Here is a 288,358-nt window from a genome sequence, read left to right on the forward strand (position 1 = left end):
GGCTTCTTAGAGGCCAGGGCCCTAGAGCTCCTGGACAGGGAGTTTGCAGGAACAGTGTCGCAGTACACAACACAGCACAACTCCACACAACACAATCTGCCACAGCAGAGCAGCGTGCGGTGCACTGGGCTGCAACAGAGCATGGCCCAGGGTCCAGGGAGTCATGTAGGCTCCAGGGAATCATGCAGCAAACTGACCTGAGCCGCATCCCTCAGCCAAGGCACAGGCCCCCAGCCTTGAGCCACCCACTTCCTTGTGACAGCCGGATGCCCTATTGTCCCTGGGGCTGAGGACGGGGCTGGGGCTGCTGTCCAAGGTGAGGTCTGACTCTGATCCCCTGCCTCTAATCCCCAGTCGTTTGGGGAACTTGAGCATCTTCCAGGGGACCCAGTAGTGCTGATGGGATTTCTGGGCACCTCAGCCAGGCCTCCTGGCCACACTGGTTCCCACTGCAATCTGGCCTTGGCGCCTGTGTGGCCTCTGCTTACTGAGCCCTGTGGTTCCCTGTCAGGCACCGTTGGCCCTGCGACCAGGCTGGCACCTGGAGAATAGCCTGTCCCCAAATCCTGCACTCCTCCCAGCTCACCCGCTTTGCTTTTCTCCCACACTGGGAGGTGGGAGCCAGGTTGACACTAGGGGAGGAGCTCCCTCAACTGTGGCTTCACCTTAGGGTTCTGGGCAGGGTTTTGGGCAGTGAGACTTTCTGGATAGGGGCTGGAGGTCAAGAGCCTTCTGAGTGGGGAGTGGTCTCATAGCAGAGAGACCCACGGTAGAGGGGTGGGGTGGGTAGGGAGGACGACCTGGCTGTGGAGGAGCCAGGGCAGGCAGGTTACACGGATGCAGCTCTCACTCTCTCCTTCTCCCCATCCTCTCCCACGCCCCCCGCGTCCTCTCCTGTCTCTTCCTCCCTGCCCTGTTCTGTCCCTCTTTCCCCTCTGCGTCTCCATCTTCCTGTCCCTTTTTCCTTATTCATTTCTCCTCCCCTTCACTTTCCATTTCTCCCTTTCCCTCCTCCCCTCGCCTCTCATCTTTCTGTTATGACACATGACAAAAATACAGACTAGGACACACCATATAAAGTGTGTCTTCAGTGGTGACTGTGATGCAAACCTCACAATACCCCTGCAGTTCAAGAAAGGTCATGGTGAGCCCCTCCCGGCTCCAGCCTCACCACCTAGAGTTGACCCCTATCGTGAGTTTGTGGTTTCTTGTTGTTTTAGTGGACAGTTTTACTACCTAAACATCTTCACATATAGTAAGTGTTAATTTTACTCTTTTACAGTTTTTATAACCGTGGTCACCATGTGTGTGTTCTCCCATATCTTACTTTTTTGTTCAAGATTTTTGTTGGTATCAATCCACATTGCTCTCTTTATGGTTTAAAAGCGTCGATCATTGTGTACTGATTCTATTATCGTGAACAACACTACAGGGAGCTTTGGTGTGCGGATGTCCTGGCACACATTTACATTCATATTTGTATGGGTTTGTGCCCATGTGTGGAATTTTAGATGATAAGGCATTCATGTTCTTGACTGTCTTAGGTAACAGGAAACCTTGAAAGCAGTTGTACAATGCACATCCCCAGCCACACTGTAGTATTTCCTGCCGCTCTAGATCGCCACAAGCTGGTATTGTCAGTGTCATGTGAACCATCTGGTAGGCAGGTGTCAGTGGCATCTCATTGGGTTCCTATTTGCATTTTCTGGTGTAATGAGGTTGAGGCCTCTTTATGTGTTTATTGGTCATTTAGTGAAGTGTGAGTAGAAGTCTTTTTTCCCGTTTATATATTGCATGTTCATTTCTTTTTTCCATCTCTGGTCATTTGTAGGAGTTTTTTGTATATTCTTTTTTTTTTTTTTTTTTTTTTTGGAGACAGGGTTTCTCTCTGCTGCCCAGGCTGCAGAGCACTGGCATGATCTCAGTTCACTGCAGCCTCAACCTTCTGAGCTCAAGTGATCTTCCTGCCTCAGCCTCCTGAGTATCTGGTACTACAGGCGCATGCCAACACACATGGCTTATTTTTGCATTTTTAGTAGAAACAGGGTTTTGCCATGTTGTCCAGGCTGGTCTCAAACTCCTGAGCTCAGGTGATTCACCCACCTCGACCTCCCAAGGTGAGGAGTTCTTGCTATCTTCTTTTTTTGTTTTTGAGATGGAGTTTCACTCTTGTTGCCCAGGCTGGAGTGGAATGGCGTGATCTCGGCTCACTGCAACTTCTGCCTCCTGGGTTCAAGCTATTCTCCTGCCTCAGCTTCCCGAGTCGCTGGGATTACAGGCACCCACCACCAGGCCCAGCTAATTTTTGTATTTTTAGTAGAGGTGGGGTTTCACCATGTTGGCCAGGGCGGTCTTGAACTCCTAACCTCAGGTGATCCACGCGCCTCAGCCTTCCAAAGTGCTGGGATTACAGGCGCGAGCCACCACTCCCGGCCAGTGTTTTCTTGATAAGAGCCCTTGTTTGGTTATTTATTTAAAATGCCTTCTGCAATACTGGGGATTATTAGCTTTGTATTCTCTTGATGGTTTTTCTTTTTTCCTTTATTATTATTATTATTATACTTTAGACTCTATGGTACCTGTGCACAACGTGCAGGTAAGTTACATATGTATACATGTGCCATGCTGGTGCGCTGCACCCACCAACTCGTCATCTAGCATTAGGTATATCTCCCAATGCTATCCCTCCCCCCTCCCCCCACCCCGCAACAGTCCCCGAAGTGTGATGTTCCCCTTCCTGTGTCCATGTGTTCTCATTGTTCAATTCCCACCTATGAGTGAGAATATGCGGTGTTTGGTTTTTTGTTCTTGCGATAGTTTACTGAGAATGATGATTTCCAATTTTCTTGATGGTTTTTATTGAACAGAAGTTTAAGGCTTACTGTAATGAAATTTATCAGTTCTTCCTTTATGCTTGATGTTGTGTGTATATGTTTTGCTTAATAAATAGTCTTATCTTTTTATTTTTATTTCTTAATGTGGTTTTATTCCTTTGGAAAAAAGATTCTCATCCCATGGTCATTAAGATATTCTTCTACATAAATACGTGTGAAGTCTTTATTCTTTTGCCTTGTCCATTGAGGTCTCTAAGGTACATGGAATTGACTTTTGTGTGAAATATGGGTAACAGTCCTCTTACTTTTAAATTATATAGATTCCCTGCTGTCCCAGTACTGTGTAGGACAGGGGTGTGTAATGTTTTGGCTTCCCTGGGCCACACTGGAAGAAGAAGGATTGTTTTGGGTCACACATAAAATACACTAACACTAGCAATAGCTAATGAGCTAAAAAAACTTCAAATCACAAAAATCTCATAATGTTTTAAGAAAGTTTACAAATTTGTGTTGGGCCGCATTCAAAGCCACCCTGGGCCGCAAGGGTCCTGCGGGCTGCAGGTTGGACAAATTTGGTTTTGGAGAAGATGGCCCTTATTCCATTATTCTCAATGTCCTTTTGTCAAAAAGCAAGTGCCCCACAGAGGGACATAGTTTGCTTCTGAGTTCTCTATTTCATGTCGCTGGTCTGTTTGTCTGTCTGTATGCCAATGTGGCACTATGTTGAGTACACGCTAAAGGTTTAGTTCTTGACTCTGGCAGAGGGAGTCCTTCCGCTTTAGCCTTGTTCCTGGAGTGTCTTTGCTGTTTTTGGCCCTCTACGGTGCCAGACGTTTTGAAACAGCTATTTGAATTCAGTGTGGGAGAGAAATGAAGTTTTGATGACATCGAGTATTTCTCTCCATAATGCTGGGACATGTTGCCATTTATTTTGATTTTCCCTATTTTCTCTCAATAATTTTTTACATATATATTTCTATGGTGCTCTTATACATGTATTAATTGATTGATTCCAAGGCATCTGTTCTTTTTAATGCCATTGTAAATGTTACAGTCTTTTAAAGTGTAGGTTTATAAATGTTTGTGTTGCTATATAGAAAATTTTAATTATTCTATATTATTTTGTATTTAGGATTCAAAAACTCTTTAGTATTTTCTCTGTAGATTCTTTAAGATTATTTATATAAATATATCTAATGTGTATTTGTTTCTTTCTCTTCAATATTCATATATTTTACTTGTCTTGCTTTATTGCATTTGTAGAATCTCTAGTACAATGTTGGATAGCAATGGTGAAAATAGGCTTTTTGTTTACTATCTAAACTCAAGAGGAACTTTTTTGTTTGTTTTGCTCTTGACAGCATTGTATTTTACATAAAATGTTAAATTTCACATAATTTTAGGCTTTTAAAAAGTTACACAACATTATATGTAAGTACTTCTGGATACCCTTCATCCAGATTCAAGAGGATAGCTTTTGATATTTTATCATTAAATAGGAAGTTTAACGTAAGATATTTTTGGTAGATGTTCTTCGCTAGATTAAAGATACATTATTCTATTTCTATTTTCTAAGGGGATTTTTAAATCTTTTTTGAGACAGGGTCTTGCTTTGTCACCTGGGTTGGAGTGCAGTGGTGCGGTCTTGGCTCACTGCAGCCTCAACCTCCTGGGCTTCAGTGATCCTCCCACCTCAGCCTCCCAAGCAGCTGACTATAGGTGGGTGCCACTACACCTGGCTAATTTTTGTAATTTTTTTAGAGACAGAGTTTTGCCCTGTTGCCCAACGTGGTCTCAAACTACTGGCTCAAGTGATCTGCCCACCTTGGCCTCCCAACATGCTGCAATGACAGGTATGAGCCACTGCATCCTGCATCAGATAATTTTTTAAATCAAGAAAAGATGAATGTTATAGCACATCTCACTTGCATTTAATGAACTGTGTGTACAGTTTTTTTCCCCTTAGTTCTGTGAAAGTGTTACATTACATCAAATAATTTTCTAATTTGAAACCTACCTTGCATTTCTGGTGTAAATCCTCCTTTATCAGCATATACTATTCTTCAGTGTAATTTAATCCACTTTGCCAATACCTTGCATGGTACATTTTGTCTATGTCCTTGAGTGGTTAAATTTTGGTGTCAGGATGATACCAGCTCATTATGAATTGGGAATGTAGTGGTGATTTCTATTTATTCCAACAGATCTAGTCTTCTTCTTTCCCCAGTCTGCTTTATGCCCCAGAACATGACCTTTTCTGGATCGCATCATTGGGCTACATTGCCCTTTGGTTTTTGTGGGTTGACACATTGGAGATATAGCAGGGCACTGAAGGAAGGAGGAGAGTGAGATGAGGGGACTCACTCCCAGTTGCCCTCCTTCAGGACTACAGGTTGGCCATGGCTGTGTTCCTATCCTGGTGGCTGAAGGTCCTGGGAGCTCACCCTCTCCTACAGTTACAGATCTCACGGTAGCAAAGCTTCTTTTCCTTGCTTCCCATTAGATATTTTGCTCTTGCTTGCCTTGGGCATTTTGTTATTTGTTTCCCTTTACTTTGCTTACAGCAGAGCCATAAGCCTGTGAACCCAAGGGTGTCTGAGAGAGGTCTCAATCAATTTGAAAGTTTATTTTGCCAAGGCTAGGGATGTGCCCATGACACAGCTTCAGGAGGTCCTGAGGACGTGTGCCCAAGGTGGTCAGGATACAGCTTGCTTTTATACATTTTAGGGAGACATAATACATCAATCAGTGCATATAAGATTTACATTGCTTCAATCTGGAAGAGCAGAACAACTTGAAGTGGGGATTGGGGGGCTTCCAGGTAGTAGGTAGATTTAAAAATTTTCTGATTGGCAGTTGGTTCAAAGAGTGAACCAATAGAAAGGAATGTCTGGGTTGTGATAAGGGAATTGTAGAGACCAAGGTTTTTATCGTGCAGATGAAGCCTCCAGGTAGCAGGCTTCAGAGAGAATAGATTGTAAATATTTCTTATCAGACTTAAGGTCTGTGTTGATGTTAAATCCTGGTTGGCTTTTCCTGAATTCCAAAAGAGAGATAGGTATAATGAGGCATATCTGACCCCTCCTTCCATTATGACCTGAACTAGTTTTTTAGGTTAACTTTGAATGCCCTTGGTTATGAGAAGGGTTCCATTTAGATGGTTGCGGGCCTTAGAATTTTATTTTTTGTTTATAGCCATTCATTAAACTCTCGTCACGTATCCTGTGTGAGTGTGCCATTTCCTTCCTGCAGGGACACTGACTGGTACAGGGAATGCACCCTCATTATTTATGCTTTGGAAGAATTTGTATAAGATTGGAGTGGTGTAAGCGCCCGACGGGTTCTTCCTGCCTGCTCCACAAACAAAATCAATTCACAGAGACCATAACATTGCAGTAAAGAAAGAGTTTAATTGATGGGAGGCTGGCCATGCCATGTAGGAGACAGAGTTATCATCAAAATGATCTCATTGAAGGCTCAGAAGCTATGGGATTTTCAAAGATGCTTGGTGGGCAGGGGACTTGGGTATATGGAGTGGTGAGGGCTTGGGTTGAAGACGACATAATAGGGAGTCAAAGCTGTCTTTTTGCATGGAGTCATTTCTGGATGGGGCCACAGGAGTGGCTAATGGATCCAGTGGGAGCCATCAGTGTTAGACATACAAAGAAAACCTGAAAAGACATCTCCAAAAGCCAATCTCAGGTTCTACCATAGTGATGGTATCTGCAGAAGTAACTGGGGAAGTTGCATGTCTGTGAATTCCAGAATACTTGGTGGCAATTATTTCATATGTTTATTAAAGTTATTTTGTTTTAATAGCTTTATTGAAGTATAGTTGACATATAACAATTACTTATATCTAAAATGTATAATTTATAACTTTTTTTATGTGTATACCTTGGCCAGATTAACAGAGACCATCAGGCACTATCCTCCTAGCTTGACGGTCTCTCATTAGCTTTACAAACACAGTTGAGTTTTGGGGAAGGGCTATTATCATTTGAATTATAAAGTAAATGTCTCTTTTTAATGTTCTTCTCTTCATTAATCTATTAAGTTGATTCTAATTGTACTTTAAAATCTTGTATATTTATTAAATTAAATTATTTTGTTTTAATATCTTTTAATAAAGTATAATTGACATATAACAAATATGTATATCTAAAGTACATAATTTGTGACTTTTGACAGTTGCAAAAATCAGAACCACCACCATAATGATCAAAATAATGAACACATCCCTCACTTCCAAATGCCTCCTTGTGCCTCTGTGTAACACCCTCTCCTGCATCTCCTTAACCCCTTCCTCCTCTCTAGGCAACCGCTGATCAGCTTTATGTCAGTATAGATTAGTTTGCTTCATGTAAATTCAATCATACAGTATGGAATGTTATTATTTCTTCAGAGGGCGTTGTCCTTCTGGTTCATCTGTGTCATGTGTATGAATAGTTTATACCTTTTTTGAATGTTAAAAAAATTACATATGGTGATACTATTTTTGATGTACATTTATTTCCATGAGTTTTGACAGCTGTGCCTTCTGTAGGTTTAGTATTGGTGTCTGGAATCTCAAGCACTACCACCACAATAGAGATGCCATTTTCTTACTTTCAAATATTCCTTGTGCTGTGCTTTTGTAGTGAAATATTCTCCTTGCCCTCAATTCTGAGTGGCCCCTGGTTCATTCTTTATTCTGATACCATTGCGTTTTCTAGAACTGCTTATCATGAAATCATGCAATATGTAGCTTTGTTGTTGTTGTTGTTGTTGTTTTTTGAGATGGAGTTTCACTTGTTGCCCAGGCTGGAGTGCAATGACGTGATCTCGGCTCACCGCAACCTCTGCCTCCCAGGTTCAAGCGATTCTCCTGTCTCAGCCTCCCGAGTAGCTGGGATTACAGGCATGTGCTACCACGTCTGGCTAATTTTTTATATTTTTAGTAGAGACGGGTTCTCCATGTTGGTCAGGCTGGTCTCGAACTCGTGACCTCAGGTGATCCACCTGCCTCGGCCTCCCAAAGTGTTGGGATTACAGGTGTGAGCCACCACACCCGGCAATATTTAGTTTTTTTGAGTCTCACATCCTTTAATAATTTTATCATTTACAAATTCTAATTATGATCTTACATTTTTAAAGGTATCAAGTGTCATTACACTTTCTTGATTTCTTTCTTTTCTAATTTATTATTGATGTTCAGGAATGGTACTGATTTTAGTATGCTGATTTTATATCCTGCACCTTTAATGAATTTATTGATCAGTTCTGAGAGTTTTTTGGTGGTGCTTTTGGGGTTTTCTGTACATAAGATCATGTCCTCTGCAAGCAGAGACAATTTGACATCCTCCTTCCAGTCTGGATGCCCTTTATTTCTTTCTCTTGCCTAATTGCTCTGGCTAGGACTTTCATTACTACATTGCATAAAAGTGGCAAAAATGGACATTCTTGCCTTGTTCCAGATCTTAGAGGAACAGCTTTGTACTTTTCCCTATTCACTATGATGTGAATAGGCTGTGGGCTTGCCATACGTTGATTTATTGTGTTGGGCTACATTCCTTCTATACTCAGTTTGTTAAGAGTTTTTACCATGAAGCACTGTTGAATTTTATCATGCTTTTTCTGCACCTATCGAGATGTTCATATGGTTCTTGTACTCATTCTGTTGATGTGATGTGTCTTATTTGTGGATTTGTGTGTCAGGAACCATCCTCGCATCCCTGGGTTGAATTCCACTTGGCACAGGAATGATCACTTTGATGTGCTGCTTCATTTGGTTGGCCAGTATTTTGTGGAGGATGTTTGCATCCATGTTTATCAGTGATATTGGCCTATAGTTTTCTTTGTTGTTGTGTCCTTCCCTGAGTTTGATATCTGGATAATGGTGGCCTTGTAAACTGAATTTGGAAGAATTCTATACTCTTCAGTTTTCTGGAAGAGTTTGAGAAGAATTGCTATTAATTCCTTCTAAATATTTGGTGGAATTCTGCAGTGAAGCCATCGGAGTCTGGAATTTTCTTTGATAGGAGACATTTTATTAGAGATTCAATTTGTCGCTTGTAATTGGTCTGTCCAAAAGTTTGATTTCTTTTCAGTTCAATCTTGGTAGGTTGTATTTTTCCAGGAATTTATACATTTCTGCTAGGTTTTCAAATTGGTGGTTGTATTGTTGTTCATGACAGCCTCTAATGAGAGAAAATCTAATCATGAAAATTCACCCCTAGCTGAGGCCCACTTCCTCAGTGATATGGCCGTCACCCACGCCGCAGGTCCCCATATCAGTGTGAGTCAGGCTGGGCCAAGTGGGCGGGAGGCTTGGCTGAGTGGCACCAGGAAATGCTTCTTATTGCTATTGACTCGGCTGGAAGATCCCTAACCCGCATAGTTTTTTGGAATTAGAACAGAAAGGTAAATGTCAGGCCTGGTGAGTTTCCAGACCTCTGGCATGCTCAGCCCCAGGGCTTGCCACCCCACAGGGGTCGGATGCTCCATCTCCTGCTCCAGTCCCTCTCTCACTAGACTTTCTGCTGATGTCCTGTGCACTCAACCAACATGACCCAGTGTCTAGTGAAGTCATGCAGAGGCCATGCAGGAGACACACAGGGCATTGGTGATGTGGTCACACCCCTCAGGGCACATATGAGGTGACCAATGGATGGAGGAGAAGGGAATGGGGGTGCTAAGAGTCCACTCTTGACTTGGAGAAGGAGAAGTTGGAGAAGGATACTTGGAGAAGGTCAGGTGTTGGAACCACCCTGGCAGAGGTCAGAGACAAAAAGAAACCTGAGAGATGGAGCCCAGCAAAATGGAAAGCTGGGGTGTACAGAGGGAGGGTGGAGGATCAGGTCTCAAGGTTAGCAGGCTGGGTCCTGCCTATTGTGTGTTCTGGCAGTGGGTATGGACTCTGTGCTGAGAGATATGGGCAGGTGTCTGGGTTGTGTGGTGACGTGATGAGACCTGGACTCTAAGAGGTCTTCTCTGCATTCTGGGCAATGACTTAGGGGTTGGACGGAGGCTATGGGAAGGTCAACACTTAGACGTACTGCCCACCTAAGACTGGAGTGACCCTGTGAGGTGGCTCTGAAGGGTGTGGGAGGCTGACCTCAGGCAGGAGAGGTAAATAGGACTGAGTTAAAGGAAAGTGTGGGGAGCGCTGGTCAGGGCAGAGAGGATGGCTCAGCGGCCTGTCTTCTACCAGGGAGTGGCTCGGAGCCAGGGCAGGAGGCCAGCTCTGAGTTGGTGGGAGCCCGGCAGAGGTTTTGCTCAGGAGTCCTGGGAGGCCCCTGGACCTGAGTGACAGGTCTAAGGGGTCTCAGTTGCACTTAAGGCATTAAAATATCCCTGTGTCTTTTGTATCCTATTAGTAGGTCAAGGAATCCAGCAGCAAGGTGGACTCAGGCTGTGACCTCCAGGGGCTCTGGCTGTCATGGGCGAGGGGAGATGAGCAGAGTTGGAGGCTGTTGGGAGGAGGGGAGGGGGAGCTGGCAGGATGGGCCAGGGTTCCCCACACAGGCTCTGTGGAGAACGGCTTGTCATCATGGTGACCCGTTGTGCTGCAGCCTAGGGGGTGAGACCTACAGTCATGGACCAGATCCCAGGGCAGTGTGGATGATGGAGGAGGAGGGTGAGTTCAAGGCAGGTGTAGGGACAGAAGATGTGGGCCTCCAATGACCTGCACAGGGTGTGCATTTTGTCCTGAGGAAGGAGGATCAGGAGCCCCCGAGGGCTTTTCCTGGAGCTGTGGGTGCTGCCATGGAGTGCAGGGAAGGTCACTCTGGCAGCTGTGGGGAGGGCCTGGAGCCCAGGGAGTTGGTCCTGGAGGAAGGAGGCAGCTGCGGTAATCCAGGTCAGAGTCAACGAGACATAAAACCACCTGCTCATTGTTTACTCATTTCTTCATTACAAGTTCTCTGAGTATGTCCTTGGATTTAAGCCTTGGGAAACCAGGAATGTGGGTACCACCCCATTTCAACCCTGAGAGTGGCTTTGAAGCCTATAGTCCCTAGACCACACCTGAGGATGTTACCTGGCCCACTTCTCTCACATTACACAGGAGGAGCCTGAAGTCAGAAGGGATAGGGTTTCCACCTCCAAGTTCCTGCACAGCCCAAGGTCACAGGTCCTGGAGGAGGTTCCAGGTGTCCCCATGTCCTGACCTGACCACCCTCAAATGGAACATGGATCTCAGCTATGATTCTATTTTCCATCCATCCATGCACTCATCATCTATCCATCCGTCCGTCCATCCATCCATCCATCCATCCATCCATCCATCCATCCATCCATCCATCCATCTCTCCATTCATCCATCCATCCATCCATCCATCCATCCATCCATCCATTCATCCATTCATCCATCCATCCATCCATCCATCATCTATCCATAGATGCATCTATCCACCTATCCATCCAACAATCCATCTGTCCAGCTATCCATCTATCCTTCCATTCTTTCAGCTGTTTCAGAGACAGCACTTCCTACAGTTGGGCAGCAAGACTCTTGTTAAAGAGGATGTGGATGAGGCATTTCTGTGGGTGCCAGAGGAGCTCCATATAGTGCTAGGTTAATATTACTAAGTTATGGCTGAAATTCAATATTCTATAAAACATACAAGTAGGGAATATAACTCCTTATACCAACAACTACAGAGATCATCACATATCATTAAGAATAACAGAGTTGTAAGCATTTTAGTTAAAGTAAACTCTCACAGGACATTGTCATTTTAAGAAATTACTCAATTTCAGGACAACTGACAGATCATGGGTAGACTCATCTTCAGTGACAATTATTTTCTAATCTTTTCCTTATTGTTTCAAACACATGTGAAATGCTTTTGCATCTCAAAGTATTTATATCAATAACATGTTTGTCCGAAATTTCTCAGGACATTTCTAATTCTTTTCATTTACTTCTAGTTGAAACTCTCCATCTTTGATTGCTAAAAGCTGTTTTAATTGAGACTGAATAAGTAGCATGATCTTTATTATTTTCTTTAGCTCTACAGATTTAAATTCCATTGAAATGCTGAAATTTACATGTTTTTGTCTCCAGGCCCAACTCTTCCACGAGCTCCAAACTAGAGTGTCTCACACCCCCTGTGTCCCGTCCTCCTGGATAGCTAATGGATGTCTTGGATGTGGGAAACTTATCCAGGCCAGCATGGGACTCCGGATCTTTGCCCTAAACCTTCTTCTCCCCAGGCTTCACCTTCTCAGCAGTGGCATTGCATCCAGCCAGCTGCTCCGGCCCAAATGTGATGAGATCATTTTGATTCCCCTTCTCTCCACATCCTCTCCCCATATTCAATTCAACAGCAGGCTCTGTCAGTGCTGCCCCAGCCTCTGTCTCCGTCATGTCTCTCCAGGGCTGCACTGTGACAAGGCCACGGTGTCTACCTGGACGGCCATAGGGACTCCCAGTTGGTCTCCTGCCTCTACTGCCACCCCCTGTACTACTAGAGGGAAAGCGTGACCTCGTAAGTCCTGCTCATCCCCTCCAGGATTTTTCACTGCACATGGAAAGGATCCACCTTTCTGCAAGGTCCTGCGTGACCTGGCACTTGCCTCATTTTCTGACGTGACCTCCTTCCCCGCTGCCCCTTGTTCCAGGTGCACTGGCCATTTCTCCAACACACCAAATCCTTTCTCATCAGGCCGCATTCCCTGCCCCAGACCTTCACCTGGTGGCTGCCTCAGGTTCTTCAGGACTCAGGGGAGATGTTTTCTCCTCAGGTGCCTTCTGGGACCACCTGACCAATGTGGCACCCCAAGCCAGTCCCGCCTGATCACATTGCCCTGTTGGGTGGTCCTTGTGGTTCTCATCACTATGACAATTTTCTTGAGCTTTGCAACCCCCTCTTCACCTTGGATGTGAACTTCAGGGAAGCAGGGCCCTCACCTGCCTTGTGTTCCACTGGGTGCCCGGCTCTGGGAAAGGGCCTGATGTGTGGCAGGGGACACTTCTTCCCTGGCTGAGTGGATGGGTGATGACTGGGATGGAAAGTGCATTAAATGAGGCCAATTCTGGGGACAGAGGGGAGATGATGTGTCCTGAGATGGGGGACTGAGACGTGTGACCTGGGAGGAGATGACGACTGAGCAATGACAAGAAGAATGGGTGGAAGGGAGAAAGGGCATTTTGGGCAGTGGGAGTGAGGGAGGAGAAGAATGTTGAAAGGAAATCTGGGAGTGCAAAGATGGGGTGGTCAGCAGTAGAGCCTTGTCCTGGCCAGCCATGTGTGCCCTGCTGAGGGGTGGATCTGCACTTGTAGGGAAATGAGCCCTCAAAGATCCAGGGAGAAAGAAGATCCAGGCTGGTTTTCCCATGGAAGGAGAGTGAGGCTGGAGGCAGGGAGACTCAGAGGGATGGAGGTCTTGGTGACCTGAGCAGGAGGGAGGGACAGGGTTTGGAGGGTGTCATCTGAGAGACACTTGGGTGGGAGGGAGAGGGAGGAGTCTAGGGCGGTGTGAGCTGATAGGGGTAGGCGACCACCGCCTGGGAGGTCCAAGGAGCCTGCGGAAAGAGCCTGAGGTTTGGGGCGGGACCTCCCCCAGAAGGAGTTGATGGAGCCTCATCAGTGTATTGAAGGCCACTGAGACCTCCATCGAGGATGAAATCAACTGAGGGGGGAGGTGGGAGAGAGGGGCCGTGTCTGAGGGTGGCACTTGTTCCCTGTGACCTCGATGTCAATGTCCCCTGTCATGGTGACATGGCCACACAGACCCATGGCCTCATGCAGATTGCCTGGTCCCACCAGCCCCAGGAGCAGAGCTGAGCTGCAGGTATTTATGGGGACTCTGAGGCCTGTGACTTAGCCAGGAGGGCGGGATTTCCCAGCCTCCAGCATCCCGAGGCCTGGGGAGCCCTGGAAGGTCTGCATCGGGGGTTTGTGGGGTAGAAGTAGGGGGAGAAAAAAGGACGGCTTGGGTAGGTGGAGATGGAGAAGTGTATTAAGGTTGATTTCCTGGGCTCAGAAAACAGGCATATCGGCTGGGCACGGTGGCTCATGCCTGTAATCCTAGCACTTTGGAGGTTGAGGTAGGTGGATCACTCGAGGTCAGGAGTTTGAGACCAGCCTGGCCAACATGGCAAAACCCTGTCTCTACTAAAAATACAAAAATTAGCCAGGTGTGGTGGTGTGTGGCTGTATTCTGCTACTCAGGAGGCAGAGGCAGGAGAATCGCTTGAACCCAGAAGGTGGAGGCTGCAGTGAGCCAAGATCGCGCCAATGCACTCCAGCCACCCTCCTCCCCACCAAAAAGAAAGCAGGCATGTGTATGCTACACCTGTAGAGTTTTTCCTCAGTTGCGTATTTTCACACTTGGACGCTGGTCACACTCTGCACATGCGGTCACAGCCAACCCCACACAGATGCCAGAACACAGAGCTGAGCTGCAGGTGTTTATTGGGGTCTCTGTAGTGATGAACAGAGCCAGGCCAGGAACGTGGGGAGGCCCAAGGAAGGCAAGAGGGCCAATATCGGATCTGCAGGGGTCCTCAGATCAGAAGGCTGCTTCTATGCAATCGTTGCTCTGAAGGATCTTCTTCTGTTGCAAAAAGAAGAAAGAGAGGAGCTGGTGGCCTCTGTGAAAGGCTCCCCAGACTCATCGTTATTGCCCAGTCCCTGAGCTCACAGGAGCTCCTTGAGTGTGTCCGCTTCTTGGGGATCTCAGGCTCTGGACAAAGATGGTGGATGTGGGTTGTGCCTACTGCTTGAGTGTGACTCTGCATGTGTTGGTGTAACACGTGTATGCATGTGTGTGGGCAGGCATGGGGTGTGTGTGTTGCTGTTAACAGCGTCCTATGAGAGTGTGTGTTGCTGTGTACTCATCATCAGTGCATTGAGGACTCTGCATGTGTTGGTGTAAGACGTGTATGCATGTGTGTGGGCAGGCATGGGGTGTGTGTGTTGCTGTTAACAGCGTCCTATGAGAGTGTGTGTTGCTGTGTACTCATCATCAGTGCATTGAGGACTCTGCATGTGTTGGTGTAACACGTGTATGCATGTGTGTGGGCAGGCATGGGGTGTGTGTGTTGCTGTTAACAGCGTCCTATGAGAGTGTGTGTTGCTGTGTACTCATCATCAGTGCATTGGTGCAGTGATTGAGGTTCTCTGCATGCCCGGGCCTCTCCCAGGCACCAGGGGCAGAGGTTCTCCCCTTGAAGAGTTGCAGCGTCTGGGTCGAGGACTTGGAGAGGTGAGGCAGGAGGGCCCTGTTGGGGCAGGTGGGGGACTTCATCTGATTTTGGGCATCCTGGGATGTGGCTTCATGCTTAAAATGTGGAAAGCAGGATGGAAGGCAAGTGCAGGGAAGTGCAAGCCTGGGACGTGTGGCTGTGTAGTGTGTGCGGGTCCCCCCGGGCACACTCACAATAACAACTGAATGAGCAAATCTTTCTGTCACAGAGACATTGGCAAAGCATTGCTGGACCTTGAGGAAGGACTCCTCTGTCAGGGGGCTGGGGTTGTAACGAGCAAGCTCCTCCTTCAGGAGGTCTCGGGACACATCAAACACAACATTCGCAAGCAGTTTATCGATATCCAGGCAGGCATCCCCTGTGGAGGATGAGGTGAGATAAGAAAGCAGAGGAGGTCAGAATTCAGCAAAACCTCCCGTGGCCAATGAGACTTTGGGATGGTGATGAGAGTGAAGGAGCAGGGCCACCGCTTCCTCCCAGCCCTGCTCGCCTCTTTCTTACCCAGCTGGACGCTGCAGATCAGAGCCAGCACAAGAGCACAGGCGGTGGATGTCACCCTCATGACAGCGGAGTCTGGTCCCAGCAGGCACAGGCAGGGAATCTGGCGATGGGTGAGCTTTATGTATATCCGAACAAGGGACACGCCTCTTTGTGTGTGTGTGTGTGTGTGTGTGTGTGTGTGTGTGTGTGTGTGAATGTGGTCAGGGCAGGTCTGCAGAGAGACCCTCGGCCCTGGGCCATGCTGTTGGGGTGGCAGCGTATCAGGAACTGGGCTCAGCATGCGGTGGGAGGGGTTGGGTGTTGTGACATTCTCTGTCCTCCCTGGAGCTCCCTGGGATTGGGAGCAGGCTGAACACTGGTGTGAGCCTGCAGATCCGAGTGTGCATGCACATGTGACCCTGTGTCTTGGCAAACGTGTGTCTGCACTTGGCACGCCCTAGCACAGAATCTGCCACTGAATGCTGGCTCAACAAACATTTGCTAAGTGAGTGTGTTTGTCTGAATGGATAGCACATTAGGTGCAGCTTTTGAGAAATTAGTAAACTGTAATTTAGATTCAAGGAACATTATCTGGAGTAAAACACAGAACCTAAAGGACATGAGAGGTAGCAAGTGTGTTAGGGACGCATGTGACACAGTGAAGGGACCCTACATGTTGGGGACCAGCCTCAACACCACCCGTAGGGTACCCGAAGTCTGGTGGCGACAAAGGATTGAGAAGAGACAAGAGTGAAAGGTGGGGAACCAGGGGGCCAGTGCAAAATGTAGAGGCTGCAAAAGGCACCGAGCTCTGGTCTCCACAGTATTTATTGAGTACAGTCACTTAGATCTAAGAAGCAGATGTTCAGGGTGAAACAGTGAAAGGGTGGCAGTGTGTCACAGGCATAATCTACAGCAATAGCGGTTTAAATGAATCTCGTTTGTGCTCAAACAGCATATCTTTAACTTATCAGAGAGTAGCTAGTGGGAGCGGGCTTAACTAGGAGCCTGCATGTCTGTTCACATTCCAGTGTTTCAAAGAAGTGTCTTTCTCCTTGAACACAGTGTTTACAGAGAAGAGAGCAGGTCTTGCTCTGAGCATGGGAACATGATGGCAATTAGGAGGCTTTCCCCCTCAGAGGCCTTTTGTGGCTTTCCACAACTTATTCTCATATTTTTATGGCCAGTTTATATAGGCACCCCACAAGCCCTTTTCCCACAAGCCCTTTTCTCAGCACCTACATATGAGGGAGCTGATGTCACTCACGCGACTGCTGTCTCCGGACAGGACCCTGAATTGTAAGGGTGACCCCAGGGGCAGAATCAGCAGGTGGGGACAGCTGGGGGTGGGGAAGGCAGCAGGGATGCTGGCGCTTGTACACTCGGGTGCCAGTGCCGCTCCAATAGCGGTTTGTGCCCTACTGTGTCAAGGGTGGGTCTGGCTAGGAGCACCTGAGGGACATGGCCAGTGCAGGGGACACTCACTGAGTTGCTGAGAGCCATGTAGAAACGCGGAGCAGTTCCTAGATTAGGCTGTGCCACCCAGACTGAATGGGCTCACCTCGGCCAGGCATGAGCCATCATTCTGTGCATGTAGAGAACCTCATAGCAGCTCCCAGGACTTGGGCCTCTTAAAGGACCTACCCAGCATTGGGTAGGACTTAGAGTGGCCGTCACCAGTGGCAGGGCCCTGAACGCCCCCACATTCCAGTTGTAAAGTTGAGTGGATGAGTTGACAGTTGGATTGGCAGACACTGAAGCAGGGGCTGTGGCTGAGCAGGGAGGTTGGAGGCCACTGCCACTCCCTGGCGGGCTACCTGCTGTGTCGTCCCTGCCACCTGTGGTGCCTGCAGCCTGGGCTGCAACCTGCCCAGTACAGGCGTCCATGCGTGCCGAGACTCTCAGCCGGCTCTGTGGTCTGTCATGTTGTGTGTGCGGGACGAGGCTTGGGTGCACGTGTGTGAGAATGGGATTTTGTGTGTGTGAGTGGAATGTGCTGGCAGGAGCGTGTGGGGTGTGTGTGTGGCACCTGAGGTTGGGGTGTTGACTGTGTGGGGTGGAGGGTCTGTGACTATATGAATATGAGGTTGTGATTGTGGCTGGGACGGGCTGTGTGGCCGCCTCTGCCTCTGCATCTGCGTCTGTGTCCGAGAAAGAAAGGGAGAGATGGGGGAGGCCTGGTGTGGGGACCCAGCAGGGCAGGGACAGGGGATGTTTCCTCACTTTACACCATTTGGGGACCCTCCCCAGGCGGAAAAGCCAGCTACAGTGGAGAAGCACTGTCCGAGTGGGCTTCATCCTGGGGACAGAGGCTGAGAGACTGAAGCTGAAAGGTGTGGGCTCCAAGAGGGCCGCAGTGAGGCTGAACAGCAGAGTCAGGGAATAGATGGAGGGAGCCCTCCCTCCATCTTCCTTCCTTCTCTGGACCCCAGAGCACTGTGTCCCCTCCCAACCCCCACAGCTGCAGGTGGAGCCAGCTGGAGGGGTCTCTAGAGGGAGGGGTGTCCTCTGATTGCAGAGAGGGCCAGGAGGCTCCCTGAGGACCTGAGGCCCCTCTGGGCCTCCCAGGGCTGGGCCTGTGGCTCTGATCTGATTTGCCCTGGGAGAGACATGCTCAGTGGTGGGGTTTGTGTAGCTGTCACTCAGTCACCTGCCTGTGCCCAGCCACTCACCTGTGACCCCCATCAGCCCCACCCAATACACATGTGGGTCCTCAAGTGCCATGAGGGGAAGTTCCTGCCTGTGTCACACGTACCCATCCCACCCACCACACTGCAGGTTACAGGACTGCCCCACAAGGGCCACCATGCCTGCCTGAGGTTACCTGGCACACAGGTATCCTCACCTCCATGATGTGACCAGATCATGCACTTTCTATGCCAGGACCAGGGCCAGGGCAAGCTTGCACCTTCAGCCCTGGGGACACTGGGGGTGGTGGTGGCTGGAGGTCAGGGAAGTCACCAGGCTGGAGACATCATCTACCTCCCTAGAGGGTTTGATATCAGACATCTCCGGTGCACCACTTTGAGCCATCTCAGCCTCACCTGGCATTCTGGCTGGCACTGGGACCAGCAGTTCCATGAAGGTTTAGACCATCTCTAGGCTTAGGAAGGGCCTCGCTTGTCATCACTGTGGTCCGGGCTATGCGCCTTGTGACCAAGGGCTCTGGGCAGCAGATGCAGCCAGCCAGTGGGTGTGGGTGAGGGGCCTGGGCACAGGAGGGACGCGAGGCCTTCCCTGCACCCTCATGGCCACCATTTCAGAGGGAGGACAGCAATTGTTTGGTTTTGTCCTATGAGCAGCAGCAGAGAGCAGGGCCTTGGGCAGGTCCAGGGCCAGACAGGCATCCCATGCTGCAGCCTCGGGGCCTCCAGGGCACATGATGGGGCCAGTGTGGGGGCGTCTCTTGTGCCAAACACCTGGGCAGGAGGTGCCCTGGGGCTGGTGGGTGGGTCAGGGCGTTTTCAAGAGCCGTGTTAGGATAGAGAATCCTGGAGCGAGGGGTCGGGGAGACAGCTCCCGCTGCTTCCTGGCTTCTAAGTGGGGGTGATGGGTGGTAGGTGAGAGGCAGAGGGGTCAGCGGGAGCTGCAAGGCTCAGCCAGGGAAGTGGAGGCAGCAAGAATGCAGGCCTTGCCTGAGGCTGACTCGGGGCTAGGAATTCTCAGAGGCCAGGGCCCTAGAGCTCCCGGACAGGGAGTTTGCAGGAACAGTGATGCAGCACACGCCACGGCCCAACTCAACACAACACAACATGGCACAGCACAGCAGCGTGTGGCACACTGGGCTGCAGCAGAGCGTGGAGTAGGGTCTGTAGGGTCTAGGGAATTATGGAGCAAACTGACCTGAGCCGTGTCCCTCAGCCAAGGCACAGGCACCGGCCTTGAGCCACCCACTTCCTTGTGACAGCCTCATGCCCTGGTGTCCTTGGGGCTGAGGACAGGGCTGGGGCTGCTGTCCAAGGTGAGGTCTGACTCTAATCCCCAGTTGTTTGAGGAACTTGGGCATCCTCCAGAAGACCGAGTGGTGCTGGTGAGGATTTTTGGACACCTCAGCCAGGCTTTTGGGGTGGTGTGGTCTGGACCCAGGGGGAAAACCAGGGGGATGGCTTTGCTGGGATGCAGAGGGTAGGGGCAAGAGTGCAGCTGGGTGTGGCCCTGTAGGCACAGCATGTGGCATCTGCCAGTTCCCATTCCCTGCCTTGCTTCCAGCCTGTGCTGTGATGCAGTAATCACTTCCTTGTGACAGGTCCATGCCCTGGTCTCTCTGTGGCTGAGACAGGGCTGGGGCTGGTGTCTAAGATGAAGTGTGACTCTAATCCCCTGCTTCTGATCCCCAGTTGTTTGGGGAACTTGAGCATCTTCCAGGGACCCAGTGGTGTAGATGGGATTCCTGGGCTCTTTAGTCAGGCCTCTTGCCCACGTGGCCACATTGGCTTCCACTCAAATCTGGCCTTGGGGCCTGCTTGGCCTCTGCTTACCAAGTCCTGTGGTTCTCTGCCAGGCACCATTGGCCCTGAGGCCAGGCTGGCACCTGGAGAATGGCCTGCCCCCAAATCCTGCACTCCTCCCAGCTCACCTGCTTTTCTCCTGCGCTGGGAATTGGGAGCCAGGTTGATACTGGGAGAGGAGCTCCCTCAACTGTAGGTTCACCTTAGAGTTCTGGGACAGGGTTTTGCGAGATGAGGCTTTCTAGAAGGGCCTGGAGCTGGTGAGCCTGCTGAACAGGGAGTGGTCCCACAGCAGAAGGATCTATGGTGGAGGAGTAGGGTGGTTGGGGAGGACGACCCGGCTGTGGAGGAGTTGGGGCAGGCAGGTCACACGGGTGCATCTCACCCTTTCTCCTTCTCCCCATCTGTATTAGTCTCTTTTCATGCTGCCAATAAAGACATACTCGAGACTGTGCAATTTACAAAAGAAAGAGGTTTATTGGACTTAAAGTTCCAAGTGGCTAGGGAGGCCTTACAATCACGGTGGAAGGTGAAAGGCATATCTCACATGGCAGCAGCAAGAGACAGAATGAGAGCCAAGCAAGACAGGTTTCCCCTTATCAAACCATCAGATCTCGTGAGACTTATTCACTACCATGAGAAAAGTGTGGGGAAAATCCCTCATGAATCAATGATCTCTCACTAGGTGCCTCCCACAACACGTGGGAATTATAGGCATACAATTCAAGATGAGATTTTGGTGGGGACACTGAGCCAAACCATATCACCATCCTCTCTTTCCTCCCTTTCCTCTCCTGTCTTTTGCTCCCTGCCCTGTTCTCTCCCTCTTCCCCCTGTTCCTCAGTCTTCCTGCCTCTCCTCTTCCTTCTCCATTTCTCCCCTTCTTCACTTTCCATTTCTCCCTTTCCCTCCTCCCCTGACCTCTAATCATCTTTCTATTGACATAGAACACAAGTACGGAGACGTACACACCCTGTAAAGTGTATGTTAAGTGATTACTGTAATTCAAACCCCACAATACCCCCTCCAGTTCAAGAAAGATCACTGTGAGCCCCTCAAGGCACCAGCCTCACTTCCTAGAGTAGACCACTGTCCTGATTTTGTGGTTTCTTGTTTTAGTGGATGGTTTTTCTACCTAAACATCTTCACATACAATAAACGTTAATTTTGCTCTTTTACAATTTATATGGCTGGGATCATAATGTGTCTGTTCTCCCGTATCTTACTTTTTTGTTCCCCATTGTTGTTGATATTCATCCATGTTGCTATCTCCATGGTTTAAGTCTACCCTGGTACACTGATTCTGCTATCATGAACAACACTGTAGGGAGCTTTTATGTGTCGATGTGTTGTACATATTTACATTCACATTTGCTGGGGTTTGTGCCCATGTGTGGAATTTTAGGTGATAAGGCATTCATATTCTTGACTGTCCTAGGAAACAGGAAACCTTGAAAGCAGTTGTACAATGCACATCCCCAGCCACACTGTAGTATTTCCTGCTGCTCTAGATGCCACAAGCTGGCATCATCAGTGTTGTGTGAACCATCTGGTAGGTAGGTGTCAGGGGCATCTCATTGTGGTTTCCATTTGCATTTTCTGGTGTAATGAGGCTGAGACCTTTTCATGTGTTTTTTCTTTTTTTTTTTTTTTCCCCTCATGTGTTTTTTCATCATTTAGTGAAATGTGAATGGAGTCTTTCTTCCCATTTATATATTGCAGTTCTTTTCTATTTTTTCTACCTCTGATTGATTTGTAGGAGTTCTTTCTATATTCTTGATAAGAGCCCTTGTTTGGTTAGTTGTTGAAAATGTCTTCCCCAACACTACTGTGGATTAGCTTTGTATTCTTTTAATGGTTTTAATAAAACGAAGTTTACGATAATTAAATTTATCAATGCTATCTTTCTGCTCGGGGTGTGTGTGTGTGTGTGTGTGTGTGTGTGTGTGTGTGTGTGTGCCCGCGTTTTGTTTATGTAAAAAACATTCTTATTTCATGGTCATAAAGATATTCTTTTACATAAAGTGTTGTAAAGTCTTTATTATTTTGCCTTGTCCATTGAGGTCTATAATCCACATGGAATGGACTTTTGTGTAAGGTGTAGGTAAGAGTCCAATAACTTTTTAATTATTTAGATATCCTGTTGTCACAGTACCATTTAGGAGAAGATAATCATTATTCTACTGCTCTGGGTCCTCCTTGTCAGAAATCAAGTGCACCATAGAGGGCCGTAGTTTGCTTCTGGGTTCTCTATTTTGTCTCACTGGTCTGTTTGTCTATCTCTGTGCCAATGTGGCAGTGTGTTGAGTACACACTAAAGCTTTAGTTCCTGACTCTGGCAGAGGGAGTCCTTCCACTTTGGCCTTGTTCCTAGAGTGTCTTTGCTGGTTTTGGCCCTCTGCATTCCCATATAAGTTTAGAAACAGCTTGTTGAATTCAATTGGGAAAGAACTGAAATTTTGATAATATTGAGTATTCCACTCCATAAAGCTGGTACATGTTGTCATTTATTTTGGTCTTCCCTATTTTCTCTCAATAATTTTTACCTATATATCTCTGTACCACTCATATGAATGTATTAATTTATTTATTCCAGGGCACCTGCTATTTTAATGCCATTGTAGATGTTATCGTCTCTTAAAGTGTACATTTATACATGTATGTGCTGTTGTGTAGGAAATTTAAATTATTCTATATTGTTTTGTATTCAGCATTAAAAAAACTTTTAATATTTTATCTGTAGATGCTCTAAGACTATTTATATATAACTCTATCTAATGCCTATTTGTTTATTCCTCTTCAATCCTCAGATTTTTACTTGTCTTGCTTTATTGCATTGTGGAATCTCTAATACAGTGTTGGGTAACAATGGTGAAAGTAGGCTTTTTTGTTTAGTATCTGAACCCAAGGGGAAGGATTTCTTGTTTGTTTGTTCTTGACAGCTTTTTATTTTATAATAATTTTTAAATTTTGGCATAGTTTCAGGCTTATGAAAAGCTACAAAAATTTTAAAAAGTATTTCTGGATACCCTTCATCCAGATTCAAAAGGATAGCTTTTGATATTTCACCATTACATAGGAAGTTTAATGTAGGATACTTTTGGTAAACACTCTTTGTTAGATTAAGGATATATTATTCTATTTCTGTTTTCTAAGAGCATTTTTTTTTTTAAAAGGAAAGATGATGAATTTTAGAACACATCTTATTTACATTTAATAAAATGTGCATATAGTTTTTTCTTAGTTCTGTTAATGTGTTAAAGTATATCAGATGATTTTTCAATGTGAAACCTGGCTTGCATTTCTTGGATAAATCTGCCTTAATTGGTATTATTATTCTTTTTATATATAATCTCATTGACTTTGCTAATATATTGTGTGGAACATTTTGTCTATGTCCTTGAGTGATTGGATTTTAGTGTCAGGATTATACCAGCCTCATTAAATGAATCGGGGGATGCAGTGGCGGTTTCCATTTATTCTAAGAGATCTAGTCTACCCTTTCCCCAACCTGCTCCATACCCCGGAACATGGCCTTTTCTGGATTGCATCATTGGGCTATGTTGCCCTTTATTTTTTTGTGGGTTGACACATTGGAGCTAAGGCAGGACGTGAAAAGGAAGAGGAGGGTGAGATGAAATAATTCACTCCCAGCTGACTTCCCTTAGGGCTACAGGTTGGCAGTAGCTGCACCCCTCCACTGATGGTCAAAGGTCCCATGTGCTTGACCTTTCCTGCAATTACTGGTCTCAGTTCATTGTAGTAATAGCTCCTTTTCCTTATCTCCCTTTAGATATTTTGCTTTTGCTAGCCTTAGGTGTTTTCTTATTGGCTTCTTTTAACTTTGCTCACCCCACAGCCAAGAGCCATTCATTAAACTCTCCTCAGGTGTCCCATGTGAGTTTGCCATTTCTTTCCTGCAGGACACTGATGGATACAGAGAATGAACCATCATTTTTTATTGTTTGGAAGAATTTGTGTAAGGTTAGAGTGGTTTCCTCATGAAGTATTTGCCAGAACTTTCCAGAAAAGCTATCTGCATGGGATTTTCTTTGCAAAATCTTTAAAAATTTTAATTTAATTTTATAGATAATTAGAGGACTGCATGGCGACCAGCAACAGTTGCAGATTCTTCTGGGCAATAAAACTCACAGGCACAATAGATGTTCACCTGACTCTAAATTAACTTAGATTCATGAAAGGACAAAGACAAAGCGTGTTCAGCATTTTCAGTGTTATTGGTGGGGCGAGAGATGTCCAGCAGCAGCAGTCTAACATTTCACACCACCATTCAGGAGGGTAGTTATTTGGGAATTGAAGTTAATGTGCACGAGGCTCACCTTGGCATGCATGTATCACTGTCTGATCCAGAATGTCTTACAACACTGGAGGACAGCTCCATGTCCATGTTAGTTCAGGAAAGTCATTGCCTTGCTTTCCTGATAGTCTTTTACATGGTCCTAATCATGTCTTCATTCAATGTCCATACACCACTCACTACCCTCCCAATTCAGGTGCAATCCCCCAAGCAAAGCTTTCACAATAAACAATGCCTGAAATGCAGCATTTCTCATTGATCTAAGTCCATTCTAAGGAGATAGTGCTGGAGGAAAATGAGAGCAATGTCATTGTTCCAGGATTAATTATAGGGAGAGAGCCTAGACCTGCTGTTCACAGTTTGCCCATAGGACTATGCAGGGTTTCTCTTCCTTCTCATGTCAGTATTTGAATATTTTTCTTGGAATTTAAACATTTCACCTAATTTAAAATACAAAGTTTCCATAATATTTTATTTTTTAATGTTTTACCTTTTTTTTTTTTAACAGATAATATCTCACTATATTGCCCAGGCTGGAGTGCAGGGGCTATTCACAGGTGAGATGATAGCTCACTGTAGCCTCAAACTCCTGGGCTCAAGCAATGCTCCCACCTCAACCTACTGAATATACTCTTATTTTTATGGCTGAAGGGTCTTAGGGAGATCTCCTTTTAAATAATTTATTCATTATTTGTGTCTTTCCCATTTTTCTTTTTAATGTCACCCTTTTGGTAAGTTTGTCATTTGTTAGCAGATTAATTTAATGTTCAAGAATGTTTACTTTGTGCTGCTATATTGCCAGTCTTTTACATGATCCTAATCATGTTGTCATTCAGTGTCCATATACCACTCACTGCCCTCCCAATTCAGGTGCAGCTCCCCATGTCTCCTCACTCCATTGATGTCAGGCTCAGCCATGTCCCTAGATTTGGACAATGGGATGTTAGCAGACCATAGGCAGTAAATTGCTTCAATAGGACCATGCAGTTAGTCTTTCCTTCCCACATCCCTGTGGTCACTATGAGACTACCTTTTCCTTAGTAAGTGCTGGTTCTTTAGGGTGAGCCCCTGAATGAATAGATGTTGATCAGATTTGAGCCCAACCTACAGGAGTGGCCAAGTCCTACCAGGCCCACAGCTTGAGTGTTCACCAACTAGCCAAGCCCAGCTTATATCAGCTGAAACACCAGCCAACCTACAGCACATGAGTGATCATCAATGATTGTCATTTTAATCTATTGAATTTTCAGGTTGTTTGTGACACAATAAAAGTGGGCCAATTGAATCCTTACTTTCTATAGATATGAAGAGTTTGTAATCATTTTTTGTTATTGATTTCTATGAAAATTGCATTGAGATCAAATTATATCCTCTAGAGATTTTAAAATCTTTTGAAATTTGTTGAGATCTACTTTATGCTCTAATACATGGTCAATTTTTATAATGATCCCCATGCAGTTAAAAAGTGCATATTACTCCATTATTACATGCCTTATTCTATTAAGTTGTTCCTAATTGTATTTTTATATCTTGTATATTTTTATTATTATAACAGCTTTAATGAAGTATAAATGACATATAAGAAGCATGTATATCTAAAATGTACAACTTGTAAATTTTGACAGTTGTGAAAACCAGAAAATTACCACCACAATCAAAATATGAACAGATTGATCTCTTATGAAAGTTTCCTTGTACCTCTTTAAGTGCCTGTCTCCTGCCTCTTTGTCCCCTTCCTTCTTTCTAGGCAACCACTGATGTGCTTTCTGTCAGTATAGATTAGTTTGCATTTTCTAGCACTTCATGTAAATGGAATCATACAACATGCACTGTTTTTGGTCTGAGTTCCTTCACAGATCTTATAATCTTTAGGCTTCATTGGTCTTATGTGTATCAACACTTCATAGCTTTTTGAGTCTTAAATGTTAAAAAATTTACATGCAGCAAACTCACTCTTTTTGATGTGCATTTCCGTGAGTTCTGAGAACTCTTATGTAGGTTTTGTATGGATGCCTGGAGTCGTAGGCACTTCCACTACAGTAGAGATGTTGCTTCCTAACTTCAGATACTCCTTGTGCTGTGCTTTTGTATTCAGATGGTCTCCTTGCCCTTAATCCTGAGTGGCCACCAGCTTGTTCTTCATTTAGGTTGCTTTGCCTTTTCCAGAACTGCTTATCAATGAAATCATGTAAGATGTAACTTTTTGAGTCTGGCTTCTTTCAATAATTTTCTCATTGACAAATTCTACCTATAATCTTAAAATTTTATTTATTTATTTATTTATTTTTTGAGATGGAGTTTTGCTCTTGTTGCCCAGGCTGCCAGGCTGGAGTGCAATGGTGCGATCTTGGCTCACCGCAACCTCCGCCTCCCAGGTTCAAGCAATTCTCCTGCCTCAGCCTCCCAAGTAGCTGGGAATACAGGCATGCGCCACCATGCCTGGCTAATTTTTTTTTGTATTTTCTTAGTAGACACGGGGTTCCTCCATGTTGGTCAGGCTGGTCTCGAACTCCTGTCCTCAGGTGATCCACCCACCTCAGCCTCCTAAAGTGCTGGGATTACAGGCGTGAGCCACTGCACCCGGCTAATCTTAAAATTTTAAAGGTGTCAATGTATCTTTATTAATATTCATTTTTTCAGATGTTTTAATTACTGGAAATAAGATTACCGAATTTGTTTTCTTAGAAATCTGGTTCTTCTGTGTCAATATATTTAACATATTTTTATGTAGTTACTAGATAATACGATTTCTTTTTTTCCCTCCAGCTTTATTGGCATAATTGACAAATAGGAATTGTGTATATTTAAAATGTACAGCTTTAATGTATATATTTACAGTGTGAAGTGACCACCATACTCAAGGTAATTGACATATCCATCATAGATTTAAGATCATATTTAGAATTTTAAAATAAAAAGGTATTGAAGTCAGCCAGACTCAAAGGCTACATATTGCATGATTTCATTTATTAGCAATTCTGGAAAAGGCAAAGCTATAGGGATGAAGAGCACACCAGTGCCTACTAATGATTAAGGGTGGGGAGATTATTTGAGTAAAAAGGGAGAGCAGAAGAAACTTTTTGAGGGGTAGGAAACAGGTTTTTTTTTTTTTTTTTTTTTTTTTTTGCTGGTGAGGACACTTAAGATATAAATTTTTAGCAAATTTCAAGTACAACAGCTTCTCCCTTTTTCAGTTTTGCTTTCTGCAGTTTCAGTTACTCGTGGTCAACTAGGGTCCAAAAATTGGTGAGGCAGTACAATAAGAATTTTCAGAGATAGACAATGACCAGATTTATATAAGTTTTATTACAGTATATTGGTATAATTGTCCTATTTTATAATTAGTACCTGTTAATCTCTTACTCAGTTAATTTATAAATTAAACTTTATGATAGGTATGGATGCATTGTAAAAAAAAAAAAAAAAAGCATAGTATATTGTATACAAGGTTCAGTACTATGCATGGGTCCAGGCTTTCACGGGGGATTGTGGAATGTATCCCCTGCAGATAAAGGCGGACTCCTCTCTACAATAGAGTATTATTAATCATGGTCACCATGCTGTCCATTAGATCTTCAGCGCTCACTTACCTTGCATAGCTGAAACTCTGTACCCCTTGACCAACAACTTCTCACTCATTCATCCCCCTGGCTACACTTTGCCCCAGGCAACCACCATTCTACTCTCTAATTCTGTGAGTTCAGTCATTTTAGATTCCACATAGAAGTGAGGTCGTGCAGGATTTGTGTTTCTGTGTCTAGCCTATTTCACTAGGCATAATGTCCTCCAGGTTCATCCGTATTGTTGAAAGGAGCAGGATTTCTCTCTTTTTTAAAAGGCTGAATAGTATTCCATTGTATATTTTATAAAACATAGAAAGATAGATGGATGGATAGACAGATAGCTAGCTTTTGTGTGTGTGTATATATATCACATTTTCTTTATCCATTCATCCCATTGACAAGCATTTAGGTTGTTTCCCTATCTTGGTGACCATGAATAATGCTTCAATGAACCTAGGGATGCCTATCTATTGATCTTATTTCCTTTAGATATATACCCAGAAGTGGGATTTCTGGATCATACGGTAGTTCTATTTTTAATTTTTTGAGAAACCTCCATTTTGTTTCTCCTAAAGGCTGTACCATTTTATATTTTTACCAATAGTGCACAAGGGTTCCAATTTCTTCACATCTTTGCAAACACAATTTCTTGTCTTTTGGATAGAAACCATGCTAATGTGTGTAAGATGGTATCTTGTGGTTTTGATTGCCATTTCCCTGATGATTCATAATGGTGAACATCTTTTCATGAATCTGTTGGTCATTTGTATATCTTTTTAGGAAAAATGCCTATGCAGGGCCTTTGCCCATTTTTAATTGGATTGTTTTTTGCAATGAGTTGTATTAATTAATTACATATTTTGGATATTAACCTCTTATCAAATATAAGGTTTACAAATATTTTCTCTCATTTTTTAGGTTAATACCTCCAGCTTCATCTTCTCACTCAGAATTCTTTTGGCTTTTTGAGCTTTTTTGTGATTCCATAAATATTTTGGGATTTTTTTTTTCCTTTTTCTATAAAAAATGCCATTGGGATTCATGGAATCCAATAGGGATTGGCTTGAATCTGTAGATCACTTTGGGTATTATGAATATTTCAATATTCATTCTTTAAATCCGTGAAAGTATGAAGTCATTTTATTCAGTTGTGTCTTCTTTAATTTTCCTCATTGTGTTTTATAGTTTTCAGTGTGCAAGTATTACACCTCTTTGGCTAAGTTTATTTTCAAGCATTTTATTCTTTTTGTTGTTACTGGAAATGTAATTGCCTTCTTATTTTCTTTTTTGGATAGTTCATTATCAATGTATATAAATGTCTCTGACTTTTGTATGTATATTTTGTATCCTGCAACATTACTAGACTTATCAGTAATTTAACAATAAATTGTTAATTATGCTCACCCTACAGTGCTATAGAAAACTAGAACTTATTCCTCCTATCTAGTTGCACTTTGTGCCATTAATCAACCTTTGGCTATAAACCGCTCTCCCAAACTTTTCCTTGCCTCTAGTGACCATTATTGTACATTCTCCTTCTATGAGATGAACTTTTTTAGCTTCAGCAGATGAGTGAGAACATGCAGCATTTATCTTCCTGTGCCTGGCTTATTTCAATAACACAGTGGCTCCAAATTAATCCATGTTGATGCAAATGACAGAATTTTCTAATTTTTTATGGCTAAATAGTGTCTCATTGCATATATATATATATATATATACTGTATTTTCTTCATCTTTTCATTTGTTGATGGACACTGAGGTTGATTCAAATCTTGGCTGTGAATAGTGCTGCAATAAATGAGAGTGCAGATATGTCTTCAATATACTAATTTTCTTTTTTTCTTGGATGTATACCCAGTAATGATATTGCTCGATCATATGGTAATTCTATTTTTGTTTTTTTGAGAAACCTCCATATCATAATGCCTATCCTAATTTACATTCCTATCAACAGTATGCAAGAGTTCCCATTTCCTTGCTTCCTCACTAGCATTTGTTATCTTTTGTAATTTTGATAATACCCATCCCTACTGAGGTGAGATGATAGCTCATTGTGGTTTTGATTTGCATTTCCCTGATGATTGGCAATGTTGACCATTTGGAAAATACCTGTTGACCATTTGTATGTCATCTTTTGAGAGATTTTTATTCAGCTAATTTGCCCATTTATACATCAGATTATTTGTGTGTTTTTTTCCATGCTGAGTTGTTTGAGTTCCTTGTATATTCTGGATATGAATCCTTTGTCAGATGAATAGTTTGCAAATATTTTTTCCCATTCTGCAAGTCATCTCTTCTCTCTGTTGATGATTTCCTTTGCTGTGCCAAAGGTTTTTAGTTTGTTATAATCCCATTTGTTTATTTTTTCTTTTTTTGTGCTTTTGAGGTTTTTTTTTGGTTGTGCTTTTCAGGACATTGTCCTGAAAATTTTTCTTCATATTTTCTTCTAGTAGTTTCATAATTTCTGCTCTTACATGTAAGTCTTTAAGCTATTTTAAGTTGATTTAAGGAAAAATATGATTAGAGATGGATGTCTGGTTTCATATTTTTGGCATATTAATATCCAATTTTCCCAGCACCATTTATTGGAGAGACTGTCCAATCTCCAGTAAATGTTCTTGGCACTTTGTTGAAATTATGTTGATGGTAAATATGTGGGTTTATTTCTGTATTGTCTATTTAGTTCCATTGGTCTATGTGTGTTTTTATGCCAGTACAATACTACTTTTTTAAAAAACTATAGCTTTATAGTCTATTTTGACTTCAAGAAGTGTTATGCCTCCAACTTTTTTCATTTTTCTCAGGGTTGCTTTGGTTATTTGGAGTCTTTTGTGATTTCATACCAATTTTAGGATTGCTTTATCTACCTCTGTGAAGATGTCATTGGTATTTTTATAGCGATTGCATTGACTCTGCAGATTGATTTTGGTAATATGCTCATTTTTACAACATTAATTCTTCCAATCATGAACATGAGACATCTTTTCACTTTTGATGTCTTCTTCACTTTCTGTCATCAATGTTTTATAGCTTTTTTGGTAGAGATCTTTCACCTCTTTGGTTAAATTTATTCTTTTTTTTGGTAGCTATTTTACATGAGATTGACTTCTCAATTTCTTCCTTTACTAATTTGTTGCTGATGTGTAGGAATGCTACTGATTTTTATATGTCGATTTTGTATTATGTGCCTTTACTGAATTCCTTTATCAGTTCTAAGAGTTTTTTCTTAGTCCTTTTAGGGTTTTCTATATACAAGATCATGTCATCTGCAAGCAGAGACCATTTGGCATCCTCCTATCCAGGCTGTATGCTCTTTATTTCATTCTCTTGCCTAATTGCTCTGGCTAGGACTTCCACTACTATTTTGAATAAAAGTGATGAAAGTGGCCATTCTTGTCTTGCTCCAGATTTTAGAGGATGACATTTCAACTTTTCTTTATTCAGTATGATGTTGGCGATGGGTTTGCCATATATTTCTTTTACTATGTTGGGGTACATTCTTTCTATACCTGGTTTGTTAAGAGTTTCTATAATGAAGCATTGTTGACTTTTATCAAATGCTTTTTCTGTGTCTATTTATATGATCTTACGGTTCTTGTTCTTCCTTCTGTTGATGTGATGTGTCACAAGTATTGATTTGTATATTTTCATTCACAATCCTTGAATTCCTGGGAGAAATCCCACTTGATCATGGTGAATTAGCATTTTGCTATGCTGTTGAGGTTGGTTTGGTAGTATTTTGTTGAGGATGCTTGTATCTATGTTTATTATGGATATTGGCCTATAGTTTGTTTTTTTTTCTGTATGCGTGTGTCCTTGTCTGGTTTTTCTATCAGGATATACTGGTTTTGTAGAGTGAGTTTGAAAGAATTCCATTCTTTTCAATTTCTTGGAAGACTTTGAGAAGAACTGATATCAGTTCTACTTAAATATTTTGTAGAATTCTGGAAGGAAGTTAGTGGAGGCTGGGTTTTTTCTTTGTTGGGAGATATTTTATTAGAGATTCAATCTCATAACTTGCAATTGCTCAATTCAGGAGTTCTGTTTCTTTTGGGTTCAATCTTGGTAAATTTTATGTGTCCAATAATTTACATATTTTCTGGTTGGTTTTCTAATTTGTTAGCTTATAGTTATTTGTAGCAGTCTTTAATGATATTTTGTGTTTGTGTGATATCAGTTGTGATGTCTACCATTTCATTTTTGGTTTTATTTACTTGTGTCTTTTTTCTTGTTTCATAGTTAGTCTGGTTAATGGTCGGTTATTTTTATCTTTTAAACATAACCAGCTTTTCATTTTTTGATCTCCTGTACTGTGTTTTAGTCTCAATTTTATTTATTTCTGCTGTGATCCTTATTATAGTTTTCCTCCTACTAATTTTGGGTTTGATTTGTATTTGTTCTTCTAGTTCCTTGAAATTCATTGTTAAATTTTACTTGAAATGTTTCTGTTTTTTTGATGTGAGTACTTACTATTAAACTTTCCAGTTACTGACTTTGCTGGGTCCTATAGATCTTGATATGTTGTGTTGGTTTTATCTGAACTCTACTTTTTAAATGTAGGTATTTATCACCAAAATTTCTTATTTATATAGCTTCTGCTGCATCCCCCAGGCTTTTGTATGTTGCATTTCTATTTTAATTTGTTTCGATAAATTTTAAAATTTACTATTTTTTTTTTTGAGATGAAGTCTCGCAGCGTTGCCCAGGCTGGAGTGCAGTGGCACGATCTTGGCTCACTGCAACCTCCGCCTCCTGGGTTCAAAGGATTCTCCTGCCTCAGCTTCCCAAGTAGCTGGGATTACAGGTGCCTGCCACCACACCTGGCTAATTTTTTTTTGTATTTTTAGTAGAGACAGGGTTTCACTATATTGGCTAGGCTGGTCTTGAACTCCTGACCTCGTGATCCACCCGCCTTGGCCTCCCAAAGTGCTGGGATTACAGGCATGAGCCAATGTGCCTGGCCCAAAATTTACTTCTTAATTTCTTTATTAACTCATTGTTGAATTTTCATATTTTGTGTTTTATAAAATTCATTTTTTTTTTTGGATAGAGTCTCACTCTTGCCAGGCTGGAGTGCAGTAGCATGATTTTAGCTCACTGCAATCTCTGCCTCCCGGATTCAAGTGATTTCCCCTGCCTCAGCCTCCCAAGTAGCTGGGCCTACAGGCATGCACCACTACACCTGGCTAATTTTTTGTATTTTAGTAAAGACCGGGTTTCACCATGTTGGCCAGGATGGTCTTGATCTCCTGACCTTGTAATCTGCCCACCTCGGCCTCTCAAAGTGCTGGGATTACAGGCATGAGCCACTGTGCCTGGATGAAAATTTATCTTGTTATTGATTTGTAATGTTATTTTATTGTACACAGAATAGATACTTGATATGATATTGGATGCATGCATTCAATATGTAATAATCACATTAGGGTAAATGGAATATCTATCACCTGAAGCATTTATCCTTTGTGTTACAAATAACCCAATCATATTCTTTTCATCATTTTAAAATGTACAATTAAATTATTATTCACTACTGTCACTCTGTTGCACTATCAAATACTAAACCTTATTCATTCTTTTTAAATGGTCTTATGAAAGGAATTTATATTTTACAGTTGTTGGATGAAATAGTCTGTAAAAGTCTGTTAGACTTGTTTGATCTAATGTGCAGCATAAATCCAATGTTTATCAATTTTCTGTGTAGATGATCTGTTCACTGCTGAGAGCGGGGTGTTGAAGCTCCCCAACTGTAATTGTATTGGAGTCCATCTCTCTCCGTAAATCTAATAATATTTGTTTTATATTTCTTTGTGTTCCAGTGTTGGGTGCATATGTATTTAGAATTGTCATACCCTCTTGGTGTATTGATTGAGCTTTTACCATTTGATCCCGTATCACTTGAGCCCTTATTAATTATCCTTTGTCATGGAGTCATTTATCCTTTTATCATTATGAATGACTTTCTTTGTCTCTTCTTATAGTTTTACGTTAAAATCTGCATTATTGGATATAAGCTTAGTGACTCCTGATTGCTTTTGATTTTCATTTGTGTGGAATATTTTTTCCATCTTTTCATTTTCTTTCTTTTTTTTTTTGAGATGGAGTTTCACTTTGTTGCCCAGGGTGGAGTGCAGTGGTGCAATCTTGGCTCACTGCAACCTCCACCTCCTGGGTTCAAGTGATTCTCCTGCCTTAGCCTCCTGAGCAGCCAGGACAACAGGCACATGCCACCATGCCCGGCTAATTTTTGTATATTCAGTAGAGATGGGTTTCACCATGTTGGCCCAGCTGGTCTCAAAACTCCTGACCTCAAGTGATCTGTCCCCCTTGGCCTCCCAAAGTGCTGGGATTACAGGTGTGAGCCATTGGGCCTGGCCATCATCTCTTCATTTTCTTTCTTTTTGTTTTTTTTTTAAGATCTATGCATTTTTTTTATTATACTTTTAAGTTTTAGGGTACATGTGCACAATGTGCAGGTTAGTTACATATGTATACATGTGCCATGCTGGTGTGCCGCACCCATTAACTCGTCATTTAGCATTAGGTATATCTCCTAATGCTATCCCTCCCCCCTCCCCCCACCCCACAACTGTCCCCAGACTGTGATGTTCCCCTTCCTGTGTCCATGTGTTCTCATTGTTCAATTCCCATCTATGAGTGAGAACATGCAGTGTTTGTTTTTTTGTCCTTGTGATAGTTTACTGAGAATGATGATTTCCAATTTCATCCATGTCCCTACAAAGGACATGAACTCCTCATTTTTTATGGCTGCATAGTATTCCATGGTGTATATGTGCCACATTTTCTTAATCCAGTCTATCATTGTTGGACATTTGGGTTGGTTCCAAGTCTTTGCTATTGTGAATAATGCCGCAATAAACATATGTGTGCATGTGTCTTTATAGCAGCATGATTTATAGTCCTTTGGGTATATACCCAGTAATGGGATGGCTGGGTCAAATGGTATTTCTAGTTCTAGATCCCTGAGGAATTGCCACACTGACTTCCACAATGGTTGAACTAGTTTACAGTCCCACCAACAGTGTAAAAGTGTTCCTATTTCTCCACATCCTCTCCAGCACCTGTTGTTTCCTGACTTTTTAATGATTGCCATTCTAACTGGTGTGAGATGGTATCTCATTGTGGTTTTGATTTGCATTTCTCTGATGGCCAGTGATGGTGAGCATTTATTCATGTGTCTGTTGGCTGCATAAGTGTCTTCTTTTGAGAAGTGTCTGTTCATGTCCTTCACCCACTTTTTGATGGGGTTGTTTTTTTCTTGTAAATTTGTTTGAGTTCATTGTAGATTCTGGATATTAGCCCTTTGTCAGATGAGTAGGTTGCAAACATTTTCTCCCATTCTGTAGGTTGCCTGTTCACTCTGACGGTAGTTTCTTTTGCTGTGCAGAAGCTCTTGAGTTTAATTAGATCCCATTTGTCAATTTTGGCTTTTGTTGCCATTGCTTTTGGTGTTTTAGACATGAAGTCCTTGCCCATGCCTATGTCCTGAATGGTAATGCGTAGGTTTTCTTCTAGGGTTTTTATGTTTTTAGGTATAATGTTTAAGTCTTTAATCCATCTTGAATTAATTTTTGTATAAGGTGTAAGAAAGGGATCCAGTTTCAGCTTTCTACATATGGCTAGCCAGTTTTCCCAGCACCATTTATTAAATAGGGAATCCTTTCCCCATTGCTTGTTTTTCTCAGGTTTGTCAAAGATCAGATGGTTGTAGATATGTGGCATTATTTCTGAGGGCTCTGTTCTGTTCCATTGATCTATATCTCTGTTTTGGTACCAGTACCATGCTGTTTTGGTTACTGTAGCCTTGTAGTATAGTTTGAAGTCAGGTAGCATGATGCCTCCAGCTTTGTTCTTTTGGCTGAGTATTGACTTGGCGATGCGGGCTCTTTTTTGGTTCCATATGAACTTTAAAGTAGTTTTTTCCAATTCTGTGAAGAAAGTCATTGGTAGCTTGATGGGGATGGCATTGAATCCATAAATTACCTTGGGCAGTATGACCATTTTCATGATATTGATTCTTCCTACCCATGAGCATGGAATGTTCTTCCATTTGTTTGTATCCTCTTTTATTTCATTGAGCAGTGGTTTGTAGTTCTCCTTGAAGAGGTCCTTCATGTCCCTTGTAAGTTGGATTCCTAGGTATTTTATTCTCTTTGAAGCAATTGTGAATGGGAGTTCACTCATGATTTGGCTCTCTGTTTGTCTGTTATTGGTGTATAAGAATGCTTGTGATTTTTGTACATTGATTTTGTATCCTGAGACTTTGCTGAAGTTGCTTATCAGTTTAAGGAGGTTTTGGGCTGGGGCAATGGGGTTTTCTAGATATACAATCATGTTATCTGCAACAGGGACAATTTGACTTCCTCTTTTCCTAATTGAATACCCTTTATTTCCTTCTCCTGCCTAATTGCCCTGGCCAGAACATCCAACACTATGTTGAATAGGAGTGGTGAGAGAGGGCATCCCTGCCTTGTGCCAGTTTTCAAAGGGAATGCTTCCAGTTTTTGCCCATTCAGTATGATATTGGCTGTGGGTTTGTCATAGATAGCTCTTATTATTTTGGGATATGTTCCATTGATACATAATTTATTGAGAGTTTTTAGCATGAATGGTTGTTGAATTTTGTCAAAGGCCTTTTCTGCACCTATTGAGATAATCGTGTGGTTTTTGTCTTTGGTTCTGTTTATATGCTAGATTACATTTATTGATTTGCATATATTGAACCAGCCTTGCATCCCAGGGATGAAGCCCACTTGATCATGGTGGATAAGCTTTTTGATGTGCTGCTGGATTCTGTTTGCCAGTATTTTATTGAGGATTTGTGCATCAATGTTCATCAAGGATATTGGTCTAAAATTCTCTTTTTTGGTTGTGTCTCTGCCCAGCTTTGGTATCAGGATGATGCTGGTCCCACAAAATGAGTTAGGGAGGATTCCCTCTTTTTCTATTGATTGGAATAGTTTCAGAAGGAATGGTACCAGTTCCTCCTTGTACCTCTGGTAGAATTTGGCTGTGAGTCCATCTGGTCGTGGAGTCTTTTTGGTTGGTAAGCTATTGATTATTGCCACAATTTCAGAGCCTGTTATTAGTCTATTCAGAGATTCAACTTCTTCCTGGTTTAGTCTTGGGAGGTGTATGTGTCGAGGAATTTATCCATTTCTTCTAGATTTTCTAGTTTATTTGCATAGAGGTGTTTGTAGTATTCTCTGATGGTAGTTTGCATTTCTGTGGGATCAGTGGTGATATCCCCTTTATCATTTTTTATTGCATCTATTTGATCCTTCTCTCTTTTCTTCTTTATTAGTCTTGCTAGCAGTCTATCAATTTTGTTGATCTTGTCAAAAAACCAGCTCCTGGATTCATTAATTTTTTGAAGGGTTTTTTTTTTGGTCTCTATTTCCTTCAGTTCTGCTCTGATTTTCGTTATTTCTTGCCTTCTGCTAGCTTTTGAATGTGTTTGCTCTTGCTCTTCTAGTTCTTTCAATTGTGATGTTAGGGTGTCAATTTGGGATCTTTCCTGCTTTCTCCTGTGGACATTTAGTGCTATAAATTTCCCTCTGCACACTGCTTTGTATGTGTCCCAGAGATTCTGGTATGTTGTGTCTTTGTTCTCGTTGGTTTCAAAGAATATCTTTATTTCTGCCTTCATTTCATTATGTACCCAGTAGTCATTCAGGAGCAGGTTGTTCAGTTTCCATGTAGTTGAGTGGTTTTGAGTGAGTTTCTTAATCCTGAGTTCTAGTTTGATTGCACCGTGGTCTGAGAGACAGTTTGTTATCATTTCTGTTCTTTTACATTTGCTGAGGAGAGCTTTACTTCCAAGTATGTGGTCAATTTTGGAATAGGTGTGGTGTGGTGCTGAAAAAAAATGTATATTCTGTTGATTTGGAGTGGAGTTCTGTAGATGTCTATTAGGTCCGCTTGGTGCAGAGCTGAGTTCAATTCCTGGGTATCCTTGTTAACTTTCTGTCTCATTGATCTGTCTAATGTTGGCAGTGGGGTGTTAAAATCTCCCATTATTATTGTGTGGGAGTCTAAGTCTCTTTGTAGGTCACTAGGGCTTGCTTTATGAATCTGGGTGCTCCTGTATTAGGGGCATATATATTTAGGATAGTTAGCTCTTCTTGTTGAATTGATCCCTTTACCATTATGTAATGGCCTTCTTTGTCTCTTTTGATCTTTGTTGGTTTAAGGTCGGTTTTATCTGAGACTAGGATTGCAACCTCTGCCTTTTTTTGTTTTCCATTTGCTTGGTAGATCTTCCTCCATCCTTTTATTTTAAGCCTATGTGTGTCTCTGCATGTGAGATGGGTTTCCTGAACACAGCACACTGGAGGGTCTTGAGTCTTTATCCAATTTGCCAGTCTGTGTCTTTTAATTGGAGCACTTAGTCCATTTACATTTAAGGTTAATATTATTATGTGTGAATTTGATCCTGTCATTGTGATGTTAGCTGGGTATTTTGATCATTAGTTGATGCAGTTTCTTCTTATCATTGATGGTCTTTACAATTTGGCATGCTTTTGCAGTGGCTGGTACCAGTTGTTCCTTTCCATGTTTAGTGCTTCCTTCAGGAGCTCTTGTAGGGCAGGCCTGCTGGTGACAAAATCCCTCAGCATTTGCTTGTCTGTAAAGGATTTTATTTCTCCTTCACTTATGAAGCTTAGTTTGGCTGCATATGAAATTCTGGGTTGAAAATTCTTTTCTTTAGGAATGTTGAATATTGGCCCCCACTCTCTTCTGGCTTGTAGAGTTTCTGCCAAGAGATCCACTGTTAGTCTGATGGGCTTCCCTTTGTGGGTAACCTGACATTTTTCTCTGGCTGCCCTTAACATTTTTTCCTTCATTTCAACTTTGGTGAATCTGATAATTATGTGTCTTGGAGTTGCTCTTCTTGAGGAGTATCTTTGTGGCATTCTCTATATTTCCTGAATCTGAATGTTGGCCTGCCTTGCTAGATTGGGGAAGTTCTCCTGGATAATATCCTGCAGAGTGTTTTCCAACTTGGTTCCATTCTCCCCGTCACTTTCAGGTACACCAATCAGACGTAGATTTGGTCTTTTCACATAGTCCCATATTTCTTGAAGGCTTTGTTCATTTCTTTTCATTCTTTTTTCTCTAAACTTTCCTTCTTGCTTCATTTGATTCATTTCATTGTCCATCACTGATACTCTTTCTTCCAGTTGATCACATCACCTCCTGAGGCTTCTGCATTCTTCACGTAGTTCTTGAGCCTTGGCTTTCAGCTCCATCAGCTCCTTTAAGCACTTCTCTGTGTTGGTTATTCTAGTTATACATTCGTCTAAATTTTTTTCAAAGTTTTTAACTTCTTTGTCTTTGGTTTGAATTTCCTCCTGTAGCTCGGAGTAGTTTGATCATCTGAAGCCTTCTTCTCTCAACTTGTCAAAGTCATTCACTGTCCAGCTTTGTTCCATTGGTGGTGAGGAACTGCGATCCTTTGGAGGAGGAGAGGTGCTCTGCTTTTTAAGAGTTTCCAGTTTTTCTGCTCTGTTTTATCTCCATCTTTGTGGTTTTATCCACTTTTGGTCTTTGATGATGGTGATGTACAGATGGGTTTTTGGTGTGGGTGTCCTTTCTGTTTGTTAGTTTTCCTTCTAACAGACAGGACCCTCAGTGGCAGGTCTGTTGGAGCTTGCTAGAGGTCCACTCCAGACCCTGTTTGCCTGGGTATCAGCAGCGGTGTCTGCAGAACTGCAGATTTTCGTGAACCGTGAATGCTGCTGTCTGATCGTTCCTATGGAATTTTTGTCTCAGAGGAGTACCCAGCCTTGTGAGGTGTCAGTCTGCCCCTACTGGGGGGTGACTCCCAGTTAGGCTGCTCGGGGGTCAGGGGTCAGGGACCAACTTGTGGAGACAGTCTGCCCATTCTCAGATCTCCAGCTGCATGCTGGGAGAACCACTGCTCTCTTCAAAGCTGTCAGACAGGGACATTTAAGTCTGCAGAGGTTACTGTTGTCTTTTTGTTTGTCTGTGCCCTGCCCCCAGAGGTGGAGCCTAGAGAGGCAGGCAGGCCTCTTTGAGCTGTGGTGGGCTCCACACAGTTTGAGCTTCCCAGCTGCTTTGTTTACCTAAGCTAGCCTGGGCAATGGCGGGCACCCCTCCCCCAGCCTCACTGCCGCCTTGCAGTTTGATCTCAGACTGCTGTGCTAGCAATCAGTGAGACTTCATGGGCGTAGGACCGTCTGAGCCAGGTGTGGGATATAACCTCTTGGTGCGCCGTTTTTTAAGCCCATTGGAAAAGTGCAATATTAGGGTGGGAGTGACCCAATTTTCCAGGTGCCGTCTGTCACCCCTTTCTTTGACTAGGAAAGGGAACTCCCTGACCCCTTGTGCTTCCCGAGTGAGGCAATGCCTTGCCCTGCTTCAGCTTGTGCACAGTGCACTGCACCCACTGTCCTGTGCCCACTGTCTGGCACTCCTTAGTGAGATGAACCCGGTACCTCAGATGGAAATGCAGAAATCACCCATCTTCTGCATCCCTCACGCTGGGAGCTGTAGACCGGAGCTGTTCCTATTCGGCTATCTTGGCTGCCAATTTTTAATTTTTTTAATTTTTAGTAGAGACAAGATCTTGCTATGTTGCCCAGGCTGGTCTTCAACTCCTGAACTCAAGCAGTCCTCCTGTCTCAGCTTCCCAAAGTGCTGGGATTACAGGCATGAACAACCATGCTAGGCCAATAACCCTAATTTCTATTGAAAAACTAGGATTACTTAATTTAACATAATGACTTTAACATTTTAAATTACTGAAAATAATTTTGAAACTAGTTTTATTTACCAAAGATTACTAAAGTTACATGAACTAAAAGGCATTTGAGCTAGCTTCTTTTTTTTTTTTTCTGATGGAGTGATGCTCTGTCACCTAGGCTGGAGTGCAGTGGTGTGATCTTGGCTCACTGCAAACTCCACCTCCCAGGTTCACGCCATTCTCCTGCCTCAGCCTCCTGAGTAGCTGGGACTACAGGCGCCCACCACCATGCCTGGCTAATTTTTTGTATTTTTAGTAGAGATGGGGTTTCACCATGGTCTCGATCTCCTGACTTCATGATCTGCCTGCCTCAGCCTCCCAAACTGCTGGGATTACAGGCATGAGCCACCGCACCCAGCTGCTTCTGGTTTTTTTTTTTTTGATAAAATATTTAAGTGCTTACTTTTATTTAAGCCAATCAATTAGAGCTTTTTCTTATAATTTTAGTAGTGAAATAGACTTGTTTTTCTTTCGACCTAAAGGTTTTTCTGTACATTGTGAACTATTACAAGTGGAGGTGTAAACTGACCATAGCCCACACCTGTGCCAATCACTTTTTGGCCAGTCAAATGTAGCCAACTGTTCAAATTGTGTCCAAATAAGGCAAATGTTAAGCTGTAACCAAGCCAGTTGTTTCTGTACCTCACTTCCCTTTTTTTGTCAATAAATCTTTTTTCATCACACAGAGACTTCAGTAAGTCTCAGTGAATCTGCTGTGATTTTGGAGGACTGCCCTGTTTGTGAATCATTCATTACTTAATTAAACTCCTTTAAATGTAATTCAGCTGAAGTTTTTCTTTTATCAGGTGGTGTCAGAAGTGGGATCCAAAGTAGAGCTTTAATGACCTCCAGGAGCACTGACTAAACAAGCAGGGTAGAGACTTGCAGTTCCAAGATTGCCGAATAGGAACAGCTCCAGTCTACAGCTCCCAGTGAGAGGTGACAATGTGTTAACAGCCCTCGCTCATTCTCGGTGCCTCCTCAACCTTGGTGCCCACTCTGGCCATGCTTGAGGAGCCCTTCACCCTGCCACTGCACTGTGGGAGCCCCTTTCTGGGCTGGCCAGGGCTGGAGCCAGCTCCCTCAGCTTGCAGGGAGGTGTGGAGGGAGAGGCATGGGCAGGAACTGGGGCTGCGTGTGGTGCTTGCAGGCCAGTGCAAGTTCCAGGTGGGCATGGGCTCGGCAGGCCCCACACTCAGAGTGGCCGGCCGGCCCCGCTGGCCCTGGGCAGTGAGGGGCTTAGCACCTGGGCCAGCAGCTGCTGTGCTTGACTTCTCACGGGGCCTTAGCTGCCTCCCCATGGGGCAGGGCTCGGGACCTGCAGCCTGCCATGCCTGAGCCTCTCCCCCACCCCGTGGGCTCCTGTGCAGCCCGAGTCTCCCTGATAAGCACTGCCCCCTGCTCCATGGCGCCCAGTCCCATCAACCACCCAAGGGCTGAGGAGTGCGGGCGCACGGTGCAGGACTGGCAGGCAGCTCCACCTGTGGCCCCGGTGCAGAATCCACTGGGTGAAGCCAGCTGGGCTCCTGAGTCTGGTGGGGACTTGGAGAATTTTGATGTCTAGCTAAGGGATTGTAAAGACACCAATTGGTGCTCTGTATCTAGCTCAAGGTTTGTAAACACACCAATCAGCACCCTGTGTCTAGCTCAGGGTTTATGAATGCACCAATCGACACTCTGTATCTAGCTACTCTGGTGGTGACTTGGAGAACCTTTGTGTCGACACTGTATCTAGCTAATCTAGTGGGGACATGGAGAACCTTTGTGTCTAGCTCTGGGATTGTAAATGCACCAATCAGCACCCTGTCAGATCACTCAGCTCTCTGTAAAATGGGCCAATCAGCAGGATGTGGGTGGGGCCAGATAAGAGAACAAAAGCAGGCTGCCCAAGCCAGCAGGGGCAACCCTCTTGGGTCCCCTTCCACACTGTGGAAGCTTTGTCTTTTTGCTCTTTGCAATAAATCTTGCTGCTGCTCACTCTTTGGGTCCACACTGCCTTTATGAGCTGTAACACCCACTGCAAAGGTCTGCAGCTTCACTCCTGAAGCCAACGAGACCATGAACCCACTGGGAGGAATGAACAACTACAGATGCACCACCTTAAGAGCTGTAACACTCACCGTGAAGGTCTGCAGCTTCACTCCTGAGCCAGTGAGACCACGAACCCACCAGAAGGAAGAAACTCTGAACACATCCAAACATCGGAAGGAACAAACTCCAGACACACTGCCTTTAAGAACTGTAACACTCACTGCAAGGGTCCACGGCTTCATTCTTGAAGTCAGTGAGACCAAGAACCCACCAATTCTGCACACATCAGCATGAGCAACACAGAAGACAGAATGGTGATTTCTGCATTTCTAACTGAGGTACCGGGTTCATCTCACTGGGGCTTGTCAGACAGTGGCTGCAGTCCATGGAGTGTAAGATGAAGCAGGGTGGGGCAACACCTCACCTGGGAAGCAGAAGGGGTCGGGGAATTCCCTTTCCTAGCCAATGGAAGCCGTGACAGATAGTACCTGGAAAATCGGGAAACTTCCACCCTAATATGGCACTTTTCCAATGGTCTTAGCAAATGGCAGACCAGGAGATTATATCCCATGCCTGGCTTCGAGGGTCCCATGCCCACAAAGCCTCACTTGCTGCTAGCACAGCAGTCTGAGATCAAACTGCAAGGTGGCAGTGAGGCTGGGGGAGGGGCATCCACCATTGCTGAGGCTTGAGTAGGTAAACAAAGTGGTGGGGAAGCTTGAACTGGGTGGAGCCCACCACAGCTAAAGGAGGCCTGCTTGCCTATGTAGACTCCACCTCTATGGGCAGGGCATAGCTGAACAAAAGGCAGCAGAAACTTCTGCAGACTTAAATGTCCCTGCTGACAGCTTTGAAGAAAGTAGTGGCTCTCCCAGCACGGAGTATGAGATCTGAGAATGGACAGACTGCCTCCTCAAGTGGGTCCCTGACCCCTGAGTAGCCTACCTGGGAGACACCTCCCAGTAGGGGCCAACTGACACCTCATACAGCTGGGTGCCCCTCTGAGATGAAGTTTCCAGAGGAAGGATCAGGCAGCAACATTTGCCGTTTTGCAATAGTTGCTGTTCTGCAACCTCTGCTGGTGATACCCAGGCAAACAGGGTCTGGAGTGGACCTCTAGCAAACTCCAACAGACATGCAGCTGAGGGTCCTGTTAGAAGGAAAACTAACAAACAGAAAGGACATCCACACCAAAACCCCATCTGAATGTCACCATCATCAAAGACCAAAGATAGATACAACCACAAAGATGGGGAGAAACCATAGCAGAAAAGCTGAAAATTCTAAAAATCAGAGCGCCTCTTCTCCTTCAAAGGAACACAGCTCCTCACCAGCAATGGAACGAAGCTGGAAAGAGAATGACTTTGACAAGTTGAGAGAAGAAGCTTTCAGAAAATTGGTAATAACAAACTTCTCTGAGCTAAAGGAGGATGTTCGAACCCATTGCAAAGAAGCTAAAAACCTTGAAAAAAGATTAGACAAATGGCTAACTAGAATAAACAGCATAGAGAAGACCTCAAATGACCTGATGGAGCTTAAAACCATGGCACGAGAACTACATGATGCATGCACAAGCTTCAGTAGCCAATTCAATCAAGTGGAAGAAAGGGTATCAGTGATTGAAGATCAAATGAATGCAATAAAGTGAGAAGATAAGTTTAGAGAAAAAAGATTAAAAAGAAATGAACAAATCCTCCAAGAAATATGGGACTATGTGAAAAGACCAAATCTATGTCTGATTGGTGTACCTGAAAGTGACGGGGAGAATGGAACCAAGTTGGAAAACATGCTTCAGGATATTATCCAGGAGAACTTCCCCAATCTAGCAAGGCAGGCCAACATTCAAATTCAGGAAATACAGAGAATGCCACAAAGATACACCTTGAGAAGAGCAACTCCAAGACACATAATTGTCAGATTCACCAAAGTTGAAATGAAGGAAAAAATGTTAAGGGTAGCCAGAGAGAAAGGTCGGGTTATCCACAAAGGGAAGCCCATCAGACTAACAGTGGATCTCTTGGCAAAAACTCTACAAGCCAGAAGAGAGTAGGGGCCAATATTCAACATCCTTAAAGTATTTTCAACCCAGAATTTCATATGCAGCCAAACTAAGCTTCATAAGTGAAGGAGAAATAAAATCCTTTACAGACAAGCAAATGTTGAGAGATTTTGTCACCACCAGGCCTGCCTTACAAGAGCTCCTGAAGGAAGCACTAAACATGGAAAGGAACAACTGGTACCAGTCACTGCAAAAACATGCCAAATTGTAAGGACATCAATGCTAGGAAGAAACTGCATCAACTAATGAGCAAAATAACCAGCTAACATCATAATGACAGGATCACATTCACACATAACAATATTAACCTTAAATGTAAATAGGCTAAATGCTCCAATTAAAAGACACAGACTGGAAAATTGGATAAAGAGTCAAGACCCATCAGTGTGTTGTATTCAGGAGATCCATCTCATGTGCAGAGACACATATAGGCTCAAAATAAAAGGATGGAGGAAGATCTACCAAGCAAATGGAAAACAAAACAAAACAAAAAAGCAGGGGTTGCAATCCTAGTCTCAGATAAAACAGACTTTAAACCAACAAAGATCAAAAGAGATGAAGAAGGTCATTACATAATGGTAAAGGGATCACTTCAACAAGAAGAGCTAACTATTCTAAATATATATGCACTTAATACAGGAGCACCCAGATTCATAAAGCAAGTCCTTAGAGACCTACAAAGAGACTTGGACTCCCATACAATAATAATGGGAGACTTTAACATCCCACTATCAACATTAGACAGATCAATGAGACAGAAAGTTAACAAAGATATCCAGGAATTCAACTCAGCTCTGCACCAAGAGGACCTAATAGACATCTACAGAACTCTCCACCTGAAATCAACAGAATATACATTCTTCTCAGCACATCACACTTATTCCAAAATTGACCACACAGTTGGAGGTAAAGCACTCCTCTGCAAATGTAAAAGAACAGAAATTATAACAAACTGTCTCTCAGACCACAGTGCAATCAAACTAGAACTCAGGATTAAGATACTCACTCAAAACCGCTCGACTACATGCAAACTGAACAATCTGCTCCTGAATGACTACTGGGTACATAACGAAATGAAGGCAGAAATAAAGATGTTCTTTGATACCAGTGAGAACAAAGACACAACATACCAGAATCTCTGGGACACATTTAAAGCAGTGGGGAAATGGTAGCAGAGGGAAATTTATAGCACTAAATGCCCACAAGAGAAGGCAGAAAAGATCTAGAATTGACACCCTAACATCACAATTAAAAGAACTAGAGAAACAAGAGCAAACACATTCAAAAGCTAGCAGAAGGCAAGAAATAACTAAGATCAGAGCAGAACTGAAGGAGATAGAGACACAAAAAAACCCTTCAAAAAATCAATGAATCCAGGAGTTGGTTTTTTGAAAAGATCAACAAAATTGATAGACCACTAGCAAGACTAATAAAGAAGAAAAGAGAGAAGAATCAAATAGATGCAATAAAAAATGATAAAGGAGATATCACCACCAATCCCACAGAAATACAAACTACCATCAGAGAATACTACAAACACCTCTACGATAATAAACTAGAAAATCTAGAAGAAATGGATAAATTCCTCAACACATAGACCCTCCCAAGACTAAACCAGGAAGAAGTTGAATCCCTGAATAGACCCATAACAGGCTCTGAAATTGAGGCAATCACTAATAGCCTACCAACCAAAAAAAGTCCAGGACCAGACAGATTCACAGCTTATTTCTACCAGAGGTACAAAGAGGAGCTGGTACCATTCCTTCTGAAACTATTCCAATCAATAGAAAAAGATGGAATCCTCTCTAACTCATTTTATGAGGCCAGCATCATCCTGATAGCAAAGCCTGGCAAAGACACAACAAAAAAAGGAGAATTTTAGATGAATATCATTGATGAACATTGATGCAAAAGTTCTCAATAAAATACTGGCAAACAGAATCCAGCAGCACATCAAAAAGCTTATCCACCACGATCAAGTTGGCTTCATCCCTGGGATGAAAGGCTGGTTCAACATATGCAAATCAATAAACGTAGTCCATCATATAAACAGAACCAAAGACAAAAACCACATGATTATCTCAATAGATGCAGAAAAGGCCTTTGACAAAATTCAACAGCTCTTCATGCTAAAAACTCTCAATAAACTAGATATTGATGGGACGTATCTCAAAATAATAAGAGCTATTTATGACAAACCCACAGGCAATATCATACTGAATGGGCAAAAACTGGAAGCATTCCCTTTGAAAACTGGCACAAGGCAGGGATGCCCTCTCTCACCACTCCTATTCAACATAGTGTTGGAAGTTCTGGGCAGGGCAATCAGCCAGGTGAAGGAAGTAAATCGTATTCAATTAGGAAAAGAGGAAGTCAAATTGTCCCTGTTTGCAGATGACATGATTGTATATTTAGAAAACCCCATCATCTCAGCCCAAAATCTCCTTAAGCTGATAAGCAACTTCAGCAATGTCTCAGGATAGAAAATCAATGTGCAAAAATCACAAGCATTCCTATAAACCAATAACAGACAAACAGAGAGCCGAATGATGAATGAACTCCCATTCACAATTGCTTCAAAGAGAATAAAATACCTAAGAATCCAACTTACAAGGGATGAAACACTGCATGTTCTCACTCATAGGTGGGAATTGAACAATGAGAACACTTGGACACAGGGTGGGGAACACCACACACTGGAGCCTGTCATGGGTTGAGGGGAGGGGGGAGGGATAGCATTAGGAGATATACCTAATGTAAATGACGTGTTAATGGGTGCAGCACACCAACATGGCACATGTATACATATATAACAAAACTGCACATTGTGCACATGTACCCTAGAACTTAAAGTATAATTTAAAAAAGCAATTAATTAACTTTAAATGAAAAAAAAGACACATGCACACATATGTTTATTGAGGCACTATTCACAATAGCAAAGACTTGGAACCAACCCAAATGTCCGTGAATGACTGATAGACTAGATTAAGAAAATGTGGCACATATACACTATGGAATATTATGCAGCCATAAAAAAGGATGGGTTCATGTCCTTTGTAGGGACATGGATGAAGCTGGAAACCATCATTCTAAGCAAACTATTGCAAGGACAGAAAACCAAACACTGCATGTTCTAACTCATAGGTGGGAATTGAACAATGAGAACACTTGGACACAGGGTGGGGTACATCACACACCAGGGCCTCTCATGGGGTGGGGGGGGGGTTGGGGGAGGGATAGCATTAGGAGATATACCTAATGTAAATGACAAGTTAATGGGTGCAGCACACCAACATGGCACATGTATACATATGTAACAAACCTACACATTGTGCACATGTACCCTAGAACTTAAAGTATATATAAAAAAAAGTCAGATGAATTTTCTGCCTAGGAAAAAGCATTTAAATTATAATTCGTAGTTCCAATGAATTGGCAATGAAATTGGGGCCATGAGATGTTCCAGCAGGGATGGAGATGGGGCAAATCTTATAGTATTAACATCAAACCATTTGGCAATAATGTCAAAAGTTACAAAAATACTTGAAATCAGTAATTATGTTTATGAGAATGTATACTGGGAAAACTTTCAAAATAAATTCAAGCTATATGCAAAAAAAGAGAATGTTCCTATTCCTTATTTATAATCCTTAAATAGTGTTCCTATTCCTGAAAGATTAAAGTCACATGAAGTAAAAGGCATTACAGCTTTTCTTTTTCCTTCAAAAAATATTTTATCTAAGTGCTTATTTTTAAAGCCAGTTAATTATAACTTTTTTATGTAACCATTACACACGTAACATATATATGACTACACAGACAGAAGAAAACCCAGCAGTTGTAAGGTTTTTTGTTTGTCAATTTTCTAATTGGATTATTGGCCTCAGGGTGAGCTCTTTAAGAACAGGGCTAGGAAAGCATACAGTTTCTAGGGCCTAATAAATAGGCATACCTGAAAGGCAAAAAGATATTTTGAGTGGGTTATATTCACCTCTAATTCTTGGGGTTTCATGAGGAAAAGAGAGATTTCTCCCAAAATGGAATCCTTGGCATTTTTTTTTGTTGTTGTGTTTTGTTTTGTTTTCCCAAGGAGTCCCAGGCCATCAGAAGCTATCTAGGGCCTTTCATACATGCATTGACTGGCAAGACAAAGTGGAGAAAAGTAATTTAGTTGACTGAGAAAAAAAAAGCTTTTCAGAAAAACAAGATCCACGGAGAGAAAAACATAAAAATCTTTTAAATATACCTATAACTTGGATATCCACTTTTAATTAAGCTGAGCATTCTTTAAGAATATCCTTTTTTGTTAATTAAAAAACTTTACAGGAAATATAAACAATGATTCTTATCATTCCTTTCACTGGTTTGCACAGGGACAGAGAGGCCAAAAGTCTGACTGTAAAAAAACTTTTACCCTTTTACCAGCATGTCTGGCTTCTGGGCTTTCTAGGGGAGTTTCTTTGAGGTCCTCCTTGGCTGCATAGGTTTGCATGACTATTCAAAGCCATATTCAGGTTCTTCAGTTTCCTCTGGGAGGAAAGTGTCTGGGTTCAGGCAAGGACAGGTTTTTTAACTGGACTGTAGATTCCTCTAACAGCAGAGCCTGATGTTTGAGGAGGTGATTATCTGTTGGTCAGGGACTTCTCTTAGAGGACAGCAGTTCTGCCACATTATGTGGGTTATATACAGTTAAGTCATTCCTCATGGTTAACTTGGTGGCCACTGACACCAGTAAAGCCACTGCTGTAACTGCTCAGAGGCAGGCTGGCCGTAATTTAGCCATCAACTCAAGCTCCTTGCTTAGGTAACCTACTGGCTGTTGAGCTGGACCTTGAGCCTGAGTTAAAACTCCCAGGGCCATTCTCTTCCTTTTTGATACATAGAGACTGAATGTCTTTCCTATGGGAAGATTAAGGGCTGGTGCTTTAAGCAAGGCTTGTTTTAACTGGTTAAAGCCTTTTTGAGCCCCAGGTTCCCAAGTCAGGGACTGAGTTTTAGCTGCTTGCATTTCTTTTATGAGGTGGTATAAATGGCGAGTTATCTCACTGTACCTGGGTATTCCTGGTTTGCAAAATTCAGTAATGCCTAAGAATCCCTTCAGATGTTTAAGGATTTGGGGAAGGGCAAAGAGGAAATGGGCTTAATTATTTCCTTTCCTAGTGCTCTTGTTCCTTCTGACAGGACTAGACATAGGTACGTTACTGAAGTTTGACAGAGCTGAGCCTTAAATTTTGAAACCCTATATCCCCTTTCAGCTAAAAAATTGAGGAGAGCCTCAGTGTCTTCCTGAGACTTTCTCAGTTGGGGCACAGAGGAGAATGTCATCTACATACTGCAAAGCTTCAACTTGAGGGTGAGAAAAATCAGAGAGATCTTTGGACAGGGCCTCTTTTTGCAACTTCCTTCAGATATTAGGGGCTGCCTGAGTAATAAACTTGTCCTTTAAGATTAGCTGTCCTTCAAATGAAATGAGAGATAGAAAGGTGTGTTTCACTAAAGCTTCTCTCAGCCTTTCCAAAAAGGCTGAGGGGTTTTCATCTAGTTTTGTTTTTTTTAAATCTATTATGGAAAGCTTGTAGTAGTTAATAGGTTTGGCTATAGTCCTTTGTGGCTTCTCCAATATATGCATTTGAAAGAGTTTTCTTCTCCACTCACCAATGCTATTATTATGGTCACATTTATGGTCCTTTAAGGGCACTATTACTCTCCCAATTGGATAAGGCTCTTCCCCTTCCCTGGCACTGTATGAGACACAAAGTTCATCTCCAAATTTCTTTGTTGCCTGCAGGGCCACCTGTTTCTCAGCAGCAGTTAGGGTTTGATTTAAGAGTAACCTAACATCCTTCCAGCAGAGTTTAAATACTCTATATGTGAGTGAAATTGGGACTTTCCTAAAGCAAACTTCAGGGTCTGAGGATTAAAAGAGATCCAGGCTGCACTTGAGGAAAGTGCAGGCTTGAAGATGGGTTGTTAAGCATCTGGAAATAGAGGGGAGAAAAGGCATACCTTAGTCCACTTCCTCCTTTTGGAGTGACCCAGGGTACAGAGAAAGGTAGAAAGGGCGTCCTCCTTCTCCTCTTTCCTCCCATCTCCTCTGGGTCCTGGTGGCCATCAATTGTGCTGCCCATGGATGCAAGCATTACCACCCATGGATCCAGAGGAGCTAGTCAGCAGGAGTAGTCATGTTTACCTGTGAGATTCCCTAGCTCTCTATCTCTGGGTATCCTAGGCCTACTCGACCTAAAAGGCTCCCATGGTACCCCAGGGGCCCAGAAGGGATTGTGCAGTAATTGAATTTGAGTAAGACCATTTAATGGAAGGAGTGTCCTGACTCTGTCCCTGGCTTCTCTTACTGTGGCCCTAGCAAAGCCCTGATTTCCCAGAGAATGGGACCAATTGACTTCTAAGCATAAAATCCTCTTTTGATTAAATGCCAATGTAGTTGTGTGTAGGACAGGTGCCTCAAAAAATATAAGGATTAAATGGCTGTCCTACCTTTGATGAGGACAGTACTGAGCCTAGAATTTGTCTCTCAAGGGCAGCTTCCTCCTGACTATTGAAAGTGAAGTTTTCCTGCCTACAAATAGGGCATGGGGTCTGATCACTTATAGAGGGATGCAGGAGGAAAAAGAGTTGGGGAACTAGAGGTTTTGGGAAAAGGGTCAATAGGGCCCCCCAACACAGAAAAATCCTATTTCGCTAGGTGGTTTGGCAATAACTGAAATGTTAGGTAAAAACTGTGACTCCAAATTCTTTCCAGGCAGAGAGGTGTGGGGCTTGGTGGGCTGTCCCCACAATATGCCTCCCAGCAAAAATACAATTTGTCTCATGGAGGAACTGTTTAAATTCACTGGGCAGTGCTGAGCTTTTATGTGGAGGAATAAAACGACCCAAATGGAGAGGAGGGTATTCACTCAGGGTGAAATATCCTCCTATAGAGTGCCATGAATGACTATCATTGGGGAACAAAAAAGCCCTTACTAGGTGAAAGTTTAGTTCAGTTTAATTTAGTTTAGTCAAAAGTTTAGTTGAAATCTTGAAATCCCCCCATCTCAAGGAAATCACAGAAGCAGCAATTCTTTGAGTTACATTCCTGGTTACTAAGGCACTTGCTAAATTTACCCAACAAGGTTATCTCCCCAGGCTGTAAAAACTCCCTCAACATAGCATACGAAGAAGGGTTAGGAGAGATGAGAGCTGCAAAAAAGAAAAGAAAGGAAGAAAATGTGATAGGAAAGTCTGGAAGTCCTGGTGGGCTGTTGGGGACTGGAGTTAGTCCAGGAGTCTTCAGGTAACACCAAGGTGCAGCCTCGGCCAGATGCCTTCAGTTGCCCCAGGACCTTCTTCCAGCCCCACACAATGGCTAGATCTTCTGTGAAAGGGAGCTAGGTTGGAACAGAGCCAACATTCCCAACACCCAAGAGTGATGGGGGATTGATAAAGTCCTGTCCATCAAGCCTGTCCCCTGTCTTGTAAGGCTGGCAGCCATTCTAGAAGCTTTTAATTGGCTGACAGGGGCCCAGTGTTTTGTTTGATCTTACAAGAAAAAAACAGAGGATAAGGAGCCTTGGAAATGAAAGTAAAGTGTTGGAGGTCCTCTCCTACTCATCTTTCTGATGTTTCCTTTCCTGGCCAATGCACCACAGTGTTGCATTCTTGTTATCTGAGGTATTACTCAGAGTATTATCTGCTTATTCTACTTAATAACATTTCTTCAGTTTGCAGCAAAACCCTTAACATTATAAAAGAAGTGGGGTGGAGCCAAGATGGCCAAATAGGAACAGCTACAGTCTACAGCTCCCAGTGTGAGTGATGCAGAAGATGGGTGACTTCTGCATTTCCAACTGAGGTACCAGGTTCATCTCACTGGGAAGTGTTGGACAGTGGGTGGAAGACAGTGGGTGCTGTGTGAGTGTGAGCTGAAGCAGGGAGAGGCATCGCCTCACCTGGTAAGCACAAGGGGTCAGGGAATTCCCTTTCCTAGTCAAAGAAAGGGGTGACAGATGGCACCTGGAAAATCAGGTCACTCCCACCCTAATACTGCACTTTTCCAATGGTATTAGCAAACCACACACCAGGAGATTATATCCCATGCCTGGCTTGGAGGGTCCTATGCCCACAGAGCCTCACTCATTGCTAGCACAGCAGTCTGAGATCAAACTGCAAGGCAGCAGTGAGGCTGGGGGAGGGGCACCTGCCATTGCCAAGGCTTGAGTAGGTAAACAAAGCAGCCAGGAAGCACGAACTGGGTGGAGCCCAATGCAGCTCAAGGAGGCCTGCTTGCCTATGTAGACTCCACCTCTGGGGGCAGGGCATAGCCAAACAAAAGGCAGCAGAAACCTCTGCAGACTTAAATATCCCTGTCTGACAGCTTTGAAGAGAGTAGTGGTTCTCCCAGCACGCAGCTTGAGATCTGAGAATGGACAGACTGCCTCCTCAAGTGGGTCCCTGACCCCCAAGTAGCCTAACTAGGAGGCATCCACCAGTAGGGGCAGTCTGACACCTCACACGGCCGGGTACTCCTCTGAGACAAAACTTCCAGAGGAATGATCAGGCAGCAACATTTGCTGTTCACCCATATCCACCGTTCTGCAGCCTCCACTGCTGATACCCAGGCAAACAGGGTCTGGAGTGGACCTCCAGCAAACTCCAACAGACCTGCAGCTGAGGGTTCTGACTGTTAGAAGGAAAACAAGGACATCCACACCAAAACCCCATCTGTACATCACCATCATCAAAGACCAAAGGTAGGTAAAACCACAAAGGTGGGGAAAAAACAGAGCAGAAAAACTGGAAACTCTAAAAATAAGACTGCCTCTCCTCCTCCAAAGGAATGAAGCTCCTCACCAGCAATGGGACAAAGATGGACAGAGAATGACTTTGATGAGTTGAGAGAAGAAGGCTTCAGATGATCAAACTACTCTGAGTTAAGGCGGAAGTTTGAACCCACGGCAAAGAAGTTAAAAACCTTGAAAAAAAAATTAGACGAATGGCTAACTAGAATAACCAATGTAGAGAAGTCTTTAAAGGACCTGATGGAGCTGAAAACCACGGCATGAGAACTACGTGATGAATGCACAAGCCTCAGTAGCCAATTCGATCAACTGGAAGAAAGGGTATCAGTGACGGAAGATCAAATAAATGAAGTGAGAAGAGAAGTTTAGAGAAAAAAGAATAAAAAGAAATGAACAAAGCCTCCAAGAAATATGGGACTATGTGAAAAGACCAAATCTATGTCTGATTGGTGTACCTGAAAGTGATGGGGAGAATGGAACCAAGTTGGAAAACACTCTGCAGGGTATTATCCAGGAGAACTTCCCCAATCTAGCAAGGCAGGCCAACACTCAGATTCAAGAAATACAGAGAATGCCACAAAGATACTCCTTGAGAAGAGCAACTCCAAGACACATAATTTTCAGATTCCTCAAAGTTGACACGAAGGAAAAAATGTTAAGGGTAGCCAGAGAGAAAGGTCGGGTTACCCACAGGGGGAAGCCCATCAGACTAACAGCTGATCTCTCGGCAGAAACTCTACAAGCCAGAAGAGAGAGTGGGGGCCAATATTCAACATTCCTAAAGAAAAGAATTTTCAACCCAGAATTTCATATCCAGACAAGCTAAGCTTCATAAGTGAAGGAGAAATAAAATCCTTTACAGACAAGCAAATGCTGAGGGATTTTGTCACCACCAGGCCTGCCCTAAAAGAGCTCCTGAAGGAAGCAGTAAACATGGAAAGGAACAACTGGTACCAGCCACTGCAAAAGCATGCCAAATTGTAAAGACCATCAATGATAAGAAGAAACTGCATCAACTAATGATCAAAATACCCAGCTAACATCATAATGACAGGATCAAATTCACACATAACAATATTAACCTTAAATGTAAATGGGCTAAATGCTCCAGTTAAAAGACACAGACTGGCAAATTGGATAAAGAGTCAAGACCCATCAGTGTGCTGTATTCAGGAGATCCATCTCACGTGCAGAGACACATAGGCTCAAGATAAAGGGATGGAGGAAGATCTACCAAGCAAATGGAAAACAAAACAAAACAAAAAAGCAGTGGTTGCAATCCTAGTCTCGGATAAAACAGACTTTAAACCAACAAAGATCAAAAGAGACAAAGAAGGCCATTACATAATGGTAAAGGGATCAATTCAACAAGAAGAGCTAACTGGGGAAGGAGCCAAGATGGCCAAATAGGAACAATTCCGGTCTACAGCTCCCAGCATGAGCGACACAGAAGACGGGTGATTTCTGCATTTCCATCTGAGGTACTGGGTTCATCTCACTAGGGAGTGCCAGACAGTGGGCACAGGACAGAGGGTGCAGCGCACTGTGCACCAGCCAAAGCAGGGTGAGGCATTGCCTCACTCGGGAAGTGCAAGGGGTCAGGGAGTTCCCTTTCCTGGTCAAGGAAAGGGGTGACAGATGGCACCTGGAAAATAGGGCCACTACCACCTGAATACTGCACTTTTCCGATGGGCTTAGGAAACAGCGCACCAGGAGATTATATCCCATACCTGGCTCGGAGGGTCCTATGCCCACAGAGTCTTGCTGATTGCTAGTACAGCAGTCTGAGATCAAACTGCAAAGCAGCAGCGAGGCTAGGGGAGGGGCGCCCGCCATTGCCCAGGCTCGCTTATGTAAACAAAGCAGCCGGGAAGCCCGAACTGGGTGGAGCCCACCACAGCTCAAAGAGGCCTGCCTGCCTCTCTAGGCTCCACCTCTGGGGGCAGGGCACAGACAAACAAAAAGACAACAGTAACCTCTGCAGACTTAAATGTCCCTGTCTGACAGCTTTGAGGAGAGCAGTGGTTCTCCCAGCACACAGCTGGAGATCTGAGAACAGGCAGACTGCCTCCTCAAGTGGGTCCCTGACCCCTGACCCCTGACCCCCGAGCAGCCTAACTGGGAGGCACCCCCCAGTAGGGGCAGACTGACACCTCAAATGGCCAGGTACTCCTCTGAGACAAAACTTCCAGACGAACGATCAGAGAGCAGCATTCGCAGATCACAAAAATCCGTGGTTCTGCAGACACCGCTGCTGATACCCAGGCAAACAGGGTCTAGAGTGGACCTCTAGCAAACTCCAACAGACCTGCAGCTGAGGGTCCTGTGTGTTAGAAGGAAAACTAACAAACAGAAAGGACATCCACACCAAAAACCCATCTGTACACCATCATCAAAGACCAAAAGTAGATAAAACCAGAAAGGTGGGGAAAAAACAGAGCAGAAAAACTGCAAACTCTAAAATGCAGAGTGCCTCTCCTCCTCTAAAGGATCGCAGTTCCTCACCAGCAACGGAACACAGCTGGACAGAGAATGACTTTGACGAGTTGAGAGAAGAAGGCTTCAGACGATCAAACTACTCTGAGCTACAGGAGGAAATTCAAACCAAAGGCAAAGAAGTTGAAAACTTTGAAAAAACTTTAGACGAATGTATAACTAGAATAAACAATACAGAGAAATGCTTAAAGGAGCTGATGGAGCTGAAAGCCAAGGCTTGAGAACTATGTGAAGAATGCAGAAGCCTCAGGAGCTGATGCAACCAACTGGAAGAAAGGGTATAAGTGATAGGAGATGAAATGAATGAAATGAATTGAGAAGGGAAGTTTAGAGAAAAAAGAATAAAAAGAAATGAACAAAGCCTCCAAGAAATATGTGACTATGTGAAAAGACCAAATCTACGTCTCATTGGTGTACCTGAAAGTGACGGGGAGAATGGAACCAAGTTGGAAAACACTCTGCAGGATATTATCCAGGAGAACTTCCCCAATCTAGCAAGGCAGGCCAACATTCAGATTCAGGAAATACAGAGAACACCGCAAAGATACTCCTCGAGAAGAGCAACTCCAAGACACATAATTATCAGATTCACCAAAGTTGAAATGAAGGAAAAAATGTTCAGAGCAGCCAGAGAGAAAGGTCAGGTTACCCACAAAGGGAAGCCCATCAGACTAACAGTGGATCTCTTGGCAGAAACTCTACAAGCCAGAAGAGAGTGGGGGCCAATATTCAACATTCTTAAAGAAAAGAATTTTCAACCCAGAATTTCATGTGCAGCCAAACTAAGCTTCATAAGTGAAGGAGAAATAAAATCCTTTACAGACAAGCAAATGCTGAGAGATTTTTTCACCAGCAGGCCTGCCCTACAAGAGCTCCTGAAGGAAGCACTAAACATGGAAAGGCACAACCGGTACCAGCCGCTACAAAATCATGCCAAAATGTAAAGACCATTGAGACTAGGAAGAAACTGCATCAACTAACGAGCAAAATAACCAGCTAACATCACAATGACAGTATCAGATTCACACATAACAATATTAACTTTAAATGTAAATGGACTAAATGCTCCAATTAAAAGACACAGACTGGAAAATTGGATAAAGAGTCAAGACCCATCAGTGTGCTGTATTCAGGAAACCCAACTCACGTGCAGAGTCACACATAGGCTCAAAATAAAAGGATGGAGGAAGATCTACCAAGCAAATGGAAAACAAAAAAAGGCAGGGGTTGCAATCCTATCTCTGATAAAACACTCTTTAAACCAACAAAGATCAAAAGAGACAAAGAAGGCCATTACATAATGGTAAAGGGATCAATTCATCAAGAAGAGCTAACTCTCCTAAATATATATGCACCCAATACAGCAGCACCCAGATTCATAAAGCAAGTCCTGAGTGACCTACAAAGAGACTTAGACTCCCACATATTAATAATGGGAGACTTTAACACCCCACTGTCAACATTAGACAGATCAATGAGACAGAAAGTTAACACGGATACCCAGGAATTGAACTCACCTCTGCACCAAGCGGACCTAATAGACATCTACAGAACTCTCCACCCCAAATCAACAGAATATACATTCTTTTCAGCACCACACCACACGTATTCCAAAACTGACCACACAGTTGGAAGTAAAGCACTCCTCAGCAAATGTAAAAGAACAGAAATTATAACACACTGTCTCTCAGACCACAGTGCAATCAAACTAGAACTCAGGATTAAGAAACTCACTCAAAACCACTCAACTACATGGAAACTGAACAACCTGCTCCTGAATGACTACTGGGTACATAACGAAATGAAGGCAGAAATAAAGATATTCTTTGAAACCAACAAGAACAAAGACACAACGTAACAATCTCTGGGACACATTCAAAGCAGTGTATAGAGGGAAATTTATAGCACTAAATGCCCACAAGAGAAAGCAGGAAAGATCCAAAATTGACACCCTAACATCACAATTAAAAGAACTAGAAAAGCAAGAGCAAACACATTCAAAAGCTAGCAGAAGGCAAGAAATAACAAAAATCAGAGCAGAACTGAAGGAAATAGAGACAGAAAAAACCCTTCAAAAAATTAATGAATCCAGGAGCTGGTTTTTTTGAAAGCATCAACAAAATTGATAGACTGCTAGCAAGACTAATAAAGAAAAAAAGAGAGAGGAATCAAATAGATGCAATAAAAAATGATAAAGGGGATATCACCACCGATCCCACAGAAATACAAACTACCATCAGAGAATACTACAAACACCTCTATGCAAATAAACTAGAAAATCTAGAAGAAATGGATAAATTCCTTGACACATACACTCTCTCAAGACTAAACCAGGAAGAAGTTGAATCTCTGAATAGACCAATAACAGGAGCTGAAATTGTGGCAATAATCAATAGCTTACCAACCAAAAAGAATCCAGGACCAGATGGATTCGTAGCTGAATTCTACCAGAGATATAAGGAGGAACTGGTACCATTCCTTCTGAAACTATTCCAATCAATAGAAAAAGAGGGAATCCTCCCTAACTCATTTTATGGGACGAGCATCATCCTGATACCAAAGCAGGGCAGAGACACAACCAAAAAAGAGAATTTTAGACCAATATCCTTGATGAACATTGATGCAAAAGTCCTTAATAAAATGCTGGCAAACCGCATCCAGCAGCACATCAAAAAGCTTATCCACCATGATCAAGTGGGCTTCATCCCTGGGATGCAAGGCTGGTTCAATATATGCAAATCAATAAATGTAATCCAGCATATAAACAGAACCAAAGACAAAAACCACATGAGTATCTCAATAGATGCAGAAAAGGCCTTTGACAAAATTCAACAACCCTTCATGCTAAAAACTCTCAATAAACTAGGTATTGATGGGACGTATCTCAAAATAATAAGAGCTATCTATGAAAAACCCACAGGCAATATCATACTGAATGGACAAAAACTGGAAGCATTCCCTTTGAAAACTGGCACAAGACAGGGATGCCCTCTCTCACCACTCCTATTCAACATAGTGTTGGATGTTCTGGCCAGGGCAATTAGGCAGGAGAAGGAAATAAAGGGCATTCAGTTACGAAAAGAGGAAGTCAAACTGTCCCTGTTTGCAGATGACATGATTGTATATCTAGAAAACCCCATTGTCTCAGCCCAAAATCTCCTTAAGCTGATAAGCAACTTCAGCAAAGTCTCAGGATACAAAATCAATGTACAAAAATCACAAGCATTCTTATACACCAATAACAGACAAACAGAGCCAAATCATGAGTGAACTCCCATTCACAATTGCTACAAAGAGAATGAAATACCTAGGAATCCAACTTACAAGGGATGTGAAGGACCTCTTCAAGGAGAACTACAGACCACTGCTCAATGAAATAAAAGAGGATACAAACAAATGGAAGAACATTCCATGCTCATGGGTAGGAAGAATCAATATCATGAAAATGGCCATACTGCCCAAGGTAATTTATAGATTCAGTGCCATCCCCATCAAGCTACCAATGACTTTCTTCACAGAATTGGAAAAAACTACTTTAAAGTTCATATGAAATCATAAAAGAGCCTGCATTGCCAAGTCAATCCTAAGCCAAAAGAACAAAACTGGATGCATCATGCTACCTGACTTCAAACTATATTACAAGGCTACAGTAACCAAAACAGCAAGGTACTGGTACCAAAACAGAGATGTAGACTAATGGAACAGAACAGGGCCCTCAGAAATAATGCTGCATATCTACAACTATCTGATCTTTGACAAACCTGAGAAAAACAAGCAATGGGGAAGGATTCCCTATTTAATAAATGGTGCTGGGAAAACTGGCTAGCCATATGTAGAAAGCTGAAACTGGATCCCTTCCTTACACCTTATACAAAAATCAATTCAAGATAGATTAAAGACTTAAATGTTAGACCCAAAACTGCAAAAACCCTAGAAGAAAACCTAGGCAATACCATTCAGGACATAGGCATGGGCAAGGACTTCATGTTTAAAACACCAAAAGCAATGGCAACAAAAGCCAAAATTGACAAATGGGATCTAATTAAACTCAAGAGCTTCTGCACAGCGAAAGAAACTACCATCAGAGTGAACAGGCAACCTACACAATGGGTGAAAATTTTCACAACCTACTCATCTGACAAAGGGCTAATAGCCAGAATCTACAATGAACTCAAACGAATTTACAAGAAAAAAACAACCCCATCAAAAAGTGGGTGAAGGATATGAACAGACACTTCTCAAAAAAAGACATTTATGCAGCCAACAGACACATGAAAAAATGCTCATCATCACTGGCCATCAGAGAAATGCAAATCAAAACCACAATGAGATACCATCTCACACCAGTTAGAATGGTGATTATTAAAAAGTCAGGAAACAACAGGTGCTGAAGAGGATGTGGAGAAATAGGAACACTTTTGCACTGTTGGTGGGACTGTAAACTAGTTCAGCCATTGTGGAAGTCAGTGTGGCAATTCCTCAGGGATCTAGAACTAGTATTACCATTTGACCCAGCCATCCCATTACTGGGTATATACCCAAAGGATTATAAAACATGCTGCTATAAAGACACATGCACATGTATGTTTATTGTAGCACTATTCACAATAGCAAAGACTTGGAACCAACCCAAATGTCCAACAATGATAGACTGGATTAAGAAAATGTGTGCACATGGAATACTATGCAGCCATAAAAAATGATGAGTTCATGTCCTTTGTAGGGACATGGATGAAGCTGGAAACCATCATTCTTAGCAAACTATCACAAGGACAAAAAAACCAAACACCGCATGTTCTCACTTATAGGTGGGAATTGAACAATGAGAACACATGGACACAGGAAGGGGAAGATCACACACCGGGGCCCGTTGTGGGGTGGGGGGAGGGGGGAGGGATGGCATTAGTAGATATACCTAATGTTAAATGACGAGTTAACCGGTGGGGCACACCAACATGGCACATGTATACTTATGTAACAAACCTGCATGTTGTGCACATGTACCCTAAAAGTTAAAGTATAATAAAAAAAAGAGAAATTTGTAAACTTTCTTAAAACATTATGAGATTTTTTTTTACAATTTTTTTTTTAGCTCATCATTCTGTCATTAGTCTTTGTATATTTTATCTCTGGCCCAAGACAATTCTTCCAATGCGGGCCAGGGAAGCCAAAAGATTTGACACCTCTGGTTTACAGGGTAGATAATGAATATTTCTATAAAAATTGTATTTCTATGTACTAACAATGACCAATTTAATATTGAAATTTAAGAGTACTTTTTACAAGAGCATACAACATATACTTGAGACATATAAGATGTGCAAGATATATACACTGAAAACTATAAAAGATTGCTGAGAAAAATTAAAGATCTAAATAAAGGGAGGGATACACTACATTTATGGGTTAGAACACTCAATATTGTTAACGTTAAAATTCTCTTCAAATTGATATACATATATTCAATGCAATCCCAAACAAAATCCACAATGCTTTTATTAGAAAATGACAACTAAATTCTAAAATTCACATGGAAATGTGAAGAACTTAGAAAAGCCAAAAACAAAACAAAATAAAAACAGAAAAAATTTAAAAAGAAGTACAAAGTTAAAGGATTACATTGCCTGATTTAAAGACATAGTATAAAATTATGTTAAATAAGACTTTAAAATATTAGCAAAAATACAGATTAAGAAACTGCAGAAATAGACCAACAAACATAAGATCAAATAATTTTAAAGAAAGGTGCAAAGGCAACTCAGTGAAGATCGTGTTTTAAAAAAATGTTGTTGAATGAACTGGACATCTGTATTAAAACAAAAACCAAAAAACAACACTGTAAAGCTGTGATGCCAAACCTCACACAGTATACAATATTCAAGAACTACCTCAAAATGGATTATAAACCTAAAAGTACAAAACTTTAATTAAGTAACATGAGATAATTTCTTAAATCTTGGCAAATACTTCCAAAATATATATCAAAAATATGTTCAACCAAAGGAAAAATAACACATTCAACTTTGTCAACAGTAAAAATTTCTGCTATAGGACAGACTCTGTTAAGATGAAGGTAAAAAAGATCCATAGACTAGAAGACTATACTGGCAAATCACATATCTGAAGAAGGACTTGTATTCAATATTTATTAAGAACCCTCAAAACTTAATAATAAAACAAAGAAAAAAGTTTTAATGGGCAAAAGATTTGAACACTTAACCAAAGAAGACAGAGGGATGGCAGTAGTACACATAAAAACTGTAAACATTAGTCATTAGGGGGATACAAAGTAAAATCATGGAGAAATACCACTACACACCAAATGACAATGGTGAAAATTAAACACTGACCATACCAAGTGTTGGTGAGGACATGGAGTTCCTGAAATCCTCATAACACTGTGGAGGGAATGTAAAATAGTATAACCACTTTGGAACACAATTAATCAGTTTGAAAAAGGTAAACATCCACTTACCCTGTAAGTTGGTGTGCTTATGCTTATTTTCTGTATTTTATGGTGACATCTTTAAAAGTTTGCTGGCTCTGGAGATACTGCCCCTCCCAGGGCTAGCCCTTTCTTAGAGATGGCAAAAGGCTTGACCCAGAGCACCTCTCTCATATACAACCAACCAGTCCAGAGTCTACAGCCCTAATTACCTCTTTATCCAACTTTCACACCCCTCGCCAATCTCTCTCCTGCACTAAAGCACCCCAGGACTAGGTACCAGGTAACCAGAGACCAACCCTATAGGCCAAAGCCTGCTGAAATTATGCAAACTAGCTAATCATAAGCTGCTCACTCTGCCCTGCCTGGTCTTTTCCATGGAAATCCCAATAAAGTCTGTGCTCTATGCTTTCCCCTTGCTCCTGCCTCCTGACCAGCACTGGTGCTTTCCATGTGGCCCTCTGTGGCATGATGCCTTTCCTTCTCTTGGAAAATGTGAATGGTGAATTATTTCAATGGCACTGGCTTCTCTGTGTTGTCACTTATTCACCTGTATAAATTAACATCCCACAGGTAGAAATGAAACACTCTGTCCTGTTACTCCTAGGTATTAACATATAAGAAAGACTAGTACATGAATGTTGATAGCAGCTTTATTGGTAATAGCCCCAAACTAGAAGCAATCCAAATGTCCTTTAACAAATGAACTGAAAAATTGTGGAGTATCTATATAAAGCTATACACAAGTCTGTAATAAAACAATGAAGTATTGATACATGCAACATGGAGGAATCTCAAAATAATTATGCTGAGTGAGAAAAAAGCAAAAAACAGTAAGCATTTTGTTATTCCATTTATGTAAAGTTTTAGAAAAAGAAAATAAGTCTATAGCAAAAGACAGTAAATCAATGTTTGTGGGAATGGGGTGCCAGGGAGGGAGGGAAAGTAGGATTTTAAAGGGGGCTGAGATGACTTGGCAGGTGATGAATCTGCTCATTATCATGATTATGGTGATGGTTTCCTGGGTGTATACATTAGATAACACTTAATACATTTACATTTTAAATACGCACAGTTTACTGCAAGACAATATCTCAATAGAGCTTTAAAAAAAATGGCTCCACATAAAAAATCTAGATCTTCTGCTTCTCTTGAAAAACCAGAAGATTTAGCACATATATAAGGGACTCCACCATAACTATTCTCATTCTTTGGAAGGGACAGCCCTGCTTCAATGGGAGCAAAGACTAGTGAGCAATAAAACTTGTTTGTGAGTCACAGAAGTCACACACCTAGACTCCAATCTCTCCTCTCTGTCTCCAGTTTCTTGTGTAGCAGTGGCCTAGAGGTGAACAGCCAAAACAGCCTCAGCAATCCAGAACACATTCAGATTATTTTCTCTGCCATTGACCTTGTGCATAGGATAGACTAAATCTGGAAGTCCTGAGAATATCTGTGTACCCTCATGCCTCACAGTTATAGCACACTCTGGAAGCATGTTTAGATGGGGCACATACCCTCTATTTTGTTGCCCCCACCTCTATGAATCACATGCAGTGTGTGAATGTAATTTTGGTGGTCTCCAATGGCCTCAGCCCACTCATGATTTCCTCCAGGGAAGCGGAGGGAGTACAGAGGTCTGCCTTCACTGAGCACCCTGGGTAACCTAAGGTACACTTGCCAGCTGGTAGAGGTGAAATGGCTTCTCCCACAGGTACTGGCAGTGACAGAACTCAGGTAAAAGCCTTGGGCAGGTTAGAAAGTGCAATGCAACTCCTGAAAGCTTCCCACTAACCTGGCACTCGCAGGGAATCTCTCCAGCATGGATGTCCAGATGTGAGATTAACTTTTGGCTGATAGCTACTACACAAAGGCTACTTTCAGAGCTTCTGTCCGGTGTCACCCACTATGTGGACCAAGCAGACAGCACACTCCTTGCATTCCAAGGCCTTCCTCCAGGGTGAACTTTCTGGCACCACATAGGCTGTTGGTTTAAGGCTTTTCTCCAATGTGATTTTTTTTATATTTAATGAGGCTGGACTTGTGGCTAAATAATTTCCTACATTCACTACACTTATAAGGTCTTTTTCTAGTATGGACGCTCAGGTGTTGAACAAGTGTAGATTTAATGCTGAAGGCTTTCCCACATTCACTGCATGCATAGGGCCTTTCACCAGTGTGAACTCTCTGGTGTAAAATGAAGCTGGATCTTTGGCTAAAAGATTTCCTATATTCCACGCACTCATATGGCCTTTCACCAGTGTGAACTCTGTGATGTGCAATAAGGCCAGAGCTTTGGCTAAAAACCTTCCCACATTCAGTACACTTACAAGGCCTTTCTCCAGTGTGGATTCTCCAATGCTGAGCAAGTGTGATTTTGCAGCTGAAGCATTTCCCACATTCACTACACTTATAAGGCTTTGCCCCAGTGTGAATTCTCTGGTGTTCAATAAGGCCATAGCTTTGTCTAAAGGATTTCCCACATTTGCTGCATTCATAAGGCCTTTCTCTATTATGGATTTTCTAGTGCTGAACAAGTCTGCATTTCTGGATGAAGGCTTTTCCACAGTCACCACACTCATGGGGCCTTTCACCAGTGTGAATTCTCTGGTGTTGGACAAGTCTGTTTGTAGCTAAAGTCTTTCCCACATTCATTGCATTCATAAGGCCTTGCTGAGATGTGAACTATACAGTGTATAGTAAGGTTGGAGTAATGGTTAAATAATTTCCCACATTCACTGCATTCATAAGGCCTGGCTCCACTGGGAACTCTCGAGTGTACAATCATGCTGGAATTCTGGCTAAATAATTTCACACATTTGCTGCACTTGTAAGGCCTTTCTCCAGTGTGGACTCTCTGGTACTGAATGAGTGTGTGTTTGCTGCTATAGGCTTTCCCACATTCACTGCATCTGTAAGCCCTTTCTCCAGGGTGAAGGTTTTTATGCCAAACAAGGTGGGTGCTTCTGCTGTAGGCTTTTCCACATTCACTGCACTCATAAGGCCTCTCTCCAGTGTGAACTTTCTTGTGTTGAACAAGATGGGAGCTTTTTCTGTAGGCTTTCCCACATTTGCTGCACCCATAAGGCTTTAAACCCACGTGAACTCTCCGGTGTACAGTAAGGCTAGAGTTATGACTGAAGAATTTCCCACATTTGCTGCATTTGTAAGATCTTTCTCTGCTGTGGACTCTCTGGTACTCACAAAGCCTATTTCTGTGGCTAAAGGCTTTCCACAGAACCTGTGATACCCTTCTCCAATGTGAAATGCCTCCTTGCACTCAGTATTTCTGATACTGGAGAAGGCCTGACCTGTGCAGGTCCTTCTCACAGTACCCACATGTGAAGGGATTCACTGACATATAGACTCTGCAGTTCTTAACAAACAAAGCCCTATCCTTATCCCTGCTGAGGCATTTCTCTCCACTATGCTGCCTCTCATGCTAGGGGGTGTCTGTACTGACCCAGAATTGTCTCCCACATGCCCCCTGTGTGTGCAGTTTGTGCCCGAGGTGTGTTCCCTGATGCTCAGCCAAGAGCAAAATGTCTTTCATGACTGGACCACAAATCCCACAAGGGGAGGATTTCTGGGCAGCTGGACCTGCCTTAGGAGCCCTGACCTGTGACAATCCTTGAGAAGGTGCCTCCTCATCCTCCACTAAAAACCAACAACCTAAAAGCAAAGAAATGTTGTTGAAATATACATACAGCCTGGTGGGATCTACTGGGTTCATTGCAAGACTCCTGGGCTAGGACTGACTTTCATGGGAGAGGCAGCCCTATCACAGTGTGTGTCTTACAAATGCAGGAACAAGTACACAGGACTCTTGGGGGGCTACAGGGATTACAGGTGACAAAGAGTCTACTGCGCTAAGCCTGGCATCATGATACAATGGGGAGGTCTAGGGAGGAGCAAGGGCACAGCGATGGGATGCAGCCCAGGAAGGAGAGGCTGCATCTCCCTCTAACTTCTCTGCAATGGCTTTTAGCAGGAGCTTGTCTGCTGGTGACACAGGAGCACTGAACAAAAGGGTGTGTCCAGACTCAGGAAAACCAACTGCAACTGAGTAGCTGTTCAAGACCTACTTAGGCTATGTGCACATCTCACAAAACATTATGTGTAGCTCAGGGTTAGAGAACACTGCAGAGGGAACAGTGGAAAGGAAGAGGTGAGACCTGGAAATCAGCGAGGTGGGAGTCGGCCCTGGCCAGATGTCAGTGTAGGAAAGATAAATGGGCAAAATGTCAAGAACGCAAAAAACAGAAAAGAGTTATGGCCCCTGCCCTTGGTATAAAAACAATGATGGACACTGGCAAGGTTGCTGGAATCGTGAGAACCCAGCCCTGACATTAAGCCATCCCTCACTTCCCACTTACCAGAGCCAGTCCCCCACAGAGTCCTGCCTCCCATAGCTTTGTCAGGCATCCATGTCTCTTCCTCCAGCCCCAAGTAGACAACTACCTGAGTCTGGGAAAATGCAAGACCTAAGGGAAAGACAAGGCAGGAGTGCAGAGTAACCCATCCCATGACAGACCCCAGGAAAGAAAACTAGTATTACAAAAAGAGCCTCAGAAGAAGATCCTATAGGAACAGCCCAGTGGACCCTGCAAATAGTAACCACATTGGTCCTGCAGTTCCCAGCACAGTGAGGCATGAGGAAATGCCACCAGGAGGGAAGGGGGCAGAGAGGTGCAATGATTCTGCATAGTCATGCTGCCAGGGCAAGGACAAGCCTGGTGGGATCTATTGGGTTCATTGCAAGACTCCTGGCCCCCATCTCCTTCCCTGCAAGGCTTTAGGGCACCAGGTAGTGGGGCTGCCTGGGGAGGGGACAGAGAATGCACTCAGTCCAGCCCTGGCACCCACAGCATCTATGCAAGAAAAGCTAGGAAGGGAGCAATGTCCACAACCTGGCTGTGGGAAGGAAACAGCAGCTCCTGGAGAAAAGGGGAAGCAAAGAGCCCAGCCTGGGATGCTGTGGTATGAGGGACTTACCCAGTGAGGCCACAAGTGCAAAGTTCTCCAGCATCACATTGCAGACAGACACCGGGTCCATCCTGAGTCCCTCAGGCTTCAATTCTTAAAAATGCTACACTCCACAACTCATCATGAGACAGGCAAAATCATTAAAAAAAAATGGCTGGGTGATTTTTTTAAAATTGCTAAAATGGTTGATAATAAATATTTTGTGTTATTTATTTACATTGTTTTTATTTTTTCCTGATCAGATCCATAAGGTAAAAACTCTCTCTAGAGAAGAAAATAATGAGTGTTTTGGTTTGTCAAACCCATAATTCTGGAAAGGCAATTAAACTTTCAGGTGGGAATACACCATCTGATGGGCTATTTAAAAATTTATGGATGGATTTTTCTCAATTGCCAACTTCAATGGCATATCAGTATGTTCTCTTAAGAGTTTGAATGTTTTCTGGTTGGGTAGAGGTAGGTAAGCTGAGGCTGTGACAGTAGTTTAAAAAGTCATTAGAAAGTTATTAGAAAATGTGTTTCCTTGCTGGGGCATCCCTGGAGAAATCCCCAGTGATAAAGACAGCCCATTTTACTGGACAAGTTATAAAGTAGTTATATAACATAAGATGTCATGGACACATAGCATTAACACGGTCCTTATCACCCTCAGTCTTCTGGAAAGGTCAAAAGGACAAATGGCATTTTGAAACTGAAATTGGGCTGGGTGCAGTGGCTCACGCCTGTAATCTCAGCGCTTTTGGAAGCTGAGGTGGGCAGATCACTTGAGGTCAGCAGTTCGAGACCAGCCTGGCCAACATGGCAAAACCCCATCTCTACTAAAAATACAAAAAATTAGCCGGTGGTGCATGCCTGTAATCCCAGCTACTCTGGAGGCTGAAGCAGGAGAATCACTTGAATCCAGGAGGTGAAGGTTGCAGTAAGCCAAGATTGCATCACTGCACTCCAGCCTGGATGACAGAGGAAGATCCTGTCTCCAAAAAAAAAAAAAAAAGAAAAAAAAAGGCACACCCATCCCCCCCCCCAAAAAAAACAAACAATGACAACAACAAAAACAAAAACAAAACTGAAATCGGCAAAGCTCACTGAATTGATTATATTTCCACGGCCAACTGTATTACCATTGGCCTTGTTGGCAATCAGATTCATCCCCACCAGAAAGCATAAATTGGCCCCGGATAAAATAGTCACTGGAAAGTTTATGCCCCTAATAATAGAATTTCACTCTCTTAAACTCTGATATGACTAAATACTTCAAAGGTTTAATGCCAAAATATATTATCACCAGGTAAAGGAAGTTTTTCACGATCCACCAATGAGAACAATCAAGCCCTGCATGATTTGGAATCTGGGGATTGGGTCTTATGGAAATGATATCAGAGGAAGATTGCCCTTAAACCCCATTAAAAGGGACAATATCAAGTTCTTCTTACCACCCAAACTGCAGTAAAACTTCACGGTTGCAAACCTTAGATCTACATCACACAATTCAAAGGGACCTCTGCAGACTCTTGAAGTTTTTCTCCAGAAGCAGACAGCATCCTACATATGGACAGCTCTCCTAAGACCATGGGCCAAGACTTACCTCCATCCTGAAAGCCGTATCCTTTTACTTTTACTTTTTTTCCCCTAATTTTCTTCTGCCTCAATTATTTCCTTTTCCTTACAGGAAAATCCATGGGACCATAATCTGTGGATAGCTTTACCTAAGGCTTATTCTGTAGCAAAAAAAAACTTGAGCAATCCTTGGGCTTGTGGGCTAATGCCAAAAACTCAAGAGGCAATTTCACAAATGCCAATGCCTCCCTGTGTTCCCAATTCACCCTGGCACTCCAAAGGAAGAACAGAAAGCTATCTTGATATTCTAGACATCACTACCACTTGTTTTCCTACACTTGCTGGAAACAATACCCTAACCTTTCCAATTAGTAACCTAACCACTACCAAATATAGAAAACACATTCAGGTGATGCCTGCAAAACATGTATTATGCTTCCAGGCATCACATACTCAACATCTGGGGACTACGTATGCAGGCTATTCGTGCATAGTATCATAAGTAATTGCTATATAATGTCACCAGAACAAATCCAGTAGGGTCCTTCTTCATGTGGTTATACACCTTAACAGCATGCTGTAAAGGGACCACAAAGAATTTTCTCACTGAACAGGTCAAATTTAACTGACTTCTGCTCAAATATCACCAGGAGGCTCTCTTTTCCAATTCTTGAGGACCTATCTTGGGTCCGCAGAGAATTTGCTTATCCTTTCTTCTTCTTCACTGGTTTAGATCTTGCTCTTTGATGGGTATCGCTCCTGCCTTTTGAATAGCTTCCTCTGAAAGTTCCCATAATACCTTCCATAATCAGAGGCCAAAACAGTAAACAAAATGATCATTGGCCTTGAAAGAGACTAAGATAAGCTAGTTTCTACTGAGGAAACGTTCCAGTGGGGTTCCTGGGGGCTTGCTCTTGGTGGTAGTAGGGTGCTGGTAGTGTGGAATTCGGAACAGATCCATAAATTGGGGAAAATCTTGGACTTTATGGCCAACCAAACCTTCCAGTGGTTCAGTAGAAGCCACCCTCCAAAAGGTAGATGATAACCTATGCATCTAACAAAACACTTAATAGAATATCATGCAGCTTAATTTACTTATTTGAGATAAGGTCTTGCTCTGTCACCCAGGTGGGAATGCAGTGGGGCTCACTGCAGCCTTGACCTCCTGGACCCAAGGGATCCTCCCACCTCAGCCTCCTGAGTATCTGGGATAACACGTGTGCACCATACCTGGCTAATTTTTAATTTCTCTTTATTTTTATTTTTATTTTTTATAGAGACAGGGTCTCCCTATGTTGCCCAGGCTGGTCTCAAACTCCTGGGCTCAAGTGATCCTCTCATCTTGGCCTCCCAAAGTACTGGAATTACAGGTGTGAGCCCCTGCAGCCAGCCTCATGCAGCTTTAGATCATTTTGCTCATGTTGGGGACTTGTGCTGAATCAAACTGAGTGCTGTATCTACACTTCCCCTGATTTTGCTACTAAAGCTTAATTTAAAAGGTGGCTGTTTCTTTAGATACTTTTATCAAATACATGAAGAAAATTTCAATACGTGAAGAAAAAAAATTTTTTTTTAAACTCTGGTAAAATATACATAGCAAGAAGTTAATCATTTTAACTATGTTAAGTGTATAGTTCAGTGGCATTAAGTACATTCACAATGTTGTGCCACCATCACCACTATCGATGTCCAAAACTTTTTCATGAATGGCAAGCTTAGCTTTTCCAGGGTTTTTAAGTCTTTGTTTTTTTCTGGTGGGTATCCAGGTTACTATGACTTACGGTACCAGGCTAATGACACAATCGGATACCTCTTTATTTTTTTCCAGATGTGAAGTTATAAATGCAGGGACTTAGAGCTCATACAACTTTAAAAAGGTTGGGAGAGTGAAGTTATCACCACTTGGTTATATCTCCTAAAGAAACAAATTTGAGGTCTCCCCTTCTCAATTTTTCCTTCTTTATAGGTACTATTAATGCACTAACCCAGCAACCTGCCTTATTATTGAATATAATCAGGGTGTGATGGTGAATACTTAATCACCATCACACCCTGAACAAAGATTATGACCAATTGGACTCAAATACTATTGAGCTGCTCATATGCCTGGACTTTGACTTGTTTGGTTTTGACTGGTTTTGTTCATAGGGCCTCCTGTGAAGGAGCACACTTTGGTCTCTCGGTATTATTTTCTGGTTGTCATCGTAATAGTCCCCCTGGTGCACTGTATCCTGTCAAATCTTAAATGTGTGTATGCAGACATCCATCATGCACTGAATGGTCTCCCTTTGGCTAGATCAGCAAGAACACAATTATTTAACTGATCTGACATCATGATTTGTGAATTCCGTGCTGAGGCCAAGTAAATCTAATACAATGGTGACAGAGAGTGTCAATGCCCAGGGTTTTGGTCACTATGTCAAAATCCAATGGCTGACCCAAAGTGGGGAATTGGCAAGTTGAACTAAATTTGGTCTGAGTCTGTCTCCATGTCTTGAGTCCCTGTGGAGCTGGGTTTGGAGTTTCCTTTTGGAATTTGGTAGCTGAAGGTCAAGGTCGTTTGCCAGCTGGCTATAACTTCTCTTTATGCTCAAAGATCTTGGCAGTATGTAAATTGGGTGATCATGTTTTCTATTTCTGGTTTTGGTCGATCTTCTGTTAGATTTGACCAACTCTTGGTCCCTCTTAGCCCCTCTTATGTTGACTAAAACTCTGGCAGCTGCAGAAAGTCAAGTTCCAACACTAGAAACAAGGACCAGTTACGAGAAATCAACATTTTACCCTAAAAATATATTTCTTTGACATATTTTGAAGGGACCCTGCTAGATCTTTCCTAGTCTAGATCCAGGAAAGATTAGCTAAGGGTCTTCATTCTGAAGGCTCCCATATATACATATTAAATAAATTTGAATGCCATTTCTTCTAAAAATCAATCTTCCACTTTTTGATGGGGTTGTTTGTTTTTTTCTTGTAAATTTGTTTGAGGTCATTGTAGATTCTGGGTATTAGCCCTTTGTCAGATGAGTAGGTTGTGAAAATTTTCTCCCATTGTGTAGGTTGCCTGTTCACTCTGATGGTAGTTTCTTTTGCTGTGCAGAAGCTCTTGAGTTTAATTAGATCCCATTTGTCAATTTTGGCTTTTGTTGCCATTGCTTTTGGTGTTTTAGACATGAAGTCCTTGCCCATGCCTATGTCCTGAATGGTAATGCCATCAAAAAGTGGGCAAAGGACATGAACAGACACTTCTCAAAAGAAGACATTTATGCAGCCAAAAAACACATGAAAAAATGCTCACCATCACTGGCCATCAGAGAAATGCAAATCAAAACCACAATGAGATACCATCTCACACCAGTTAGAATGGCGATCATTAAAAAGTCAGGAAACAACAGGTGCTGGAGAGGATGTGGAGAAATGAGAACACTTTTACACTGTTGGTGGGACTGTAAACTAGTTCAACCATTGTGGAAGTCAGTGTGGCGATCCCTCAGGGATCTAGAACTAGAAATACCATTTGGCCCAGCCATCCCATTACTGGGTATATACCCAAAGGAATATAAATCATGCTGCTATAAAGACACATGCACACGTATGTTTATTGTGGCACTACTCACAATAGCAAAGACTTGGAACCAACCCAAACATCCAACAATGATAGACTGGATTAAGAAAATGTGGCACATGGGAGGAGCCAAGATGGCTGAATAGGAACAGCACCAGTCTACAGCTCCCAGCATGAGTGATGCAGAAGATGGGTGATTTCTGCATTTCCATCTGAGGTACCGGGTTCATCTCACTAGGGAGTGCCAGACAGTGGGTGCAGGTCAGTGGGTGCGTGCACTGTGTTTGAGCTGAAGAAGGGTGAGGCATTGCCTCAACTCAGGAAGTGCAAAGGGTCAGGGAGTTCCCTTTCCTAGTCAAAGAAAGAGGTGACAGATGGCACCAGGAAAATCGGGTCACTCCCACTCGAATACTGCGCTTTTCTGACGGGCTTAAAAAATGGCACACCAGGAGATTATATCCCGCACCTGGCTCAGAGGGTCCTACACCCACAGAGTCTCACTGATTGCTAGCACAGCAGTCTGAGACCAAACTGCAAGGTGGCAGCGAGGTGGGGGAAGGCACCCGCCATTGCCCAGGCTCCCTTAGGTAAACAAAGCAGCCGGGAAGCTCGAACTGGTTGTAGCCCACCACAGCTCAAGGAGACCTGCCTGCATCTCTAGGCTCCACCTCTGGGGGCAGGGCACAGACAAACAAAAAGACAGCAGTAACCTCTGCAGACCTAAATTTCCCTGTCTGACAGCTTTGAAGAGAGCAGTGGTTCTCCCAGCACGCAGCTGGAGATCTGAGAATTGCCAGACTGCCTCCTCAAGTGGGTTCCTGACCCTGACCCCTGAGCAGCCTAACTGGGAGGCACCCCCCAGCAGGGGCAGACTGACACCTCACATGGCCGGGTACTCCAACAGACCTGCAGCAGAGGGTCCTGTCTGTTAGAAGGAAAACTAACAAACAGAAAGGACATCCACACCAAAACCCATCTGTACATCACCATCATCAAAGACCAAAAGTAGATAAAACCACAAAGATGGGGAAAAAATAGAGCAGAAAAACTGGAAACTCTAAAAAGAAGAGTGCCTCTCCTTCTCCAAAGGAACACAGTTCCTCACCACCAATGGAACAAAGCTGGACAGAGAATGACTTTGACGAACTGAGAGAAGGCTTCAGATGATCAAATTACTCTGAGCTATGGGAGGATATTCAAACCAAAGGCAAAGAAGTTGAAAACTTTGAAAAAAACTTAGAAGAATGTATAACTAGAATAAGCAATACAGAGAAGTGCTTAAAGGATCTGATGGAGCTGAAAACCAAGGCTCGAGAACTACGTGAAGAATGCAGATGCCTCAAGAGCTGATGTGATCAACTGGAAGAAAGGGTATCAGTGATGGAAGATGAAATGAATGAAATGAAGTGAGAAGGGAAGTTTAGAGAAAAAAGAATAAAAAGAAATGAGCAAATCCTCCAAGAAATATGGGACTATGTGAAAAGACCAAATCTGCGTCTGATTAGTGTACCTGAAAGTGACGGGGAGAATGGAACCAAGTTGGAAAACACTCTGCAGGATATTATCCAGGAGAACTTCCCCAATCTAGCAAGGCAGGCCAACACTCAGATTCAGGAAATACAGAGAATGCCACAATGATACTCCTCGAGAGGAGCAACTCCAAGACACATAACTGTCAGATTCACCAAAGTTGAAATGAAGGGAAAAATGTTAAGGGCAGCCAGGGAGAAAGGTCGGGTTACCCACAAAGGGAAGCCCATCAGACTGACAGTGGATCTCTTGGCAGAAACTCTACAAGCCAGAAGAGAGTGGGGGCCAATATTCAACATTCTTAAAGAAAAGAATTTTCAACCCAGAATTTCATATGCAGCCAAACTAAGCTTCATAAGAGAAGGAGAATTAAAATCCTTTACAGACAAGCCAATGCTGAGAGATTTTGTCACCACCAGGCCTGCCCTAAAAGAGCTCCTGAAGGAAGCGCTAAACATGGAAAGGCACAACCGGTACCAGCCACTGCAAAATCATGCCAAAATGTAAAGACCATCAAGACTAGGAAGAGACTGCATCAACTAATGGGCAAAATAACCAGCTAACATCATAATGACAGGATCAAATTCACACATAACAATATTAACTTTAAATGTAAATGGACTAAATACTCCAATTAAAAGACACAGACTGGAAAATTGGATAAAGTCAAGACCCATCAGTGTGCTGTATTCAGGAAACCCATCTCATGTGCAGAGACACACATAGGCTCAAAATAAAAGGGTGGAGGAAGATGTACCAAGCAAATGGAAAACAAAAAAAGGCAGGGGTTGCAATCCTAGTCTCTGATAAAACAGACTTTAAACCAACAAAGATCAAAAGAGACAAAGAAGGCCATTACATAATGGTAAAGGGATCAATTCAACAAGAAGAGCTAACTATCCTACATATATATGCAACCCAATACAGGAGCACCCAGATTCATAAAGCGCATCCTGAGTGACCTACAAAGTGACTTAGACTCCCACACATTAATAATGGGAGACTTTAACACCCCACTGTCAACATTAGATAGATCAACGAGACAGAAAGTCAACAAGGATACCCAGGAATTGAACTCAGCACTGCACCAAGAGGACCTAATAGACATCTACAGAACTCTCCACCCCAAATCAACAGAATATACATTTTTTTCAGCACCACACCACACCTATTCCAAAATTGACCACATACTTGGAAGTAAAGCTCTCCTCAGCAAATGTAAAAGAACAGAAATTATAACAAACTATCTCTCAGATCACAGTGCAATCAAGCTAGAACTCAGGATTAAGAATCTCACTCAAAACCACTCAACTACATGGAAACTGAACAACCTGCTCCTGAATGACTACTGGGTACATAACGAAATGAAGGCAGAGATAAAGATGTTCTTTGAAACCAACGAGAACAAAGACACAACATACCAGAATCTCTGGGAGGCATTCAAAGCAGTGTGTAGAGGGAAATTTATAGCACTAAATGCCCACAAAATAAAGCAGGAAAGATCCAAAACTGACACCCTAACATCACAATTAAAAGAAGTATAAAAGCAAGAGCAAACACATTCAAAAGCTAGCAGAAGGCAAGAAATAACTAAAATCACAGCAGAACTGAAGGAAAGAGACACAAAAAACCCTTCAAAAAATTAATGAATCCAGGAGCTGATTTTTTGAAAGGATCAACAAAATTGATAGACCGCTAGCAAGACTAATAAAGAAAAAGAGAGAGAGGAATCAAATAGATGCAATAAAAAATGATAAAGGAGATATCACCACCGATCCCACAGAAATACAAACTACCATCAGAGAATACTACAAACACCTCTATGCAAATAAACTAGAAAATCTAGAAGAAATGGATAAATTCCTTGACACATACACTCTCTCAAGACTAAACCAGGAAGAAGTTGAATCTCTGAATAGACCAATAACAGGATCTGAAATTGTGGCAATAATCAATAGCTTGCCAACAAAAAAGACTCCAGGACCAGATGGATTCACAGCCGAATTCTACCAGAGGTACAAGGAGGAACCGGTACCATTCCTTCTGAAACTATTCCAATCAATAGAAAAAGAGGAAATCCTCCCTAACTCATTTTATGAGGCCAGCATCATCCTGATACCAAAGCAGGGCAGAGACAGAACCAAAAAAGAATTTTAGACCAATATCCTTGATGAACATTGATGCACAAATCCTCAATAAAATACTGGCAAACTGAATCCAGCAGCACATCACAAAGCTTATCCACCATGATCAAGTGGGCTTCATCCCTGGGATGCAAGGCTGGTTCAATATATGCAAATCAATAAATGTAATCCAGCATATAAACAGAACCAAAGACAAAAACCACATGATTATCTCAATAGATGCAGAAAAGGCCTTTGACAAAATTCAACAATGCTTCATGCTAAAAACTCTCAATAAATTAGGTATTGATGAGACATATCTCAAAATAATAAGAGCTATCTATGACAAACCCACAACCAATATCATACTGAATGGGCAAAAACTGGAAGCATTCCCTTTGAAAACTGGCACAAGACAGGGATGCCCTCTCTCACCACTCCTATTCAACATAGTGTTGGAAGTTCTGGCCAGGGCAATTAGGCGGGAGAAGGAAATAACGGGTATTCAATTAGGAAAAGAAAAAGTCAAATTGTCCCTGTTTGCAGACAACATGATTGTATATCTAGAAAACCCCACTGTCTCAGCCCAAAATCTCCTTCAGCTGATAAGCAACTTCAGCAAAGTCTCAGGATACAAAATCAATGTACAAAAATCACCAGCATTCTTATACACCAACAACAGACAAACAGAGAGCCAAATCATGAGTGAACTCCCATTCACAATTGCTTCAAAGAGAATAAAATACTTAGGAATCCAACTTACAAGGGATGTGAAGGACCTCTTCAAGGAGAACTACAAACCACTGCTCAATGAAATAAAAGAGGATACAAACAAATGGAAGAACATTCCATGCTCATGGGTAGGAAGAATCAATCTCATGAAAATGGCCATACTGCCCAAGGTAATTTATAGATTCAATGCCATCCCCATCAAGCTACCAATGACTTTCTTCACAGAATTGGAAAAAGTAACTTAAGTTCATATGGAACCAAAAAAGAGCCCGCATCGCCAAGTCAATCCTAAGCCAAAAGAACAAAGCTGGAGGCATCACACTACCTGACTTCAAACTATACTACAAGGCTACAGTAACCAAAACAGCATGGTACTGGTACTAAAACAGAGATATAGATCAATGGAACAGAACAGAGCCCTCAGAAATAATGCCGCATATCTACAACTATCTGATCTTTGACAAACCTGAGAAAATCAAGCAATGGGGAAAGGATTCCCTATTTAATAAATGGTGCTGGGAAAACTGGCTAGCCATATGTAGAAAGCTGAAACTGGATCCCTTCCTTACACCTTATACAAAAATCAATTCAAGATGGATTAAAGACTTAAATGTTAGACCTAAAACCATAAAAACCCTAGAAGAAAACCTAGGCATTACCATTCAGGACACAGGCATGGGCAAGGACTTCATGTCTAAAACACCAAAAGCAATGGCAACAAAAGCCAAAATTGACAAATGGGATCTAATTAAACTAAAGAGCTTCTGCACAGCAAAAGAAACTACCATCAGAGTGAACAGGCAACCTACACAATGGGAGAAAATTTTCACAACCTACTCATCTGACAAAGGGCTAATATCCAGAATCTACAATGAACTCAAACAAATTTACAAGAAAAAAACAACCCCATCAAAAAGTGGGTGAAGGACATGAACAGACACTTCTCAAAAGAAGACATTTATGCAGCCAACAGACACATGAATAAATGCTCACCATCACTGGCCATCAGAGAAATGCAAATCAAAACCACAAGGAGATACCATCTCACACCAGTTAGAATGGCAATCATTAAAAAGTCAGGAAACAACAGGTGCTGGAGAGGATGTGGAGAAATGAGAACACTTTTACATTGTTGGTGGGACTGTAAACTAGTTCAACCATTGTGGAAGTCAGTGTGGCAATTCCTCAGGGATCTAGAACTAGAAATACCATTCGACCCAGCCATCCCATTACTGGGTATATACCCAAAGGACTATAAATCATGCTGCTATAAAGACACATGCACACGTATGTTTATTGCAGCATTATTGACAATAGCAAAGACTTGGAACCAACAGAAATGTCCAACAATGATAGACTGGATTAAGAAAATGTGGCACATATACTCCATGGAATATTATGCAGCCATAAAAAATGATGAGTTTGTGTCCTTTGTAGGGACATGGATGAAATTGGAAATCATCATTCTCAGTAAACTATCACAAGAACAAAAAACCAAACACCACATATTCTCACTTGTAGGTGGGAATTGAACAATGAGAACACATAGACACAGGAAGGGGAACATCACACTCTGGGGACTGTTGTGGGGTGGGGGGAGGGGGAGGGATAGCATTGGGAGATATACCTAATGCTAGATGACGAGTTAGTGGGTGCAGTGCACCAACATGGCACATGTATACATATGTAACTAACCTGCACATTGTGCACATGTACCCTAAAACCTAAATAATAAAAAATAAATAAATTAATTTAAAAAAAGAAAATGTGGCACATATACACCATGGAATACTATGCAGCCATAAAAAATGATGAGTTCATGTCCTTTGTTAGGGACATGGATGAAATTGGAAATCATCATTCTCAGTAAACTATCACAAGAGCAAAAAACCAAACACCGCATATTCTCACTCATATGTGGGAATTGAACAATGAGAACACATGGACACAGGAAGGGGAACATCACACTCTGGGGACTGTTGTGGGGTGGGGGGAGGGGGGAGGGATAGCTTTAGGAGATATACCTAATGCTAAATGATGAGTTAATGGGTGCAGCACACCAGCATGGCACATGTATGCATATGTAACTAACCTGCACATTGTGCACATGTACCCTAAAACTTAAAGTATAATAATAATAAAATAAAAATAAAAATAAAAATAAAAAATAAAATAAAAATCAATCTTCCTCATGTCAGTGATTTACAGTAAACCCTTCAGGGGCCAAGAGCCTTGTCCCCCCAGTTTTGGTGCAGCAAGCAGGGTCTCCAATGCCACTCTGCTGTTTTGGAAGCTGCAGTGAAGGAAACCCAGGAAGCTGACAAGCTGGCAAAAAGGGTAAAAACTTCTTACCAGTCAGGCTTCCAGCCTCTCTTTCTGCGCAATTTAGTTGAGTAGACGATAAAAGATCAGTTCTGTCTCAAAGGATTTTGTTTTTCTTTTCTATAAAGGCAAAGGGCTAGTGGGAGACCCTCAGTGTCCTCAGTATCACTGGGGACTCCTGCAATGCTACCCACAGGAGAGCCCCTCCACCTTTGTGGGCCCTAAAACTAACATAGGGAGCTGCTGAAAGATTGTACCATGGCACATACGTGAGGTTTTCTTCAAAACAGATTGTGTTGGAGGAACTGAAACACCACCAAAAACAATCCCATTAAAAGTGGGCAAAGGGGCTGGGCCTGGTGGCTCACGCCTGTAATCCCAGCACTTTGGGAAGCCAAGGCAGGTGGCTCACGAGGTCAGGAGTTCAAGACCAGCCTGGCCAACATGGTGAAACCCTGTCTCTACTAAAAATTCAAAAAAATTAGCCGGGCATGGTTGCGGGTCCTTGTAATCCCAGCTACTTGGGAGGCTGAGGCAGGGAATTGCTTGAACCCAGGAGGTGGAGGTTGCAGTGAGTCGAGATTGCACCACTGCACTCCAGCCTGGGCTTTGAGACTGTGTCTCAAGAAAAAAAAATGGGCAAAGGACATGAACCAACATCTCTCTAAAGAAGACATACAAGTGACCAACACGTATTTGAAAAAAATGCTCAGAATCACAAATTATCAGAGAAATACAAATAAAAAACAATGCAATATCACTTCACCCAAATTAGAATGGCTGTTATTAAAAGGACAAAAAATAACAGATGCTAGTGAGGATACGGAGAAAAATGAACTCTTAGATACTATTGGTGGGAATGTAAATTAGCACAGTCACTATGGAAAACAGTATGGACATTTCTCAGAAAACTAAAACTAAAACTATCATACAATCCAGCAATCCCACTACCAGGTATCTTTCTAAAGCGGAGGAAATCAGTCTATCAAAGGGATTCCTGCACTTGTATGTTTATCACAGCACTGTTCACAATAGCCAAGATACTCAGTCAACCTAAGTGTCCATCAGTGGGTGAATGGATAAAGAAAATGTGGTACATATACACAATGGAATACTATTCCTATATTATTACTATAAAAAAAGAGTGAAATCATGTCTTTTGCAGCAACATGAATGGAACTGGAGAAAATTATGTTATTTGAAATAACCCAGGCATAGAAAGACAAATACCACATGCACTCACTCATGTGTGGGAGCTAGAAAAGTCGATCTCATAAAGGTAGAGAGTAGAAGGATAGACATTACAGGCTGGGAAGGGTGTGGGTGGGGGGTGATGAAGACAGAGAGATTAATGGATGAAAGCATACAGTTAGATAAAAGGCAGAAGTTCTATTATTTGATAGCAGAATAGAGTGACCATAGTTAACAACCAAACATTGTGTATTTCAAAGTAGCCGGAAGGGAGGACTTGAATTGTTCCCAATGCATAGAAGTGATAAATACTCCAAGTGATGGACCCTTCAAATACCCTGACCTTATCATTACACATTCTATGCCTGTAACAAAATACCACATGTACTCCATAAACATGGAAAATATTATGTATCAGTAAAAAAAAAGGTATTCCTAGAATGATGGTAAAAGGAGAACATTAGACAATTTCTATTCAGTGGGGATAGTCCAAATTTGAGTAAAAATTTCAAAAAAATATTTATTTAAGGAGAAAAAGTGGTAGAACACCTGATAAAGATAAAGCTGGACAATGTGGGGTGTAATTATCCACAAGAAGTTAGGAAGTTAAGCAGAAAAAAAAGAAGACAATTACTTTCTACAGATAAAGAAAAAAGGCTGTACAAGAAGGAAGGAAAGGTAATTACAATGTACTATATATCCCAGCTGTGAATAACATTTATGCCTTTATGAGTATATCAACAACAGAAGATTTGTGATTTATGATTTATGATTATATCAACAACCAAAGTTTTGCAGAACTGTATTGATGATGGGTAACATGGCATAAGAGCAGACAGATAACTAAATCTTCCTCTTCACCTTCAATATTGGAAAGTCAACAGATAGTGCCTAAAATAAAAATTTTGTTTGTAGAGACAGGGTCTCACTATGTTGCCCAAGGTGGTCTCAAACTTCTGGCCTCAAGAGATCCTTCTGCCTCAACCTCCCAAAGCACTGGGGTTACTGGTGAGCACCACCTTGCCCAGCCCCAGCCTTTTTTTTTTTTTTTTTTTTTTTTTTACTCTGGTAAAATATACATAGCATGAAGTTAAATCATTTTAACTTTAAGTGTATAGTTCAGTGGCATTAAGTAAATTCTCAATGTTGTGCCACCATCACCACTATCGATGTCCAAAACTTTTTCATCATTTCAAACAAAAACTCTGTACCCATCAATAAATAACTCCCCAGGCCCCGCCCTGCCCCCTTGTAACCTCTCTTCTACTTCTGTCTTATAGAGTTAGTTGCTTATTCTGGGTAACTCATGTAAGTGAAACCATAGAACATTTGTCCTTTTTTGCATCTGGCTTATTTCACTTCATTTTATTTCTTCTCAAGTGTCAGCCATGTCACACATATAGAAAAAGTTCATCTTTTTGGCTAAATTATATTCATACATCACATGTATTCATTTATGTGCTGACGGACACTTAGGACATTTCCATGGACTCACATAATTTTGATGCAAGTAGAAACATTTATAATTAACACAGTATTTTATGAAAGGCCCATATGTAATAAGTACTATTAACTGAGTGCCCCCTTTGCAGAATCTGTGTGAGGGGCTTCATATACATTGAAACACGAACTTGGGAGGTGGGAATTGCTGACAGTTTCACAGATGAGCAAGCCAAATTTCTGTGTCTTCAGAGCTCAAAGGGCCTCACCCAAGTGTGCAGTCCAGAGCCTGTTCTCCTTCCACTGCATGCCCAGGTGCTGGACGTGAATGCAGACACAGGGAGAAACACACACACGAACCCAGATGTCTACCCAAAAATATCTTTGTGAAGGGACAATAAATGCACAGGCAAACATTCAGACAAACTCACTTAGCAAATGTTTGTTGAGCCTGGGCTCAGTGGCAGATTCTGATCTAGGGGATGCCATGTGTAGATACATTTGCCAAGACACAGGGTCATGCCCCAGGGGCTCCTGGGCACACATGCACACACAGACCTGCGGGCTCACACCACAGTGCTCAGCCTGTTCCCAATCCCAGGACACTCCAGGCAGGACAGAGAATGTCACACCAACACCCAACCCCTCCCACTGCAGGCTGAGCTGAGTTCCTGATATGCTGCCAGCCCAACAGCATAGCCCAGGGTCCTGGGTCTCTCTGCAGACCTGCCCTGACCCCACTTATGTGCATACACAGACACAGACACACACACACACACATACACACACACAAACAAAGGTGTGTGTCAGTTGTCCAGATATACATAAAGCTCACCCATGGCTGATTCCCTGTCTGTGCCTGCTGGGACCAGACTCCACTGTCATGAGGATAACACCTACCACCTGTGCTCTTCTGCTGGCTCTGATCTGCAGCATCCAGCTGGGTGAGAAAGAGGCGGGCAGGGCTTGGAGGAAACAGGTGGCCCTGCTCCTTCACTGTCATTGCCATCCTAAGGTCTCAGCTGTCACTGTTGCAGACATTTGCCATGGGAGGTTTCAGTGAATTCTGACCTCTGCTGCTTTCTTATCTTGCCTCATCCACCACAGGGGATGCTTGCCTGGATTTCTATAAGTTGTTTGGGAGAGTTGCTTTTGCATACCCAGAGGACCTGAAGCAGGAGCTTGCTCAATACAACCCCAGCCCCCTGACAGAGGAGTACTTCCTCAAGTTCCAGCAATGCTTTTCCTCTGTTTCATTCCCAGAAAGGCTTGCTGTTGTTGGAATAATGGTGAGTGTGCCCTGGGGAACCTGCACATGCTGCACGGCCACAAGTCCCAGGCCTTGTGTCCCGCACTTACCTTCCCTTCCTGCTTGCCATATCCTGAGCAGGAAGCCACATCCCAGGATGCTCATGATCAGATGAAGGCCCCCTCAGGCCCCAACAGGGCCTCCGGCCTCCTCTTTTTCAGCCCTGAACCCAGACACTGCAACCCTGCAAGGGGAGAACCTCTGCCCCTGGTGCCTGGGAGAGGCCCAGGGACACAGGGAACCACAATCACTGCATCAATGCACTCATCATGAGCACACAGCAACACACACTCACACAGGATGCTGTTAACAGCAACACACACACTCCATGCCTGCACAGGCACATGCATACATGTGTGTTACACCAACACATGCAGAGTCACACTCAAGCAGGAGTCACAACCCACACTCACTGTGTTTGTCCAGAGCCTGGGATCCCTAAGAAATGGACAGACCTTAAGGAGCTCCTCTGACCTCTGGGACTGGGTGGTAATGATGGGTCCGGGGATGCTTTCACAGAGGCTCCCAGGTCCCCACTTTATTTCTTTCCCAACAGTCTAGGATCATCATCAGCGATGACTGCAAAGATGTGTAGATACTTCCTTCTGATCTGAGGACCCCTGCAGCCCACTTGGCCCTCCATTCCTCGGGGCTCCCCACACTCCTGGCCTGACTCTGTCCATCAACAAACAATCCCCAATAAACACCTGCAGTTCAGCTCTGTATTCTGGCATCTCTGTGGAGTTGGCTGTGACCACATGTGTAGTGTGTAGCCAGGGTCTGCCTGTGAAATTATGTGACTGAGGAAGAACTCAACAGGAATGTGTACACATACGTGTTTTCTGAGCCCATGAAATCAACCCTAACACAATCCTCCATCTCCTCCTACCCAAGTTCTCCTTCTCTCTACCCCTACACCACAACCCCAACCCACCTTGACCCAACCCCCCCAGGACTCAGGATACTGGAGGCTGGGAAACCTTGCCCTCCTGACTGAGTCACAGGCCTCAGCATCCCCATAAATACCTGCAGCTCAGCTCTGCTTCTGGGGCTATTGGGACCAGGCAATCTGCATGAGGCTGTGGGGGTCTCTGTGGCCATGTGACCATGAGAGGGGACACTGAGGTCACAGGGAATGAGCACCACTCTCAGGCATGGGGCCTCTGTCCCACTTCACCCCTCAGTTGATTTCGTCCTCGCTGGAGGTCTCAGTGGCCTTCAATATATTGATGAGGCTCCATCAACTCCCTCAGGGGGAGGTCCCTCCCCAAACCTCAGGCCCTTTCCACAGGCTCCTTGGATCTTCTGGGCAACGGTCACCTGTGCCCATCAGCTCATACTGCCCTAAACTCCTCCGTCTCCCTCCGAGACTCTCACTGCCCCAAATGTCCTTTCTCCCCTCCATTCATTCTTTTTGTCACCTCTCAGCTGTCATTTCCTCCCAGGTCAGACATTTCTGGCCCCCATCTCAGGCCACATCTTCTTGCCTTTGTCCCCAGAATTGGCTTCACTTAACACACTGTCTGTCCCAGTCATCACCCATGCACTCAGCCAGGGAAGGAGTGTCCCCCTGCCACACATCAGGCCTTTTCCCAGAGCCGGACACCCCATGGAGAACAAGGCAGATGAGGGCACTACTTCCCTGAAGTTCACATCCAAGGTGAAGAGGGGGTTGTAAAGCTGAAGAAAATTGTAATAATGATGAGAACCACACGGACCACCCAACAGGGAAATGTGATTGGGTGGGACTGGCTTCAGGTGCCACATTGGGTCAAGTGGTCCCAGAAGGCACGTGAGGAGACATCTCCCCTGAGTCCTGAAGAACCTGAGGCAGCCACTAGGTGAAGGTCTGGGGCAGAGAATGCAGCATGAGGAGAAAGGGTTTAGTGTGTTGGAGAAACGGCCAGTGCACCTGGAACAAGGGGCGGTGGGGAAGGAGGTCACGTTGGGCTGGAGCTGCTGGGTGGATGTGATGCCACTGCTGAGAGGTGAAGCCTGGGGGGAAGCAGGTTTAGGGCAAAGATCCAGAATCCCACGCTGGCCCGGATAAGTTTCCAATCAAGACATCCATTAGCCACCCAGGAGGATGAGACACAGAGAATGTGAGACGCGCTAGTTTGGAGCTCATGGGAGAGTGAGGCCTGGAGACAAAAATACATGCTTTCAACATGTAGGTGGAATTTAAATCCATGGAGATAAAGACAAGAATAAATCTCATGTTATTTAATTCAGACACACATAAGAGTCAGCTTTTAACAATCAAAGGCCATGAATTTCAACTATAAGTTAATGAATAGTTAAAAATGTCCTGAGAAATTTTGGACAAAAAAGCTGTTGATGTAAGTTCTCTGAGAATGCAAAAGCATTTCACATGTGTTTGAAAGAATAAGGAAAATGTTAGAGAATATTTGTCTGGTTACCATGAGTCTACCCATAATCTGTAAGTTGTCATGTAATTGAATAATAATTACAATGTCCTTTAATCAAAACATATTTATTGCCAAGCTATGCTTTTTTAATTAATTTTGTTCATATTTATCTGGATGGCAAATCCACAGAATATATTATGTTAAATTATGATCTTTGTATTAATGTTAAAATTTTGTGATGCGTCTTTTTCCTTTTTTCCACAGTTTTAATATATTACTCTTTAATATTTTAAACTTCATACTTTTTTGGTTATTAAAATGAATTTTTTAAATGCAAAAAGAATGTGTTGCATTATTTATTTTAGAAATTCCCCTCTTTGTGTTGGACTGCAAATTGAGTTTCTTTCTCTTTGGATCATTTTTTATTTTATGATTTTATTTATTTATTTATTTATTTATTTTGAGATGGAGTCTTACTTTGTCACCCAGGCTGGAGTGCAGTGGCATGATCTCAGCTCACTGCAACCTCTGGCTCTTGGGTTCAAGGAATTCTCCTGCCTCAGCCTCCCAAGTAGCTGGGATTACAGGCATGTGCCACCAAGCCCAGCTGATTTTTTGTATCTTTAGTAGAGACAGGGTTTCACCATGTTGGCCAGGCTGGTCTTGAACTCCTGACCTCGTGATCTGCCCACCTTGGCCTCCCAAAGTGCTGGGATTACAGATGTGAGCCACTGTGCCCAGCCTGGATCTTTCACAACTAGGACTGAGAATGTATGTAAAAGTTCTGGAACAGTACAGAAGGAAAACAGTTTTTATGTATAACTTCAAAAAGGGAAGGAAAAAAGAGAGAAATCCTTTGACTTCCACGTGCCCATCTCAAGACCTTCCACTCACAGATTTGAGGCTCTGGTTTCTGGGTTTGGAGTTTCAGTGTTAACCTCAACAGAACTGACACACACACATAGAGATGAGTGTAATGTGTAATTATTATTCCTCTTGCTGGTCACCACCATCACTTTCGATTTCTCTTTTTGTCTGTGAATTTACTTAAAAGAAAAAAAAACTTTTTGCAATAACTATTTGGAGTTTAAAAATCAATAAACCAGCCAGGCATGGTTGCTTATGCTTGTAATCTCAGCACTTTGGGAGGCAGAGATGGGTGAATCATTTGAGGTCAGGAGTTTGAGACCAGCCTGACCAACATGATAAAACCCCGTCCCTACTAAAATACAAAAAAATTTAGCTGGGTGTGGTGGCAGGTGGTTGTAACCTCTGCTACTCGGGAGGCTGAGGCAGGAGAATCGCTTGAACCCAGGAGCTGAACAGGCAGACCCAACCTGATGCCCTTGGGACCTGATCCCACTGCCCTCTTCCTGTGCACCCCAACTTTCCACTCTGTTGTGCCCCATCTGTCAAGTTTCTTTTTGTCTCTGATCTCTGCCAGGGTGATTCCAATGCCTGACCATCTGTTCTTCTTCTTCAAGTCAAGGGTGAACCCTCAGCCCCACCATTTCCTCTTCCTCCACTCCTAAGTCATCCCCTAAGTGCCCTCAGGGCAATAACTGGGTCATAAATGCCCTATGTGTCTCCAGCATGGGCTCTGCATGACTTCACTAGACACTGAGTCACATTGATTGAGGGCAGAGGACAGAAAATCTAGCGAGAGAGGGACTGGAGCAAGAGGTGGAGTGCCTGACCCTTGTGGGGTGGTTCAGCTACTGGGGCTGAGCATACCGGAGACGTGGAAACTCACCAGGCCTGACATTTACCTTTCTGCTTTAATCCCAAGAAACCTATGGAGATTGGGGATCTTCCAGCTGAGCCAACGGCAAACATGAGGATTTCCTGGTGCCCCTTGGCCAAACCTCCCGCTCACCTGGCCGAGCCAGGTATGTGGACCTGTGGTGTGGGTGGTGGCCACATCACTGTGGAATTGGGCTTCATCCAGGGTTGATTTTCCATGGTTAGATTTTCCCTCAGTAGAGGCTGTTATGAACAACAATATGACAACAAATTAGAACATCTACCAGAAATGTATAAATTCCTGGAAAAATATAACCTACCAGGATTGAGCTGAAAAGAAATCAAACTCCTGAACAGACCAATTACAAGTCAGAAATTAAATCTGTAATAAAATGTCTCCTAGCACAGAAAAGTCTAGATTCCAATGGCTTCATTGCAGGACTCCATCAAACATTTAGGAAGAAATAACAGCAATTCTTCTCAAACTCTTCTAGAAAATTGAAGAGTATGGAATTCTTCCAAATTCATTTTGCAAGACCAACATTATCCTGATACCAAAACCAGAGAAGCACACACAACAAAAAACTATAGGCCAATATCCATGATAAACATAGACGTAAACATTCTCCACAAAATACTAGCCAACCAAATTCAGCAGTACATTAAAGTAATCATTCCCCATGACCAAGTGGGATTCAACCCAGGGATGAAAGAATGTTTCCAGATACACAAATCAATAAATGGAACACACCACACCAACGGAATGAGTACAAGAACCATATGATCATCTCATTAGGTGTGGAAAAAGCATGATAAAATTCAATAGTCCTTAATGGTAAAAACTCTTTAACAAACTGTGTATAGAAGGAATGTAGCCCAACACAGTAAATCAATGTATGGCAAACCCACAGCCAACATCACAGTGAACAGGAAGAAGTACAAACCTCTTCCTCTGAGATCTGGAACAAGGCAATAATGTCCACTTTCACCACTTTTATTCAACATAGTACTGGAAGCCCTAGCCAGAGTGATTAGGCAAGAAGAAATAAAGGGCATCCAGACTGGAAAGGAGGATGTCAAATTATCTCTGCTTGCAGAGGACATGATCTTATGTACAGAAAACTCCTAAAGCACCACCAAAAATCTCTTAGAAAGAAAACCCCTAATGCACCACCAAAAAAATTCTTAGAACTGATCAACAAATTCATTAAAGGTGAAGGATACAAAATCAACATATTAAAATCAGTACCATTCCTGAACATCAACAACAAATTAGAAAAGAAATTGAGAAAGCAATCTTATATAAAATAGCTATTAAAAAAAGAAATGCTTCAGAATAAATTTAACAAAGAACTTAGAAGGCCTCTACCAACACAACTATAAAATACTGAGGAAATCAATTGAAGAAGACACCAAAAAATGAGAACATATCCCATGTTCATAATTAGAAGGACCACTATTGTGAAAATGACCATATTACCAAAAGTGATCTGCAGATTCAATGAAATTCTTATGAAAATATCAATGATATCTTCACAGAAATAGAAAAAATAATCCTAAAATTTATATGAAACTACAAAAGACTCTGAGTGGCCAAAGCAATCTGGAGCAAACAAAACAAAGCTGGAGGCATGGCATGACTTGACTTCAAAATAGACTACAAAGCTATAGTAAATAAAACAGCATGGCACTTACATAAAAACAGACACATAGACCAGTGAAACTAAATAGATAACTCAGAAACACATCCAACTGTTGACAACCAAGTGATTTTCAATGAAGGTACCAAGAACATTTACTGGTGAATGGACAGTCTCTTTAATCAGTGATGCCTGAAAAACTGGATATCCGTATGCCAAAAAAATGAAACTAGACCCCTATCTCTCATTATATTGATAAAATCAACTCGAAATAGTTTACAGACTTAAAAGCTGAAACTATGAAACTGCTTGAAGAAAATATAGGGGAAATACTACAAGACTGATCTGGGCAAAGAATGTATGGTGAAGAACCCAAAAGCACAGGCAACAAAAGCAAAAACAGGCTAATTGGATTATATTAAACTAAAAATTATTGCACAGCAAATGAAACAATCAACAGAGAGAAGAGGCAACTTGCAGAGTGGCCAAAAAATTGTAAACTATTCATTCAACAAGGGATTAATATCCAGAATACACAAGAAACTCAAACAATTCAATGTCGAGAAGAAAAACCACAAGTAATCTGATGTAAAAATGGATAAATTAGCTGAATAAACATCTCTCATAAGATGACATATACATATGGCCAACAGGTATTTTTAGATGAGATCTGGCACATTCAGGGTGGTATGGCCATAGACACCAAGAGGTATTCTTAAAATGTTCAACATCACTTATCATCAGGAAAATGCCAATCAAAACCACATTCAGATATCACCTCACCCCAGTTAGAATGGCTACTAGGAAAAGACAAAAGATACCAAATGCTGGTGAGGAAGCAAAGAAGAGGGAACTCTGGTGTGCTGTTGGTGGGAATGTAAATTAGAACAGTTATTATGAAAAACAGTATGAGGGTTCCTCAAAAACTAAAAATAGATTTACCATATGATCAAGCAATCCCATTACTGGGTACACATCCAGGCAAAAGGAAATCAGTATATCAAAGAGATATCTGCACTCTCATGTTTATTGCAGCACTGTTCACAATAGACAAAACATGGAATCAACTGAAGTGTCCATGAACACGTGAACAGATGAAAAAAAATATGGTATACACACACAATGAAATAGGATTTAGCTATGAAAAAGAATAAAATGCTGTCATTTGCAGCAACATGGATGAGCTTGGAGTCATTGTTTTAAGCAAAAGAAGCCAGGTGCAGAAAGATGAATCCTATATGTTCTCACTCACATATGGAAGTAAAAAAGCTGCTCTCCTAGAAGAAGAGTGTAGAATAATGGTTACTTGAGGCAGGAAGTAGTTGGGGGAGGTGGGAGTATAGCCAAAAGTTGATGGATGGATACAAAAGTGCAGCTAGATAGGAAGACTAACTTCTAGTGTTCTATAGGATTGTAGGGTGAGTGTAATATACAATTTATTGTATATTTTCAAATACCTAGAAGAGCAGATACTGCATGTTCCCAACACAAAGTAATGATCAACGTTTGAGGAGGTGTATATGCTAATCACCCTGCTTTGGTCATTACACATTGTATGCATGTATTGAAATATCACTGTAACCCACAAATATATACAATTATTACTGCATCCATTTAAAATAATAATAAAAGCAAAAGAAGAAAAGAAAAAAAGCTACAGTCTAATATCCACAAGTAAATCTTCAATAACATAGTAGAAAACCAAGTTCAAACACACATTAACAGAATCATACAATATGACCAAGTAGACTTTATCCCTGAAATAAAAGAATAGTTCAACATCTGCAAATCAATCAATGTGACATTCCACATTAACAAAATAAAGAATAAAAACCACAGGATCACCTTAAAAGATGCAGAGAAAGCACTTGATAATAATATTCAATATCCATTCATACTGAAACCATCAACAAAATAGGTATTGAAGGAACTTACCTCAACACAAATATGGTAATATATAAAAACCCACTGCTAACATCATAATCAATAAAGAGAAATTGAAATCATTTCCTCTAAGATCAGGAACAAGATAAGGATGCCTACTCTTACCACTCATATTTAACATGGTACTGGAAGTCCTACCCAGAGCAATGAGGCAAGAAAAAAAAGGCATCTAAATCAGAAAAAAAAGAAGTAAAACTTTATCTCTTAGAAGATCACATGATGTTGGTTTGGAGATGTGTTCATTATTTTGATTATTATGGTAGTTGTTCTGATTTTTACAACTGTCAAAAGTTACAAATTATATACTTCAGACAAACATACTTGTTATATGTAAATTATACTTCAATAAAGCTATTAAAACAAAAAATTAATTTAATAAACATATACAAGATTTTAAAATAAAATTATAATCAACTTCACAGGTTAATGAAGACAGAAACATTAAAAGAAACATTTAGTTAATACTTTAAATGATAATATTTAAAGCTCAACTTCCCCAAAACTCAACTGTTTATGTAAAGCTAATGAGAGAACATCAGGCTAGGAGGATAGAGGAGCCTTAATTTGGCCAAAGTCCAGACACACAAAAAAGTTACAAATTATACACTTCAGATAAACATACTTGTTACATGTCAATTATACATTAATAAAGCTATAAAACAAAAAATTAAATTTAACAAACATTAAATAATTGCCAGCAATTATTCTGGCAGTCACAGATATGCAACTTCTCCAGTTACTTCTGCAGATACCATCACTATTTTAGAACCTGAGATTAGCCTTTAGAGATGTCTTTTCAGGTTTTTTTGTATGTCTAACACCAATGGCTCCACCTAGATTCACCAGCTGTTCCTGTGGGCCCACCCAGAAGGAACTGCATGCAAAAAGACAGCTTCAACTCTCTATGAATTCATCTCCAATCCAACAAATCAGCACTCCACATACCCTAGCCCCCTGTCAACCAAGCGTCTTTGAAAAACCCCTAGCCTCTGGGCCTTCAATGAGATCACTTTGATGTTAACTCTGTTTCCCCCATGGCATGGCCAGCCTTCCATCAATTAAACTCTCTGCAATGCCACGGTCTCCCTGAATTGATTTGTTTGTGCAGCAGGCAGAAAGAATCCTTCGGGCATTTATACCACTTCAACCTTATGTAAATTCTTCCAAAGAATAAACAATGAGGGTACATTCTCTGTACCAATCAGTGTTCCTGCAGGAAAGAAATGGCACACTCATGCAGGATATAGGACAAGAGTTTAATGAATGGCTGTAAACAAAAAAATTCTAAGGCCCCCAACCATCTGAGTGGATCTCTCCTCTTGGCCAAGGGCATTCCAAAGTTAACCTGAAAAACTAGTTCAGGCGAAAATGGAAGGAGGAGTCAGACCTGCCTCATTATACCCATCTCCCTTTTGCAATTCAGGAAAAGCTGACCAAGGTTTAACATCAACACAGACCTTAAGTCTGATAAGAAACATTTACAATCTATTCCCTCTGAAGCCTGCTACCTGGAGGCTTAATCTGCAGGATAAAACCTTGGTCTCCACAAACCTTTATCACAACCCAGGCATTCTTTTTATTGACAATAACTCTTTGAACCAATTGCCAATCAGAAAATTTTTAAAACTACCTAAGACCTGGATGCCCTCCCAACCCCACTTCAAGTTGTCCTCTTGCCCTTCCAGATGGAACCAATGTAAATCTTACATGCACTGATTGATGTATTATGTCTCTGTAAAGTATGTAAAAGCAAGCTGTACTCTGACCACCTTGGGCACATGTCATCAGGACCTCCTGAATCTATGTCATGGGCACATCCTTAGCCTTTGAAAAATACTTTCTAAGTTGATTGAGACCTCTCTCAGATACTTTCTGGTTCACAGGCTTATGGCTGTGCTGTGAGCAAAGTTAAGGGAAACCAATAAGAAAAGTGAGAAACCCAAGGCAAGCAAGAGCAACATATCTAATGAAAGGCAAGGAAAAGGAGCCATTTCTACAATCCAGTGAGACCTGTAACTGCAGGAGAGGCCAAGGTCACAGGAGGAATGCAGCCACTGCCAAACTGTAGCCCTGAAAAAAACCAAAGGGCAACATTGCCCAATGATGCAATCCAGAAAAGGTCAGGTCCTGGGGTACAAGGCAGGCTATGGAATGAAGACTAACCCTGTTGGAATAAATATACATCACCTCTAAATCCCCCAGTTCATAATGAGCTGGTATCATCCTGACACCAAAATCCAACCACTCACAGACATAGACAAAATGTTCTATGCAAGATATTGGCAAAGTGAATGAAATTACATATAAAGAAAACTATATGCTGATTAAGGAGGATTTACACCAGAAACACAAGGTAGGTTTCAAATTACAAAATTATGTGATGTAATTTAACACATTCAGAGACTAAGGGAAAAAGCTGTATGCATATTTCATTAAATGCAAGTGAGATATGTTATAAGATTCATCTTTTCTTGATTTAAAAAATTCCTTTACAGAGGGTGCAGTGGCTCACGCCTATAGTTCCAGCATGTTGGGAGGCTGAGGTGGGCAGATCACTTGAGCCAGGAGTTCAAGACCATGTTGGGCAATACGGCAAAATGCTGTCTCTACAAAAATTACAAAAATTAGCCAGGTATGGTGGCACCCACCTAAAATCCCAGCTACTCGGGAGGCTGAGGTGGGAGGATCACTTAAGCCCAGGAGGATGAGGCTGCAGTGAGCCATGACTGCACCACTGCACTTCAGCCCAGGTAACAAAGCACAACCTTGTCTCAAAAAAAATTTAAAAATTATCTTAGAAAATATGAATAGCATAATATATCTTAATCTAATGAAGACCATCTACCAAAAAAATCTTATGTTAAACTTCTTATATAATGGTGAAATATCAAAAGCTATCCTTTAGAATCTGAATGAAGAGTAACCAGAAATACTTTAAAAATGTTGTTTAACTTTCTTATGAGCCTAAAATTATGTGAAATTTAACAATTTATATAAGATAAAATGCTATCAAGAGCAAAAGAAAGAAACAAAAAAGAAGTTCATCTTGAGTTCAGATACTAAACAAAAATGCCTATTTCACCATTGCTATCTAACATTGTACTAGAGATTCTACAAGTGGAATAAAGCAAGACAAGTAAAATATATGAAGATTGAGGAGGAAAAAACAAATATACATTAGATATATTTATATAAACAATCTTACAGCATCTGCAGAGAATATATTAAAGAGTTTTTGAATGCTGAATACAAAACAATGTAGAATATTTATACTTTTCTATACAGCAGCACAAACATTTATAAGCTGACACTTTAAGAGAATGCAATATTTACAGTGACATTAAAAAGAACAGATGCCTTGGAATAAATCAATTAATACATGTATAAGAGCACCATAGAAATACATATGTAATACCAACATTAACCTTAAATGTAAATGGGCTAAATGCTCCAATTAAAACACAGACTGGCAAATTGGATAAAGAGTCAAGACCCATCAGTGTGCTGTATTCAGGAGACCCATCTCATGTGAAAAGATGCACATAGGCTCAAAATAAAAGGATGGAGGAAGATCTACCAAGCAAATGGAAAGCAAAAAAAAGCAGGGATTGCAATCCTAGTCTCTGATAAGACACACTTTAAACCAACAAAGCTCAAAAGAAACAAAGAAGGCCACTACATAATGGTAAAGGGATCAATTCAACAAGAAGAACTAACTATCCTAAATATATATGCACCCAATACAGGAGCACCCAGATTCATAAAGCAAGTCCTTAGAGACCTACAAAGAGACTTAGACTCCCATACTATAATAATGGGAGACTTTAACACCCCACTGTCAATATTAGACAGATCAATGAGACAGAAGATTAACAAGGATATCCAGGACTTGAACTCAGCTCTGCACCAAGCGGACCTAATAGACATCTACAGAAATCTACACTTCAAATCAACAGAATATACATTCTTCTCAGCACCACGTTGCACTTATTCTAAAATTGACCACATAATTGGAAGCAAAACACTCCTCAGCAAATGTAAAAGAACAGAAATCATAACAAACTGTCCCTCAGACCAAAGCGCAATCAAATTAGAACCCAGGATAAAGAAACTCACTCAAAACTGCACAAATACATGGAAACTGAACAACCTGCTACTGAATGACTACTTGGTAAATAACAAAATTAAGGCAAAAATAAAGATGTTCTTTGAAACCAATGAGAACAAAGACACAACATACCAGAATCTCTGGGACATGTTTAAAGCAGTGTGTAGAGGGAAATTTATAGCACTAAATGCCCACAAGAGAAAGCAGGAAAGATCTAAAATCGACACCCTAACATCACAATTAAAAGAACGAGAGATGCAAAAGCAAACAAATTCAAAAACTAGCAGAATGCAAGAAATAACTAAGATCAGAGCAGAATTGAAGGAGACAGAGATATAAAAAAACCCTTAAAAAAAAAATCAATGAATCCAGGAGCTGGTTTTTTGACAAGATCAACAAAATTGATAGACTGCTAGCAAGACTAATAAACAAGAAAAGAGAGAAGAATCAAATAGATGCAATAAAAAAATGATAAAGTGGATATCACCACTGATCCCACAGAAATACAAACTACCATCAGAGAATACTATAAACACCTCTACACAAATAAACTAGCAAATCTAGAAGAAATGGATAAATTCCTGGACACATACACTCTCTCCAGACTAAACCAGGAAGACGTTGAATCTCTGAATAGACCAATAACAGGTTCTGAAATTGAGGCAATAATTAACAGCCTGCCAACCAGAAAAAGTCCAGGACCAGATGGATTCACAGCCGAATTTCTACCAGAGGTACAAAGAGGAGCTGGTACTGAGAGGTGACAGTGTGCTGGCAGTCCTCACAGCCCTCACTCACTCTCTGCACCTCCTCTGCCTGGGCTCCTACTTTGGCGACACTTGAGGAGCCCTTCAGCCTGCCGCTGCACTGTGGGAGCCCCTTTCTGGGCTGGCCAAGGCCAGAGCCGGCTCCCTCAGCTTGCAGGGAGGTGTGGAGGGAGAGGCATGAGCAGGAACCAGGGCTGCGTGCAGCGCTTGCGGGCCAGCTGGAGTTCCAAGTGGGCGTGGGCTTGGCGGCCCTGCACTCAGAGCAGCCGGCCGGCCCTGCTGGCCCCGGGCAGTGAGCGGCTTAGCACCCGGGCCAGTGGCTGCAGAGGGTGTACTGGGTCCCCCAGCAGTGCCAGTGGGCACTTCTTACCAGGCCTTAGCTGCCTTCCCGTGGGGCAGGGCTTGGGACCTGCAGCCCACCATACCTGAGCCTCCTACCCCCTCCATGGGCTTCTGTGCCGCCCCAGCTTCCCCATCAAGCACCACCCACTGCTCCACAGCGACCAGTCCCATCGACCACCCAAGGGCTGAGGAGTGTGGGCGCATGGCGCAGGATTGGCAGGGAGCTCCACCTGCAGCCCCAGTGCAGGATCCACTGGGTGAAGCCAGCTGGGCTCCTGAGTCTGTTGGGGACGTGGACAACCTTTATGTCTAGCTCAGGGATTGTAAATACACCAATCAGCACCCTGTGTCTAGCTCAGGGTCTGTGAAGGCACCAATCGACAATCTGTATCTAGCTACTCTGCTGGGACCTTGGAGAACCTTTATGTCTGGCTCAGGGATTGTAAATACACCAATCGGCACTCTGTATCTAGCTCAAGGTTTGTAAACACACCAATCAGCACCCTGTGTTTAGCTCAAGGTTTGTGAGTGCACCGACACTCTGTATCTAGCTGCTCTGGTGGGGCCTTGGAGAACCTTTGTGTCAATGCTCAGATACAGAGGAATCTGATGGGAATGTGGAGAACATTTGTATCTAGCTCAGGGATTGTAAACGCACCAATCAGCACCCTGTCAAAACAGACCACTCGGCTCTACCAATCAGCAGGATGTGGGTGGGAACAGATAAGAGAATAAAAGCAGGCTGCCAGAGCCAGCAGTGGCAACCCACTCGGGTCCCCTTCCACACTGTGGAAGCTTTGTTCTTTTGCTCTTTGCAATAAATCTTGCTACTGCTCACTCTTTTGGTCCACACTGCTTTTATGAGTTGTAACATTAACCGCAAAGGTCTGCAGCTTCACTCCTGAAGCCAGTGAGACCATGAGCCCACCGAGAGGAATGAACAACTCCAGATGTGCTGCCTTAAGAGCTGTAACACTCACCGTGAAGGTCTGCAGCTTCACTCCTGAGCCAGCAAGACCACGAACCCACCAGAGGGAAGAAACTCCGAATACATCCAAACATCAGGAGGAACAAACTCCAGACCCGCCACCTTAAGAGCTGTAACACTCACTGCGAGGGTCCGCGGCTTTATTCTTGAAGTCAGTGAGACCAAGAACCCACCAATTCAGGACACAGTACCATTCCTTCTGAAACTATTCCAATCAATAGAAAAAGAGGGAATCCTCCCTAACTCATTTTATGAGGCCAGCATCATCCTGACACCAAAGCCTGGCAGAGATACAACAACAACAACAAAAAAGTATTTTAGGCCAATATCCCTGATGAACATCCATGCAAAAATCCTCAATAAAATACTGGCAAACCGAATCCAGCAGCACATCAAAAAAGCTTATCCACCATACTCAAGTGGGCTTCATCCCTGGGATGCAAGGCTGGTTCAACATACACAAATCAATAAACGTAATCCATCACATAAACAGAACCAATGACAAAAACCACATGATTATCTCAATGGATGCAGAAAAGGCTTTCAATGAAATTCATCAGCCTTTCATGCTAAAAACTCTCAATAAACTAGGTATTGATGGGACATATCTCAAAATGATAAGAGCTACTTATGATAAACCCGCAGCCAGTATCGTACTGAATGGGCAAAAACTGGAAGCATTCCCTTTGAAAACCAGCACAAGAGAAGGATGCCCTCTCTCACCACTCCTATTCAACACAGTGTTGGAAGTTCTGGCCAGGGCAATCAGGCAAGAGAAAGAAAGAAAGGGTATTCAATTAGGAAAAGAGGAAGTCAAATTGTCCCTGTTTGCAGATGACATGATTTTATATTTAGAAAACCTCATCGTTTCAGCCAAAATCTCCTTAAGTTGATAAGCAACTTGAGCAAAGTCTCAGGATATAAAATCAATGTGCAAAAATCACAGGCATTCCTATACACCAATAACAGACAAACAGAGAGCCAAATCATGAGTGAACTCCCATTCACAATTACTACAAAGAAAATAAAATACCTAGGAATCCAACTTACAAGGGATGTGAAGGATGTCTTCAAGGAGAACTACAAAGCACTGCTCAGTGAAATAAGAGGACACAAACAAATGGAAGAACATTCCATGCTCATGGATAGGAAGAATCAATATCATGAAAATGGCCATACTGCCCAAGGTAATTTATAGATTCAATGCTATCCCCATCAAGCTACCAATGACTTTCTTCACAGAATTGGAAGAAACTACTTTAAAGTTCATATGAAACCAATAAAGAGCCTGCATAGCCAGGAAAATCCTAAATAAAAAGAACAAAGATGGAGGCATCATGCTACCTGACTTTATACTACAAGGCTACAGTAACCAAAACAGCATGGTACTGGTAGCAAAACAGATATATAGACCAATGGAACAGAACAGAGGCCTCAGAAATAACACCACACATCTACAACCATCTGATCTTTGACAAACCTGAGAAAAACAAGCGATAGGGAAAGGATTCTCTATTTAATAAGTGGTGCTGGGAAAATTGGCTAGCCATATGTAGAAAGCTGAAACTGGATCCCTTCCTTACACCTTATACAAAAATTAACTCAAGATGGATTAAAGACTTAAATGTAAGACCTAACACCATAAAAATCCTAGAAGAAAACCTAGGCAATACCATTCAGGACCTAGGCATGAGCAAAGACTTTATGACTGAAACACCAAAAGCAATGGCAACAAAAGCCAAAATAGACAAATGGGATCTAATTGAACTAAAGAGCTTCTGCACAGCAAAAGAAACTATCATCAGAGTGAACAAGCAACCTACAGAATGGGAGAAAATTTTTGTAATCTACCCATCTGACAGAGGGCTAATATCCAGAATCTACAAAGAACTTAAACAAATTTACAAGAAAAAAGCAAACAACCCCATCAAAAAGTGGGCAAAGTATATGACCAGACACTTCTCTAAAGAAGACATTTATGCAGCCAACAGATACATGAAAAAATGCTCATCATCACTGGTCATCAGAGAAATGCAAATCAAAACCACAATGAGATACCAGTTAGAATGGCCATCATTAAAAAGTCAGGAAACAACAGATGTTGGAGAGGATGTGGAGAAATAGGAACACTTTTACACTGTTGGTTGAAGAGTAAATTAGTTCAACCATTGTGGAAGACAGTGTGGCAATTCCTCAAGGATCTAGAACTAGAAATACCATTTGACTCAGCGATCCATTTACTGGGTATATACCCAAAGAATTATAAATCACTGTACTATAAAGACACATGTACACATATGTTTATTGCGGCACTATTCACAATAGCAAAGACTTGGAACCAACCCAAATGTCCATCAATGATAGAATGGATTAAGAAAATGTGGCACATATACACCATGGAATACTATGCAGCCATAAGAAAGGATGAGTTCATGTCCTTTGCAGGGACATGGACAAAGCTGGAAACCATCATTCTCAGCAAACTATCACAAGGACAGAAAGCCAAATGCCACATGTTCTCACCCATAGATGGGAGTTGAACAATGAGAACACATGGACACAGGGCAGGGAATATCACATGTTGGGGCCTGTCAGAGGGTGGGGGGCTGGGGTAGGGATAGCATTAGGAGAAATACTTAATGTAGGTGACGAGTTGATGGGTGCAGCAAACCAACATGGCACATGTATACCTATGTAACAAACCTGCATGTTGTGCACATGTACTCTAGAACTTAAAGTATAATAAAAAAAAATAAATAAATGTGTAATGACATTAAAAAAAGAAATACATATGTAAAAAATTATTGAGATAAAATAAGGGAGACCAAAATAAAGGGCAACATGTACCAGTGTTATGGAGAAGAATATTCAATATTATCAAAATTTCAATTCTCTCCAAATTGAATTTAAAAAGCTGTTTCTAAACATCTGGCACTGTAGAGGGCCAAAACCAGCAAAGACATTCTAGGAACAAGGCCAAAGTGGAAGGACTACCTCTGCCAGAGTCAAGAACTAAGTAAAGCTTTAGTGTGTACTCAATGCAGTGCCACACTGGCATAGAGACAGACAAAGAGACCAGCGACATGAAATAGGGAACTCAGAAGCAAACTATGTCCCTCTGTGGGGCACTTGGTTTTTGACAAAAGGGACACTGAGAATAATGGAATAAAGGCCATCTTCCCCTAAACCAAGTTTGTCCAACCTGCGGCCTGCAGGCCCCATGCAGCCCAGGACAGCTTTCAATGTGGCCCAACACAAATTTGTAAACTTTTTAAAAACATTATGAGTTTTTTTGTGATTTTTTTTTTTTTTAGCTCATCAGTTATTGTTAGTGTTAGTGTATTTTTTTTAAATTAAATTTAATTTTTTTGAGATGGAGTCTTGCTCTGTCACCAGGCTGGAGTGCAGAGGCCCAATCTCAGCTCACCATAACCTCTGCCTCCCAGGTTCAAGCAATTCTCCTGCCTCGCCTCAGCCTCCCAAGTAGCTAGGACTACAGGTGTGTGCCACCACTCCAAGCTAATTTTTTTGTATTTTTAGTAGAGAGGAGTTTTCACCATGTTGGCCAGGATGGTCTTAATCTCTTGATCTCATGATCCACCTGCCTTGGCCTCCCAAAGTGCTGGGATTACAGGTGTGAGCAACCGTGCCAGGCCATGTTAGTGTATTTTATGTGTGACCCAAAACAATTCTTCTTCTTTCAGTGTGGCCCATGGAAGCCAAAATATTACACAACCCTGTCCTAAACTGGGACAGCAGGGAATCTATATAATTAAAAAGTAAGGGAGTTCTTACCCACACTTCACATAAAAGTCCATTCCATGTACCTTAGAGACCTTAATGGGCAATCCAAAACAATAAAGACTTTACAAATCTTTATGTAGAAGAATATCTTTATGACCATGACATGAGAATCTTTTTTCCAAAGGAATAAAACCATATTAAAAACAATAAAGAGATAAAAATGTTTTTTAAACAACCACACACAACATGAAGCATAAAGTATAACATTGATAAATTTAATTATATTAAACTTTAAACTTCTGCTCATTAAAAACCATAAAGAAAATACAAAGTTGATCAGTGTTGGGGAAGACATTTTCCACAAATAAACAAACAAGGGCTCTTATCAAGAAAATACAAAGAACTCCTTCAGCACATTGGGAGGCCAAGGCACAGGAGTTCAAGGCCAGCCTGGGCAACATGGTGAAATCCCGTCTCTACTGAAAATACAAAAATTAGCCAGGCACAGTGGTATGTGCCTGTAGTCCCAGCTACTCAGGAGGCTGAAACAGGAGGATCGCTTGAGCTCAGGAGGTTGAGGCTGCAGTGAAGTGAGATCATGCCACTGCACTTTAGCCTGGGTGGCTGAGAGAGACCCTGTCTCAAAAAAAAAAAAGAAAAAAAAGTGGGGAAAAAGCCTTCTACTCACATTTCACTAAATGACTGATAAACATATGAAGAGGCCTCAACCTCATTACACCACAAAATGCAAATGGAAACCCAGTGAGATGCCGATGCCCCTGACACCTGCCTACCAGATGGTTCACATGACACTGACAATACCACCTTGTGGCGATCTAGAGCAGTAGGAAATACTACAGTGTGGCTGGGGGTGTGCATTGTACAACTGCTTTAAAGGTTTCCTGTTTCCTAGAACAATCAAGAATATGAATATCTTATCACCTAAAATTCCACACATGGGCATAAACCCTAACAAATGTGAATGTAAATGTGTGCCAGGATATTGACACATAAAAGCTCCCTGTAGTGTTTTTCATGATAATAGAATCAGTACACAATGGTAGATTTTTTAAACCATAAAGACAGCAATGTGGATTGATAGCAACAGCAATGTTGAACAAAAAAGTAAGATACAGGAGAACACACACGATGACCATGGCCATAAAAATTATAAAAAGGCAAAATTAATGTTTACTGTATGTGCAGATGTTCAGGTAGCAAAATCATCCGCTAAAATAACAGAAAACCACAAAGTCAGAACAGGGGTCAACTCTAGGCAGTGAGGCTGGTGCCGGGAGGGGCTCACCATGCCCTTTATTGAACTGCAGGGGTATTGTGAGGTTTGCATCACAGTCATCACTTAAGATACACTTTATATGGTGTGTCCTATTCTGTATTTGTGTCATATGTCACAATAGAAAGATGAGAGGCAAGGGGAGGAGTGAAAGGGAGAAAGGGAAAGTGAAGCGGAGGATAAATGAATAAAGAAAAAGAGACGAGAAGATGGAGATGCAGAGGGGAAAGAGGGAAAGAACAGGGCAAGGAGGAAGAGACAGGAGAGGATTGGGGGGAAGAGACAATGGGGAGAAGGAGGGAGTGTGAGCTGCACCCGTGTAACCTGCCTGCCCCAGCTCCTCCACAGCCGGGTCGTCCTCCCTGCCCACCTCACCCCTCCCCCATGGGATGCCTCTGCTATGGGACCACTCCCCACTCAGCATGCTGTTGACCTCCAGCCCCTATCCAGAAAGTCTCATCTCCCAAAACCCTGCCCAGAACCTTAAGGTGAACCCACAGTTGAGGGAGCTCCTCCCCTAGTGTCAACCTGGCTCCCACCTCCCAGTGTGGGAGAAAAGCAAAGCAGGTGAGCTGGGAGGCTTTGGGGACAGGCCATTCTCCAGGAGCCAGCCTGGCCACAGGGCCAACGGTGCCTGGCAGAGAACAACAGGGCTCAATAAGCAGAGGCCATGCAGGCCCCAAGGCCAGACTACAGTGGGAGCCAGTGTGGCCAGGTGCCCAGAAATCCCAACAGCACCACTGGGTCCCTTAGAAGATGCTCAAGTTCCCAAAACAACTGGGGGTTAGGGGCAGGGGATTAGTCAGATCTCACCTTGGACAGCAGCCCCAGCCCTGTCCTCAGCCCCTGGGACACCAGGGCATGAGGCTGTCACAAGGAAGTAGGTGGCTCAAGGCCGGGTGCCTGTGCCTTGGCTGAGGGACGTGGCTCAGGTCAGTTTGCTCCATGACTCACTGGGTCCCACAGACCCCACTCCATGCTCTACTGCAGCCCAGTGCACTGCATGGTGCTCTGCTGTGCCAGGTTGTGTTGTGTCCAGTTGTGCTGTGTTGCGTGCTGTGTCACTGTTTCTGCAAACTCCCTGTCCAGGAGCTCTAGGGCCCTGGCCACTGAGAAGCCCTAGCCCTGAGTCAGCCTCAGGCAAGGCCTGCATCCCTGCTGCCTCCCTTTCCCTGGCTCAGCCTTGCAGCTCCCGCTGACCCCTCTGCCACTCACCTACCACCCATCACCCCCACTTAGAGGCCAGGAAGCAGCGGGAGCTGTATCTCTCTCCCAACCACCCCCTCTCCTCTTCCTTCATCCTCCAGGACATGCATTTCTAACAGAAACCACAAATCCTGCAAATGCCCTGATCCACCCACCGACCCCAGGGCACCTCCTGCCCAGGTGTTTGGCACAGGGGACACTCCCACAATGGCCCCATCATGTGCCTGGTGGCCCCGAGGCTGCAGCATGGGATGCCTGTCTGGCCCTGGACCTGCCCTGGGCCCTGCTCTCTGCCACCGCTCACAGGACAAACCCAAACAATTGCTGTCCTCCCTCTGAAATGGTGGCCATGGGGGTGCAGGGAAGGCCTCGCATCCCTCCTGTGCCCAGGCCCCTCACCCACACACTCTGGCTGGCTGCATCTGCTGTCCAGAGTCCTTGGTCACAAGGCATGCAGCCCGGACCACAGTGATGACAAGGGAGGCCCTTCCTAAGCCTAGAGATGGTCTAAACCTTCATGGAACTGCTGGTCCCAGTGCCAGCCAGAGTCTCAGGTGAAGCTGAGGTAGCTCAAAGTGGTGCACGGGAGATGTCTGATATCAACCCTCTCCTGGAGGTAGATGATGTCTCCAGCCTGGTGACTTCCCTGGCCACCAGCCACCACCACTCCCCATCTCCCCAAGGCTGAAAGTGCAAGCTTGCCCTGGCCCTGGCATAGAAAGTGCACGATCTGGTCATGTCATGCAGGTGACCTCATGCAGGCATGGTGGCACTTGTGGGGCAGTCCTGTAACCTGCAGTGTGGTGGGTGGGATGGATGTGCGTGACACAGGCAGGAACTACCCCTCATGGCAGTTGAGGGCCCACGTGTGTATTGGGTGGGGCGGATGGGAGTGAGAGGTGAGTGGCTGGGCACAGGCAGGTGAGTGAGTGACAGCTACACAAACCCCACCACTGAGCATATCCCTCCCAGGACAAAGCAGATCAGAGCCACAGGCCCAGCCCTGGGAGGCCCAGAGGAGCCTCAGGTCCTCAGGGACCTGGCCCTCTCGGCCCTCAGAGGACCCCACTCCCTTTAGATAGCCCCCCAGCTGGCTCCACCTGCAGCTGTGCGAGTGGGAAGGGGACACAGTGCTCTGAGGTCCAGAGAAGGAAGGAAGATGGAGGGAGGGCGGCCCTCTGCTCCCAGGTCCTCTGTTCTCTGGCTCTGCTGCTCAGCCCTCTGTGGCTCTCCTGGAGCCCACACCTTTCAGCTGCAGTCTCCCAGACTCTCTCCCCAGGATGAAGCCCACTCAGCCAGTGCTTTTCCACTGTAGCTGGCTTTTCCCCTTGGGGAGGGTCCCCAGATTATACAAAGTGCAGAGGGGTCCCCTGTCCCTGTCCTGCAGGGTCCCCACACCAGGCTTTCTCAATGTCTCCCTGTCTCTCTCAGACAAGGAGGGCAGAGGCAGCCACAAGGCCTGTGCCAGCCACAATCACACCCGCATATTCAGATAATCACAGACCCTTGTCCCACACAGTCAGACACCCCAACCTCAGGTACCAAACACCCCACACGCTCCCGACAGCACATTCTACTCACACACACAGAATCCCATTCTCACACATGTGCACCCAAGCCTCTTGCCCCACATACAATGTGACAGGCCACTGGGCCACCTGTGGGTCCCAGGGCGCATGGATGTCTGCAGTACACAGCCACCTAGATCCTGCACCACTGGACAGGCAGGGGGTGGGTACCTGGCAGATGCCACCTGCTGCGCCCGCTGGGCCACCAGAAACTCCACTCTCTCCCCGACTCTCCAGGTCCCAGCCAAGCCACGCCCACCGGGCCTGCTCCCAGGACCCTGAGTTTAAGGACCGCATCTCCCCAGATGCCAGAGGGAGAGGATTCTGCACCACCCCAAGTGTAACCCACACCCTAGTCGGCCCCGAACCTGCACCGCATGGTGCCCACCTGAGCCCTGGCCTTGCTGGGCCTCCCGCTGCTGCTGCTGCTGTTGCTCGTGGGTAGGCCCTGCCAGGAGACTCTGGGCCATGCTGCAGCCCTGGAGTACCCACCCCTCCCTGCTCAGGTGCTCCTACTCTCCCTGCAGATCCCAAGAAACTATGCCCGCAGCTCGTGACTGTCAAGAACCAGTTTCTGACCGAGGACAAGGACACCTACATGGATTCTGTCAACAGACACCATCCCACGGAGCTGGAAAGAAACACAGCCGCCAAACTCAAGGACATGGTGACCAACACCACGACCCCCGAGGAGGGACAGGCCGTCATGCAGCAGGCCCGGCCCCCAGTGCCTCATCACAGCCCTTGACCTTCTTTGAGAGCAGGGACTCTGTTCCCTGAGAACCTCTCTCTCCACCCGAACACTTCCCCACCTCTCACCAAGCAATGTCCCTGCAGACGGGCAGCTGCCCAGGGAAAAGACCTCAGGGTGCTGGGCCTCCGCCCTCTCATACTCAATCTCTGCTGTCAACCCCATCCTATCCCTCCTTCCCCAGAAGACCCCTCCCTTCAGCCTCCCACCCCTCCCCACAGGAGGAAATCAACAACCAGTGTGCCTACACGGTACTGAAGTGACACCATCCACAGGCACCTCGGGTCTCTGCCCAGGCAGCCTGTCCAGCCCAGGAGAACCTGGGCCCAGGGCCCCACCCTCCCCACCTCCTGCCCTGCTGCTTCCCCTCCTCCCACTCCTGCTGTGCTAATTGGGGCTGAATGCAGGCCACTACTTTACTTACATAGGGTGTATACCAAGTAACCAATGGCAAGCCTCTAGAGGGTATTTAGACCCCAGGAAATTCTAACTGGGCTCTTGAGCCCTTATGCTTGGGCCTGCTCCCACTGTTTGGAGTGTACTTTCACTTTCAGTAAGTCTCTGCTTTTGTTGCTTAATTCTTTCTTTGCTTTGTTTGTGCGTTTTCCCCAATTCTTCGTTCAAAACAGTAAGAACCTGGTGACCCTCCTCCTGTAACAGGAAGGTGGGATGGGGGGGAGCCCACCCTGACACTGACCCGGGCCACCCACATTCCCCTCCCCCCACACCCATACTCACTAGGGTCCTGGGTCGAGCTTCCCCTGCTGCTCACAGCTCAGTGAGTCGCCAGGCCAGCAAGGACCCCCCAGCTGTGCCCCTCTGCTGATTTTGCCCCTGGTCACCCTTACCAATCAGGGTCCAGTCAGGTGACAGAAGTCACAGGCAAGTGGCTTCAACACCCAGATATGTAGTGAGAGGTGACAGCATGCTGGCGGCCCTCGCAGCCCTTGCTCGCTCTGGGCGCCTCCTCTGCCTGGGCTCCCACTTTGGCGGCACTTGAGGAGCCCTTCAGCCTACCGCTGCACTGTGGGAGCCCCTTTCTGGGCTGGCCAAGGCTGGAGCTGGCTCCCTCAGCTTGCAGGGAGGTGTGGAGGGAGAGGCGCGAGTGGGAACCCGGGCTGAGCTCCGTGCTTGTGGGCCAGCTGGAGTTCCCTGTGGGCGTGGGCTTGGCGGGCTCCGCACTCAGAGAAGGCTGGCTGGTCCTGCAGGCCGGGGCACTGAGGGGCTTAGCACCTGGGCCAGCAACTGCTGTGCTCAATTTCTCACTGGGCCTTAGCTGCCTTCCCGTGGGGCAGGGCTCGGGACCTGCAGCCCGCCATGCCTGAGCCTCTCCCACCTCTCCATGCTCTTGTACAGCCCGAGCCTTCCCGATGAGCACCGCCCCCTGCTCCACAGTGCCCAGTCCCATCCACCACCCAAGGGCTGAGGAGTGCGGGCGCACGCGGGGGACTGGCAGGCAGCTCCACCTGCGGCCAGTTGCCGGATCCACTGGGTGAATCCAACTGGGCTCCTGATTGTAAATACACCAATCAGCACCCTGTGTCTAGCTCAGGGTTTGTGAATGCACCAATCCACACTCTCTAGCTACTCTGGTGGGGACTTGGAGAACGTTTGTGTCCACACTCTGTATCTAGCTAATCTAGCGGGGAGATGGAGAACCTTTGTGTCTAGCTCAGGGATTGTAAACGCACCAATCAGTACCCTGTGGAAACAGACCACTCGGCTCTCTATAAAATGGACCAATCACCAGGATGTGGGTGGGGCCAGATAAGAGAATAAAAGCAGGCTGCCTGTGCCAGCAGAGGCAACCTGCTCTGGTCCCCTTCCAGACTGTGGAAGCTTTGTTCTTTTGCTCTTTGCAATAAATCTTGCTACTCTCACTCTTTGGGTCCACACTGCCTTTATGAGCTGTAACACTCACCATGAAAGTCTGCAGCTTCACTCCTGAAGCCAGCGAGACCACGAACCCACCAGGAGGAATGAACAACTCCAGACGTGCTGCCTTAAGAACTGTAACACTCACTGCGAGGGTCCGCGGATTCATTCTTGAAGTCAGTGTGACCAAGAACCCACCAATTCCGGACACAGTAGCATCTCTTCACTGTGTAACATGTGTTCCTAATGCACTTTCTATATCTCACTTCCTTTAGGTTCTGTGTTTTATTCCAGGTAATGATATTTGAATCTAAATTACAATTTACTAATTTTCACGAAAGCTGCACCTAATCTGCTACCCATTCAGAGAAACAAACTCACTTATCAAATGTTTGTTGAATCAGCGCTTGGTGGCAGATTCTGTGCTAGGGCGTGCCAAATGCAGACACATGTTTGCCAAGACACACGGTCATGCCTCAGGGCCTCCTGGGTGCACACACACACATGGACCTGTGGGCTGGCACCATAGTGCTCAGCCTGCTCCCAATCCCACAGTGCTCCAGGGAGGACACAGGATGTCACAGCAACACCCAACCCATCCCACTGCATGCTGAGCTTAGTTCCTGATACACTGTCACCCCAAAGGCATGGCCTATGGCTGTGGGTCTGTCTGCAGACCTGCCCTGCCCCCACTTACACACATGCACACACACACACACACACACGAAGAGGTGTGTCTCATTTCCACCTGTGAGATTCTAATTTATGGCAGTGACTGAGTGACCACACAGAGAGGCCAATGCGATGGAAAACATTATTATTTACATTTCCTAGGGGCACACCATGCCACACAGGGCCACATGGAGAGCACCAGTGCTGGTCAGGAGGCAGGAGCAAGGGAAAAGCATAGGCCACAGCCTTTGTTGGGGTTCCCATGGGAAAAGCCAGGCAGGGCAGAGTAAACAGCTTATGATTAGCTAGTTTGAATAACTCTGGCAGGCTTTGACCTATGGTGCTGGTCTCTGGTTACCTAGTACCTGGTCGTGGGGTGCTTCAGTGCAGGGGAGATATTGGTGTGGGGTGTGAGAGTTGGATAAAGAGGTAATTGGGGCTGTAGGTTCAGTGCCAGTTGGTTGTATATGAGAGAGGTGCTCCAGGTCGAGCATTTTGCCATCTCTAAGAAAAGACTAATCTTGGGAGGACAGACTCTCCAGAGCCAGCAAACTTTAAAAGATGTCATCATAAAATACAGAAAATAAAAAGCATAATTACACCAAGTCACAGGGTAAGTGGATGTTTACCTTTTTACAAACTGACTGTGTTCCAAAGTCATTATACTACATTACATTCTCACCACAGTATTATGAGGATTTCAAGTACTCCATATCCTCACCAACACTTGGTATGATCAGTCTTTAGTTTTCACTATTCCCATTTGGTGTGTAGTGGTATTTCTCTGTGATTTTCCTTTGTACCTCCCTAATGACTAATGTTTACAATTTTTATGTGTACTACTGCCATCCCTCTATCTTCTTTGGCTAGGTGTCTATTCAAATCTTTTGCCCATTTAAACTTTTTTCTTTTATTATTGAGTTTTGAGAATTCTTAATAAATAATGAATACAAGTTCTTCTTCAGATATGTGGTTTGCCAGTATAGTCTTCTAGTCTATGGCTCTTTTCTTCCTTCATCTTAAAAGATCGTGTCCCATAGCAGAAATCTTTACTGTTGACAAAGTTGAATGTGTTATTTTTTTCTTTGATTGAACATGTTTTTGGTGTATATTTCAGAAGTATTTGCCAAGATTTTTAAAATTCTCTCATGTTACTTAATGAAGGTTTCATATATTCAGGTTTATAATCCATGTTGAGTTAGTTCTTGAATATTGTATGCCGTGTGAGGTTTGGGATCAGAATTTTGTGGTTTGTTTGTTTGTTTTGAGATGGAGTCTTTCTCTGTCACCCAGGCTGGAGTGCAGTGGTGCAATCTCGGCTCACTTCAACCTCTGCCTCAGCCTCCCAAGTAGTTGGGATTACAGGCACGTGCCACCAAGCCTCAGTTTTGTATTTTTAGTAGAGATGGGCTTTTACCATTTTGGCCAGGCTGGTCTTGAACTCCTGATCTCATGATACACCCACCTTGGCCTCCCAAAGTGCTGGGATTAAGGATGTGAGCCACTGCACCTGGCCTGGTTTTTGTTTTAATATGGATGTCCAGTTGTTCCAACAACACTTGTTGAAAACACGATCTTCAGTGAATTGCCTTTGAACCTTTCTAAAACATCATTTGATCTTCTATGTGTTGGTCTATTTCTGGACTTTCTTAATCTATATTTTTGCTACATTTTAAAGTCTTAATTAACTGTATAATATGTCTTTAAATCAGGCAATGTAATCGTTTAATTTTATGCATCTTTTTCTTTTTTTTTTTTTTTGCTATTCTAAGTGCTTTGTATTTTCATATGAATTTTAGAATTCACTTGTTATTTTCTAATAAAAGCATTGAGGGATTTTGATTGGATTGCATTGAATACATGTTTATCAATTTGAGAAGAATTAGCACATTAACAATATTGTGTTCTAATCCATAAACATTGTGTATCTCTCCTTTTATTTAGATCTTTAATTTTCCTCAGCAATCTTTTGTAGTTTTCAATGTATATAACTTGCACATCTTATGTCTCAAGTATATGTTGTATGCTCTTGTAAAAAGTGCTTTTAAATTTCAGTTTCAAATTGATCATTGTATATAGAAGTATAATTTTTTAAAAAAATTATTTACCCTGTAAATTTTATAAATTCATTTATTCCAGATTTTTGTTCACAGATTCCATGGGATTTTCTCCATTAATATTTATGTTGTCTAACTTATTTGTTCAATTTTATGTGTTTATTTTCAAACTGGCAACTGTGAAATGTATTGGAAGATTATTCATAAAATTCCTTATTACTGTTTCAGAATCTGTAAAAGCTGATTGTGGTGGTGCAGTCCTGTATTCCAAACTACCTTGGAGGCTGAAGCCAGTGAACTGCTTGAGCCCAAGAGTTCAAGACTTCAGTGAGCCATGATGGGGCCAATGCACTCCAGGTGGGGTGTAAAAATAAATAATTAAATTAATAAATGAATAAATAAAATATGTAGTATCTAGTGATGTCACTTCATCTGTACCTAATTGGTAATTTGTTTTTTCTCACATTTTTTTCTTGCTAGATCCACAGAGGTGGATCCCTTTTATTGATCTCAAAAAAATCTGTATTGGTATTACTGGTTTTTCTCTATTGCTATTCTGTTTTCCACATCATTGATTTCTCTCTCATCTTTACTATTTCCTTCTTGTTTTGAGTTTCAATTGTCTTTCTTCAAGTTTTTAAGGTTGAATCTGTCATTGATTTGAGATAGTTCTTTCTTGATACAGGCATTTAATCTATAAATTTAGTAGCATCTACAATTTATTTTGTATGTTGTGCTGTCGTGTAATAAGATAGTGGCCTAGCATAGCTCTAGTCTTATCTGTGGAGATTCCTGGGTATCCAATCTTTATCCCTTGGTCAAGATAAATTAGTGGGACTTATAATGAGCTCATTAAAATCTAAAAATCCCTCATAGTCCCAAGGGCCGATGTGTCTACCAATGGCTTTTGCTGTGGTCTGAATATTTGTATCCCCCCAAAATTCCTATGTTGAAACCTAATCATCAATATGGGACTCATTTGAACCTAAACTTCCACCAAAACACAAATCTGAAACTTTGTCTCCCTTCATACATGACACCTTCCATAACCTCACATGGCAAAAGGAGAAAAGAAGCTTGGGCCTCTTTTATAAGGACACCAATCCATTCATAAGAACTCCAACCTCATGACTTATTTCCTCAAAGGCCTCACCTCTTAATATTGTCACATTGGGGATTTGGTTTCAGCATATGAATTCTGTGGCGGGGGTGGGGAACAGACATTCACATCATAGCACACCCTGAATCTTAAACAGCTTCTGCATCAGTGTAAACTGGCTTTTCTTCTCCAAAGTTCATATTCTAAAATGTGCCCTTGACCAGATAAATCCCAACAGCAAAAATTACTGATTGTAAACATTGCATTATTTTAAATAGGAAAGGGACAGAAGGCAGCTAAGAGCTAGTGGAAGGGAATGGGTTGAGTATTGCATGTAGTGTTTTAGTTTCTCCTTATTGCTCTCTCTCTCTGCCTCATTTTCTTTCTCAAGTGTCTGGCATATTTGTTTAAATCAGACTTGCTTATGCCTATGATTCTCTCTACCTCACACCCCGATTTCTGCTCCTCAGTCTCTATTCCAGTGCCTCTAACCTTTCTGCTAACAATGCAAGTCAGGGTGTCACTGGAAAAGGGGTCTCAATCCAGACCCCAAGAGGGTTCTTGGATCTTGTTCAGGAAGGAATTTAAGGTGTGTTGCAGAGTGCAATGAAAGAAGCAAGTTTATGCTCTCCCTCTCCCTCTCCCCTTTCTTCAGTCTCCCTCTGTTGCCGAAGCTGGACTGTACTGCTGTGACCTCGGCTCACAGCAACCTCCTTGCCTCGGGCTCCTGTGATTCTCCTGCCTTGGACTGCCGAGTGCCTGGGATTGCAGGCGCGCGCCGCCATGCCTGACTGGTTTTTGTATTTTTGGTGGAGACGGAGTTTCGCCGTGTTGACCGGGCTCGTCTCTAGCTCCTGGCCTCGAGTTATCTGCCCGCCTCAGCTTCCCGAGGTGCTGGGATTGCAGATGGAGTCTCACTCACTCAATGCTCAATGTTGCTCAGGCTGGAGTGCAGTGGCATGATCTCGGCTTGCTACAACCTCCACCCCCCAACCGCCTGCCTTGGCCTCCTAAAGTGCTAAGATTACAGCCTCTGCCCCACCGCCACCCCGTCTAGGAAGCGAGGAGTGTCTCTGCCCGGCCGCCCCATCTGGGAAGTGAGGAGCGCCTCTGCCTGGCCGCCATCCCGTATAGAAAGTGAGGAGCATCTCTGCCTGGCTGCCCATCATCTGGGATGTGAGGAGCACCTCTGCTCAGCCGCCCTGTCTGGGAAGTGAGGAGCACTTCTGCCCAGTCGCTCTGTCTGGGAGGTGAGGAGCACCTCTGCCCGGCCGCCCCATCTGGGAGGTGAGGAGCGCCTCTGCCCGGCCGCCACCCTGTCTGGGAGGAAGTGAGGAGCGCCTCTGCCTGGCTGCCCCGTCTGGGAGATGAGGAGCGCCTCTGCCCGGCCACCCCGTCTGGGAGATGAGGAGCGCCTCTGCCCGGCCGCCCAACATCTGGGAAGTGAGGAGCGCCTCTGCCTGGCTGCCCCATCTGGGAGGTGAGGAGTGCCTCTGCCCAGCCGCCACCCTGTCTGAAAGGAAGTGAGGAGCACCTCTGCCCGTCCACCCAGTCTGGGAGATGAGAAGCACCTCTGCCCGGCCGCCCCATCTGGGAGATGAGGAGCACCTCTGCCCGGCCACCACCCCGTCTGGGAGGAAGTGAGGAGCGCCTCTGCCCGGCCACCCCATCTGGGAAGTGAGGAGGGCCTGTGCCCAGCTGCCCCGTCTGGGAGGTGAGGGGAGTGCCTCTACCCGGCTGCCCCCTCTGGGAGGTGAGGAGCGCCTCTGCCCAGCTGCCCCGTCTGGGAAGTGAGGAGTGCCTCTGCCCGGCCGCCCAATGTCTGGGAAGTGAGGAGCGCCTCTGCCCGGCCACCCCGTCTGGGAGGTGAGGAGCACCTCTGCCTGGCCGCCACCCCGTCTGGGAGGAAGTGAGGAGCATCTCTGCCCAGCCGCCCCATCTGCGAGATGAGGAACACCTCTGCCCGGCTGCCCCCCCTGGGAGGTGAGGAGCGCCTCTGCCCGGCTGCCCCGTCTGGGAAGTGAGGAGTGCCTCTGCCCGGCCGCCTAATGTCTGGGAGATGAGGAGCGCCTCTGCCTGGCCACCCCATCTGGGAAGTGAGGAGCGCCTCTGCCCGGCTGTCCCATCTGGGAAGTGAGGAGCGCCTCTGCCCGGCCACCCCATCTGGGAGGTGAGGAGCGCCTCTGCCCGGCTGCCCCGTCTGGGAGGTGAGGAGTGCCTCTGCCTGGCTGCCAGCCCATCTGGGAGGAAGTGAGGAGCGCCTCTGCCCAGCCACCCCGTCTGGGAGGTGTGGAGTGTCTCTGCCCGGCCGCCCTGTCTGGGAAGTGAGGAGCACCTCTGCCTGGCCACCCCATCTGGGAAGTGAGGAGTGCCTCTGCCCAGCTGTCCCATCTGGGAAGTGAGGAGCGCCTCTGCCCGGCCGCCCCGTCTGGGAGGTGAGGAGCGCCTCTGCCCGGCTGCCCCGTCTGGGAGGTGAGGAGTGCCTCTGCCTGGCTGCCAGCCCACCTGGGAGGAAGTGAGGAGCGCCTCTGCCCAGCCACCCCGTCTGGGAGGTGTGGAGTGTCTCTGCCCGGCCGCCCTGTCTGGGAAGTGAGGAGCACCTCTGCCCGGCCACCCCGTCTGGGAAGTGAGGAGCGCCTCTGCCTGGCCGCTCCATCTGGGAAGTGAAGAGCGCCTCTGCCCGGCCGCCCATCATCTGGGAGGTGAGGAGCGCCTCTGCCCAGCCGCCCCATCTGGGAAGTGAGGAGGACCTCTGCCCGGCCACCCTGTCTGGGAAGTGAGGAGCACCTCTGCCCGGCCACCCTGTCTGGGAAGTGAGGAGCTCCTCTGTCCAGCCACCCCATCTGGGAGGTAAGGAGTGCCTCTGCCTGGCTGCCACCCCGTCTGGGAGGAAGTGAGGAGCGCCTGTGCCCGGCCACCCCATCTGGGAGGTGAGGAGTGTCTCTGCCTGGCCGCCCTGTCTGGGAGGTGTACCCAACAGCTCTGAAGAGACAGCGACCATCGGGAGTGGGCCATGAGGACGATGGCGGTTTTGTTGAAAAGAAGGGGGGGAAGTGTGGGGAAAGGAAGGAGAGATGAGATTGTTGCTGTGTCTGTGTAGAAAGAGGTGGGCATAGGAGACTCCATTTTGTTCTGACTAGGAGAAATTCTTCTGCCTTGGGATGCTGTTGATTTATGGCCTTTCCCCCAGCCCGTGCTCTCTGAAACATGTGCTGTGTCAACTCAGGGTTAAATGGATTAAGGGCAGTGCAAGATGTGCTTTGTTAAACAGATGCTTGAAGGCAGCATGCTCTTTAAGAGTCATCACCACTCCCTAATCTCAGGTACCCAGGGGCACAAACACTGCAGAAGGCCGCAGGGACCTCTGCCTAGGAAAACCAGAGACCTTTGTTCATGTGTTTATCTCCTGACCTTCTCTCCACTATCATCCTATGACCCTCCCATATCCCCCTCTCCGAGAAACACTCAAGAATCATCAATAAATACTTAAAAAAAAAAAGGAGCAAGTTTATTAGAAGCTACACCATTAGTGAGCAGGAGGCCCTCAGATAACAAGAGGAGGAATGCACCGGCTTTAAGTTTTTCTTATATAGGGGTCTTATCTGTGAAAAAACTAAGCTAAGCTGGGTCATGTGTGGGTGAGCAGGCAGAATAAAAAAGTTTATTACAGTATTCATTTAAACTAACCTGGACATTCCAGTGTGTAAGTACATCAAAACATAGCTATTATCTTCAAAGCATATATTGTTATGGGTATTGGGACATCTAGACTCTGCACTGTTGTAGGAGTGTCCCTGTAGGTATCTTTAGGCTGTTTCCTCAACTATAAACACCCCATGACTATGGGCCATGACCGACAAGGAATGTGCTTTGCTAGTCTCAAAATGGAACTATACTTAAAATGGCATCCTCTGGCTCTCCTATACTCCTGCTTCCCTAATGATGGAGCATTCACAAGTTAGGGGTTTAACTTCATAGGCATGCTTTTTATGAGATGGTCAGACATAGCTATTGAAACAAAAGGACTAGCTCTCCATTTAAAGTTCTTCTCACCTATGCCCTGAGTCACATCTAGTCCTTTAATGTTGGCCCTCTCTCCATTCATGAACTTAACTCATATTCCAAATATCTGAGGACTCATAATGGGAAGCCACTATAATTCTTCCAGTGAGATCATGAGGAAAAGACATTTATGCAGCCAAAAGACACATGAAAAAATGCTCATCAACACTGGCCATCAGAGAAATGCAAATCAAAACCACAATGAGATACCATCTCACACCAGTTAGAATGGCAATCATTAAAAAGTCAGGAAACAACAGGTGCTGGAGAGGATGTGGAGAAATAGGAACACTTTTAAACGAGTTCAGCCATTTTGGAAGTCAGTGTGGTGATTCCTCAGGGATCTAGAACTAGAAATACCATTTGACCCAGCCATCCCATTACTGGGTATATACCCAAAGGATTATAAATCATGCTGCTATAAAGACACATGCACACATATGTTTATTGTGGCACTATTCACAATAGCAAAGACTTGGAACCAACCCAAATGTCCAACAATGATAGACTGGATTAAGAAAATGTGGCACATATACACCATGGAATACTATGCAGCCATAAAAAATGATGAGTTCATGTCCTTTGTAGGGACATGGATGAAATTGGAATCCATCATTCTCAGTAAACTATCACAAGGACAAAAAACCAAACACCGCATGTTCTCAGTCATAGATGGGAATTGAACAATGAGAACACATGGACACAGGAAGGGGAACATCACACTCTGGGGACTGTTGTGGGGTGGGGGGAGGGGGGAGGGATATCATTAGGAGATATACCTAATGCTAAATGACGAGTTAATGGGTGCAGCACACCAGCATGGCACATGTATACATATGTAATTAACCTGCACATTGTGCACATATACCCTAAAACTTAAAGTATAATAATAATAATAATAAAAGCAGAAACAATGAAGAATCCCTATGCAAGCTTTTCTGGATGGACTGAGCAGGGACTTTATGTCTTAAGTGTGGTTTAAAGTGGTTCCAGAGTGGTAGGTATCCTGGTCTTGTCTGAAAAAAAAATTATATAATCTCTAGAAGAGAAAGGCACTTTCATCTAAGGATATGGGAAAGCTACATGAAATCTCTTTTCAAGGACAAAGATAACCAACAAAAAAGGGAGCAAAGCAAACTGATTGAAGAATTTGGAAATAAACATCCAAAGGGGCCCATAAAATCTTCAGTTATTATTATTATCAGATACATATTATGAAGCAACTATACCTACCATGTTAAAAAAAATTTGAAAAATTGAAATTAAAATGTCTTGGAGAGACAATTATGAATGGGCAATAGATCAGAATAAATTATCCAGAATGCAACACAGAGATTGAAGGATGAAAATTACAGAGAATTTAAGACACCTGGAGGATAGAGTGGTAACACCTGCCTCACAAAGAATTGGGATTCTCAAAGCAGAGAAACAATGGTGAAGAGGCAATATATGAGAGAGGAAGAGTTTGCTGAGCACCAGAGATGACACGTCACAGATTCAAATTGTTCAGCAAATCCCAAGTAGGAAAGAATTTAAGAATTTCATAACCAGAAACATTATGCCAAACTCCAGAAAACACATTCAATTACTATTTCAGTTGAAAGCCCAGGATTCTAAGTGGGAAACTATCTTAATAACCTAGTCACTGCACTATCTATCTCCTTAAACCTCATTTTTTCCTAAGTCTCTTGCATTTTGATATTAAAAAGGTCATCATTCCTGACCAAAAGACCTGCAATTCTCAGAGAAGGGAATACTAAGACCAATAGACATTTAAAGATTCTCAATCTCATTAACAATTAAAAAATGCAACTTTAAGCCACAGTGAGTTACTATTTCACACCTAGTAGATTATTAAACTTTTAAAGTTTTACAAAGAGAGTGTTGGCGTAAGAGTTGGCAAGCAAAATAACCATAAACTCTGGTAGGAGTGAAAATTGGTACAACTTTGGAAAACAATTCATCATTGTACAGTAAAATCATAGATGGGAACATACTTTGCACAATCCAGTCTTTCCTTATTACATACTCTAAGCCTTGAGAGGAAGCCAGCTGATGCCAGTGTTTTTTAAAACTGTGGCTGCTATAGGAATTCACCACCACACCCACAGGATACACCAAGGTAGAAGTGTCAGAGGTGATTAAACGAGAGCAACTCCATCTTGAATAGGGCCTGGGTAAAATAAGGCTGAGACCTACTTCCCAGACACTTAAAGCATTCTGTCACAGGATAACATTGGAAGTTGGCACAAGCTACAGGTCAGGTCATAAAGGCCTTGCTGGTTAAACAGCTTGCAGTAAAGAAGCCGGCCAAACCCCACCAAAATCAAGATGGAGAGGAGACTGACCTTTGGTGTCCTCACTGCTTGTTATGTGTCCGGAATTGGTTCCTTCCAGTGGGTTCCTGGTCTCGCTGGCTTCAGGAGCGAAGCTGCAGACCTTCGCGGTGAGTGTTACAGCTCATAAAGGCAGTGCATCTGGAGTCGTGCTGGAGTTTGTTCCTCCCGGTGAGTTCATGGTTTCGCTGGCTTCAGGAGTGAAGCTGCAGACCTTCACAGTGAGTGTTACACCTCATAAAGGCGGCGTGTCTGGAGTTGTTCAATCCTCCCAGTGGGTTTGTGGTCTCACTGGCTTCAAGAGTGAAGCTGCAGGCCTTTGGGATGAGTTTTGCAGCTCATAAAGGTAGTGCAGACCCAAAGAGCAAAAGAACAAACATCCCACACTGTGGGAGGAGACCCCAGCGCGGTTGCCGCTGGTTGTTCAGTTGGCCAGCTTTTATTCCCTTATTTGGCCCCGCCCACATCCTGCTGATTGGTCCATTTTACAGAGCACTGATTGGTCTATTTTACAGAGTGCTGTTTGGTCCGTTTTTACAGAGTGCTGATTGGTGCATTTACAAACCTTTAGCTAGACACAGAGCGCTGATTGGTGTGTTTTTACAGAGGGCTGATTGGTGTGTTTACAAACCTTTAGCTAGACACAGAGCGCTGATCGGTGCATTTACAATCCTTCAGCTATACAGAAAAGTTCTCCAAGGCCCCACCTGATCCAGAAGCCCAGCTGGCTTCACCTCTCAGTTATATGCTAATTATATGCATTAGCACGCTAAGAGACACTCTCATCAGTGCCATGACAACTTACAAATGCCATGGTAAGGTTCAGAAGTTACCCTGTATGGTTCAAAAAGCTGGGAAGCCCTCAGCTCCGGGAAATTGAAATTGCCCACCTCTTTCCTGGAAAACTCATGAATAATCCACCCCTTGTTTAGCATATCATCAAGCAATAACTACAAGTATCCCTCGTCCAGCAGCCCAAGCTGCTGCTCTAACAGTGGAGTGCCCATTGTTTCTTTACTTTCTTAATACACTTGCTTTGGCTTTGCACTGTGGTCTCCCACGGATTTTTTTCTTGCGTGAGCTCTAAGAACTCTCTCTTGGGGTCTGGATGGTGACCCTTACTGGTAACAGAAGCACTGCTTCACAAAGATCATGCAGGTCAGTACTTACTAAGTACAAAAAAGTCTATAGCCACACTATTTATAATTTTAAAAATGAGTGAAGTCAATTAACATTTAAGTGTTAAAAAGAAAGTAAACAACCCAAATATACAAACAGTAGACTGCTCTGGCTTGCATACAGAGAGGTCCATTGCCCTTTTGGGTGGGCCGGGAAGGGTCAAAGTCTAAGAAGCACTTCTGGGGAGAGGGGGCGTCAGGCTCTGATGGCTGCAGGAGGAGTGACTCCTCCCAGGATGAGGGTCTCCATCCTCCCAGTGCTCACTCAAGTTCAGTATTTCCAAGTCCTTCCAGGGGGCGTAACGCACGTCAGAATGGCCATTACTGTCACAGATACGTGTCCCCTTGCATTTCCAGGAAATGCCCTTGGTTGGCGAATTACAGTCGTGACAGTCGGGCCACAGGGCGTTTTGTGAGCTATAGTCTTGGGCAAATGAGTGCCAAAAAAACAAAAAGACCTCTGAAGATGAACAGCATAGCAGCAGGGTTTGGGATGAGAGGAACCCTTTTGCTAGCAACGGGGAACACTTGCGCGGTACCAGCAAGGGCTGCCCATGTCTCGGAGGGAAACGTTTGTGTGAGCTCAGGAATGACCCGGAAGATCTTGGCACGGCTGCAGTTTTCTGGGAAATGTGATTTCTTGGTCCAGGCGCCATGGCCCTTATAAGTAGAGGGTGTCCCTTGGTTCCGAGGTGTATCCTTCACCAGAGAAAGACTGTGTGCCCCAGGACAATTTGCGCATGGTCCTAGCTGGCCAGCTCTGGGTCGACGGCCCCAGGCGGTTTAGCTACTTATGAAGCCGTGACCGGTTTGCCCGCGGCGCACAAGGTCCGCGCAGCCGCAGAGATCCTTGGGAAGTGTGGCCTTCAGGTGCCGGCGGTTCGCGCTGCCGGGACGTTTGTCCCGCAGGCGGAGGATTCTGGGAAATGTGATTCGCCGTTGGCGGTGCACTGGGTCAGTCCCGCGATAGCCTCAGGCCCGGCGGCAGCTTCCAAGCTAAGGAACGGTTTGGGGCAGTGTCGTTCCCGGAAGTCGGCCGCCGTTACCCGCTCACCAGCTACGTGGCGCGTCTGGTCCGCAGAGACGCGGGCTCGGGGCGCCTGCGGGGACGGTGAGGCCCTGTTGAGGACTCCGGCAAGTGTGGGGCCCGGTGGCGGCGAGGCTCAGGCCCTGGGTCCGCACCGCGGTTTGACCCCAGCCCGGGCCTTGGTTATTTCCTGGCCTTCCTGTTGAGCCGTGTAAACGCGGGGTGGGTGATGACGGCGCCGACCTCTTGGCACTGTTGTGAGAACGAAGTGGGCGCGAGAGCAGATGCCAGCCACAGTTTTTTGGGGGTTATGTCGTCATGAAGCCGGCGCTTTCAGTTGTACAACCTTGAACAAATGGGTTCAGTATATCGGAATTTCAGTTTTGTCTTCATTTTAAAAAATAAATCTGGTTTAGAACTCCTGACCTCAAGCGATCTGCCCGCCTCCGCCTTCCAAAGTGCTGGGATTAAAGGCGTAAGCCACCGCACCAGCCTGACCAACATGGCGAAACCCCGTCTCTACTAAAAATACAAAAAAAAAAAAATTAGCTGGGCGTGGTGGCACTTGTCTATAATCCCAGCTATTCAAGAGGCGGAGGCAGGAGAATCGCTTGAACCCGGGAAGCAGAGGTTGCAGTGAGCCGAGGTCGCTCCATTGCACTTCAGCCTGGGCGACAGAACAAGACTCCGTCTCAAAAAAAAAAAAGAAAAAAGAAAAAAAAAATCTGGAATAATGTGAATGCCCATCGTGCAAAGTGGTGAAGACCGAACGAGCTGATAAAGTTGTTAACGTTGTTTTATGAGTCTTTTACATACAGAATAATTGATTTTCCCCGCAGGTGGCACCTGGTAAATGGTTAGCCCTTGAGGAGAAACACCCTGTTCGTTCCCAGGGAGAGATTGATGCTTGGGAGAGTGATTACCAGTGTGCCTTTCCATTAAGGTGTGTCACAGGTGCCGCAAGATAAGCCTGATTTTTCATGACTGCTTTTTCCTGCCCTTCTGTGCCCTCAGGACACTGCCCATCTCTAAGATAAGAACCTGGAAAGGGGACTCTGTTGGCCATTGGAAATTGCAGTATAATGTCTCAGGTAAGTCGGTGTGTCCCCAAATCTTCCTGAAACACTGTTAGGCCTCTGTGTGTTTGCTTTGCTTCTCCTGCCTGTTCCCACCCAATCGAGTCCATTTAAGGGACTAGATCTATGGTTCCTTTCACTGTAGGAAGGATGGAGCCCACAGGAGAGCTCCAAGGTATTGTCCTCCTCACCCAGTGTTCCTCTTTTCTACAGTTTTCTGCTAGAAGACTTTCTAGATTGACAAAATTTTTAAACTGTAATTCACAATGCAACTTTGGAATGTAAGGTTATTTGGTTTATGGTTGTCAAAACTGTACCATGTGGTCTCAAGTGAAGAGATGTTTGGAGTCATCCTTGATTCTTCCTTTTGACTTATAACTCATATTCAGGTCCTCTAGTTGGATCTAAATGATACACCGTATACAGCATCTGACCATTAGTTAGCCCATCACCACCACCACCACCACTACCAGCCCAGTCCGGGTCACCTGGATTATTGCGGTAGCCTTCTAGCTGGATTCCCAGCATCTGCCCTTAACCCTCATCAGTCTCTTCTCAGTACACCTGTTACCGTGGTCCTATTGTTATATAAATTCCTGTCATTCCTCAACCTAAAATTTTTCAGTGGCTCTAACTGAGTCACTTCTGCAATGACCTATTTGTACAATTAGGCCATTACCTCCCTGATCCCACCTTCCTTCTCTGCCTCCCTGTGAGCTCCAGCCACTGTCACCGGTTGCTGTGCCATCCACGTGGAATATTCTTCCCCTACATACGCACAAAAGTTCTGAGAAAGTTCTGTGGTTACTTTCTCAGAACAGCGTCCCTGAACGCCTATTTGCAATTGCAGTCACCTTCCCTCGCCTAGTGCTTCCACACCTCCATCACTGCTTTGTTGTTTTCCACAGCGCATGTCACTCACTAGCTGATGTACTGTATGTTCAGTATATGCACGTGCTCATTGTCTGTTCCTGGTGGGAAGAATGTTTTTTCTTTTTTGTTGACTGTTATAGCTTCAGTACCCAGAGTGTTACCTGGCACCAAATGGATGCTTAGTAAGTAATTGTTGAGTGAATAAGATGAGTAATGAAGAACTGGTGGGGCAGAATCATGGCATGGAAGGTGAAGCTTGCACAGGAGGGGATGTAAGTAGCAGATGTACATCTTGGGTGAAGTCTGTTTTCCTGGAATAATTAGATAATTAGAATTGAAAAACTAGTGTGGTGGTGCATGCCTGTTGTCACAGCTACTCGGGAGGCTGATGAGGTGGGAAGATTTCTTGAGGCCTCTGGTATAAGCCTGTAGTGAGCTATGATTATGTCAGTGCACTCCAGCTTGGTGACAGAGCAAGAACCTGCCTCTTAAAAGAAAAAAAAAAGTAAAGGCTAAAGTGAACTAATGCCAAAACCATTCATTGGTTCATCTTCTAAACACTTATGAAGTACCTGTTAGGAAAAGTTGTACATGGATTTTGGTGTACACGGACATACAGGACTTCATGATCTAGTGCAGTATTGTCTAAGAGAACTTTCTGCAGTGGTGGAAGTGCTCTGCATGTGTACTGGTCAGTACAGTAGCCACCAGCCCCATATGACTATTGAGTACTTGAACTGTGGCTTAGGCAATGGAGGAAATAAATTTTAAATTTTATTTAATTATTTTATTTTTGCATTTTAATTAATTTAAATGTTGTAGCCAAGTTGGCTAGTGGCTCCTGTACTGAAGATTGTGGCACTGGTAGAAAAGTAAGAAAGCATAGGAAATTTAAATTTAATAAGTGCTAGGATAGATATCTTATGTTCTTTTGGGAACTGAGATGAATGAACATCTCAAGCTGCCCAGGCAACTGAAGGGGAAGAAAGAAGCATCCCTGGCTCTAAGTTGTAATGACTGGTTTGTCAAAGATATGAGAAATGTTATTTTTATTTGGGATATAGGCAATTAACACAGTGGCAACTCCAATTAACAGGTGAATTTAGAAGAAATTTTGTGTAGCAAATTGAACTGTCAAATCTTATTTCAGGATAAGTTATTGTTTATTTGGAAAACATGTGTGTTGGATTGTATCTGCTTGCCTATATAAAAAGATGAGATTTCTTCCTGTCCTTTTCATCTCAATAGTGGATTGCTTGTGAAGTGCATCAAGATCTGATTTAGCTTATTCAGTAATAAAACTGCTTTCTTTTTTTTTCTACATTTGTGGAGAGGATTTTCTGCCATTGGAAGGAGATTCTAATTTTAATTATTTTCCCCAAACCTGAGAAAAGTAAATTCTGCCTTTAAAACCAAAGATCCATGTCACTGGTGAACATGCATGCAAAATATCCAAATAAAGTAATACAATACTGAATGAACTCTCAGAGCTAAAAAATTACCACAGTAGAGCAGTCTGTTTTACAAATCACAGACAGTAATAACTCTGTATTAAATGGCTGTACTTTTTGCACATATTATAATTTGACTAGCCAATGAGCTATTATTGAATATTTAAGCTTCTAAAGTTTTACTATTTTCAATAATACTGTGAAATGAGTACTATTGAGAAGAATTTCTAAGCACATCTGTGAGCATTTCCTTAGAATATTTTCTTTGAAATCTACTCTCATTTTTTTCCCCTTCCAGGTCCTATTTAAAGACTGTCTATGGCAGGAGTCCTCAACCTTTTTGACACCAAGAATCAGTTTCGTGGAAGATAATTTTTCCACAGAAGTGGGAGGTGGTGGAGGTGGTGGTTTGGGGATGAAACCATTCTACCTCAGATCATCAGGCATTAGTTAGATTCACATAAGGAGCATGCAACTTTGATCCCTTGCATGTGCAGTTCACAGTAGGGATTGCGCTCCTATAAGAATCTATGCCATAGCTGATCTGACAGCAGGCGGAGCTCGGGTGGTAATGCTCACTTTCCTGCCACTCACCTCCTCCTGAGTTGCCCAGTTCCTAAAGGCCACAGACCAGTACCAGTCCGTGGCCCAGGTGTTAGACCCCTGATCTATGACATGAAACCATCCTTCAGTCTTTTCACCCAGGAGTCTCATATTTTAATTATTAAATGTTTGTCAGTACAAAGTTTAAGTATACACCACACATATATTTTTCTTTTTTGTTTATGAATCAGTTATGTGTATGTTTTAGTCCATCTGTGCTGCTGTAACAAATACCCCAGACTGAGTAGTTTATAAATAATGAAAATTGACTTCTCATGGTTTTGGTGCCTGGGAAGTCCAAGATCAAGGGGCAGGCATCTGGCAAGGGCCTTCTTGCTGTGTCCTTTTGTGGTGGATGGAGCAAAGAGAAGAGAGAGAGGCAACGGGGGGCTGGAACTCATTTTTTAAAATAAGGAACCCTCTCCCCTGATGATGACATTAATCCATTCATGAGGGCAGAGTCCTCAAGGCCCAATCATCTCCTAAAGATCTAACCTCTCAATACTATTAGAATGGTGATTAAGTTCAATACATGCTTTTTTGGGGAACATAATCAAACCATATGTGTATTAGTCTTTAATATTAAGATGTCTTTTTTTTCTGAACCCATTTTTTATGAGATTTAGTGAATCTTCCTGAGTATCCCATTTGAGAGACAATCACTTTAGCCTTATTTTTAATTACTTAGCTAGCACGTAAGCTATAAAAGATATAACTAAATACTTGACTCTGTGCTGTCAAATGTTAATTTTTAAAAATTCATATAATTCTAAACTTTTAACAAAATTACTGAAGCAAAGCTCTCATATTTGTCTCTCATTCTTATTGTATAAAAATTCTAAGCACATAACTGTCCCCTTTATTATATGATAATTCCAACTACATAACTGTCCTATTATTACTTACCTGACATCACATTCCCAATCATTGTCACAACTCCTGAATCTTGTTCCATTTCTTCCACAACCAGGCTAATTTTATCCCTTCTTCAGTGACAGAAGAGGCCTGGGCTTTGACTGAGCCTAAATATATTTGCTATTTCAGGTGACATTTAGCGATGTGGCTATAGACTTCTCTCATGAAGAGTGGGCATGCCTAGATTCTGCTCAGAGGGACTTATATAAGGATGTGATGGTCCAGAATTATGAGAACCTGGTCTCTGTAGGTAAGGATATTACCCCTTCCACTCCAATAGGGGACACCTTTCTTTTGCCACCCTGAATTGCTGGAGATCCTCCTAAGTAAATGGCTGAATTTCTGTACCATGCTCCCAAGGAAATGTGCAGCTCCGTTGTGCCCTGCCTGAAGCTTATCTTTCCATTTCAATGAACACCCTTCATCCATTCCTGTGGTCCCTCTTGTGATGGCCTCTCATAATAGAGGACCACGGCTTAAACAATTCTATACTCTTCCTGTAAGCAGGTCTTTCCATAACTAAGCCATATGTGATCATGTTATTGGAGGATGGAAAAGAGCCCTGGATGATGGAGAAAAAACTGTCAAAAGGTATGATTCCAGGTGAGTCATGGTGAACGAGACAAAGGAAGATTTTGTTAAAGATGTTTATAGTGAGTGTTGAGGCATTTTAGGGATACTGTCTTCAAAGATCTCAGATAGAAATGAAAAATTGAGGGATATTTAGCTTAGATTTTCAAAACAATTGTTCTTCCCTCTCAAATTATTATCTGTATCATTCATGTCACCTAATCAAGGTTAGAGGTTTTTGCCATCATAAGAATTCAAATTGTTACTATATTCATGACAAAGTAAGACAATTTATTCTTTATTAATTCTACTTAAGAAAAATATACTAATGGTTTCAAGCTAAGAAAAGCTGTCAGATGGAAAATCACTTTTCTAAAGCTGAGCTTTGTAGACGAAATATGAACATATTAGAGGAAGTAAGGGACATATAAATATATGTTTCTAGGAATAATGTTTTCTAATGTTCGAGAAATAATATGATTCACACAGTTTCTTCATAACCTCAGAAAGCCTAAATCTTTGTCAGCTATAAAGAGCATTTAGATTACTTTGTTTTTACTGCAGTTGTTTAATGTAGTAGTATCAATTTTATATTTTAAGCTTGATAATCCAACAGCAAATTGAGATTAATGGAAGGTTGGAGAAAAAGGCTATGAAACAAAATGCAATCTTTCCCACATGAATATAGGCACAAAATGATGATTTGTAATCCTGAATGCCTTCCACATCTTATTTCTGATAGTTTCCTTTTTTCCATACTATTTTATCCATTTCGTATAGTTTACCCATTTCCTTTATCACACTCTGTTCCTGCTTCTGTGAACTTTGTATTCTCTGCTCCATTTGAGCATTGTTCAGAAGTCACTGAAATATTTGAGTTGTCAGAGCTATGTGTTTTCTGGGGGCTTCATTTCTTATCCAATTCTCCTAATTCCACTGTAGAAGCTTTTTTCAAGAAGTAAAAAAAAAAAAAAAAAAAAAAAAGCAGTGCTTTGCTTTCTTGATATATTTCAGATTGGGAATCAAGATGGGAAAACAAGGAATTATCAACAAAGGATACTTATGATGAAGATTCACCCCAACCAGTAACAATAGAAAAAGTTGTAAAACAAAGTTATGAATTTTCAAATTCTAATAAGAATTTGGAATATACAGAATGCGACACGTTTAGAAGCACCTTTCATTCAAAGTCTATTCTTTCTGAACCACAAAACAATTCTGCTGAAGGGAATTCACACAAATATGATATATTAAAGAAGAATTTATCAAAAAAGTCAGGTATAAAAAGTGAGAGAATAAATGGTGGAAAGAAACTTTTAAATTCTAATAAAAGTGTGGCAGCCTTCAACCAGAGCAAATCTCTTACCCTTCCCCAGACTTGTAATAGAGAGAAAATCTGTACATGCAGTGAATGTGGGAAAGCCTTTGGCAAACAGTCAATCCTCAATCGCCATTGGAGAATTCATACAGGAGAGAAGCCCTATGAATGTCATGAATGTGGGAAGACTTTTAGCCATGGCTCATCCCTTACACGACATCAGATAAGTCATAGTGGAGAGAAACCTTACAAATGTATTGAATGCGGGAAGGCCTTTAGCCATGGCTCATCACTTACTAACCATCAGAGCACTCACACTGGAGAGAAACCATATGAATGTATGAAATGTGGAAAGTCTTTTAGTCGTGTGTCCCTTCTCATTCAGCATCTAAGAATTCATACGCAAGAAAAACGCTATGAGTGTCGTATATGTGGAAAGGCCTTCATTCATAGTTCATCTCTCATTCACCATCAGAAAAGCCATACTGGAGAGAAACCTTATGAATGTAGAGAATGTGGGAAAGCTTTCTGCTGTAGCTCACACCTTACTCAACATCAAAGAACTCACAGTATGAAGAAAAAATATGAATGCAACAAATGTCTCAAAGTCTTTAGTAGCTTCTCATTTCTTGTTCAACATCAGAGTATTCATACTGAAGAAAAACCGTTTGAAGTTTAGAAATGCAGGAAATCCTTCAACCAGCTTGAATCACTGAATATGCATTTGAGAAATCACATTAGATTGAAACCGTATGAATGCAGTATATGTGGGAAAGCCTTTAGTCATAGGTCATCCCTGCTTCAACATCACAGAATTCATACTGGAGAGAAACCTTACGAATGTGTTAAATGTGGGAAGACCTTCAGCTGTAGTTCAAACCTTACTGTACATCAGAGAATTCATACTGGAGAAAAGCCATATAAATGTAGTGAGTGTGGAAAAGCTTTTAGCAAAGGCTCGAATCTTACTGCCCATCAAAGAGTACATAATGGAGAGAAACCCAATAGTGTGGTAAGTGTGGAAAAGCCTTTAGATCATATGAATCCCTATACATGTGAGAAATCTTACAGAAGAGAAGCAGTGTTTATCATGGTAAAGCCTTTGTCAGTATTAATCCCTTAATTGACATAAGTATACTCACACTAGGAAAAATCTGTGTACATGTATCATATGTAGGAAAGACTATAGGCAATGGAATCTCCTACAAACTCCTACAGGAGAAAAGTTGTATGAATGTGGAAACTTTAGAAATTGAAGGAATTTTTCAGTTCCAAATGCATCCCTTATTCTATAGGAAATAAACTGGAGACAAATCTCATTTAAGAGATGCAGCAAAGTGTTCACTAAGAGTGTTTATCTTGCCAGACATCAGAAAATGAATGGTAGAGCAACCTGAAGGATTTAGAAATTACACATAAATCTTTGCAGTGATGCTATTTGTAAACAGGATTCTATAGGAGAGCAAATAAACATAAGTATGCATTTCTTAGAGCAGTAGCTTGCAGTTTCAGTTGAGTTCTATTTAGAAATTCTTTTTAGCTACTGGGCATGTGAAGATATTTAGTTACCCAGAGGAGCCAGTAAATGTTATAATGTTAAAAATTAAAGCTGCAAAAGAAATAAAATGGTGTTAATAAAAGTTTGGCATCTAATAAAATCATTTTGTATATCATGAACTCTTTCTCTGTGACTGTTTCCAACAAAAAATTTTTTTACTAAGATTAGCCTTAGTATAGCCTTTAGTAGGAGACTAGCAAACTTACAGAAAAATGGCCTGCTCCTTATACTAAGAATAGCAGTATTTTGGTGAGGATTATTGAGTCCATATCCAGTAGGCTTAATTAAATACCTTTCAAGAAAATTTACTGAGCATTACTCGTGTATTACACAGGGATGGGATAAAGGAATCTAGTAGTTCTGAGCTCTAGTGGTGCGTCAAAATCACTGGAAGGACTTGTTAAAGCACAGATTGCTAAGCCTCATAGAGTTTCTGTATGAGTTGATTTGAATTTGCATTTTTCACACGTTCTTAGGGGACACTAACACTGTTTGTCCAGAATATAATAATAACGTTATGGTGTCACTGACAACATATTGTTTCCTCAATCATACCTATTAACCATTTCTTGAGCATCTTCTGTGTACTTAAGAAACACTCCATACCCTTTAAGAGCCCTGAGGTGTGTGTGTGTGAAGAGCATTAAGCTTTGGAGTCTTGTTACCTGGGTTTAAATCCAAGTTGCATGTATACTGGCTTTGTGACCTTGGACAAACTGTTTCACTGTGTCATGCTGCAGTTTCTCCATCTGTAAAATGGTAGTAAACCTATTTCACAGCATTATTATGAAAATTAAATGAGTTGATTGATGCACAATGTTTACAACAATGCCTGGCCTCTCAATAGCATTCAATAAATATTAACTATAGCTATTGATTTCATTATCATCGTCTTCTCATGGTTGCTTCATTATTCTGGTCTCAGATGTCACATCTAATCACTTGTCACTCTTATCTGTTTGCTGTTTCACATTTTTGGGGGAGAGCCTTTACAAAACACCCCCATTTCCTTCCAACAAATCCTTTAGTATCTGAGCCATTTTGAGGGAATGTTTCTTGCCCAAAATAACCTGAGAAGAAACAAAGAGACCAGATAGGAGATGAGATGAGAATTCAGCAGGTCTGTGAGAAGGAAGAAGGATGCCCTACAGAGTTGGAAAATGGGCCGAGTGAAGGAGGCATCAGGCTTCCACAAGGAGGAAAGGGGAGGGTTTACCCACTGAGACCAGAAGACTACAGGTCTTTGGCATCATCTCTGAGTACAGAGTCCCATGGGCTGGGTGCCACTGCCCTCACTCTTCCTGAATGGAGGTTACAGCCTGTCATTGAAGGTCACCGATGCCTGGAAAGTCAGAATTTTCTTGTTAGCCTTGGGCCAGTCAAATGTGATTAGAACTTAGTTGCTGGTAAACATCTAGAAAGAACCAATGCACATATCACTGAGTACTTCCTGGGAGCTTAATTCTTTGCTGCTGAGGGGGAGTCAGTTTTTAAACAAATTGCAATTGTGTTAGAGGAAAACAGCTTTATATGCAGAAGTAATTAATGCAAGATACAAGACAATGACAAGGCCATATGGCCCGTATGGCCCGAGAGGTGCTGAGGGTAAGCACTCTGGCATCAAAGAAATAGGGAAAAACTATAATGATCATAATACAATACCGTTAATAGCAGCAGCCACTGTGCCTTGTGTTTGCTTTGTGTGCTGCATTCAGACAATTAAATGCTCTCAGCTCTGGACACAAATTGCTAGGTGTGAATTCAGCCTATTGGGACTGTCGCTTGCTTACTCTATAAACTTGGGGAAGTCACTTCATTTCCCGATGTCTCCATCAAAACAAAAATATTTCTCATCTTACCAGGTGGTTGTGAGAATTAAAAGATTTATAAAGTAAGCAACAAAGTGCCTCTGCATGAAAAGTTTGTTGCCGTGTTTTTCCTGCTTTTAATAATCTTCCCACATACTGTAAGGTAAAGGCCATAATCATCTTTGTGCTAGTGACCTGAGTCTCTGTCAGAGTCACACATCTTAGGAATATAGGCTACATTTGAACATTCAGTAAAAGACCACACAATATTGCCCTCCTAGGACAGATCTCAGAAGACTGGGATTTCTCTTGGCAACCATAAGGACTCTCTTGCCTCATTGAACAAAAAACATTTCCTTTGGCCATGCCGCTCCTTCTGCCTAGAATGTGTCCCATACTTCATTTATTACCACGCTTACCTGCCGAGGGAGACCTGCCTACCTTGCAAACCTCACTAGGTGTGTCAAAGATGAACAAAGCTGGACATTAATGACAGCGGTTAGAACAGACTAACTGATAACAACTATTGCAATGGGGAAAGGAATTTGGCATGAAGTCAACTCAGCTTTGATTTGTACAAAGGTAAATGAGTATGTTAAAGGGAGGGTGAAGAACTAGAGGGTGGGGAGTAGGGGTTCAGTGGAGTCAGAAAAGTGAAAAATTAGGAAGGGGGGCTGGTCTATGTGCAGTCTATCTGGGTTTGCTACTGGCACTTTTGAGTTAGGCTCATATCCTCCCACAGAGGCTGGGAGACAGGGGCCTTATCTTCAGGTGTTGGCTGGAAGAAATTCTTTGGACAGCCTTGAGTTTTTTGGAAAGGCACTTTAGGAGACATTAGAAAATGTTAGTGTTGTTCAAGTCTTAATAGGCCACAGTTGACAGGCATATTCAAGAAGGCTCAGAGGGGCCTGGGTAGAGTTTGGTCAAAGAAAATCTTTGTCAGGTGTCACCCCAGGCTTCTCCAGCCCACTGAGGAGGAATGGTGGTGAAGAAAAAAGAACATAGGCTCAAGGGATCAACGTACAGGGTGTGAGTTTCTGCCAAGAGTTGTGTGACCCTGAGAAGGTAACAAGTTTTCCGAATCTAAGGTTCCTTTTCTATAAAGCAAGAATAATAGAAACTAACTCTGAGGAAATTGGGATTAAATGAAGTGCTACGTAATGGTGCTACATAACGAGTTACCCTCGGAGCTCAATAAATGTAGCTATTATTGTTATTTAGCTTCTTTGCTTCTGCACCACCCTGGAAAACCCAACTAAGTCCTGATCTCTACTTTTGTAAGTGTGCCACATTCCCTGCACAAAGATTCCAGAAGATGAGAAATACTTAACCTAGAACCAGCAAGGCCGAAAAAAAAAAAAAAAAAGACTCTCCTAGTAGGTGACATTGGTGCAGAACAGGGAAGGATGCAAAAGAGGAGAGGAGAGGGAGAGGCACTGCAAAGATCTGGACTCAGTGTCCCAGGCAGAGGGAAAGACTGGGAAGTCGGAAACAGCTTGGAATGATCAGGACAGCTTGGCAGGAGAGCAGTGAGCAAAGGAAAATGGAGTAGAGGACACAGTTTCTAGGACTGTTTCTCTTTAGAAATAGCATCCAGAAGGTCCATGAATGGTGCTGGGCACTGGGAACACACATTACACATTAGCCATCTCTGGTACTCTCACCTAGAATGGATGATGGTTAATATTTCCCCTTTAAGCCTTCCTTAGGAAAATGGAGGTGAAAAGTAGCAAGGTAGCTTGCACAAGGCCACAGCCCTGAGATAGGCCACAGCATGATCCAAACATGTCTCTGGATTCTGCATGCCATGCTCTCCCGAGGATCTGCATGTGCCGCTGTACATGAATGGTGGGGAGTACTAAGAAGTTGTAGTTCATACTTCCCCACCACATACCACTGATTTCCAGAAAGAGGAATTTTCTCTTGTAATACTTGATGTAAGTCTAAGACTCTGGACAGACAGTGACCCTATCAGCAGGGAGAGAAGGCCTGAAGAATCCCAGGATTCCACGATCTTCCATGTCAGTGTGCCACAGCCATGTGGTGGAGAGTCCAAGTATTTGAGACTGGGGGATAGTTAACACACCTGTGCTAGGAGAGAAGCAACTGTATCAGTACTTCAGACTCAGCTGAACTCTCTCCCAGGCCCTGCAAAGGTGACTAGATGGGTCCTATCCTTCTTACTGGCCTTCCTAGCTTGGTCCCAAAGAGCCTCCTGCATCCACTGGGTGGTGTGGGCAGACAAGTCATGTGACAAATGAAAGTTCACCCTTGCAGTACCAAAAGTCCAGCCCATGATAATGCAGGCTGCAGGAAATACTCCTGTCCCAGGGTGTCATTTGGACATATGAAGCACATCCTTCTGGGTAATGTAGCTCTTTACATTCTCTGAGGCAATAGCTAAGTAGCACCCAGAGGGCCACTAGGAAGAAGCATTAAAAGACTCTTCTATGAGAGTGGTACTTCACATCAGTTCTTATGAACCGGGCTTTCTTGCATGGATAGTTGTTCAATTTGGTGTTTCTGTAGGGAGGAGGGGATGATCACTAGAGGATTCTTCTCAACTATTTTATCCTACTTCCTCCCAAAACATGTATTTTTTTCTAAACATGTTTTTGGGTCTTTTTAAAAATACATCTGTGTTTTGTCAAGTGTTCCTTTACTCTCTTGAACATTTCATACAATTTTAATAACTGTTTTAATATACTTCTTTCTCAATTCTACCATGTGTGTCATTTCTGGGTCTGTTTATACTGGTTGATTGTTCTGATAATAGGTTATACTTTTCTGCTTCTTTGCCTTCCTGGTAATTATTTTTTCAATGCAAAATATTGTGAAATTTAATTTTTTAGGTGCTGGATAACTCTGGATTTCTACAATATTCTTGAGTTTTGTTCTGTTACTCAGTTAAGTTATTTGGAAATAGTTTATTCCATTGGAAACTTTTTGCAAGTTTCGTTAGGTGGCACAAAGGCAGCCATATGCAAAGTGAATTTTATATAATACCTTTCTTGAGTTATCTACTTGTCTCCCCATGAATAACCAGGGTATTCCTCTCTGGCTTTAGGAATACAAAGTATTTCCAGCCCTGTGTAAATTCCAGACTTTGCTTCCCCCTGCTCCTTTCAGGTGGTTGTTCCCTAGTCTTGGGCTATTTTCTCACATGCATAAACGGCAGTATTCAGTGAGGAATTAACAGGGACTTTCTGCAGAGCCCTGAAGATCTCTCTGTGCAGCTCTCTCCTGTATAGTCTCCTGTCCTGAAAATGTAGCCACCTTGGCCACTGTAGACTCCTAACTCTGTCTCAGGAACTCAGAGACTGCTGATTTTCCCTGGGATTCCCCCTTCCCTTCCTGCATTGCAGTCTAGAAATTCTCTGAAGGGAATCTGAGGCAATTACTTGGTTCCTTGTTTCCCTCTCCCAGAGATCACTCTTCCGTGCTCCCTGATATCCAATTTCTGAAAATTATCATTTTTGTTGAGTGTTCGATGTTCTAGGTGCGAGTGTAAATCTGGACCATGCTACACAATTGTGGCCAGATACAGTAATCTTTTTGTCTTGTTTTGATGTCTTATGACATTCTATCGACTACAAACATGGGGAGAGTATTATTTCTTACAATAAATATCATGCCAGAGTAGGCAAAGAACATAATGGAATTAAGGATTTCAGGAGTAACTGTGGATTTGGGGGGGGGGCAATATATGCAAATATTTATTGATAATTTCTATGTGGGAGATGTTTCTTTAATGACTAAATTTTTTCCCTTATCTAGCTTACATTTGGTAGTGGCAGAGAAATAAACAAGATAGCCCAACAAATATGAGCATGTTAGCAGAGAAAGCAGGGAAAGGAGGGAGGCAATTGGAGGGCAGAAAGTGGGTAGAAGAGATATGGCCAGAGAAACTAATAATGTGGCATTTGAGTGGTGTCCTGAAGAAAGGTTTGGATTGAGTTTTCAGTTTTGAAACATATGTTAGCATTCCAGGTTTTGTGCTAAGTGGTAGGTTCATGAATGACTACTACATTGTTAATAAGCAATCATTCACTGAAGACTGAAATCAAAACTTCCCTAGGGGAAGAGAGTTCCAGAATATAAGATTTGTCACTTCCCAGCATCTTCACCATTCCTCTCCTCTCTTTCCATTTCCCGCCATTTTTCATAGCTCTCCTTGGCATTCTTTGTAATATATATTTGTTCATTTGTTTGTTTTCCAGAGACAGGGTCTCAGTCTGTCACCCCCAGGCTGGAGTGCAGTGATGCAATCATAACTCACTGCAGCCTGGAACTCCTGAGCTCAAGCGATCCTCCCACCTCAGTCTCTGGAGTTACTGGGACCACAGGCATGCACCACCACAGCTGGCTAATTAAAAAAAATTGTAGACATGGAGTCTTGTTATGTTAGCCAGGATGGTCTTGAAGTCCTGGGCTCAAGCAGTGCTCCTGCCTTGATCTCTCAAAGAGCTGGGATTACAGGTGTGAGCCATCATGCCCAGCTCTTGTAGTTTTTTGATTTTTATACTCTACTTATCACTCAAGGACAGTCTTTATTACTCACTTCCTTTGTTGTCCTTTGTCACCTCCCACCAAGCTCAGCTTCCCTGCCACTCTTCCTCTGTGTCCACCACCCCCTCACTTTGCATCACTCCTCCCCTTCACTCACTGTGTGGGCTGTGCCCCCCTTCCAGGCTCTATATTGGCATCGCCTCTAGGGAAGGGGTTGCCCAGTTTATGGTACCAGCAGCAGAGTGTGTGAGCACATGTTTCTCCACATTCTGACACATTGCTTGTCAGACATTTTGTCCTTGCCAGTCCAACGGAAGAGACAAAAAGCCACCCCAGGATAAATGTTTTAGTGGTGCAGAGACTTATTGGATTAATCTCGATTCATGATGTCCTCTGATAAACTTCTTCATTGAATGATTATTAATAATGTAGTAGTCATTCATGAACCTACCACCTAGCACAAAACCTGGAATGCTAACATATGTTTTAAAGCCACTTTTTTTTGTTGTTTTCTTTGAACTTTTCTGCTAGGAAGATTTGCTCCTTTTCCCACCAGTATGTTGGTCTTTTTCTTATCATTTGTAGGAGCTGTGGAGGGACTCCATACATACTAGGAAAATAAGCCAATTGTAATATGACTTGCAAATATCTTCACCACAATTTTCTCCTAACATTTTGAACTTTTTTTGATGCAGTTGGCCATGCATAATATTTCATTTTTTATGCAGTCAAATTTATCAATTTGGGTTTTTTAATCTTTGCAATGGTCTTCTTTCTTCTGAGATTCTAAAAGATATTCTTCTTTATTTTTTTCCCAAGAGTTTCATGGGATTTTTTTCTTACTCTTTCAATGTAGAAATATTTCAGAGATCTGAAGTTAATTTTGAAGTAGGCTGTGAGAAGTAGAGCTAACTTTAATTTCCTCAGATGTTCAATCAGTGGATTCAACACCACTTTATTTACAAAATAATCCAGATCACCTTGATTAGCAAGTTACCTTTTTTCACAAAATTTTGATTATTTAGATCTATTTCTATCTTTCCATTGAGAGTTCAGTTATTGGTGCATGCCCACATGCATATGTGTGTTTTAAAGAATACTTCATAGGGCTTCTTGTCCCTAATGCTCTATTTTAAAATTCTTTCTCAGCTATTTTTACTTATTTTTCTAAGTATAATATGAATGTCCTTTAAATGAACCATCCAACAGTAGCATTTTGAGTTTTGTTTCTTTCATTCATCTTAATCCACGTGAGACTCTTCTATGTTGTTGCATGTATCAACAGTTTGTTCCTCTTGTGGCTTCATAGCATTCAATTGCATGAGTGTAACAGACTTTGTGTATCCATCCACCAGTTGAACAATGTTTGGGTTGTTTCCAGTTTCAATAAACTGAAATCTGAGTAAAACTGTTATAAATATTGCTGATCAGGTTTGCTGTTGTTGTTGTTGTTGTTGTTTTTGAGATAGAGTCTCCCTCTGTCACCCAGACTGGAGTGCAGTGGCATGATCTCGGTTCACTGCAATCCCTCCCACCCGGGTTCAAGCGACTTTTCTACCTCAGCCTCCCGAGTAGCTGAGACTACAGGCGGGTGCCACCACACCCAGCTAATTTTTGTATTTTTAGTAGAGACAGGGTTCCACCATATTGGACAGGCTGGTCTCGAACTCCTGACCTCGTGATCCACCCGCCTCAGCCTCCCAAAGTGCTGGGATTACAGGTGTGAGCCAGTGCCCGACCACTGATCAGGTTTTTTTATGTGAACATAAATCTTCATTCTCTTGGGTGAATACTTAGGAGAGGGATTTTTGGGTCATGATAAATGGAAGATTAATTTTATAAGGATAAAATACATCATTTTCTTTAAAATAAATCTCGTTAGAAGAACTCAAACAACTCCACACTAAGAAAAACAAAGAGACAAATAATCCCATTAAAAATTGGGCTAAGGACATGAACAAACATTTCTCAAAATGTGACATACAAATGGCCAACAGGTGAATGAAGAAAATGCTGAACACCACTAATTATCAGGGAAATGCAAATCAGAACTGCAATGAGATATCATCTTACCCCAGCTAGAATGGCTGTTATTAAACAGACAAAAAAATAACAGATGCTAGTATGGATGTTTAGAAAAGATAACACTTACACACTGTTGCCTGGAATGTAAATTAGTGCGGCCACTAGGGAAAACACTATGGCGATTTCTCAAAAACCTAAACACTAAAAATGGAAGTACCACATGATCCAGCAATTCCCCTGCTGGATATTTATCCAAAGGAAAATTAATCAGTATATCAAAGAGATACCTGAACTCACATGTTTATTGCAGCACTATTCACAATAGCATAGATATGGAATCAACCTAAGCATTCATCAACAGATAAATGGATAAAGAGAATGTGGTGTATATACACAATGGAATAGTATATGGCCATAAAAAAGAATGAAATCTTATTCACAGCAACATTGATGACATGGAGGTCATTATGCTGAGTGAAATAAGCCAGACACAGAAAGACAAATACTACATATTCTCACTTCCATGTGGGAGCTAAAAAAGTTGATCATGGAGGCAGAGATTACAGTGATAGATATCGGAAGCTGGGAAGGGGAGGAAATGAAGAGAGCTAGGTTAATGGATACAAACATACAGTAGGTTAAAATATATAAGCTCATTCTTTGATGGCAGAATAGAATGACTATAGGTAACAACAATGTATTGTATATTTTAAAGTATCCAGAAAAAAGGATTTGAATTGTCTCAACACATGAAAATAATAAATAGTCAAAATGATAGTGATGTAGTTTGGATATGTGTCCCCTCCAAATCTCATGTTGAAATGTGATCCCCAGTGTTGGAAGTGGGGCCTAGTGAAGGTGTTGGAGTCATGGCGATGGATCCTTCTTGAATGGCTTGGGACCCTTCCCAGTGGTAACATGTTCACAGGAGATCTGGTTGATTAAAAGAGATGGGGACCTCCCTGCTCTTGGTCCCACTCTCACATGTGACATGCCTGTTATAGCTCCATCTTCTGCCATGAATACGAGCTTCCTGAGGCCTCATCAGAAGCTGAGCAAATGCTGGTGCCATGCTTGTACAGCCTGAAGAACTGTAAGCCAAATAAACCTCTTTTCTTTACAAATTACCCTGTGTCAGGTCTTTCTTTATAGCAATGCAAAATGGGCAAATAGAGATAGAGGCCTGATGTGGTGGCTCACACCTATAATCCCAGCACTTTGGGAGGTCAAGGCAGGATAATTGATTGAGGCCCAGTGTTCAAGACCAGCCTGGGCAACTGAGTGAGATCTTGTCTCTACAAGAAAACTGAAAAAATTAGCCAGGCACGGTGGCTCTCACCTGTGGTCCCAGCTACTCAGGAGGCTGAGGCAGGAAGATCACTTGAACCTAGGAATTCAAGGCTGCAGTGAGCTAGTATTGTGTCACTGCACTCCAGTCTGGGTGACAAAGCAAGACCTCATCTCTTAAAATAGATAGATAGATAGACAGATAGATAGCTCAAATACTACTTGATCATTAACATTCTATGCATGTAACAATATTATGCATACCCCATTAATATCTACAATATTATGTATCAATTAAAAATCTTACTGGTATTTTCATTGTTATTACATTAAACTGGCTGCTATTTTTAGCAGAAAATGCACCTTTATTCTGTTGAAAACTCCCATTCAATATTTTCATTTATTTAAATTCTGTTTATATTTGTCCTTCATGAGGATTTTAGAGTTAAAAAAATAGTCATTAATTGGAGGGATCTGGCAAGATGGCCAAATAGGAACAGCTCTGGTCTGCAGCTCCCAGCAAGACCAATGCAGAAAGTGGGTGATTTCTGCATTTCCAACTGAGGTACCTTGTTCATCTCATTGGGACTGGTTAGGCAATGGGTACAGCCCACAGAAGGCGGGCAGAAGCAGGGTGGGGCGTTACCTCACCTGAGAACTGCAAGGGGTCAGGGACCTCCCTCTCCCAGCCAGGGGAAGCTGTGAGGGACTGTGCTATCTGGCCCAGATACTATGCTTCTCCCGCAGTTTTTGCAATCTGCAGACCAGGAGATTCCCTCATGTGCCTACACCACTAGGGCCCTGGGCTTCAAGCACAAAACTGGTCGGCTGTTTGGGCAGACACTGAGCTAGCTGTAGGAGTTTTCATACCCCAGTGGCGCCTGGAACCCCAGAAAGACAGAGCCATTCACTCCCCCGGAAAGGGGGCTGAAGCCAGGGAGCCAAGTCGTCTCACTTGATGGGTCCCACTCCCACAGAACCCAGCAAGCTAAGAACCACTGGCTTGAAATTCTCACTGTCAACACAGAAGTCTGAAGTCGACCTTGGATGATACAGCTTGGTGGGGGGAGGGGCGTCTGCCATTACTGAGGCTTGAGTAGGTGGGTTTCCCCTGACCCTGCTAAGGACTGGCCTGAACTAAACACAGTGAGGCAAAGTGACTGTGGTCAGACTGCCACGCTAGGTTCCCCTTCACTAGGTGGGGCATCTCTGAAAGAAAGGCAGCAGCTCCAGTCAGAGGCTGGCTTATAAATAAAACTCCCATCTCCCTGGGACAGAGCACGTGGGTGAAGGGGCAGCTTTGGGCACAGCTTCAGTGGACTTAAACGTTCCTGCCTGTTGGCTCTGACAAGAGGAGTGGATCCTGACAAGGAAGGTTCTCCCAACACAGTGCTTGAGCTCTGTTGAGGGACACACTGCCTCCTCAAGTAGGTCCCTGAACCCCATGCCTCCTGACTGGGAGAAACCTCCCAACAGCGGTTGACAGACACCCCATACAGAAGAGCTCTGGGTAGCATCAGGCCGGTGCCCCTCTGAGACAAAGCTTCCAGAGGAAGGAGGAGGCAGCAATCTTTGCTGTTCCACAGCCTTTGCTGGTGATACCCAGGGAAATAGGGTCTGGGGTGGACCTCCAGCATACTGCAGCAGACCTGCAGAAGAGGGGCCTGTTAAAAGAAAAACTAACAAATGAACGCAATAACATCAACATCAACAAAAAGGACCCCCCTACACAGAAACCCCATCCAAAAGTCATCAACCTCAAAGATCAAAGGTAGATAAATCCATGAAGATGGGGAGAAACCAGCCCAAAAATGCTGAAAATTCCAAAAACCAGAATGCCTCTTCTCCAAATGATTGGAACCCCTCTCCAGCAAGGGCACAAAACTGGACAGAGAATGTGTTTGATGAATTGACAGAAATAGGCTTCAGAAAGTGGGTAGTAACAAACTCCTCTGAGATAAAGGAGCATGTGCTAACCCAATGCAAGGAAGACAAGAACCTTGACAAAAGGTTACAGGAACTGCTAACTAGAATAACAAGTTTAGAGAAGAATATAAATGACCTACTGGAGCTGAAAAACACAGCACAAGAACTTCCTTAAGCATACACAAGTATCAACATCTGAATCAATCAAGCAGAAGAAAGGATATCAGAGATTGAAGATCAACTTAATGAAATAAAGCATGAGGACAAGATTAGAGAAAAAAGAATGAGAAGGAATGAACAAAATCTCCAAGAAACATGGGACTATGTGAAAAGACCAAACCAACGATTGACTGGGGTCCCTGAATGTGATGGGGAGAATGGAACCAAGTTGGAAAACACACTTCAGGATATTATCCAGGAGAACTTCCCCAACTTAGCAAGACAGGCCAACATTCAAATTCAGGAAATACAGAGAACACCACTAAGATACTCCTTGAGAAGTGCAACCCCAGACACATAATTGTCAGATTCTCCAAGGTTGAAACGAAGAAAAAAATGTTAAGGGCAGCCAGACAGAAAGGTCAGGTTACCTACAAAGGGAAGCCCATCAGACTAACAGCAGATCTGTCTGCAGAAACCCTTCAAGCCAGAAGAGGGTGGGGCCCAATATTCAACATTCTTAAAGAATTTTTTTTTGCTTCAGTTTATTTATTTATTTATTTTTTGAAATGTCTTCAGGGTACTTTTATTTTATTTTTTATTATTATTATACTTTAAGTTTTAGGGTACATGTGCGCAATATGCAGGTTAGTTATATATGTATACATGTGCCATGCTGGTGTGCTGCACCCATTAACTCGTCATTTAGCATTAGGTATATCTCCTAATGCTATCCCTCCCCCCTCCCCCCACCCTACAACAGTCTCCAAAGTGTGATGTTCCCCTTCCTGTGTCCATGTGTTCTCATTGTTCAATTCCCATATATGAGTGAGAACATGCGGTGTTTGGTTTTTTGTCCTTGCGATAGTTTACTGAGAATGATGATTTCCAATTTCATCCATGTCCCTACAAAGGACATGAACTCATCATTTTTTATGGCTGCATAGTATTCCATGGTGTATATGTGCCACATTTTCTTAATCCAGTCTATCATTGTTGGACATTTGGGTTGGTTCCAAGTCTTTGCTATTGTGAATAGTGCTGCAATAAAAAAAAAAAGAATTTTTAATCCAGAATTTCATATCCAGCCAAACTGTTTCATAAGTGAAAGAGAAATAAAATCCTTTGCAGACAAACAAATACTGAGCAATTTTGTCACCACCAGGCCTGCCTTACAAGAGCTCCTGAAGGAAGCACTAAATATGGAAAAGAAAAACAGGTACCAGCCACTGCAAAAACACCAAAATATAAAGACAAGCGACACTATAAGAAACTGCATCAACTAACATGCAAAATAACCAGCTAGCATCATGATGACAGGATCAAATTCACACATAACAATATTAACCTTAAATGTAAATGGGCTAAATGCTCCAATTAAAAGATACAAACTGGCAAGTTGGATAGAGTCAAGACCCATCGGAGTGTGTATTCAGGAGACTCATCTCACATGCAAAGACACACATAGACTCAAAATAAAGGGAATGAGGGATATTTACCAAGAAAATGGAATGCAAAAAAAAAGCAGGAGTTGCAATCCCAGTCTCTGATAATACAGATTTTAAACCAACAAAGATAAAAAAGACAAAGAAGGGCATTACATAATGGTAAAGGGATCAATGCAACAAAAAGAGCTAACTATCCTAAATATATATGCACCCAATACAGGAGCACCCAGATTCATAAAGCAAGTTCTTAGAGACCTACAAAGAGACTTAGACTCCCACACAATAATAGTGGGAGACTTTAATACCCCACTGTCAATATTAGATCAACAAGACAGAAGATTAACAAGGATATTCAGGACTTGAACTCAGCTCTGGACCAGGCAGACCTAATAGATATCTACAGAACTCTCCACCCCAAATCAACAGAATATACATTCTGCTCAGCACCACACAGCACTTACTCTAAAGTTGACCACATAACTGGAAGTAAAACACTCCTCAACAAATGGAAAAGAACAGAAATCATAACAACCAGCCTCTCAGAACACAGTACAATCAAATTAGAACTCAGGATTAAGAAACTCACTCAAAACCACACATCTACATGGAAACTGAACAACCTGCTCCTGAATGACTACTGGGTACATAACGAAATTAAGGCAGAAATAACGAAGTTCTTTAAAACCAATGAGAAGAAATATATAACGGGCCGGGCACAGTGGCTCACACCTGTAATCCCAGCACTTTGGGAGGCCGAAGCAGATCACGAGGTCAGGAGATTGAGACCATCCTGTCTAACACTGTGAAAGCCGGTCTGTACTAAAAATACAAAAAATTAGCCGGGTGTGTTGGTGGGTGCCTGTAGTCCCAGCTACTGGGAGGCTGAGGCAGGAGAATGGCATGAATGTGGGACACGGAGCTTGCAGTGAGCCAAGATCACTGCCACTGCACTCCTCCAGCCTGGGCAACAGAGTGAGACTCTATTTTCAAAAAAAAAAAAAAAAAAAAAAGAAAGAAAGAAAGATATAACGTACCAGAATCTCTGGGACACAGCTAACGCAGTTTAGGGGGAAATTCATCGCACTAAATGCCCACATCAGAAAGCAAGAAAGATCTAAAATCGACACCCTAACATTACAATTAAAATAACTAGAGAAGCAAGAGCAAACAAATTCAAAAGCTAGCAAAAGACAAAAAGTAAGTAATATACAACCAGAACTGAAGGAGCTAGAGACACGAAAAACCCTTCAAAAAATCAATGAATCCAGGAGCTGGGTTTTTTTTTTTTTTTTCAAGTTTTTATCATGTTTATTTAACTAAAGGTATAGCATGAAGATGAACTTCAAATATCATGGGAAATTAAATATTCTGTGTTGGTCTACTCTTTTAAATTTCAGTGTACCTCTTCTTAACTAAAGAGAAATGTCTTTAACCTCTTTAAACTTTACATCCATTTTATGTATTTAGATTCTTTTCCAGTATTTCATTTATTTATTTATCTATTTATTTATTTATGTATTTATGTATTTATTATTATTATACTTTAAGTTTTAGGGTACATGTACACAACATGCAGGTTTGTTACATATGTATACATGTGCCATGTTGTTGTGCTGCACCCATTAACTCGTCATTTAGCATTAGGTATACCTCCTAATGCTATCCCTCCCCGCTCCCCCCACCCCACAACAGTCCCCAGAGTGTGATGTTCCCCTTCCTGTGTCCATGTGTTCTCATTGTTCATTTCCCACCTATGAGTGAGAACATGCGGTCTTTGGTTTTTTGTCCTTGCGATAGTTTGCTGAGAATGATGGTTTCCAGCTTCATCCATGTCCCTACAAAGGACATGAACTCATCATTTTTTATGGCTGCATAGTATTCCATGGTGTATATGTGCCACATTTTCTTAATCCAGTCTATCATTGTTGGACATTTGGGTTGGTTCCAAGTCTTTGCTATTGTGAATAGTGCTGCAATAAACATACGTGTGCATGTGTCTTTATAGCAGCATAATTTATAATCCTTTGGGTATATACCCAGTAATGGGATGGCTGGGTCAAATGGTATTTCTAGTTCTAGATCCCTGAGGAATCACCACAGTGACTTCCACAATGGTTGAACTAGCTTACAGTCCCACCAACAGTGTAAAAGTGTTCCTATTTCTCCACATCCTCTCCAGCACCTGTTGTTTCCTTACTTTTTAATGATTGCCATTCTAACTAGTGTGAGATGGTACCTCATTGTGGTTTTGATTTGCATTTCTCTGATGGCCAGTGATGATGAGCATTTTTTCATGTGTTTTTTGGCTGCATAAATGTGTTCTTTTGAGAAGTGTCTGTTCATATCCTTTGCCCACTTTTTGATGGGGTTGTTTGTTTCTTTCTTGTAAATTTGTTGGCGTTCATTGTAGATTCTGGATATTAGCCCTTTGTCAGATGAGTAGGTTGCAAACATTTTCTCCCATTCTGTAGGTTGCCTGTTCACTCTGATGGTGGTTTCTTTTGCTGTGCAGAAGCTCTTTAGTTTAATTAGATCCCATTTGTCAATTTTGGCTTTTGTTGTCATTGCTTTTGGTGTTTTAGACATGAAGTCCTTGCCCATGCCTATGTCCTGAATGGTATTGCCTAGGTTTTCTCCTAGTGTTTTTATGGTTTTAGGTCTAACATGTAAGTCTTTAATCCCTCTTGAATTAACTTTTGTATAAGGTGTAAGGAAGGGATCCAGTTTCAGCTTTCTACATATGGCTAACCGGTTTTCCCAGCACCATTTATTAAATAGGGAATCCTTTCCCCATTTCTTCTTTTTGTCAGGTTTGTCAAAGATCAGATAGTTGTAGACATGTGGCATTATTTCTGAGGGCTCTGTTCTGTTCCATTGGTCTATATCTCTGTTTTGGTACCAGTACCATGCTGTTTTGGTTACTGTAGCCTTGTAGTATAGTTTGAAGTCAGGTAGCGTGATGCCTCCAGCTTTGTTCTTTTGGCTTAGGATTGACTTGGAAATGTGCACTCTTTTTTGGTTCCATATGAACTTTAAAGTAGTTTTTTCCAATTCTGTGAAGAAAGTCATTGGTAGCTTGATGGGGATGGCATTGAATCTATAAATTACCTTGGGCTGTATGGCTATTTTCACGATATTGATTCTTCCTACCCATGAGCATGGAATGTTCTTCCATTTGTTTGTATCCTCTTTTATTTCATTGAGCAGTGGTTTGCAGTTCTCCTTCAAGAGGTCCTTCACATCCCTTGTAAGTTGGATTCCTAGCTATTTTATTTTCTTTGAAGCAATTGTGAATGGGAATTCACTCATGATGTGGCTCTCTGTTTGTCTGTTATTGGTGTATAGGAATGCTTGTGATTTTTGCATACTGATTTTGTATCCTGAGACTTTGCTGAAGTTGCTTATCAGCTTAAGGAGATTTTGGGCTGAGACGATGGAGTTTTCAAAATATACAATCATATCATCTGCAAACAGGGACAATTTGACTTCCTCTTTTCCTAACTGAATGCCCTTTATTCCTTTCTCCTGCCTGATTGCCGTGGCCAGAACTTCCAACACTATGTTGAGTAGGAGTGGTGAGAGAGGGCATCCCTGTCTTGTGCCAGTTTTCAAAGGGAATGCTTCCAGTTTTCGTCAATTCAGTAGGATATTGGCTGTGGGTTTGTCATAGATATCTCTTATTATTTTGAGATACGTCCCATCAATACCTAATTTATTGAGAGTTTTTAGCATGAAGAGTTGTTGAATTTTGTCAAAGGCCTTTTCTGCATCTATTGAGATAATCATGTGATTTTTGTCTTTGGTTCTGTTTATGTGTTGGATTATGTTTATTGATTTTCATATGTTGAACCAGCCTTGCATCTGAGGGATGAAGCCCACTTGATCATGGTGAATAAGCTTTTTGATATGTTGCTGGATTTGGTTTGCCAGTATTTTATTGAGGATTTTTGGATCAATGTTCATCAGGGATATTGATCTAAAATTCTCTTTTTTTGTTGTGTCTCTGCCCGGCTTTGGTATCAGGATGATGCTGGCCTCATAAAATGAGTTATGGAGGATTCCCTCTTTTTCTATTGATTGGAATAGTTTCAGAAGGAATGGTACCACCTCCTCCTTGTACCTCTGGTAGAATTCGGCTGTGAATCCGTCTGGTCCTGGATGTTTTTTGGTTGGTAAGCTATTAATTATTGACTCAATTTCAGAGCCTGTTATTGGTCTATTCAGAGATTCAACTTCTTCTTGGTTTAGTCTTGGGAGAGTGTATGTGTTGAGGAATTTATCCATTTCTTCTGGATTTTCTAGTTTATTTGCGTAGAGGTGTTTATAGTATTCTCTGATGGTAGTTTGTATTTCTGTGGGATCGGTGGTGATATCCCCTTTATCATTTTTTATTGCGTCTATTTGATTCTTCTCTCTTTTCTTCTTTATTAGTCTTACAAGCAGTCTATCAATTTTGTTGATCTTGTCAAAAAACAAGCTCCTGGACTCATTGATTTTTTGAAGGGTTTTTTGTGTCTCTATTTCCTTCAGTTCTGCTCTGATCTTAGTTATTTCTTGCCTTCTGCTAGCTTTTGAATGCGTTTGCTCTTGCTTCTCTAGTTCTTTTAATTGTGATGTTAGGGTGTCAATTTTAGATCTTTCCTCTTTTCTCTTGTAAGCATTTAGTGCTATCAATTTCCCTCTACACACTGCTTTAAATGTGTCCCAGAGATTCTGGTATGTTGTGTCTTTGTTCTCGTTGGTTTCAAAGAACATCTTTATTTCTGCCTTCATTTCGTTGTGTACCCAGTAGTCATTCAGGACCAGGTTGTTTAGTTTCCATGTAGTTGAGTGGTTTTGAGTGAGTTTCTTAATCCTGAGTTCTAGTTTCATTGCACTGTGGTCTGAGAGACAGTTTGTTATAGTTTCTCTTCTTTTAAATTTGCTGAGGAGTGCTTTACTTCCAACTATGTGGTCAATTTTGGAATACGTGTGGTGTGGTGCTGAAAAGAATGTATATTCTGTCAATTTGGGGTGGAGAGTTCTGTAGATGTCTATTAGGTCCTCTTGGTGCAGAGCTGAATTGAATTCCTGGATATTCTTTTTAACTTTCTGTCTCGTTGATCTGTCTAATGTTGACAGTAGGGTGTTAAAGTATCCTATTATAATTGTGTGGGAGTCTGAGTGTCTTTGTAGGTCACTAAGGACTTGCTTTAGGTATCTTGGTGCTCCTGTATTGGGTGCATATATATTTAGGATAGTTAGCTCTTCTTGTTGAATTGATCCCTTTACCATTATGTTATGGCCTTCTTTGTCTCTTTTGATCTTTGTTGGCTTAAAGTCTGTTTTATCCAAGACTAGGATTGCAACCCCTGCCTTTTTTTGTTTTCCATTTGCTTTGTAGATCTTCCTCCATCCCTTTATCTTGAGCCTATGTGTGTCTCTGCACGTGAGATGGATTTCCTGAATACAGCACACCGATGGGTCTTGATTCTTTATCCAATTTGCCAGTCTGTGCCTTTTAATTGGAGCATTTAGCCCATTTACATTTAAGGTTAGTATTGTTATGTGTGAATTTGATCCTGTCATTATGTTAGCTGGTTATTTTGCTCGTTAGTTGATGCAGTTTCTTCCTAGCCTCGATGGTCTTTACAATTTGGCATGTTTTTGCAGTGGTTGGTACCAGTTTTTCCTTTCCATGTTTAGTGCTTCATTCAGGAGCTCTTGTAGGGCAGGCCTGCTGGTGAAAAAATCTCTCAGCATTTGCTTGTCTGTAAAGGATTTTATTTCTCCTTCACTTATGAAGCTTAGTTTGGCTGGAAATGAAATTCTGGATTGCAATTCTTTTCTTTAAGAATGTTGAATATTGGCCCCCACTCTCTTCTGGCTTATAGGGTTTGTGCCAAGAGATCAGCTGTTAGTCTGATGGGCTTCCCTTTGTGGGTAACCCGACCTTTCTCTCTGGCTGCCCTTAACATTTTTTCCTTCATTTCAACTTTGGTGAATCTGACAATTATGTGTCTTGGAGTTGCTCTTCTCGAGGAGTATCCTTGTGGTGTTCTCTGTATTTCCTGAATCTGAATGTTGGCCTGCCTTGCTAGATTGGGGAAGTTCTCCTGGATAATATCCTGCAGAGTGTTTTCCAACTTGGTTCCATTCTCCCTGTCACTTTCAGGTACACCAATCAGACGTAGATTTGGTCTTTTCACATAGTCCCATATTTCTTGGAGGCTTTGTTCATTTCTTTTTATTCTTTTTTCTCTAAACTTCCCTTCTCACTTCATTTCATTCATTTCATCTTCTATCACTGATACCCTTTCTTCCAGTTGGTCGCATCGGCTCCTGAGGCTTCTGCATTCTTCATGTAGTTCTTGAGCCTTGGCTTTCAGCTCCATCAGCTCCTTTAAGCATTTCTCTGTATTGGTTATTCTAGTTATACATTCATCTAATTTTTTTTCAAAGTTTTTAACTTCTTTGCCATTGGTTCAAACTTCCTCCTTTAGCTCGGAGTAGTTTGAACTTCTGAAGCCTTCCTCTCTCAACTTGTCAAAGTCATTCTCCATCCAGCTTTGCTCCGTTGCTGGTGAGGAGCTGCATTCCTTTGGAGGAGGAGAGGCACTCTGCTTTTTAGAGTTTCCAGTTTTTCTGCTCTGTTTTTCCCCCATCTTTGTGGTTTTATCTACCTTTTGTTTTTTATGATGGTGATGTACAGATGGATTTTTGGTGTGGATGTCCTTTCTCTTTGTTAGTTTTCCTTGTAACAGTCAGGACCCTCAGCTCCAGGTCATTGGAGTTTACTGGAGTTCCACTCCAGACCCTGTTTGCCTGGGTGTCAGCAGCAGTGGCTGCAGAACAGTGGATGTTGGTGAACCGCAAATGCTGCTGCCTGATAGTTCCTCTGGAAGTTTTGTCTCAGAGGAGTACCCGGCCGTGTGAGGTGTCAGTCCACCCCTACACTAGGGGGTATCTCCCAGTTAGGCTACTCAGGGGTTAGGGACCCACTTGAGGAGGCAGTCTGCCCATTCTCAGATCTCAAGGTGCATCCTGGGAGAACCACTACTCTCTTCAAAGCTCTCAGACAGGGACATTTATGTCTGCAGAGTTTATTGCTGTCTTTTGTTTGTCTGCGCCCTGCCCCCAGAGGTGGAGCCTACAGAGGCAGGCAGGCCTCCTTGAGCTGTGGTGGGCTCCACTCACTTCGAGGTTCCCAGCCGCTTTGTTTACCTACTCAAGGCTGAGCAATGGCAGTCACCCCTCCCCCAGCCTTGCTGCCACCTTGCAGTTTGATCTCAGACTGCTGTGCTAGCAATAAGTGAGGCTCCATGGGCATAGGATCCTCCAAGCCAGGTGCAGGATATAATCTCCTGGTGTGCCATTTGTGAAGCTCATTGGAAAAGCGCAGTATTAGGGTAGGAGTGACCCGATTTTCCAGATGCTCTCTGTCACCCCTTTTTTTGACTAGGAAAGGGAATTCTCTGACCCCTTGTGCTTTCCAGATGTGGTGATGCTTTGCCTTGCTTCAGCTCTTGCACAGTGCACTGCACCCACTGTCCGGCACTCCGCTGTGAGATGAACCTCAGTTGGAAGTGCAGAAATCACCCATCTTCTGCATCGCTCACACTTGGAACTGTAGACTGGAGCTGTTCCTATTCAGCTATCTTGGCTCCACCCATCGAGATGGGTTTTTTTGAAAGATTAACTAAATAGATAGACCACTAGCCAGACTAATAAAGAAGAAAAGAGAGAAGAATCAAATAGACACAATAAAAAATGATAAAGGGACATCACCACTGATCCCACAGAAATACAAACTACCATCAGAGAATACTAAGAATACTATAAACACCTCTATGCAAATAAACTAGAAACTCTAGAAAAAATGGATAAATTTTCAGATGCATACACCCTCCCAAGACTAAACCAGGAAGAATTTCAATCCCTGAGTAGACCAATAATAAATTCTGAAATTGAGGCAGTAATTAACAGCCTACCAACAACAACAAAAAAAGCCCAGGACTAGATGGATTCACAGCCAAACTCTACCAGAGATACAAAGAGGATCTGGTACCATTCCTTCTGAAACTATTCCAAACAATAGAAAAAGAGGGACTTCTCCCTAACTGATTTTATGAGGTCAGTATCATCCTGATTCCAAAATCTGGCAGAGACACAACAGAAAAGAAAATTTCAAGCCAATATCCCTGATGAACATCGATACAAAAATCCTCAATAAAAAAATACTGGCAAACTGAATCCAGCAGCACATCAAAAAGCTCATCCACCATGATCAAGTGGGCTTCATCCCTGGAATGCAAGGCTGGTTCAACATACAGAAATCAATAAATGTAATCCATCACATAAACAGAACCAATGACTAAAACCACATGATTATCTCAATAGATGCAGAAAAGGCCTTTGATAAAATTCAACAGCCCTTCATGCTAATTAAGGAGTTTTGGGGCTAAGATGATAGGGTTTTCTAAATATACAATCATGTCTTCTGCAAACAGAGACAATTTGACTTCCTCTCTTCCCATCTGAATACCACTTATTTCTATCTCTTGCCTGATTGCTCTGGCCAGAACATCCAATACTATGTTGACTAGGAGTGGTGAGAGAGGGCATCCTTGTCTTGTGCTGGTTTTCAAAGGGAATGCTTCCAGCTTTTGCCCATTCAGTGTGATACTGGCCCCTAAATCTGTCCCTGGAAGCTTCTGAGAGATCACCATTGGGGGGCAGAATGGGAGAGAGTGGGGCAAGGATAGGAGGGCCATCTGTTTCCTCCTTCCCACTCTCACCTGTCTGGAAGCACAGCTCTCTGATCACCAGCAAGGCCAGCACAAGCAGTGCCCCCTTCATCGTGTTGTCTACTGGAGTGTTCTGCTCAGGGCAGAACTTCTGCTGCTTTATAAACAAATGCCTGTGGGCTGGGACCTGGCACATGTGCTTTCCTCACCTGAGAAATGGTGCCCACAGGAAGCCCCTCCTACTCTGTGGAAACAAAGGGCTAAAGATGTTGATCCAGCTGCTGTTGATTCTGCTGCTGGTGGCTTTGGAGAGAAGCAGTTGTACCTTGGCCAAGGAACAACCGCAGCTGACCTTTCTAAGTGGCACCATTCAGCCCCAAATGCTCTGTTGTCCCACCCCCAACTGTCACCTCTGCTTTCTGGCCACATTCTTCCCTCACCTTTCCTGGTTCCAAAAGCAGCACTCTCCCAAAATTAGGAGGTAAGAACCACAGAAGGTCCAAGGACAGGTTTATGCCACCATAGGTAACCAAAATACCATGCAGAACCTTCTTTAGGAAAGCAGTTTCTTGGCACAAACAAGATGAGATTGTCTATGAAAATTGTAGCAGAAGGAGGCCTGAGAAAGCTCCCAAGGATCAAATCTGGAACAATCTGAGCAATGAAATAAATCACATAGTATAGGATTATAATCCAGAGTATAAAATAGTATAAAATAACGTACAGTTGGCCCTTTGTATAGGTGGGTTCCACACCTGTAGGCTCCACATCTATTAATTCAACTGAGCATAGATTGAAAATATTTGGGAAGTAGGGGAGGGAATTCCACACAATTTCAAAAAGCAAAACTTGAATATATCCCATACCGAGCGCTATGTTGAATCCATGTGAAGGAAGTTATATGTGGGCATTGTATTAGGAATTATAAGTAATCTAGGAATGACTTAAAAGTGTACTGGAGGATGTGTGCAGGTTATATGCAAATACTATGCCATTCTATATACGGGACTTGTACACCTGTGGATTTCAGTGTCCATGGGAGGTCCTGGAACCAATCCCCCATCCGAAGGGACAACTACATGTGAGTCTATACTGATAAAAACAAAAGATTATGTTCTCACTAATAAGTGGGAGCTAAGCTATGATGATGCAAAGGCATAAGAATGATACAGTGGACATTGAAGACTCGGGAAATGGTGGCAGGGAGGTAAGGGATAAAAGACTATACACTGGGTGCAGTGTACAATGCTTGGGTGATGGGTGCACCAAAATCTCAGAAATCACCACTAAGGAACTTATTCATGTAAACAAACACCACATATTCCCCAAAAACCTATTGAAATAAAAAAAGAAACAAAAAAAAGGGAAGAAAAAAATACAAATAAATGATTGAACAAATAAATAAATGACGAAGAAAAGACAGATATTCCTTACCGAATAATTCCAAATTATATACATAGATCCTCCCCTCCCTGCTACTGTTTTCCCCATTTCCTACTTTTTTCTTTTTCTTTTTTAGAGACAGGGTCTTCCTCTGTCACCTGGGCTGGAGTACAATGGCATGATCATAGCTCACTGCAGTCTCAACTTCCCAGGCTCTCAAGTAATCCTCCTACCTCAGCCTCCCAAGTAGCTGGGACCACAGTCCACCACACTCAGCTAGTTTTGTTATTTTTTAAGAGACAGGGTCTCACTATGTTGCCCAGGCTGGCCTTGAACTCCTGGGTCCAAGGGATCCTCCTGCCTCTGCCTCTGCCTCCCAAAGTGCTGGTATTGTACACTTGAGCCACCACACCTGGCCACCCTACTCTTGTCTTCAGAAACATCTAGCCACCATCAAGCTTACTGCCCTCCCACCTTGAGTATGTGCTGAATGTTTCCCAAGAAAATAGTAGGGAAATGGAAAAACAGTAGAGAAAGCCAACACAGATGACACTAATGAAGTGATAAGTAATAACCAGTGCCCAGACATTGATGTCACAGAGTCCTGCACTTCCAGGGTGTGTTCCCTAAAACCCTAATCCCAATGTAAATATTATGAGAAAAAATGCCAAACTCAGCTTGGTGGGCATTTGACGATGTCCACCACCTCAAGACTACCAAGGACATAAAAAAGCAAGGCAGGACTAAGACACTGTCACACACCAGAAGACATGATGAACAGCTGACAGCTGGAACTCATTGCTTGGCACCTCTCAACCAAGAGCCCTTAGCAGATGTGAATCCTGTTTTGCACAGGGTTCTAATCAAGGCCAAAAACCTTGCATTCTACCTTTGACTCTGCTGCTTCAGCAAACCTTATCCTGTCACTGCAGACTCAGAGAAAAGGTCAGCCAGGAACCTCTAGCCAAAAACTGCCTTATTCTGAACTAACAAAGTACTGAAAACTTTCACTTTATTTAACTAATACAAAGCAATTTAATAAACTAATATACAGCAAGTATCTGTAAAAGTTCTTGTTCATAGACTCCAGAGGCCAGGCACAGTGACTCACAACTGATGAGTGTCTCTCCCAGCACTTTGGGAGGCTGAGGTGGGAGGATCGCTTGAGTCCAGAAGTTTGAGACGAGCCTGGGCAAGATGGGGAAACCCCGTCTCTACAAAAACTAAAAATAAAAAAGTTAGCCAGGCTTGGTTGTGCACACCTGTGGTCCCTGCTACTTGGGAGGCTAAGATGGATGGCTTGAGCCTGAGAGGTTGAGGCTACAGTGAGCTCTGATTGCACCACTGCAATCCAGCCTGAGCAACAGAAGGAGACTCTGTCTTAATAAAATAAGAAACCAAAATAAGTTTTAAAAATGTGTAGTTTATAGACTCCAGAGCAATGGGATGTCCCTTCAATTCATCTAACAGACATTTATAGAGCATCTACTTTGTGTTGGTCCTGGTCTGAGCCCTGAGGATGTAGCAGCACATTGGAGCTCCTTATACATCTATGGGTAGGGGGAGATAATCAGCAAATGGCAAGACACAGGCCTTTTCCTGCCCCACTGTGAGACCTGGCATAGGTATAAAAGGGCCTCAAATGGGGCCTGATGAACTTGCCACTGGCACCATGAAGCTGGCTCCTACTCTCGGGCTGCTCTTCACTGCCATGCTCCTGATCTCCAGGGCAAGTAGGTGCCACGCCGTGAATGCCTGGGGATGTGGATGCTGGGGTTTGATGGCATCCAAGGTCAGTTTTGAGCATACATGGAGAGAAAGGGATGTGTGGGCTCTGATGAGTGTCTCTCAAGGGCCTGTCCATGTGTCATTGTGTTCCAGATTGTGACATCTGCCCAGTTGTGAAAAAGGATGTTGATCTCTTCCTGGTGGGAACCCCTGATGAATATGTTGATTATGTGGCACAATACTGAACATCCTCATTAATATTGTCCAATGCTAGAAAGCTGAAGAACTGTGTCAATGGCAAATTGGCAGATGAGGACAAGTAGCATGTGCTCAGTGGGCTGGTGAGTGCAGCTGTGTGTGCCTGCGCCTTAGTCTGGGTGAAGGGTCTGCTGGTTCTAGGGCAGTGGGTGGGAGTGCTTATTCTCCTCCCACCAAGTTACCATTATGATATGTAATTGAGACTACTGGAAATAGATTTACATGTGAGGTGTGTAGCAACAGTAAAATGTATTTTAATAAAAGGTTATAAGAGGCATAAAAATGTAAATTCTTGCCTAGGGTTAAAGAATTGTTTTAAATTAGAAAATATGAAGTTAAAAGTTCAAACAAGTGGTGGAAAGTGTAAAAATAAATCTTGCAAAAACTCTATATATGAATATATTGACTAAATTCAAAAGGGTATTATATGATTTTTCTCTAAATTCGCATTTAAATAAGAGCATGACAAGGTACTCTACCACCAAGGCCTTTCCCTGGGAATCTGGGAGGAAAAGGAACCTCGTCAATGAGGAGGTAGAGAGGAGGGAGCAGACACCAATGACACAGGGAAGGGCCAGGAAGGGGGATTCAGCTAGCCCTTGAGCTTGTGGGCTGGCTCTGGCTGTTCAGCTCTGTAGGCTAGCCTGGGAACCTCCAGGACCTCCTGTGTCCATGGCACCACTCAACCTCAATTTTAGACCCTTGGCTCTGACCTCCCTGCCTCCAGCCTCTCGAGCACATGAGACTATGGAGTGAATCTTCTCCAAACGATGAGCCCTGAGTCTTTCTAATACAGGATTTATTAAGAAATTATTTTTAGGCAGCTAGAAAGGGTAAAAGTTCTCAGTGGAATTTTCCTTTAATAAAAAGCAGCCCCAAACCATTTCTTCTCCAACAGAAAGCAGCCTGATATATATGAAAACTAGGAGCTTTCATATGTAAATGCCAGCAGCGGTACCTGGAAGCCAGTTACATTGAATATGGTGGTTCCTGCTCTCCTTTTCCTGGTCACCATGTGTGTAGGAATCATGGTGACCCACCAGGTAGAACCACGTTTGCATAATAAAAGAGTAGGGTGGGAAGGCCAGTCTTTTTGCAGGCTATGCAAATGGAACATCTAGTCAAACCAATCCCCTGGGCCCTATGTAAATCAATCACCACCTCCCCAAGCCTCTGCACAAAATCGATTGCATCCTGCTGCAAACTGGAGACCCTCTCTTGGGCGACCTGCTTTCTCAGCATGAGGAAGCCTTTTGTCTCTCTTCTTCTTCTTTGTCCATTAAACTTTCTGCTCCTAAACCCACTCCTCATGTGTGTTCGTGTCCTGAATTTTTCTCGACTGAGACAAAGAAACAGGGTGTATACCCCAGTGAACCAAGCTGTTTCATCTGGAGGTTCTAATCCAGGATCAGGATCAGAATGGAAGATAGAAACATCGGACTGGTGAGTATGGAGTGAGCCTCAAATCTACCCTTTAATCTCAAGGCTGTCTTCAAACCAGGTTTTTGTTTGTTTGTTTGTTTGTTTTCCAGAGTTCCTAGCCATTACATGAGGCTGGGAGAAGTCTTAGGGCAACTGAGAATTTCTGTCTAGGGCACACCCTGGCATTATTCAAAGGCTTCGGGACTGAACCCAGCCTCCAACAGCCCATCCAGGTGTTGATCATGGATCTCCAGCTAACCTGTCACAACATTTTCCTTTCTTTTCTATCTGCAGTCACTATGTCTCCTATCTTTTGTGTGTGCAGTGTGCAGGAAATTTTACAGTTCAGGGAAACAGTTCTGTTAGGAAAGATCAGCAAACACCACGTGCAGCAACTAACAAGCATCTCTCTATCTTTCCTCCGGTGAGCACATGGTATTTCTAAGCCAACAGCGCCACCTAGTGGAAATATAAACCCTCTTCATGAGGCAAATTGCCGGTGTTTTACAGTAACACTGCAGCTTCTCAATTCTTTCTTTTTGCACCGCTAGAAATCCGCCTCTAAGCTCTTTCTGTGAATGGGAAAGCTCCAGCTTCAACAATTAGGAGGCAAATGCCCTTCACAGCCAAATGTTAGCGCCTATACTGTCCCAACAGCAGGAAAAATCAGCATTAGGTCCCTACGTTCATTTCTGTCTCCAATGAGAGCAGTACTTAATTAGTAAAGTGATTTTAAGTACGGAGGTTAAACAGAACCATTTTGCTAAGGGTAAATATTTTAGCACAGGCCATAATAGCAGGTAATTTAGCACACTGACTCTGTTAAAGAAGCCTTGCCCAAAGGGGACACAGTCTTTCCAGAGATCCATTTCTTCAGGAAGCCAGGCAGATCACACAGATCGATAAGCTAAGGCTGTGTGGGTAAAGAGTGGTTAATCCCATAACTTAGTTCATAAGGTTCCATGACTTGGAGGACCACGCCTATAACAATGGGCAGCACATTTAACACAATGCTGGGACACAGGAACCAAGGAGAGAAAATTGTTGGGGGGACGCTCCCACTGTCTTCCTCTCCACCCTAAGTCACAATGAAAGGACACCTAGGGAGTAGAAACAGAGGGACAAAAGAACTACAGGGCAAAAAAAAGTTAATAAAATGGCAATAGTAAATGGTAGGAGACTTCCACATGTCACATTTAATAATAGACCATCTAGACAGACAACTTATTACAGACTTAAACAAAACCATAGAACAAATGGACTTACCAGACACACACAGAACTTTCCTCCCAAAAGCAGAAGACATTCTCCTCAAGAATACACATTACAGTCTCCAGCATAGAACACAAGTTAACTCAAAAACAAGTCTTAACAAATTTAAGATCAGAATCATATTCCATGTCTTTTCTAGCCACAGTGGAATGAAACCAGAAATCAAAACTGGCAAGAAAACAGGGAAGTTTATATATATGTGGAAAAATTCAAAATTTCTTGACACAATTGCTGCACTTCTGACCAAACGGCTCTTGCAGATATCTATAGACTATTTCATCCAACAGCTGCAAAATATTATTTCTTTCCATAAGAACATTTAACAAAGAATGAGTGAGGTTTAGTATTTCATAGGAAAACAGGATGACTATAGTTAATAATCATTTAATTGTATATTTTAAAATAACTGAAAAAATATAATCAGATTATTTGTAACACAAAGAATAAATCCTTCAGGTGACGGATACACCATAGACTCATTTTTTCTTTTTTCTTTTTTTTTTTTTTTTTTTTTTTTACAGAGTCTAGCACTGTTGCCTGGGCTGGAGTGCAATGGTGCAATCTCAGCTCACTGCAACCTCTGCCTCCTGGGTTCAAATGATTCTCCTGCCTCAGCCTCCCAAGTAGCTGGGATTAAAAATACAAAAAATAAAAATTTTTGTATTTTTAGTAGAGACGGGGTTTCACTATGTTGGCCAGGCTGGTCTTGAACTCCTAACCTCATGATCTGCCTGCGTTGGCCTCCTGAAGTGCTGGGATTACAGGTGTGAGCCACCACACCCAGCCTCCCATTGACTCTTATGTGATTATTATACATCATTTGCCTGCATCAAAATATCACATCAAGTATCATTTCTGACCACAATGAAGTAACACTATAAATTAAATCAATAACAAGATAAATTTTCCAAAATGAACAAATACATAAAAATGAGACCATGAGTAAAGAAGTTAAGAAGCAAATTAAAAAATTTTTTGAAGCAAGTTAAAATAGAAATGCCACATACCAAAGCCTGTGTGATCCAGCAAACACAATATTAGCAAGAATTTTGATAATAAATATCTTCATCAAAAATGTAGAAAAAGTTCAGATAAAACCTTCACAACATAACAAAATCTGTAGGGTACTGAAAAGGCAATAATAACAAGGTAGTTTAGTAGTAACTACCTACATCAAAAAAAAAAAAAAAGAAAGAAAGAAAGATTTCAAGTAAAACTTAATGCATTTCAAGGAACTAGAAGAGCAAATACAAACCAAACCCAAAGTTAGCAGGAGGAAAGATATAATAAAGATCACAGCAAAAATAAATGAAATTGAGACTAAAAAACAGTATAGAAGATCAACAAATGAAGAATTGGTTTTGTAAAAAGAAAAGAAATCATCAGACCATTAACTAGATTGTGAAAAAAGACCCAAGTAAACAATACCAGAAATGAAATAGTAGACATCACAACTGATACCATGCAAAAATAAAGTATCATTAGAGATTGCTACAAGTAACTATAAGCTAACAAATTAGAAAATGTACCAGAAATGTGTAAATTATTAGACACATAAAATTTACCAAGATTGAACCAAGAGGAAATAGAACTCCTGAATAGAGCAATTACAAGTAATGAGATTGAACCTGTAATAAAATGTCTCCATCAAAGAAAAAACCCAGGCTCCACTTTCTTCCAGAATTGTATAAAATATTTAAGAACTAATACCAATTCTTCTAAAAGTCTTTCAGAAAATTGAAGGGAATGAAATTCTTCCAAACTCATTCTACAAAACCAGCAGTATCCTGATGGCAAAACCAGACGAGGACAAACACACCTACAGAAAAAAAACAACAACAACAACTATAGGCCAATATCCATCATCCTCAACAAAATTCTAGCAAACCAACCCCAACAGCACAGCAAAATGATCATTCACCACGATTAAGTGGGAGTTCTCCAGGAATGCAAGGATGGTTCAAAATACACAAATCAATACATGTGACACATCACATCAACAGAAGGAAAAACAAGAACCATACCATCATGTAAATAGATGCAGAAAAAGCATCTGATAAAATTCAACAGTGCTTCACTATAAAAACTCTTAACAAACTGGGTGTAAAAAGAACGTACACCAATATAATAAATGAAATATATGGCAAACCCACTGCCAACATCACAGTGAATAAGGAAACATTGAAATGTCATTCTCTAAAATCTGGAACAAGAAAGAAAAATGGCCACTTTCATCAGTTTTATTCAACATAGTACTGGAAGTCCTAGCCAGAGCAGTTAGGCAACAGAAAGAAATAAAGTGCATCCAGACTGGATAGGAGGATGTCAAACAGTCTCTGCTTGCAGATGACATGGTCTTGTATATAGAAAAACCTAAAAGGACCAACAAAAACTCTTAGAACTGATAAAGAAATCCAGTAAAGGCACAGGATACAAAATCAACATACAAAAGTCAGTAGCATTCATACACATCAGCAACAAATTAGTAAAGGAAGAAATTGAGAAGGCAATCTCATGTAAAATAGCTACCAAAATAAGAATAAATTTAACCAAAGAGGTGAAAGACCTCTACCAAAAAAGCTGTAAAATGCTGATGAAAGAAAGTGAAGAGGACATCAAAAGTGAAAAGGCATCCCATATTAATGATTGGAAGAATTAATGTTGTGAAAATGAGCATATCACCAAAAGTGATCTGCAGATTCAATGCAATCCCTGTCAAAATACCAATGCTGTCTTCACAGAGGTAGAAAAAACAATCCTAAAATTGGTAAGAAACCACAAAAGACTCAGAATAACCAAAGCAATCCTCAGAAAAATGAACTAAGTTGGAGGCATAACACTTCTTGAAGTCAAAATAGATTATAAAGCTATGGTTAAAACAAAAACAAAAACAACACAGCAACAAACAGTTGGGCATGGTGGCTCATGCCTGTAATCCCAGATTTTAGGGAGGCAGAGGCAGGAGGATACCTTGAACCCAGGAGTTCGAGACCTGCCTGGGCAACATAGTGAAACCCTGTTCGCCACGAAAAGGAAAACAAAAGAAAAACAAAAAGTATGATACTGTCATAAAAATAGAAACATAGTCAATGGAACTAAATAGCACAGAGATAAGTTCACATATTTACCATCAACAGATTTTCAACAAAAGTGCCAAGAACATTTATTGGGGATTGGACAGTCTTTTCAATAAGTGGTGCTGGGAAAACTGGATATTAATATGCCAAAAATATGAAACCAGACATCCATCTCTAATCATATTTTTCCTTAAATCAACTCAAAATAGCTTAAAGACTTATATGCAAGAGCTGAAACTATAAAACTACTAGAAGAAAATATGAATAAAAATTTTCAGGACATTGGTCTTGGCAAAGATTTTATGGAGAAAACCCAAAAGTACAGAAAACAAAAGCAAAAATAGACAAATGGGATTATATTAAACTAAAAAGCTTCATCACAGCAAAGGAAACAATCAACAAAGAGAAGAGATGACTTGCAGGATGGAAAAAAAATATTTGCAAACTATTCATCTGACAAGGGGTTCATATCCAGAATATATAAGGAACACAAATAACTCAACATGGAAAAACATACAAAGAATCTGATGTACAAATGGCAAATTAGCTGAAGAAATATCTCTCAAAAGATGGCATACAAATGGTCAACAGGTATTTTTCAAATGGTCAGCATCACCAATCATCAGGGAAATGCAAATCAAAACCACAATGAGATTCATCTTACCTCAGTAGGAATGGCTATTATCAAAATTGCAAAAGATAACAGATGCTAGTGAGGAAGCAAGGAAAAGGGAAACCTTGCATACTGTTGGTGGGGATGTAAATTAGGATAGCCATTATGGAGAATGATATGGAGATTTCTCAAAAAACTAAAAACAGAATTACCACATGGTCGAGCAATACCATTACTGAGTATACATCAAAAAAAAAAAGAAAGAAAATTAGTATATCAAAGACATATCTGCACTCTTATATTTATTGGAGTACTATTCACAGCCAAGATTTGGAATCAATCTTAGTGTCCATCAACAAGTGAAAGGATGAAGAAAATACAGTATATATATGCAATGAAATACTGTTTATCCATTAAAAAATCACAAAGTTCTGTTATTTGCATCAACATGGATGAATTTGGAGCCATTGTGTTAAGTGAAATAAGCCAGGCACAGAAAGATAAATGCTCTATGTTCTCATTCATACATGGAAGCTAAAAGGGTTGAACTCATAGAAGGAGAGTGATTACTGATACAAAATGCAACTAACTAGATAGGAGGAATAAGTTCTAGGGTTCTATAGCACTATAGGATGAGTGTAATTAACAATGTATTGTTAAAGTACTGATGATTCTAGTAATGTTGTAGGATACAAAATACACATATGAAAATCAGAGACATTTCTATACATTGATAATGAACTGTTCAAAAAGGAAAATAAGAAAACAATTACATTTGCAGTAACAACAAAAAGAATAAAATGCTTCAAAATAAACTTAGCCAAAGAGGTGAAATACTTGCACACTGAAGACTGTAAAACATTGGTAAAGAAAATTAAAGAAGACATACATCAGATTCTATGAATCCCAATGGCATTTTTTATAGAAACAGGAACATAATCTTAAAATGTTTATAGAATCGCAAAGAAGCCCAAAAGTGAAAACAATCCTGAGTGAAAAGATGAAGCTGGAGGTATCAACCTAAAAAATGAGAGAAAACATTTGTAAACCATATATTTGATAAGGGGTTAATATCCAAACTATATAATTACCTCATACAACTCAATGCAAAAAATAATCCAATTAAAAATGGGCAAAGACCTGTGTAGGCATTTTTCCTAAAAAGACATACAAATGGCCAATAGCTGCATGAAAAGATGTTCACCATCACGAATCATCAGGGAAATGCCAATCAAAACCACAAGATACCATCTCACACACAGCACGGCTTCTACTGAAAAGACAAGAAATTATAAGTGTTTGCAAAGATGTAAAGAAATTGAAACCCTTGTGCACTATTGGTAGAAATATAAAATGATACAGCCTTTATGAAAAACAGAATGGAGCTTTCTCAAAAAATTAACAATAGGCTGGGTGCATTGGCTCTCACCTGTAATCCCAGCACTTTGGGAGGCCGAGGTGGGCAGATCACCTGAGGTCAGGAGTTTGAGACCAGCCTGGCCAACATGGTGAAATCCTGTCTCTACTAAAAATACAAAAATTAGCCAGGCATGGTGGTGTGTGCCTGTAATCCCAGCTACTCAGGAGGCTGAGACAGGAGAATCACTTGAACCCGGAAGGCAAAGGTTGCAGTGAGCCAAGATCACACCATTGCACTCCAGCCTGGGTGACACAACAAGACTCTGTCTCAAAAAATAAAAATAAAAATAAAAATAGAACTACTGTATGATCCAGAAATCCCACTTCTATGTATATATCCAAAAAAATAAGATCAGTAGATTGGCACCCCAAGGTTCACTGTGGCATTATTCACAGTCACCAAGATAGGGAAAGAACCTAAATGTCTGTCAATGGATGAACGGATAAAGAAAATGTGATATATACAAAAGCTATCTATCTATCTGTCTATCATCTATCTATCTATCTATCTATCTATCTATCTATCTATCTATCTATCATCTGTGTTTTACAAAATATACAGTGGAATACTATTCAGCCTTTTAAAAAAGAGGGAAATCCTGCTACTTTCAACAACATGGATGAACCTGGAGGACATTAGTGAAATAAGCTATACACAGAAAGACAAATCCTGCATGATCTCACTTCTATGTGGAATCTAAAATGATAAAATTCATGGAATCAGAGAGTAGAACCGTGGTTGCCTGGGGCCACAAAGTGGTGGTGGGTGGGATGAGTGAGAAGTTGTCAGTCAAAGGGTACAAAGTTTCAGCTATGCAAGATGCATGAGCTCTGGAGATCTAATGGGCAGCATGGTGACCATGATTAATAATACTGTATTGTATAGAGGAATCCCCTTTATCCTCAGGGGATACATTCTATAACTCTCTGTGAATGCCTGAACCCATGCATAGTACTGAACCTTGTATACAATATACTATGCTTTTTTCCTATGCATCCATACCTATCATAGAGTTTAGTTTATAAATTCAACTGAGTAAGAAATTAACAGGAACTCATTATAAAATAGAACAATTATACCAATATACTGTAGTAAAATTTATATGAATCTGATCAGTGTCTCTCTCTGAAAATATCTTATTGTACTGCCTCACCAATGTTTGGACTCTGGTTGACTATGAGTAACTGAAACTGCAGAAAGCAAAACTGTGAAAAAGGGAGGAGCCATCGTACTTGAAATTTGCTAAAAATTTTTATCTTAAGTGTCCTCACCAGCAAAGAAAAAAAAAAACCTGTTTTCTACCCCTCAAGAAATTTATTCTGCTGTTCCTTTGTACTCAAATAATCTCCTCAACCTTAATCATTAGTGGCCACTGGTGTGCTCTTATCCCTATAGCTTTACTTTTTCCAGAATTGCTAATAAGTAAAATCATGCAATATGTAGCCTTTGAGTCTGGCTGACTTCAATACTTTTTTGTTTTAAAATTCTAAATATAATCAAATCTATGATGAATATGTTAATTACCTTGAGTATGGTGGTCACTTCACCCTGTAAGTATATATCAAATTATAAAGCCATACATTTTAAATATACACAATTCCTATTTGTCAATTATACCAATAAAGCTAGAGGGAAAAAAGAAATCTTATTATCTAGTTACTATATAAAAATATATTAAATACATTGCCACATAAGAACCTGATTTTTAAAAAATAAATTCGGTAATCTTATTTCCAGCAATTAAAACATCTGAAAAAATGAGTATTAATAAAGATACTTATACCTTTAGTATTTTAAGATTATAGGTAGAATTTGTCAATGAGGAAATTATTGAAAGAAGCCAGACTCAAAAAGCTACATAGTACATGATTTCATTGATAAGCAGTTCTGGAAAAGGCAAAGCCATCAGAATGAAGAACAAGCTGGTGGCCACTCAGGATTAAGGGCAAGGAGACCACCTGACTACAAAAGCACAGCACAAGGAGCATCTGAAGTTAGGAAATATCTCTACTGTTGTGGAAGTGCCTACGACTCCAGACACCCATACAAAACCTACATAAGACAGAGTTCTCAAAACTCATGGAAATGCACATCAAAAAGAGTGAGTTTGCTGTATGTAAATTTTTTAACATTTGAAACTCAAAAAAAGGTATGAAGTATTGATACTCATAAGACCAATGAACCTGAAAGATTATAAGTTCTGTGAAGCAAATCAGACCAAAAACAGTGTGTGCTCTATGATTCCATGTACATGAAGTGCTAGAAAATGCAAACTAATCTATACTGACAGAAACCAGATCAGTGGTTGCCCAGAGAGAAGGAAGGGGACAAGGAGGAGAGAGGCACTTAAAGAGGCACAAGGAAACTTTCACAAGGGATAAATCTGTTCATATTTTGATTGTGGTGATGATTTTTCTGGCTTTCACAACTGTCAGAAGTTACAAATTGTACATTTTAGATATACATGCTTCTTATATGTCATTTATACTTCATTAAAGCTGTTAAAATAAAAAAATTAAATAAACATATATAAGATTTAAAAATACAATTAGGAAAACTTAATAGAAAAAGGCATGTAATAATGGAGGAATATGCATTTTTAATTGCATGTGGATGATTAATAACAATGACCACTTATTAGAACATAAACTAGCTCTCAACAAATTTCAAAGGATTTAAAAATTTCCAGAGGATACAATTTGATCTCAATGCAATTTTCATAGAAATAAATAACAAAAAGTGATTGCAAACTGTTCATATTTATAGAAATTAATGATTCAATTGGCTCACTTTTACTGAGTCACAAACAACCTGAAAATTCAATAGATTAAAATGACAATCATTGATGATGATGACAATCATTGATCCCTCATGTGCTGTGGGTTGGCTGTGTGATCCTACCTTGTTTTAACCTGAAATTGACTCTCTTTTAGCTGAGAGAGCCGGAGAGACTCCATTTTGGCTCCTTCATTTGCAGCCCCTTACCCACCCCCCTTTCTTCAAGGACGTAACTTGTGCAGGCTGACTCCCAGCACATCCAAGAATGCAATTACTGATAACATACTGTGGCAAGCTATTTCCGCAGTTCCCAGGAATTCATCCAATTGATAGCACCCAAAGCCCCCACATCTATCACCTTGTGATAGATTTAAATCCCCTGCACCTGGAACTGTTTTTTTTCGTGTAACCATTTATCCTTTTAACTTTTTTGCCTGTTTTGCTTCTGTAAAATTGCTTCAGCTAGGCTCCCCCTCCCCTTTCTAAACCACAGCATAAAAGAAAATCTAGCCCCTTCATTGGGGCCAAGAGAATTTTGAGCACCAGCCGTCTCTTTGTCGCTGGCAATAAAAGGACTCCTGAATAATTCTCAGAGTGTGGCGTTTCTCTACAACTCGCTTGGTTACAACATTTGGAGGCCCCAGTGAGATTTCACCACCAGGTGAGTGCCGGACTCATTCCAGGCTCCCCCCAACAGACGGCAGGCTTATAGGGGAGGTGCCACCTGAAGACATTCCAGGGCCCTGTAGGCCACTGTCTTCTGGAGGGGAATGGATTGACTGCCAGTGTGTGCCCACCAAATTCAACTCCTGAGTCTTCAGTCTCTGGTCCCAAGAAGGTAAGTCAGATCTGACTCTTTTTCTCTGGGAGGGAAACGGCCCTGACGAGGCCCTCCCTCAGACTCTGTCCACATTCCAGGATGCTGGAGGACAGAGTCCTGGTTTCTGTTAGGCTTCTCTGTTAAGACTAATCTGTCTGTCTGTCTCTCTCTCTCTCTCTCCCTCTCTCTCTCTCTCCCTCCCTTCTCTTTCTCTCTCTCTCTCTTTTATCTCTTCTCCTTCTCTTGTTCAGGTCTCTAGGAGATCTCTGTTTTAGAATGGGAATAAGAATTGTAATAAACTCTGTGTGAGTGAGTGAGTGAATGTGGAGTTCAAGGGCTTGCACTTGAATTTCCAGTTTGTAGCTCCATGGCGAAAGCTATGGAGTTTGAGTGGGCCCTCACCTGCGGTTCCATGGTGACCTCATAAGGCTTAGGGCAGCATCAGGCATAGCTGGATCTGAGCTGGGGGTTTACACTGGCCTGCCAATGCCAAGAGGAGCCTAAGTCCTCTCCAGGGGAGTGGCCAGGTGGGCATCTGACTGATCCCATCATGGGACCCCCTCCACTTGTCTGTCTATAAAAATTGCCATACTTGTTTATATACCCCAGTGTCTATTTTTCTGTTTGGTCTGTCTAAATTTCCTATGTCAGGTCACCGATACTGCCCATGGCTATTGGACAAGGACTTCTTCAAAGTCCCTCAGTACAGATTTTCTATCCTGGGAGGAAAAATCTCTCATCAGTCGTTTTGGCTGCCCAACCCAGTCCTGCCTTTTCTGTCAGAAACAAATCAGGTGTTGTTATGGGGAGGGATGTGGGAAACATTCCCTGTTTGGGATTTCTGGCACCATAAAGGTTGCTGGCATTTGGATTGCCTTACCCCATGCCCCAATGACTGGAACACCTCCTCCTTAGACCAGTGGTGGATTCAAAATAGTCACCCTGCAGACCTCCTTGCTCACCTTTTCTGTCATCCCATAACTTTTCCCATGCCCTTGGATAAGGCACTGTGCAGAGAAACCTATGCCCGTGCTGCTTTACTCCATCTGGACTCTTATTCTATCCCTCCGTGGCTACTCTCCTACCTTAGGAAAGATCCCAGTGGCCCCTTTCCTCCTCATCCCCATCCCTTACCTCACACATCTTGTTTTCCTGTGTCACAGCAAGTCCAGCGCCTCCAAGACTTGGCTCTGCTCTCCCTCCTAAAACCCTTAAAAGAAAAGGCCAAGTTTGAACTTTTTGCCTTCGAGTTGTGGAGACACCAAAAATATTTGAGCTATAAGTCAAAGAGGAGAGGAGGATCACATAGGTTCCACTGGCCTCAGACCCTCCTCTTGTCTTCCCCCTAGATCTGAAAGATTAAAGAGACAGACCTTATGTGGCAAGAAGTGTTGGCTATAGTTGATTTCCTACTTCTTCTGGTTATAATACTTCTGTTCTCCTGATATTACAGCCCCCCAGGTCGTGAATTTCTCTGTCCATGCTGGGTTTAATAGTTCTGCTCAAACCTTGTTAAATTGCCTCCAGAATGGAACTCTTCTTCCTGGCCTCGTAAAGATTGGATCCCTCTCTAATGTATGTTACAAAATTTCTCCCTGGGCATCTCAGAGGATTATGGGGTCTGCCTTAAAAAAGGCAAACTCCAGACATTCTGTGAAGTAGAATGGCCACAGTTTGGAACCGGGTGGCCCCCAGAAGGGTCACTGAATCTCACAGCTGTTCAGGCTGTGTGGTGGGTCATTGCTGGAACTCCCAGTCACCCGGATCAGTTTCCCTATATTGATCAATGGCTGAGCTTGGTCCAGAGCCCTCTCACTTGGCTCCACTCATGTGCCATTAATAATCTTACCTCCAAGGTCCTTTTGAGCCAGGCCTCACTGTCATCCCAACCCTTGGCCCCCTCGGCTCCTCCTGTACTGCCTCCTTCTGAAGAAGAGGAAAGTTTTTCTCACGCATTTCCGCCGCACTATAACCTTCCTGCTTCCTCAGAATCTTCCCTAGTCTCCTCAACTACATCCTCTGTGGGCTCTCCTCCTATTGCCTACTGATTGCAGCCACAGCAGGAGGAGGTAGCCCCCCTCCTCCCGCTGAGAGAGGCACAAATCCCTCCGGGTGATGAGCGCTCAGCTCCATTCTTAGTTTATGTTCCTTTCTCTACTTCTGACCTGTACAACTGGAAGGCTCATAATCCCCCGCTTCTCTGAAAAACCCCAGGTCTTGACCTCATTGATGGAGTCCATGCTCCGGACCCACCGGCCCACCTGGGATGACTATTAACAGCTCCTTTTAACTCTTTTCACCTCTGAAGAGAGGGAACGTATCCGAAGAGAAGCTAATTTGTTACAGTACCTGCAGCCTCTCCAATAGGTACAAGACATCACCCAGCTGCTTGTCGGAGGAGCACATCCCAATCAAGTTCCTGACCAGATGGGGCTCTACCACTCTTCCAGCTGGGTGACCTGGTGTATGTTAAAAAGTTCCAGAAGGAAGGACTCACTCCTGCCTGGAAAGGACCTCATACTGTCATCCTCACCATACCAACAGCTCTGAAAGTAGATGGCATTCCTGCTTGGATTCATCACTCTCGCATCAAGAAGACCAACAAATCCCAGTAAGAAACATGGGTCCCCAAGCCTGAGACAGGCCCCTTAAAACTGCACCTAAGTCGAGTGAAGCCATCAGATTCTTTACCTCTTTTGTTTCCACCTGTCATGCCCTCTGCTCCTTCCTACTCTTTTCTCCTTACTTCTTTCATGACAGGACGTGTGTTTGCAAACACCACCTGGAAGGCAGGAACCTCCGAGGAAGTCTTTTTTGTAGTCGATTTATGTGCTCTGTTCCCAGAGCCTGCCCACACTCTCGAAGAGCAAAACAATCTGCCAATCATAGGAGCAAGGAACATTGACCTTGCTGCAGGGTTTGGACACTCCGGAAGCCAGACTGGATGTAGAAGCTCCAAAGGTGCAGAAAAAGGATTTGAGAATGTTGACTTTTACCTCTGTCCTGGAAATCACTCTGACTCTAGTTGTCGAAATTCTTACCAGTTTTTCTGCCCTGACTGGGCATGTGTAACTTTGGCCACCTACTCTGGGGGATCAACCCGATCTTCAACCCTTTCCATAGCTTGTGCTTCCTGACCTAAACTGTGTACTAAGAGAAACTGTAATCCCCTTACTATAACTGTTCATAACCCTAATTTAGCTCAATGGTATTATGGCATGTCATGGGGATTAAGGCTTTATATCCTGGGATTTGATGTTGGAACTATGTTCACCATCCAAAAAAAATATCCTGGTCTCATGGAGCCCTCCTAAGCCAAAAGGGCCTTTAACTGATTTAGGTGACCCTATGTTCCAAAAACACCCAGACAGGGTTGATTTAACTGTTCCACCACCATTCCTGGTTCCTAAACCTCAGCTGCAATGACAACACCTCCAACCCAGCCTGATGTCCATTCTGGGCAAGGTACATCATCTCCTTAATCTCACCCAGCCTAAACTAGCCCAAGATTGTTGGTTGTGCCTAAAGGCCAAACCCCCTTATTATGTTGGATTAGGAGTAGAAGCCGTGCTTAAAATTGACTCTCTTTCTTGTCATACATGCCCCTGTGCCCTCACACTAGGAGATGTGTCCGGGAACACTTCTTGTCTAATTAGCACCGGATATAATTTATCCACTTCTCCCTTTCAGGCTACCTGTAATCAGTCTCTACTTACTTTCATAAGCACCTCAGTCTCCTACCAGGCACCTAACAATACCTGGTTAGCCTGCACTTTAGGTCTCACAGGCTGCATCAATGGGACTGAGCCAGGACCTCTCCTGTGTGTGTTGGTTCATGTGCTCCCCCAGGTCTACGTATACAGTGGGCCAGAAGGACAACTTCTCATCACCCCCCCCAAGAATTGCATGCCAGGTTTTGCCGAGCCGCCCCACTCCTTGTACACCCCCTGGCCGGCATAAGCATAGCTGGGTTGGCAGCCATCAGCATGGTTGCCCTTATTCATGGAGAAACTGGACTAATGTCCGTATCTCAACAAGTAGATGCCGATTTAAGCAATTTCCAATCAGCCATAGATATACTCCACACCTAAGTAAAGTCTCTAGCTAAAGTAGCTCTTCAAAACCGCTGAGGGTTAGATCTGCTATTTGTCTCCCAATGAGGGTTATGCGCAGCTCTGGGAGAGAGTTGTTGCTTCTATGCCAATCAGTCTGGGGTCATAAAAGACACTCTCCAAAAAGTTTGAGAGAATCTAGATAGATGCCAGCAGGAGCGGGAAAATAACACCCCCTGGTACCAAAGCATGTTTAACTGGAATCCATGGCTAACTACTCTAATCACTGGGTTAGCTGGACCCCTCCTCCTCCTCCTATTGTTAGGCTTAGTCTTTGAGCCTTGTACATTAAATTGGTTTCTTAACTTTGTAAAGCAACTCATAGCTTCTGTCAAGCTTATGTATCTTAAAGTCCAATATAACCCCCTTGTTATAACTGAGGAATCAATGATTTGATTTCCCAAAAACACAAGTGGGAAATGTGATATCCCACCTTGTTTTAACCTAAAATTGACTCTCCCTTAGCTGAGAGAGCTGGACAGACTCCATTTTGGCTCCTTCACTTGCAGCCCCTTACCCACCCCTCTTTCTTCAAGGACTTAACTTGTGTAAGCTGACTCCCAGCACATCCAAGAATGCAATTACTGATAACATACTGTGGCAAGCTATATCTGCAGTTCCCAGGAATTCACCCGGTTGATAGCACCCAAAGCCCTCACGTCTGTGTCCGGTTGATGGTACCCAAAGCCCCCGCATCTATCACCTTGCGATAGATTTAAAGCCCTTGCATCTGGAACTGTTTTTTTCCTGTAACCATTTATCCTTTTAACTTTTTTGCCTGTTTTGCTTCTGAAAAATTGCTTCAGCTAGGCTCCCCCTCCCCTTTCCAAACCAAACTATAAAAGAAAATCTAGCCCCTTCATTGGGGCCAAAAGAATTTTGAGCACTAGCCGTCTTTTGGTCACCAGCAATAAAAGGACTCCTGAATTAGTCTCAGAGTGTGGCGTTTCTCTACTCGCTTAGTTACAATAGCTGGTGTTTCAGCTGATATAAGCTGTGCTTGGCTAGATGGTGAACACTCAAGCTGTGGGCCTGGTAGGACTTGGCCTCTCCTGTAGGTTGGGCTCAAATCTGACCCACATCTATTTGTTCAGGGGCTAACACCTAAGAACCAGCATTTCTAGGGGAAAGGTCGTCTCATAGTGACCACAGGAATGTGGGAAGGAAAGACTAACTCCATGGTCCTATTGAAGCAATTAACTGCCTATTGTCTGCTAACATCCCGTTGTCCAAATCTAGGGACCTCAATGGAGTGAGGGGACTTGGGGGACTGCACCTGAACTAAGAGGGCAGTGAGTGGAGTATGGACACTGAATGACGACATGACTAGGATCACGTAGAAGACTGTGGCAACTTAGCAGCACAAAGTAAATGTTGTGGAACATTAACTTAATCTACTACCAACTGAAAAACTTACGGGGAGGGAGACATTAAAAAGAAAAATGGAAAAGACACAAATAATGAATAAATTAAAAGGATAGCACCTTAAAGATCTTTCAGCCATTAAAATAAGAGTATATTCAGGAGGCTGACATGGGAGCATTGCTTGAGCCCAGGAACTTGAGGCTGCAGTGAGTTATCATCACACCTGTGAATAGCTCCTGCACTCCAGCCTGGGCAATATAGTGAGAGTTTATCTGTTAAAAATAAAGTAATAAAACATTTTAAATAGGATACTATGGAAACTTTATGTTTACTTTTAAAATTAGGTGAGATTTTTAAATTCCAAGAAAAACATTCAAATACTGACACGAGAAGATAGAGAAACCCTGAATAGTCCTAATGGGTGAACTGTGAACAGGAGGCCTAGGCTCTCTCCTATATTCAATCCTAGGAAGATGATGTTGCTTTTATTTTCTTCCAGCACTGTTTCCTTAGAATGGGCTTAGATCAATGAGAAATGCTGCATTTCAGGCATTGTTTATTAAGAAAGCTTTGCTTGGGAACTGCACCTGAACTGGGAGGGCAGTGAGTGGTGTACGGACACTGAATGACGACGTGATTAGGATCATGTAAAAGACTGTCAGGAAAGCAAGGTTTTCCTGAACTAACATGGACATAGAGGTGTCCTCCAATTTGTAAGATGTTCTGGGTCAGACAGTGATACATGAACATTTCAAGGTGAACCTCATGCATATTAACTTCAATTCCCATATAGCTATGCTACTGAATGGTGGTGTGAGATGTTAGACTGCTGCTGCTGGACATCTCTCACCCCACCAATAACACTGAAAATACTGAACATGGTTTTTCTTTGTCCTTTCATAAATCTATGTTAATTTAGAGTCAAGTGAACACCTATTGTGTCTGTGAGTTTTATTGCCCATAACAACCTGCAACTGTTGCTGGTGGCCATGCAGTCCTCTCATTGTCTATGAAACCAAATAAAAATTTTAAAAGCTTTTGCAAAGAAAATCCCAGGCAGATGACTTTTTCTGGAAAGTTCTAGCAAACACTTAAGGAGGAAACTACTCCAATCTTATGCAAATTCTTCCAAAGAATAAATAATGATGGTACCTTGTCTGTATCGGTCAGTGTTCCTGCAGGAACGAAATGGCAAACTCACACTGGACACCTGAGGAGAGTTTAATGTATGGCTTTTGGCTCTGGTGTGACCAAAGTCAAGGGAAGTCAATAAGAAAACACCTGGCCAGGCGCGGTGGCTCACATCTGTAATCCCAGCACTTTGGGAGGCCGAGGAGGGCAGATCACCTGAGATCAGGAGTTCGAGACCATATTAGTTAGATATGGTGAAACCCTGTCCTAAAAATACAAAAATTAGCTGGGCTTGTTGGTGGGCGCCTATAGTCCCAGCTACTCAGGAGGCTGAGATAGGAGAATTGCTTGAACCCGGGAGGTGGAGATTGCAGTGAATCAAGATCATGCCACTGCACTCAAGCCTGGGCGACAGAGGAGAAAAAAAAAAAATCCAAGGCTAGAAAAAGCAAAATACCCAAAGGGAGACAAAGAAAAGGAGCTGTTCCAAGGATGCAGTGAGACCTGCAACTGCAGGAGAGGTCAAGCTCATGGGACCTTTGGCCATCAGTAGAGGGACACAGCCACTGCCAACCTGCAGCCCTAAGGGAAGTCATCTGGGGGCAAATCACTTCATCTCACTCTCTTCTTCCTTCCCATGTCCTGCCATATCTCCAATGTGTCAACACCCAAAAAAACAAAGGGCAACGCAGCCCAATGATGCAATCCAGAAAAGGCCATGTTCTGGTGTATGGAGCAGGTTGGGGAAAGGGTAGGCTAGATCTCGTAGAATAAATGGAAATCAGCACTATATTCCTCAGTTCATTTAATGAGGCTGCTATAATCCTGACAGCGAAATCCAACCACTCGGGGACATAGACAAAATTTTCCACACAAGATATTGGCAAAGTCAATGAGATTATATATAAAATAATACTACATGCTGATTAAGGCAGATCTATACCAGAAAAGCAAGCCAGGTTTCATATTAAAAAATCATTTGATATACTTCAAAACATTAACAGAACTAAGAAAACAAATTCACATTTCATTAAAAGTAAATAAGATTTATTATAATATTTGTCATCTTTCCTTGTTTAAAAAATGTTCTCAGGTCAGGTGCGGTGGCTCATGCCTGTAATCACAGCACTTTTGGAGGCCAAGGTGGGTGGATCGCTGGAGGTCAGGAGTTGGAGATCAGCCTGGCCAACATGGTGAAATCCCATCTCTACTGAAAATACAAAAAATAGCTGGGTGTGGTGGTGTGCGATGGTAGTCCCAGCTACTCCACAGGCTAAGACAGGAGAATCACTTGAACCCAAGAGGCACAGGTTGCAGTGAGCTGAGATCGTGCCACTGTACTCCAGCCTAGGAGACACAGAGAGACTGTCTCAAAAAAAAAAAAAAAAAAAAAAAAAAGAAAGAAAGAAAGAAAAGAAAATAGAAATAGAATAATATATCCTTAATCTAACAAAGAGCATCTACCAAAAACTCCTAAATTAAACTTCCTATTTAATGGTGAAATATCAAAAGCTATCCTTTTGAATCTGGATGAAAGGAATCCAGAAAAGAAGGAAAGGGAGAAGGAGGGAGTGTGAGCTGCACCCGTGTAACCTGCCTGCCCCAGCTCCTCCACAGCCAGGTTGTCCTCCTCACCCACCCCACCCCTCCACCATGGGTCTCTCTGCTATGGGACCACTCCCCGCTCAGCAGGCTCTTGAGCTCCAGCCCCTCTCCAGGAAATCTCATCTCCCAAAACCCTGCCCAGAACTCTAAGGTGAAGCCAGAGTTGAGGGAGCTCCTCCTCCAGTGTCAACCCGGCTCCCACCTCCCAGTGTGGGAGAAAAGCAAAGCGGGTGAGCTGGGAGGAGTGCAGGCTTTGAGGACAGGCCATTCTCCAGGTGTCAGCCTGGCCCAGGGCCAACGGTGCCTGGCAGAGAACCACAGGGCTCAGTAAGCAGAGGCCACGCAAGCCCAAAGGTCAGATTTGAGTAGGAGCCATTGTGGCCAGATGGGCTGGGGGCCTGGTTGAGGTGCCCAGAAATCCCATCAGCACCACTGGGTCCCTTAGAAGATACTCAAGTTCCCAAAACAACTGAGGGTTAGAGGCAGGGGATTAGTCAGATCTCACCTTGGACAGCAGCCCCAGCCCTGTCTCAGCCCCAGGGACACCAGGGCATCTGGCTGTCACAAGGAAGTAGGTGGCTCAAGGCCAGGTGCCTGTGCCTTGGCTGAGGGACGTGGCTCAGGTCAGTTTGCTCCATGACTCCTGGGACCCTACAGACCCCTCTCCGTGCTCTGCTGCAGTCCAGTGCACAGCACTCTGCTCTGCTGTGCCAGGCTGTGCTGTGTTGAGTTGTGCTGTGTCATGTGCTGTGTCACTGTTCCTGCAGACTCCCTGTCCGGGAGCTCTAGGGCTCTGGCACCTAAGAAGCCCCAGCCCCGAGTAAGCCTCAGGCAAGGCCTGCATCCCTGCTGCCTCCGCTTCCCTGACTCAGCCTTGAAGCTCCCGCTGACCCCTCTGCCACTCACCTACCACCCATCACCCCCACTTAGAGGCCAGGAAGCAGCAGGGGCCATCTCCCCCTTCTCTCCACCCTTTCTCTTTTCCCTCTATCCTCCAGGACACACAACTCCAACAGAAACCAGAAATCCTGCAAACTCTCTGACCCACCCACCGACCCCAGGGCACCTCCTGCCCAGGTGTTTGGCACAGGGGACGCCCTCACACCGGCCCCATCATGTGCCTTCGTGGCCCCCAGGCTGTAGCACGGGATGCCTGTCTGGCCCTGGACGTACCCTGGGCCCTGCCCTCTGCCACCACTCACAGGACAAACCCAAATAATTGCTGTCCTCCCTCTGAAATGGTGGCCATGGGGGTGCAGGGAAGGCCTCGTGTCCCTCCTGTGCCCAGGCCCCTCACCCCCACACTCTGGCTGGCTGCATCTGCTGCCCAGAGCCCTTGGTCACAAGGCGTGCAGCCTGGATCACAGTGATGGCAAGGGAGGCCCTTCCTAAGCCTAGAGATGGTCTAAACTTTCACGGAATTGCTGGTCCCAGTGCTAGCCATTGTCCCAGGTGATGCTGAGATAGCTCAAAGTGGTGCACGGGAAATGTCTAATATCAACTCTCTCCTGCAGGTAGATGATGTCTCTAGCCTGGTGACTTCCCTGGCCTTCAGCCACCACCACCCCCAGTGTCCTCAAACCTGAAGGTGCAAGCTTGCCCTGGCCCTGGTCCTGGCATAGAAAGTGCATGATCTGGTCACGTCATGCAGGTGAGGATACTTGTGTGCCAGGTGACCTCATGCAGGCATGGTGGCGCTTGTGGGGCAATCCTGTAACCTGCAGTGTGGTGGGTGGGATGGGTGTATGTGACACATGCAGGAACTACCCCTCATGGCAGTTGAGGACCCACATGTGTATTGGGTGGGGGCCAATGGGAGTGACAGGTGAGTGGGTGAGCACAGACAGGTGAATGAGTGACAGCTACACAAACCCCACCACTGAGCATGTCCCTCCCAGAGCAAAGCAGATCAGACCACAGGCCCAGCCCTGGGAGGCCCAGAGGAGCCTCAGGTCCTCAGGAAGCCTCCTGGCCCTCTTCGCCCTAGGAGGACCCCCACAAGCCGGCTCCACCTGTAGCTGTGGGCGTGGGAGGAGGACAGTGCTCTGGGGGCCAGAGAAGGAAGGAAGATGGGAGGAGGGCGGACCTCTGCTCCCTGACCCTGCTGTTGGGCCCCCTGCGGCCCTCCTGGAGCCCACATCTTTCAGCTGCAGTCTCCCAGCCTTCCTCCCCAGGTCGAAGCCCAGTAGGCCAGTGCTTTTCCACTGCAGCTGGCTGTTCCCCTTGAGGAGAGTTCCCAGATTGTGCAAAGTGAGGAAGGGTCCCCTGTCCCTGCCCCGCATGGCCCCCACTCCAGGCCTCCCCCATCTCTCCCTGTTTCTCTCAGAGGCAGAGACATCATTAAATTAAAATTTAATTTAAATATTAAAAATAAAGTTAAAAATTCAAATATACACCAACAGTAGACTGCTCTGGCTTGCATACAAAGAAGGCCATTGCCCCTTTGGGTGAGCCAGGCAAGGTCAGGGTCTAAGAAGCGCCTCTGGTGAGAAGGGGTTGTCAGGCTCTGATGACTGCGGAAGGAGTGACTCCTCCCAGGATGAGGGTCTCTGTTCTCCCAGTGCTCACTCAAGTTCCGTATTTCCAAGTCCTTCCAGGGGGCGTAACGCACATGAGAACTGCCATTTGTGTCACAGATACGTGGCCGCATGCATTTCCAGGAAATGTCCTTGGTTCGCGAACTACAGCTGGCACAGTCCAGCCCAGGGCGTTCTGTGAGCTGTAGTCTCCAGAAAGTGAATTCCAAAAAAACCTCAAAGACCATATAAGGTGGGCAGCGTAGCAGCAAGGTTTGGGAAGAGAGGAACTCTTTTGCTAGCAAAGGCGAGAGCTCGCGTGGTACCAGTAAGGTCGGCCCACGTCCCCGGAGAGAAACATTAGTGTGAGCGCACGCTAGACCCAGAAGAGTTTGCCACGGCTGCACGGTTTTCTGGGAAGTGTAGTTTTTTGGTCCCGGCGCCATTGTCCTTAAAAGTAGATAGTGGCCCTTGGTTCCGGGGTGTATCTTTCACCACAGGATGACTGTATGCCCCAGGACACTTCGCGCATGGTCCTAACTGGCCGGCTCTGGGAGACAGGCCCAGGCGGTTTAGTTTCTTAGGAAACCGAGATCGGTTTGCCCGCGGCGCTCCAGGTCCGCGCGGCCGCAGAGACTCCTGGGAAGTGTGGTCTTCCGGTACTGGCGGTTCGTTGCGCCGGGAACTTTTGTCCCCTCCGCGGATGATTCTGGGGAATGTCGATCGGCCGTGGGCGGTGCACTGGGTCCGTCCCGCGGTAGCCTCAGGTCTGAGGGCGACTCCCCGGCTCAGGGACGATTCTGGGCAGTGTCGTTGCCGGAGGTCGGCGGCCGTTGCCCGCTCACCAGCGACGCGGGGCGTCAGGTCCGCAGAGGTGCGGGCTCGGGGCGCCTGCAGGGACTGTGAGGCCCTGCTGAGGACTCCGGCCAGTGTGAGTCGCGGGGGCGGCGGCGGGGCTCAGGCCCTGGGTCTGCCCCGCGGTGTGACCCCCGCCGGTGCCTTGGCTTTTCCTGGCCTTCGTGTCCTCCTATGTAAACACGGGGTGATGACGGCGCCAACCTCTTGGCGCTGTTGTGAGAGCGAAGTGGGCTCGTGAGTAGACGCCAACCGCAGTTGTCTTTGGGTTATGTCCTCATGAAGCCGGCGCTTTGCAGTTGTGTAACCTTGAACAAATGGGTTCAGTATCTTGAAATTTCAGTTTTGTCATCCTTTAAAAAAGAGATCTGGAAAAATGTGAATGCCCACCGTGCATAGTGATGAAGAATTGAACGAGCTGATAAAGTTTTTACCGTTGTTTTATGAGGCTTTTATTTACAGAGTAATTGATTTTCCTGTCAGATGGCACCTGGTAAATGGTTAGCCCTTGGGGAGAAACACCCTGTTAGTTCCCAGGGAGAGACTGGCACCCCGGAGAGTGACTACCAATGTGCCTTTACATTATGGTGTGTCACAGGTGCCGCAAGGTAAGCCTGATTTTTCATGACTGCTTTTCCCTGACCTTCTGTGCCCTCAGGACACGGCCCATCTCCAAGATAAGAGCCTAGAAAGAGGACTCTGTTGGCCACTGGAAATTGCAGAGTAATGCCTCAGGTAAGTCGGTGTGTCCGCAAATCTTCCTGAAACACTTTATCAGGACTGTGTGTTTGCTTTGCTTCTCCTGCCTGTTCCCACCTAACCAAGTCCATTTAAGGGACTAGATCTATGGTTCCTTTCAGTATAGGAAGGATGGAGCCCACAGGAGAGCTCCAAGGTATTGTCCTCCTCACCCAGTGTTCCTCTTTTCTACAGTTTTCTGCTAGAAGACTTTCTAGTCTTGCCAACATTTTAAAACTGTAATTCACAATGCAGCTTTGGAATGTAAGGTTATTCGGTTTATGGTTGTCAAAACTGTACCATGCGGTCTCAAATGAAGAGATGTTTGCAGTCATCCTTGATTCTTCCCTTTGACTTATAACTATATTCAGATCCTCTAGTTGGAGCTAAGCTATACACCATATACAGAATCTGACCATTAGTTACCCCAGCACTACCACCACCACTACCACCCCGGTAGTGATAGCAATAAAGCCACCTGGATTATTGCGGTAGCCTCCTAGCTGGATTCCCTGCATTTGCCCTTAACCCTCATGAGTCTGTTCTCAGTACAGCTGTCACCGTGATCCTATTGTTATACAAATTCCTGTCATTCCTCAACCTAAAATTTTTCAGTAGCTCTAACTGAGTCACTTCTGCAATGACCTGTTTGTACAATTAGGCCATTACCTCCCTGATCCCACCTTCGTTCTCTGCCTCCTCATTCCTGTGAGCTCTAGCCACTGTCACCAGTTGCTGTGCCATCCACGTGGAATATTCTTCCCCCACATACACACAAGCTTGCATCCTTATCTTCTTCATGTGTTTGTTCCGTGGTTACTTTCTCAGAAAAGCTTCCCTGAATGCCTATTTGCAATTGCAGTCACCTTCCCTCGCCTAGTGCTTCCACTCCTCCATCACTGCTTTGTTTTCCACGGCGTGTGACACTCACTAGCTGATGTACTGTATGTTCAGTATATGCACGTGCTCATTGTCTGTTCCTGGTGGGAGGAATGTTTTTTCTTTTTTGTTGTCTGTTATAGCTTCAGTACCCAGAGTGTTACCTGGCACCAAATAGATGCTTAGTAAGTAATTGTGGAGTGAATAAGATGAGTAATGAAGAACTGGTGGGGCAGAATCATGGCATGGAAGGTGAAGCTTGCACAGGAGAGGATGTGAGTAGCAGATTTACATGTTGGGTGAAGTCTGTTTTCTTGGAGAAATTAGATAATTAGAATTGAAAAACTGGTGTGGTGGCACATGCCTGTTTTTCCAGCTATTCGGGAGGGTGATGAGTTGAGAAAATTTCTTGAACCCTGTGGTGTGAGGCTGCAGTGAGCTATGATTATGTCACTGTACTCCAGCCTGGCGGCAGAGCAAGGAAAAAGTAGCAGCTAAAGTGAACTAATGCCAAAACCATTGATTGGTTCATCTTCTAAACACTTAGGAAGTATCTGTTAGGAAAAGTTGTACATGGATATCGGTGTACACTGACACACAGGACTTCATGATCTAGTGCAGTATTGTCTCAGAGAACTTTCTGCAGTGGTGGAAGTGCTCTGCATGTGTACTGGTCAGTACAGTAGCCACCAGCCCCATATGACTATTGAGTACTTGAACTGTGGCTTAAGCAACTGAGAAACTGAATTTTAAATTTTACTTATTTTATTTTTACATTTTAATTAGTTTAAATATATGTAGCCAAATTGCCTAGTGGCTACTGCATTGAGGATTGCAGCACTGGTAGAAAAGTAAGAAAGCATAAGAAATTAAAATAAGTGCTAGGACAGATAGCCTGTGTTCTTTTGGGGACAGAGATGAGTGAACACCCCAGGCTGCCCAGGCAACTGAAGGTGAAGAAGGAAGCATCCCTGGCTCTAACTTGTAATAACCTGTTCATCATAAAGCTATGAGAAATGTTTTTTTGATTTGGGATAAAGGGAATTAACTAACACAGTGGCAACTCCAATTAACAGGTGAATTTAGGATAAATTATGTATAGCAAATTGAACTGTAAGGTCTTACTTGATTATTTGGAAAATGTATGTATTGGATTGTATCTGGTTGGCTATAAAAAGGATGAGATTTCTTCCTGTCCTTTTAATCTCATTAGTGGATTGCCTGTGAAGTGCATCACAGTTGATTTAATGCTTATTAAGTAATAAAACTGTGTTCTTCTTTTTCTACATTTGTGGAGAGGATTTTCTGCCATTGGCAGGATATTTGAATTTTAATTATTTTCCCAACACCTGGCAAAAGTAAATTCTGCCTTTAAAACCAAAGACCAGTATCACTGGTGAATATGCATGCAAAATACCCAAATAGTGTAATACAATGCTGAATTAACTCTCAGAGCTAAAAAATTACCACAGGCAAGCAGTCTGTTTCCCAAATCAAAGACAGTAATAATGCTGTATTAAATAGATGTATTTTTTGTACATATTAAATTTGACTAGCCAATAAACTATTATTGAATATTTAAGCTTCCAAAGTTTTACTAAAAAGTAATATTGTGAAGTGAGTACTATTGAAAGGAATTTCTAAGCCACATCTGTGAACATTTCCTTAAGAGTATTTTCTTTGAAATGTACCCCTTTATTTTTTTCCCTTTACTTTCAGGTCCTATTTAAGGACTATCTAAGGCAGTGGTCCCCAACCTTTTTGGCACCAGGGATAGGTTTTGTGGAAGACAGTTTTTCCACAGAAGCGGGAGGTGGTGGTTTGGGAATGAAACTGTTCCACCTCAGATGATCAGGCATTAGTTCAATTCACATAAGGGGCGTGCAACCTTGATCCCTTGCATGCGCACTTCACAGTAGGGATTGTGCTCCTATGAGAGTCTAATGCCATAGCTGATCTGACAGGAGGCGGGGCTCAGGTGATAATAGTCATTTGCCTCCCACTCATCTCTTGCTCTGTGGCCTGATTTCTAACAGGCCACAGACTGGTACCAGTGGTTAGGTAGCCCTAACCATCAGGGGGTTAGGGACCCCGATCTATGGCATGAAACCATCCTTCAGTCTTTTCACCCAGGGGTCTCATATTTTAATGTCTATCAGTACAAAGTTTAAGTATACACCATAAATATATTTTTCTTTTTTGTTTATGAATCAGTTATGTGTATATTTTAGTCCATTGGTGCTGCTATAACAGAATACCACAGACTGAGTAATTTATGAACAATATAAATTGACTTCTCATGGTTTTGGAGCCTGGGAAGTCCAAGATCAAGGGGCAGGCATCCAGCAAGAGCCTTCTTGCTGTGTCCTTTTATGGTGGAAAGGCGAAGAGAAGAGAGAGAACCAAAAAGGGGCCCAAACTCATTTTTTAAATAAGGAAGTCACTCCTAATGATGATGACATTAATCCATTCATGAGGGCAGAGCCCTGAAGGCCTAATCATCTCCTAAGGTCTCACCTCTCAAAACTGTTACAATGGTGATTAAATTCAATACATGCGTTTTGGGGGTCACAATCAAACCATAACAGTGTATTTCTATCAGTCTTTAATATAAAGGTTTTTTTTTTTTTTTTGAGACAGTCTTGTTCTGTTACCCAGGCTGGAGTGCAGTGGTGCAACCTCTGCCTCTTGGGTTCAAGCCATTCTCCTGCCTCAGCCTCCCAGGGTAGTTGGGATTACAGGTGTGAGCCACCACACCCAGCTGCCCATTTTTTTGAGCCTTAGTGGATCATCCTGAGTATCCCATTTGAGAGACAATTGCTTTACCCTCATTTTTTAATTACTTACCTAGCACTTAAGCTGTAAAAGATATAACTAAATACTTGACTCTGTGCTGTCAAATGTCAAATGCTGATTTTTAAAAATTCATCTATTTCTGTAACTTTTAGCAAAATTAACTCTACTGAAGCAAAGCTCTCATATTTGTTTCTCACCCTTATTGTATAATAATTCTAAGCACATAACTGTCCCCCTTATTGTACAATAATTCAAACTACATAACTGTCCTATTATTACTTAACTGAGATCACATTCCAAGTCATTGCCACAACTCCTGAATCTTGTTCCACCCACAACCAGGCTAATTTTACCCTTCAGTGACAGAAGAGGCCTGGGCAATGGCTGAGCCTAAATATATTTGCTATTTCAGGTGACATTTAGTGATGTGGCTATAGACTTCTCTCATGAAGAGTGGGGATGGCTCAATTCTGCTCAGAGGGACTTATACAAGGATGTGATGGTCCAGAATTATGAGAACCTTGTCTCTGTAGGTAAGGATATCACCCCTTCCACTCCAATAGGGGACACCTTTCTTTTGCCACCCTGAATTGCTGGAGACACTCCTAAGTAAATGGCTGAATTTCTGTAGCATGTTCCCAAGGAAATGTGCAGCTCCGCTGTGCCCTGCCTGAAGTTTATCTTTCCATTTCAATGAACACCCTTCATCCCTTCCCGTGGTCCCTCTTGTGATGGCCTCTCATAATAGAGGACCACGGCTTAAACAATTCTATATTCTTCCTGTAAGCAGGTCTTTCCGTAACTAAGCCACATGTGATCACGTTATTGGAGGATGGAAAAGAGCCCTGGATGATGGAGAAAAAACTGTCAAAAGGTTTGATTCCAGGTGAGTCATGGTGAATGAAACAAAGGAAGATTTTGTTTAAAAAGGGTCGCAAACTCTTTATAGTGAGTTTATAATGAGTGTGGAGGCATTTTAGGTATACTGTCTTCAAAGATCTCAGATAGAAATGAAAAATTGTGGGATATTTAGCTTAGATTTTCAAAACAATTGTTCCTCTATCCCAAATTATTATCTGTATCACTCATGTCATCTAATCAAGGTTAGAGGTTTTTGCCTTCATAATAATTCAATTGTTACTGTATTCATGACAGTAAGGCAAATTATTCTTTCTTAAATCTACTTGAAGAAAAACATACCGATAGTTTTAGGCTAAGAAAAGCTGTCAATTAGATGGGAAATCACTTTTCTAAAGCTGAGCGTTGTAGATGAAATATGAACATATTAGAGGAAAAAACGAACATATATAAATATGTTTCTAGGAATAATATTTTCTAATTTCCAGTAAATGACATGATTCAAACAGTTTCTTCATAACCTCAGAGAGCCTAAATCTTTGTCAGCTATAAAGAGCATTTAGATTATTGTGTTTTTACTGCAACTGTTTAGTAATATCAATTCTGTATTTTAAGCATGTTAATCTGGCAGCAAATTGAGATTAATTGAATGTCGGAGAAAAAGGCTATGAGACAAAATGGAATCTTTCGTACATGAATATAGGCACAAAATGATGGCTTGGAATCCAGAATGCCTTCCACATTTTATTTCTGATAATTTCCTTTTTTTCCGTACTATTTCATCCATTAAATATATTTTTCCCATTTCCATTATCACACTGTGTTCCCACTTCTGTGAACTTTGTATTATCTGCTCCATTTGAGCACTGTTCAGAAATCATTGAAATATTTGAGTTGTCAGAACTATGTGTTTTCTGGGGGCTTCATTTCTAATCCAATTCTCTTAATTCCACTGTAGAAGTTTCTTTTCAAGAATTAAAAAAAAAAAAAAAAAAAAGCAGTGCTTTGCTTTCTTGATGTATTTCAGATTGGGAATCAAGATGGGAAAACAAGGAATTATCAACAAAGAAGGATATTTATGATGAAGATTCACCCCAAACAGTAATAATAGAAAAAGTTGTAAAACAAAGTTATGAATTTTCAAATTCTAAGAAGAATTTGGAATATACAGAGAAGTTGGAAGGGAAGCATGGAAGTCAGGTAGATCATTTCAGACCAGCAATTCTCACCTCTAGAGAAAGCCCCATTGCAGACAGTGTTTACAAATACAATATATTTAGAAGCACCTTTCATTCAAAGTCTACTCTTTCTGAACCACAAAAAATTTCTGCTGAAGGGAATTCATACAAATATGATATATTAAAGAAGAACTTACCAAAAAAGTCAGTTATAAAAAATGAGAAAGTCAATGGTGGAAAGAAACTTTTGAATTCTAATAAAAGTGGGGCAGCCTTCAGCCAGGGCAAATCTCTTGCCCTTCCCCAGACTTGTAATAGAGAGAAAATCTACACATGCAGTGAATGTGGGAAAGCCTTTGGCAAACAGTCAATCCTCAATCGCCATTGGAGAATTCATACAGGAGAGAAGCCCTATGAATGTCGTGAATGTGGGAAGACGTTTAGCCATGGCTCATCCCTTACACGACATCTGATAAGCCATAGTGGAGAGAAACCTTACAAATGTATTGAATGTGGGAAGGCCTTTAGCCATGTCTCATCACTTACTAACCATCAGAGCACTCACACTGGAGAGAAACCATATGAATGTATGAACTGTGGAAAGTCTTTTAGTCGTGTGTCCCATCTTATTGAACATCTAAGAATTCATACTCAAGAAAAACTCTATGAGTGTCGTATATGTGGAAAGGCCTTCATTCATAGGTCATCTCTCATTCACCATCAGAAAATCCATACTGGAGAGAAGCCTTATGAATGTAGAGAATGTGGGAAAGCTTTCTGCTGTAGCTCACACCTTACTCGACATCAAAGAATTCACACTATGGAGAAACAATATGAATGCAACAAATGCCTGAAAGTCTTTAGTAGCCTCTCATTTCTTGTTCAGCATCAGAGTATTCATACTGAAGAAAAACCCTTTGAATGCCAGAAATGCAGGAAATCCTTCAACCAGCTTGAATCACTGAATATGCATTTGAGAAATCACATTAGATTGAAACCCTATGAATGCAGTATATGTGGGAAAGCCTTCAGTCATAGGTCATCCCTGCTTCAGCATCACAGAATTCATACTGGAGAGAAACCTTATGAATGTATTAAATGTGGGAAGACCTTCAGCTGTAGTTCAAACCTTACTGTACATCAGAGAATTCATACTGGAGAAAAGCCATATAAATGTAATGAGTGTGGGAAAGCTTTTAGCAAAGGCTCAAATCTTACTGCCCATCAAAGAGTACATAATGGAGAGAAACCCAATAGTGTGGTAAGTGTGGAAAAGCCTTTAGACCATATGAATCACTATACATGTGAGAAATCTTACAGAAGAGAAACTATATGAAGCAGTGTTTATCATGGTAAATTTCATTCCTAGATTCTCCCTTATTTAACATTAGAAAAATTTATACTGGGGAAAGTCTTATGAATGTGGTGAATATAGGAAGACTTTTTAGCAAAGATGCAGGCCAGTTTGTTTATTAGACTTTATACTGTAGAGAAATCATATGAAGACCATAAATGTGGGAAAGCCTTTGTCAGTATTAATCCCTTAATTGACATAAGTATACTCATACTAGGATAAAACCCTGTACCTGTAGCAAATGTGGGAAAGACTATAGGCAATAGGAATCTTTTACAAACTCCTACAGGAGAGAAGCTGTATGGATGTAGAAAATTTAGAAATTGAGGGAAGTCTTCAGTTCCAAGTGTATCCTTTATTCTACAGCAGAGAACTCAAAATGGAGAGAAATCTCATTTAAGAGATGTAGTAACGTGTTCACTAAGAGTGTTTATCTTGCTACACATCAGAAGATTAATGGTAGAACAACCTGAAGGATTTAGGAGTTATGTGTAAATCTTTGCAGTCATGCTATTTGTAAACTGGATTCTACAGGAGAGCAAATAAACATTATAATAAAATATGCATTTCTCAGAGCAGTAGCTTGCAGTTTCAGTTGAGTTATACTTAGAAATTCTTTTTAGCTAGTGGGCATGTGAAGATATTTAGTCACCCAGAGGAGCCAGTAAGTGTTATAATATTGAAAATTAAAGCTGCAAAAGAAATAAAGTGATGTTAATAAAAGTTTTGGCATCTAATAAAATAATTGTGTATATCACAAACTCTTTCACTGTGACTATTTCTTGTAAAAAAAAAAAATTTCAATAAGATTAGCCTTAGCATATCCTTTAATGGGAGACTAGCAAACCTAGAGAAAAATGACCTGCCCTTTATACTAAGAATAGCAGTATTTTGATGAGGATTATTCAGAGTCAATTTCCAGTAGGCTTAATCAAATACATTTCAAGAAAATTTACTGAGCATCACTCGTGTATTATTACACAGGGATGGGATACAGGAATCCAGTAGTTCTGAGCTTTAGTGGTGTGTCAAAATCAGTAGGAGGGCTTGTTAAAGCACAGATTGCTAAGTCTGAATCTTAGAGTTTCTGTATGAGTTGATTTGAATTTGCATTTTTCATGTGTTCTTAGGTGACACACTGTTTGTCCAGAAAGCACATTTTGATAACCATTGTAATAATGAACAAAACAAATCTGATCTTTTTCTCACAGGGATGTTATCTGACAAGAAAGATGGATAGCAAATAAATTTGAAGTAATGGTTTACAAGTGCTATGAGGACATAACCAAGAAACAACATACTATAAGAGATCAGAGCAGTCTTAGCGAGATGTGATTTTTGAAATGAATCCTAATGATGAACACTATGTAATGAGTACTACTCATGTAGCTGTGTGCATCCCTGCATGTGCCTGTGCGTGTGTGTATGTGGTGTGCTGGGTGTTAATCTAGGTAAAGCAGACAGTCGAGTTCTGTCATACTTGCTGCAGCTGGATTCCATGTTCCCTTGTCTAGTTTCAGATTCTGTGGCTTTGAGGTAGTGCTGCCGGCAGCATCATTGGTTTCAGCAACCATCATTTCTCTATCCCTGAGTCATAGTTACAGGAGTTTACCTTGAAATCACTAGCCCAGAAGTGTTCCCATTACTTTTACAGCCCAACTACCAATTTTGAAAGCACTAATTTGCAGCAATATATGTCTTGAAATAGTTAAGAGAGATTTTGTTCTCTGCACTGAAACTTGACAGATAATTATGGTTTGTAAGGAGGCAGGATGGCTTCAAATATTCTAAGTTCAAGATAAGAAATGGAACAGTCTCACTGGCCTTGTGATTAGAATCCTATCTTGTGATTAGAAAGGTAATGCAGATCAATTTGATTTGGAGTGTATGGACACTGAAGCAAGTGAAGGGTTGTGATATGGATTATGCTTCAGATTTTGTTCTTTATCTCAGGTGAGAGTAGTAAGATATGTTATTTTAAAAAGGAACATTATGTTATAGATATGATAATTCTGGTGTGGAATGAGTGATAAGGTTTCTGACTTTCAACAAAATGTATCTCTTCTGATATACGTGCTACCTTAACAGCCAAAGCACAGAGGCATATTCCAATAGCAATTTGCAAGAGACAGTAGGTTTGGAATGGGGTGGTAAACTTTTACTATTTTGCAGGAATTTTATCTTTCATTTGATTTATTTTTAATCATGAAATTTATATTGAAATTCTGTGGAACACTGAAGGATCTTTGGAAGATTTATAATTAAGGAAGGGCCAGGTGTAGTGGCTAATGTCTGTACTCCCAGCACTTTGGGAGGCCAAGGCAGGAGGATTGCTTGAGGCCAGGAGTTCGAGACCAGCTTGGGCAATATAGCAAAACTCATTAGTCTGTTAAAAAAAAAAAAATTACCCAGGTGTAGGCACACACCTGCAGTCCTAGCTATTCAGGAGGCTGAGTGGGGAGGGATTGTTTGAGTACAGGAGTTTTAAGGTCACAGTGAGCTATCATCACACCACTGCTTTCCAGCCTGGACAGCAGAACACCACCTTGTCTCCAAAGTAAATAAATACAATTAAGGAAGCATGATGTGGTATCAAACAGTTGCAAGTATGGATAGACTGGCTACCACATATATACTTACGGGATAATGAGAGTAGCTTTCTTTTCTCCCATTCTGTGTCCTTTCTCTGCTCTCCCAAGCACCTGGTACCACAAAGATGAAGTAGTCCTATAATGCCCAGATTTTGTTTCCGCTACACATAGTTTAATGCTACCATGTCACTTTGTTATGAGAGGATTCATCGAAATACCTGTGATTTGTCATTTAAAAAGCATGGGCATACACATGATAATGCTTTACGTTTCTGGATTTAAAGTGCCTTCACAATACAGAACTGGGAAAAAGAAGGCCGTCTTTTTAAATGAAGATAGTTCTAAGAGAGCAATAAGAGACTATTACTTTATGATAGAAGGTTGGGCTGATGTCATAATGATGTTATGATGTCACTGACATCATATTATTTCCTCAGTCATATGTATTAACCATTTCTTGAGCATCCACTATGGGCTTAATACATAAGAAACACTCCATACCCTTTAAGAGCCCTGAGGTGTGTGTGTGTGAACAGCATTAAACTTTGGAGTCATGTTACCTGGGTTTAAATCCAAGTTGCATGTATACTGGCTTTGTGTGACCTTGGACAAACTATTTCACTGTCTTGCCTCAGTTTCTCCAGCTGTAAAATGGTAATAAAGCTATCTCACAGCATTATTATGAAGATTAAATGCATTAATTGGTGCAAAGTGTTTACAACAATGCCTGGCCCCTCAATAGCATTCAGTAAGTATTAGCTATTAATTACATCATCATTGTCTTCTCATGGTTGCTTCATCATTCTGCTCTCAAATGTCACATCTAATCACTTGTCACTCCTATGTGTTTACTGTTTAACATTTTTAGAGGAGAGCTCTTACAAAACCCCCCGATTAACTTCCAACGAATTCTTGAGTATCTGAGCCATTTTGAGGGAGGGAATGTTTCCTGCCCTAAATAATCTGAGGAGAAACAGAGAGACCAGGTAGGAGATGAGATGGGAACCTAGCAGGTCTATGGGAAGGAAGAAGGGTGCCCTACAGATTTGGAAAATGGGCTGAGTGAAGGAGGCATCAGGCTTCCACATGAAGGAAAGGGGAGGCTTTACCCAGAAACCAGAAGCCTACAGGTCTTCATCATCATCTCTGAATACAGAGTCCTGTGGGCTGGGTGCCACTGCTTTCACTCTTCCTAAATGGAGGTTACAGCCTGTCACTGAAGGTCACTGATGCCTGGAAAGTCAAACAGTTTCCTTGTTAGCCTTGGGCCAGTCAGATGTGATTAGAGCTCAGTTGGTAAACATCTAGAAAGAAGCAAGGCACATATCACTGAGCACTTCCTGGGAACTTAATTTTTTGCTGCTGAAGGGGAGTCAGTCTTTAAACAAATTGCAATTGTGTTAGAGAAAAAAGCTTTATATGCAAAAGTAATTGATGCAAGATACAAGACAATGACAAGGCCATATGGCCCAAGAGGTGCAGAGTGTAAGCATTCTGGCATCAAAGATAAATAGGGAAAAATTATAATGATCATAATACAATACCGTTAATAGCAGCAGCAGCTGGGCCTTGTGTTTGCACTGTGTGCTGCATTCAGACAATTAAATGTTCTACGCTCTGGACCCAAATTCTTAGGTGTGAATTCAGCCTATTGGGACTGTCGCTTACTTACTCTATAAACTTGGGGAAGTCACTTCATTTCCCAATTTTTCCATCAAAACAAAAATAATTCCCATCTTACCAGCTGGTTGTGAGAATTAAAAGATTTATAAAGCAAGCAACAAAATGCCTCTGCATGGAAGTTTGTTGCTGTGTTTTTCCTGATTTTAATAATCTTACCACATACTGTAAGGTAAATGCCATAATCATCTTCATGCTAGTGACCTGAGTCTCTCTCAGAGTCACACATCTTAGGAATATAGGGTACATTTGAACATTCAGTAAAAGACCACACAATATTGCCCTCCTAGGACAGATCTCAGAAGACTGGGGTTTCTCTTGGCAACCATACAGTCTCTCTTGCCTCCCTGAACAAAAAATGTCTCCTTTGGCCATGCTGTTCCTTCTGCCTAGAATGTGTCCCATACCCCATTTATTACCACGCTTACCTGCTGAGGGAGTCCTGCCTACCTTGCAAACCTCACTAGGTGTATCAAAGATGAACAAAGCTGGACATTAATGATAGTGGTGAGAACGGACTTTAATTGGTAATAACTATTGCAACGGGGAAAGGAATTTGGCATGAACTGAACCCAGCTTTGATTTGTACAGAGGTGAATGAGTATGTTAAAGGAAGGGTGAGGAAATAGGGAGGGGGTGGAGAACAGGGGCTCAGTAGAGTCAGAAAAGTGAAAAATTACAAAACACAGGAAGGGAGGGGGCTGGTCTAGGTGCAGTCTATCTGGGTTTGCTACTGGCACTTGAGTTAGGCTCCTATCCTCCCACAGAGACTGGGAGACAGGGGTCTTATCTTCAGGTGTTGGCTGGAAGAAATTCTTTGGACAGCCTTGAGTTTTTCAGGCCAGCACTTTAAAAGTCATTAGAAAGTGTTAGTGTTGTTCAAGTCTTAATAGGCAAAAGTTGACAGGCCTATTAAAGAAGGCTCAGAGGGGCCTGGCTAGAGTTTGGTCAAAGAGAAATCTTTGTCAGGTATCACCTCAGGCTTCCCCAGCCCACTGAGGAGGAATGGTGGTGAAGAAGAAGAAAGAACATAGGCTCAAGGGATCAACATACAGGGTGTGAGTTTCAGCCAAGAGTTGTGTGACCCTGAGAAGGTAACTTAAGTTTTCCAAACCTCAGGTTCCTTTTCTGTAAAGCAGGAATAATAGAACTTAACTCTGAGGAAATTTGGATTAAATGAAGTGCTACATAACAAGTTACCCTCAGAACTCAATAAATGTAGTTATTATTGTTATTTAGCCTCTTTGCTTCCACACCACCCTGGAAAACCCAACCAAGTCCTGATCTCTACTTTTGTAAGTGTGCCACATTCCCTGCACAAAGATTCCAGAAGATAAGAAATACTTAATCTAGAGCTAGAAAGGCCAAAGAAAAAAAAAAAAAAAAGACTCTCCTAGTAGGTGACGTTGACATTGGTGCAGAACAGGGAAGGATGCAAGGAAGGAGAGGAGAGGCAGAGGCACTGCAGAGATCTGGACTCAGTGTCCCAGGCAGAGAGAAACACTGGAAGTGGGAAAGAGCTTAGAATGATCAGGACAGCTTGGCAGGAGAGCAGTGAGCAAAGGAAGATGGAGTAGAGGGCAGATTTATAGGCCTAAGGATGTATTTCCCTAGAAATAGCATCCAGAGGGATGTTCCTTGCACAGTGCTGGGCAATGGGAACACACATCACACAGCCGTCTCTGATACTCTCATCTAGAAAGAATGATGGTTAATATTTCCCCTTTAAGCCTTCCTTGAGGAAAATGGAGGTGAAGGATAGCAAGGTAGCTTGCACAAGGCCACAGCCCTGAGATAAGGCACAGCATGATCCAAACATGTCTCTGGATTCTGCAGGCCATGCTCTCCTGAGGATCTGCACATGCCACTGTACATGAATGGGGGATACTAAGAAGTTATAGTTCATACTTCCCCACCATATACCACCGATTGCCAGAAAGAGGAACTTTCTTTTGTAATACTTGATTTAAGTCTAGGACTCTGGACTGAGAGTGACCCTATCAGCAGGAAGAGAAGGCCTGAAGAATCCCAGGATGCCACGATCCTCCATGTCAGTGTGCCACAGCCATGTGGTTGAGGGTCCAAGAATGTGAGACTAGTTAACACACCTGTGCTAGGAGGGAGGCGACTGTTATCAGTACTTCACTCAGCTGAACTCTCTCCCAGGCCCTACAAAGGTGTCTAGATGAGTCCTATCCTCGTTACTGGCCTTCCTAGCTTGGTCCCAAAGAGCCACCTGCTCCCCTTGGGTGGTGTGGTCAGACAGGTCATGTGACAAATGAAAGTCCACCATAGCAGTGCCAATAGTGCAGCCCGCAATAATGCAGGCTGCAGGAAACACTCCTGTCCTAGGCTGTCATTTGGGCATATGAAGCACATCCTTCTAGGTAATGTAGCTTTTCATATTCTTTGAGGCAATGGCTAAGTAGCACCCAGGGGGCCACTAGGAAGGAGCATCAAAAGACTCTTATGAAGAGAGTGGTACTTCATTTCTTAAAGGTGAGTACCCAGTTTTCCATATTTTACTGCCTGCAACAGATCACATAAATATTTAGAGATATATTATTTCAGATACTATGAAATACTACAAAACCAAATATGTGGAGTATGATTTCAGGGAAAATGACCAAATAGGAAGTGCCACGAATCTGCCACTGTACCTGAAAAACTATTCTGGCATCTTTCTGAAGTGACTATGTTGCAACTCCAGAATTTATTTCAATGCTTGTAATTTCCAGCTTGCCTAATAAATTACAATTTGTGTTGATTGCAGCCATCAGAGTGGTATTGGCTACACATTCCTCACTCCCAGCTCCATGGCAAGCAGCTTTGGGGATGGGAATGTCATTCTGGTACAGATTTCTGGAGCCAGGGTGGGCAGCAAGTACCTTATCCCACAGATACTGAGGTTTTGTGTTCTGGCTGTTGATTGGTGCTTCTAACCTTGTGGGCTTGTAGGCTAGCCATCATTGTTTCAACCCCCACTGGATGGAAGTGGCTTTCACGAGATATAAAAGAATTGCACCTATTTTTTTGTGTGTCTTCAAAAATAACTACATATACAGAAGAATTCAGAAAGCCACCTCACATGCCCATGGAAAGATACAAGCACTGAAAAGACCTTCTTCAGCTTTCACTTTAGGCTGATCTCTGGCACATAGTTATACCATAATAATGAAAACAAAGGCAAAAATGCAGCAAATCCAGGGAAAGGTGGGGGGAAATATGATTTCCAGAGTTATCACATGGTAAGATTCAAATGCCCAGTCTTCTACAACAACAACAAAAACCTGAAGGCATGCCAAAAAAAAATAAATAAATAAAAGTATGGCCCAATTAAAGGAACAAAATGAATGGAGAGAAAACATACTTGGAGAAACCCAGATGTCAGTCTCACTAGAAAAAGACAACTGTCTTAAAGATGCTTAAAAAGCTAAAGACATGAACAAAGGAAAAAGATGTATGAGCAAACTGAGGATAGAAATAAAGAGATAAAATGATTTCTAAAAATAACGAAAAATTCTGGATCAAAATTTACAGTAATGGAAACAAAAAATACGAATACAATAAAGGGATTCAAAAGACAAGCAATCAGAAGAGAGATTCAGCAAACTCAAAAATAGGAAAATATAAATTATCAATATAAAAAATAATGAGGATTGGAACTTTAGCACAACAACAATTTTGGAATCCCTGAAGGGGAAGAGAAAGAAAGGGGCAGAGAAAATACTTGAAGACATAATGGCTGAAAAATCTCCAAATTTGATGAAAGACATGAATTTGCCAACCCAGCAAGAGTTCACCATGAATGAACTCTAAGTAGGAGAATTGCACACTGAGACACATAATCAAATGTCAAAAGCCACAGACAGATAATCTTGAAAATAGGAAGAGAAGCAACTCCTCTCATACAGGGGATCCTCAAGACTATTAGCCAGTGTCTCATCAGAAACCTTGGAAGCTAGAAGGAAGTGGGTCAATAAACATAAAGGGTGAAGAAAAAAAGCTGTCAATAGAGAAGTTTATATTCAGCAAAATGTTCTTGAAAAATTATGGAGAAATTCACATATTCCCAGATAAACAAACAAACAAACAAAAAGCTAAAGGAAGTCTATCAGGTTAAAATTAAAAGAAGCTAAAATGTACCTAATGACAAAACTCCATGGACATAATCAGTACTGGAGCTCAAATTACAGTTATACCGGGGGATCCCATTAAATTTAAGCATTGTGCCTCTCCTATCTTAAGAAAGTCACTATATGTAAAATAGAGAAAAAGTAGGAATGCCTCACTTTAAGTGTACCCTTGCCTATATTTCCCAAGTCATAATACCCATTGCCCTAAAATATCCCCTATTGGAGCATAGATGCTCTAACATAAATCATAAATTAAGGTAGGTCTTTTACAAACTGGCTTGATAAAATGGGACCCCATGAATACCCAGTTAAAATAGTTAATCTGGTCCAATATAGGGTACAGCAGGGCCTTCAAGGGTTAAAACCTAATTAATAAAAAGGCAATTATCCCAACTCCTCCTCTATTTGATATCGCAATCTTGCCTGTTAAACCTGGGGGATAAAAAAAGGGTAAAGTGCCTCATGGTGCATTACTATAACCTTAACAATGTGTTTCCACCAATTAGGGCCCCCATACAAAACAGCTAATATTATTAAAATTACTGATTCTATTAAATCAATAACAAGCAAATATTTTGCTTTTATAGATTTGGAGAGTGTGTTCTGTTCCAGGCCTATTTCAATAGCCTCTCAACTACAGTTCACCTTCATTTCTGAAGGGACACAATACTCCTGTTTCAGGCTACCTGTGGGGTACCTCAGCAGCTCTGCCATCACACACAGTCTTTGCAAGATAGATCATAGCTGCATCCATTTTTCTCCAGGAGCACAGGGCGGAAGGCTGGATCGAGGGTGCTTATTTTCCTTGGACTCAATGACCATAGAGACTGTCCCATGCTTCAGGCAGCTACTCAACTGTTATGGCACCCATTTGAGCCGAGACTTCCACAAACAAAAACAGAAGATCTGTTAAGTGCACTGCACACCATTCTAGTAACTATTGGTCTCCTTACTGCTGGTTGGGATGATTCACTGGTTTTCAATTCAGAGGTCTACACTCCCCAAATAAGCCTCAACCAAACATGGCAAATGCTGAGTTGCACATCAACTTGAGAGGGTACCCATTTAAAAAGGACACCCAAGTCCACATCTCAGATGATTTCACCCTTGCCCTGAAGCTCACTGCTGGAGATGACATTGCCCCAGCCCAAGACTTTGCCATTGTAGATGACTTTACCTCTTGTGCCAGGGACAACTTCACCCCAGATATGAAAACCTCTGTCCCAGTGGTGCCTATGGAGTGCCTCTCCTAAGGCATGCATTAAGCATGGGATATTTATGCTTTTCTCCCTTGAATGTTAAAGGTTCTACTATGTTTCTGAGCTTGCTGTCTGCCTAACCTATGATTCTGGTATATTCCTTGCTCTTTGCCAAAATGTACACCCTACACTTCCATGTCTAACAGGAAATCTAGTAGAGGTTACTACTATCTATGCCATTCTAAAAATTAGTGGAAATTATTGCTTTCCTCAGGAGGCATCTGCCTCAAATCAGTCAACCCCTTCTCCCCCTAGAAAGAGTACCATTTACTCCCTGATGCCTTTTCCTACTCTCACCCTGCATCTCCTACTATGATCACTCTTTCCCCTTGATCACACACAAATGCCACTAACCTTTACATATACCCTACTATCATTTCATACCCTCCAACATTACAACTGCCAAACCTGTCACTTTGACCTCAACATGTTTCTAATGCACTTAATAACACTACCAAGATATTGTTAGTGACCCTAAAGATTTCAGAACTACTGTCTTGGATAATACCATATAAATAAATGAAAAAACTCCCAAAGCACCATTTGCTTAAATCCACCACCTGCCTTCATTCCTCACCAGGGATGGCTACATGTTATGACCAAGTCAACCGATGGGCTTACCACTTGTGCCCAGGAGCCAACCACCAGTGGCCAGTTCCCCACCCTGAGGCCTCCTTCCAATGATATTCTCATGGGTACAGTATACTCTGAATAATGGCACATTTGGTTTTTTTTGTGGCTCGAAATCACAGGCACAGCACCTTACGTATTTTTCCTTGCCAATCACCCTGTGTGTTTTCCCTAATAAAATCTGGTAAACAGTGGTTACACTGGGGATTGCCATGGTTCTTTGTCCACTGGGTACTTCCCTGTTTCCGTTAACCCAGACACAAGGCAAAATGGGCAGTGTTTATCCCTATCTTAATAGGACTTGCCATAGGCACAGGAGCCACCACTGCTGACCCCAATACAGCAGCCTTTGTCGAATAAGATGAAATCATAACTGCCAAGCAGCATCATTATGTGGCCCTTTCAGATCATATTCAAAGGCTGTACAAAATACTGTCCTTAATACAACAAGCCCATGAGTCTCTGGCTCAAATGGCAATAGATGACAGGCTGGCTCTTGACTATTAGCCAGAGAAGGAGAGTTTGTGCCACTCAGGATATCTCCTACTGTATGTACATTAATAACTCTGGACAGATACAGGCCAGCTATGAGGAATAGGTCAAAAGGTAAAGGTTTTTCATGACTTAGCCAAATATTCCAACAGATTCCCTTAAATCCAGGGGTGCCTGGCCTGTTCTCTTGGCTTTCTTCCTCAAAGTGGGATGCCATGTTACAAACTGGATACCAAACCCTCATCATATGCCTAATAGGACTCTTCTGAGCTGTTAGCTTTATTAAAGTTTACCTTCAGTGGCTAAGTCATGCTGTCCCAGGCACCTTTAACATCTCCACAACCCAGGTGGCAAGTGTTATCCATCCGATTAGTATTGTAATGATGTTGAGGCACCACAGGGCAAACTGTAATGTAAATTTTAAAGCACTGTATTTTCCTGCTGCCTCAGTATCCCCACAAACAGGCTGTGAGCCCCCAGCCAGCTATACCAGTGTGATTAGGCTGGCCCTGCCACAAGTTCTGTTGTGCTGTTTGTGTACTCCATCCTGGCTGCCAATAAAGGCACTTCCCCATAGGTCTTCGTTCTCTTGGCTCCCTAACAGCTCAGTTGAGCCAGCCCCCTTGATGCTGTCTGTGACCCCTTGGTTCCCTTGGTGTGCAATGACTCTGTCTCTAGGACCTGTAAGTATAATAAAACTTTGTTCTTTGACAAGCCTCTCCTGCATTTCCTCCTGTGCCTACACCTGACTGACAGTCCTATGAGCACACAATTTAAATAGTTCTAACAACACAGGAATCATGCAAAATATTCAATCCAAAGGCAGAAGTGGGGTCAGGGGAGAAAATAAAGAGAACAGATTAAACAAAGAAAAAAACCAATAGCAAAATGATAAATTGAAACCCAGCAATATAATCACACTAAATTAAATGAGCTAATTAAAAGGCAGAGATTTTCAAAGTAGATAAAATGCAAGATCCAATAATGTTTCATACAAGAAAACCATTTTAAATATAATGACAAAAATTAATTAAAAATCAAAGGACATGGCCGGGCGTGGTGGCTCATGCCTGTAATTCCAGCTCTTTGGGAGGCCAAGGCACATCACCTGAGATCAGGAGTTCGAGACCAGCCTGACCAACATGGAGAAACCCTATCTCTACTAAGAATACAAAATTAGCCAGGTGTAGTGGTGGGCGCCCATAATCCCAGCTACGTGGGAGGCTGAGGCAGGAGAATCGCTTGAACCTGGGAGGTGGAGGTTGTGGTGAGCCGAGATTGTGCCATTGCACTCCAGCCTGGGCAACAAAAGCAAAACTCCATCTCACAAAAAAAAAAAAAAAAAAAATCAAAGGACACAGATACCCCATTGTAATAGTAAGCAAAAGAGCACTAGAGAGGCTGTATTAATATCACACAAAGTTAACTTCAGAACAGAGACTATTACCTAAATATTTATATACCTAATGAAAGAACTTAAAAATGATAGATATGCAAAGAGAAACAGACAAATCCATAATTACAGTAGTTTTTTAAAAAAAGAAAACACCATTCTCTACATAAGTGACAGAACAAGTAGAAAATCAGGACTCAGAAGACATGAGCAACACTCTCAACCATATTGACTTACTTAACATTTATAGAACACCCAACAAGATCAGAATGCACATTATTTTCAGTAATAATGTGTAAACATTCTTCCAAGATAGACCACATTCCAGATCATAAAACAAACCTCAATAAATAGAAAAGGGTTCAAGTCATGCAAAGTATGTTCTCAGACCATAATCAAACTTCATAGATCAAAGAAGAAATCAAAAGGGAAATTAAAAATTATTAGAACTGATTGAAAATTATGTCAGAATTTATGGAATGCTACTAAACCAGTATCTGGAGTGAAATTTATAGCATTAAAGGCCTATATTAGAAAAAGAATGAAAGGTCTCAAATTAATGACCTCAGCTTTAGAAGGCTGAGAAATTCTGACCCAAGTGTAAAACATACAACTCTTAAATTTTTAGAAAAAAGGAAAAAAAATATTTTGTGTATCTGCTAAAATCATCCCATGACTTCACATAGCAATTAGAATTAAATCCAAATTTCATGGTACCCTATCTGTGCATATGGCCTGCTACTCCACTCCATCATTAATTTCTATTCTCCCTGTCAAGCCACACTACATTGAGCTGTATCCTCCAACAGACCAAGCTCTTGTCACCCGTGAGGTCTTGGATATGTGGTTCTCTCTTCGAGACTCCTGCATGCTTCCTGGGTCTGCGTATCACCTGACATACTGTAGGTTCATTTTACCATGTGTTTAATGTCCACCTTCCTACTCTTACAGAGAGTAACACAGCTCCATGGAGAAGAGCATGGCCAAGGTCACCCAATGGGTCATGAAAACACTAAATGATCTGAAATCCCAATCTATCATCTAGGCTCTTAGCCACTAGGCTCAAGATAGGTACAGACACAGCTACAGCAGAGGTGGTCACTGTGAGGGAGGATGGGGTCTTCAGCTCTTCCCAATGAGTAGAAAACTAAACTGCTGTCTCTATATATGATTGTGAATTCTACGTTTGAGAATTCACCTACTAAAATTTTGTTATAACTCCGAAATCAATACTTTGAGGTTTTTGCATTTTTGCAGTCATTTGCAGACATGTGCAGAGTGATGGAAAAAAATGATTCATCAAGCCTGCATGTCACCAGCTGAGGTCAAAGGTGATGCTTACTTTCTTGTTTCGGCATTCATAATGTCGTTTCATTTTCAGTCATTTAGTGCACAATGGCTCATGCCTGTAATCCCAGCAATTTGGGAGGCTGAGGTGGGTGGATCACTTGAGGTCAGGAGTTCGAGACCAGCCTGGCCAACGTGGTGAAACCCCGTGTCTACTAAAAATACAAAAATTAGCCAGGTGTGGTCACGGGCATCTGTAATCCCAGCTACTTGGGAGGCTGAGACAGGAGAATCGCTTGAACCCGGGAGACAGAGGTTGCAGTGAGCCAAGATCGCACCATTGCACTCCAGCCTGGGCAAGAAGAGTGAAACTCTGTCTCAAAAAAAAAAAAAGAAAAAAAAGATTCATTCAGTCATGAGTTATACTGCTGTTGTCTTAGAGTTCAATGTTTACAAATCAACAACACAATACAACGAGAAATAGAAGGAGGAAATTCACCTGTCTGTACATGAGGCAGCTCTTAAAAGTATAAAAAGGAATATCTATAATACATGATGAAGTTATAGAAAACATGAAAAAAGGCTAAATTTATGGGAGAATCAGATGATGATCAATAGAAAAGAATAGAGGACAGCATTATTGTGAGGCTTAAAGCCAAAGAAATTTATGGTCACGATACCTAAGTAAGGAAAATGCTAACCCTGCTCAGCTAGTACTGGCTACTCACACATTTCAAAAGGCACTACAACATAAAAGGTATTAAACTTGCAGGCAAATTCTTCTGAGAGCTGTGGAAGAATTTAAATAATATCCACTAAATGTTATACAGGAAAAGGGTTATGTGAAAAAGCAGGTTTCAACACTGATGAGAATGGCTTGTTTTAGAAGAAAATGAATCTATATAGCACAAATGGCCGCCAAAGTCCCTTACTTTAAATCATTCAAAGATCCTGCAACCTTGCTACTGTGCATCAGTACCAATGGTGACTATAAGTGCAAACCACTAATGGTGTACAGAACCCCAAATCCATAGGAACTTAAAGAGAAAAACCTGAGCCATATGCCAGTCCACTGTAAGTGGAACAGAAAAGCATGGATGACTTCAGAAATATTCTTGGATTGGTTTTACAACTGCTTCATCCAAGAAGTTGAATGCTATCTCCAAGGCAAAAACTTTGCCTTCAAAGTTTAATTAATTTTAAATAATGCTCCAGTTCATTGCCGTAAAGAACTTGAAAATTCCCACTGCAACTAGACATTCTTTTTATGGCCACAAACACATCTGTCATACAACCCTTCAATCAGGGCATACTTAAAAGCTTTCAGGGTGCACAACATGAACGACCTTTATAGCAAGGCTTGTGAGGCTCTCAACACCAACAAAGAAACCATGATTTTGGACTACTGGAAGCCAGTCACTGTATGCAATGTTATTGAGGCATCAAAGTCAGTGATGATAAAGATGGTGACGAAGGTCAGCCTAAGATTCCAAGAATTGTCCTCACAGCAGCAAAAATATCAAACTGAAATCCTGCCTTGGAAACATTTTCAATTACACGGAAGAATGTGACCCTATGCTCGAATGTAGCCTCAAATTTAAGCCCCTAACCTCCACTGCACTCCTTTATGCTGGGACACTGAGGTGGGGCCAGGCACAGTGGCTCACGCCTGTAATCCCAACACTTTGGAGGCCAAGGAAGGAGGATCACTTGAGTCCAGGAGTTTGAGACCACCTGAGCAATATAGTGAGACCCCCATCTCTACAAAAAACAAATTAGCTGGGCATTATGGCACATACCTGTGATCCCAGCTACTCAGGAGGCTCAGGTGGGAGGATTGCTTCAGCCCAGGAGGCAAGGCTGCAGTCAGCCGTGATCACTCCACTGCGCTCTAGCCTGGGCAACAGAGTAAGACCCTGTCTCAAAAAAGATAAAAACACTTTAGGCAAAAAGCCAGACAAGGCTGATGCAATTTTTCATGCCAGTTCAGGAGGGAAAACTGCTGATGCTGTCAACAAGTGGCGAAAGTCAAACTCCTGAAGTAAAACTGCCAGATGTTGATATGGCACCTTCAGAAATGCCTTCCTTTTCTGCAGAGTAAGTTGCATCAACCTCTTCCCTAGTTTTTTGGGGGTAAGTCAAAGTCAAGCAGTTTAACCATACAGTGTGCTGTCCCATCACACATCTTGCAGCTCCATCAAAAGTACAATTTTAATCTTTTTTTAATCTTTAATGTTTTTCCCCCAGGACTATCTTTATTGGCATGACTGTACTGTATAGTATAGGCATTCACAGTACCATTTACTGTATGAGTACTGTGCAGTTTACTGTTTATTGTACATGAATACTGTATATGTGTACTATGTGTACATAAGAGTTAAAGCAGTACAATAATATACTGAGTACATTACACAAACATGCTATAATTAAAATATTTTTATTATAAAGAATAATTATAATTATTCAAGAAACACTGATAAGGTATCTTTAAACAAACAAACAAATACCCATAGAAGAAGGTTATATGTTGACTGGTTGATAAAAATGTTTGGATCAGAGGCTCACAGAAGCTAACCCTGTATTTCCCCTAGCAACAATCATTCAGCATTCACTAATTCAGTGTGCACAGAAAATTCACAGAACCTAACTACCACGAGTAACAGTTCACTGCATATATATAAATGTACATGTGTACATGTGCACATGTGTTAAGTATTTCATGACTCAAGCCTTTATATTTCTCACAAAGACACAGTCCCTCAAGGGTAGAGACGACAGTTTTGGAACAATGAATACTTCTAATAAATGTTGGCAGAGCTGCCCTCAATGGTCCAACTTTCCTGGCTCTGGACTTAGAGATATATATATGTAAAACACACAAAGGGGATGAGACTTTTTCAATGTCTTATTCCCTGCTCCATCCCCCAACCTGCCAAATGACAAACTGTCATAAACAGGGAAACTGAAAACAAGTTATGCACATCTTTTTCTTTTATCTTCTAGATTGTTTCCTCCATCTGTCATTATTTTAAAATATGCTTGAGATGGATTTATAGTATTAATAAGAGGAAAGTTGTTCCTGACATTTTACCTAAATGCATGTTAACCACCAGGTCTCTCCCCTCGATTATTCTCAGGTACAGTGTAAAGCTCTAAACTGGGTCAATCTTTAATATAATTCTTTGGATGACAACTGATTATCTGCCATAAAAAGATTTCACAGGGACAATTATGTTTCTAGTTAGTATAAATTATCAGATACTAAGACATCTCTCTGGCCAAAATATTTCCCTCAATAGTTATATTCAAAAGGAAAGGTATGTCACCACTATGAGTTCACTAAAGACAAACACACTTGTAAAAGGCCTTCCTGTATCTTTTAAACGCTGGTATGAATCTTTCGATGGTGAGTGAACGATGAACTGTGGCTGAAGGTCTTTCCACATTCATTGCATTCAAAGGGTTTCTCTCCAGTGTGAGTTCTCAAGTGCTGAGTTAAAGCAAAGTTGTCACAGAAGGCTTTCTCACATTCTTTGCATTCAAAGGGTTTTTCTCCAGTGTGGATCCTATTATGCCGAACAAAATTTGCAGGTTGGGTAAAAGCCTTTCCACATTCTCTACAAACATAGGGCTTCTCTCCAGTGTGAATCCTCATGTGTCGAGTGAAGGAAGAGCTATAGTAAAAGGCTTTTGCACATTCTTTGCACTCCAAGGGTTTTTGTCCACTGTGGGTCCTATTATGTCGAATAAAAACAGAGTGGTGTGTAAAGGCCTTTCCACATTCACTGCACTCATAAGGCTTCTCACCAGTGTGAATCCTCATGTGTTGAATTAAGGAAGAGCTGTCACAAAAGGCCTTCCCACATTCTTTGCACTCAAAGGGCTTCTCTCCAGTATGGGTCCTCTTATGTCGGATGAAAGTGGAGCGATGAGTAAAGGCCTTTCCACATTCACCGCACTCATAGGGTTTCTCTCCAGTGTGAATCCTCATGTGCTGAGTGAAGGATGAGTTGAGGCAAAAGGCTTTTCCACATTGTTTACATAAAAATGGCTTTTCTCCCGTGTGGGTCATATTGTGCTGGATAAATGTGGAGCGGTGTGTGAAGGCCTTTCCACATTCACCGCACTCATAGAGTTTCTTTCCAGTATGAATCCTCATGTGTTGAGCAAATGAAGAGCTGTAGTAAAAAGCTTTCCCACATTCTTTGCATAAAAAGGGTTTTTCTCGAGTGTGAGTCATATTATGCTGGATAAAAGAAGAGCGGTGGGTGAATGCTTTGCCACATTCTTTGCACTCATAGGGCTTATCTCCGGTGTGAATACGCTGGTGCTCCGTGAGGTGAAACCTGCGTTTGAAGGCTTTCCCACACTCAATACACTTATATGGTTTTTCCCCAGTATGAAGCCGCATATGTCGAATGACATCAGCCATATAACGACAGGCTTTCCCACACTCATTGCACTCATAGGGCTTCACTCCAGCATGAATCTGTTGATGTCGAACAAGGGCCCACTTCTTGCTAAACCCTTTCCCACATTCCGTGCATGTGTAAGGGTTATTCCTTGCATCAGTCATGGGGTCTTTTCCTGGTCCTTGAGAGTCACATTCATGGAGAGCATCTTGTGGAGTGACTCGTTCCTGTAAAACCCTTAAGCCCAGACTATCATCTGGCTCCAAATCATCATGTTTATAGCTCAACTTCCCAGGGCATATCTCTTTGTGGGGGTTTATTCCTGGCCTCAAGTCCCCTTCCTGAATTTCTATTAGCTTTTCCTCATCTCTAGCTTGCCCCAACCTGTAATCTCTTGAGGATCTCTGTGCCAGAAGTTCCTTAAAAGAGGATTCCTCAGAGAAGGCCAGCTGAGAAGCAGTAGGCTCTGTAGTCTTGGGTTTTGCTTTTTCACCTGAAGGAAATCCAATATAAAAAACACTGAACATTAGTGATGTCAACAGAACAAACAAAATCACCACTGTCGCAGAAGAATGAAGGTTAAAACAGTGTCTTTGATGCCTACTGCATTTTTACATCTCTCAAAACCAGGCTTGCAATTTCTTTCCTAATTCTTGGACTCTTGAGATCTTTAAAAGGAAACCCAGAAGGAAAAGGAAGGGCAGGGGACAGAGAATCTGGAATGGAGACTGCTCCTCACTCTCCCAAATGAGGGAGAGTGGGCAGACTAATAATTACAATGTGTGTGATGAATGTGCTCTGACAGAGGCAGTCTCAAGGCACTATGACAATGTAGGGAAGGTACACTTAACATGGCCCAGATGAGAGACAGAGAGGGATCCGAGGATGTCTTGGATCACAGCACCAAGAAAAGGTGAGCTACGTGGGCTTTCTTTAAAAGGGAGAGTAAGAGTTCCCAGACAGAGGAATTAGGAGAGAAACTTCAGCAGATGAAAACAGAATGTACAAGGGTTGAAAGTCTTGAGAGAATGCTGATTGCTGAGTAATGTAAATGGGATGAGATGATGGAGATGAGGATGGAAAGGCAGGCAGAGACAGAGAAGAAACAGAGTCTCAGGATTCTCGCCTGTGTAAAAGTGAGGAGGGTGAGAAGCAGCTAGATGAACACAATGAGTCCACAATGTCTGAATAAAGACTAAGTGAACATACACAAAACAGGTAAGATCTACATGAAGAAAATTATAAAAACACACTAAAGAAGATCTATATGAAAAGAGATTAATCAATATAAAGTTGTCAGTTCTCCCTAAATTCACTTCTAAATTCAATACAACATCAGATAAAATCTCAACAGGGTTTTTCATAGATATTGACAAGCTGATTGTGGATAGAGACCAGTCAGCTGATATAGAGACCAGGATAACTCTGAAGAATAAAGCAGGGACCTTACCCTATGAGGAATTAGTATTATGATGAAACTATATACATTCAGGCAGTGTGATCAGGCATAGATATAAGACAAACGGTGAAAGCGAAAAATGAAATAGAGAACTCAGAAATGTATATACGTAACTTTGATATATGATAGAAGCAGCAGAGAAGGCCATTGCGAAAAGGAGGAACCATTCAATAAATGGATCTAGAAAAATTATTTGCCACATGAAGAAAAATGAAATAATATTCCTACCTCATACCACATACAGAATTACCTCCAGAGTGATTAAGATTCAACTGTCAGAAGCTAAATATTAAACACATTTCATATATAATAAAAATGAGTATCTTTTGAGAAAGATTTCCAGAACAAGATATAAAAGCATTAATTATAAATGAAAAGAATAGTCAATTTGACTAAATATAATAAACAAAAAAGCAAACAATCAGATAGCAAACTATAGACCTAAGAAAATGAGACAAAGAGGGGCTTCACAAGACGAAGAGAAGACCATGGCACCAGGAAGACAAAATCATCTTAAATCTGTATGCGCCAAACACCAGAGCCTCAAAATACATGAACCAAAAACTGAGTTGAAAGGAGAAATAAACTCACAATTATGGTTGGGAACTTCACTCTACTCCAAAATGAAAAATGAACATATTATGCACTGATATTTCACAGAAGACATACATTGACCAATCAACATAAGAAGTGTTCACCTTTCTTGGTAATAGGGGAAAAACAAATTAGGACCACAATGAGATGCCCCATTTTATACTCACTAGGTTGAAAAAACTAAAGGACCGGACAACATCAACTATTGAAGAGGATGTTGTTCTATGAAATCATTCAGATAACGCAAGGGAAGTGAAATGGGTATAACCATTTTAGGAAACAACAGAGCATTATCTAGTAAAATTCTCCTTTTGCTTATCTTATAATCCAGAAATGCCAGTCCAAGGAATTTTACTAAGAGAAACTCCTATAGATGTGCCTGAGGACACATATATATGAATTATGGCAGCATTGTTTGTGATAACAAAAAACAATAAGCAAACATTTTCAAGCTCTCCCTGAAAATGGATAAATACATGTGTTATATTCATGCAATTGACTATAGCAGGAAAAAAAAATGAGTGAACTACAGCTATATGCATCATGAATGTTAATAACTTACTGTTGAATAGAGTGAAAATGCCATAAGACAATATAAACCACAATACACTTTTTAAAATGTTCAAAAAAAGCAAAATACACACACACAAGAATACAATGTAACAACCTTTTATTTTTTTGAGAACGTTTATCAGTTTTAAATGGCATTATAAAAAGATATGTAGATATGTTAAATTTACTTTTCTGACTTTTTAATTGTGATAAAATATAAAATTTACCATTTTGAGATGAAACAATCTTAAAAAGTAATGGGAAGACAACGATAAAGTGGGCAAATATTTTAAATTACTCGTATTACCAAAAGAGACCAGCAAAAACAGAGTATCTGAATAGCCTATATTTACGAAAAAAACCTGAATCTTCCTACAGAATAAGCAATGGAATAACAGATCTTAAAGTGGCCATGTATGCAAGGGAGGCAGCATAGGAATGGGAAAGGAAAGAAACACATCAACAGATGCAGGAAGCAGGTAATGTTCTTGTACTTGGCGAAAGGTTTGTAGGTGTTCATTACAATCTTTTTAAAGGAGGATGAATAAATATATTAATAAAATGCAATGAAAGAAAATAAAACAAAAAACCAGGACATGCATTGACTAATGATGACAATGTGTCATAAATCATTATTTATAATTTTTCTAATTCTGCACACCTAGGGACAATTATGAAAGTCAGAGGGGGGCCAGGCGTGGTGGCTCATGCCTGTAATCCCAGCACTTTGGAAGGCCAAGACAGGCGGATCACTGAAGGTCGGGAGTTCAAGACCAGCCTGGCCAACATGGGAAACCTCTTGTAAGAAGTGAAGGCACTGACGGAAGGCCATGTGAGCACAAAGTGAGAAGGCAGCCGTCTGCAAGCTGAGAAGACAGCCCTTATCAGAACCCAACAATGCTGGTACCCTGCCCTTAGACTTGCGGCCTCTAGACATAAGAGAAAATACATTTCTGCTATATAAGCCACGCAGTCTATAGTATTTTTTTACAGCAGCCAGAGCAGGCTAACACACTTTTCAAAGATTCACTTTCCTCATCTGAAAAACTGGGATACTCTCAGTTCCTGCCTACACGTTGTTAAGATAAAAAGCATATAAAATGTTGATTTGTGGCTGGGTGTGGGGGTTCACACCTGTAATCCCAGCACTTTGGGAGGCTGAGGCAGGAAGATCACTTGAAGCCAGGAGTTACCAGCCTGGCCAACACAGCAAAACCCTATCTCTACTAAAAATACAAAAAAATCAGCCAGTTGTGGTGGTGCATGCCTGTAATCCCAGTTACTCAGGAGGCTGAGGCACGAGAATCACTTGAACCCAGGAGGCAGAGGCTGCAGTGAGCCGAGATTGTGCCACTGCACACTAGCCTAGGTGACAGAGTGAGATCCTGTCTCAAAAAAAACCCAAAAACCAAACAAAAGTTCATTTGTGTGACAAAGGGTAAATGTTCGGTAAACTGTAGACCACTGTCTATTATCATTATAGTTGAATTTAGCAATCAGGATGGCAACAGTGACCTGGGCAAGAACACTTACACCACTACCAGGCGTCAAAGAGTAAAGGGAAAGACACCAACTGCTCGGGCGTACGTGGAACAATGAAGACTCTCATACGTGGCTGGTGGAAATGTGAAATGGTGCAGTTACTCTGAAACTGGTGGTTTTGATTAAAGCTAATCATATGCCCACACTTGATCTGGCCAGTCCACTTGTATGTATATTCCCAACAGAAATATGGGTTTATATCCAACAAAAAATACAATCAAGAATATTCATAAGAGTAGTCTTCATAATATTTCCAAAATGGAGACCAAGTCAAATGTCCATCAATAGGAAAATGGGTATATGTAGTCTATTCATTCAATGATGGTAATGAACTAACTCCAACTATATGCAACCACATGAATGAATCTGAGTCATGAAGATTATCAAAAGAAGTCAGGACAGAGTACGTACTGGGGGGTTCTATTTATATGCCTTCAAAACTAATGTATGGTGATATAAAGTGTAAACATTGGCTACTTTTACAGAATGGGATACTGACAAAAAATGAGCACAAGGAGCCTGTTAGGTGCTGAAAACACTGTATTTCTTGAACTGTGAGGTGGTTTCTCTGACTTGTACATATATAAAATTTTATAGAAATGAAACTTTATGATTTGTACACTTATTATGTATAAATTGCACCTCAGTACAAAAATAAGGGAAAAAATAAATAAAGGAAGGTCTTGTGTAGATGTCTCTTCAAAGAATGAGAAGACTTCTCCAACAAGCTTGGCTGTTCAGGTGAAATAGAGTCAACAATATTTAGATGCTGCTGGAGACGTAAGAGCACTAAAAAAAAAAAAAGTTTCCCCCAGGTATCAGAAACATCATCATTTTTTTTAATGTTGAGCAGAGAGGGGATGAAAATATAGAAGAGGTAGGAAATAAGTGAAGAAGCATGCTCCCTGACGCAGCAGAGAGATTCATGTATGGCTTCTCATGATCCCCAAGTCATAGTGTTCACACCCTTTTGTAGTCCCCCTGTTAAAATGTTGGCAGGACCTCGATTTGCTTCTAAAGTATAGAATATGGCAAAGATGATGGAATGTACATGATAAAATATATGTAATTTTATAAGACTGGAACATCCGTCTTGCTGGAGTCTCACACAGTGGCTTGATTTGAAGAAGTGAGCTGATGGTGATGATGAGCCATAAGCTGCCTATGACAGGCCTGAGAGGACCCAGCTAAGCGGTGACTGGACTCCTAATCCATAGGTGGGAGATAATAAATGAGTGATGTTTTCAGCTGCAGGGTTTGTGGTAACATTGTTACATATTAATAGTAGATGGCTAATACACCTGAGAAGGCAGAAAGTGTAATCTAGATTCTGCTGGAGAAATTAGCCATGGCCAGGATGATAACTCTTCCACAGAAGTGAGAAGGAAGCTGCAGGATAAGTCAGATGAACATGAATCAGTAAGTGTCAAAAAGCAAGAAAATCAAGTGTGTAGGCTTTATTCATAAAGTAGGTCAGATGCTCTGACATCAGTGGCAAGGGAGGCGGTGATACATGGAACATGTGAGTGGATGCAGATATAACACACAGGGCTGACCAGACGCACAGAGCACATGTGGGGAAAACAGCGAGGAATCTGGTAGCATTACGCAGGCAAGAGAAAGTCACTTGGCCTAGAGTACTAATGCTGGAGCTGATGGAAACTGGTGAAGGTGAGGATTCAGGGGACATGAGTGATGTAAAATGGTCAAGATTTGGGGATGGCTGGATATTGGGTATGAGGGAGATGGAGGTGTTGAGGGGTTGTCCACGTTTGTTTTTAGCCTTCTCCACTCACTGAAAGGGGCACTAGCTGAAAATGGGGTGACCATGAGGTCCTTTTGAGGCATGATGAGTGTGAGGTGCCTCTGAGACATTCAGGTGAAGGTGTGGAATGGGGGAGAGGGGTGAAGGCTGGCTGAGCAGGCAAGAAGGACACTAGAGGGGTGAGATGGTGAATCTGCAGTGTCACAAATCCACCTGCTTGATAGCTCCAGCTTCCTCTGGCAGCCCAGATGTGGGACTGACAAAGGCAATCGTCACCTTGAGGTTTTAGAAGACAGGAGGGCCAGAAAATAACAGGGCTAGGGAGTGCTTCTGTGTATCTGATACATAAATGAAAGGATGGATAGATGGATCAATAAATGATGGGCTGGAGAAGGTGAAAAATGGTGGGATGCAGAGTGTAGTTTGAAATAGTAATCTGCAGGAAAAGAAAGGACTGTCTTCTGAATGCAGAAGAACGTCTGAGCTATCACTATTCCTTATGACTAACACTACATGAATATTACTAACAGGTAACTTCTGTTGAGCCACTCTTGGTCAGGCAGTGTGCTAGGCAGTTTCCTGTTATGCGATCACATTCCCAAACAACCCAGTCATGCAGAAACTATCATCACTATCTTTCAAACATAGGCTAAGTTTAACAGATAAGTATATGTTCACTGTACCCATAGGCTCTTCTCCTTGGGCATAAAAAAGCTAAACCACATTTCCCCGCCTGATACAACATGTAGCCTAATACCCAGTTCTTGTGAATGAAATGTGAATGGAAGTGATGTGTGTGTGCAGGTGGAAGTAACTACTGCCCTTCTCTCCCATTCCTTTTGGCCGGGGCAACCTTAAAGCTGCATGTTGACAACAGAATGCATGTGATCCATAAATAAATACAGGGTACACAGCTTTCCTGCTGACCCACAATGGGCTATGGCATGGATAAAAAAAACAAAGCAAAACAAAACTTAATCTGTTGAGTCACCATGATTTTGGAGTTTATTTTTCAGAGAAGGTAATTAACTCAGCCTAACTTATATACCAAAGGCACAGTGACATCACATAACTTCTCCAGAGTCATGAGGCTAGTGAGTGGCAAATCATTAAAGCCTAGAATCTGTCTCCTACCTAACATATTCCAACCTGAATAAAGGCAAAGAGTGTGTGACAGGAGTGGGAAGATGGGGGACCATGGGGTCAAGGGCTCCATGACTGCTCAAGACCACAAAATAGCTGCCCATGGCATTTCAGACACAGTGATGCCTGGGGTGGTCTGCAGGCTGCCCTGATACCCGCTGCCAGACTCTCAGTCACCAACCTGCACAGGTGCTTTGGGAGAGGCCTCTCTTCACTGTCCACAGTTCCTGTCCATGTTCCAGTAGATAGATCAGCTCTGGTTTGGGAACAGGATGCCCTGTGCATGGAGAAACAAATGGGAGTATGGTATATAGGTAAAGACGAAAAGAAAAGTCTGAGGTGTAAAGGAGTATATACATTTAACATACTGCAATGAAACCCCAGAAAGGGCCCTCCCCTGCCTCACCAAAAGTATTCCCTAATTAACCTAAGTCAGTAAGATTCAACCTACTGTGCATCAAAACTACCTAGCAACACCCAGTTCCAAAAACAACAAATTAAACCAAATCTCTGAGCAGAAGGACTGAGCACTGGTAGTTTTTAAAGCTCCCCAGGTGATTTTGGTGCCCACGATGGTTGAAAAACACAGGACTAAATTGCCTGATGAATGGCATCTATTGATAGTCAGTTGTGTGAGGCAGGCCAGTGACTGAAGCTGAACATGGAGGCCTACTGCCCCGCAAGGGTACTGGCCAGGGCCCTAGACCAAGGAGAGAAAGCAGACAGAGAACTGGGTTAGCACGGATTGGCATCGACCAAGCCAGGAGCCAGCAGCACCTCAGGGCTTCTCATTAGGTGAAGTAATAAATTATTTTCAGGGTGAAACTGGCAGGAGGTGGTCGTCTTCCACATGCAGCCACACACATTTTGCCAACTGTGAAGGCTAAAAGACAGAAGACTCTGGAGAGAAGTCAATGACTGAGGCACCAGGACCCAGAAGCATCAACTGGAAAATCTTGTCCTGGCATGCATCCAGCTGTCACTTAGCAAATGTTCACCATAGGATTGCGCACACTTACACGCCACATGCACAGTCAGCAAATGTTCTGCCATACGCCTGGCAATGAGCTGGGCGATGAGCAGCGTTAAAGGGGAATCAGGCCTGCCTTCATCTGTGTTAAGGAACCAAGCACCCTGCTCCCACGCGGATGCTGCTCATGTCAGTCCCTCCTCCTGGAATGCTGTTCCCCATACATATCCTTTTGACACCTAATCACAGCTGTCATAAAATAACACCACGTTTACTTCATTAATGACTCATCCCTTGTGGGGACGCAGGACTAGGAGAGCCCTGTCAATGGTAACCATTTGAACATCTGGAAGAAGTGAGACTTTGGGCCTCCATTCATATCTACTCAGACGAACTTCTGGGCAAACTGTCCATTAAAGGTTTAGGTGGGAGAGCATTTGGTATTTATTAATTTGTTAAATGTAACAAACACATGCAGAACACTTGCTATGTTTCCAGCTCTATTCTAAGCACTTTATGGATATTAGTTACCTTGCTGTGACAGGTTACTATAAAAATGGCAACATCAAAATGATAACAGGTCCCAGCAAGTTCCTGCTGCCTGCTTGAGGCTAGGAGTTTGAGGCTACTCTTTCTACTGAGGAGGAAATTCACCAACAGCTACGGGAGTGTTAAAGATTCAGCCCTAAGCCAACACTCAACATTCAAGAGACAGGAAAGAGAAAAGAAAAAAAGAACAGCTTTCTCATACATCCACGCCATTTGAGAATGTGTCTATGCTCCCTTTCCATAATCATCATCATCTCCTGTAGCAGCAGAGGAGCAAGGCACAGGCCTTAGGAAATAAGGGTTAACTGTGCAGGTGCCAGGGGCCAAAGAGACCTTTCAGCTGAGACTGTGTTGCTGAGAAAGATACCAGCAGCACTGATAACAAACACCTTCTTAATGTCTGCGTCAATCACCCGCTGCTTGCAGAACCTCCCATCATCCACAGGTCCTGCTAACTGGGCTGTGAGGACATTTGACTCAACCAAGCTGGGCCAATTACCTCTTGTGGCAGTCTGGGATAAGGATGTCAGACTGAGGCCAGCTATGCTAGACACTGGGATAAAAGTGTTGAGGAGGACTATGTTCCTTTACAACAATCTTTGATGGAGACACAGGGAAACCCGGCAACAGGAGGTCAGACCACAACGTGCTGAGGCTGCAGGGATCAGGGAAGGTTGGGTCCTGAGGCTCCTGGACCAGCCATGCCTAGAAAGGGTGGATTCAAAGAGGCTGTGGGTTCCCTACGTGGGAGGGTAATGAGGTCTTACCCAGTGAGACCAAGAGCCTGCAGGTCTCCAGCATCACCTCCTGGTACAGGGTCCTCTGGGCCAGGTCCAGGTGCCCCCATTCCTCTCCAGTGAAGGTCACAACCACGTCTTCAAATGATACTAATGCCTGGGAAGTCAAACAGAGGTGACAGGTGGCTGTGGAGCTATTAGGTGAAATTACAGCCCATTTCTTGGTTACTGGCAAAGAGTCCAGAGACCCTGAATCACTGAGCAACTCCTGAGAACCACTGGGCTCTGTGGAGGCAGATGGTGCCGCTGACAGAATACAAAGATGTAGGACAGAAAAGCCTCCTATGTTGTAAACCATTGGAAAATGATACAAGACAATGATAATCCCATATGACTGTGAGGAGCAGATAGTAATGTCGTAGGACATTAGAAGAATGGGGAAAAATAAGAATTCAAACAATAATCACAGCAGCAGCAGCTGAGCCTCACTGGTCTGCACTGTTTGCCTGCACCTGAGGGCTTTACATGCTGTATTCAAGCAACTAAAATTCTCCAGGTCTGGAATCAGGCTCCTAAAGTTTAAATCCAGCCTCTTGAGCCAACCCATGCCAGATGTGTGACCTTGGAGAAGTCTCTTAATTTCTTGGAGCCCCAATTTCCACATCAATACATTAATAGTTCCCACTTCACCAGACTGTTGTGAAAATTGATGAGAAAATGTTCATAAAGCAAACACTGCAGTGCTCAGCATGTGTTACAATGTGTGTTTGCGAATTTCAATAATCATCCTATAGCCCATGATGTAAATGTCATCATCATCTCCATTTCACAATCAGCAAATTGAGGCTCAGAGTCAAGTCACTCAGAGTTGTATGTCTAATGAGCAGAAGCAGGATTTGAACCCACATCCCTTGGGTCCAGGATCTATGGGTGTAACCCCTGTACTCCTCCGTCACCACAGTGAATCCACAGTGACAAGGACTAAAAATACTTCCTATAATTTTTACAGCTAAAACAATTTCAGCCACTCCCGAAAATATTTCCATAGGTATAGAAGGAAGAGCAGAGCCTTCCTTTGCCTCATAGAAGAGGCACCTGAAGAGGTGCCAACTGCCTAGGGCTTGGGAGAGCTCAAACAAGGTTTCCCTGCCCTCAGGCAGCTGGGACTTGCAGACTCCTTGGAATATCCCACAATGAGCGCCAACCTGTTCTTTTTCTTCCTGAGCCACGGTTAGCACATTTCCCTTAGGTACCAGGTAACACAAGTGGCCAAGGGCAATGCAGGCTGTGGCTCTAAGAACCTGGCAGCTGCCTTAAGCACCACGTCTGTCCTGGGTGAGAACGGGATGTTGGCATGATGATCATCAGATGATTGCACAAGACACATGTCAGCAGGTGACAAGCCTTGGTGTCACTCTACGTCTCCTCATGCCTCTGCCTTTGTCCATGCAGTTCCCTTTGCCGGGAAGGTTCCCCAAAGACCCCTTCATTCCAACGTCCACCTGCTAGAGAGAGGCCTGCACCTTCCCATTGCAAAGTGTACTTTAGCTGTTGCCCCCAGGGATCTCCAATCCACTGTGGGTGAAGTATTGGTTAAAAATGTAAGCTTTTGGCTGGGCACATTGGCTCATGCCAGTAAGTACTTTGAGAGGCCAAAGTGGGAGGACTGTTTGAGTTCAGGAGTTCGAGGCCAGCCTGGGCAACACAGTGAGCCCCTGTCTCCACAAAAAACAAAAAAAATTAGCTGGGTGTGGTGGCACACACCGATAATCCTAGCTACTCGGGAGGCTCAGTGGGGAGGATTGCTAGTGAGCTGCGATGGGGCCACTGCACTCCAGCGTGAGCAACAGAGCTAGACCCTCTTTCAAAAAAAAAAATAAATAAAAAATGTAGGCTTTTATGCTCGACATACTGGATTGTTTCTGTTACTTATGAGCTATGCAACCTTGGGTAGTTAATCTGAGTCTCCGGTTCCTCTTCTGTAAAGAAAGGAAAATGAAAGAATTTTACTCTGAGAAGAAGGGCATTAAATAAGGTAATACACAGAAACTGCCTCTCAGCACATTATCAATGTGCTCAGTGAAGACCAGCTACTATTTGTTGCTGTTAGTATTTTTCCTATTTGCTCCTGTAGCACCCTAGAAGAGCTCAATGCAGCACACATCTAGGAGCAGCCTTGCAGAGATCTGGTGACAATGTGACAGAGAAAAATCGTCCAATGAGCTTGGCATGTGCAGGAGAGAAAAATGGGAGGGGGAGTGTCCTGGTGGATCGGGTAGTGACTTTGCAGCCATGGTGTGGTATGGGGTGGGGTTGGGTTAGATTAAATCTAAGTAGGATGGGAGCCCCTGAGGGTAGAATCTCATTCATTACTCACTTATCGACTAAGTGGTACAGGCCCAGAACAGAATAGTTTTGGGCCTGGGGATGAAAAACAGAACAGAAGCTGACATTCTGGAATTGGGGGACAGATCCTCAGCAATAAACAATCAAGATAAAGTCAGAAGACTCTAGAAAACAACACAAGAGTGAGAAGACCACAAAGACTGGGAGAGACTTTACATGATGCAACCAGGGAAGCCCTATCTGAAAAGACCCTGGAACACGGTTAGATTGAAGTTAGAGAACAGGCCAGGGTGAGGGAAAATGAATAGACAACTCCTGAAGGTGATCAGAGCTACGAGGAGTAAACAGTGTGACATGCTGGAGAGTAACTTGGGGCCTTATGTGCTCACATTCCAAGAGACATACATTCATGTACACTGTCATTAATGAATATTATACTGGATTTGCTTTCCAAATACAAGAGCATGTGTTAAACAGGAGCACGGATTCACTGCTGTTAGGCGGCAAGCCAGATTCACTTGTAATAAACACACGGCATCTGCAAAGATAAATCCAATGAGCTTCTTGTCTTCTAGCCTCCTGCCAAAAATGCTGCTCCCGCCTCACCTCTTGCCCTCGAGGCTCTCATTCCCTCTCCTAGCTTTTGGTAGGGCCAGACTTCGGCTGGAATGACCCCCTAAAACAATAGCAGGACCTGGGGAGTCCTTCTTCAAAGACGGCACCTAATGCTCTCCGAGCACTGAAAGATAGTACCCACGTCACAAGCGTACCCGCTCCAGTTCCCTCCACAGATAAAATTATTGAGACTCGCATTTTAGACCCGAGGGAATGGAGGCCGAGGGCAGCGAGGCGACAGCTCAAGGTTAGAGCCAGAAACAGGGACCTCTCCTTACAACTCCTGTCCTGGATGCAGGACCCTGGGTAGCAAGTGATTAGCCCTGCCCTCTCACCTCACCCTCTCCCGGGATCTCCATATCCTAGGGCATCAAAAGGGAGAAGCGCAGAGTCCCGGCATCCCCCGTATTACAGCGGATGGGTGCGTGCGGGCGGTGACCCGAGCTCGCGCAGGCTGCGGAACCCTCCACTCACCAACGCCGGCGCCGCCATGGGCCCAAGGGGCGGGGTGAGGCCGTGAGAGTCGGCGAGGAAGCCGGTCCTGCGGGCTTGGCAGACCCCGGGCTCCGGCTCTGGGCTGCGAGGGACTTCAGTCCCCGCCGTCGTGTGAAATGCGCACAAGGTTCGCGGCGCCGCTTCTGCGCGCCGTGGGGACACAGGGCTGTCGCCAACGCCCGAGGAAGCGTTTTGCAGACGCTTGTGGGGGTGGGATCGCGGCTGACATAAAAGCGTGTAAGTGGGTCCTATCCTCCTCACTGTCCGTCTCTACTCGGTCTCGAAAAGTGGCCCCTGTCTGGCGTTCTAGCCAGTGTTGCTTCGGCAACTACAGCAGCCGCAACCTAACGGCGGCCGAAGACTGGACGCCGGAAGTCCCGCCCACGCCGTTATGGGGAACGCCCCTCTGCGCCTTCCGTCTATGGCTTGGGGCCGGCTTCCGTCCCTTATAGCACTGCCTTCTGGGTAATGTAGTTTGACGGAATCCGGGAGGTACCTGGAGCGCACTTTCTGTTCTCGGTGACGCGGCTTCTCAAGGTTCCCAAGAAAGGGATTGGCTTCACCTCTTCTCAAAGGAGAGGCACACAGATTTCCTTGGAAATTATCTGAGGCAATGACCTACTCTCAAATGTCTCCACCAGGTGACTCACGCCTTGAATTTCTACCAGGTGACTCACGCCTTGACTTTCCTCCCTGTGTATCCCTGCGCCAGCACTTCATCTCTCTGAGCCTTGAGATGGAGATTCCTAAGGAAAATGAAGATAATTATTTGATATGATAATATTAAAATGTCCCCATCAGTAATTTTCAGATGACATCAGCATTACCTGGGAATTTGTTACAAATGCAAGTTCTCAGTTCCCACCCACTGAATCAGGTATTCTGGGGGGTGGGACCCAGCCCTCTGCTTAACTTGTCCAGGAAAAGTGGATGCTCCAAAACATTTGAGAACCAGACTCTTTAAATTCCAGTAAATAAGTGAGACAAAGCCACCTGTTTGGTGGGAAGTAACTAAGAATTGCTTAGCACTGGGCTTGGAACATACCGATAAGAACATAAGAGCTATTGCTGTCATTATTAATATTCTGTATTATTGGCAACATCATCACAATACACTGCTAGGGGAGGGTCTGAGATACTTCTTTGCAGACTCTAATATTTGTCAAAACATATAATACGTTGACTGATTCAACAGGATCCTCATGAATACTGTTTAAATTTTTACATAATACTTTGCAGCATTTGGCATATGCGTCTTTTTAAAACGGTATACGCAGGAGGGTTTCCTAATATACAGGTAGACCTATTGCCCAAGGGATACTTTCTTACGTGATTCAAAACTTAGGATCACTGAGACTAACTACCTGCAGCCCTAAGGGAAGAGTGGAGTTGACATGGTTTCTAGTTTGTGATATAAGAGGGCGTGTCACTGTTCATCTCTAATTCACAGCAACAGGCACGGGCCAGTGGCGCAATGGATAACGCGTGTGACTACGGATCAGAAGATTCTAATTCACAGCAACTAGGATCTGACCCCTCCCCTTCTGCCCCTCCAGCCCCCAGGGAAGCCAGAACCAGGCACAAACCAGACAGCCCAGCTTATGCCCTGCAACTCAGGGTCACCAGATCTTGTCTCATCAAGACACTTTCAGCCCACCACCCAAACCTGTAGCCCACATGAAGAGGGCAATAATCCTGGACACTGTGAAAAGTGAAAGCATTACGTCCAAAGAGGCATCCCCAGGATGGAGCAGAAATGAGAAAAACATAATGAAGACACAATTTTGCAATCACTTCTGCCCATATTCCATGGCCTACAACCCACTCAAATAGCTCCACATGTAAGAGAAGCCAAGATGTGCTGTCCTCCAGAGCATCCAGAAAGAGACAATGGGACTGATAAGCCCTTGGCCATTTTCTAGTAAAATCCATTAATTTAGTCATGAGATTTCCATTCTATTATTTATCCTATACATTCTACACTCTCACATGCTTCTTAATGCGAGAAGCCAAAATCTCCATCCAGTCTCTGACCTCATCTAAATGTTAAGATCTCAGGGTGATATGTTATGCATCTAGTCCAGATTTTGGGTGGGGACACAGCCAAACCATATCATATTATGGGGCCTGCTGGGAGGTGACTGGATCATGAGGGTAGATTTCTCATGAATAATTTGGTGCCATCCCCTTGGTGCTGTTTTTGAGATAATGAGTTTTCTCAAGATCTGACTGTTTAAAAGTGTGTGGCATCTTCCCCTCACTCTCTCTTGCTCCTGCTCTCACCATGTGATACACTGGCTCCCCCTTTGCCTTGCACCATGATTGGAAGCTTCCTGAGGCCTCACCAGAAATTGAGCAGATGCTAGCGCTATGCTTCCTGTACAGCCTGCAGAACTGTGAGCCAAGTAAACCTCTTTTCTTTGTAAATTACCCAGTCTCAGGTATTCCCTCATAAATTACCCAGTCTCAGGTTTTCCTTTACAGCAAAGCAAGAACAATCTAACACATTTACCAACTTATGAACGGATAAACAAAATGTGATATATCCTTATAACAAATTATTCAGCCATAAGAAAGGACTGCAGTGCTGATATATGATACAGCATGGAGGAACACTGAAAACATGTTAAGTGAAAAAATCAGCTACAAAAAAAACCACATAGTATATAATTCCATGTATATGAAGTGTGCAGGATAGGCAACTCTATAGAGGTTGAAGGTAGATTAGTGGTTGCTTAGGGATGGTGGGTAGTGGTGGGACAGCAGATTGATATCTAAGGATATGGAGTTTCTTTGTGAAGTGATGAAATGTTTTAAAAATAACTGTAGGGGAATGGTTGCACATATATTTAAATATGTTAAAACCATTGAATTGTATATTTTAAATGTGTGATTTATATGGTAAGTGAATTATATCTCATGAAGGGTTTTTAAACAAAACAACACTGCTGTAACTTAGACCAAACCAAAGTTTGTGTCAAATCCTGCTATGTAATATTGGTTAAATTTTATAGTCTAAAATCTAAGCTTTATTTATGAGGATACTCACTTCATTGCTGAGGTGTGTCAACAAAACAGATTAGTAAATTTATAGGAAGAAAATATTAGACCTATTACTGAGAAAATACAAAACCTGGAAATAGGAAAATTTCTTTAAAAATAATCTTATTTAGAGTCAAGGGAAGTTATGAAACATATCAAGGAAATTAGTAGTTGCTAAATATTGAGTTAATATGTTATACATTCCTTCTCAGTGATTACAGAATACTTATATCAAATGAAATTGGATTAAATATATATTTGAAAGGTAAACGTCCAAAGTAGAATAAATTTATCATTTTGTATTCTAAGTAATAGAATTTCTTTGTTGCATTTACTTTCAATCAACAAAATAGGTAAGTGCTCTATTGCTACTACTTTGATTTATTTCAAAACCTCTTTGTACAATGTACAAAATGTAAATGTAACTTTAATGTAAATTGTTTTTATATAAATTGTGACTCTTAAAATATTTGGGCAGACAAGTTGTGTGAGATGGGCTTTAGGCAATCATGCAATCCTAACTCATAGTTCATACAGAATTCATATATTTTATTTACACATATTCACTTCACACAAGACTAGGGCTAAATTTAAGTTAACGGGTTTGATTATTATTTTCCCACATTAAATAACAACCCTATATATATATACACCTCAGGGATATTCCCAGAATTTTAAACATGAGCTTGATATCCTTCAGCTCTTGAATCAAACAAAAATGTTCTGGAGTTTTATAATCTAATTAGCAAGGCAGAGGCTGTTTCTATTGAACAATTCACTGCTATTCCTGTGATTCTAATAAATGATTGAAAAAACAGGAAATTACAACTAACCGAATTCCTCAGATTATTAGTAGGATAATTTATAGCTGTTTGTAATTATCATATTTACACATTCGTCCTATTCTACCAAACAAAACAACCCCCACCTAGACCTAATATCTTTTACAAAAGTTAACTCAAAGTGGATCACAGACCGAAGTATGAAATATAAAACTGATGCAGGGCAGGTGAGCCCCAAAGTGGGGCTCAGCCTGTGAGGGTTCTTGGCTTCACCCAGGAAAGGATTCAAGGGCAAGCTGGTGGTAGAAGAAAACAGCTTTATTGAAGAAGCAGTGTTACAGCTCTGTGACTGCCTCTGCAGAGCAGGGCTACCCCACAGGCAGAGAGTAGCAGCTCAGGGCAGTTTTGCAGTCATATTTATACCCACTTTTAATTACATGCAGATTAAGGGGCGGTTTATGCAGAAATTTCTATGGAAGGGGTAGTAACTTTTGGGTCGTGGGGTCACTGCCATGGAAAGGGGTAGTAACACCCAGGTGTTGCCATGGCAGTGGTAAACTGACATGGCACACTAGTGGGTGTGTCTTATGGAAAGTTGCTTCCACCTCATCCCTGTTTTAGGTAGTCCTCAATTTGGTCCAATGTCTGACCATGCCTCTGGAATTGAGTCTTGCCTCCTGTCTTAAAACGATAAAAGCATTATGAGGAAATTGTCAGGCCCAAGGATGAGGTGAAGGATTCTTAGATATGATACCAAAAGGGACACAAAGGGGACAAAACATGATCAATTTTAAAAATATTTGCTCTGGATATATATAAAATGGATATATATTATATATATATGATATAAATACTGGATATATATAAAATGAAATATTATTCAGCCTTTAAAAAATGAGGAAATCCTGCCATGTGCAACAATATGGATGAACCCAGAAAGCATTATGCTAAGTTAAATGAGCCAGTCACAGAAGAACAAATATTGTGTGATCCCACTTATATGAGGTATCAAAAAAAGTCAAACTTATAGAGGCAGAGAGCAAAATGGTGGGCACCAGGTCTGGGAGGAGGATAAGTGGGGAGATATTGAACAGGTACAAAGTTTCAGTATGCAAAGTGAATATGTTCTAGAGAGCTGCTGAACAACACAGTGCCTGTAGTTATCAATATTGCATACTTACAAATTTGTCAAGAGAGCAGATGTCAAGTTAAGCATTCTTACTCCAAAAAAAGCGGGGGAGGGGAGAGGTAGGAGGAAACCTTTGGAGATGATGGATGTGTTTATTACCTTGATTATAGTGATGGTTTCACAGGTATACACATATGTTCTAACCAACCAAGTTGTATACACTAAATATGTGCAGGTTTTTTTTATATTAGTGACACCTCAATAGAGCTGTTAAAAAATCTCTGGGGCACAGCTGAAAGACTATTTGAAGGGAAATCTGTAACATTAAAAACCTAAGAGAAAAAAATTAAGGGTCTCAAATCATGGGTCTTAGTTTCCACATTAAGAAATCAGAAAAAGAAAAGAAACAAAATGATTCAGAAAAAGGATATACTAAAGATCAAAATGGAAATCAATGAAATAAGCAGAAAAAAAACTTAGAGAAAATCAATGAAACTAGAAGCTTGAGATCAATTAAACTGATAAACCTCTAGCAAAGTTTTATCAAGAAATAGATGTCTCTAGGTTTAGAGACATTTTGTTGCATGACATTGCCATAGTGGGAATATTTACACCAGGGAAATTGGCAAACACTACAAATCAGAATTTTGTTGACTGTACAGCCTGAAGAAGGTAATGGAGAATATGTTAATAATGCAGATTAAATTTAAAAGTATGTTGTGTCTATAGCTTTACATTGTGAACAGCACAAAATTTGAAAAAATATTCTTCTAGTATTCAAAAATATTTCTCAACTTAGCAAACAAGTCACTAACACCATTCATGAATGACTGAAGTACTAACAGATTTCTTTGTTGTTTCATTGTACTCTTGTTAGTGAAAACAGAAATATCTACCTAACCAACATTTGTTTTAAAAAGGCAAAAAATATGAATGGATATCTCATGAAAGTAGATATATGGGTGGCAAATAAACATACGAAATAATGTCCCAAATCATTAGTCATTACAGAAATGTAAGATACTACTTGGCACCTCATATTGGAAGGGCAAAAATTAAAAACACTGACAACACCAATTGTTGGTGAGGATGTGGAGAAACTGGAACTCACCAACACTGCTGGTGGGAACAAAAAATGTCACAACCACTTACATTTTTTTCAGTGGTCTTACTCTGTCACCCAGGTTGGAGTGCAGTGGCATAATCCTATACTCAAACTCCTGAACTCAAGCAATCTTCCCGCCTCAGCCTCCTGAGTAGCTAGCTGGGACTACAGGTGTAGTCCATGCCCAGCTATTTTTTTTTTTTTAAGTTTTTGAAGAGGTGAGGATCTCATTGTGCTGTCCAGGCTGGTCTCGAACTTCCAGCCTCAAGCAATCCTCCTGTCTTGGCCTCCCTAACTGCTGGGATTACAGGTGTGAGCCACCATGCCCAGCCCAGACCTTTTTCCATATTCGCTACACTCATGAAAACTTCTTCAGTGTGAACTCTCTGATGTTTACTGAGGCTGGGGCTTTGGATAATTTCTCACATTTGCTGTACTCATAAGGTTTTTGTCTGGTGTGAACTCTTTGGTGTTGAAAGAGATCAGAGTAGTAGCTGTCAAATTTAACCACTGCTCCAGATGGAAAGGCAGGGTCTCCAACTCACATCTCTTAGGAGATACACTCATAAGGCCTTTCTCCAATGTGGATTTGCTGATGCTGAGTAAATCTCACTTGTTGTTGAAAGGGTTTAATTTGCTGCACAGACTTTTCTTTAGTGTGAACTCGGATGCATATTGAGAGTAGAAGCCTGTCTAAAGAATTCCCTAAATTCCCTACACCCATAACGCCTTTCCCCAGTGTGGACTCTCTGGTGCTAAACAACTGTGAAATTGTGGCTGAAGGCATTTCCAAGTTGACTGCATTGGTAATGCCTTTGCACAGTGAGAAAGGCCACTGCACGTGGTATGCTCTTGTGTGGCTTCCTCATGCTAGGAGTGACCTGATGCTGCAGAAAGCCTGCTGTGGCTAGAAAGTCCCCATCCTCCATGCATTCGAAAGGCTCTTCTGACGTGTGGTTGCTTCAAGTCTTCACAAGCAAGGTCCTCCCCTACTCCTTTCTGATGGAATTCTCTATATTCTCTGTACCTGTTGCTGGGGAAGGTTTACACTCACTCAGAATCTTCTCCACATACCGCATGTGTATGATGATTTCTGCCCTGGGTGTGTTTCTTGGTATCCAGCCAGGTGAAAAGTGTCTTTCAAGAGTAGACCACATGGCCAGGTGCAGTGGCTCATGCCTGTAATCCCAGCACTTTGGGAGGCTGAGGTGGGAGAATTACTTCAGGCCAGGAGTTTGAGACTAGTCTGGGCAACATGTTGAGACCCTGTCTCTACAAAAAATTTAAAAAATAAGCTGGGTCTGGTGGTGTGCACCTGTAGTCCCAGCTACTTGGGAGGCTGAGGTGGGAGGATTGCTTGAGCCGAAGAGGTTGAGGCTGCAGCTGTACCACTGCACTCCAGCCTTGGTGACAGAGTGACACCCTGTACAAGAAAGAGAAGAGAAGAAATTAAGGAAGGAAGGAAGGAAAGAAGGAAGGAAGTAGAGAGACAAAGAGAGAAAGAAAGAGAGAGGGAGGATGGAGGAAGGAAGGGGAAGGTAGGAAGGAAGAGAAGGAAAGGAAAGGAAAGGAAAGAAAGAAAGAGAGGGGGGAGGGAGGGAAAGAAGGGGGAGGAAGGAAGAAAGAGAGAAAGCAAGAAAGAGAAGGAAAGAAAAAGAAAGAAAAGGAAGGAAGGGGAAAGAGGGAAGGGAGAGAAAGAAAGAAAAAAGAAAGAGAGAAAGAAGAAAGAGAAGGAAGGAGAGAGAAAGGCAGGAAGGAAATGAAAGAAAAGAAAGAAAGAGAAAGAAACACAGAAAGAAAGAAGAAAGAAAGAAAAAGAAAGAAGAAAAAGAAAAAAAAACCCACACACATGGCAGGTGTAGGTTCTGGGTGGAAGGACCTGCCTGGGATTCCTGACACATGACACTTTCTCAACATTACATTCAGAGAGAGAGCCCTCCCTTACCTTCCAATCCATGCCAAAAAACTGAAAGCAATGAAATGCTGGTAAAATTCTTGTTAGCTTTAGTGGGAGAGAACAGCCCCATCACAAATGTCTGACCCAGGAATGAGCCTGCGGAATTGTTCGTAAGACAAACGTGCTGAGGAAGTGGGAGGAAGCAACTGCTGTGCAGTAGTAAGACTCTCAAGGTGACAGAATATAGGAGGCTTTAACAGTGCCACGATCTTGCCAGAGTCAAGAATACCACGATGTGGTGCAGAAATGATAGAGGCAGGGTCTCCAGCTCACTTCTCCGTAAACATCCTCCAGCAGGGCTTTGGCTGCTGGTAAAACATGAGCCCTAAGGGTGTGTCCAAGCCCAAGAAAAATGCAATTGCACCTGAGTTGCTGGTGTTCAGGGACTATTAATGGAAATGCACATCTCACAACCCATGAATTGTAGGCCAATGTTGGAGAGCACTCCAGAGTGAGCAGTGGAGAGGGTGAGACATGGAGACCAGGATGTGGGGGGCAGCCTGGGGCCCAGTGTCAGAATAGAAATGACAAGTGGATAAAGTTTCAAGAATGGGGAAGGAGTGATACAAATGAGGTATGGCCATTAGCTTTGGAACCCAAACAATGGTGAACAGGGACAGGTTACTGATATGTGAACCTAGTCCTGATGTCACACTCTCCTCTTCCTACTTCCCAAGGCCAGGGCCCCTCTAACCACCTCTTGTCATGGTTGTCATGGTGTCTGCTCTGTTCAGGCACCCAGGCCTATTCCTCCATCTCCAGTTGGGCAACTAAATGGTTGCTAAGCACTAAGGGAAGCACCTTGGCAGGTGAGTGGCCAGCATTTGTTCAGAGGAACCACTCCACCACAGACTACAGGAAAGAAAACAGAAAACAAAATGAAACAAAAAGCCTACGAGGAATGTCTTGCAGAAACAAGCCGGCAGTCCCAGCCAAATAGTGATCTTCTTAGTGCCTGTAATTCCTGGTACAGCCAGGCCCCAGGAAATGCCAGCCATAGAAGGGGACAGAATCTGCACCCAGAATTGCCCTGGAACTGGGCGATCATTTGGGAAAGAAGTGACTGAGCTGGATGGGATCCACTGGGCTGGCCTCAAAACTTCCCTGCAAGGCCTTGGGGTGGCAGTTGTTGGGGCTCCTTGGGGAGGGTACTGCTCAGAGAAGTGCACAGAGGTTCAGCACCCACAGCACATGTGCCAGGACAGCAGAGAAGTGAGAAGGGCTCATGCTCCAGCTGTGAGGACAGAGCTGCCTCTGGGGCAAGGGGACAGGAAGAAACCAGCTCAGGTCACTAGGGTAGATGTGAAGACCTTACCCAGCAAGGCTATAAATGCAAAGCTGTCCAGCATCACATGATGGTACAGGAGTCTCTGAGCCTCATCAAACAGCCCCCACCTGCCTCAGGGAAAACTCAATGGCCATGTCCTCAAAGGTCACACAGCCCTGCCATGATGGAGGCTATTGACTCCATGACTGTCTTCTCTCCTCAGGACCTCAGTCCATCTTCCCATACATACATCCCAAACCCACTCTCCTCCCCAACTTCCCAATTCAGAGGAGATACCAGGCACTGGTGACACTGGTGTTCACTCCCACTTTGTACCCTGTTGATCACTGTGTCAGCCCACATTGACAACAGGCAGGCAGGCAGATAGACACCAACTGAACTCTGGCCTGGCATGCAGGGTCTTTTAAAGTGCACCTGGGATTTGTTTTAATTAGGTGTAGTGAGATGATGTACAGACAACTGCCATTGAAAGAAGACCTTCTTAACGTACAGTTCCCAAGATCCCAAGAAGAGGGGCCACGCCACGCCATGCAGGGCTACACAGGGAAGGACCAGGGTCAGAGAGGATGCATGAAGAGCAAAGGGGGAAGCAGGGGCAGGAGGCTTTACTGTGGTTTCACCGAAAGGAAGAGGCAAGGCAGGATAGGCAAACTAAGCAGGCTAAGGATTGAGTAATCTGAATAATTTTAATAAGCTCTGGGTTATATGGGTGCTCCTTAGTTGTCCAGTACCTGGGCCCTGGAGTGATTTAGGGCAGGGGGACAGTGTCCTGGGCTGTAGGAACCTGACAAAAGCAGGCAGGTAGGAGTAGGAACTCCGGCTGGTTGTTTATATATGAATGAGTTACCCACAGGCAAGCTGTTTATTTTCTAGGAATTAGCTGGCCCTGGGAGGAGTGGTCTCACCAGGATGAGCAAGTCCCTAATATGTCAAAGCATCAGAAAATACAGAAAATATTTTTTTAAAAAATGTGATCAATACAGGGGGTCCAACCCCATCTCCTAGTGTCAGCAAGATCATACTTATCAGATACAAACAAAAGTGAGCTCAATCTTCTTCCTTAACCCCCCAGTACCATGGGCCAATCATTAACTTCCTTCCCACAGGGGTAGCACTCTTCAGACTACACCTGCCTCGTAACTCTAGGCCCCACCTGTGAAGCCCCAATTGCTGCTGCTACCCAACCCCTGGCCCACACCATGGCCATGTTCATGGGCTTCCCGCAATTCACTCTGTACATGGCATGCAAAGAGTGCTTGGCAAATGCAACCAGGAGCTCATCCTGCCCAAGACCCTCTGTATTCATCTCCCAGGGTTGCTGAACTGGGTGGTTTCAAACAAAAGAAATTGATTGTCTGCCAGTCTGGAGCTAGACATTGGCAGGGCCATGCTGTCTTCAGTAGTTCCAGGGGAGAATCCTGCCTTGCTTCTTCCAGCTTCTGGTGGTTGCTGGCAATCTCTGGCATTCCTTGGCTTGTGGATACACCCCTCCAGTCACATGGCCGTCTTCTCCCTGGGTGTCTTTATGTCGTCTTCTCCCTGTGTGTGTCTGTCTCAGGGTCCACAGTTCCCCTTTTTATAAGTATACCAGTCATGTTGGATTAAGACGCACCCTCGGGATCTCATTTTAACACGATTACCTCTATAAAGACTCTATTTCCAAATCAGATCGCATTTTAAGGTACTGAGCATTAAGACATCAACATATATTTTGGGGGGAATACAACTCAAAATACCTTTGATGGCTCCCACTGGCAAGGGCAGCACCCAGTTCTGATTTGAAGGCCTCCCAACATGGTGGTGATCCTGGCTTCAACCTCAGTCATTAACCACACACAGTTGTTTGACACTTATTAATAGATCCTCTTTCTCTTCTGTGTTGCACATTCTGTTCCTTCATCACCGTGGGTCACCACAAAAGCCTAGTGTGTCCAGAGACAGGTGAATAAACTCCATCCCAGATCTTACTGTAATTCCACCTCCATTGTGGCTAAGCCTCAGCATCCATCTCAAATCGATACCCCCTTGGAAAATGTGGCCACTTACCAGATCCTGATCTTCCCCATATGCAATCCTCATGGCCAGTGATTTGCCGAAGCAAGATAACCAGTCCTCAGGCTCCACTCTTTCCTTTCTTTCAACATATTGGCATTGCACCATGACCAGAAAATCCCCTCTCCTAAATCTCCGCACAACTCCATAGCTATCTACAAACTAGATGCCACAATTTGGATTCTCATAACCCGAATCCTTCCCCAGCACACCACAACTGGGTGTCTAGTTGCCTGCTCAGAATCTCCACTCAGGGGCCTCTGGACCCTCAGACTCAACGTGGCCAAAACCTAACTTCTGATACTTCTGATACTGCCACTTAAAATCTCCCCTACAACCAACTATTCCATCTCACATCTATCCTTTCTGGCTGCTAAGCCAAAAACCTGAGGTCACCTAACCTCCTTGTCTTTCTTACCCTTCATGTTAGAAAATCTGGTCAGCTTGACTTAAAAAATGGATCCAGAATCCAATCACTGCTTCCATATCCATTTTGGTCTAGCAAACACCACTTACCTGGACTATTGCAGTAGCCTATTACTTCATCACTCTGCTTCCACCATATGCCCCTACAGCCTGCTCTCCTCTCTGCAGCCAGAGGGACCCTGTTAGGATCTCAGTAAGATCACCTCTCTGCTCTGTACCCAACCTTCAGGGCTCCCAGAACAATCAGAATAGAGACCCACTCCTCACTCAGGCATTCCAGGACTGCCTTCTGTCCCCTGCTCTCTGGTAACATCAGTGACTCCCCAGTGACGATGGAAAGGGGAAAAGTCCCAGGGAAATATTATCCTTTGTATCTCAGTGCCAAGAACTTGAGAGTGGAGGTCTGAGCAGCTGAGGACCTAAATGCCCTTCCACTTACCTGTGCTGGGTCCATCAATGCCACCATATCCAGTGAGCAACATGAACAGGGTGGGAACATGAGAAGTGGGAGACTGGGACAGGTCTCATGGGCTCAACCTGCTCTTCATTTTGGTCCGTGCTGTGGGGGGTGTGCCCTTGTCAGTAAAACATTGGAACAATATTTCCCAGGGCCAACTGGAATGCTGTTTGGCCTTTGTCATGGAGAAACAGATACAGGTCACAACTATATTACCCAGTTATAGTTGGGTGCTACAACTTGGGTGCTCCAAGCCTCAGACTCCACCAGTATAAAATACACATAAGGCCCGAGATATCATGGGATGGAGCAAGGGTGCAGTGGCTCTGGAGGATCCTGGCAGAACCCCCATTTTAGGGGGATCATAGCTAATGCAAAGGGGTGGAGGTAGGTCCTAACCTCTGCACAGTCCTTTCCTGCTTAGTGCTGACAAAGATCTTTTCAATCAAACTCTAGTCAGGCTCCTTTGAACTCTCTCCTCACCTAGGCCTTGATTTGGATTTCCATATTGTCTCTACATTGTCCATTTTTGGCAAGAATCCTGCTAAGTCAGCTTACCAGAATCCCCCCTTACCTCTGACATTTCCTCTTAGTGCTTTTCCATTCATTGACCCCTTCACCCCATTCCTTGGGTATGAATCCCCACTTGTTCTTGCTGTTGGAGTTGAGCCCAATTTCTCTCCCACCATGGAACACCCCACTGCAGTGGTCCCTATGTCTCTCACAAGAGTCCCGCTGAATCAAGTCTGCCTTACTATTCTTTAACAAGTGTCATGATTTTTTAACACATGGGAGTTGACTTGGCCCCTGTGGAGTGACCCAGCACCACCAGCTAAACATTCACAATGGTGTCTCACAAAGCCCACTGCGCCTATGTTGGGTACAGGAAATGCCCCTTTCCTGGGTGGAGGCACAGAGCCTGTCTGGGTAATATAGTTGTGACCTGTATCTGTTTTTCCATGACAATGGCCAAACAGCATTCCAGTTGGCCTAGGAAATATTGTTCCAATGTTTAACTGACAAGGCAGGGCTCTTCTCCCTCCTTAAAGAGCCATATCCAGATTTCTGTGGCCACCCAAGCTAATGCTCCACCCTCAGAGGTTGCTAATAGGAGACTCATTCCTTGACCTTCCTGCCTCTGAGGCCCTAGGTGAATCTCTTCAGTTCTAGACACTCAAGAATCTACATTCAAAATGAAAAATGAAGAAAATACCATGCTTTTAGGGTCTTTGTGTACTAACATTAAAGACTGTTCTAATCCAGTAGTTCCCAAACCTTTAACAATAGGACCACCCAATAATTTGTTAAAAATGCATGCTCCCTGGCCCCACCAAAACCTAGTGAATCAGAAACTGTGGGGCTGGGGCCCAGAGATCTATGCTTCCATAAGCCCTCCAGGGAATTTTGATCCTGGCTGCAGTTTGAGAAAGGGAATGCTCATTAAAATCCAGTGAATAAAATAGGTAAAATAACACCACATACCTCATGGGAAGTAATAGAGCTTTGCACAGGACCTGGCACAAAGTCAGTACTCATGAAATGCATTACGGCTATTTTTATCATCATCATCATCATCATCATCATCATCATCACAAGACACTCACATACAATGGCTGTGAGGCGGCAAGTGAAATGTCCCTCTTGCTGGGTCATTTGGGATATCTGTTGAAATATAAAATATCACTCAAATGTATCAAGCAGCCTCAGAGTTAATCATTGAAAGTTTTACATGATAGTACACCTTTGAATAACACTATTTGGCTCCTTTAAAAGAATTTATTTTTAAAAATAGATCATGCAGGAGGGTTTCATAAACTGTAGGATGAATTCTTGTAGGCCACATGATTCAACACTTGAGAACATCACAGCTAACTGCCCTCAGGCCAAAGTGGAGAGTGGAGTTGACACAATTTCAAGTATGTGATGGCAGATGACAAGTCATTGTTAATCTCTAATACTCAGGGAATTCACCTCTCTCCAGCCTCTAGGTGCAAATATTTGGCCATGAAATGGCACAGCCTGATGTTTACTGACAGAATTATCAGGTACTGCCCTCATCAAGACTTCATCAGCCCATTACTTGAACCTGCAGTCCTCAAGTGAGTACCAAATTAATTAAGTCTTAGGAAAGCCACGTATCCAGGAAGAGAAGGGGGATTCCTAAGCACCTACCCAGTTTCTAGCACAACCCAATAATTTGGTAACCAGATACATACTCATTACAGTCGGCCCTCCGTATCCACAGGTTCCGCATCCATGGATTCGACCAACTGTGGATTAAACATACTTGGAAAAAATGGTTGCCTTTGTACTGAATAAGTATATGCCTTTTTTTCTTATTATTCCCTGAACAATACAGCATCACAACTATTTACACAGCACTTAACATTGTATTGAGTATTGTAAGTAATCTAGAGATGAGTTAAAATATATGGGAGGAGTCTATGTGTAGGCTATATGCAAATTCTATGGCATTTTATATTAGGCACTTGAGCATCTGTGGATGCAGTATCTGTGCAGGATCCTGGAACCAATGTCCCATGGATCCCAAAGGGCGACCGTGTATGATTTCTCCTCCACACTCAATACTCTCACCTCCTCTTTTATGTGACAATCCCATCCAGTCACTGTCTCCATCTCAATGTTAGAATTTCGGTTCATATCCTAACCTAAGATCTGAAGGCTATGAACAAAATGGTAAGTTATTTGTCACCACTCACTCCCAAAATATAATTGTGACTCAGGGACACAGTGAAAGGGACCAATTCAAACTGCTGAAGAAGTAACTGCTAACCAAAATTTCTAAACATAGCAAAAGTGTTTTTGAAGAAACAGCATAAAATAAAATGACTTCAGAGCAAAAATAAGAAATTCAATGGAAAATTAACCCACATAAAATGAAATTCTTAAAGAAAATTCTATTTAAGGATGATGAAAAGTGATACCAGGTGAAAGATCTGTGATGAGAGAAGAAATGTGGATCCAGAGAGAAGGCGCATCTGTGGATTAAAAAAATACTCATTATCTGTAGAAAACGTGACAAATATTCCACTGTGAAGTTAAAAAGATGGAATTATCATGTATAGCCTTGATAACACATATACTGAGATGGGATAAAATGATTAATATTCTAAGACTCTTTTTAACATGATGTTTTAACATGTATAGACATTAGAATGACTCATCTAGCTAATTAATATATTCCTACCTCACACAGTTATCATTTTGTAGTGAGAACACTTTACACCCACCCTCTTAGCATTTTTTAAGAAGACTATATGTTATTAACTATATTCACCATGTTGTACAATAGATTTCTTTGAAAGTATTCCTGCTAACTGAAATTTTGTATCCTTTGACCAACTTTTCCCCAAAGCTCCCATTCCCTAGTGACCATTCTACCCTTTACTCCTATGACTTTTTTAGATTCCGTATATGAGATCAGGTAAAATTTATCTTTCTGTGCCTGGCTTATTTCACTTAACGCAGTGTCCTCTAGGCTCATCAATATGTGCCACATTTTCTTTACCCAATCATCTCTCGATGAACAGTTAGGTTGTTTCCATAGCTTAGCTTTCATGAATAATGTTGCAATGAACATCAGACTGCAGCTATGTCTAATGGGTTAATTTAATTTCCTTTGTGTCTATGTCCAGAAGAGGGACTACTGGATCACATGGTAATTCTATGTTTACTTTTTTGAGAAACTTCCATACTGTTTTCCATAACGGCCTTACTAATTTACATTACCACCAACAGTATAGAAGTGTTCCCTCTTTTCCACCTCCTTGCCAAAACATGCTCTTTTCTCTTTTTGATAACAGCCATTCTAACAGAGGTGAGGTGATGTCTCATTGTAATTTTTGTCGGCATTTCCCTAATTATTAGTGGTGTTGAGCATTTTTTCATATAATTGTTGGTCATTTGTATGTCTTCTTTAGATGCTAAATGTCTATTCAGGTCCTTCCCACATTTTTAATTGAGTTATTTGTTTTCTTGCTATTGTTTCAGTTCATTATATATTTTGGATATTAACTCCTTATCAAATGCATAGCTTGAAAATATTCTCTCTCGATCTGTAGGTTGTCTCTTCACTCTGTTGACTGTTTCCTATGCTGTGCAAAACCTTTTTAGTTTGATGTGGTCCCATTTGACTATTTTTGCTTTTGTTGCTTGTACTTTGGGGGTCATATCCAAAAAGTCGTGGCTCAGATCAAAGTCACGGAGCATTTCCTCTGCATTTTCTTCTAGTAGTTTCACAGTTTTTGGATCTTATATTTAAGTCTTTAGTTCATTTTAAGTTTATTTTTGTATATGGTGTGAGATCAGGGTCTAAGTTCATCCCTCTGCATGTGGATAGCCATGTTTTCCAACACCGTTTATTGAAGAGACTGTCTTTTTCCCATGGTGTGTTCTCAGTGCCTTCATTAAAAATCAATTGGCTCTAAATGTGTGGAGTTTATCTCTGAGCTCTGTATTCAATTAACGATAGCTTGTCACAAAAGGCTTTCCGACATGCTTTACATTCAAAGGACTTTCCTCCAGTATCCTATGATGTACCTGCACTGTCATGATCATTGTAGCATTATTCACAAGCATCAACCTAAGTGTCTGTCAATGGATGAATGAATACAGAAAGTACAAAGGATGAATTAATACAGGAAAAAATGAATACAAAGTGAAATGAATACAGAAAGACAATGAAATATTAATCAGCCTTTAAAAAAAAGAGGGAAAGTCTGTCATTTGAAACAACACAGATTACCCTGGAGAATATTACACCAATTGAAATAAGTCAAGCACAGAAAGACAAACACTGTGTGACCTCATTTATATGTGGAATCAAAAGAAGTTGAACTCATAGAAGTAGAGAGCAGAAGGCCTGGGGGGAGGAGGAGAGGAAGATTAGGGAAAGATGTTGATCAAGGGTGCAAAATTTCAGTTAGACAGGAGGAATACATTTTAGTAATCTATTGCACAGAACTGTGACTATAACAAACAATGTGCTGTATATCTTAAAATTGCCAAAATAGTAGATTTTAAATTTACTACAAAAATTTATATTATATATGAGGTGATAGATTTAATTAGCTTGATGTAATCTATCCACATTGTAAATATGTATCAAAATATCATGCTGTACCCCATAAATTCATATTATTTGTCAATTAAAAGTAAAGAAATTGGAGATAAAAAAGAAATGTGTTATTATTATTCATTGCAGTTAATGTTATTACATGCACAATACCAATACAAATAGCTAAGTCTTTTAGAGCCACTGTGTTTCAGGCATTACCTTATACAGTTCCATATATTATCTAACTATACCCTCAGACAATCCAATGAGATGAAAAGTATTGAAAAGTCTTATTACCACCATTTGCTAAATGTAGGCTAAGTGTACAGAATGAGATAGATGTTGACCAAACCCATTTTCTCTCCCCTTTGGGTACACAGCTAAACCACTTCCTGGCTCTGAGAATCCAGGTGCAGCCAAATGCCCGGTTTTTGTCAACAGAGTGGCAACAGCAATGTATGGGTGCAAGTGGGCATGCCTTCTCTTTCTCATTTTTCCTCTGCTGACAGATAATGCCAAGAAAGCTTTAAATTGGGCCACATGTTGACAATAGAATGTTTCTTGTTCCCTGAATAACTGTGCGGTGCAGAACTCCTTGCTAACCTGTGTGGACCTGTGTGGATCTTGAATGAGGAAAAGAAAAAGCCAAAAGCCAAAAACTCTCCTTGTGCTGGGCTGCTGATATTGTAAAGTGTTTCTGTGTTACAATAGCCAGCATTAACTTAGCCAGCTTTTACACTGATGAAATCATGCAACATCTCACAAGGCTGGAGAGGGGCAATGTCAAGTATGAAGCCCAAATACATGGAGCTTAGAGCTTGATTTTAACCTAATATAACCTACTCCTCCCCCAGTAGCAGGGAAGCGTATAAGGGGGTAAGAGGATGGTCAAAGACTGTATGGATCCCAAGTCCCCAGGGAGGTCACAGCAAGAGGCTTCCCTCTTCCCAAAAAGAGGTTCCCAACTGATCTGTGGAGTTCAGGGACCCCCACCTGCCCAGCTCTTGGTCACCTACCTGGACAGGAACTTTAGGAGAGGTCTCTCTTCACCACACAATAATCTTGCTCATTTTCCATCAGGTAGCTCAGTTCTGATTTGGGAAGAAGATACCCTGATCATGGAGAAATAGAACAGCAATATTTGGGTAAGGACAAAAATGACGCTCTATATTCAGTATGGTGTTCAAGACAAGAGCAGGAGCCCAGAATGAGGCTGCTCCCTTCCATGCGAAGAAAATGTTGACCTGTAACCTGGAAACCAAGAGCACAAAAACCATCCTTGGGCCAAGAGTCTATAGAGGGTCGTGATCACCATCGATGTAACATTCATCCCCCTCAATCTCCATCCTACACAATCCAACACTGTTCATGGGCAAGCCCTTCCCCCTTTAAATACAGCCATGGGACCCTGGGAAAGTGACATTTCATACCAGAAATTATTTTCTAATTAACTTAAGTCAGTGGGTCTCAACCTCCCTGAACAAAAGAACCACCTGGGGATGCCTTGACTATGGGCCAAATGGAACAAAATCCCGGGATGAAGCATGGACATGAGCGCTTTAAAAGTTCTCCAGGTGCTCAGGGAGAATTGAAAAGTGTGAGTCTAAATTGACTGATGCCTGACTTTCTGCTCTGTTTCTGTGTTTTTGGAAAATGTTGGGTGTTCTGCTATTTTGGAGCTGTGATTTTTGAGGGTGCAAGCGAGGTAAAGGGAATCTGTACAAATCAAGGAACAACTGCATCAACAATCTCAAGACAGAAATTAATCCTTGTGAGAGGCCGGACATGGTGGCTCACGCCTGTAATCCCAGCACTTTGGGAGGCCAAAGTGGGTGGATCACGAGGTCAAGAGATCGAGACCATCCTGGCTAACACGGTGAAAACACATCTGTACTAAAAATACAAAAAATTAGCTGGGCGTGGTGGCGGGCGCCTGTAGTCCCAGCTACTCGGGAGGCTGAGGCAGGAGAATGGCATGAACCCAGGAGGTGGAGCTTACAGTGAGCGGAGATCACACCACTGCACTCCAGCCTGGGCGACAGAGCAAGACTCTGTCTCGGAAAAAAAAAAAAAAAGAAAAGAAATTCATCCTCTTGCTATGAATCTCACAAACAGGATACCAAGAGAAAGACCCTGGACAAAAAGCCATGCACACCATGTGAATCCATACATATAACCTTCAAGAAGAAGCCAATCCAATGTATGAGGATGGAAGTCAGCACAGTGATGCCTTTTGGGGTTAACTGACTGGGAGATGCAGGGGGAGCCTGCTGGGGATTCAGAATGCCTGATAGCTCGATCTAGTGGAAGTTACTGTAAGTGGGGACACAGATTAAATATGAATTGAAGTGAACACTTAGGACTGAACATTTTGCGAAGGTATGCCTTATGGTATACCTCAAATTAACAAGCATATTAAAACAATAAGTCATGCTCAAAAATGTTATTGTTCTCTTTGGGCAGCAGCTTCCTAGAGGGAAACCAATTGGGTCCAGAGTCAGCAGCTTTGGGGAAAAGCCCACACTTCACCAGGGATGTTGTGAGGGCTAATCAGTGGAGCAGGGAGAATGCCTGGAACAGGACCTGGCATAGGGTCAGTGCTCAGGGGATGTTGGCTGTGAATATTAGTATAAACCGCTATTTTTTAAGTTGACACACATTTTGTTTACTTAAATTGGTTTCTTCATAAAGGGAATCTTGTATTGCTTATAAACGGGAAAACTAGTTTCACTTTTCACAAATCAGTTTCCATCAAAATACAACAATGAAATAAAAATAATGCTGTAAGTTCTGGTAAGCTTATGTGGCCTACCTTGTGCTTCTGATGTAGGTGAACCCCAGAATTGGGGCTCAGCCCAGGAGGGTTCTTGGTTTTGCGCTGGAAAGAATTCAAGAGCAAGCTGACAGAGCAAGTGAAAGCAAGTTTATTAGAGCCACAGAGGGCAGGAAAATGGCTGCTCCGTAGCAGATTAGTAGCAGGAGCCCTCGTGGATTGCTGGCTAAGCTATATTTATGGCTATTCCTGCATTATATGCTAAATGAGAGGTGGGTTATTCATGAGTTTTCTGAAAAAGGGGTGGAGGTTCCAGTAACTGAGGGTTCCTCCCTTTTTAAAATCGTAGTATTAGTCAGTTTTCACGCTGCAGATAAAGACATCTCCAAGACTGGGCAATTTACAAAAGAAAGAGGCTTATTGGACTTACAGTTCCACATGGCTAGGGAGGCCTCACAATCATGGCAGAAGGCAAGGAGGGGAAAGTCACATCTTATGTGGATGGCAGCAGGCAAAAAGAGAGCTTGTGCTGAGAAACTCCTGTTTTTAAAACCATCAGATCTCGTGAGACCCATTCACTATCACAAGGGCAGCATGGGAAAGACCCCTCCCTGCCGCCCCATGATTCAATCATCTCTTACTGGTCCCTCCCACAGCATGTGGGAATTATAGGAGCTACAAGATGAGATTTGGGTGGGGACACAGAGCCAAACCATATCACCGTATAAGGTGGCTTCTGGGAGTTGCATGGCATTTGTAAACTGTCACGGCACTGGTGGGAGTTTCTTTTAGCATGTTAATGAGTTATAATTAATGTGTAATGAGGAATGAGGGCAACATTTTGGCTTTAGCTGGTTTTGGCCAGTTTCTTTGCTGCATCCTGTTTTGCTCAGATCCTGTTTTGATCAGTGGGGCCTTGTGACTGGTGCTCAGAAAACAAGTCCCACTGATCTTCGACCTCATTCCCCTCTCAGAGATTATATACTCCTCCTTAATCTTTTTTTTTTTTGAGACAGGGTCTTGCTCTGTCACCCAGGCTGGAGTGCAGTGGTGCAATCTTGGCTCACTGCCACCTCCACCTCCCAGGTTGAAAGCAATCCTCCCACCTCAGCCTTCCAACTAGCTAGGATTACAAGCATGCATCACCATGCTTGGCTAATTTTTCTGTTTTTAGTAGAGTCAGGGTTTCACCATGTTGACCAGGTTGGTCTCGAATTCCTGACCTTAAGTGAGCCACTGGCCTCAACCTCCCAAAGTGCTAGGATTACAAGGGTCAGTCACCATGCCTGGCCCTCCTTCTTAATCTTAAGGGGTTGTAGAAGGTTAGAGGTCCATCTTCTGCAACTGCTTCTTGTTGATCTTATGCGCATAGGTCCTGCCTAGCTTTGGAGGAGTAAAAATCTCTGAATGCCTGATATAAGGGGCCCAAAGCAGGATATCTTTATTTTCTGGGTCAGAAGATGGGATGGGTTGGAAGCCTTGTGACATCTTCGCATGGAATTTATGTAATCTAGAAGACACAAACTTTACTAAGAGGTTAAACAAGCAAGGGCCAAAGATCAGTGGTAAGAGAGCTATTAAAGGCCATAGTAAGAGTAAAAACCATGTCATACTTGGTAGGTATCCTTTGATGGAGTCTCAGATGGTTTGACTGGTGGGGTTAGTAAAATTATGTAGCCAGGTGGCCTGCTAGTAAATCTTTTTTTTTTCTTTTTTGAGACAAGGTCTCACTCTGTGACCCAAGCTGGAGTGCAGTGGCATGATCATGCTCACTGCTGCCTCGATCTCTCAGTCTCAAACAACCCTCCCACCTCAGCCTTCCAAGTAGCTGGGACCACGGGTGCACACTACCATGCCCAGCTATTTTTTTTTAAATTTATTTTTCATGGAGACACAGTCTCACTATATTGCTCAGGCTGGTCACAAACTCCTGGGCTCAGGTGATCCTCCTACCTTGGCCTCCCAAAGTGCTGGGATTACAGGTGTAAGCCACTGTGCTTGGCCTTAGCAGATATTTTGAACTTGCAGTTCAATTATCCCTGAATTGTTAACATAAGAACAACAGGTGTGACTTACTACTGCACATACTCCTCATTGTTCAGCCAGAAGATAGTCTAGAGCCAATCTGCTATCTAAGGCAGCATTGGCTAGGGAGTACAGGGAGGCCTGGAGTCCACTTATGGCTTTTCCTATGCTCGCTGCCTGTGTTTCAAGGGTTTGTGTACTTATCTGTGCATTTTCTTTTCTTTTTCTTTTTTTTTTTTTTTTTTTTTTTTTGAGACGGAGCTTTGCTCTTGTTGCCCAGGCTGGAGTGCAATGGCACAATCTCAGCTCACCGCAACCTCCACCTCCCAGGTTCAAGCGATTCTCCTGTCTCAACCTCCCAAGTAGCTGGGATTACAAGCATGTGCCACCACGCCCAGCTAATTTTGTATTTTTATTAGAGATGGGGTTTCTCCATGTTGGTCAAGCTGGTCTCGAACTCCCAACCTCAGGCGATCCGCCCACCTCAGCCTCCCAAAGTGCTGGTTTTACAGGCATGAGCCACCACACCTGGCAATCTGTGAATTTTCAAAACAATAGCTTTAAGTCTTCTAGGGTTTCACAGTGTAGCTCTTGGTGTCCTCCTCTTGTGCCTGAGGGGACTCATAAGAAACAGGTTTATTTAATCCTGGACAGGTATACCGAACTAGTGATTCCATGAAGTTTAATAGCAGTGGGGGTCTTCAACAATGCCTGATAGGAGCCCTCCCATTTTTTTTTTTTTTTTTTTTTTTTTGAGATGGAGTCTCTCTATTGCCCAAGATGGAGTGCAGAGGCGCAATCTTGGCTCACTGCAACCTCCGCCTCCTGGGTTCAAGTGGTCCTCCTACCTCAGTCTTCTGAGAAGCTGGGATTACAGGCGCCTGCCACCATGCCCAGCTAATTTTTATATTTTTAGTAGAGACAGGGTTTCACCATGTTGGCCAGGCTAGCCTCAAACTCCTGATCTCAAGTGATCTGCCTGCTTCAGCCTCCCAGAGTACTGAAATTACAGGTGTGAGCCACCGTGCCCGGCCTTTCCAAGTTTTTAAGAGGGCTAAATATCCTGGGTGAACAGGGGAGCCATTCTTTTCCTTTGTTGGAAAGGGCAATGCTTTATTTCTGTATTCTTGGAGAGCTTTTTGAACCTGGCCCAAGTTGATAGTATGAGTGAGCATTTTATGTCTCCTCATCAAACAGGAGGTCTGAGGTTAAAAAGGTCCTCCCATAGGTCATTTCAAATGGGCTAAGATTTAAGGTTCCCTTTGGAACTATCTTTATGCACAAAACGGCTATGGATAGGAAAGGCCCCCAGGGTCTCTGGACAAAGTTTTGCTAATGTCCTTTTAAAAACATGGTTGGCTTTTCCTACATTGCCGGAAGATTGAGGCCTCTAGGAGGAGGGAAGGTGATAGCTAATGCCTAAGGCTGAGGAAACCTACTGAGTTCCCTCAGCTGTGAAGAAAAGTCCATTATCACTTTGCAAACTTTTTTGTAATCCAAACCTTGGGATGATTTCTTTAAGTAAGAATCTGACTTGGCAGGCTGAGGCAGGAGGATCACCTGAGCCCAGAAGGTTGAGGCTGCAGCAAGCCATGATTGCATCACTGCCCTCCAGCCTGGCCAACAGAGCGAGACCCTGTCTCAAAATAATAAAAAGAATCTGGACACTTCTAATGCTTTCTGTTCTTGTGGGGAGAGCTCCTATCTACCTGGTGAAAGTTCCTATAAGTACTGGCAAATATTTGAGTCCCCTCTAAAATGGCATCTGGGTGAGGTCTGTTTGCTAGTCTTCCCCAGGGTATGTTCCTTAGTGTTGTACAGGTTTGAGTAGGAGGGGGTTACAGGGTTGCTCCCTGGATCATTTTGGGCACAGAGTTCACAGGCCCTGGTGACCCTTTTACAGTCTGGAATAGCCCCTTCCTTAAGAATATTTGGGAAACCAATTGGAATACAGACTCTCGCCCAAATGTGAGAAGTCATGGAAATGCCGGGTTATTTTCCATTGCTCAGTCTTGGGGAGAAAGTTTGTTGTTTCCTAATAACCGCCCTGAGGGGTTCTTTTTCAAGTCTTTTTTGTTCAGCCCATTTATTATAATTTCCTTAGCTGTATAGTACGGGACCACTGACATGGGTGGAACATTAGATAATAGTGCAGTGGCCTGTAGTATCCATTTTCCTTTAGCTGTAGCCTTGGCTGCTCTGTCTGCCAGGGAATTTCCCTTAATAATGGAGGAGTCTCCCTTTTGGTATCCCCTGCAATGAATAACCACTATTTCTTTTGGGAGTTGGACAGCATCTAAAAGTTCCAAGATTTCAGAGTGATGTTTTAGGAGGTATCCCTTAGCTGGTAAGTAGTCCTCTTTCCCTCCATATAGCAGCATGAGCATGGCACCAGGAACCAATATTTAGAATCAGTAAATACATTGATTCTTACATCTTTTCCTACTTGAACAGTCCTAATTAGGATGATCAATTCTTTTGGAGCAGAAGTCTGGGGTGGGTAAAGCTTTGGTCTCAATAGCTACTCATTGGCTAACTACAGCATAATCTGCCTTTCTTTATTCCCTCTCTGAATAAAGCTACTCCTGTGTGTAAACCATTCAACATTAGGGTTAGGCAGGGGTTTCTTTTTAAGGTGAGGCCTGCTAGAGTAAGTCTGTTCCATAGTTTACACACAGAAGTGGATGGGTAGGGGATCTGTTTTTCGGAATGTGGGGTCTTGCAACAGGGTAGCAGATTTAAAACCTGACATTCTTTAAGTGTAACATCTGAGGTGTCAAGAAGAAGGGCCTGATATTTAAGTAACTGCCCCCCTGTAAGTCATTGATATCCTTTTGCCTTTAGGACCCTGCTGTACTCGATGGGGAGTCACGACTTCTAATTGTCCCAAGGTAAACTTACCGGCTTCTTCTACCAATAGAGTGGTGGTGGCCACAGCTTGCAAGCATCCTGGCCATCTGGCAGCCACCTGATCCCACTGTTTAGGGAAGTAAGCTACTGGCCTAGGATCACTTCCAAGCTGTTGAGTTAGAACATCTAATGCTGTCCCTTGTTTTTCAGCTATACAGGGAGTGAAAGGTTTTTCTAAGTTTGGGAGTCCAAAAGCAGAGGCCATTCACAGTTTTTCTTTTAAGGTTGGCAATGCCTGTTGACAGGTTCCATCCCAATTTAAAGACTCATGATAATTCCCTTTTAGAGCTTCATAGAGTGGTTTTGCTATGAGCCCAAACCTGGGAATCCAAATTTGGCAGAATCCAGCCATTCCCAAAACAGTTCTTAACTGTTTCATAGTTTGAGGGGGTTGGAGTGCCAAGATGGTCTCTTTTCTTTCCTGGGCTAAGGTCCTTGTCCCAGGAGTGAGCACATACATAAAATAATTTAAACTTTTGAACAGAAATCTGGGCCTTTTGGGGGAATACCTGATAGTCTCGTTTTCCAAGAAGGGCCTGAAGTGTATTTCTATCAGAGTCTTCTCTAGTAGGGCTGGATATCAATAGGTCATCCATATATTGTAGGAGGAATTAAATATTTAATTGTAGTTTCCTTAATTCTTCTGCCAGTGCATTCCCAAAGAGATGGGGACTGTCCCTAAAACCTTAGGGGAGGACAGTACAAGTAAACTGAGATGTAGCATGAATGTGTGGATCAGTCTATCCAAATGCAAAAATATATTGGGAGTCCAGGTGCAAAGATATACAAAAGAAAACAACCTATAAGTCTAATACTGTGAACTAATTAACATCTTCAGGAACTTGGGTCAGTTGTGTAAAGATTAGCAACTATTGGGTGGACTGGAGCCACTGCCTCATTAGCTGCCCTATCCCTTTTGCTGTAAACTCTTGAGGCCATGTTTAAGAGTTGGCTCATTGGAATTTGAGCTCCCATTTCTGCCTTTTGTAGCTTCCTCCTAATGTCAGGGGCAGATTGAATAATAAAATGCATACCCAGGAGAGCTCACCCCTTCAGAGAGTCTTCATTAGTGTATTTCCTGAGAGCTTCAACTAAGCAGCCCTGAAACAGACTGGGATTTTCTTCTTTCCCCTGAGTTACTTCTCTAGCCTTGTCATAATTAACTGGCTTAAACACACACTTTTTCATACCTTCTATTAAACAAGTTACAACATGATTTCTGCACCTGAGGTTTTAGGAACCCCTCTGGTAATCCCATTGAGGGTCCAGATCTGGAACTGCATCTCCCCAACACGATAAATGGCATGGCCCTGGTTATGAGTGGCCATTCCATTTGAATATACAGGACGTACCCAGAAACGTTTCTTTCTCCTCCGTGGTACAGCAGGTAGATAATAATATTTGCAAGTCATGCCAAGTTAAGTTGAAAGACATGATCAACTTAACAAATTCCTCTATGAACTTTCCTGGCTCCTCTGAAAACTGGCCAAACTCATATTTACATAAAGCCAAATCTGACATAGAAAGAGGCACATGTACTCTGATTGTCCCCCATCTCTGTCTGCTGCCTAATGGACATAGGTTTGAATTTAGGAGCTGATATGGGGTCCCAATCCTGGCAGTACTGATAAGGCTTACTTCCTCAGGCAGTAGGGGTATAGGTGGATAATGGGGAGGGATGTCTGATGACCATGAGGAGGGATTTCACACTGGAGAACTGGTGGGAGTCCCTCCCAGATCAGAGCTGGGGGACTGAGGAAGCTCTGGGGTAGAGAAGTAGGCCTCCTAGGGCGATTAGCTAGGAGGGGTCATCTAGGATGTCTGGGGTGGCTTCTTGGTGCCTTAAAGTAACATGACCCAGGCACATTCTATAACTATCCCTTAAGTCAGGATCCTCATAGAGGGCCATGAAAGCCTGTACATAGGGGATTTCTCCCATTTTCCTTCCCTTTTACAGAATAAATACAGTTGTAACATAGTATTATAGTGCAAAGAACCATTTTTAGAGAGATTAAAATGGTCTCTCTAGACCTAGAAATTTTGAGGGAGACAAATTTTCTTGGTCTCCCAATTTGTATTGGTCCCAAATGGTGTTGCAAAATAAAATGAATTTCTTTTTCTTTAAGCTGTCTAATTTGAATTTGCTCCAATTGCCTAAAAAGCACCCTGGCATCAAGTCTTCTGGGAGTCCTCTGACAAGGATCTATTACTAGATGCAGAAGTTTTTCTAAGTCTAGCGAGAGCTCAATTATTTTTTTCTTTTAAATTCTCTTCTCCCTTTTTCCTCAAGAAAGGGCAATTGCCACCAGTCCCTGCAAAGAGGGCATGATTACAGTTAGCAGGGTGCCACAAAGCTAAATTATGAGATATGGGTGGGCAGCAGAGTGATGACTGTATCCACTAGTAAATGGGATGTGACAAAATAGGTGTTTTCATAGGCAAGAAGTATAGAAGGAGAAGGGAGAAGTGAAAACAGGGTGACAGAATTCTAGTAGTCTGAATTCCACAAAAAGTTAAGAAAGCATCTTGGTTTTGGACAAAAGAAGGATTAGAAGAGGTTACCAAAAATAGGCGGTATGACAAAGGCTAACAAGGTGCCAAAGCCAAAAACCCAGAGCATCTGGGTATTGGTCAATGAGAATGCCTCCAAACCAAATGCCAAAAACCCCCAGAGCATCTAGAGGGTGGCCAACAGTGAACTCCAAAGGCACAAGACCGAACACAATTAGGACCACAGAACACTGTGACTCTGGTGTCCCAGAGTCAGCACAATGGGAGAACCTCTCAAAATAACAAAAAAAGAAAGAATTCATAACAAACAAGGAAAGTGTCCTGCTGTACACAGAATAGAAACAATTGCCCAAATAAATAGCCAAAGCAAAAACTACAAATGCAACCACAAAATAAATGTCAGCATGCATTTTGGCACTAAAAGAGGAAAAGTAAAATGGCCAGTCCTTAGAAACTAAAGAGGAAAGGTCTGAGAGAAAGGGCGAGAAGGCAGGTTACAAAAGACATAGCTGGCCGGGCCTGCTGTCATCAGAGATCCCGTTACCACTTCCTGGTCCACTCTGAAAGGTAAAGGGTGAGAGAAGAGAGTGAAAGGGAAAGTAAATCAGTTAAAGGAACCAGCATGATATTGAGGGGAAACAAAGGGGACATTCACCCATCTAAGGAGGCCAAATGGTGCCCGTTGGTCTTTAATTTGGGATCTGGGTGAAAGCCTCCCTCAGGTCCCCTCAGCTTGTTAGTCCCTTCGTGATCACCAGGCAAGATGATGCAGGTGAACCCCAGAACTGGGGCTCAGTCCAGTAAGGTTCTTGGCTTCACACTGGAAAGAATTCAAGAGCAAGCTGATGGAGCAAAGCGAAAGCAAGTTTATTAGCGCCACAGAGGGCAGGAAAATGGTTGCTTCGTAGCAGCGTAGTAGCAGCAACTCTCATAGATTTTTGGCTTGCTATATTTATGGCTGTTTCTGGATTATATGCTAAATAAAGGGCAGGTTATTAATGAGTTTTCTGAAAAAGGGGTGGGGAGTTCCTGGAAATGAGGGTTTCTCCCCATTTTAAACCATATAAGGTAACTTCCAGGAGTTGCCATGGCATTTGTAAAGTGTCATGGCACTGGCAGGAGTTTCCTTTGGCATGCTAATGCATTATAATTAATGTATAATGAGCAATGAAGGCAACCAGAGGTCATTTTCGTCACGGTCTTGGTTCTAGTTTTTTTTTGTTTTTTTTTTCTGCATTCTGTTTTGATCAGATCCTGTTTTGATCAGCAGGGTCCAGTGCTTGGAGAACAAGTCCTGCTGATCTCCTATCTTACTATGAGTTGGGGACTACTCGCTCTGCTTAAAAGGGAAATTTTAAAAAGTTAGGAGAGGTTGCCTGTAATCCCAGCACTTTGGGAGGCTGAGGCAGGCGGGTCATGAGGTCAGGAGATTGAGACCATCCTGGCTAACACGGTGAAACCCCGTCCCTACTAAAAATACAAAAAATTAGCTGGGCGTGGTGGCGGGCGCCTGTAGTCCCAGCTACTCGGGAGGCTGAGGCAGGAGCATGGTGTGAACCTGGGAGGCGGAGCTTACAGTGAGCCGAGATCGCGCCACTGCACTCCAGCCTGGGCAACAGAGCGAGACTCCGTCTCAAAAAAAAAAAAAAAAAGTTAAGAGAGGCATCAAAGACTCAGCAAACCAAGACTTTCTCCTGACAACAAGCAGAAAGCAGGAAAGGGAAGGAAAAAAGGAATTGCTTTCTCAGGGTATCCATTCAATATAATCTCCTGTACCACAGGGGATTGTGACCTGGCTTTATGAAGCAAGGGATGATGTGTAGGTATCATGGAAAAAAGAAGCCTTTTAATGGAGATTGGGTAGTATAGAAAGTTGCCAGAGGGCCTGCCTGACTCATGGATTTTTTAGAGAATGGCCTATCATTTACAGCCCCTGCTAACCGGGTTGTAGGGACACCTAACTCATCAAAGCTTAACCATTAAGGTTCTCTCTGGTGAGATCTGGGAATAAGGAACTGACATTGAAGCCAGCCCGTGCTAGGTATGAAAATGAGAGTGGGGCTTGGTTTAGTTCTTGGCTTAGTTCTTGATTTCATTTCCTGTATTTGGACCCTCATGGTGCCTGGCTGGACACATGGAGACCAGGAAAGAGGAAGTGAGACAGAAACACAGTAGGAATTACGGGTAGAAGGTGGGGTGGTCTCCAGAGGCCTTCTCTATCAGTGAGACCCGGAGTGAGAGGGTAAAAGAAGGCTCTCCCCACATGAGAGGAGGTGAGCCTTACTCAGTGAGACCAGGAGCCCACAGGTCTCCACAAATATCTCCCAATACAGGGTCTTCTGGGCCTCATCCAGTTGCTCGCTTTCCTCCCAGGTTGCAATCATGGCCAAGTACTTGAGGATCATCACCACCTGGAAAATCAAACAGAGATGGACATATTAGCCTTGTGGTTGTTGGATGAGATTAGAGCCTGCTGCCTGGTCACTGGTAAAGATGCAGAGATACCCAAGGCCTGAATCACTGAGCACATCTAGTAAGTTGAGTTCTGTGCTGTGCTCATTATAGAGGCAGACGTTGCCTTTAGAACTAGTACAATTGATCCAAAGAGAAAAGCCTTCAATGGGGAAGACACTGGAGAATGACATACGGTTAGAACAAGCCCATAGGCACTGCAAGGTGTAGACAGTCAGCGCTCTAGTATGCCAGAGAATGGGGAAATAATGATTAAAATTCCAACAATTATAGCAGCAGTAGCATCTCAGCCTAACTGGCCCTCATTATGTGTTGGCACCTTGCTGAGGGCTTCACAGTTTGTGGTTAAGGGTTTGAAAGTCCTAGCTCTGGATCCAAACCTCCAGGCTTCAGTCCAGCTTCTAGAAACTAAGACCTGCAGGGTGCATAATCTTGGGTAGGTCACTTCATTTCTTTTAGCATCAGCTTCCCCACTGATACAATAATAGTTCCTACTTCACCAGGTTGTTGTGAGAATTAAAATGTTTCAAAAGCAAACACTGGAGTGACTGGCTTATGTAAGGACTGTGTGTGTATATGTGTGTGTGTTGGGGGTGTGTGGTGTTGTGCAGTGTGTGTTTCTCTTATTTGTAATCAGAAGACATTTTTTAGAACAGTTTCAGATTTACAGAGAAATTCAGCAAATACAGAGTTACCATATTAGCACCCTCCCACACATACAGTTTCACCCATTATTAGTAGCTTACATTAGTATGGTACATTTGTTACAATTAATGAGCCAATACTGATACATTATTAACAATTAAAGTCTATAGTTTATTCAGATTTTCTTTGTATTTATCTTATGCAATTTTTCTATTTCATGATCCCATCCAGGATATCACAGTGAATTAATTATGTCCCCACAGGATGCTCTTAGCTGTGATGATTTCCCAGACTTAGCTTATTTTTTAAAAGATTTATTATATATACTTAAGTTGTACAACATGATGTTTTGATATATTGATACATACAGGAAGTGAAATGTTATCTATTCTTTTGCAACTTTTTCTTTTGCTTACTATGGTTAAGCAAATTAAAATATCCATCGTCTCACATAGTTGCCCTTTTATTGTGTGTGGCAAGAGTACCTAAAATCCATACTTTTAGATATGGATTTTAGATATGGATGTAGTTAATACAATACAGTATTAACTACAGTCCTCATGTTGTACATTAGATCTCTAGAGTTCTTCATCCTACATATCTACTACTTTATATTCTTTGACTTACATCTCCCCATTTTCTCCTTTACTGAATTCAGTGTAGACTGGGGCAGCTACTGTGGAAAACAGTTTGGAAGAAATTAAAAATAGAACTACCATATGACCCAGCAATTCCTTTCTAGGTATCTATCCAAAGAAATGAAACCACCACCTTGTAAAGATCTCTGCACTCCTATATTCATATGCAAACAACTAAATTGTCTGTTGATGGACAAATAAATAAACTGTGGTTTACACTCACACACACACACACACATACGAGAGAGAGAGAGAGAGAGAGAGAAATATTACTCAACCTTAAAAAGGAAATCCTTCCATTTGCCACAGCATGGATGAACCTGAAGGACATTATGCTAAGTGAAATAAGCCAGACACAGAAAGAAAAGTACTCCATGATATCACTTAAATGTGGACTCTAAAAGAGGTAAGTCAAATAGAGAATAAAACAAAGATAGAGAATGAAACAGTGGTTACCAAGGGCGAAGGGTGGACATGGGGATATGTGGTGTTTGTTTGTTTTTGATGATCTTGACAGTTTTGAAGAGTATTGATAAGGCATATTGTAGGATGCCCTTCTACTGGAACTTGTTAACTATTTTTCCTCATGATTATAGGTTTTTCTCATGGGGTTATGGATTCAGGAGAGGTAGATGAAAGAAGAAGAATAGAGTACCATTTTCATTACATGATATTAAGGGTACATACCATCAACATGATTAATGACTACTGATGTTGAATGATCACCTAGTTGAAGCAGTGTTTGTCAGACTTCTCCACCGTAAAGTTAGTCTTTTCCCGAATTATTCATATTGTGCTCTTGGAAAGGAAGTTACTATGCACAGTCCACACTTAAGGAGTGTGAGGTATACTCCTATCTACCTAATTTACTTGGAATTCTTCAGCACAGAAGACTTGTCTCTTCTTCCGCACTGATTAACTTATTTGATCATTTATTTTTATCATTATGTGCTCATATACTTTTATATTTTATACTTTGGATTATAAGGCAATACATATGTTAATATGGTTTGGCTCTGTGTCCCCACCCAAATCTCATCTCAAATTGTAATCCCCATGTGTTGCAGGGAGGGGCCTGGTGGGAGGTAATTGAATCATGGGACAAAATTCCCTCTTGCTATTTTCGTGACAGTGAGTGAGTTCTGATGAAATCTGGTTGTTTGAAAGTGTGTGGCTCTTCCCTCTATGCGCTCTCTCTCCTGCCAACTTGTAAGCCATGCCTTGCTTCCCTTTTGCCTTTCCACCATGATTTTAAGTTACCTGAGGCCTCCCCAACCATGTGGAACTATGAGTCAATTAAACCTCTTGTCTTTATAAATTACCAGTCTCAGGTAGTTCTTTATAGCAGTGTGAAAAAGGACTAATACAATGTATATATACATACTTATGTATGTATACATTATACTATACACACAAACACACATTTATTTTTCTCAAATGACTCTGTTTTTGGCCATTGGGAGCCCTTTCAGTTGGCTCCTGTGTCCCTTTGACATGCCCCTATCACTATGACTTTCTTTATTTATTTGCAGCACTTCCTTATTTTCTGGCATTACAAGTTGCTCTAAGCTCATGTTGTATATTTTCTTTCCCAGTCCTAGAATCAGCCATTTCTCCAAGGGACCCTGGTTCATTTTATATTGTGGGATCTGGCCAGCAGCTTGCAATGCAGCGGGGCTCTTTCTTTGTTCCCAGGCAGATCTGCAGGTTGAGAAATAAAAGACACACACAAGATAGTGAAAGTTAGGTCCGGGGGGTCACTGCCTTCTGGTCCTGTGATGCCACCAGTGCACTGGATATACCAGCATTTATAATTAAGTTTAGTGAGGGTGGGGGTAGGTTAGTGAGGGATTTAGGGTCGTTTGATTATGAGGTGAGATGGTCACATGGGGATGAAGTTATTCTTTAACATAACATCGGTATGCAGAAGTACAGTATACAGAGATAAGAATTTACAATATAGTGTGTGCATCAGCAATTTGTAACAGAGCCTTGAAACAGAAACACAGTCTATCCATAACCTATGTTTAGTAAGATACTAATCAGTAGTAATAATTGCAGCAAAAGCTGGTTGCAAACAATCAATAGAAGCAGGACGTGAAACTAGACAACCTGTTAGACCACAGATTCTCAGAAGGGAGTATGTCTTAATCCTAAAGAGACCTAGAAGAGCCGTGGCAAGATAAGGGCGTTTATAGCCCTATCTTATCCATATGAACAGGCACCCCTCATGCATCCATTTATAGGCTCTCCACAAGGGTCACATTTCATTCCCAGAGCTATGAACATCTGCTTTTCTGGGATAGGAATCTTGGTGATGTGAAACCTCCCTGACTCCACGTCCATTTATAGGCTCTCTGCAGGGGGAAGCACATCACGTGCTGTTGGCTCATTCTGGCAGCCCAACCTTGCATTGTCTTTACACAATCCTGCATGCAATTTTGTATTTACAATAATCAGGAGCATTTCATCTTTTATTCCATAGCAATAGTTTCAGGGGGTCTCCCTACAATTTTATTAGATAAATACATTACAATCAAGATTTAGGCATCAGATGTGCTCATTGTTACTGGGGTACAATTTCTTTGAGGTCTTCTCAGCAACAGAGCAAGGAAATGTATGTGTATATACTAACCATGTATATGCCATCTGTATCTATATTAACTTAAACATGTATTCTTACTGATGATTCCAACTCAAATCTGGTACCACATAGATCATTCTAGCATCCTCCCCTTGCTAATCTATAAATTCCTACTCCAACAGTGAAAACCTGGCTCCCACTGTCCAGTATCCATTTAATAGTTCAATTCCAGTATACATGTATAGCAGTATCAGAATTGTTAATCTGTACCCTCATGTGAAAACTTTATCAACTAGTGTACACTGCATATTTGTAGTTCATTTTGCCTTTAGTCTTACAGACTCCATTCATTTCTAAAGTTACTTAGGTCAGCACCTTTCCCTCTACTCCCTCTATGAAGTTGCTTCATACATTTGTAATACAGATAGATTTGCATGTTACAGCCTAAATTATTTTCTGGGATCCCTCAACCTCTGAATTTATTACATTAATTTGCATACATTAAGGTTCACTCTGTGTTGGACAGGTCTATGAGTTTTGACAAATGCAAACAGTATCATAGTGAGTAGCCTCATGGCCACAAAAATCCCTTGAATTTCACCCATTCAACCCTCCCCCAATCTCCTGGCAACTATTGATCTTCTTACTGTATCTGTAGTTTGTCTTTCCCAGAATGTCACATAATTGGAATCGTACTATACATACCATTTTTTTTTTGAGACAGGGTCTCTGTCACCCAGGCTGGAGTTGCAGTGGCATGATCTCAGCTCACTGCAACCTCCACCTCCTGGGCTCAAGTGATCCTCTGACCTCAACCTCCTGAGTAGCAGGGACCACAGGCATGCACCACTCCATCCTCCTCATTTTTGTATTTTTTGTAGAGACGGGGTTTTGCCGTGTTGCCCAGGCTGGTCTGGAACTCCATAGCTCAAGTGATCCTCTCGCTTCAGCCTCCCAAAGTGCTGAGTTTACTGGCATGAACCACCATGCCCAGCCTCATACTATACATAGCATTTTCAGACTGACTTCTTTCACTTAGCAATATGTGTGTAAGAATTCTCTGTCTTTTGGTGCCTTGATAGCCCATTTTGTTTTATCACTGAATAATATTCCTTTGTGTGGATGTACAACCGGTTTTTGTTTCCTTTTCATCCATTCACATACAGAATGACATTCTGGTTGCTTTCAGTTTGGGGAAATTATGAAAAAAATTGCAATAATCATCCATATGAAAGTTTTTGTGTGAACTTAAGTTCAAAATATGAAGCCCTAACCCCAATGTGACTATATTTGGAGAAAGGGCCTGTAAGGACCTAATTAAGGTTAAATTAAATAATAAGTGTGGTGCTCTAACCTGCTAGGACTCATGTCCATATAAAAAAAGGAAGAGACACCAGAGATTGAGGCCTCCCCTTTTCCTTTCTCTTCCCTGTCTACCCCACAGAACCATGTGAAGTCACGGCAAGAAGGCAACTATATCTGCAAGCCAGAAAAAGAGGATAGAGGGCCAAGAGAACAGAGCTGCTGTTATCTACTGAGCTGGGGGAGACACAATTCAGTTGGTAACAATGGCTATACCACTTTGCATTCCCAGCATCATTTATAGAGTTCTTTCACTCTACATACTTGTCAGCATTTGGCATTGTCAGTTTTTAAGATTTTAGCCACTTTAATAGATGTGTAGGCTAATGTCTTGTTAATGTCTTCATTATATTCCCGAATGACATATGATGTGCATCTTTACATATTTATTTGCCCTCTGTATATCTTCTCTGGTAAGGTATTGTTCAGGTCTTTTGACCATTTTTCAGTTGGGTCATTTTGTGTTCTCACTGTTGAGTTTTAAGTTGTTCACCTTACATGTTTTGATGCTTTGTTATGTACATACACATTAAGGATTATTATATCGTCTTGGAGAATTGACCTCTTTATCATTATGTACTGCCCCTCTTTACCCCTGAAACTTTCCTTGCTCTGAAGTCGGATATTAATATAGTTACTCCTGCTTTATTTTGATGAATGTTAGCATGGCATATCTTTCTCCACCCCTTAACTTTTAACCTACCAGTATCTTTATATTTAAAGTGAATTTCTTGAAGATTGTTGGGTCTTATTTTTTATTCAGTCTGACATTTCAGATGTTTAATTTGTATTAAGTTTCTACTGACATATCTTCAAGCTCATTGATTCTTTTTTCCACTATGTCCAGTCTACTGATGAGCCCTTCAAAGGCATTCATTTGTGTTAACAATGTTTTTCATCTCTAGCATTTCCTTTTTTTTTTTCTTTTTTCTTTTTTTGAGACGGAGTGTCGCTCTGTCACCCAGGCTGCAGTGCAGTGGCACGATCTCGGCTCACTGCAACCTCTGCCCCCTGGGTCCAATCAACTCTCTTGCCTCAGCCTCCAGAGAGGCTGGGATTACAGGCGTGCACCACTACGCCCTACTAATTTTGTGCTTTTAGTAGAGACGGGGTTTCACCATGTTGGCCAGGCTGGTCTTGCACTCCTGACCTCAAGTGATCTCCCTGCCTGAGCCTCCCAAAGTGCTGGGATTACAGGCGTGAGACACCATGCACCTGACTTCTAGCATTTCCTTTTGATCTTCTCTTAGCAGTTCTACTTATATTACCCATCTGTTCTTAAATGTTGTTTACGTTTTTCCAATAGAGTCCTTGTCGTATATTAATCAGTTATTTTGACCCAATGTGTTTTTACTACTTTTATCAGTCCTTCCCCATCTGTGTGGTAAACATGAGCACCTTCTCTATATCACAGTCAGTGATCTGAGGAAGTTGTCCAGAGTATCTCAGTCTAATGAGCAGGGGCAGGATTTGAATGCAGGTCTCTCTGGTCCATGGTTTATATGGATAAACCTCATACTCTTCCACTATCACAGTAACAAGGATGTGAAGCATTTCTAATATCTGTTGCTCCTAAATTCACTTAATCCATCCCTGAAGATATTTCTGTGTACATGGACAAAGAATTTTCCATTTTTGCTGCATTCATAAGACCGTTTTCCAGTGTGAATTCTTTGTTGTTCAGTAAAACTGGAACTTTGGCTAAAGAATTTCCCATGTTCCCTGCACTAATAAGGTCTTTCTCCAGTGTAAATTCACTGGTGAGGAACAAGTCCATATTTGCAGTTGAAGGTTTTCCCACATTCACAGAACTCATAAGTCCTTTCCCCAATGTGGACTGTTTGGTGTTTGACAAGTAAGGGTTTGTATTTGGTAGCTTTCACATATGTGATACACTCATAAAACCCTTCTCCACTGTGGACTCTTTGGTGCTGAACAAGTGTGTGTTTGCAGTTTATGGCTTTCCTGAATTCACTGCACTTCTCTTTGCTTTTTCAGTGTGAATGGCTGCCCCACACTCAGTGGTGCTGTGTGTCTTTTACTGTTGTAAGTGGCCTGGTGCTGGAGAAGTCCTGAGTCAACCAGGAAGTAACTTCCAACCTTCTCAAAGGTAAAGGACTTATTTGGCACAAGAAATCTGCAGCCCTTCACGAACAAGCTCCTATCTACATCCCTTCTGAAGGGTTTCTCTTTACTGAAAGGATCATTTTCCACATGCCCCTAAGTATACGGTTTCTTCCTGGGATATTTTCCCCTGTCCTCAGCAAAAGGCAAAATATCTTTCAAGATTAAGACATACATATCACAGGGGTGGGCTTTCTGAGGAAAGGGCCTCGGGGGGCTCTGACCTGTGACAGTTCTTTTACAGAAAATCTAGGCTGAGAAGGTGCTTCCTTATCTTTCACTTCATGCCAGTAACCTGAAAGCAAAGACATGCCAGTGAAGTGCACGTGGGCTTTGGTGAAAAGGGGCACCGACGTCACAAATGTGTATCTGCACACCAATGCATGAGTCTATGTGAGTTCACAGGACTGTTTTCAGGAGGAGAGAGTTTGGGTCAGATTGAGGAAGCAGCTGTTGTGAACTCATAGTTTTCAAAAGGTCACAACATGGGGGAAGACTCACCCAGCAAAGGACACAGGGATGAGGTGCAGCACAAAGAGGAGAGGTGGGGTCTACAACTCCCTCCTCTGCCAATGGTTTTTGGTACTTGTCTTTGCTGATGACATGAGAGGTGTGCAGAAAGGTATGTCCAGGCCCAAGAAAATCCAATGGCAAAAGAGTGGCTCGAATTCAAAGACTACTTAAGAATATGTGTGCATCTCACAACACAGTATGTGTGGGCCAGTGCTGGAGAACACTGTGAGAGGGAGCAGTGGACAGGAGTGGGTAAGATGTGCAATACAGAGAGTTGGGGATTAGCCCTGGGACAAAAGTCTGACTAGAAATGGCAAGCTGCTCGTGTCAAGAACGGGAAAAGAAAGGTAGAAATGAGGTGTGACCACTGGCATTGGCACCAAAATAGTAGTGGGAACAGGACTGGTTCATGGTATGATTTGAACACAGCCCTGATGTCATGCCCTCTCACCTGCCACTTAATGGGGTCAGGACCCCTCTGAGCCGTATGTCCACACTAAGAAGCACCCATAGCGCTTCCCCCTGCTCCCAGGTGAGAATAGTACCTGGATAATGCAAGAACTAAAGGAAAGACTGAAGAAGGGAGGAGCCAGCACTGGCCCAGGGCAACTTGGAGCAACAGACTACAAGTAAGAAAACCAAATGTCACAAAAACAACCTCAGAGGAGGACATAAATAGTGACCATGTCGGTAACTGCAATTCCTGGTATAGGAAGACATGGGGATATATTAGCTAGAGGAAGGGGGCAGAACCTGGGGCGGAGAGGTCACCTGGCCAGGGAAAGGGAAAAGTGGGCTTATAAAGGCTGATGGCGAGACTCCTGATCCCCTTCCAAGTAAGGCTTTGGGGCAGCAGGTATTGAGGCTGCTTGGGAAGAGGATAGGACAGTGCAATGGCACAGCCCCACCAACAGGTGAACCTACCCAGGAAACTGAGGAAGGAAGTAGAGTCCATTGTCCTAATGTGAGAAGGATGGATCTGTTCTCGGGGAAAAGGAAAGGCAGAGTCTAGTCTAAAACATCTGGGTGGGTGTGAGGGTCTCACCTATTGAGACCATCAGTGAAAAGTTCTCCAGCATCACATTGCAGTATAGGAGTTTCTGAACATCATCAAGGAGACTCCATTCCCTCCAGGAGAAGGGCATGGCCACTTCCTCAAAAGTCACACTGCTGTTATGATAGGGACAGATGAAACCATGAACAGCCTCTCTCTTGAGGACCTCCAGTACATCTTTCTATAAATCCACCCCACATTCATACTCTTCCCAAGATCCACAACCCAGAGGATGTATCAGACCTTGGCGTCATTTGTGCCTACTCCCTCCTATCACCCATTAATTGCTGTGTCTGTGCTCAACAATAAGAAGCAGGTGGGAAGACAGACACCATTTAAGTTCCAGGCCTGCCACGCAGGGCCCCACCCCTTCTTGCCAAGAAATTACCAGGAAGTCCCCTAGATGGTAACTTCCAAACACAACCAAACTTGGGCTCACTCTTCATCCTTAAGTCCCAAATACCAGAGCCCTAGGACATACTCCCTCTCCACGTGCACATCATTCTTCAGGCTATACCTCTCTCATATCTCCAGATGTCATAGATATTGCTATCTTCCTATCCCAAACTATAGATCCCTCCCTAGCCTCCTCACTTGCTACCCACCACATGGCATCAAGAACATGCCTGGCAATTCAAACAGAATCTAGTACTTCCCCAAGACCTCCAATGGCTTTCACTGCCAAGGGCAACCCTTAATCCTGCTAAGAAAGCCTCACCTTCTGGCTCTGTTTCATTAGTCAATCTCAGCCATCCAGAACAACATGCAGGTTTTAGATACCTCCCCACAAACCGCTGCCCTCCTAATGCCTCTAGCAGACAACCACATTTGCCCCTGTGCTGATCCACTAGCCTGGTGAGTCCGTAGAGCTGTGAAGTAAAGGCCCTGCCCTCAGTATCATCTTTCGTCAATTACTCCTATGCTTCTGTATCCACATGAATGTCTATTCTCCCCTTAGAAGCCCTGGCCTCCTGCCAGACCCTCCTTTCCCCAAAGCCGCCCTTCAGGCTCAGTTCTCTCCCTTCAGATGTGCCTGTGATGCCCAGCACACCCAACCAGGTGCCCAAGCAAGAGATCCAGTCCTCGGCCCTCACTCTCCCCTTCTTGGCCAGCTGAAAGCTGAAGATCATGACCTGAAGATTTCTTTTTCTAAATGTGATGCACAGCTTCACCTCAAGTCTACAAAGTGGCCACCACCTTCTGGATGTCTCTATTCTGAATGACTCCCTAGAGTTCCAGACCTTTGTGTCTACCAGTCCACTTGATGTCTTCACTCAGTGTTCTCTGAAATATCTCACTCTTCACATGGCCAAAACAAAACTCCCATATACCCACTGAAAATTACTTTTACTACTAACTTCTCCTTTATTTCTGTGGAGTCCTAATTAGGCAAAAGGAGTCAGGCTGGCAGGACGAGGAGAAATCAAAAAGAAAAAGCAGATAAGCTCCAAGTCTGCCTTTCTTCATGGTCCAGGACACACAGCCCTCCTGCACAAATAACTCACAATCTTCCTGTGCCCAACTATCACCAGACACCTGCATGCTAGCTCACTGCAACCATAGCGTTATCAGTATTGCACAAAACCCTCTTCGGCACACAGCATAAACACTATCCTATAAAATCTCAAACAAGCCTTTGTTTCTTGGCAGTCAGCTTCTCTTCTGCTGATCCTGCCTATGGGCAACATATCTTCCTACTTTCTCTAATAAATCTGCCTTTATTTACCTACAATTGTCTTGGTAAGTTCTTTCACTCCCACACCATTGGCCCAGACAGTCACTGCTCACCTATGACACTTCCTTCCAAAACTTTGGAGTAATCCCTAAGTGCTACCTTTTTTTATTTTTTATTTTTATTTTTTTGAGACGGAGTCTCGCTCTGTTGCCAGGCTGGAGTGCAGTGGCACAATCTCGGCCTGCTGCAACCTCTGCCTCCCGGGTTCAAGCAATTCTCCTGCCTCAGCCTCCCGAGTAGCTGGGATTACAGGCACGTACCACCACGCCCAGCTAATTTTTGTATGTTTAGTAGAGACGAAGTTTCACCATGTTGGCCAGGATGGTCTCAATCTCTTGACCTTGTGATCCACCCGCCTCGGCCTCCCAAAGTTCTAGGACTACAGGCATGAGCCACCACGCCCAGCTGCTACCTTTTTTTCTCTCACCCTCAACATTAGAAAATCCAGCATTCAGCCCTATTTTTAAAAAAGGTCTGGAATCCAGCCACTTTTTCCATTTCCAGATACCACCAACACTTACCTAGACTATTACAGTAACCCCATCCATGATCTTCCTGCCTCCTCCCTCACTCTCAAAATTTGTTCAGTCTGCAGCCAGAGGGAGCCTATTAAGACCTGAGTCATGTCACCTCATTGCTCCCATGCCATTGCTCCCATCATCTCCAGAAACCACCCAACTTCTCAGACTGCCATTCCAGATCTGACCCCTACTCTCCTGCTAGCAAGAAAGAGAGGAGATCTGTGATTCTCTGAACACTCCCTTCTAAGCCTTACCTTCAAGCATTTGGAGATGGTGGTACCTGTGCTTAGGATAACCTTCCACACCTCATTCTGTTGGCTGCTAGATATACATAGGAACTATTATATATACTCCCTCTGGCCCAGGACCCTGGGCTTGGGGTTTCTCAAGCATCCCCAGTCTCAAGGGCTAGAAGAGTCGCACACAGGCTGAGTCCCAAGGCACCACAATCCTATAGACGCGTGGATGGAAGGTTGGGACCATTGAGGGCTCACTCACCTGTGTATGATCCATAAGCACTTTTGTGGCCACAGGAACCTGTGGGAAGAGGTAGACCTTGAGAAGCAGGCAACTATGGGAGGACTCCATGGGCTTAGGCCTCTCTTGAACATCTGCCCAGTGGTGGAAACAGGTGACCTTGGACTGACCGTACAATCTCTATATTTCAGTCCTCAATAATGCCTTTTATCTGCTTTGTAACTTTGAACAAGTTCTCAATCTCCCTGTACCTCACTGTCCAACTTGTGCCTCATCCAGTCTTCTTCCTCCAAGCAGCTTTTGGGAAACTTTAAAACCCTTAACTCAGACTGTGTTCCTCCTCTGTTCACAACCCTGCATGGCTCTAAGCACCATCAGAAAGTGAAACCGTGCCCCAGGGGTAGAGAATTTGTTAACTAGCAAAATTTCCTGAGCTTGTTTTGCAGAACAGTAGAGAAGTAAATAGTTTGTTACAGTCCCCTCTGTTTGCAACAAAGTTGGCTGATGAGCTGAGCATGCTTGGGACCAATATGGCTGACTGGAGTCTGCACAGAATAGACTTACTCATTAGATGAGTGACCTTTTGATGTTAGAGGGCTGAAAATACCTCCAGATCATGCTAACACCATTTCCTGAACATATGACCCATAAAGCAGCATGTAGGGGCAACAGTCCTTGCCCAAGGGACTCTCCAAACCGCTTTTTCTTCGAGCCAATCACTGTCCAGCCCAAAACCCCACCGTCAAAATCTCTCCCTCAAATCTATGGCGGCCAAGCTAGTACAAGGAGACAGACTGGCCTCCTGTCTCCTTGACTCTTAGTAAACCTTTAGAGCCGCAAAAACCCAATGCTTTGGTGTTTGGGTTTCTGGTGTTTGACTTTCCTTTGTATATGGGCAAATGGGCCCAGTTTGGTTCTGTGACAAATGAAGGTACAACACCTTGTCACTGCAGGTGGGACTTCTCTTCACACTCTACTCTGTGTACATACAGCCCCCAGGCCATCCCAGTTGCCCCTCCAAGCCTTTGCACATGCTGATCCCTCAGTCTGTAACAATCTTCTGTGACTCACCACACTGGCTTTCAGAAATGGCTTCACTACCCATGAGCTCTCCCGCTTCCCCCAGCCTAAACACCAGGGCCTAGACTGAAGTGACCTGAACAGGTTTCCACAATGTGGGGCTTAAGATTTGAAAGTGGGAGTCCGATGGGTGAGGGCCCAAGGGATGCACCACCAACTTGAAGACATCGTGATGCAAGCCCGTGGGTGAATGGCTCCAGAAACTGCGGTGACCAGGATGGGGACAGCCACATGGCAGCCTCCAGCCCAGCACTGACACGAGATCACAATGGGTGGCACCCTAGCCTAGCTTCAGAGCCTCAGTCTTACCTCTGTGCAGTAGGGACAAGGCTTCCTGTTGCCTTCGCCTCCTTTTTCCTCAGACCTGACCCAGCCCTCCATAGTTTCTGAACAGGTAAAACAGCTGCAAGGCAGCCAAAATGACCGCCACAAAGCGAGACAGGAAGTCCTGACCATCTTCACTCCTAAACCTGGAATCTCCCATCTTTCTGTGCTTTCATTGGATAAGCACTGCTGCCACTCAGCAGAGAATTCTGGGTAAGGGTGACATAGCTCTCACACCTCCACGTGGTGAAGAGCTTTCCCTTGCAGCCACGCTGTCTTGAATAACCCTCATTCTCAGGCTCTGAGGTGGGGAAGTAGCTACATCTCTGGACGTGTTTTGAGACATTATTTCAGACTCTATGAAGCTCAGCATGTTCCCATGGGCCATATTTCTGATGTTCTCAGAGATTACAAATCCAAATGGAATGATCATTCCGTCGTGTTACTGACACCCAAAGTATGGCCATGCATAGCTGGAAACTAACTACCTTATTGATCTTCAACTGACTGTGGCCTGAACAGTTAGAGTCAGTTCTGTGAATTTCTGTATGCTCCTTCAGGGAGAAGAGAAAAAAGCCTCCAGATAGGGCCACGATAGGAAAGACAGAAGAGTGATGTTGGGCTGCCCAGAATCAAGTGGACAAGGGTGGCACTAAAATTTTCTGGTTTTCTCTGGAGTTGCCCAGCGAGATCTTCTGCTCTCCAACCTTTAGGGTGAGAACCTGCTGGAGAAGCCATGGGTGGAAACTTCCAAGGCTAGTGAAACCACTCCTATAAACCTTTAAAAATGTATCAGGGAAGAAGGGAGAAACGAAAACAAGCCAAGGTTGCAGCACATTCAACATTAACCATTCCATCAGCTTGCTCTCTGACCTGCTTTTTTATAGTTGTTTTGTGCTGATTGCCTTCAAATGATGGGGGTTCAACTTTTTGGCTCCCTGGGCCACATTGGAAGAAGAATTGTCTTGGGCATTATGTAAAATACACTAACACTAATGATAGCTGATAAGCAAAAAAAAAGAAAAGTAAAAAGGTCCTTGCATGATTTTTGTGATATCTGCCACCGCAGATAAGCTAACAATTCCTTGCATTCAAAGACTCGAACACCTGTGAACCCTGTTACAAGATTATAATTCCCCTTAACTACCCCATATATAACAACTTGAACATTAAGAAACATTAGGTTTTCCCTTTGAGATATTCCTTGAGGTCTGGCATACCAATGAAACTACTGACTCAGCTGGTCTGAAGGATGCCACAGGAGCTGACCCACAAAAGAATGCAATTTCCACATCCTGATGATTTTGTCTCCCTAACCCCAACCAATCAATGGCCTCGATTCTCCAGCCCCTTGCCCTCCATGATCTTAAAAATCCCAGCCAAGAACTTCTAGGGAGATGGATTTGAGAGTCCCCTTCCATCTCCTTTCCTGGTGCCCTGTAATTGATAAACTCTTTCTCTGCTGCAAACGCTGCTGTCTCAGGGTAATGGGTCTGTTACTGCACAGCAAGCACATGAAAACCTCTTGGTCCTATAACACTAGTGAGCCTGCAAGTTCATGGGCAGCTGCTTGCAAAGGTTCTCTTTGGCCAAGAGAGTACACAGCCTGTGAAGGGAATAGTGGAAACCCAACCTCTGGAGTGAAAGATCAAGACTTAGTCCTCTGGGCTGAGATCCTGAATGACTTCCTGAGTGAAAGGTAGGCACTAACTAGACTTTTGGGCAGGAAGTGGGAGGCTCAAGTCCAGCCTGGGTCAGCACCAGATCCCTGCAGTGTTGTGGGTAGATGTGCACTGGTGAGGGCATAGGGGCCCCTTGGTTCTACCTGGGCTACCCTGCCCTCACTGTGGGCTGCCATCAGTTGTCTGGGCATGTGTAGTCATCAAGAGTGTTGTATCTCTCTTTGCCACCATTCCCAGCCAGACTCACGCTTCCTCTCTTTCTTTCTCTCTCATGGTTCCCTATGAGGTGTGACCACAGATCAGATGTGGATAGAACCTAATGGTCAACACCAGAGTCATATAACTCCCTGTTTTGCATGTGCTTTCTTTAAACTAGCCAATTCACAGCCCCCACATGAAAATGTAAGGGATAATGGACCTGATAGGGTTTGGATTTGTGTCCCTCCCTGACCAAATCTCATGTCAAATTGTAATCCCCATGTTGGAGGAGGGGCCTGGTGGGAGGTGATTGGATCATGTGTTGGGGGGACTTCCCCCTTGCTGTTGTGATAGTGAGTGCTCATGAGACCTGGTTGTTTCAAAGTGTGTGGCACCTTCCCCTTTGCTCTCTTCCTCCTTTTCCAGCAATGTAAGGCATGCCTGCTTCCCCTTCACCTTCTGCCATGATTGTAAGTTTCATGAGGCCTCCTAGCCATGCTTCCTGTACAGCTACAGAACTGTGAGTCAATGAAACCTCTTTTCTTTATAAATTACCCAATCTCAGGTAGTTCTTTAAAACAATGTGAGAATGGACTAATACAGGACCTTAAGGCCCATGGACCTTGGCAAAGGTCTAATCCCACAGGTCCTTCTCCCCTCCACCACCCCCCACCCCCTGCACCTGGTAGTTGAGCTCCTTTTGCCTCCAGACATCCTGTTGCCTCCCCCTCTCCTGCCATTGGCAAGCCTAATGTTTCTGGGACTTGTGCATAATAAAGGTATTCTGTTTTGTGCGTCTTGGTTTCACTTCCTCATTGTGTCTCACCTGACACACATCTGAATGTAACTTCCACCTGGTCAGAGCTCTCCTAGAGAGTGGCTATCTTGGCCAATAGCCATTCCAACAGAGGGATCTCAAGACCAAATAGAAATAAACCATAACAAAAATCATAACAGAGGTAAAGATGTTGGGTCTGTGATGTCTACTAGACATCTAAAAATAGGTCACAAATACAATATTCTTTTACTTTAAATTTTTTTTCTTTTATTCTACACAAATACAAAGAAGACAAGAAGAAATACAATATTAGATATATGACTATGGAGTTTGGAAGACAGCCTGGGATGGAGATATACACATAATTTTTTGGCTTGTAGTGGTATTTGCAGCCACAACCTTGGATGAGATCACCAGTAGAATATTTGTAGATTGAGAAATAGATCAATTTGGAGAGAATTGGTATTTATGCATGGTGTCTACTATCTCTACTAAAAATACAAAAATTAGCCATATACGGTGGCACACACCTGTAATCCCAGTTCCTCAGGAGGCTGAGGCATGAGAATTGTTTGAGCCAGGAGGCAGAGGTCAGTGAGCCGAGATCACGCCACTACACTCTAGTCTGGGCAACTGTGTCTCAAAAAAAAAAAGGATTCTATCTCCAAATGTGGTCACATTCTGAGGTGCTGGGGGCTAGGACTTCAACATATACATTTTGGGGAGACACAATTCATTTCATAGCATTGGGAAATACAGCATACATATAGAAAATTATTTATTATTTATGTAGATTTTAATAAATTTTTCTTAAGTTGATACTGATGTAACTACCACTGAAGGCAATACAGACTATTAGTGTGCTCAGAGTCCTGAGTGCTCTGTCTGGGTCACAATGTGCTCCTCCCTCAACACCCAGATGAATTCAACATCCCGATTTTTAAAATCGGTATTATCTGACTTTGTAAATAGTTTTTTCTATTGCGTATGAATCTCCAAAATATAGTTTATATGTGGCCGTTACTGACCTTTACATGAATGGAATAATATGTGCTCTGTTTGGTTTGATATCTTCTGCAAAATAAATGTAAGATTCACTCAGGATATTCCATGTATCCATGTATCTCTGTAACATCCATTTTCATTGCCATTGAAGGAACAACTTATCTGTCCAATCTTTTGCTGATGTGCCTTTGTATTGCTTTCAGTTATTTGCAATAATGATGCTGCTGTGAAAGTTTTTGTCTGTATATCCCGATGTACATAAGAATGGCTTTGGTTTTTTTACACTTTTCTTTAGCATCTCTCTTGGGAAGATATACATATCTTAAATGTTTATGTTTTAATAGCAGAATTTCAACAGGCAAAAACTGACCAAACTAAAAGATAACAGTCAAATTACAATCACAATTGGAGATATTAACACTTCTTTCTCACTTATTGTTAGAACAAGCAGGCAAAAAACAAGAATGCAAAAGATTTATCTTGATTTAGTGGCATTTGCATAACACTATATCCAACATTATTTGAACACACATTCTTTTTCTAGTGAATATGGAATGTTCATGAGGGCAAACATACTGGGTCAAAAAATAAGTCTCAAGAAATTTCAAAAGATTGAACACGTACAGTGTATTTTCTCTGGCTACAATAAAATTAAATTAGTAATATAGTAATAAATAACTGAGATATCTAGAAAGTCTTCACATATTTAGAAATAAAGCAAAACGTACTTTTATATAACCAATGGGTCAAAGAAGAAATAACGAGGAGCATTAGAAAGTATTTTGAACTGAATGGTGATTAAAACATGACAAATAAAAACTTGTGGAATGCAGTCAAAACAGTGCCCAAGGTAATATTGCAACTTTAGGTGTTTATATTTAAAAATAAAAATATCTAAAAATAATGATTGAATTTTAAATCCTAAAATTAGACAAATAGAAAAATGGGCTAAAACCAAAGGAGAAATAAAGAAATAGCAATCCTAAGAGTAGAAATAAAAAGTATGTAATAGTTTACTGAGAATGATGATTTCCAATTTCATCCATGTCCCTACAAAGGACATGAACTCATCATTTTTTATGGCTGCATAGTATTCCATGGCATGTATACATATGTAACTAACCTGCACATTGTGCACATGTATCATAAAACCTAAAGTATAATAATAAAAAAAAGTAAAAAAAAAAAGTATGTAATAGAGAAAATTAACAAAGCTAAATACAGATTTTTAAAAGAGATTAATAAAATTGATAAATGTCTGCCAAAATTGATCAAGAAATAAGGGAAATTTTAAATTACTAATACCAGAGAAAAAAGCACTGCTACAGATCTGGCAGACAATAAAAGGATAATAAGTAATTATCAACATCTTTCCAGGAGGGAACTTGTAGGTACAAATGATTTTCCTGGTGAATTATGTCAAACATATACAGAAAATATTTCACCAGTGCCACACAAACTCTCAGAAAATACAGAAGGAGGCAACTTTTCCTAATTCATTCTATGAGACTAGCATTACCATAACACCAGAAAATAGTAATAAAAAAATGTACAGATTAATATCCCTCACAGACATAGATATGAAAATCTTTAACACCACTTCAGGAAATCAAATCTAACCAAATATAAAAGGTTGTTCTAGCATGCCCAAATGGAGTTTGTTCCTGGAATTCAAGGCTGGTTTAATATTTAAAATCAATCAATGTAATTTACCATACTAAGAGAATAAAGGAGAAAAGCCATGTAAGTATCTCAAAGAGGTGGGAAAAATGATTGACAAGATTTAATTGCTTTTCAAAAAACAATATCTCAGCAAAGTAGGAATTGAAGGAAATTCCTTTTGTCTCAGGGCAAAAGCAGAGCTATGAAGTAATCATAAGGAATTATGCCTTGAGACACACAGCTTTTGTACTAGAGTGGATCCTGCACCCAACTGATGAGCAGCTTGTGTTCTTGCATCTGGGAGCAGATAGGTTATAGACAGCTGTGTGGTTTGCTGCAAGGCTCAATGAGAAGACAAATGCCTGATGGGGTTCTGCTGACAATTGTTGATTGTCAACAGATGTCCCACATCTGTTGTCCCACATCTTTTAAGATTGTCCTTAAAAGATTGTCCCACATCTTTTAAGGAGTCTGGAGCCCAGTGTGGCCTGTGGGTCCCTTATGAGTTGAACCTTTAGACCTCCCAGTAGGCAGTGGCTGTACTTATTACAGATGTGCATGGTGCTAAGTACTCTGAGAACTACAAAAATGATAATACTTGATGCACATATGATGAGGAGGCACCACAGTCAGGTGGTTAATGCATGAGCTCTGGAATCAGACAGAATGAGTTCAAATCTTGGCTTCTCAACTACCTTATGACAGACCTGAGAAAGGTTCTAAAGTTGCAAAAGGAAGTGAAACCAAATTTGCCAAAGGAAGTTAAGAGAAACCTGTCTGCCAGGAAGAGATATTGTGGAGTGTGGCATCTGGGCAGGAGGGCACTCTGCCCCCACCTCAGAACACTTTGTATCCCAGGTGATGCTGGGGACTCAGGCCTTTCCAAGGTGGCCATAAAGAAGGCTCATTTGCTTCAGGATTTGGACAGGTGATAGACAGATCCTGTTTTGTCTGTTTGTTTGTTTGTTTTAAAGGTATCCCCAGACTATATCTACCAGCATGGAGGTGGGGTAGGGTACAGAGGTAAACAGATGTCCTCTGTGGTGGCTGCCTAAAAGGAAGAGGCTGGGGTAAGTTGCACCCATGCCACTTGGTCACTCCTTCCCCACCTTAGCACATGCCCTGCTGCTGCCATCCTGGGCCTCCTGAGTGCCTCAGTATCTGCAAGAGACTGAGCAAAACCCTGCTTCTTTCCATCCTTGACTCTCTTACTCTGACCTCCAGTGAGCTGGGCCCTCACTCTGGCACAATCCAGGTTGCTCCAGCCCTCTGCTTTGAGCAGATTCTGCCCTCACGTGACTCAGAGAGAAAGGGCTAGTGGACTCCCAGGCACTGGTTGCTGAAGCTGCCTCTCCAGGCCAGGAGTTGAGAAGCCTGCAGACCTGGTGCCCTGGTGGAGCCAACTCTGCTGGAACTAAGTACCCACAGTCCTGAACAGTTCCCACATAGCATGGGGCCCCATCCAGTGGCAAACATCTGCAACTAGCAGGTGCAAGTTCCAAAGGAACAGCCAGAAAGTTTCACTAGGGAAAGGCCCCTGGGCTTCCACCTTTGTCCTGTGGTGACTTTCCTTCACTTCCTTTGCAGTGCACCCTCTATCATGCAGCCCAGGGAGGCATCACAAATATCAGGCTGAAGAGTGCATGGTTTGCCTTGGAAGATTAGGTAGCTAGGAAGCATCTCCAAACTGCATTCTATGTCCTCAGTATCAGATAGGTATGCCCTGCTTTTCAAGGGCAATGCTTTTAGCAAGCTTCTCCCCCAGCCTCACTGAATGCCAGTCCTCTGACTATCACCCCACTGGCTCATCCAGACCACTGTGCTCCTCCCTCACTTCTACAGATACCTCAGTCTTCACTGACTAACTGATATGGTTTGGCTCTATGTCCCCACCCAAATCTCATTTTGAATTGTAATCTGAATTGTAATTCCCATGTGTGGAGGGAAGGACTTGGTAGGAGGTGATTGGATTGTAGGTGTGGTTTCCCCCATGCTGTTCTCATGATAGTGAGGGAATTCTCATGAGATCTGACGGTTTATAAGTGGCAGTTTCCCCTGCACTCTCTCTCGCCACCAAGTAAGACGTGCCTTGCTTCCCCTTTGCCTTCTGCCATGATTGTAAGTTTCCTCTGGCCTCCCAGCCATGCGGAACTGTGAGTTAATTAAACCTCTTTTGTTTATAAATTACCCAGCCCCACATAGTTCTTTATAGCAGTGTGAAAACAGATCAATATATCAACCCATCATTAACTGGCCAACCTTATCACTTCCACCGCCCAGTCAGCCCATCTGCAGACTTGACCTTCCAGCGTGCTTTGAACTTTGAGATGACCGACATGGACACTACTATTCCCTGGGTCTCATCTCCTGGTTCCCCCAGGAGCCAGGGTTAGCCTGGAAGACTCAAGCTCTGGGCTACGTTTCCTCTGGTCTTGGAACTCCCATTTGACTGGCTCATTGCAGTGTGGAGTGGACAGCCCCCTGCAAAAGGCAGTCTCCACTAACCCACCTATGTTTATGGTAAACAGCCCTACCCCACTTTGAACCTTTCCTTTAGCCCAGAAGCCACCTCTCAGTCACATTTGGAGCTCCTAAAGGGCAGCAGCAGAGAGTCAGTCTTCCTAGGATCCCTGTCTGCACCAGCATACTTATCACTACTTCAGCAATTGTCTGTTTTCTAGTAGCTAGGACCTTGACCAACTGGGCAGCCAAGCCTGCCTTTAACTCTGATGAAATCAATATGGCTACCATGTCCTCTTTCTAGCCTCTCCCTGGCAGGATCCCCTGATGTATTTGATGGCATTTACCCTTTGAGAAACGTAAAATCTCAGTACAAGCTCTAAACTGAGCCTTTACTGCAGCCCAGACACCCAATGGGAGCATAATGCCATCAGATTTTGCATACATGGTATCTCCATATCCATCTTTGATATCTCTGCTAGCACCCACTCAACATTGGGTGGCACCTCGGGTCCTTTTCCCATTTGCACAGCCACTACTTCTAGCTCTGGAGCCATCACTGGATGCTCAGCATCAGGCACAGTTCACCTTTTGCTAACCCCTCTCCCGACCCATTTCCATTCATGGACTCTGGGGCTTTTCTGGGTAATGACAGCTCTAGGACCAGTGTGTCTGCCCCAGACCCAGCTCCACATCTGAAGCACTCAGCTTTAGAACAGGGCCTAGAGGGGCATGCAGCACCTTAGTTTATGTGGGGAGGCTTACACATGAGCACCAGGGTTCCTGCAAGCCTACAGCACCTCTGGTACAGTTGGAGAGGGCAGTACTACTGAAAGCAAAAACTCCTGGGAAACACTTTCCTCCCTGCCTACAGTCAGAGCAGCTGGGGCTTGTCCTGCCAATGCACACCTCTTAGAACATCACTGAGAAGAAACATGTTCCAGAAGGCACCTCTGTTCCTTCTTGTGTTCATAACACCTGGAAACCATCTGGCCAAAGCACGTCTGTTGTGGTTGGAGGAGCCCGCACATACCAGTGCTTGGGACACTTCTGTCTTGCCGACAGACCACCTGGAACGCAGCTGGCCAGAGCGCATCTGCATCCCTCAAAGGGAAGGAGAAAGCAGCACATCTATGCTTGGAGGCCTTTATGTTTCCACCACAAGCAGAGCACCCTGTTGCACCTTTCCAAGCACCTATGTTGCAGTAGCGGGGGACAACACACTACCTGTGACTGAAAGTCTTCTCTTCTTGTGTCTGGTCAAAGCACTTGGGGCCCATATGGCCAGAGCAAATCTGTTACTACTGGAGAAGCCTGCACAACAGAGAAGAAACATGTGCCCCAAGATACTTCTGTTCATGACTTCTGTCAAACACCTGCGGACCACTCAGCTTGAGCACATCTGTTTCTGTTGGAGGGGCTAGTGCCATATCTGTGACTGAAGAAACTACTGTTTATGAATACAGTGAGAGCATGTGAGGGCCATAAATCCAGAGTATAGGCAGTGCAATGCCTGCAATGGGAGGAGATGGCACCATATATGGGTTTGTTTGGAGGGGGACACTTCTGTTCATGAACACAGCCAGAACACCTGGGGTCCACAAGTCCAGAATTCAGGTGTACAATGGGAGGAAACAGCACCCCACCTGTGCCTGCAGAAACTTCTGTCCATGAATAGACAGCCTGAGGTCCACAAGTCCAGATTAAAGATGGTGCAATGGCAGGACACCGCCCCACACCTATGCTTACTCACAAATGCAGCCAGAGTGCCTGGGGTCCACAAGTGAGGATTCAGGTGGCAAGTGGAAGGTACAGTACCATTCAAGTGTTTGGGTACCCTTCTCACCATCATTCAGAGCAACTGGGACATTGGTGGCTGGAGCACACTTGTTGCAGTCAGATGGGAGAACACGTTGAAGAAGATACTTCTATTCTCACCTTCAATCAGAACACCAGGGGCCTAAGCCAGGGTACCTTCCCCCTTTCATTTTGGAGAAAACAGCATCACTGAGAAAATATCTGTGCTTCAGGACCTTTTCCGCCTGCTTTTGATCAGGTCAAATGTGCTTCTGTGGTTGGCACGGCAAGCACAGCCTCATCTTTGGGGCAACCTCGGCACCTGCACAGGGATTCTTTGGGGTCAGAAGCATGCAGCATCACCCTATTTGTTTTCTTCTCATGTAGACTTAGGGTCCTCAGTGACCAAAAGTAAACCTTCCTCTAGAAATGGCAGGTGACCACTGTTCCCCATGATTTGATCTTGTTCTGCTGGGAGCAGGTTCTGCTCCTTCTAGTTACGGCAAACAAGCTTCACCTGCCCTTTGTCCTGCCAGAGCAAACTGGAAGCCCAACACCCTGGAGTGTTTGTGAACGTGTCCAAGGTCTTGGGTTCAGAGGAGCCAAGTCAGGAGTCGACACACTAGCCTAAGATGTTCCCCTGTGGAGAGAAGAGAGAGATCGGTGAGTATCAGCCGGGCAACACTACACTCTGTTTTAGTGTTATCCTGGAAGAACTAAGCTCTGGGCAGGTTTCCTCCAGTCTTGGAACTGTCAGGACACCCATTGCTGTCTATGTCTGCCACGTTTCCTCCGCTCGCGTGTTTTTGCTCTAACTCAATGATGGAGAAAATACTGACTTGTATAAGCCATGATTGTTGAGCCAGGCTTAACTGTGCAAAGTTTCTGTGGCCCAGGGCCCAGGATCTAGAACATGGAGTATAAATGTCTTTTTTGTTTAATTTAGTTGTATGCCAGTAATTCACACACATTCACAATTTTTTTTTGGCTGCAGGGGGTTGTGGGGGAGAGATGGGGGTCTCATCATGTTGCCCAGCCTGGTCTCAAACTTGGCTCAAGTGATCCTCCCGCCTTGGCCTCCCAAAGAGTTGGGATAACAGGTGTGAGCCACCACGTCCAGCAACATTCACACTTTCACCTATGGATGATTGGCTTGGCAATCAGGCTTTTGGGCCTGAAGGAAAAAAGGAAGAAAGAACTCATGCATGACTGCTCCGTAATTTAAAAAAAATTTAAGTCTGTTAGGATGTAATAGATTACATAGATATTGGTATCATGTTGCTTTGACAAATTACAAATGATTATCTTTTAAGGTAAATAGCAGGATAGGTTCTGTTTGGAAAAATAACTGGTCTATCTCGAGTCCTAACCACAAAAATATTGTCACAAGATTTATAATTTCACACAGACTTGGCTGACCTTGGAGTTGTACTGTGCTGAAAATACAATCTTTTTAAAGGTATTTTACAACCCATGAAGACATCTTAAGATGGTGGAAAGAAAAATAAAGTACAAGCATTTCCTTCAGCTGCTTACAGATTACAGTTGTCCCTTGAACGATGCATGGGGGTAAGGGGGCTGCTTCCCCCATGCAGTCCAAAATGTCTGCATGACTTGTGACTTCCCCAAAACTTAACCACTAATAGCCTACTGTTGACTGGAGGCCTCACTGATAACATGAACAGTTAACACATTCTGTTTGTTATATGTATTATATACAGCATACTTACAATATAATAAGCTAGAGAAAAGTAAATGGATGAGTGGATCATCATAAAGGTTTCATCCTTGTCATTTTCATGTTGAGCAGGCTGAGGAGGAGGAGGGGATGAAAAGGAGGGGTTGGTCTTGCTGTCTCAGGAGGGGCCGCAGTGGAAGAAAATCCACATGTAAGTGGATCTGTGCAGTTCAGACCCGTGTTGTTTAAGAGTCAATGTATTATATTAATCAGTGCTAGGTCTTGGTGATATAGAATTCAAAGATTTATCTCTTGCATCCCAGCAATTTACAGTATAGCAGAGAGAGACAGATAAATAAACCAAATATTACACCTGGAAAGATAGTGGTGACGATACGGGAGTAGATAAGAAGGACATAAAACTAGGTGTGAGAGAGATGGAAAAAAATAAAATAAAATAAATAATAAAAAAAAAGGAGGAAGTGTCCAGGAAGAGAAAGGCTGTTTGGGGGTCAAAGAAATAGCATGCTAAAAGTCAGGGAACACTAATCTGTGTAACAAACCTGCACCTGTATCCTAGAACTTTAAATTAAATTAAATTAAATTAAAAGTCAGGGAAGAAAGAGATCATGACCCTGTGGGACACCAGGCAAGTAGTCAAATGTGGTTGGAGAGTGAAACCCAAGCTGGGAGATGTGGCTGCTGTGTTCAAGTGCAGATCACGGACAAACAGACATACCATGAGGGGGCATTTGTCCATTATCCACAAAGTATGAGGAATCATGAAAGGATAAGCAAAGAAGTTACATGATATATGTAGATTTTAGAAACACTCTATGCCTCCCTGAAAGGAAGAATTAAATAGATGTCAGAATAGAAGCAGATAGGCTTAGGAAATTTTTTTTGCAGTGATCCAATGCAAAAATGAGCCACTGAGCTCCCAGTCTAGAGGAATTGACAGTGGGATGGTTGAAGAGGTAAGGGAAGAGGCAAGGGAAGCAGGCGATGCCAACAAGACCAGGGCTATTTTAGCCATCTGGTTTAGATAAACGGATATGAGTTGTTTTGGAAAACATACATTAAGTTAACTTTCTAATAGTTTGACATGGCTATGGAAGACCTAGGTGATATTCATAAAGCCACTCATTGACCCATTTAGTCATCAGTTGGGCATATATATTATTATATGAGACAAAATGAGTAGTCTAAGGAGTACTTTAGGTAACAGCATCAATTTTTTAAAAAACAAGGCTAAAAATCTTATGAAACCTAATTCTAGTTGGAGAAAATAAAATAAACAACAAATGTAATAAATTAGTAAATTATTTGATAGGTTCCAGTAACAACTGCAGGGAGATGAAGGGCAGCCAATGTAGGATTGAGTTTGGGGCTAGGGAGAAGTGTGAGTTTCTATTTAAATAGACTGGAAATGGTAAACCTCATTGGGAAGGTGGAATCTGAGCAAAGTCTAGAAGGCAACAATTAAACAAACCACACAGTTATCTGAGGGAAAGCCATTCCAATTAGTGGGACTAGCCACTGTAAAGGCTCAGAGGAAGGATGTCTCTTGCCCGCAGGGAGCAGTGAGCAACTCAACAGGGGGCCAGGATGAAGTTGGCACTTTGCAGAGTGGGAAGAAGGGGGAACAGAGATGGAGAGGGATGAAGAGACTAAGTGGGGCCTTGGAGGATGTGATAAGAACATTGCCTTTTACTCACAGATAGAAATCATGGAGGGTTTGGAGCAAAGGATGATATGATCTGACTGAGGCTTAATAGGATCATTCTGGTTTCTGGGGATGAGAGACCATTTAGGTGGCTATGGCCATAGTCATGAAGGCTTGGACACAGTGGTTGTGGTGCAGGTGATGAGAAGTAAAATTTGTATATATTTTGAAGCATTTTCTCTTGGCTTGAATGGCAGGAGTATGTGTGGAAAAGGAAGAAGGACTCCATAGACTTGCTATTTGAGTTTAGAAAAGGTTTTGGCCTCATCAAGGTATATTCGGTCACTGGGCATGTGAAAAAAGATGGCTGAGGGAGAATTCCTAGAAGGGGAAAATAGGGAGTGAGGACATGGGAGGATAACAAACTCCTAAATACATGTGATTGAGTTCATTGGTTGTGCATATGGAAATTACCCCTACCTCAAACCATCACACAAATGATGAATTTAAGATATCAGATAACAAAAAACATGAAAAAAAAAAACTAAATCCAGGTATATCATAATCAAACTGCTTAGTCTCTAGAAGAAAATCAAAAGACATCCCAAGAAAAAGCACACATTATGTGTTCCAGCGAAACACACGCATTGTTCTAACGAGCAACAAAGAAAAGAAGGAGTAAGATGTAGCTACGGACGAATGAACAAAATTTGAGTATATTACTATCAAAACTTCCCCCGAAACAGAATATGGCACATTTCTCATTGGAAATATACAAGCTAGAACTCAATGAGTTAGCATTTTTTAAAACTCGAAAGAAAAAATACTGTGAACCTATACCCCGTGAACCTGCCAGAATGTGGAGACACAGGTGCTAACACTACACCCAGTGAAACTCTTTTAAAAGTGAAGGTACACACACACACACACACAACTCAATCTTTTTATACACGTAAATGCTTATTTATCACTAGCATACCTTTCAGAAAAAAAAAAGTTAAAGGAAGTCCTCTGAGCAAGAGAAAAATAGTGCAACTTAGATATCTGGATCTACACAAGCAAATGAGTAGCAATGGAAAAAGTAAATACAAAAATATATGCATATGTGTGTGTATGGGTGTGTGTGTATGCATGTCAAACACTTTCTGTAAAAGTAAAATGTATGGCACAATGGCACAAATGACAAGAGGAGAGAAATGGAAGTGTACTGTTCTTATTGTATAGTTCTTATACTATATGTGAAACAATATAATATTACTTGGAGGTAGACTATATATGTTACTCTATGTAGTTTATACTATAGTATGTAGTATATCCTATATAATATAATCACTTTAAAAACACTTAAGAATTATATTTAGTAGGTAAACAAAAGAGATAAAATGGAATCACGAAAATAATCCAAAAGAAGGTATACAAAGAGGAAAAGGAAACAAAGACCAGATGGAACAAACAGGAAGCAACAGCAAAATTGTCAGTGTAAACACAACGACATCTAACCATATTAAATTTAATGGTCTAAATGTACGATTTTAAAGGCAGAGATTGTTAGATTGGATTAAAAATACAAAACTATATGCTATGTATAAAAAAAACCACTTGAGGCTGGGAGCTGTGGCTCATGCCTGTAATCCCAGCACTTTGGGAGGCCGAGGCGGGTGGATCATGAGGCCAGGAGATCGAGACCATCCTGGCTAATACGGTGAAACCCTATCTCTACTAAAAATACAAAAAGTTAACCGGGCATGGTGGTGGGTGCCTCTAGTCCCAGCTACTTGGGAGGCTGAGGCAGGAGAATGGCGTGAACCCGGGAGGCGGAGCTTGCAGTGAGCCGAGATCGCACCACTGCACTCCAATCTGGGCGAGAGAGTGAGACTCCGTCTCAAAACAAAAACAAAAACACAACAAAACAAAACAAACAAACAAAAAGACTTGAAACATAAAAACGAATATAACTGAAAGGATAAGGATGGAATAACACCAATGTAAAGAATCTGGAATAGTTATATCAAATGGAGTAGATTTCAGACAAAGAATATGATAAGGAATAAAAAGAGTTATTTGATAATGATAAAAGGATTAATTCAACAATAGGTCATAACAGTGCTAAATGTTTTTGCACCCAATACTAGAGTTTCACATTATATGAAACAAGGCTGATAAAACTCAAAAGAGAAGTAGCATATGAGTCAAAGAAATCTCAAGAAAAATTTAAAAAATATTTTGAACGAATTTAAAGTGAAAACTCAACTTACCAAAATTTGTGGCACACAGAGCATGTAGTTCTTAGAAGGAAATTTATAGAAATGGATGCATATATTAGAACAGATGAAATCTAAAATCAATCTTAACCCTTACCTTAGGAAACTACAAAAAGAAGAGCAATTTAAGTCCAAAGTGAAATGAAAAATAATTACAGCAGAAATCGGTGAAACTGAAAACAGGAAAACAATAGAGAAAATCAATAAAACCAAAATTGACTCTTTGAAAATATCAGTAAAACTGATAAATGTCTAAATAAAATAACCAAGAAAAGGTAGACAAGACACAAAAAGGAGCATCACTATTGAGTCACAGATATTAAAAGCATAATAAAAATATTAGAATGCCACAAATTTGATAATGTAGATTAAATGGCCAATTCCTTGAAAGACACAGTCTGCCAAAAGGATAAATAGAGACTATAAATAAGCCTATATCTATCAAAGTAATTGAATCAACAATCAATAACCTTCCAAAACAGAAAGCACTAGGCCCTGGTGCTTTTACTGGTGAATTCTAAATATTTGAGAAAGAGATTAAGTCCTTTACAAGCAGCTCTAGAAAACTGAGGCAGAGGAAAGACTTCCTAACTCATTCTATGAGAACAGCATTATCCTATTACCAAAATCAGACAAATCCACTGCAGAAAAGAAAACTACAGACCAATATCGTTCATGAATATAAATGGAAAAAGCCTCAATAAAATATTAGCAAATCAAAACCAAAAATATATAAAAAGAATTATACATTATGGCCAAGTGGAATTTATTCCAGGTATGCAAGTCTGATTCAACATTTGAAAATCAATTAATGCAATCTATCATATCAACAGGCTAAAGAAAAAAAGTATATAATCATATCAATAGATGCAGAAAAAGCATTGGAGAAAAATCCAACACCTATTTGTGATAAAAAGCTTTCAGCAAACTAAGAATTAAGAGTAGAACATTCTCAACTTGATAAAACATCTACCAAAAAACCGACATCATATTTAATGGTGATAAACTAGATGCTTTTCTTGTAATACTGGGAACAAGGTAAGGACTTCTGCTCAACATGGTAATGAAGTAAGATAAGCAGAGGACAGAAAATATATACAGACTGGTAAGGAAGAAATAGAACTGTCATTTTTGGCAGATACATAATTGTCTATATAGAAAACCCCTAAGAATCAATAACAACAACAAATGACCTCTAACAACCAATAAGAGATTACAGTAAGGTTGCAGGATACAAGATTAATACACAAAAGACAAGTGTTTTCCTATGTAGTAGAAATTAATAATTGGAATTTCAAGTTAAAAACACATAATACCAATAATACCATTTACATTAGCTCCTCCAAATATGAAATGTGTAGGTATAAATCTAACAAAATATGTACAAGATTTATATGAGGAGAATTGTAACACTCTGATGAAAGAGATCAAAAATCTAATCAAATGGAAAGATATTCTGTGTTCATTGACAGAAAGACTCAATATTGTTGAGATTTGATTTATTCTCAAATTGACTGTATTTCAACAGAATCCCAATAGAAATACCAGCAAGTTACTTTGTGGATATTAACAAACTGATTCTAAAGTTCATATGGAGAGTCCAAAGGACCAGAATATCCAGTGCAGTATTAAAGAACAAAGCATATTGACACTACCCGACTTCAAGACTTACTATAAGGCTACAGTAGTCAAGACAGTGTGGTATTGAAGAAAAAGCAGATAAATTGATTAATGGAACAGAATAAAGAGCCCAGAAATAGACCCATACAAATATAGTTAACTGATATTTGACCAAGGAGCACAGGCAATTCAATGGAGAAATGATAGCCTTTTCGACAAATGGTGCTGGAACAACTGGACTTACACATGTAAAAAACAACTTGGACACTGACCTTACACCTTTCACAAAAATTAACTCAAAATCTACCATAGACCCAGATGTAAAAATTATAAAACTTTTAGAAGATAACATAGGAGAAAAATCTAAGTGATCTAGGGTTTGGCAATAACTTTTTAGATACAACACAAAAAGCTTGATCCATAAAAAAAAAAAAAAAAAGATAAACTGGACCTCATTAATGTTAAAAACTACTGCTCAGTAAAGACTATTAAGAGAATGAAAAAATGAGCCACTGACTAGGAGAAAATTATTTGTAAAACACATCTCTGATAAAGGACTGGTAATTGAAATATAAAAAGACCTCTTAAAATTCAACAGTAAGAAAACGAACAATCAATTAAAAAGTGGCCAAAAATCTGAACAGACACCTCAACAACAAAAATATACCGATGACAAATAAGATATGAAAATATGCTTAACATCCTGTGCTTAGGTAAGAGCAAATTAAAATAATGAGATACTAATACTTACCTATTAGAATGTCTAAAATCCAAAACACTGACACCACCAAATGCTGGTAAGGATGTAGAGAAATGATATATCCACTTGGAAGACACTTTGGTGGTTTCTTACAAAACTAATCATACTCTTACCATATGATTCAGCTATTGTGCTCATAAGTATTTACCCAAATGAGTTGAAATCTATGTCCACATAAAAACTTGTACAAGAGGGCTGGGTGCAGTGGCTCACGCCTGTGATGGCTTGAGCCCAGACGCTCAAGACCAGCCTGCGGCAACATAGCGAGGCCTTCATCTCTACAAAAATTAAAAAATTGGCTGGGCATGGTGGCATGTGCCTGTAGTCCCAGCTACTTGGCAGGCTGAGGCAGAAGGATCGCTTGAGCCCAGGAGTTCAAGGGTGCAGTGAGCTGTGATTGTGCTACTGCACTCCAGCCTGGGTGACAGAGCAAGACCCGGTCTTAAGAAAAAAATGGCAACACGGTTTCTCTATGGCCCCCACCGGCCGCCAGGACCAGAAGCAGCTGCGAAGCCAGCCTTCCCCAGTTTCTCCCCGACAGCGCTGGGTTCGCCCTTCCCCACCAGGAAGAGTGTCCATAAGGAGAGCTCCACCTTCTCTGACTGAGGCCGGAGGTGCACACAAAGGAGCAGATCCTGGAGCTGCTGGTGCTGGAACATTTCCTAGCCATCCTCCCAGAAAAGCTGCAGCCCTGGGTGCAGAGGCATCATCCAGAAAATGGAGAGGAAGCTGTGACTGTGCTAGAGGATGTGCAGAGAGAGCTTGATGGACCAGAGCAGGTCTTCTTTTTTGGACGAAGAAGGGACATGGTTGCAGAGAAGCTAGCACCTTCAGAAATCACTGAGCAATTGCCAACTAGCCAGCGCACGCCCGTGAAGAAGCAGCTCCAGCGAGCATCATGGGAGCTGCAGTCCTTAAGACCACATGATGAAAACATCAAAACTATAAATGTGAAATCCGCTTCAAGGCAAAAGACTTCTTCAGGCATAGAACTGCATTGCGATGTTTCCAACATCCTTGGTATAAATGCCTCCCAGAGTTCCACATATAGAGGAATCTATGAACAAGATGATTCAAAATATGAACATAGGATTGCAGAGTCCCAAAAGAATATGTACTTCAAGACTAGGCTGAAGTGTCCCAGGTCACTGTCAGGAGGCAGATAAATAAAGGGCCTTAATCTCTTATGAAAGCTCACAAGACCCTCCATACTATTGATGATATCAAGTTAATTTCCTGCGTTGGAAAAAAATCTCCTTTGCAATGTAATTTGGAAATAACTCAATGGAAACATTAAAATGACTGCATGTCTACAAGGAGTCATCTAAACATAAGGAATGTTTTCATAATAAGCAATATTATTCTATGGGTGCTTCTGTAAGGTGGATGATCATCTTAATATAAAGGAAAAAGGGAGATGAACAAAATTGTCAAACAAGATTGATGTACCACAAGTGTTGGCAAGTGCAGTGTGTGATGGAGAAATGCACCACAGTTTAACTGGAAGAGGAAGCCCTTAACTGCTGATCACAATGCCTCAGTGTCCCCTTTTCCAGCATATTTCAGCTATGAATATGTTTCAAGCATCACAAGACAACCTTTTCAGAGTCTCCTGCATTCTTAGTAAGATGAGTTTCTAGACATGCTCTCATGAAATGAGACCCTGGATTTTGATGTTCTTGTACATACGAACAAACCACTGAAGTTCAATTTAAAGGGTCCACTGCAGTCCCTTATAAACAATTGTTGAACCCAACCTTTATAGTTAGTAAGTTTTAAGACAAATTTTTGGGATATCTTATTTGGCTTATCTATTAGATATGAGCAGCTAAAAGTTTTACCTGTATTTAATCCAGTCAGATTTCCTGTTTAAGAATAAAATCACTGACTTGTACGTTATTAAAGTTATTTTGACAGTATACACACAACATAATTATCTCTTTTCCAGAGATTCTTGATAAAATTCTGTAATGTTATTACAAGAATACATGTATTGTGTTTTCCATGGTGCTACAGTTAACCAATATGGAGGCAAACATCAGAAATCAAAGCCCTTGGAAAAAGGGAAGAGGATCTTGGTCAACTTCTTTGTCTGGTTGGGTTCCTCATAGAGTGTAAAACATTTCATTCTCAAAAAATCCAACCATATCTTAGAGTAGCCCCAGAAACTGGCTTAGAGGAGCTCCAGAAATGTGGAGTGACCACACTCTGCTTAGTTAGTATGCTAATAAATGTAAGATCAGTAGGAGGAGAAATGAATGTGAATTTTACTATAGAATTTTCTGATAGTGATTATGCTTTATAGCTCTAGTGAATATGAATATGTATTGAGTTGTATTTTCAGTCGTTAAAAATGTAGGATACTTTTTATTTGGGCCTCATTCTCTTTGTAATTAAAGAGAGGAACAAGCCCATCTATTGAAACAACAAATGCCTCAGAGATATGTGCATTGTGAATTACTGATTAATTATGGAAAAAGTTTCTTAGTTTCTATGCCATCAACTTTGTAAGATTGCATTCTCTTTATTGTGAATAATTTGAATGTCTCCACCAGAAAGTGGTGCGAATCATATCATCTAAGTATATGATGAATCTTTAAGGGGTGTTGCTGTGTGATTTGAATTATTTCGCAGTTATGTAGGTATCCTAATGAGTGAATGGTACTAGTTTATATATAAGGAGAATTACTTGGGCTAACCTTGATTTTTAAAAATTAGCATTTTATTAGCACCCCCATTATATTAATTTTCAGGGATAGTAAATATTCCAAAATGAAAACAAACAAACAAAAATAACAACAACAACAACAACAACAAAAAACACCTTGCACATGAATGTTTGTAGCGGTTTTAATCATAATTGCCCCAAATTAGAAGCAACCAAAATGTCCTTCAAAAAGTGAATAGATAAACCAACTGTGGTATATCTATGCAATGGAATATTATTCAGCAATATGAAGAAATGAGCTGTTGAGCTATGAAAAGAGATGGAAGAACATTAAATTCATGCTGCAAAGTGAAAGAAGCCTGTCTGAATAGGTTAAATACTGTATGATTCCAACTATATGACATTTGGAAAGGCAAAACTAGAGACAGTAAAAAGATCCGTGGTTGCTAGGAGTTTGGGGGAGGAAGGGATTACATGGAGCACAGGAGATTTTTGGGGTAGTGAAACTATTCTGTATGATGCTACAATATGGGTACATGACATTATGCAATTGTCAAAACCCACAGAACTGTATAACAGGGGGAGTTAACCATAATGTGTACTATAGACTTTAGTTAATATATTAATATTGGATCATTAGTTGTAACAAATGTACCACATGAATCCAAGTTGTTAGTAACAGGATAAACTGTGTATGTACGGGTGGAGAAGATACACGAGAACACACTGTACTTTCTCCTCAATTTCTCTGTGAAACTGATACTGTTCTAAAATAAAGTTTGTTAATTTAATAAAAAGTAAGATTACAGAAGTTGTAACTTGACTTTATTGGTATTTGTAAAACATATAACCCAACACCAGCTGAACACATGTTTCTCTTCAAGAGCACGTGGAATGTTCATTAAGATTGGGCCAAAAAATAAGTCTTAATAATTGAGATTAATGTGTTTTCTCTGATCACAATAGAATTAAAGTAGAAACAATAACAATATGATATCTACAAAATCCTCAAATTTACAGACTAAATATTAAATAAGTACTATAATAAATATTAAATTTAAATAGTTAAATATTTAAAAATACTTACATTCATATTTAGAATGAAAGCAAGACACACTTTCATATAACCAATATATTAAAAAAAACAAGGAAAAATACAAAATATTTTGGACTGAATAAGCAAAACACAGCAAATCAAAATTTGTGACAAACAGCTAAAGTGTGGCAGCTTTAAGTGTTTATGTTTAAAACAGAAACATTTTAAGAAACAATGATTTAGGTTTCTACCCTCAGTAGAAGAATCAAAGAATAAATTAAATACAAAATGAATAGAAAAGAAGAAATAATAAAAATAGACACGGAAATAGAAATGATAAAGAGACATTATATTAATTCTGTTAATTTCTATTTATAGACATTTCTATATATAATATAGAAATTATAAAGTGTAATAAAATGGAGAAATCTCTATCAAGATTGAAGAAGAAATAACAAAGAGAAAACTCAAATTCCCAATATTAGGAATAAAAAGGGAAAGGCATGAGTCAGATCTGAAAGACGTTAAAAGGATAATGGGGAATCATAAACATCCTCTAAGAAAAAACATGCAGGTCCAGATGGTTTTTCAGGTGAATTCTATCAAATGTGTAAAAACAATATTTTACCTGTGTTACACAAACTCTTTCAGAAAGTGGAGAAAGGGGCAACTTTTCCTAACTCATTCTATAAGGCCAGTATTACCCTAATATCAAAACCTAACAAGAAGAGAAAATTACAGATAAATATCGCTCATAACATAGACACCAAAGTCTTTAGGAACACTTTAGGAAATCAGATCCAACCAAATATAAAAAGATGATCTTTTGTGACTAAGTAAGTTTTTCCCCAGGAAGGCAAAGATTCATTTAGCATCTAAAAATCAATCAATGTAATTCATCATATTAAGAGAATAAAGGAGAAATGTCCTATGGTGATCTCAATAGCTGTGAGTCTCACACCACTTTCCAAAAACATTCTAAGTAAAGCAAGAATTGGAGAGAATTCATTTCTGTGATAAAGCACATCTACAAAAAATCTTCAGTTAATACCATACTGAATACTCTTAACCTATGTATGATTAGGAACTGGGAAAGAATATCCATTGTCTCTACTTGTATCTGATAGTTTCCTGGATGTTGCAGCAAATGTAGAAGATAAGAAAAATTAATAAAATGCATAGAGATTAAAAGCAAAGAAGGAAAAGTGACTTTAAGCACAGAAAACGTTTGTCTATGTAGAACATCCAAAAGAGGGCTGGGCACAGTGGCTCACACTTGTAATCACAGCACTTTGGGAGGCCGAGGTGGGCAGATCACCTGAAGTCAGGAGTTCAAGACCAGCCTGGCCAACATGGTGAAACCCGGTCTCTACTAAAAATACAAAAATTAGCTGGGCTTGGTGGCACATGCCTATAATCCCAGCTACTCAGGAGGCTGAGGCAAGAGGATCGCTTGAACCAGGAAGCAGAGGATGCAGTGAGCTGAGATCGTGCCACTGTACTCCAGCCTAGGGGGATATAGCAAGGCTCTCTAAAAAAAAAAGAAAAAAATCCTAAAGAAACTATAAAATGTAAATAGAAATTGACCAAGGTTTCAATATAAAAGTAAATATATAAAAAGCAGTTGTTTTGTCCATATACTACTATATGCCAATATATGTATATAGTACGTGAGTACACACACACACACACACACACACACATCATCATCATCATTTTCAAGGGCTAGGGAAGTTGGTATTGGTCAATTATCAATCTCACCCAGGGCCCTGACAGCTGGCCTATGGAATTATTGCAAGTGATATTGGTGCCCTTGGGGCATAAAGCTTTTAAGCTAGCATGGATCTTGTATCTACCTGATGTACATCTTATGTCCTCGTTCCTGGGAGAAGACAGCTCACAGACAGCTGAGTTTTTGGCTGCACATGCTCTTAGAGGAGAAATGCCTGATTGTGCCATGCTGACAAGTGTTGGTCCTGGCAAATACAGAAGGAAATAAAGAGAAATAAAAGGCATGTAGATTACAACAGAAGGAAAACTAGCTTTATTCACAGAAACTTGATTCCTAGAAACATTATTGTGTATGTAGAAAATCCTATGGAATCTGCAAAGAAACTACCTGAAATCAAAAGCGATTTCAGTGAGGTTCAATATACAAACTCAATATGTTCGCATATATACATTTATGTACATACACAGTCATGCACCTCATAACAATGTTTTGGTCAACAATGAACTGCATATAGGACAGCGTTCCCATAAGATAATATGACATTGTTACTGTTTCTTTTCTGTGTTTAGATATATTTAGATACACAAATACTTACCATTGTGTTACAATTGCCTCAAATTCAGTATATGCTGTACAGGTTTGTAGCTACAGGCTATACCATATGGCCTAGGAATATAGTCAATTATACCATCTAGGTTTGTGTAGGTATGGTCTATGATGTTTGCACAATGACGAAAATCACCTAATGATGCATTTCTCAGAAGGTATTCCCATTGTTAAAGCGACACTGGACTGTATTATATGTATTGCCTGTATTCTACCAATGAACTATTAAAAATTAAAATTTAAAAGATTCCATTTACAATAGCATTTACAAACCCCATAGAATACTTAGAAATAAATTAGCAAAAGCTGTGGAAGATCTATGCACAGACAACTACAAAACAGTTGTTGCAAATTTTCTCTTAAAAAGCCAGATATTATGAGGTTGGTGCAAAAGTAATTGCGGTTTGAAAGTAATGGCAAAAACCACAATTACTTTTGCACCAATCTAATAAATAACATAGGCTCTGTGGGTCACATTGTCTGTGACACAGACTCTGTGTTTCTGTGTATTCTGCAACTCTTTAAAATTATTAATATGGTCCTTCACTCACTGGCCTTACATAAATAGGCTACAGTCTAAATTTGTTGGCCCATAAGCTGCAGTGCTGATGCTTGCTATGAAATATTTCTAGGAGAAAATACTCAAGACCTAAATCTATGGAGATATATACCATCCTTGTGGCCTGGAAAAGTTAATATTGGCAAGTTGTCCATCTTGGCCAGGACCCTGAAGATGGTCTATGTTATTGTAAGAAAGACTGGTGTCCTTGAGGGCATGGGCTTTTAAGCCAGGGTGGAATCTGCAGAAGTCTGAGGTGCCATTTCCCATCCCATATTATACCTGGGAGAAAGTAGCTCTCAGACAGCTGTGTGGTTTTCTGCAAAGCTCAATTAGAAGAGAAATTATCAGGCATGGTGGCGCATGCCTGCAGTCTCAGCTACTTGGGAAGCTGAGGTGGGAGGATCTCTTGAGCCCAGGAGTTTGAGGTTGCAGTGAGCTGTGACTCCAGCCTGTGTGACAGAGTGATACGCTGTCTGGAGAAATTCATCATGGGGATATGCTGATAATTGGTGGTCCCTGCCTACATCCTCCCAGGAGACTGAGCCAGGCCTGGTGTGGCCAATGGTCCACTTATAAATTGAACCATGTTAGACCTCCTAACAGTGCAAGTACTCATTACAGCTCTGACATGGTGCTAAGCACCCCAAGTATTATAAAAAAATGTAAGCCATCATGCACACACGGTGAGGCTACACCAAAGTCTGGTGGTTAAATGCATGATCTGTGGAATCAGACGGCATGGGTTCAAACCCTGGCTGGGGTGAGATGGGGAACTTTCTAAGGCTTAAATGCTGTTTTACCAAATCTTTTAAAAGAAGTGAAAATACACTGCCTGTTAGAAAGGGAAGTTTTGGGGTGAAGCTTGTGGGCAGTTTAGAATACCTGGTGTCCACCTCAGAAACCATCGCAGCCCAGATATTATAGGTTCAGGCCTTTCCAGGGCGGCCACATAGAATATCCTTGCCTCCAAGATTTGGAGAGCTGCGCTGTAAAGGTTCTTGGAGGCGGTGTCCTGAGCCCAGAGCTGCCTGCAGGCGGGCAGGAGTTGTGGGGGTGTTGGCATGACCTGGTGTCCTCTGTGGCAGCTGCCTGAAAAGAAGAGGCCGAGGGTTCTTTGTCCTGTGTCTCTCCGAATCTTAGTACCTGCCCTGCAGCAGACTCCCTGGCTGCCAGGGCACACCGGTCACCCCGGTAGACAGTGCCGCCCCGCCCTCGCCAACCCCTTATCCCAACTCCCATTTCCAGCCTTCCAGGAAGCCCGATCCCCACCCCGGCACCATGTGAGCTGCTCCTCTACTCCGCGTAGGGGAGGCTCTGCCTCCGGTGACTCCGAGGGAAAGAGCTAGAGCACCCACAGGTGCTGTCTGCCACGGCGCTGAGGACACTGCACACCCGTTCCCCCGCTGTCCCAGTGCTGCTGACAACCAGCGTCCGCGGCCCCCAACCGTCGAACAGAGCGCGTGGGGCCATCTGGTGCCAAACGCCTGCAACGGAGTGCGGAAGGTCACGAGGCGCTAGAGGCCGGTTGGGGGCAGGCGGTTGGGCCTTCACGCTCTTCGCTGGGTCTTCACGCTCTTTGCTGGGTGTCGTTTTTTCTTCTCGCCCCCTTCGCTCCTGTGCGCTTCGTGCACAAGCCCTGGGCTCACTCACCCTTTCTCCGTCACGTGTTCCAACAGCATCTCACCTGCATCGGGCTGAACAGGAGACCTGAATTTTCTACTCTACTCCAAGGATTCGCCGGCTCACAAACTGCTCTTCATATCTTCAGCAAGCTTTGTCTGTGCCCTGCCCCTCTGTCCCCCATTGGCTACCATACCCGCTCCCACCAAGCCTACGTCACCTCGCTGTCTCTGTGCCTCTCCCCGGCCCCCTTCCTGGCCCTTCTCCCACAGTTTCCGGTCTTTGCTCCTGGGTGTTCCGTCGACCCTAAGAGGCGGTGTCTGATCTGGCAGGTTCAATGCCTTTCTCTGGCGCTGTCTGCACCTCCAATATATTCAGTGACTCAGGAAGGATCCATCCTGCAGGGCGCAAATAGACTCTCCTGTTTGCCACCTGAGCAGAAAGGCACCTCTATGAGGTCTTTGCCACCCAGTCACCCTACCAGACCCAATCAGCACGTGGGAGACGTGGAGGAGAGGAGGACAGAGATGGAGAGGGACCAAAAGACTACATGGGGCCTTGAAGGATGTCATAAGAACGTTGCCTTTTACTGAGAGATGGGAACCATGGAGGGTTTCAAACTGCTGAGACCGGCATGATATGACTTAGGGTTTTTTTGTTTTGTTTTTTTTGTTTTTTTGAGACGGAGTCTCAGAGTCTCGCTCTGTCATCCAGGCTGGAGTGCAGCGGCGTGATCTCGGTTTCCTAGAACCTCCGTCTCCCGGGTTCAAGCCATTCTCCTGCCTCAGCCTCCCAAGTAGCTGGGATTACAGGCACTCACCACCACGCCTGGCTAATTTTTGTCTTTTTAGATGTTTCATCTCAGAGAAAGAGCTTCCATGTTCTCTATCTCTTGTAAACAGGTATTCTTCAAGAAAATTTACAATATAACATTCATACACAGAAGTGTACAAATCATCTGTCTATTCCTCAATATATTTTTGCAGAATGAACAAACCTATGTAATTTAGATCAAGAAGCAAAACACAGGCACCTCAGAATCAACCTCATGCTCACTCCTAGTCACTATGCCCCCTCCCAAATTTTTAACATTATAGATTAATTTTGCCTATTTAAAAACTTTATATAAATGGAACCCTACCATGTGTCCTGTTTGTGGCTGTGTCTTTTCATTCAACACTTTGTAAAATTCATCCACGTTGTTGCTTTTAGCAGCACTTAGTTCTTTTATATTGCTGTGTGATGTTCCATTGAACAAATATAATTTATCCATTCTATTATTGATGGATGTTTGAATGGACTTAGTTTTTGGCTATTAGAAATAATAATGCTGCTGTGGCTGGGTGTAGTGGCTCATGCCTGTAATCCTAGCAGTTTGGAAGACTGAGGAGGGAGGATTGCTTGAGACCAAGAGTTCAAGACCAACCTGGCCAACATAGTGAGACCCCCATCTCTATTTTTTTCAAAAAAAAAAAAAAGAAATAATGCTTCTGTGAACATTCATGTATATGTTTTCAACTACTTCTGAGGTAGGATGCAGGACTCGACTCCAGAGGCGGGACTTGGACACTGGAGCAAATTGAGGACTAGCTAAAACAGTGTCAGGGTGGAAGCAGCTTTCCATCAGACACACCCACCAGTGTGCTATGTCAGTTTACATTTGTCATGGCAACATGCAGGAATTACTGCTCCTTTCCATGGCAATGACCTAATGACCCAGAAGTTACTACCCTTTTCCTAGAAATTTCAGCATAAACCACCCCTTAATCTGCATGCAATTAAAAGTAGATATAAATATGACTGCAGAACTGCCCTGAGCTGCTGCCCTGTGCGCCCTGCTGATAGAGTAACCCTGCTCTGCAGGAGCAGTCACAGAGCTGTAACACTGCCTCTTCAATAGAGCTGTCTTCTTCCACCACCAGCTCACCCTTGAATTCTTTGCTGGGTGAAGCAAAGAACCCTCCCAAGCTAAGCCCCAATTTGGGGCTTGCCTGCCCAGCATCACTTCCAATATCATGGAAATTTTCAGTGATGCCTACTATGAGGTTTATTGCTTAACTTTTCACATTTAGCTCTGTAATTCTCCTGTTGATTTGTATGTCTTTTGTAGATTTATTTCGTTTCTACTGATGCTACTACAAATCCTCTGAAGGGATTTACCTTTGGATATAGAAGGCAGCTAGGATGGGAAAGCACACTTTATTCTGAGATTAATGTAAGTCAGAGCCATGCTTCACTCTTTTTGAAGGCTGGCTCTCTCCTGTTATCCTTATTTTTGGGTTATTGGCTTTCAGATGTTTTACATGAAAACCTGAGTATTTTTGGGGGGCCCTCTTCATTGGCAGGTCCTCACTCTGAATTTTTTTCTTACCAGCCCCTGAAATTGCTGAATTTTACCTCCAAAACTTGATTTGAAAAAAACGAAGCAAAGGTAGAAAGAATATCATTCTAAAATCATTGTTTTATGAACAGATTTTGCTACATAGATGAAATTGGCCATAATAATGGCAGAGAAGGCCAGATTTTCTTTATAACTGTTATAACAGCTTTTAAACATGAAAAAGGTTCATTTAGAAAACAATGTTAAGGTAGGGGCATGGCAGAGAATGGGAAGATGATCAGCCGGGAGGAGCAGTGCAAGAAGAGAGCAAAGACACAAGCACTCTTGTGTGCAGAAAAGGCATGGTGAACGTAGGGGTAAAAATCACTAGCTCTTCTCAGAGCAATTCCAACATTCTCTGAAGGAAAGTCCACGGACCATGAGAACCCCCCACCTTCTGGGACACATATATCTGGACTGTGGGACTTTGACCCATGTTGGATCAGCCAGATCCCCTCTCCCTGAAGCAGTTTGTCAGCACAGGAAGAGAACAGTTCAGCCCTTGGAGAGAGCGTCATTTATGGGTAGGATGCCCTGGCTTCCTATGGCTGGCAAATGTGAAAGTTGATTATATAAATTGAGCCATTCTTGTTATACCCAACTAAAACAGAATTGGAAGGCCAGGGGGAGAAAACACACTCAGGGCATGCCAAGAATGTAATTCTTTGCAAGCCTAGCTGCTGAAATTGCCTGCTGTAACCCAAAAATGGTTTTATGTAGTAGCTTCTGAAACAACCTGCTGGACTCTATGATTACTTTTACCCACTGCTATCACTTACCAATCAGAGCTTGCCAGCTCCCCAAAACTTTACTAGTGCCAGTGAGTTGTCTTTGCAAAACAAATTGTCTTTGCTCTTTTAATGAAATCTCTAACCTATTTGTTCTTCTAAAAGGCTGCCCAGTTGTATGCCCTGAATTGCAATTTTCACTTCCTGAATAAAACAGTTTATATTTAAAGATTTATCTCTGTATTTTGATTTCGACCCAAGGCCCTGATTTGGTCACTGCTGTGATCCAGTTTCACCTCTAGGTTCAGTCAATCCTCTCCAATTCTTCAGGGATTGTCCCAGGATAGGTTAGTTTTGACTGTCCTAGCTTTTCATATAAATAGGGACACGCAGTATGCATTCTTGTGCAAGGATTCTTTTCACTTAGCAGAATGTTGTAGTTTTTTACTTTTGTTGTCTGTCATCGGGGTTATTTTTTTTGATAGCTGAGTAATATGAATACTTCATAATTTTTTTTCTATTCTCATGTGGATTGTTATCAGGGATATTTCCATATTATGCTTATTATGAATAAGGCTTTTATGAATTTTGCCTACTATGCAAGGCCTTTTGTGTCATGCAAGCCTTTTTGTGTACATATGTTTTCATTTCTCTCGAGGAAATAATTCAGAATGGAAGCACTCAGTAAGAATAAGTGTATGTTTAGTTTTATAATAAGTTTTATTACATTTTTTCAATGTGGTTGTACCAGTTCATATTATCATTGCAATGAGAAATGTTCCATGTTTTCATTTCTCTCAAGGAAATAATTCAGAATGGAAGCACTGAGTAAGAATGAGTATATGTTTAGTTTTATAATAAGTTTTATGACATTTTTTCAGTGTGATTGTACCATTTCATATTATCATTACAATGAGAAGTGTTCCACATTTTTCATTTCTCTCGAGGAAATAATTCAGAATGGAAGTGCTGAGTAAGAATAAGTGTATGTTTACTTTTATAATAAGTTTTATGACATTTTCTCAATGTGATTTTACCATTTTGTATTATTACTGCAAGTGAGAAGTGTTCCAAGTGCTTTACATCCCTACAGGCATTCTGGTGGATGTGCAATGGCAACTTCTCTGATGATTAATAATATTGAACATTTTTGGTGGGCTTATTGAACATTTCTGAATCAACTTTTGGAAAGGGATTATTGTTCAAATGTTTTGTCCAGTTCTTTTAATTGGGTGGTTTGCCTTGTTGTTATTCTATCATTATGATTGTTAGGTTTTGAAGGGAAGGGGAGAGAGAGAGAGTTGGTGGCTCTACAGCAACACAGGTTTATTACCAGTACAATTTGCAGAGAGGGGA

At 42.6% G+C, this 288,358-nt stretch overlaps 5 protein-coding genes and 1 long non-coding RNA gene across 33 annotated transcripts; 2 read left to right on the forward strand and 4 right to left on the reverse strand.

Moving 5' to 3' along the window:
• Positions 1–14,220: 14,220 nt before the first annotated feature.
• Positions 14,221–211,642, reverse strand: SCGB2B2 (secretoglobin family 2B member 2). Of its 5 annotated transcripts, XM_054462916.2 has the most exons (7): positions 211,615–211,642; positions 209,510–209,605; positions 199,661–199,777; positions 166,141–166,216; positions 15,532–15,631; positions 15,204–15,388; positions 14,221–14,378 (listed from the first exon to the last, which is right to left on the reverse strand). In XM_054462916.2, exons 4-7 carry the CDS (start codon positions 166,147–166,149, stop codon positions 14,334–14,336), a joined length of 339 nt encoding a protein of 112 aa, XP_054318891.2. In that variant the 5' UTR covers positions 166,150–166,216; positions 199,661–199,777; positions 209,510–209,605; positions 211,615–211,642; the 3' UTR covers positions 14,221–14,333. The 5 variants fall into 5 exon arrangements, 4 of the variants coding, with proteins under 4 accessions (XP_054318891.2, XP_054318890.2, XP_054318889.2 ...); XM_054462915.2 differs by lacking the exons at positions 166,141–166,216; positions 199,661–199,777; positions 209,510–209,605; positions 211,615–211,642 and adding exons at positions 16,996–17,651; positions 117,791–118,203; XM_054462918.2 differs by lacking the exons at positions 166,141–166,216; positions 199,661–199,777; positions 209,510–209,605; positions 211,615–211,642 and adding exons at positions 16,996–17,651; positions 117,791–118,192 and having other exon boundaries at positions 14,222–14,378; positions 15,264–15,388.
• LOC129019727 (zinc finger protein 181-like) lies at positions 119,960–128,463 on the forward strand. Its single transcript, XM_063657538.1, is given in 5 exon segments — positions 119,960–120,774; positions 120,998–121,074; positions 125,031–125,151; positions 125,406–125,504; positions 126,486–128,463. Coding segments are annotated over 4 exon segments (1,656 nt in total). The 5' UTR covers positions 119,960–120,774; positions 120,998–121,065; the 3' UTR covers positions 127,913–128,463.
• Positions 174,656–176,403, reverse strand: LOC129021055 (uncharacterized). Its single transcript, XM_063657388.1, has 3 exons — positions 175,614–176,403; positions 175,320–175,441; positions 174,656–174,832 (listed from the first exon to the last, which is right to left on the reverse strand). The coding sequence occupies exons 1-3, from the start codon at positions 176,179–176,181 to the stop codon at positions 174,656–174,658; spliced, it is 867 nt and encodes a 288-aa protein (XP_063513458.1). The 5' UTR covers positions 176,182–176,403.
• Positions 176,361–185,154, forward strand: LOC129019725 (zinc finger protein 181). 24 transcript variants are annotated; one of them, XM_054462902.2, is made up of 6 exons: positions 176,365–176,502; positions 177,249–177,325; positions 178,351–178,482; positions 181,416–181,536; positions 181,794–181,889; positions 182,889–185,154. In XM_054462902.2, exons 2-6 carry the CDS (start codon positions 177,317–177,319, stop codon positions 184,373–184,375), a joined length of 1,845 nt encoding a protein of 614 aa, XP_054318877.2. In that variant the 5' UTR covers positions 176,365–176,502; positions 177,249–177,316; the 3' UTR covers positions 184,376–185,154. The 24 variants fall into 24 exon arrangements, with proteins under 24 accessions (XP_054318882.2, XP_054318877.2, XP_054318872.2 ...); XM_054462897.2 differs by having other exon boundaries at positions 176,367–176,502; positions 181,791–181,889; XM_063657529.1 differs by having other exon boundaries at positions 176,382–176,502; positions 181,791–181,877.
• On the reverse strand, positions 200,283–216,978 carry ZNF599 (zinc finger protein 599). Its single transcript, XM_054462912.2, has 4 exons — positions 215,020–216,978; positions 211,615–211,741; positions 209,510–209,605; positions 200,283–202,766 (listed from the first exon to the last, which is right to left on the reverse strand). Exons 1-4 carry the CDS (start codon positions 215,035–215,037, stop codon positions 201,241–201,243), a joined length of 1,767 nt encoding a protein of 588 aa, XP_054318887.2. The 5' UTR covers positions 215,038–216,978; the 3' UTR covers positions 200,283–201,240.
• Positions 216,979–228,804: 11,826 nt separating this feature from the next.
• Positions 228,805–235,636, reverse strand: LOC129019730 (uncharacterized). The gene is made up of 5 exons (XR_008495715.1): positions 235,559–235,636; positions 233,372–233,467; positions 230,224–230,277; positions 229,495–229,548; positions 228,805–228,940 (listed from the first exon to the last, which is right to left on the reverse strand). It is a non-coding gene; the product is annotated as an uncharacterized LOC129019730 (long non-coding RNA).
• Between the last annotated feature and the right edge of the window lie 52,722 nt (positions 235,637–288,358).

The sequence above is a fragment of the Pongo pygmaeus genome, chromosome 20, assembly GCF_028885625.2.
Source record: "Pongo pygmaeus isolate AG05252 chromosome 20, NHGRI_mPonPyg2-v2.0_pri, whole genome shotgun sequence".
In the NCBI taxonomy this organism is placed as follows: Eukaryota; Metazoa; Chordata; class Mammalia; order Primates; family Hominidae; genus Pongo; species Pongo pygmaeus.

Coding starts and splice junctions, on each gene's coding strand:
- LOC129021055 (XM_063657388.1), bottom strand. CDS start 176,181: ATGGCGCCGGGACCAAAAAACTACACTTCCCAGAAAACCGTGCAGCCG. Junction 175,442..175,613: donor CAGAGCAGTCTACTGTTGGT/GTATATTTGAAT, acceptor ACTCTCCTCAAG/GGGAACAGCCAGCTGCAGTG. Junction 174,833..175,319: donor GCAGGGGGCCCAACAGCAGG/GTCAGGGAGCAG, acceptor TTTCTATGCCAG/GACCAGGGCCAGGGCAAGCT.
- ZNF599 (XM_054462912.2), bottom strand. Junction 209,606..211,614: donor CAGGCTCTTGGTCTCACTGG/GTAAGACCTCAT, acceptor CTCCATGCACAG/GGCATCCTGTTCCCAAACCA. Junction 202,767..209,509: donor CTCCCAAAGCACCTGTGCAG/GTTGGTGACTGA, acceptor GATTTCCTTCAG/GTGAAAAAGCAAAACCCAAG.
- LOC129019725 (XM_054462897.2), top strand. Junction 178,483..181,415: donor AAGCTTGCACAGGAGAGGAT/GTGAGTAGCAGA, acceptor TTGCTATTTCAG/GTGACATTTAGTGATGTGGC. Junction 181,537..181,790: donor TGAGAACCTTGTCTCTGTAG/GTAAGGATATCA, acceptor TCTTCCTGTAAG/CAGGTCTTTCCGTAACTAAG.
- SCGB2B2 (XM_054462914.2), bottom strand. CDS start 15,811: ATGCTGAGCCCAGTTCCTGATACGCTGCCACCCCAACAGCATGGCCCA. Junction 15,389..15,531: donor GATCTGCAGCGTCCAGCTGG/GTAAGAAAGAGG, acceptor CATCCTCCACAG/GGGATGCCTGCCTGGATATC. Junction 14,379..15,203: donor TTGCTCATTCAGTTGTTATT/GTGAGTGTGCCC, acceptor TTTTTGCAACAG/AAGAAGATCCTTCAGAGCAA.